This window comes from Camelus dromedarius, chromosome 4 (genome assembly GCF_036321535.1).
Source record: "Camelus dromedarius isolate mCamDro1 chromosome 4, mCamDro1.pat, whole genome shotgun sequence".
In the NCBI taxonomy this organism is placed as follows: Eukaryota; Metazoa; Chordata; class Mammalia; order Artiodactyla; family Camelidae; genus Camelus; species Camelus dromedarius.
The window spans coordinates 95,514,363-95,750,825 of record NC_087439.1 but is presented as its reverse complement, the minus strand read 5'-3'; the positions used below and the strand labels follow the sequence as shown (position 1 = coordinate 95,750,825).

Genomic DNA, 236,463 nt, shown 5'->3' with positions numbered 1-236,463 from the left:
TCATCCGGATCTTCTCCCATGTGAACTTTGATGTCCTTATGCATATTCACCTCTCTATTCAGGAGCTGCTAACATTTTTTTTTTTTATTATTCCACAAACACCTGCTGAGGTCTTGCTGTGTATCAGGCAGGCCATGGTGTACGAAGCTTAAGACAGTTCCTCCGAAGGAAGGTACAGTCTAAATGATACCAGGGAGAAGCCATGGGGGGCTAAAACGTGTGGGGCCGACTGAGATGCAGAAGAGTGGGGCACATTTGTAGGGCAGCCTTAATGGCCTGGAAGCTATACCCTGGGAATTCTCAGGAAATGCAGTGGGAAAACATGGCAGAGAAAAGCAGTAGGCGCCTTTGTAAGCCAGGCTGGCTGTCCCCCTGCAGGGACCTGTCTGTCTTTTCACCTTTGTAATATCTGTAACACCTGGCAGAGGCTACTCACTACCCCACATTGTCTTTTATCAAAATTATCAAAGACGTGAGATGGATGTTCTAAATGGATAACATAAATCAAATGCAGTTCAGAATTGCAATATTCCCTGGAATTAAGAAAAACCTGTACTATCATGGACTTAAGGAAACATTCTGAAAGGTAAGTCAGGAAATTTTTAATTCTATGAAATAAAAAATTGTGTCCTATCTTCCTCTGGATGAGGAAGTGTATGATGGATTGGTTGTGTCTGTAAGGACTGATACAAGAGGTAGAGACTAAAGGTCTGACTTCCCCAGAGACAGTGATTTGGGAAACACCATCTTCTCAGGGCTGGTGAGACAAGCACACAGAGCTCCTTTACCAGCTGAGAGACTTCCGGCCAGTTAACTTACCTGGGCTCCAGTTTCCTCATTGTGATGTGGATTTGATAACCTCCCTCTTTAAGGTTTTCATGAAAATCAACTGAGTGAAAACATGTAAAGGCATCTCGCTGCCTGCCAGGCACGTCTAAATGACAAATGTTTGCTATTATTAGTGTCATCCGTGAGCTCTGTGGACACTTGACTGGTTAAATATGCTTGCGTTAAGATGTGGAAGGAACGTTAAGGCTAAGACGATGAAGTCAACATCTCTCTCTTGCTGGCTGGAGGGACAGTGCGGGATGTAGGGCTCCTCCTTCCGGTTCCTTCCGCTGTGCTTCCTTCCTCCTCGTCCACAGGGCACCTGTGGTGGGCAATTCAGGTCACCCAGGTCACCCTCTACCAAGATTTCCAGTCCTGGCCCAAGTTTTCCTACCTGCTGGCATCAGCCCTCTGCCACCCAACTTGTCTGCCCCCTAGTGGGTAGTGGCCCCGATCTGCCAGTGAGGTCTCAGTCCCAGTTTGTCCCATTCTTGGGTTTCTTTAGATCCTCTTTCATCCTTAAGTACTTACTCCTCTCTTACAGTTTAATGTATATATTACATTTTTCCCGTTCAAATTCCTGGGTGGTTTCGTTTTTGGACTTGGACCCTGTCTGATATATTGCATTCTTTTTTTTTTTAAATTGAAGTGTAGTTGATTTACAATGCTGTGTTCATTTCTGCTGTACAGCAGAGCGATCCAGTTAGAATATAAAAAAGAATATATATATTGCCTCTTGAAAGAACTTGAAATGGTTAACACTCACTAAGTAGAATTTCAAACTTAGAAGTCTTTTGAAATCAACCATCCTAAAATTTGTTCTAACAAATCTTCGGTAAATATAAACACCACTTTGCTGTGGGGAGTTGGTGCTTTCATGGGATCAGTGCAGAGTAGGTTTCTATGTAAAAATATTGGTTTTGAATATGCAGCAGCTATAGGTCTGTGGGCACTGATGTGTTTGGATGAGTGACTGGACAGTTTTCTCTATGGAATAATCAAGACTAAGAAGAAGATCTGAACTGTAAAATATCCTCGGCACAAGGAGACCGAGTTGCTCTTACCAATAAAACGTAGCCTCGTGTATCCCAGATCCAGACAATGCTGGGGGACGGACCTTCGTGACTTCTAGCACTAGGCTGGGAATGTCTCCTTAATTACATACACCCAGCTCAAGTCCCTACACCAGCATTCTCCACCTGTCCACATGAGGCGCAGTTATGGGTGATATTATCTTGTTTTGTTCTTGCTGATATCCTGAAAAGCCTGCTGAACCAGCTTTATTTAAAACACAACCTATACAAAGAGTAATTAAAAATCAGTAAGTAGCCAAACTTCGTCTACTTTTGTCCTTGAAGAGATCTGAGTTGTCTCCACTTCTACACTTTACTTTTCACTTTGAGTGCTGATTCTTGTAAGTGTTTTGTTCTTACTCATTGTGAATATAAGTTCTTTTTTAAACAGGGAAAGAACATTGAATTGATTTGATATGCTAACAAAATAAAAAGATGACCCAAAGTATACAGAACAATTCATATGAAATAGTTAAAGATCTTTCTCAGTGGGGGAAAAAAACACATTGCTAAAGTGTTCCAACATTTCATTTTTTAATTTTTCTAATAGTACATTCTTTAAAAGAAGTTAACAACTTCAATCCCAAATATAAGGATTCAATAATGCGAATGAAAAGCTGTCATTTTCAGAGAAGCTGTTGCCTAATTACCCTGGAAAAAAAGTATTCTTTTGATTGAACTGATGCAAAAATCCTTTAGAAAAGCTTCATTGTTGCCTGTAAAGAGTCTTCTTAAGGTCACTTTTACTTCTAGACCATCCCCTTGTTTCTAGTGATAGAGTTTTGCTTGGTAATGGCTTGTGGTTCCACAGTGTTTTTTGTGTATGAAAAGCGTAGACTAAGAGATACTACTGAAGGCGCTCAAATTGTAGATTCTGCCATGAAAGGAAGTCCCAACACCTTAACATTTCCCCTTAATTTTCAGCAAGACACAGGAAAAGAAAACTCAAGTCCCACTTGAATCTTTGATCACCACGTTTACGGCATTAAGAGGCTGCCTCCCTGCTGGGAACAGAGCTCCCACCGCCCAGTGTGCTTATCGAATGGCCTGCGGGTGGGAGCAGCCGCCCCAGCCCGCGTCGGAGTCTGCAGATGGAGGCATCCGGTGGCTGCTGGGGCTTCTGACGTGATCCTGCCTGCTTTTGGGGGCACGGAAGAGCCGGGTGCTCCCCGGGGGTGTTTTCTCAGAAGCAGGGCAAGCAGCAGCGCTCTCAGACAGCAACAGAAAAGCCTACAGAACAATGCTCTCCATTCACCCATCTGTTTCCAGTTCACAACTGGCATTTACTGCTGGGACAAGAGGACACTCCTATTGGCTTTCATTTTTTCCAGACGCTTCACTAAGTGGCCGTTGCTCACCTCGAGCTCTTCTGTCTTGTCCAATGCTGAGCGAAGCTGGAAATAAAGACGAAAGGCAGTGAGCTCCGATTCCAATTCTACCGAAAATGACAATGACGACCTGCACCTACTGATATCCTAAAAACGCACATACCTACGTGTGTATATACATATAGTTCTTAAAAAGCAACACAAGGCCCAAGATTCTGGCCTCATGAGTGACTAGGGAAACCTCCTCCTCTGAAACAACTAGACCCCAGACATGGCACAGTCTTGGGGGTCCCGATGGCCTCACAGAGGTAAGTGAGGCAAACATCAAACAGACGAGAGCTGAGCCAGGCCAGCTGGAGGAGGTGGTCCCCACAGCCCTGGGCAGCCGGAAACCAATGCAGGAATGCCTGAGGCAAGATGGTCACACCCTGGAGCCTGGACCACAGAGCCTGGGAGTCACAGCAGAAGCCACGTCAGCAGGGAGCTGCCTGGACCAGCAGGTGGCAAAGCAGAGAGGAGGTGCCCTAAGGTGGATGTTTAACAGCCATGTGGTTGTGGAGTTGGGCACCATCAGAACAGAGTCTGCGGCCCTGTTTCTCACCCAAAACCCTCATGGAGGGCGGGTGGGGTCCTGAGGCGAGTGAAAGCCCCCTGCCCTGCCTTTCACCAGCAGAGGCAGAGTCAGAAGCAGAAGCAAGCCCTCTTTGTGGAAATCCCCCAAGTCAGGTCTGGAGTATTCCTACAAAGGAAAATCAAGCATAACCTCATGAAACACCAGACACACGACAGGACAAACCGTTTGAGTCAACAGAAGCAATAGGCAACAGAACTAGACCCTATGGACTGAAGGTGATTTAGTTGTCAGTGTGGAAAACAGAACACCTGTGTATGAAATCTTCAAAGAAATAAGGAAAGGGAATTACGTAAATTGAAACAAAAACAAAGTAATGTACACCACCATACAACAAGAAGCCATCAGGAGTGAGCACACTTTAAAAAAACAAAAGAGGGTGGACTGGAAGATCTATGCAAAAACATTACACAACAGAGAGGTAAGCAGACGGGAAGTTGAAAAGACAGATGGTAGAGAAATGCAGAGGGTCAATGAGGAGGTCTGATGCCCTCTCATCAGAGTCCCGGGGAGAAGGTGACTAGGGAAGAGGAGTTACTTAAGGAGATCAGGGTTGGAAATTTTCCAAATCTGATTTAGAAAAAAGGCTTCATGATCAAAGAAACACAACACGTCCCAGGCAGAACAGCAGTAAATGCACATATAACACATTAGAGTGAAACCATAGAAAAATCAAAGGCAAAAAGAACTGCAGAGGGAAGAAAATCACCTAAAAAAGGCCCACAGTCAGGGCGACAGGCTTCTCAGCAGAAGTGGGAGACAGTGGCATAATAGTTACAATCACCGTAGAAAAAGCCCGACAGTGATTCTGGCCCTGAGCTCCTAACTGGCCAAACTACGACCTCCTTCATGATGTGAGCGTGGCCCTCAGAGTGGTCTGGGATGGTGATGTGTCAACAAATAGTAATCCAGCAGATTTCCTGGCGCTCAGTCCTCCTTCTGCTCTCCCAACTAGAATATCCTTACCCATTCTTTTCCTAGAAATAGCCTAGAAAATGTACCTCTCTTTGAAGTTTCCGTTTTTCAGCCTTAAGTTCATCTTCTATTTTTTCAGCATTTTCAGCAGCCAATTTATAACGTGATACTTGACTTTCTAACCTTATTACCTAAAAGGAAAGGAAAAACCATCTGTATAAATTGATAGGCCTGTTTTCTTGCCCCAGTTGCTTTATTATATTTGAGATCAAAGGATCTAATTTAATAAAATGGGAGAAAACACTGTGACAATAATTATGATCTACCATTTTGGGCTATTACAGAGGTTCTAGCCAAGCAAGCTTTTGTTCATATTTCCAAGCAAACCCAGGACTGACACTTATTAGGGACTCATTTCCTCTCTGACTCTAGTCCCAAAGTGTGGTTCCCATTGTGCTGACCCAGTGACACTATCTCTCCCCTCTGTGGGACGATCCTGCAGAATGATGCTGTCGAGGTGATGATTTCATCAGGACCTCAGCTCCAGTTTGATCTCTCCCAGGGGCGGTGGGGTGGGGAAGCAGGAGAGGGAGGAGAGAGGCAAGGGGCTCAGAGAGAGGGGTGACAGAAGGTGGCTCTGAGGTGGCCCAGGCTCTGAGGTGAAGGAGGAGCAGCCAAGCTCGCTGGAGATGGGCATGCTTCAGAAAATGCATCACTTTCTAGGGGCTCTCCTCATTTTGTTTCATTGAAGTGTAGTCAGTTTACAAAGTCGTGTTAATTTCTGGTGAAAAGCATAGTGATTCAGTTCTACATATATATACATATATTCCTTTTCACATTCTTTTTCATTATAGGCCATTACAAGGTATTGAATATTGTTCCCTGTGCTATACAGTAGGACCTTGTTGTTTATCTAATTTTTTAATCTATTTTATATATAGTAGTATCTGCAAATCCCAAACTCCCAATTTATCCCTCCACCTCTGGTTTCCTCTTTGGTAACCATAAGTTTGTTTTCTATGTCTGTGAGTCACTTTCTGTTTTGTAAATAAGTTCATTTGTCTCATTTTTTTAGATTCCAGCATATGAGTGATATCATATGGTATTTGTCTTTCTCTTTCTGGCTTACTTCACTTAGTATGACCATCTCCAAGTCCATCCATATTGCTGAAAATGGCATTATTTTATTCTTTTTTATGACTGAGTAGTATTCCATTGTATAAATATACCACAACTTCTTTATCCAGTCATCTGTTGATGGACATTTGGGTTGTTTCCATGTCTTGGCTATTGTAAATAGTGCTGCTGTGAACATTTTCTTCTTTTTGCTTCTACAAAAATTCCAAACAGTTCCAGCCACAGATACCCACAATGGAGGGGGTTTCCTCTCTCCCTTTGGTTAGGACACAATTTGGCCTGGAGACCTAGAGGCATGAGCTCCCCAAATCTAGGGACCAGAGTGGGCAGCCTGGCTGGGAGGGAAAGAGAGAAAATCCAGGCGAGAAGGATGTCCCTGTGGGAAGTGTTTTTTAATTAACCAAATTGTTTTTAAATAGCAAACTTTCAAAAAACACCCTAACCGCATTAGGTACTTTCTATGACTAACCTTGTTTATGGAGGATTAGTACTGGTTATAATAACCCAGATCCTACTAACGACCTTTCCCTCCCTCTGCTCTTTCCTTGCAGGAAACACACGGAGAGACTTGCTGCCTTGTTTATCCCCACTCAGGACCTTTTTTGGTTCTAAAATTCTCTGCTTCTTTTTGTCCTCAGCCTTTCAGGGTGAGTTCTTTCTCAGTTAACTTCAGTTAACCATCAGTTTGGCCACCTGTTATTGCTTAAAAGCGTGCACGTACATTTTGTTCTAATGCAGTTATCTCTTGCTCAGATTTTGCAAGTTTAAATTTGAGGTCGCTGATCTGTCTGTTGGCATCCCCTAAAGGTTGAAAGAGAAGGAAAATCTGTTAAGCTCTTGGGCTTTGAAATTGTTAAAACAATAGTTACTGGGACCCAAGTCCTTACTTATAATCGTCCTGCAAATCTGTAAGTCCTGGTCTGTGGCCCCCACCGCTCTCAGAGCTGAGACAGGAGGGGGTGACCTCTCTCCGAGTCCCCTGCTGGGAGCGGGGACATGTGGAGCGAAGAAGATAAAGAAATGGTGGGGGAAGGAGAGGTGGGGGGAGAGAGACTGGGCGCGCTTTTACCCCCTTAAGCCTCTTTCTAGTTTACTGGCACAGAAAAATACCTTCCAGTCTTCCCATACAATCAGCAGACCCACACACAGCTGTATCCCGCGTAGTAAGTGTGGTTTCTAGCAGCCGTTACATGGCGGCATCTGGGTGCACATTTTGGGGCACTTGTTCTGTTCCTTAGGCTCAGACAGAAACACCCTTGCCCACCGGCCCATCCTTGTTCTTGCCCACAAAGAAACAGCTTTGTGCTTTTGTACTCAAGGGTTTTTGAGGGGACGTGGGGGAACACCGGGCATTCTTTGCCCTGATAGATTTTTTCCTCCCCCACAAGGACAGTAAAAATGGCACGTGCCACAGGGTTCACGTCTACACCGGGGTTGACATTTACTTTGTAGGTCCATCACGTGCATGTCCGTCCCGTTTTCTAAGACAGCATCTTCAGGGCGTAGATTGTCTAGTCTGATGCTCTTCTGTCTCTCTTCCAGCTGCCCTTTGAGTTTCTTAATCTGAAAACACCCACCAATAAAGGATGTTAATTTCTCCATTCCAAGTGAGACCAGAGCCTCTCCAAAAGGAAGCAGCATGTAAGGTGAGAACCCACACCCCAAAGTACAATCCAGTGTTGCCTTGCAGTTACTGTGTGTGTCTCTAGGGGCCAGAGAGACAGGGGTCACATAATCAGGCAGGCGAGAAATGGAGTAAAACGTTAAGCCCAGCAGGAAGATGGAGGTCCCTCCGCTTTCGTAGGGGAACAAACCCAGACAGATACACGGAACTCTTCCTGCCAGTTAGTACTCTTCTTAGAAAGCAACAGGGCAGTGGGTGAAAATGGAATAATATTTACAAAATCAGGCATGAATTATTTTGTAACTTCGGGCAAAAAGTTATTTCTAAGGGTGAAATTTCTCTTATATTCAGGAGGAGATGTTCCATACAATAGTTTGAATGATTACCTTTATTAAAACCTTTTTTTCAATTTTGGGAGGAGGTAGTTAGGTTTTATTTATTTATTTTATTTAAATGGAGGCACTGGGGGTTGAACCCAGGCCCTCCGGCATCCTAAGCATGCACTCTACCCCTGAGCTACACCCTCCCCCCTTTAAAAAGGTCACAAGTCAGTGTGCTAGTCAGCTTTGTTCTATTCACTAAGAAGCCAGGAAGGGCAGCCTGGAGTCTTGGAGGCACAGAAATACTGTCCCCAGCAGAGCCCTGGGCCTCCGTACAGAACCCAGTCAGGTCGTAGATTTGCCCCCTCCAGGGAGTCGGCCTCTACAGAGCTTTCTTCTCTCTGAGAGACACAAACGTATAGTAGTTTAACAGCCGTGATGGTTGAATTTTCTGGTATGTCACGGGGCATCTCCCGGCCCTAGTCCTGTCAACCTCCGCGCACCTGTGGGAAGTCCGGGCCCACACCCACCGCCAGGGGCGGAGCAGACCCCCCCAAAGACACAGACTGTCCGTGCGGGCTGCTTTGAGAAAACAATTACAGAATGACCATGGACACCTATTTTAAAAGATCACAGGCACTTCAAGAGAACCCTCTCACCATGGTTAGTGCTCTCCCCCAAGTTTGAGCAATATCTTCAACTCTTAGAAAAAGTGAGGCAAATACCTTTGCTTGGGTGCTTATGAGGAAAAATGAGAGAAACTGAGCTTCTTTAAAAAGTAACTGTGAAATAACTGAATAACTACCCTGCATACGGGAAAGACCAAATAGGACAAGCGCTTAGCATTCCTTGAGGTAGGAGAGGCCAGCGAAGGGGAACGGCAGTGAGAACAACTTTGATCAGTTACAACAAGGAAACAGCTGCTGGAAAGCAGCGCTGATCCCTGAGAGATCACAGAGCTGACTCTCCTGGGCCAGCCGAAGAGGGGTGGTGTTGGACGGACTCGGGAACCCCCTCCTCAGAGATTAATCTAGGCCTTCTACACAAGCTTTTATGTTGAGCCACAACTCATGCAGAGTGTACCAAATTCAGACCACAGCCTTGAATCTCTGAGACATCCTCTCCAAATCTCATCTGACTGCTGATACTTTACTTGGGTAAAAATATGAAGAGCTCTGGTTGGCTTGATTATTATTTTCAGGCACAATGCATTAGGGGTTTCCTGATGAAGCAGGAAGGAAAAAAATGGGAAGGTTCCCGGTTTCAGGTGCCCTGTTCCAGAACGCGTAAAGTAATAAAAAGATGGTTACCTGTTCCAATAAGCATTCCCGTTCATCGATAAGCTTTTTCAACCTAATATCTAAAGAAATCAGAAAGATACAGGTTTAGGCGACCTCGTGGACTGCCCCTTTCAGCAGACAGCTAAACTGAAGAATGAGCACTGGGGTTAGTGAACTGATGATGAAGGTAGTAAGCACGTACCACAGCGAACGAGGCCACAGACAGGACTGGGGAGGAATTCAGCCAGGGGAGGTGGAGCAGGGCCAACCGCCCACAACATGCTTGTCTCATCAGGGCAGCATCCGGCTGCATGCAAACGGGCTAATCTTCTACTCTGGGTTAGCATGCAAGAGCTCTAGGGCCAAACCACACTGCAACACAAAATCTCACAGGCTTTATGGTTTCACGTCATTAGCAAGGTACAGACACAGGGAGAATCGCGATGAAATGGCACCAGTGTCTTCGTTAGTCTTGGCTTTCCAAGTTCCCAGCCCAGAAGTGTTTACCTTTTCTCATTTCTCTCAAAGACTCACCAAGGGCAGAGTTCTGACTCTAGGCTTATGAATCCTAAGTGTGCTGACAATACACCTGCAGACCCACCTGTCAAGAGCTGTCACTCTTCTGAGGAAGACGGCAGCAGTAGCCAAGGTCCTGTGATTCCTCCCACCCCGATACAGTAGTTTACATATACATAAGCACCTAGAAGTCCCCCAGACATCTCTCTAATGGGGTGCTGAGTGAGACAAACTCGAGAGTACAGAGAGGGATACGGAGACCTGGGGAGGATTTTAGGGGAAAAATCCTGCATCAGTTTTCAGGCAAAGTCAGGATGATGTGATGGTGATTGATGCTAACGCATGCTGTGCCCTGGCTGTGGGCCGGGCTCTGTCCAGCAGCTCACACCACCCCTGGTGACACCCACAGGTGGGCACTGCTACCACGCCCCTCTTCCACAGGTGAGGACCCGGCCCCGAAGCCTTCCCAAGGCCCCCAGGGCTGCACCCTTCACCACTGCACTCACTCTTTTCTGGATCTAAACAGAGACCTCTGAGTCAGACTGGACTGGCCTGAGGCCCTTCCTCCTGAGGGGACAGTGCTCTCACACTGCCCAGCTCTGGATCAGCTACGTGAAACGGAAATAACTAATACACAGTGCACCTTTGTTGTCATAAAAAAAAATCATCTATTCACGTCCTAATCCAAGTTACATGCTTTTCTCCATAATTGTTTTTCCGAACACCCTAAGCTGCTATTTTGAAAGGCACAATTACAAAATCAATGAAACCAGAAAATGTCATGCATAAGATAAATGAGTTCCATTTTAATTTACATACAAATTGCTTCTGACAGCTGTTTTATCGTCCCTTCCATAAACCTACCCAACACTAAAACAATTTTTGTCATTATAAACCTGCCTCTTATTCAGTATCACTTTTTATTTTATCTTATATATTTTACATTCCCACATACAAAAACCACAAGCATCATAAGAAGTACTGAATATACTGGAAGGAATATATGAGAAAGATCTCGAAGCACATATATATATATTTACAATTTTTTTCTATTAGAAGACCTCAAATATCTTAGATAGCAAGTAAAAAACAAATATTAAAATGTAATAATAGCGCTAGCAAAAAACCCAAAATAAAACACGGGTAATCTGGTCTTTAGTCTTAAGGTGAAAATACAAAAAACGGAGAGAGAGAAATGAAACTTTTAAGGAGGAGACATTTTTAAAGCAGAATTGGAGAAGATTAAATAGTTTCAAGAAACTGGAAAAAAAAGTAAAATTATTTAATACAAAGAAAACGAGAACTGAAATAAGTCAGACAAACACTGTTATCACTTACACGGGCAATCTTAAAAATAAGACAAATGAATATTTATATAATATATATATAGATAATGAAACAGAAACAGACTCACAGATGGTAACCAGTGATTACCAGGAGGGAGAAGGCAGGCAGGAAGGGCAGAATGTGGGTGGAGGGTTAGATTAAGAGGTACAAGCTACCAAGTATAAGATGAGTGAGCTGCAAGGATATACTGAACAGCACAGGGAATATAGTTGACATTTTATAATAACTTTAGATATAATATAATCTATAAAAATACCAAAATGCTGTTATGAACCTGAAACAAATATAATTTTATAAATCAACTATACATCAACAAAAAAATTTTTAAAAACGAGTATTGCTTTTTTGCAGTTTTAAAAATCAACAGGTCTCACCTGTGAAGTGAGCAGTGGTGCATCACGGGTAATGACTGTGACACTAACAAGTGTCGTAAACCTCTCCTCACTGGGCAGCCTTGTTCATCACTGCTTTCCAACGCCCAGATTATAAGCATTAAAGACAATGCAGTCACAATGCCTCCAACTCAGAGTTTTCTTTCATGTTGGGAAGTTAACATGAATTGGCAATTAAAAAGTTATTTTAGTATACTGTTAAAGGGTGAAACAAGAAACCAAGTGGGGAGATGGTGAGACAGTCACGGGGGCAGCAAGCAGGCACCAGGACCCCCGCCCCGCTCCTGTCTGCCCTTCCTTGGCTTGCAGGCTGTGACCACAGCTGTCCAGGCTGCAGCAAGGTCAACCACTGGCGACAACCAGTCACCCAGCACTAACTCTCTTTAGTGCTGTACCTGGGTCTGATCCTCACCACCACTCTAACCCCAACCTCTGAGAGTAAAATGAGGCACAGTGAGGCTAAGTAGCTTGCTCTTAGTAATATACTATCAAGAATCTAATTTCCCTTCTGTGGGTTGATCTCAACCATCCCGGGCCTCAGTCTTCCTCTCCCCCCTGCAGAGGAAGGTCACCTTCCCTCCACGCTGGCAAAGATAATGAACGCAAGACCGAGGTCTCAAGAAATCCCCTGAGGAGGTATGGCCCTCTCTCCGCCCCCACCTTGCACTGGCTCAGCGTGATTATAGTTCACGCGGTCAGTTTGCACTTTCCCCAAGTGGCTCCCACGTCAGGGTCGCGCCTCCTTCCTGTAAGAAAAAGAACGGGGCGGGCTGCTGAGGGCGGTTCTTTTCCTGCTGTTTATGGCACCCAAGAGGCCTGTACAGAGGGGAGCCGTCAGCACCAGCCGCTGCTGGCCTCAGTCCAGCGGGACAGCTGAAGCCTTTCACACCTCGAAAAATACGTATGTCTTCAACGTAAGGGGGCAGAAAGGCTGAAAGGGTTTTCCTGCTGAAAGATAGTTTTCTCTGTATCAGATCACCACGCCGGATAAGCATATATTCTGAACACAACACACTCACAAACACCTCTGGAACGTGGACATTTGGAACGACCCTTACTGCTGTGTTCCCTTCAGTGGCTGTGGCGGCACACTGTACAAGGCGGTCTCCTACGGAAGGAGTCTATCAACAGAAACAGGAACCCTAAACTAAGCTCCCAGAAGCAGTGTTCCAGGGTCCCAGTGACGGTGGGAATTTAAATGTTCAGGTCAGATTTTCCACTAACTGGAAATACTCAACATTCCAGAAAGTAGTCAATGTAATACAGCTCATTCTTGAGCACTCTTTTAAAAATCTTTATTGCTTCCCAACCTTTGTATGTTATAAAATAGCCTATAATTCAAAATTCTCAGTTACCTTTCCCTGTTTTCTGTATGAACCCATAATTATACTTACACTTTTGAAGGAAGATTAACATTTTACATACAGCCACCACGGTCTGGTTTGGACCTGAAAAATATCCCCCCATTTAAGAGTATCAGTGGCCAGCGCTTTCCTCTGTTCGGCATCGGAGTGACACCACAGTGGTCCAGGTCCCTCTGGGGATGTGGCTGAAGACAACCTTTTGACTCTTTTCTGAGTCTGAAACTTTTGACTTATATCCTTCCATGCCTTCCTACACCGAATGTACCAAAGACAACCATTTCCTGATCATTCAAGGGCCTTCATGTGCACGTTAACTACTGGGCGGGGCTAGAACATCATTTCGCCCTTGGAGCCGAGTAACTAGTGTTCATAATGAAGGCTCTTAGATGATCTAGAAATGTTGTGGCTCTTCAGAACCTTTATCTCCTTTCTTTGTTCACTTCCCAATTCTCAGCAGTTGCTCCCACAAGAGGCTGGGTCCCCTGTGCTTGTTCACGGGCACAGCACCTTCCTTACATGAAGCGACCAACATATTTACTAGTTAAACGAAGGACTGAACAGTTGAGACGGCTGGCTGGCTGGCTTGAGGGATGTGAAGTATATGAGCATGCCCTAAATCTGCTGGTGAGTAACACGGGAAAGAGAGGAAAGAACTTAAAATGGTTTGATGATCTAACCACTTGGTAGGTGAATCACTTCCCCAGAGGCCTTTGAAAGGAGGAATGGGACCTATTTCCTGTTGCATAGCCCAGTATGAATGCAGCTTCTCTAAAGTCAGAGGCATCAACTAAAGCCACGCAAAGCCCTCTGCAGCCCTCGGACGTGCCTCTCAGGCAGGACCATGGTCCTCTTTTGACATGGCGCAAACAGAGAGAGCTGATCAGCCTCATTATCTCTGTGTCAGGACATTTATGCAGAAATAGTCAATATTTATTTGATATTTTCAGTATACTCTTCAAAACACTCAAAGTATTGGCACACGTGAGCAGAGCAACAGAATGGAGACCTTTCTCAGCTGGGCTCCTCATCAGAACCACAGACCACAGTAGATTCTAGGAGGAAAGATCTTAATTTTCTCAAGGATGGGCCAACACTAGCCCCGGTCTAGATGCCAAGAGAGAAGTTATTCATTTCTGACAAATGGGACCTTCACAGAACCCCAACTGGGAATTAGCCACCAGAAGTAGACACCACTGTAAAGGTCTTACGTTAGCCACAGTCAGAATTCAAGCAGCACAAAGAGCAAAATCACAGGCTTGTAAAATTACAAAATGCTTTTATTTCAGTTACATAATAACATGTTTGCATCAAATGTTGTTGAGGTTTTGGTCTTTTTGCATTTAATTATATATCATGTGACAATACTATGAATTCAAGTGATCTCGTGAAGTATCAACAGCATTCACACTGTACAGTCCCTTGTAATTTTAATATTTTACAATTTTTTAAAATCTGACTTTACAACTATTTTTTAAAAAAAAGTTTCTTTATATAGAAAATATATATTTTGTTCAGGAAGATAAAAACAAGAAATTTCCAGTAAGAATAGATGGAAAAAACAGCAAATGAAAATATTTGTACCAAAATACCAAAAGTGATTCTACAATTAAACTATCCTGCTCTAGTCTAATCAGCAGTTTGTCCAAGAAGAGTATTCTTTTATATTGCTCTATTGAATAGTGATTAGACAAACAGAAAGAGAAGTAATTTTAAAGTTAAAAAAATTTTTAGAAATGATTCTCCCACCCAAACATTGCAGTAGGAAATGCAATTTCAACATATATCTCTTCCAGAAAAAAATCTTCTTTTAAATTTTTGTAGAAAATGACTTTGGTACATAATCAGCACGAAGGCAAAATCTCCTACAAAAAGATTCAAGAATCCTCAACAATGAGATCCAAAAGTATTGGTTTGCAATAAAATCCTTCTATGAGGTAAAGGCAAGTAAGAAGTTCCTAGATGCTTATTTGCTCTCCCTAACATGATTAATTGTTGTCCTAAGGTGCAAATCTTATCACTCAGTGACCTCTATGCTGTTTGGCTGTTTATATCCTTTTTTAAATAAAATACCCTACAGGTTATATTATACATGTCAAAATCAAATATGAAAGCACATATATTTCAATGAGACACACCAATTTACCTTATGCTCATAATGTGGAAATCTCAGGGTACTATTTGGTCATTTCAGTGAGATGCTGATACACTTGGTCAAGAATATCCACTTTCAGATCAGTTTCAGGCAGATGCTAAATATTTTTATTTTGATTTTAGGCAGAAAGATAGGCAGCATACATTATTGTGTGACGCTCCCGGGATGCTCTCCGTTAGAACTTACACTGGTGACAGAAGTGTCCTCCTCATCTGGGTGATGACCTTCATGATGCAGGATAAACCTACACGGTCTGTAACTTGAAGCAGTAGTTAGCCTGGCGGCTGATGGTCATCGGGGCGTCTGTATCAGTCAAGAGCATCTTCAGAGTCTCAGCAGTGGAGTCTCGCACACTGGACTCGCCGTGCAGTCCATGGTCCCTCCCTGAAACCCCGCCCCGACCTACGACACAGAGCACTCCTCTTTGCTCCTACCCTTCCCGTTTCGGCCTCTCATCTCTTCCCTGCTTTCTGAACTGAAGTCCCCCAACTCGCCTGCGGGGGCGGAGTCATCGTTTTCTAGACTAATGTGATCTAGGTCCTTCCTGCCCGTCTGACTTAGACTTTCTGATGTCATGTGCCCTTCTGTGTCTTCTGTTTGAGAGGCATCGTTAGCATCCTTTGAGGGACTTTGGTCCTCGAGCAGGGCGTGGCCAGGCACTTCATTCTCTGGACCCGGAGGCCTGCTGGGGGCGGCGCTGTCTTCCTCAGCATCATCTCCTACCACACCGTGGCCCAATCCCTTGTCACTGGCACTGGTGCCTGATGATGGAACTGCATCATCTTCGGAATCCACTGTGTCTCCATCAGGTACTGCTCTCCCTGCCTCAGCGTTTACATCAGAATCATCTTGGCTAAATTTTCTCTCTGACTCAATTTTAGGATCTCCTGGACAATCCACATCTTCGTTGCTTCCTGTCTCAATGCTCTGTTCTGGGTTTTCAGTCACTTCATTTTGCACTTCGACAGCTGGTTTCTGGTCAGTGGGTTTTCCCTGCTCTACCTCTTTTCCTTCACTTAAATCTGGGGTCTGCAATGCAAACTCTTTCTTAGTGTCTTTCGTTTCTGCAGGTACTGGTGATTTTTTCTTCTTGTTTTTCTTTTTCTTGTTCTTTGCCTTCTTCTGGGATGAGTCCAGTGCCTCTCCCTGCTGCTCATCCTTCTCTCCGTCGGGGTCTCTCCCAGCTGGGGCTTCACTGTCGGCAGCTGCCGTTTCCAGACCTGGTGCCACCTGAGGACTGCTGCTGGCTGCTGGGGAACGAGGAATGGTTTGCACTTCCATCTCCATTGGTTCCTCATCCCTTGATTCCCTTCCGTCCTCTTCACTGTTTTCCCCACCTACCTCTGTGCTCGGAACTGGGACCTCTTGGGGCTCAGCCGCTTCCTGGCGGGCAGGTTCTTTCTCTACATCATGCCCTATGCTTGGGTCCAACTCTTTGGTGGCATCGACCACACATTTTTCACAGTAACTCACTGTGTCATCGCTGCACCCTGGAGGACCTGACGCTACTGTGCCCACCTGCTCCCCAAGTCCAGTGAGCCCTGCCTCTAGCACAGCCTCTGTGGGGCTCCCACTTGGCTCATGGGTGTCTGCACTGCTCTGCCCTTCAACTTCAGACACTTGCAAAGGAGCAGACTCCTGGCGTGGTTCTGTGCTAATCTCCTCCACGTTGGTTTGACAATCTTCCTGGTTTTCTTTTTCCTGTTTTTCTGCAGATTCTTTACTTTGGTTGTTGATCTCCAGGGCATCACCACCACCCTGCCCAATCCCAGGACCCGGGATTCCATCATCCAGTGCACAAAGACATCCGGACTGCTCAAGGGAAGCACCAGCCCTGTCACCTGGCGTGTCTATGACCTCACTGGACTCCACCTGCTCTGGGTTTTCAAGGAGGGATGTGTTCTCTATTTGGCTCTCACCCTGTTCCTCATTCTTGACATTTACTAATGTTCCTGGGGAGGGGGCACTGTCTTCAGAGGCTGTCTGGTCCTCGGCACCTTCACCAGGATGCAACACCTCTGTGTCCACACAGTCCTTTACTGGGTCCTCTTTGCGCTGCTCTTGCCCAGTGCTCTGCAAGACTGCTCCTCTGCCCTCATTCTCCACCATGCCACTTTCCACCTCCACTTCATTGGCTCTTCCTAAAAGACCATTGAGAAAATTGAAGGGACCCCATGATGTGGTGACCACTTAACAGACAACGTAAACACAGGTTCTCATTCCCCCCAACCCCGCTCCGAGAGACAGAGACACACCGAGGAAGCACAGGGCACAGGAGCCTTTGCCAGGTCTGTGCGGCAGAGCGCCCATCGCAGCAGCACGTCCGCCCAGCAGAGCCATCTCAGAGGTGAGAGCAGCTGCTGGTGCCACTGGGGTGAACTGACGTTCAAAGGTGAAGTTAAGTTGTAACAAATAAGAGCGAGCTCTGCGCCAGGCAGCCGAACCATCCACAGTCGGGGGTTTCGGGACGCCCGGGGGTTCGTGTCCTCTCTTCCCATTTCTAGATGCACACGGGGACCACTCGGACTTTTCCAGCTATCAGACTGCATCTCACACAGCTCTAAAAGCAGCTTTCAAATCTTTTGTTTGTTTGTTTTGAATGGAGGGACTGGGGATGGAACCCAGCACCTCGTGCACGCTAAGCATGTGCTGCACCGCTGAGTTCTACCACACACCCCCTCAAATTTTTAAAAGAAACATTCAGTTCACCTTGAAAAACTCAGCCTCAAGGTCAACCTCAAGGAAGCCACTGTTGAAACAGCTCATGAAGGTCAAAAGAAATCCACCCCCCAGCCCCTCCAATCGCTGTCTTCCTGGGAAAGCGGCCTGTGCCCTCAACACCTGTGCTGCTTCCCCTGCGGGGAGGGGAGCAGTTCCAGCAGGAGGCAGACGCCTCAGGTCCAGAGGCCACTTAATTCAAAACAAATCATCCATCGATTAAAGAGTTACGAGTTAAAGAACCTGCTCCTGATTTGCAATGAACAGTTACATTTCAGATTTTCCAAACAAACACCCCAGCATGTGAGCGACCATGCTACTGAAAGTCAGAGCCTGGTGAGGTAGGACCAGCAGTCCCCACAGCTGGGCACTTCCCCCGGGAAAATGGGCAGACTGGCGGGACATCACGGAGAGTTAGCTTGGCTTGGCCCCTTACAAATTTCTAGTATTGCCTATGTTTTATAATGTACATTTCATGTTCATTAAATATTACACATATATAAATAAAAAATAAACACCTACACTGGGAAGTTCCCACAATTCTTTACTGATAGGGATGCGTGATCCAAAGATATGCTGAAGACCACGTACAAAACTGATGTTTCTAGTTCTTTAAGTGTCCGTGACACAGCACGGTCAAGGATTTACAAACGTCTACCTGAACAAGAGCAGCACGATCAATTCTAGCTGCTCGGTGGCCAGCAGAAAGGCAGGACGGAAATCCATCACTTTATCTCCTTCCAGCAACTTTCACATAACGAAAAGAGCTGTGTTTCTTCAACAGCCATCAAGACAATGAGGCAATGAGTCACCTTCCAAACGGAAATTAAAGCCACGGCCCCCGGTCTTATTCCAGCTCCTCTGTAAGGCGCTGGTACCCAACCCATGACAAGCGAGGCCTTATTTGCCAGCTACAGCTTCAGGCTGCCTGCCGGACTCTGAAGGTTTATCCAAAAGCCAAGTATTATGACAAATATTAATCGGTGAATCTTTTCAGATATTTGCCAACTGTATAAAATATCCCTATAATCTATTGGGTTCCCCAATTTTTATTCTTTCAGAAGCAAAAATATGACGTACAAAAGAACAGCACCTCTGACCAAGGGGCAGACATACTCAGACTCCTGTTGGTGAGGGAAACCCTCCACACTGAGCACACTGACCACCTGGGGCTACCTGTCCCTCTCCCCTCCATCCAAGGCTTCCTGTCCGTCTGCTGCCCGCAGTACCTCACACTCCCAAAATACTCAACGGTGCACAGGATGTGCAGTGTTGGCTTGTGAATACGGTCAACTAACTTACTTTACAGCTTCTGCTATTCTGAGCTTTTGACAATTCTGCAACAGAGTAAGTTAAAAAGCCGTATTTGGCACATATCTGAGGAAAACCAGAGTACTGTCAAAATGGTCACTTAATTTTGAGACTACCTTCCTCACATTCACAGTCTCGCTGGGAGCTTTGAGAAGCAAAAGAAATGTATTCTTAAGCCATTGGTGGTGAGCACTGAACACAGGTGCACGCCAGACAACACAGGTGGGTGATCACATCGTTTGGCAAGAAGTTCCCATGAAGTGACAGAACCAACGGCATGCTGGGTGATTGTTAATTGATCACTGGTGATTACTTCAATTCTAAGAATGCATGGAGGGTGAATCAATGCTGACTGGAAGGCGAAGGATCAAAGAAATCAAGTACTTACCTAGCGTCCCATCCCCTGTCGCCTTGAGAGCACTTAACTCTTCCTTTGTCATCTTCGGAGAACCTTGGTAGCCAACATTATTTAGAGCATCCGAAGTCTCTCCATTGGTAGCTATTTCTGAATTTAGTATTATTCCATGTTTCTGGGAACAAAAACAGGCTCACCGTAATACTCACCGAGGGACAGAAGGTTAAACTTCATTCTATAAATAATAATTTTAAAAGAAAACCCTTTTTTCCCTGAGCAGGGGAAAAACTACAGAGAGAGAAGTGCTAGGTACCAGCCCTGTAAAATAGTCTATCAACACACAGGCCGGGGACGTCTTCCTCCAGGGAAACTTCCTTCCTGCACGTGCCCATCTGTGTCTTACTGTGCTGGTGACAAGGCACTCGAAGGGCATCCTTCTAAACTGGAGGGAGTGGCCGGTAGGCTGCCACAAAGCAGACCGTGAAGCAAGTCACTGTAAAGTGATCTCGACTTCTACAGCCCTGGGCGTGTTCTTTAAAAGCAGAGAGAGAGACAAAGAAAGACGTCCGTGTTCTGAAAGGAGTGAATGAAACTTGGCCGCTGGCATGTTTGTTAAATTCAAAAGAAACAGAATTCATGCTCACTACGAGCAAACACTTTAAAAACAGCTACTCTTCGAACTCCGGGCCGTCTGCCTTCCCATCGGTCCCTTCCTCCCAGCGCCCGCAGCTCTTTCTGCCGGCCTGGCCCAGGCGGGGACTCACGCCCGGGGAAGAGCAGCGCTGGGGACCGGAGTGCTAAGCCCGTTCCCTGCTGGCTCGAGGCTCTGGCCTTGACCCTCAGTGTGAGCAGCTGACACTGCTGTTTCCGCGGTCTTTGCAGCCATCAGGCACCTCTTCCAGACCCCACGCCGCCCCCTACAGTCTGGCTGAGAGTCCACCCTGAGTTCTGACCCCCAGTGCTGCCCGTTGGCTTTTTCAACTCAGTGTCCAGCCAGCAGCTGAAGACCCCCTGCCAAGGCCAGGGAGGATGTGGAACTTGCCTACACCCACTGGACCTCAAAGTCCAGTCACCCAGACCACCGTCCAGCTACAGAGGGCCTTAAATTCGAGCCTTTTATTTAAGAAACAAATACATTGTCTAACTTTGAGTAGCATCCCGGGGAACTTACTGAGTTGGAGAAAAAATTTAGACAGCCTATCAAAAATGTTATTGGAAATCAGAGTTGCTTCCAAGATCAGAGGTGCTTGCAAACACCCCAGCAGAGCCTTCACTGACGTCACATGTCTCTTTGGGGTCAGTGTGATTTTAGTAACAGAACTAAGGGGAGAGGGTATCGCTCAAGTGGCAGAGCACATGCTTAGCACGCATGAAGTCCTGGTCATGAGGTCAGTCCCCAGGACCTCCTCCAAAAAGAGACAAATGAATAAACCTAATTACCTTCCCCCATCAAAAAAATTAAAAAACAGAACTAAAATCAATGGCATGAAATTAATTAACACTGCTATACACACACATTCATTCTTGAGAATCCTGGAATTTGCTGTTGTCACCTGGATTTTTTTTAAACTATATTTTGGTTTCATACCTTTAATTCCTCTTTCAGCATGACTACTTCTTCTCTAAGATCATCTCGTTCACTCCTTATGGAATCAAAGAACTCTTTCTGCCTCTCTAATGCCTGAGTGCGCGGCAGAGCAAAGAGAGAGAAGATTCGCACAGGTAAGCAGGTGGCTCCAGAGGTGGGGGGGGCTTCTACTGTGTGAAACACTAACATCGTCAGGGCATTCTATAGAACGTGCTTAAAGATACAAACAAACGCAAGTGTTAAGCTTTTCACTTAGTTCACGCCAGCCAAGAGACGTTCATGCTCATGCTGCCGGGAAAGACATGGAACGTTTCGAAGGCACTGGAAATTTCTTTTTCACACTGTCTCCTGGCTTTGTCTGCGGTTTCACAGCGTTGTTAAGAGAATGAACAGAAGCAACGTACCCACTTAAAGGAGGCAAAAATAAAGAAGAAGAAATGCTTAAGGACCCCCATTGACAACTACTGCAGCAGTTGAGACTGTTTCTGCACATTGAGTCTCGGTGTTTGTGGTCCCAGATAAACATAAAGCAGTCCTAAGCAAACACACATGCACACGCCAGACACCCACACAAACCCCCACATCAGTGAACTAAGGGGCGATGCGCCCATGGGGGCGAGGACGAGGCGCCGGCCACGGTGCGCACGGGCTGATGCCGTGCTCGGGCACCCGGAGCTGTCAGAGGCACAGACGGGCTCCCCCGTCCCTGGCCATCACTCCTAAATGCAGGCGGGCTGGGAGGGAGAGGGCCTGACGCCTCCCTGGGGAGGCTTCGAGGTGGGAACACATGGGGGCACAGCACCTGTCACCTTGCAGCTTCCTCAAATGGGGAGAAGCCCAGGCGACGCCGGCCCCCAGGGAATTCCAGGAGGTCTGAGCCTCCCGGCACTAACCTGCCCGAGGAGTGCCTTCCGCCCCGCTCTGAGCTCTGTCGCTGGTCACAGGTAGGCAGGGAGCCCCTTCACGCTGACAAAATGAGCATCTCCATGTTGGGTGTCAATTGGGAGTTAATAACTCGGGGGTCAGTTAGTGTAGTCTCTCTTTGATTAGTTTTATGTCACGTGGGGGTCACATGCAAACTCAGACAAGCCTTTTTGCAAACCAAAGGCCCTGAAAGCACTCCATTCGCTAAGCAGACCACCCACTTGAACAGACGTCAGAGTCCTACCCCTATCTTTTTGTCTTTCCACTCTATTGTTTCCTGAAGATCAGAAATCTCCCTGCTATAACTCTCCTGTTTCTGCTGTAGCTGTCGGATTTCCTGAAGAATAGGAGACAGAGAGAAAGCAGATTCAGGGTTAAACAGGAAGAGAGTCCCCAGTGCAGACAGTCCCTGAGCCAGCAAGCGCCCCTGGGGGTCCCAGCACTGCGTTTCCTCCCTGAGGCCGAGTTCCTTCTCAGCATGCTGGACTTCATCCTCGTCCTCATCACAGCTCCAGGAAGTGCAGGAAGAAAACCAGCTTGAGGGAAACTCTCACTTATAGGCACTAAAGTTCTAGTCAAGTTTTTAAAAAGTTACAAATCAGCTCTGTGTTAGTGTCCGGGAGCTCCAAAGCCCCAAACGCGTCGCAGGGCATCCCCAAGGCTTGGGCGGGCCTCGGTTCTCTTCTGGAGGCTGGAGAGGTGCAGTGCGGTGCGGGTGGGAAGGGAGACTCTACTTCCCCTCCTTTCTAGCTCCTAGGACTATCCATAGTCCTTGGCCTGTGGCCCCTTCCTCACGGGGCTGACCTCTGCTTCCACGGTCACAGCTCCTCTGCTGCCCTTGACTCTCCTGCCTCCCTCTTGTAAGGACACTTTTGATCACGCTGGGCCCACCCGGATAACACAGGGTCATCCTCCACCACAAGGTCCTTGATTTAATCACGCCCACAAAATCCCCTTTGCTGTGTAAGGTGACATAGTCCCAGTTCCAGGGATGAGGATGGGGACACCTTAAGGGGCACAACTCCCCAAAGAAACATGAAGCCACCAAAAAATGAGAACCCTCTCTCACAAAGGGACCGTCTCCTTGAGCGAGGCAGAGAGAATCAGCCTAAATGCCACTTTCAAGAAAACCTGAGTAACGAACCAACAGAATGCTCCTAAGTCACAAAAAGAAAAGAAAAACAGGAGAAGCTCCTCACCTCAAGCATCTCTTCCCTTTGCTTCAGGGCCTCCTTCACTTCAGCAAACTGAAACTGGAGGACACTGTGGGCATGCTTTTCCCTTTCAAACTCCTGTAAGGGAGGAAAAGAGCGCTCGAGTTGCGATGGAATCACACTTCTCTGTCCCACGATTTATACAAACCTGGTTACCTGTTACCACGTCATCACCGTTTTCAAGGCCTTTTTAATAACATGAAACTCTCTCTCTGGACTTCCTAGAAGACGCCCCTATGACCTCCTGTACAGTCAGCCCGAGGAGGTGACGCAGCCGATACTGTGACCCAATGTGCTCACAGGTAAGCAACGACCTGGGAAAGGGGGCCCCTTCAGGGCGTCTGTGCTCAGGGCCATGGGGCTGTGTGTGCTGGGGGCCTGGAGGAGGCACTTTGCAAAGGACTTATAATAAAATGATTCTCGATTTTGAAATATACCAATGAATACTCTTTGTTATATTGGGATAAAAGGGCGATGAATAGGGTCTACTTTGGCAAGTTTATCTCATTAACAGCAGGTGGCCAGCTCTGTACCCCAGGGACAGAACAGGATCAGGTGAAGAAGCAAAGCACTTGCCAGCACAAAGCCCGCTCCTCCAGGCCGACCCTCCCCTGCATGAGGCTCAGCCCACACGGCTCTTCGGGTCTCTGTTCAGCTCAGCCACAGCCGTGCAGTCCCTAATGATGGTCTGGTACCCAACTAACTGCCAACAGTTTAGGGGACAGCAGGGGACACTCCCTAGATTTGCTAGCTGGTTATTTTAAAAGGAATTTGGTCTTAGCTCAACCCATCACCATGTGTTCACCGACCTCCTGAAGTCTGAGGGGACAGGACCCTCCAAGCTGTGACCAGGACCTGTCTGTTAGGTTTTGCTTCGCCCATGGTCCTCATCTTGGGACAACATTCCAGGATCACCCAACTTCTCTGGAACTAGATTTGGGGTTTTCTGGTCTACAGACTGATGCCTAAATGAGGGCATTTGAGGAGGATTTAGAATGCATTACAGTGTCTTTCCACTAAGTGGGGTCCAGAACATGCTCTCTGCGCCTATATTCCAACGTGACATTGGGTCTCGTGAAGTTTCTCTGTTTCGGAGGTCAGCTGTCAGGAACTTCATGGATAAAATTCTTCTTTAGTTTCTAACTCAACTATAGGAGTGAAAGAAAGAAACCTAGTACCCGGGTTTTAACCCTTGGGATTCAGAGGATATAGCCAGTTAGAAGAAGAGATAATGACACTCACAGCTTAAATTATCTATTTATCTCAGTGACTCAAAATTGGACAATACTCTAGGATCTGATAAATCAGCTAATTCCTTGTAATGTGAAAACCAGGTATTCCTTGCTCTGTATCTCACAAAGAACAGCTAAGCCTTGCCTTCGCCAAACCAGCTGCTGTCATCAATTTCAACATACGCTCATGCTTTCTGTGGATGTCGTAAATTAACACAGTAATCCCAGTGGCTCTTAATGACACCCCAAAGAAGACTCTGCCCTTCTCTGAGCTTCATGAAGGTACTGAAGTCTTTTTTTTTTTTCCAAGAGAAGTACAGTCAATTTATAATGTCGTGTTAATTTCTGGTGAACAGCATAGTGATTCAGATGTACATATATATATATATATATATTCCTTTTTGTACTGTTTTTCATTATAGGCTATGACACAGCATTGAATATAGTTCTCTGTGCTGTACAGTAGAGCCTTGTTGTTTATCTACTTTATATATAGTAGTGAGTATTGCAGATCCACACTCCCAATTTATCCCTCCCCAACTGGTATTTAATTCTTAAATGGAGTAACTGGGACTTTTCCCAATCAAGAGAAAATAAATAAATATAATTTTCTTAAAATCCCTGATACTGGCAACTGACTATTTCTCTATGGTGTTGAGATAACAAAATAAAAACCATGAAATGTATATGAACAGGAAAACCATGCAGCGTCCAGTCATGCCTTATCTAAGCACGCTGGTTCTTTCATAGGCAGGTGTTTTTCATGGTTATGATTTCACCTTCCATGCAAAACACACAAATGTCCTCCTGGTAAAATGGTTTCTAGTTTACCTATTGGAATCGTGCCTTTCAACATTTAAAGTCCCTCAGCAAATAGCATGGTATTCTTATTCCTAACTGTTTGGGCATCCAGGACAAGTGGAGAACTATTACTTAAAAAAAAAACTCATACAAAAAAATAAATGAAAATAAAAAAATAAAAAACAAAAAACCCTGCACACACATATATAATATACAAGTACCACCTATCAAATATATATACGTGTATACATGCACACACACATTCTCCCATTCTCGCGTGTGCCACATACATACTCTCCCACTGTTACGTACGCCATTTGTATGTGCTCCACCGTTATTACACACGCCACATACCCACATTCTCCCATCGTCACGTACACCGCTTGTGTACACAGTCTCCCACTGTCACATACACCACATGGCGATACTTCCCATCTCACAGGCACCGCATGTAAACATCCCCCCAGCGCCGCACGCACCGCTCGCAGACACACTCTCCACCGCTCCCTCTCGCGCTGGAACGTACTTTGTTCTTCTCCTCGAACTGCCGCCTGGACTCAGCCAGCTGCTCCTCCAGCTCCAGGAGTGTGTCCTTCAGCGTGTCGACCTGGTACATGAAGTTTGTCTTCTCGTTGTCCAGCTGAGCGTTGGAAACCACAGCCTTCCTGTATTTCTCTTCAACTTCTGCTAGTGAGTCCTGCGGAAACCGGGGCATATTTTTGAAATTGTAGTAAGAAAACAAAAAACAAAGATTAGTTCAGTATTCTTTAACCAAAACCCAAAAAACTCAGCCCTAAATTTAGACTTCCTTTTTTTTTTTTTTTTAAAACCTTTTACTGTTTTTTTTGAAGAGGGAAGAATTAGGTTTATTTCTTTACTCTTACAGGAGGTACTTTTTGTGGGGGGAGGTAATTAGGTTTATTTCTTTATTTATTTTAATGGAGGTACCGGGGATTGAACCTAGGACCTCGTGCATGCTAGGCATGCGCTCTACCACTGACCTATACCCTCCCCAACCAGACTGTATCTCTTTAGAGCAAATGAATCATAAAAAGAAACACATGCCATTGGAAATGCCCAGAAAGTCCCCCTTTTCAACTCGATCAAATTCTCACTACTCAGAAAATCAGTTATTAACTATGTGTAGGGAGGAAAATAATTTAGAGTCACTAGGACGAGGGGGACACCCGGATGGCAAGGCCCCTGGTCACAGAGGCAGCAGAGCCCTGGCTGCGTGATTCAGGAGCCCGTCACAGCGGCTTGGGCTGTTGGACAGGTTTCTGAAGTAATCACTCAGGACACATTGACCAGAACCTGGGCCAGAGCCAGGGCGCAAACAAAACAGAACAAAAACCAGAACACCTGCCACCAGCTGCCCGTTAACCCTGTCGGGGCTTATGAACTAGGAGAGGTTTAAGCGGAATTTCACATTTCCAACACACAGGAAAACCGATCGAGGCACACAGGTCTCACTGGGGAGGCCCTGGAAAGACAAAGTTCATTCCTTTGAAAAGACAAGCCCGGGAAAGAGGCCTGCAAAATACCCCTGCCCCCCGGCCCCGGCCCCTCCCTGGGCTCGCAGCCCTGCAGGCAGGTCGGGGGGCGGGGGGCAGCCCCGGGAGGGCAGGGAGAGCGGGATCCCGGAACAGACGGGGGCGCGCCCAGGGCTAGAGAAGGGGTCAAGTGGGTCGGTGCTACCGGGAAGGCGGCTTCGCGGAGACCAGCGCTGCTCTCGCCTGCGTGTGCAGACCAGGGCAAGGACTTCAGGTGGGACCAGTGATCCCTGGGCTGTTTCAGTGGCTCCCTTTTCTTTCTTTCTTTCTTTTTTTTTCCTGTCATGATCATTTTTATTGTAATGCGTAGTAATTAGATATAAATGACTAGTTGTTTAAGCAATAATCCTAATTACTATTAGACAACACATAACAACGCTGTTATGGGGGACATGCAGGAAAGTCCCCAAAGGTGTAGTGGCTCCCTTTTCAACTCCAGCAGGAGCTGAAAGCCAGAATCCCAACTTCCCCCGCTTTTTAAAGAGAGGGGACAAATAGGAAAGTGATTCATTAGTCATGTGATTCGCCACCTCTGGCGCCCCTGTGATACTGAACTCAGACTTGGGAGTTGAAAAGGAAGGAATAGTTTACCATCTAATGCTGGACCCGTGATCTGCTGTAGCTGCCTCACCAAGAACACTGTCCCTGACCACCCCCCGCCCCCCACCCCCCGCCTTCAGCAACTAAATTCACTGGCTGGCACAAAGCAGCAAGTCCACTTTCTAAAAATACCGTGTATTTACTCAAATAAATCCAGGATGATACACATTCAGACACTGCTTCAGTTGGTAAAACTGTCAGCAGGCAAATAATTGGGTGTTCCAGAAGCACAGCAACACAACTTTCTTATTGGTAGACAGCAGATGTTGAGAAGCAAATTAAATCGAAGCATCATTTGTACGTAATGACTGCAGAAAATGAAGGAAAAAAACCCCTCTTCAAGTGTATGGTTCGCTTCTGTGGGAAGTGAGAAACGGGTCCTAAGCCGGGTTGGGGTTGGGGGGCGAGTACAAGACATGCATCAGGAGACTGGTTAGTAACTTCGCCTGCGGAGGGGTTACCATTTTTCAAGTCTTGGCCCCGCCTTTGGAAACATGAGGTGCACACACAGCCAGGCTAGCACTCCTGCTGCTTTTAGTTCTACGGTCTAGAGCCTTCTGAGAGCAAGCATGCAGTCTGCGTGTCTTTTGGGGGATGTTCGAAAGTTAAATTGGGTTAATATCATGACTCCACACTTCTGTAAACCGGTACCTTCATCTCTTTCAATCCCTGCATGTATTTGCCTTCTACATCCTGAATCTGGTCCTTTAACTCATTGAGTTCCTGGGGGAAATGGCAAAAAAAAGGCAAATGATGTCAAGGGCAAAGATGGACGGAGACCACAGAGAAAGAGGCGAGTCTCTGACTCTTCTCTGCTTTGGGTGGTTTCCCTTATTTTGTGTAGTCAGAGCAGCGATCTTCTCTTAATTTTTTTAAGTGTTAAAATAAATTTCAGTATTACAACAATTCAAATTTCAGTGTATCTCATACGGTCTTTCCACACGATTGTACAAAATGCAGGTGTCTCTCATCTGTTTTTACACAATTTTATAAAGCAGGCAAAAGAGCTCCTGCAAAGGGAGGAAGGTCACCAACTCCTGCTGCACAGACCGCTCAGGGGCCCTGAGTTCTCCGTGCTCCGTCCAGTAAGACGCTGAGGACAGCAGTCAGCAGAGCGTGGCCCCTGCCCTGCGGAGGCTCGTTTATGCCCACACGCCCGGGTCCAGGGTCCGCGTGAGCGGGACGCGCAGTCCACCCTCGCTGAACAAGAGAACGGTGCTCACAGCCCAAGAGCAGAGACAACCATGACTGCGGCAAAGTCTACCTGGAGCCGGTGAGGTCTGAACCACGGGGGCGGGGGGACCGCACAGGGGAGGGACGTCTTAGGAAGAGCCGTCAATACATTGCTCCTATAAAGCACAGTTGGAAGGCATCTTCAGGGGAATCTAGCCCCATCCCCACTGTGCTCAAACAAATCCCTCCTCTGGCCTCCATGGCAATCGGTTATCCAGCTGTTCAGGTATCACCAGTGGCAGCTGCTCCCTTTCAACTAGTTCTAATGACTAGAAGGCTCTTCCATAAATGAAGACAACTCTGATGCGCTGGCCTCCCCGGCCTCCGCTCGCTCTCCAGGACACAAATTCTGGTAACGCCACCTTTCCTTTGTATTGTCCCCTTTTCAGATGCAACATTTCTCATTTCTTTAACAAAGAGGGCAGTGTGTTAAGGATATAACAGAGAATAATGCCCACATTCCAATGGGAGAGGGAAGAATGTCTGAAACACCAGATGACATCTACCGAAGACATACTGTGCATATTACAAAGGGCAGGGCACATTTCAGGCAGAGGGCGAGGTGCCCAAAGGCAAGGTGGGATTGTTGGGAGAAGTGAGTAATCTGTGTTCAGCAGATCCCGACACCCTGGGCGGAAGGTCGACACCATGGCCGAGCTCCCTGGGGCAGTGGGACGGCTGAGGGTTCCAGCACACATCCGCCCTCCTGGGTGGGGAGGTTGGGGCGGCTCCCTGCAGGAGACCACAACTGGGCCGTGCTTATGGGAGGTGGGGGAGACCAGACCTAGACGAAAGACCCTGAATTTTACAAGTTAACTCTTTCCTTACTTGAAGACTGATTTTCATAAAAGGCTTCCCAAGGTCATGAGTAAGCAGAGTAAGCAGACAGACTTACCTTGAGTTCCCTAATGGACGCTTCAGTGTCAAGGGAGATGGAGGTGTCCCCGCTGCCCCTCCGAGAGGAAGTCCCACCCAGGGAGGCCAGTGTGGCTGCAGACAGGCCGGGCAGGCTACGAGACCCCTGCAACATTGCAAAGATGAAATGGGATTTCAGCCAAAACCAAAATTACTTCCACGTCCACTGTTATGGTACCCTTGCTCGAATTCAGTTTCCAAACTGGACCATCTTCCGTGGGTTTATGGTAAGCAACAAAGAGGTTCGCCTCGAGGGGCCTCATGGATGCCTGGGATTTATCTGGTTAACCTTTAGCTCCATGCCTGGGCCCTAGTGAATCCCTTCTCTGTTCTGCAGGGCTTCTCACACACACCGGAAGTGACTCTCGGGGACCCCGGAGGTCGTGCACCCCTGGTGAGCCGGGCACTAGACCTGTTCACTCACCAGTGAGCATCTTTATTAAACATCAAGAATACACTTTCTTGTTAGTTTCATGCATAAATTTCAGGATCCTAATGGTTTACACTCTACAGAAATTCCTTACCTTCTCAGTGAAATCCTTCTCTGGTCTCTCTTCAACCTGGAGAGGAAAGTGGACAAGTAGTAAATACTTAACAGCATTAAACAGACCATCTGGATTTAGGGGGTAAGGTAACAGTAAGATAAAGCACTGGCTTCCGCTGCGATTTAGACACTACGTACCCACGAGGCTCTTGGATGCGCTCGTGGTGCACAGCAGTGGCCGTGGGCAGCCCGTGGGCCTGGCTGAATTCCACTGCGTGGTTTTTCACCTTTCACATTTTCCACCGGAAGATGAGTCGTTAATGAATTGAATCCGAGCAGGCCGACTTGGCAAGTTTCTACAGCTGTGTGTAGGACTCGGCGTGGAAGAGGACAAGCACCCGCCTGGCTTACCCACTGCGATGACTAAGACTGGAACTTGAGTCTACAACCAGGGACCAGGGGCCGGAAGACGCAACCACACAGAGTGTTCATTTCGACTATGACTAACCTTGGTCTCCAAAGCGAGAAAGCGATGGAGCCAACTGCAACTTTCCCACTGCTCGTAGCTGAGTCAACGTGAAAATTCTAGTTTAAACATCTTGGGATGGACGCCCAGGTGTGGGGCGCTGGCTGGGGGTGGGTGCAGTACACGAGAATTTGCCAAGGGGAAAGGGGGGCCCCGAGAATTTGGTTCTTCACGTCCTTCCTGTTTGGACATGTCTCAGAGGCCCCCCTCCTCCCTTCCGCAGGCAGGAGCCTCTGTGGGACCTACAGCAGCCTAAGAAGCCCCAAGATGGTGAATCAGCACGGACCCCAAGGACAGGTGCCTGCCCTGTGAGGGCGCCTCGGGGTCACAGACCGCGGCAGCACTGGTGCTACTTCTCTCTGCTCAGCATCCTTCAAGAGGCCAACCTGCTCTTCTGCTTCCTCCCCCCCTTTTTGGCACATTGAGGACTCCTTTCCAAAAGCCCACAGGAAAGAGCACAGAAGGTGAGGAGAACTCTGCACTTGAGGGTCTCCAAACTGTCTGGCTTTTCCCATCATGCCTCTAATCCCACCTCCGGGCGCTCAGAAGTTCTTAAATTTGATTGACAGAGAGTCAACTGAAGATGCTCAGGATGAGTGCAGACCACATCTTTGATTTGGTAGACCTAGACCTGGGGCCCTCCAGGCACCCACGGGCCACCCAGAATGCGGGCTGAGAAAGCCTGATGGGTGTGGGTCCAAGACCACCGCAGAGCGGCTAATGGACACGCCACCTGCCCACAGTGCAGTCGTGCACAGGAGAGCGTAGGGTGGAGGTGCTAAGCACTGGTCAGGACGCCGTAAAGGCAGGGACTTCCTGTAAGGACAGCCACTTCCTGTCCTCTGCCCACTGCTCGAGTTCCCACCAAGAAGGCTCACTGAGCGCCACCTGCTCTCCTCCACACTCGAACCTTCCACTTCTTTCCAGGGCAGGATACCTGAAGTAACCACTGAAATAACATAGCAAAGTGTGAGAGCTCAGCAACCAACCAAGGGGACCCAATGGAATCAGACAAAATACTTGATTAATTCAAAAGAAGGCAGTTTCTGAAACCAGCTCTTTGCTCAGGACAGTCAAGCTCAAGGGTTTCCTGCTCAACGGATCCAAGTTTAGCCCCGGGGCCTGGCTCCCAAAGCCACTGCACCTGGTCTCACCCATCCAGCGCACACCTGGGTCTTCAGCAAGAACTTTCTGTCTCAGTTAACTAGTCTCCTCTGTGTCCTGAGAGTTGGAGAGGACATGAAGGGGCTACATCCCTCAGGCAAGGGGGTGGACTCATGCTGGCCTCGTGCCCAGTTTGCTAAATAAGTCCCGAGGTGTGCGCGTGTTCCCTGGCGTCCAGAGCACTCTCCTCTCCACTTGGCCGTGGCCAGCTGTCCTCCGAGGACCAGCAAGCCTGTGTGTCTCACAGGAGATGTCCAGATACTCAGTCCAGATGCATCCTTTTCCATTCTCCACGTGGCAGTCACAGCCCGTGAAAGACAGCTCCCTCTCAACCGTGTACCACACCACCTGACATCTGCTGGCAGTGCATTTAGTGACTGTAAACGCATATGCCTAGACTTGTTCTTTCAGATGCGCATGTCACATTGGCCTAACGAGGTATTCCGGGGCACCCGGAGATGGCCTCAGATTGAGATGGTTCTACCTTACTGTTCTTGGCACAGCCCCAGGGAGCCTGGACCGATGTTCTGAGCTGTGAGAATGATTCTGGCATTTCGAGTGTGGGTCTTCTGTCCACTTGGGAATAAAAATATTCCTGAAAATGTCAAATAACTAAGGAAAAGCTAATTGTCTAGCACTTGGCCTGCTGGAGAATCCATTCAATAGACCTCCTGGGCACAAGGCCTTCATTCCCTAGAATAAGTTAGTTTGCAGAACAAATATTAATGAGACGAAAATAAGGAGACCGATTTCACTATGGGTAGAACAGGAAGACTCGGTTGAATAGACTGAGGCCACCGGGGAGAAGCCTGCTGCTGTTCTGCTCTGCAGTTTAGAGTACCTTTTCTGACTGCGTCAGCAATAGATAAATACTGTACAGATAAATGAAGCTCTAGAAATCCTATGTTCACCTACAAAAATATCTGCCCATAAAAGAAGGACCCCCACTTTATTTTAGCATTTCTTCTGAGAAAGATGAGAAGAAATAAGCACTAGACAGGAAACATTGCTTTTGTGGGGGCCTTTGCTCTGCACTATTTCACCATAATCATAAATATCACTTTGTAATTGGCAAAACACCAAATAAGGAAGAAAAACCTAAAACCATAGCTTTCTCTTCAATTTAAACACATTTTATAAGAGTTTTTAAAAAGCCTTTCCTCTGAAATACATAATACACTCAGAATGTGAAAATTCAGGACATGTTTTTAAGTAGAGACCATGGAGGGAAAAATTAAGCTCTCAATGAGAGTTTAGCCAGTTTGTGCTTAACGACTGTTTCCAATCTCTATTTTACACATCAGGGTAAGTGTCTGTTTTCTGAGTGACAAGGGACACGTGTATCTGCCTGCCTGCTGCCATGTAAGAAGTACGCGGAGCCCCGGGAAAGCGGGGCAGCCGCACGGAGCCGCTGCAGTCCCGCCGGCTCCCGCTAGGTGGCAGCCGGTGTCGGGCGGAGAGGGCGGCCCAGGGAGCGGCGGGCAGGCAGAACGGCCCGCTCCGCCCCCAGCAAAGGAACAGGTAAGTACCCCAGACGTGAGTTTAATTTGACACAAAATACAGTATTTTATCTCTGAAAATAACATACAAAGACACAGAATAGACGAAAGGGTTCTTAGACACTGTTGTGGTCGCTGCACAGGGGATGCCATGGACCACAGGTGCCAAGACCCTCCAGCCCACAGCAGCAGGGACCCGGACAGGCCCCGGGACCTCGAGGCCGTGGCTCCTCACCTGAGAACCGGCAGCTGCTAGCTTTCCTTCTCACTTACTGAGCCTTCTTCCTCATTTTCTGAGCCATACTGAACGATGTGAAAACGTCACAGGAGCAGGCTTATGACATATGTAAACCGGTAGTTTATAGTCAAAACTGAGCATATACAAAGGCATTCTTTAAAATTTACAGGAAATAGTCACTTTCAAAAAATCTGTGTGAAACTTCACATTATGGTGACTCTTCCTTTCAAAAACAAATGCTCAAAGTAGCACATTTTAATTTAATTCCAACCTTCTAATACCATGTCTAGGGGCAGGGTACAGCTCAGTGGTGGAGCCCGTGTCCAGCAGGCACGAGGTCCCGGGGTCAATCCCTAGCACCTCCATTAAAGATAAAACCTAATTACCCCCCACTTCCCCCCAGAATAAAATCCTCTATGAAGTTACTGTTTTGGCTCACTTAAACATCACGCCTGGTGAGGTTCCAGATTTCAGCTTCCGCATGTCACCATCTGGCTGGCCCGCCTTCCCCGAGACAGAGCACAGCCTGAGGGCCCTGGGGAGACCCCAGCAAGGGGGCCAGAGACCAAAGAACCTCTCCTCGTGGTGCCCCAAGCCCCAGAGGGGAAATGGGACCACAGAAGCCATGTCACCGCGGGGCCCCTCTGGAGAAACCAACCGACACCAGTGACACTGCTCAGAAAACACCTGTTTTAAGGGTAATTTTCCTCCCAATATAAACAGTAGCAGAGTCTACCATCAGAGTGGAAATTTCTGGCTTTAAATCCAGTAATACTGACCTCATCCTGCATGCCTTGTCCTTGAGCTCCTGTATTCATGATCCCAAACCTGTTTTGCCACCAGTCCCCGCCCCCGCCTCCTCCCGCCACATCAGACCAGAGTCCCTCCTGCCTTTTGTTTTTCCAGCTCAGATGGGGCTGAGGCTGCAGGTCCCCACCCAGGCTTCTCTGAAAACACACTGGCACGTGAACCTGGGCCCCACGCAGGACGTCCCGACCTCACTGGACGCAGGTGGGTTCTGAGGCCTGGTGACACAGCTGTGTCGGCCTCTGCCGGCGATGCTCACTCCTCGGACGTGCTCCAGGCCTGGATCAAACCTCGGATCCCTGCTCTCTGGACGCGTCCGCCCCTCCCTCGCAGCCGGTGCTGCTGAGTTTTATACGGTGCGTGTGCCCACTTGCTGAGGTCTGCCTCCCTCCCCAGCCTGTGTCTGCAAATCCCTGCAGCCTAGAACATTCGAGGCATTCGATAAACACTGGCTGAATGAACAAACCACAACTCCCTCAAGAGGAAGATTCTGGACTTGTTGGAGAAGAAAACATGGCTCACCTATGGAATGTGAAAAATAAGCACGAGGTCACGCAGGGCATGTCCTCTGAGATGGGGCAGGCACCCTCTGCTTCCCACAAGGCTGCAGGACCACGGGCTGCGGCCCACGTGGCATCTTTGGAAGCTGAGGCACCTGCACTTTCTAAAAGCGGGACAAGCTGTCACTTCCCTGCATATCAGGCTGCCTGCTTTTGCTCTTGGCACGAGCTCCCCTCCCCCGCCCCGGGGCACTGGCCTTCCTTCCTCACCCAGAGCCTCCCAGGGCTGCCCCGCCAGGCCCCGGGGTCCTATTTCCTTCGCTGCCCTCGCTCACACTGCCCCCTGGAACCACATTCCTGATGGGTCATCAGGCCAGGATGGTTCCCCGCAGGCCACAGTGGCCCGTGACAACCCTCCTAGCCCTGGACAGCTCGCTCAAGAGAAGCAGGTCACCAATGCCCGGTCTTTTGATGGTTTTATTTCGCAAGTATATCATTACTCATCTTTCCAGGTGAAGCTCAGGAAGTGTAGGTCCTGTAACTCCCTAGTCCCTTCCTGCCCTGCATCCTTTGCAGAGGGTGGGCAGGGAGTGGGGCTGAGAGTGGGCCCCTCCCTGGGCGCAGCCTGTCCCTGCCGCTCCTCCCTCCTAGGCAGGGGGACCAGGGGAGCCTGAGCACAAGCATCCTGGCCGCCTTCCCATCAACAAGGCCAAATACACCCACTAACACTGTTGGTCTCGCAAACCTGAAACAAACACCTGCCCCACTTCCAGTGGTGTAACTGCCTGGGATTCTGAACATAGAAACTGGGCAGACTCTGTGGAAGAGGACGGCGAGTGCGGGGATCCCGAGCACAGGGCTAGCTCAGCTCTGTCCTGCAGACTCTCTGCAGATGCCAGGGATGCTGCCTGTGTTCCAGCCTCCAGACGACCGAGAGCCACCATGACCGCACCCCCGGGGACTGCCCTGGGTGGCACCGAGGTGCCTCTGGATTCTAAGGGCCACACACAGAGGTGTCCTCAACTTCGAGGTCCCCAACCCACATGAACCCTCTGGACGGGGTGGAGCACAGCCTGCCCCTCAGGCTGCGGGGCACAGACCTTCAATTACTAAATGTGCCAACAGCTCAACTTGGTCAGTCGACCTTTGTAAACAAGCAATTGACTTAGCGGAGAGGAGACTGAACAGATTACCTGTTTGTAACGAACTGAAAAACCAGCTCAACCGAGTCCCTGGTAGTCTTGCATACTCAGGGCTCTGAAGGGACCGAGATGGGTGGGGGGCGGGCGGACCTGGCCAGGCCCCCTCAGGTACCGAGAGACCACCAGCTTCTCGTCTTCCAGGCCCGGGGACACAGGGCCGTTTGACGCTCGCCGCTCTGTTGGTGGTGGTCTGCTAAACCCATTTTACGTTAAGTTTTCCACAGGTTTGGAAGGCGGATGACAGAGGCATTCGTATCTGGCCGCAGTCTCTCCAGTGAGGGACCAGGCTGAGCTGCTATTCTGTGACTTCATCACGATGCTTGAATAAATCCAAAGACGGCAGGCAGTCGGGGGCCCACAATCCCCTGCCTTGCTGGAGCCAGACCAGGCGGAGAACCCGGGAGGAGTCACACCTCCTCCTGTCAACTTGTCAGCACTTTCGTCGTTCCCAAAGTGAGCGCGAGAGAGGACTGGGCCCGCGGAAGCGCGGCTCTGCGTCCCAGTCGCCCCGGAGAGTTTTATCCCTGTGGGTCTGAGGTTCCACGCAGGTGATCTGTGTATCCGCATGGAATATGCAATCACGAGCCGGAAGCAAAGGCAGGCAAGGCCGTCCCTCGGGCCGCGGGGCCCGCTGGTCTCCAGGGCAGGAATTCCTCGGCTCCCAAACCCTGCTCTTCACTCATTTATGTAACATCCATAAGAGGTGACGCGTCAGATTTTAAACACTGAACATACATGACACGGAACAGCTAAGTATCCTGATGGGCCCTGGGGGAGCAGTAAACACCGGGGCTTTGCAGGGTGGCAGACACCCCTGTTCTCACCCTCTCCACCTGTCTTCCGTTTTCTCAGCCTCGACATGTAAATGGTGGAGAGGAGCACGTCTCCACTGTCAGCAGAACACCAGGGCCAGCCCAGGGATGAACGGCTCTGGCCTTGGCCTTGAAGTCAGGGAAAGCAGGGCAGGCGTGGGGGGCACTGAGGCCCCGGGCTCAGCACTGCAGGGTCAACCCGCAGGGATCCCTCTGCTCACTTCCCCAGGAGAAGCAGACAGACATCTCCTTGTGGTATGAAACCTCCCGGCTGGAAAAAGCTGGATCTAATTTAAAAACACGAACGAGTCACCAGCACCCAATGTGGGCCCCTGTGCAAGGCGGAGATCTAGCCCCATGGCCTCTGCTTTGATTGCCGGGAACACCTCCTAAGTTTCAGACATGAGTGCATCCAACTGCGGTGTCATGTAAGGGAGTTAAGCACAGTCAGGCTCCCGTATGCCGGAGGAGTGAGGAAAGACATCACCTTCCCTCATCTTCCTGCTCTGCTGCCCAGGGTCCACCAGGAGGGGTGCTGGCCCTCAGCGTGCCCCGTCGTGCAGGGCTGGCACACAGCCCTGGCCCCTGCTCACTGAACGCCCCCTCCCCGGTCACTGCGTCAGCCCCCCTCCCAAATGTCCCGGGGGCAAAGCTGCCGGCCAATCCCTTATTGTTAAAAAAACAATACAGCTGCCTTATACAAAGCATCAGATGAGGCGAAACTGTAAAGTTTCAAAGACGGGGTGGGGGGGACCACAATACTGAGGCTTAAATGATGGGGACTAGCCAGCAAGAACCCTTCCTTTCTGAAGCAGAACCTGGGTCACATCGTGCTGAGTGACAGGAGCGCAGTGCTGCAGCTTCTTGGGCACTGACTAGAGGCCGGATGGACAGGGGAGGGTGGGGCAGAGCGAGAGCCGTCCTGGCACGTCCAGGCCTACGCCTGAGCCTAGAAACTGTCTGGGTCCAGGGACAGAAAACGTTTCAAGCAAAGTGTTAAAAACAAATCGTTCAAACTTTTAAATCATTAAAGAAAACCCACCCACATCGACGCACGTGGCTACAGTTCTTCCCCACTGCACACAGTTCCCTCCTGCCAGGAAGACCCCCGTCTCTAAGGGCCATCAGCAACCTCTTAAAGGCTCCCTTAGAAATTTAGCAGTGCGACAGTAAATTTTCTAAATTTGGAAGCGTTTTCCCCCCATCCTGTTTCTACTTTGACCTGAAATAAATCATGAAAAGTCTTCATCCTTCCTCCTGGGTTCAGGCATTCAGGGGTGGAGGGTTTACAGGAAGAGCAGTAAAGAGTGGAAGGGAAGGGCAGAAAGGGAGCAGGGAGGCGGCAGGAGCAGGCGATGCACTCACCACTGGGCTGGCTCGCGCCGAGCTGGCTCTGGAGGAGGAGCGGGAGCTGGACTTGAGGTGGCCGCTGGGCTCGGAGGGCTGGCCGGGCGCACAGCCGGCCGCGGGGCACGCAGACAGAAACAAAGGAACAGGTCAGCAGAGGTGCAGGGAGAACGGAGGCCACACGACCGATGCCCCGGTTAGTGGTGAAGTCAGCCACGCGCACCCCGGAAAGGAAGGAGAGGTTAGCAGGACAGCGGACGGCCCCGGGAAGGAGGCTGCGTCTCTCACCGCTTCCAACACATGCTCACACAGAATAAACAACTTAATCAGAGTGTCAAAGGAACACAGAATTCTCGGTTAGTAGGAAGAAAGAGACACAAAGCATCTGTTCAGCTGGGTGCGGAGGACACCTTGTTGACGGGCAGAAAGCTGGTCGAGGTGGCAGTCACTGGTTTGGAGGACGCACGCTGCCTCCCAGCACAGAAACGGAAGATGGGGGGGACAGCTGCCTGGCTGTGGGGCCACGGAAAAGCCGGCTGCTCTGCCATCTTTCCCAGTGAAAGCAAAATAGGGTTTCGGGGTAATACGAAGGCAGGCCCGGCTCTCTGCAGTGCCGCAGGACCTTCCATCTGGCCGCCTGTGTGTGCTCCGTCTGTGTACCCGTCTACCTAAACTTGCTGTCCTCCGGTAAAGGAAGACACCAGCAGCTCATTTACCCGGAATTGACGCCCTCTTAACTTTGACTTGTATTCACATCTGTTCTAGCCCTAAAAGCATTTTCAGTTGAACAGAAAAGAACATTACCTTCCTCTTGAATGAGGCAGGGAGGGGGCAGGGGAGGCAGAAACACCACTTCACATCACAGGCACCAGCAGACTGAGGAGCTGGCCTGCGAGGCCCGCACTGGCTGTCCTCTCCCTGCCCCCAGGGCCCCTGGAGACCCACAGGCATTACCCCTCCTGCAAATTATAAGGAGTCACAAAAGTTCAGGGGCCTTTGCGACTCTTATCACAAATACCATCTCTCAGTTTGCCTGTTTTTCCACCAGAGTGGAATTCCCGAGGGCAGAGTCTGCGTCTGTTCTGTTCGCTGCGGAATCCCCAGGGACCAGACGAGCCTGGCACACAGCGGACACTTGAGAAATACTTGCAGAACAAACCATTTTAACTTTCAGACTGTAAAGAGCCCTGGTCAAGATGAGCAAGTTCCCCAGACGCATCGGCCTGGACTCATTCCTCTATCGGATCAGTAGTTGCTGTGTATTTACGTGCAACACCCTGTTGCAGGCGCACAGAGGACAGGGCTGTGCACCCACCACATGTCAGAATCACTGCCCCGTGTGGCGTGTACACGAAATCTACCAGCATTACCAGCCTCACTTTTTAGCTTCATTGTTCAAAATAAAGGAAAATGCCTGACGTGGGCCCTTTAAAGCAGAAGTATTTCAGCTCTGGGTTTGCTGATACAAAAGAGAGGAGAATTTCCTCCTGTGGACAAATCCTACTGTATTCTATGTCACTGGCATCTGGGTTTGTGGTGCAAAGGTATGACAGATTGTTATCAATTGGGTTTATTTCCAACCCAAGTCTCTCCAATTCCTGAGTCAGTAACTGCTCTCAAAGCATCCAATCTGACCCTGTCATGCAGAAAAGAGTAAGTTCAGCGTCTGCATCACTGCGGTCCATACGGTGCCTTTGAAGTCGCCCATGCTTTGGAGTCAGTGAGGCTGACGTGGGGCTGACATAATTTAGAAAAATCTGAGTCCAGGGTCCATCTCTTATCGGTCATGACACCTTGGAAAAGTTACACAGCCTGTCACCTGCAGCATGAAGTGAGGACACTGACCACATGGGTGCTGAGGGTGACGCAAGGGACTGCAGCTGGGCTCTCCCGCCCTGCCACTTCCGGCTGGAAACAGCCTGCATGGCCCGGGGATCAGGCGGCATGTGGGGGCGGGGCGGGCAGGGACTGACCGTGTCCCGGAGTGTGGTCAGAGCAATCAAGAAGGCCGCTCCACAGCCACGAGTCCTTCCCACAGCGCGCACACAGCGTAGTTAACGGTCACAAAGGGATAGAAAGGAGGGTTTTCAAGCAAAATCTTTATACTTTAAAGAACTGGTCACAATCATTTACCTGTAATTGTAATCAGTCAAATTGTGAACACAGATGGTGTCTGAGGCTAACTTCTTGGGAGAAGGGGACAAGTCTTGCAAAGTGGGTTCAGGACTGTCCTAGGCAGGCTTGGGTCATCTTGGACTCTGAGGTCAGCGCTAGGGGTCAGGACAGGAGGGACCCCCAGTGTACAACATCCTCACGTGGGGATGTGTGTCCGCCAGCCGCCCCAGCCCCCAGCCTGACGGAGAGCCTGGAGAAGCCGCGGTCCTGGGCGCGGGGAACTCCGTGTCCACTTGGAGGGTGACTGTGAGGCCAGGCAGTGGGGGAGACAGGAGAGGACCAGAGCTCGGTGAGCCGCCCCTCCCACTCAGCCTGACCTGCTTCCGGCGCAGAGCTGCTGACTCAGCGACCCCTTCTGAGGGGTCTCACCCCCGGGAGCAGTCTGTCCCTCTGAATCCTGCAAACTGCTGCCGCGCCCCTTCTGTGGGAGTGCAGCGTTAGGTGCAGCAAAATGGCTTTTTATTCTCTTATTTCTTCCGCGTGGCTTGGTACAAGGGACATGAGCTCTATTTCAGGCATTCTTGCCTGGACAAGACCTTTCACTTAAACTCCCCCGGTTCCTACGGGAGGCTGAAAGCACGGAGTAACTGCTACACGAAGGAGCAATCAGCAGGGCCAGGAGTCGCCTGCAGAGGCGATCTAAAGAGAACCTATGGGGTGCACATCCTTCCAGACATGAGAGGTTCTGCTTCGGTCACCAGAAAGCCACACAGTGCTTGGGAAGTTTCACTCTCTTAACGAATTAGGGCGCTGCCTCTTACTGGTAAAAGGAAATCATTTAGTTGCATTTTATCCACCGTATAGGCCAGAGCCATTTCATCTATTAGGTAGGGTTTATGAACTTTTTAAGGGCCCACAAAAATACTTAATAACTGGGGAAAAGACTTAATATCGTTGGTGCCACTTCGTTAAAATTTGATGCAAAATAAAATTAGTTAAGTGCTTAATCAGATGCCAACAAAAACTCATGCTACATCAATTATTAGACTGAATATTTATAAAAATTACATTCTGAAGAAAACTGTAGGTTACACTGGCTTACTTCATAAGAATTTCAGATTATTTGTGATGATTGGAGAAATAACAAATCATAAAATTGGACTGTTCGGCCAATTAATTAAGTAGCCAATTATTTTCAAAGGCAAAGCTATGAAAGCACTTTCAAGTGTTTCTTCTTTTTCAAAAAAATCTTTCTTTCCTTCTTTCTTTCTTTCTAATGGAGGTACTGGGAATTGAACCCAGGGCCTTGCACCTGCTACACACATGCCCTCCCGCTGACCACACCCTCCCCGCCCCAGGCATTTCCTGGGAAACCACCACATCTCAGGGGGCCTGGATGCCTCTTAGGGTCTGTGGAGGAGCCTCGGGAGGCAGAGCGCCTGCCGCTGGGGATGCTGACAGGCGCTGATGCTGTTTCCGCTGGTCCTCGGGACAGCCAGCTTCCTCGCTTTCATGGGCTGATCCCATTTTCCCGTTTGTTTACCTTTATCCTTCATTCATTCACGCATTTTTTTTTCCTTCGACAAGTATTCCTCGCACACCGCGCCACCTTCACTGTGAAAGCCTATCACTTCAAACCCTCTGAAGAGATGAAATGACAACAAACTAAGAAAGGAAATTTCACATGTGTAATATTCTGAGTCCTTAAATTTGTCCGTCTTCTTTGACTACCCAGAGGTGAAAATAATCTGTGGCCCGCTGAATTCCTTCTGCTCCTCCTATTATTTTAAGATCACCTCGCCAGATTGCAGGGAAAGGGCAGATGAAACTCAGCCAAGGTTAGTCTTCTCCCTTTGAACTCAACGTAAAGGGATGACCGAGGACATCCAACCAACCACCGAAGGCTTCGTGACTCAAGTTATCCACAAGCCTCATCACGACAGAAAACGGAGATGAAAAACAAGGTTTCCCCCCTGTGACTCTGGTTAGTTCTCTCCCCGGGCTGGAGCTGCGCTGAGCAAGCCACCCCAGCCCAGCATCATGCAGCAGATGGGATAAAATTCGGGAAACAGAGAAAGTGCCTTACAGTGTGGGAACCGCAGGCATTGCCCCGCCGAGCCCCTCCGAGACTGCTCTCAGGGAACACAGACGCCTGTGACGAAAACAGACGGTCAGGACTGGCACCCCTCCTCCGTCCATCAGCACCCAGGACACACTGTAACCAAGGAAGAGCGACACCTGCCAGGAGCAAGTCCTGAAAAGCATCACGATGGGAGACACGCAGGGGAAGCTCCTCCGCGTGCGTGTGGAGCTGTGCAGCAGAAGGCGGGTGTGCACAGATCTAAGGGAGAGACGTTTCAGCTGCGGTCAACCGGCATGCAATGGAATCTCCAACAAATCCTTTAAGTCTATGACTCTGAAAAATATCTCTCGCTAAGGAAAAACTTGTTAATCTAGATTTAAAACAAGCAGATAGTTCAAATATTCTGAATTTTGTCATGGCATCCTCATACGTGATGCTCAGAAAATGACTCCAGTAGGAAGTGACTTTGGAATAAAACAGCATGTGGATTATAGGTCAATATTTTATAACTCTTTGAGAATCGCTAAATAAAAAACAGACTATTTCATTGACTTGAGAATCCTTTGCAAATTAATCACTGCAGGTAAACAGAAGTTTACAATACCGTGAATGGTGATGTTAAACTCTGCCCAGCTTTAAGGGGCTTTAGTTTTCCCTGTTTGCCCTGGAGCTGGTTTGCTGGGCCAGTTACGTATCTAATTCAAACCTGTACAATGTGATGGAAATTCATAAGGTAATTAACAATAGAATAGAGCGACTTCGAATCCTTAAATTTCTTGCAAGGTTTAAGTACCTTGTATATAAAACTAAAAGTTCCCAAAATAATATAATATAGTGGATTAATGTCTGTTAAGGCCATCAAAGCAATAAAAAGCTATCTTTCTTTTTGCCAATAGATTAGGTAAACGTTGCCAATACAAACACGTGTCTTCCTCAGCTATTACCAGCTGTGGGGAGAAATAAAACCCAGATCTAGCCAAAGGGGGCTGCGCGTATAAGCTCCATGTAAAGGGGTGACACCCGCAGAGGGGCTGCAAGCCGGTCATGTACACCGCACTCCGAGCAGGTGCGCGGCAGTGGCAGGGGCGCGCATGCGCGGTGGGGTTGGTGATGGTAGGGGGGTGGGGGGTGGGGGGAGGGGGAGGGGTGTGGGAGGCACACGCACCCGGTAACTCCCAGCCGGCCTGGCAGCGCTGTACGGATACAAGGGCTGGAGGATGAAAGCAAACGGCAGATTTTTAAACCCTTGAAAAAACAGCAACAAATACAGTGACAAGGTAACCACCATGCTTTCAGTTACTTTCAGTTACCGTGACAGCCAAATTATTGCACAACTGTTAGAAGGAGTCCATGTAGGCACCGTGTTTTCAATAAATCTGATTGACGGAAATTCAGATTTACAAGAAAAATAAGTATGAGATGACTTCTAACTTCAAAATAGTAAACCACCCCCCAAATCTTTGAAATGTGACTGTTTTCTGGTCATTTCTTTCCAGGCCTTCCTGGAAGCAAGGGCTGGGGTGGGAAAGAACAGTGACGAGGTCAACACCACCACCAAGAGCACAAAACCCGCAACTCAAAATCCCAGGGTAAGAAAGCGCCTGGACGTGTTAATACACACACCTCCCCACGGGAACAGCGTGGCAGGACGGGCGTGTTCACTTCTGCCCAAGGGTCCCAGGAGCAGTCTTCAAGACACAAAAGGAGCTGTAAGGCTGCTCCGGCCAGCCAGGCCTGGCACTTCCTGTCATGGGGCATCCGCACTCAGAACACCGCGGGCTGGGGCAGTGCCTGTGCGGGGCGCGCTGGGACACAGAGCCAGCTGGCTGGTGTGGCCTGACACTGAGCTCCAAAGAGCATCATGACTCGTTCACAGGCAGAGGCTGGAGAAAGCCCACAGCTCAGGGCCACGAGCCGGTCAGGGCGGTGGGACCAGGGATTAATCACACAGCAATGCAAAGGACAGGACGACAGAAGGAGATGGCAGTTCAACCTCCAGAGCGTGATCTGCTCTTGAAGCTCTGACTCTGACTTGTATACCTGTCCCAAAACAGGCTGAGGGCCTCAGGGCCGGCCTTGTAAAAACAGGAAACACGGGGGACAGCGAGCCAGGGTAACAGCGTTGTCCCCCCCCCCACTTGCAAAGACGGAGGAGTCAGATTAGGCACAAAAGCCTTCCAAATTGCTTCCTGGACACATTTACAAGAGAAAAGTGTTTTTGAAAACACAAAAGAAACCCCAAATGGGGAACAATTGCTGGAAAAGGAGGAGAGACCCTAGAGACCAATTTTTTGGACCTGAGCTTGTGAAAATATACACATAATGATCCTCCTTTTTCTTAAACTCCTTTTGTTAAAAAAAATATATATGGTCTTAAATTATTTTTGATAATGTTTTAAAAGGCTGAGAAAAGTCTAAGCAGGTTAGTCAAGCCGACTGAAGCACTGACTGAGCTTTGCTCTTCGGGCTTCACGCAGAAGGGGTTGAAGCACCCACATCCATGAAACCAGCACTGAAAACGACAGACGGAAGGAAGGAGAAGGAGGGAACAGGGACATGAAAGGAGGACACACCCGGTTTCCATTCTGGGCAGACAGGGGTTTGGGAGCAAAGCAACGACGGGGGAGCCCGAGGTCGGAGCAGGAGAGTCCCTGTAATCAGAGAAAACGGGCCGGAGGGGAGAAAGGCTCACAGCGTCATTTCATCTCAGAGGCACCGTCGGTTCACATAAACTGACTTCTACAACAAAATCGGTCAAGGACGTGCACTTGTGGGGAAAGAGCAAAAGTGATCGGAAGGAATCAAGACAGTCCAGCTCACTGCTGAAACCGTTACATGGGACAAATCGGGACTTCGGAGTCTACACACAGGCAGACATTGACTTTATTAATTCTCACTGACAGCAAGACCACAGGGGTTTTGAAGGTCTTTGTAATTCGAGTTCTCATTTTTAAAGTTTGGTGGGAAAAACTCAAACTCAGGAATTTGCAGAAATATTAGCCTCTATTTTATGTAAGAAAATATTTCATTTGTGATGATCTCCAGCTTGGCCTCCTTGGTTAGGGATTCACACGGTGCATGTGTGCGCAGGATTTACAGAAGACAGGATAAATTCAGGGGTGTAGTTCTGAGGCCAACAGTCTACACAACATTTCTGGGGGATACTACTATGTAAATTAACTCTTTCCCTGAACAAAATATTCTATCCAAACTAAAGGTCCTTGAGGAGGGAGCTAGCTGTTTCAGATCCCCATGCCAGCAGCATCCTAACAACCACACAGACACGGGACAGCCCTCAAAGGCGAGGAAGTAATTCTGTTCAGGTCACGTGATGGCGTCTTAAGACATCCCATCACGGCTCCAAGATCCTGTGACTCGTTCTTGTTGTTCATAAGCCTTGAATGAGCTACAGCAAAATCACCCAAGGGGCAGGTCCGTGAAGTTCTGGGGTGCACAGGGAGGAATGTTCTAATATTTAACACCAGCACTACTGTGGCTCTACCTGGTTAGTTTCTATCTATTCTTTTTTCCCCCATGTATTCTTTAAGGTTCAGCACACATCTGTTGTTATGACACTTCCTGGCAAAGTTAATTTCTCCTTAGCATCCTGTTTACCGCTGCTCTGGTGTATCCCATAGGTGGGTCTGTCTTCTGTTCTACAAGTAAATGCTTCCAGAGGACCTAACTCACCTGCTTATTTTTGTGATTTTCCTACCAAAACTAGTTCCTTAATGTTTGCTGAGTGAATACAAACCTTACCTAGAACCAACAAGTCTTACCTAGTAGGGCTCTTAAATAACTTAGAAATATTTACCTCTCAAGATTGATGTGTGTTTGTTAAGGACGAGGAGGAAGGCTACTGCACAGACATCTGGATTTGGATTTGCTTTAACTTTCATTCTAAGTCTAGTCCATCCCTGAGAAACTGCCACAAAATATGCAAAGTAATTCCGTCTCCAGGAACTCTCAAGGAACGAACTTCAGGGCTGTCTTATTTTCTTCCTTTTCATTAATTCTAACTGCTAACTATCCACATACTTTCCTTCACTGTGCTTAGCTGAGCACAGACAGTGTGTGTTCAAACATCTGAATGTGAATTCAAACGCAAGACAGTGCGGTAAATCTGATTTAAATATATCATGTTAATTATTGCCCCCAAGCTGACTTTAACATCTATCCAAATGAAAAGTCGTAACATAGACATTAAAAGAGAAAAAGTGAGCGGAATTTACACACACAAGATCGCATGCTACAAAACCTGTGGTTTCTGAAGAGAGGTTGTGAAAGATTTAAATGGAAACCAACCAACGTCTCCTCTCTGGATGATGACAAAGTAGAGAATCTGCCGTCACCGCTGTAGCTGGAATTCTGAGCAGCAGAGAAAACAGAGTAAGTGGTGGACATGTCCTTAACACCCTCAGAGCACCACCTGTCCCCGTCAAAAGGCAAATCAGAAATCACACAACCCAACCAGTGTCAGTGCCCCGGGAATGCTGACGCAGCTGAAGAACCAGCAGACTCGACTGCAGCAGAAACTCTCAGCAACCAGAGGTTCTAAGCTGTGTTGATGTCTCAGTGATGCCGTGCGCTTTAACTATTATTATTAATTATTGACATTTAACTATTATTATTACTTGTAATTACTAAATCTCACAATGGACTGTCTATAACCTCTTAGTCTAGACCTTCCATATTACGTATCTTCTTAGGTAACTAAAATTCTATTTATTGCACAATTTTCATTCTTTCCCCACCCAGACCCCTGAGGGGTACTGTTGGGCCGGAAGGAGCTGCACCCACTCCCAGCTGAGAACCATCCACAGAATGCTGGGTCCTACAGCCATGGGGCGGCGTCAGCATGGCTTTATGAAGGTCAGATCCAACCAAGAGTCTGGATGGGAAGGCGATACATGTGACCTTTACAGAGGAAGGCATAGAACAGCACTTCTCCTCCCTGGAGGCTCTGGGTTCCCTTGTGGTGGAAACAGACATTTCTGTTCCCTTACCCTCAGTCCGGTCCCCTTATTCCTTCCCACAGACTGGTATTTCCCACATCGATGAGATTTCTCCTTCCCATCCAGTTTTTCCCCAAGCCCACGCTCACACTATCCCTGGAGTTTTCTGCGCCTGGGTTTTCCCATATAAGGTGCTGCATTAAATGTAGGTTATTTGGTTCTTTAATCATTATATTTCCTGATTATTTATTAAATCCATTTTATATCCAGTTTTGCTCTGTGAACAGTTTTATTATCAAGTTCTTTTTGTATTTGATTTCTAGAGGCATTACTTAGCTAAATCAAAGGCACACTTTCACCATTTCAACATGAAAACCAAAGATTGAAATATATGGATATTATGTACCACATAGAGCTCAATGTCACGCTGCACTGTCACAAACATGCTGCAAGGACATGGTCGGGATGTCCTAAAGGGGACTGTCGTGTTGGGTAGAAGCTGGACTAAAGAACTTCTCAAGTAACTTCCAGCTCTCAACTATGATTCTTTGTGATCAATATGGTGAGACTGTGCAATTAGGGTGAAAAGTTACTAATGAGTCAATATAACTTCAGGATTGCAGCTCTTGTCCTGTAATGCCAGCACTGAATACCTCGCAGGGATGCTGAGCACAGAAAGCAAAGCTGTCAGCATCCCACAAGCCCAGAACGGCATGTTGCCTGCTTCTGGCTGGGGGTGCTGCACCACCTTGAAGAGAAACATAACAGAACCAGAGAACGTCCAAAGGCTGTCAGTGCAAAAGGCAACATGAATAGGAACACGCAGCCTTCAAACTGGGAGGGTTTTTAGTCTGGGAATGAGAAAAACTTAGGTGAAACAGAAGTGAATGCAATCCTTAATAGGGACGGGAGGGTAAAACTTCATCAGATGGTTTCAGAAAGCTCAGGTGGGGTTATGTTACCCCTCTGAAACCTGAAAATATAATTTAAATGCATATATGATATTTCTTAATAAAATATAATTAAGACAAATGAAAAGAAATACTATTTTACACAACTAGGAATATTACTACAAGAAAAAAAAGGAAGCACATGGAAGAACAGGAAAATTTTAGGTAATTTAATGTATAAGTGATCAGCAGCGGGTCATGAAACTGAATCCAAATGCATCGAGTTTCGCCATGTGAAATCCCCAGCCACCTCCTTGAGAAATCCTAAAGCCTTCCTTCACTTTTCTCTAACTCCCCTGCTGCTGGTTCCTTCCTTCTCTCCCTGCAGAGCACCCCTCTGCACCTTTTCTACCTCCCGCCCCAGAGCTGTGGGCCCTCCCGGCATTAGTATTCAGGGAAACACGGGCTGGAATATGAGTGTCTGTAAAATTACACAGAGAAGCGGGGCACTGTGGAAACGTCGAATTTAAGAATATTTGAAAGCTGGATATACTTAATATACACAGTCTACACACGCACATACACTTGGGGCAATGAAACAGTGAAAGGGCTAATATTTAATTCCAGCCCTTTTAATACATCAGCGATTCCTTTCAGTATTGACCTCCCACACTTAGGATGTCTGAAGACTAACAGTCTAAGAATGCCAACCAGTTGAGAAACATTAGCTTTCATTCTATCATGGGCTCGGAAAAAAAGGAGGGAGAGAGAGAGAGAGAGAAACAAGAGAACAACTATAGCACAGAAAAAAAAACCAAAGAAGCTAAATTAAGCAATATTTTAAATAAGCTTTGCGGCAAACTGTTTGAATTCTGTGTCATGCAAATTTACTATACTGACCCCGCCAGATCTTCTATTCAGGGACTGGGATCCATATAATTCTCCATCATAACCATTTGTCTGTTTCAGTGAAGAAAAGGAGAAAAACTGGTATCAGTGCAGAAAGGAAGACACAGGGACAGACTGGCAGGGAAGACTTAGCCGGGTGTGAACTGAGCTTGGGGGTGGAGCGGAGCGACAAGCCCAGGGGAGCACCCGGCCTGGCCAGCCCCCCAGCGCCTCCGCGCTTCCCACCTGCTTGCTGCATCTCAGGAGAAACCAGCGGAACTGGGGGCTCTCACTCGGAACTAAGTGTTTACCGTGGCGGTATAGCCTCTGTCTTAGCTTCTCATTCATCCAGTCTTTCTACTTTATTTTTTAAAATGAAATCTGAGGACCTATTTCCTAATCTCATAATTTGTTCTCCTGAGAATGATGAACTTAGCCGTCCACCTGCGTCCTTTCTCTTCTGAATTCCGAGCCAGAGCCGGGCTTTCTAGAACAGCTCTCCTTCACCTCTAAGAGAACTTCTGCTGATTCAAGGTAAGAGCTGACAAGTGTCAGGGACATAACCAGCTCTCGAGACGGAAAGAGGAGGAGAGGTCCAGGCAACTGCTAAACATGGAAGGAGATGCCGGGGGCCCTGGACGTGGGTCCAGATTCCAAGTAGAAGCTTTGTCACGTGACCTGACGCAAGCTGTTTAATCCCCGGGAACCTCTCCTTCCTTGGCTGCGAAAATGTGCACAGTAACGCGTACTTTACTAGGCCACTGTGAGGATTAAACCTGATCAAAACGGGTGTCCCCAGTGCCCAGAACGGTGTCCTTGTGCAGGACGTGCCAACTGGCTGGATCCGTGAACACGTGTGCACGGCCCCGAGCACTTTGGAAGAACGGATTCATTTCCTCGTTCAAAGAGCCAGGCACGTAACGTGCAGCCGGGGCGTGAATGAAGAGCCCCCGACGGGGGTTCCAGACAGATTACACGTCCAGACCCATGGAGCCTTGACTGTGGGACTACTTCCTTGTGTTACAGCTCAACAGCGGGTCCATTTCAGGTTTCTAAATGAAAAAGAGTACGTAGAAGTCCTTCAAAATCAAATCTGAAAGCTCAGTGAGTCCATTAAAACATTTCTGAAATAAGCCTGATGGTAAAAAAAACCTTTGGAGACGGGCAGGAGTTTTATTCAGCCTCATTTTCTTTTTCTCTCTCCACTGAAGAGAGTTATTTGAAATAATCTTGCCCGCCCAGGGCTTGTACATTTCAGACCTCCGCCTTACTCCTTTGACATCTGTTCAGAAACTAGTTTCCAGAAAAAAATTAATATAATATTGAGGGTTAACATCAATTTTAGATGACTTTTACTTTGCTAATAAATAAGGAAGAAAAATGTATGACATGATATACACCCTCTGGCTTTCCACTGCTGCTTAAAAAACACAGACCGCTTTCGAGGAATTTTCCCTTTTGGTCTTCTCATTCTTGAGTTTGGCCCGCAGCACAGAGCAGAGGGTGGGTGGAGGCTGGCACATAATCCCTCATCTGTCTGTCTCTCTTGGCTTTCCATGAATATGCAGGAAAAACCTTTATTCTGAAGGCTTTGTTGGGGGGAGGGTGTAGCTCAGTGGTAGAGCACATGCTTAGCATGCACGAGGTCCTGGGTTCAATCCCCAGTACCTCCTCCAAAAATAAATAAACAAGCCAAATATCTCCCCCTAAATTTTTTTTTTAAATAAATTGAAAAAAGAAAAGATCGAGTGAAAGCTTTGTGGAACAGCCACACTTCTCTGTTGTACTGAAATTCTTTCATGGAGAATACACTCCTACGACATCCCCCCAAACCTACATTCCTCACTGACAACAGCTCTGCAGTGAAAAGGCCTTGGACCTTCTTAAAGAACGCCACCCACTTTCCCCTCTCAGACAGTTTTCCTGGGCTGTATTTAGATGGAGGGAGCTGTTTTGAGGTGGCATAGCAGGGTAAAGAGTTGAAAATTAACTGCAACAGCATGAGAAGCAAAGCCCACTGAAGGCACACCGACTTCATCTTAAGTCAGGTCTCTGATGCTCAGTTAGCTTTGCTCTACGGAATGTGCTTTTCCCAACATGCCTCCCTGCACAGAGCACCTGCACTGCGGTCACCTGGGCCCCGTCCTAGGGGATCAGAACACCTGGAGGCCCAGAAATATGCATTGTAACAACCCCCCACCCCGCCGGGGAACTTTATACACAGTAACACTGAGAAACACTGCTCTAAGACAGCACAAAGTAAAGAAGACATTCACAGCAATCAGCGTTTTCTAAAAGAAGATAAGTAAGCCAGAAGAAGAAACACTCTCTCAAAACCAGTTATTCTCATAGTAATTTGGGATTAGTCAGCTAACAACCACCACGCAGTGCTATCAAAGCATCCACCAGCTTCACATGTGACCGTGCAGCAGTCAACCATGCAAATTAATAGTTCTAGATATTTTTCTACTGAGTCAAAAGACAGATCACCTTCAAAAGCATTAGAGGTGGGGAACTAAATAAGAAAGGCAAAAATCAAAGCTTTCAAGTTGGCCTCACAGTGGAGAAGAGCAGCCCCCAGGACACTCAGGGACAAGGGTGCTCTGCAGGCGTGTGGCCCTGTTGGTTACCATCTTGAAGGCTAACGTACATTTCAAGAACAGGAATTCGCGAAACAATTTTTCAATGCAGTGGAATGAACGAAGCACAAAGGCCTTCTGGAAAAAGGCCTCCAAGTGGCAAAGCACGTAATCTGCTACAATAGCTTCAGTGCTGAGCCTCTTCAATGCCGAGCGTGGTTAAGGCTGAGATTAAATTCCTCCTCCTTTTAGAGGCATTTAGGCTCACAGGTTTTCAGAAAGCATACGGTGCGGAAACTCCTCTAGACGGAGCAAGGGCAATTCTGAATTTAAATCCAAAGGCTTTGTTTTTGTTACTGGAAGAGAGTCTTTCTCAAAGAGCACCTTCTGGCCAAACAGCCAAATTGGACATTCTATTTGAACGGATGCAGATTAGGAAAATGATACATTTTTCATTAGATGAAATGACTTTAAAGCTAATCTTTTAAGGAAAAGTAGAGGCATTCTTGGGAATTCTCGATCTGATTTGAGGCCCCTGGAAGAAGACACCATCTTTTCCATCTTAGTATCTGCGGCTGCCGGCCAGTGCCTGGCAACCAGTGGTGCTCCCGGACCGCCTGGTGAGTGAGGCGTTCAGGCACCCACACCTGGGCTCCTGGGCCTGCCCGCAAGGACCAGAGCTGCACCCAGGGGGCTCTGGGAAGAGGAGTGCTCACTCTGGTGGGTGCACCTCCCTCTTGCTCTCAGTCCCCAGGTAAGGACTGGTGGACGGCACACGTGTCTGTTCAAACAAAGACGTCCTTGGCTTTCTAGACAAATACCCATGAGATTAGTGGAACACCATAGGTTATTTTATCTGCCACACAACACTGTTAGGATCACGCCACAAAGTCTCTCCAACTATCTCACCCAGGCGTAGGGTCCCCCATACTCCAAGTCAGGCTGAGACTGGCAGTAAAGATGGAAAAGAAAAACAACAGGAAATAGTTGCCAAAAATCAATTAAAAAGCTCAGTAAAACAGAAAAACATAAAACACAAACCAGGCAATCTGGAAAATCTTAACAAAATTACATTTTTTTCAAGACTTCTTGGATCTCATGTGCATTGACAAATGCAATTACGTTAGAATGACGGCTACCATAAAATCCATTAACATTAAATGAATTTCCCTCCATGGCAAATGTTGCTATAACCCATGAAATCTGAGGCAGTTTGAGCGATCCCATTTCCTCCTCTGCTAATAATTTTATTTATATTAGGCAAGAGGTGAACAGATGCAGCATACTCAATCTTTTAAATAAAGAAAATTAAGAACGTAGGTTATCTCAATCTAGATCTTCTGAGAATGTGCATACGAACACCAGGAAAGTAAAATTTCTTCCATTTTTAAGGGTTTATCATCACTGTCAGTTGAATGAAGAAGGCCTGTGTTTTGAGAAAGTCAGGAGACAAAATATATGGTTTTTGAACTTTGCAAACTAAAGATTTCAGAATATTGAAATGCATGAAGCACAGGGACAGACCGAGGAGAGACTCCTGCAGCGGGGCAGTGGGAGCCTTGAGCTTCCGGGCCCCAGAGGGGCTTGGGGGATGGATGCTGGCCCCGGCCCTGAGCAGGCCTCCTGTGAAAATGAGGAGGTTTGACTCTCATCTCCAGGACCCAAGTTCTCAAGGTCTGTGGTTTCTGAAGAGAGTTATTTCTTTAGATGGAGGGCATCACGGGCAAAATTAGTGTAGCCAACCACCGGCTAGCAACAAAAACCGCATTTGCTCCCGACTTTCCGCTTTCTCCCTCTCTCTTACTTACATCCTCACTGGGGACCTCCCCTAGAAAACTGTGTATCCTGAAACAAATAGGCTGGACATCTTGGCGAGGTGTGGTGTCCAGCACAGAAATTTAACTCATTTCTGGTTAAAATCGTTGAAAATGAAATAAATGCTAAAAACACCCTAACAATCACTAGTAGCACAATAATTTAAAACTCTCCGGGGTCAGGAAACCTTCTGAGAGGCTTAAAGTGACAGGTTATTCTCCTAGAAAAATGCAAGTACATACAGAATCTCAAAAACAATTTCAAGGAGGATCACAGATTGAAAATGATAATTTGATAGAGATTTGGGTTCTTCCTCCAAACTCTCTCCTATTCTCTCTTGAGCCTGAATTAATCAGGTTTGCTTTCACTGCATCAAAGCTCCCCTGTCCAGCTCACCAACGTCCACGATGCTGAGAACAACGGTCACGCGAGTCCTATGCTCACGTGATCCTCCCCTCCTTGAAAGCGTATCTTCTTCACTTGGTTTCAAGGACCCAACCTTCTCCTAGGCCTGCTCAGCAGCTGTAATTTCAGTCTGTTGTCTACAGATTCTGCAAGATGAGTTTTGCGTTGATAATGTTTCAGTTGCATAAATCTTGCTTCCTTTTGCGGGAATCAGGTCGGGAGGGTCTATGAGGAAGTTACAACCATATGGCGAGGGAGAAAGTTTCAAACAGCAAGGAAGCTCTTTAACTGACTTCACCGCTGAACTGTAACTTTCTGGCAAAATCACTATGGCTCTGCTTTTGGCACTGCGAGGACAATGACAGTTAACAGCATAACTGCAGTGTACAGCTGTCCTTCAGCATCCACGGGGGACTGGTTCCAGGACCCCCACAGACACCAAAATCTGCGATGCTCAAGTCCCTTATAAAACGGCATGGTATTTGCACATAACCTACGCACACCCTCCCTGAAAGATGACTTTCAGTCATCTCTAGATGGCTTATAATACCTAATACAAGGTAAACACTATGTGAATAATTGTAAATACAATGGAAGTGATACGGAAACAGTTGCCAGTGTGACAAATTCGAATTTTGCTTTTTGGAATTTCTCCCCTGCTGCATAGCCTTGGGCGTGTCATCTAACTTTTTAGTCTCAGTCTTTCAATAATACGAATTTAGTATCTACATTGCAAGGTTGTGAAAATTAAGCAGAACATAGTAGAAGCACCTAGAACATAAAAAAAAAAAAATTCAGCCTGTGGTTGGCTGAATCATGCGGAAACTGGCACAAGGGGATACGGAAGGCGGACTGTGTCACCTTCACGGTTTACTGTTATAAACAGCCAAAGTAAATGCCCATTTCGTGCGTATATAAAGGAGGTCCAGGAGTGATAATGCTTTAACCGTCACGGTGATTAAAAACGAGACTTCGGCTGTATCTAGTCCTTCAGTAAAATAGAGCTGGCTACGCTGAGACCAAACTATTACCAGCAGTGAGATGCATCTCTAACCCAATGCTGAACTAAACGGACATGCGCAGATTAATTTACTGACTCAAAGAACTAAGCAAAAGAACAATTTCACTTCCCAATGTTTTTAAGTATAATTATGAAGGTTTCGGGAATGTTTGAGGGAAAAGTGTGCATTTGTGTTCATCAACCATCAGCCTCTCAGGGATGAAGCGCTTCCATTCCAGCTGATGAAAGGAAAGGCTCCTGAAGCTGACTGGCCCCGGGCCGGACGGAGCCAACCTGCTCCGATTCTCCTCCAGGCAGCCTCCCACAGCTTTCAAGGGGCTGCACAAAACATCGCTGAATAGTAGTTAATTTAACTCTTGTGCTGCTTTAACCGGGATTCCAGTTTGCTGGGCAGCATGTACACACACAGGCACACGGACTTCTGTCAGGGCAGACCGCGCCCCGTGCCTCCACGCCCCCTTCATCCCACCACGAGATGGCGTAGTCAAAGCAGGCAGTTCTGTGATGTGGACAACGGGGGAAAATGGTGACTTCCACTCTTGGGGGAAAGACACAATAAAAGTGCCTGTGTGTGTGTGTGTGTGTGTGTTGCTTTCTTTTTTTTTTTTTGGCGATGGGGAGGTAATTAGGTTGGTCAGTTGGTTGGTTGGTTGGTTGATTTAATGGAGGGACTGGGGATTGAGTCCAGGACCTCGTGCATCTACCTTCCCCCAACAAGTGCTTATGCTTATTAATAATCTCTCTACACAACAAAAAACATCCCAACATTGAATAGATTTTAAAGAAGCATCCCGTCAGTGAGACACTGACTGTGAGGCCACAGGATAACAAACAAGAACTGGAAGGCAAGGACGGAAGGGCGTGAACCTGGACACAGACTGGACCATGCAAACTCAGCCATCCTGTTACTGACCCTCAGGCTTCCACGGCTACCCACTGACATGCGTTCATCTTCATCAGAAGCCTAGTGAGAGAAAGGATGAAAACAACCATGAGGAGACAATGTGACAAACACATAGAAACCACGTCCAGCTCTCAGAGGGCAGCGGCTGAGCCCACGCTCAGCCGTGGGCAGATCAGCCCCTCTGAAAATCTCAGTGGACGTGAACCTAGGTCTTCACCAGATGGGCTTTGCTTGTGCACCTCTGTCTAACAGAGGGCTGCCTCTGGATTATGTGGCTTCAAATTAATTTCATTGAAGTTGTGGAGTTTACTTGGCTGGTAACCTACACATACAGACCTTAATGTTTATTACTCTGCAAATCATTCGTGGGTATTCAGTAGCAAAAAGAAGTTCAAAAACTGTCATGAACACATTAACACTCAGAAATTTTTCAAACTTAGGTCAAAATGCTAAAAGCTGAGTTCACAGTCTTTGTTTAGGTAATGGTATCAGTGTTAGTTAATTTCTTTCATAAGATATATATATATATGGACAGAGAGAGAGAGAGAGAGAGAGAGAATTTATGCATTTCAGCCATGCAAACCCGTGGGTAATGAAGGGGCCCAGTACTAACCGATGTGTTCCTTCTGGATCTACGTGAGTAGCGCTCACTGTCTTCCTACCAAAGCAACAGAGGAAACAGCACAGAAAGGTCAGAGGCAGACACAGGAGAAGCCTTCCACAGTCCCATTGCGTTGTAACACAGTATCTCTGATGTGAATGTCAAACAAATATTTTCTTTGCTTTTGCATAAAGGCTTCAATTGTAACACTGGGGGAAATATTTTCTGCTAAGGGTGGGGACGGAGGACTTCAGCACACAAATTACTAACATATTTCATTTTGGCTTTAAAAACAAGTGGGTGTTGAGTGAGAAATTGAGTGAGAAATTTTTTTTCCCTAATCTATAATCTGATCCATTTAAATCGACCTATTTTTTTCCCCTTACATTCAGAACCTTATTCTCTTCAGGAAGCAGAAGAGAAATCATTTCCTTAAGAGAGCTAATAAGGATGTCAGCCTCTCTACCGTTTTTTGTGCATTCTAAGATGCACACAGTTCTTTGCATTTGGACATCTCTGAAGCTGGGGCACATCTTAACTTTGATTAAAGTTGCTCACAATTTTAATTAGCAACATTTTTTTCCTTTCTCAGTGGTATAAAAAAACAATGACACATCTTTTAACTGTGTCTTAAGATTTGATAAAAATACATCTGCCTGTGCCATATAAGCCTAAAATAATGGTTTACGCTTACCAGAGGTTGAAGTTAATAATTTTTTAAATAGAGGGACTGTGTGCTTTTTCTATTTTCAGCAACTATTCGTCTATGTTTACACAGGTCTCTAAGCTGTTAGGAGGTAATTTATACACCTTTAGATTATTTCATGCATAAGGGACATTTAAGAGGACATTTCCACACTGGCCAGGTTCTCAAATGCTACATGATGTCAACAAGGTGACCAGGACGGGAAGAGGTGGATGAATTCCTAAGAGAAGGAGTGAAGCCGTGTCTCTCGGGACCAGTGGGCAGCTGGCGGAATGCCCCCTCTTCTAGAATCTCCCATTGTGGGGTAACACCTCCTCCGGGAGGCTCATAAGGATGGGCATCATTAGGGTGAGGGATGGACCAGCTTTTAACTGACTCTGGAAGACAGGTAAGCGGTGCCAGGGAATGGTGTGAGAAGGTCACGGCACTTTCTCACCAAACAAGAGTGGTTTCTCAGGCACAGCGGACGAGGAGGGGGGGTACCCAACAGCGAAGGCGGATACGGTCGTGATGAGGGTGACTGGGCAGCTGACCACAACCACGAGTGAAGGAAACAGAGCTGGGTCCCCACTAGAGCTGGCTAGGTGGGACGGTCACCGGAAAGTTCACGCTGGGGGACGCCCACCTAAGGGTCCCGAGTGCAGAGTCCTCTGCAGGGGAGGTCGGGAGGCGGTGGGGGTGGGGACCCCCACAAACGCTGGCCTGGAGACTCCAGGAGCAGCTGCTACTGAACAGACCTGACAAAGCGCCTGGCCGGGGCCGTTTCTAACCAGGCTCCCCGTGGGAGGTAAACCACCAGGCCAGACGCAGCAGTCCCTGGAAGGAAGCCTCCCAGTATTGGATTAGGGGCAGCAGGAACCTAGCATGGAATTAACCCGGGCGAGAATCGCATCACAGACCCTTTAAGCTTCTGAAAGTCATTTTCAAGGCCTACCATCCATTGCTCGATGTCACCCCACTTCGTATCCAGCCCGTAGTATTTCTACAGACAGAAAGGAAAGAAAATTAGGCAAGAAGTGAAACGGGAAGTGTGTTAGACACTGTTCTGACACGCATTTCCAAGTGCTGCCCAAGCCACCCGCGGAGGGGAGCAAGCCAAGGCGAAGCCGGGAATAACGCGGCCGGGCTCTGCGGAGGCAGCCGCCCCCCGGGAGGCCTGGGGCCCCATCCCGCTCCCTCCGGGCAGGACAAGAGGGCCCAGGACAGTGCATTCCTGGGGCGAGGGGCGGCCTCCGTAGAGACCAAGAATTTCAACTGAGCCCAACAGCATCTCAAGCCCCTCTGCAAAGCGATTCATGCCTTCAGAGCCATTCTCCTGCAAGAATAAAACACTGTTTAGGAGAAGCAGAAGCTGACAGCCATGCCCATGTTGCTACAACAGGAACGCGAAAACCAGAGGAAAAGCGGGAGAAGCTGTGTGATGCCCCTAGGCTTCTGGTACGCTTGCTCCAGCTACCTGATAGTGGGGCTAAATTTAGGCCCCGGGAATGCCCGCACTGAGGCTGTCTTCACAGCACGCCACTCAGCAACTCGGCCAAGCAGTCTGCTGCAGAAGAGGTCCTGGCCCAGGGGAGAGACACTGCATTTGGCCTTTTCTTTTGCTAACACCCCCAGGTTTTATCCTCGCTTGTCTAAACCACGATGGCCCAAGTTAAAATTAGAAAAGCAGATTCAGTGGCTACTATTATTCCTAAATACAGCAATCCCGCATTTAGGTGGGAAGCCAGGTGTGGTCTCAAACAACGGGGCTTTGCTCTTGTCCTCACCTCTCCCTCAATTTCCAATCAGAAAATCAAAAACAACCAGCCAAACCTCCATATCGTAAAACACGGATGAGAGTTCCCTCCTGCAAGTTAAAAGCTCATCACTGGAAGGAAAAGTCTGGATGTGAGAAGGACAAGCCAATTTCTGAAGCTGTTTTACAATTACCAAAGCACGCTGCGGCTGTGTCTGGTTGTTTCCGTTTACTCTGAAGGCTGGCCAGGTTTAACCTACATGGCTTTCCGATGGTCTTGCCCCTTCCTCTTAGAGATGGTGGTAAGAAGAAAATTGGAAGAAGAAAATTAGGAGGGAGAACCTGGCAACTCTTTAACAATTCCACCAGTAAGAGCTCAAACGTCAAGAGGACATAGTCTTTTTCTGTAAGTCCCTTTCCTGAGGCTATAAATCGAGAAAGGGAATAAAAGCAAGCACTGCCCCAGGTCATGTTTTAATATCGGTTTAAGTGAAATGCCACAGCTGACAGCTATCTGGGACCCAATTCACGTTCCCCCAACTCGCGCTGTCAAATTCCAGCAGGGGACGTGTGATGCCGTCAACCCTCCCTGGACCCTACGGCTTAGTCACAAAGACGGAAAGAAAACGTTTTGTTTTTAAAAGGAGGGAGCCTACATAAAATCGCAGAAAGTAAATTCCAAAAGGTGTGTCATTAGTTTTTCTATTTCCAAATTTTCCTTTTTTTTTTTTTTTTTTTGCCGATTCTATACCTCTATCAAATCCTGCATCGCTCTTTTTTTATGATAAAAGTAAGACACAGCGTGGAACGGCTTTCGTCGAGTTCACAGATGGCCGTGTAAACAGCTGCTGGAACTGCAGCTGCAGGTCCTCTCCTTCCGTGGAGGGAGGACGCCCGCAGGAACAGTTAGTGGGGTCAACCAGCAGTCCTGGGGTGAGCGAGGCGGCAACACGGCAAACTGCAGAAAGTGCGCAAGATTTCAAACGGAAGCCGCGATGATTAGCCGGTGAGTCATGCAGAGGGAAGCGAGAGCCGCGCGGGTGCAGAAGGCGCCTGACTTTCAGAAACAGCTTTGATTCAGCAGAAGAGAGACGTGATGCCCAAGAGCCAACGGGCCGGCAGAGAACCTTACTGCCTCCTTTCCCTTTTCCCGGGTCTCAGAGACAAGGAGAGCCTTCCCTTCCGGGCTGCACATCTTTACTATAAACGTGTGTACCCGCCTTTACATGGAGGGCGTCCTGAGCTCCCTCCAGTTTTACCTGGTATACAGATGGCTGTTCTGACAACGTGCTAATGGCCTATCCCCGGGGAGTTAGAAAGAAGAAAACAGTCTTGACTCAGCCCAGACGGGAATGACTCAAAGTGGAAGGGACAGATGAGAGTCCCCGGTCTAGGCTTCAGGCAGTGATGTCCTGCTCCGCCGGTTACCGTGACGGCCCCCGGCTTCACCTTTTACCTGGTAAACTCCCACCTAGACCCTTGCTTTGATACACATTTCCAAGGGGACCCTGCAAAAACTAGCCACGTACAAAGAGATCCTGGCACCTGCCTAACTGGTTTCTTGACACTTTGGGGGACAGTAGTTATGCAGAGTGAGGGGGGCAGGAAGGAGAGGCAATTTGGAACTGGAGCTGGTAAAGCAATCTAAAGACAGAGTTTTAAATTTACTGACATAGTGTGTTTTAAGGGCCTGCACGTTCTAATCTATGAAATTAAGTCTCCTTGTTTTGATTTTCTTAGTTTCTCTAAAAGACAAATATAGTTCTTCTTTATCTGTAAATTTGTAAAATAAATTTTAAAAAAAACTATTATAGACGTCCTAAGTAACAACAATTCATTCATGGGAAAGACTCACTGTCTACACTTTCTATAAATTCTCCGGGAACCGCTCACACTTTCCTTCATTATTGCTGCATCAGGAGTCAGTGACGGTGTTTTCTCTTTATTTTCTGTGTCTGGCCTGCCCACTGCCCTTGCTTCTAAACCTCAGCTGCTTCTACAAAACACTGGAACAGAAACAGAGATGCATGTTAGCACTCTGAACACTGGGGACAGAAAAGACAGGTCTGTTCTAAGCTATTGGATTTTATTGTTATATCATCTCTTTTTTTGCTCAGATTTTAAAATCAGTATGTAATAGTCTCTTATGGATGGCAATACGCACTGATATTTTAAATGTCTTCTAAGAAAATTATATGAAAGGATAATCTTCCTGTTTAAATATCTGATTTCAAAAGGTTTTTCCAAATTCTGAAGTGGGATTTTATTTTGTCTTAGAGGATTTTTTAATTTCTTGAGAAACATGGGGATGGGACAAGCAGTTCGTACAGAAGTGTGTGCGGACGGCTGCTTTTCATGGTGACCTGAGCATTCCTGTTCCAAGCAACTGACAGGCAAAGCAAAGAAGCAGTAAGAACTTGCATGTGTTTTCAATCAAAGGCGTTATTTCTGAAAGGTGAGCAGGCCCTTGGCAAGGGAAAAAGTGCATGCACATCAGGAAGCAAGAAGGAAGAGCCTACCTTTTGAACCTGATAGATCTATACAGGACAAAAGAAACGGAGAAAGAAATATAAAATCCAATTACAAAAGTAGAAACATCAGAGAGAAGAGTTCTGTAAATACTCAGATATGTGAATAAAAACTAGTAAAATATTAATTTAAAAAACTCTTGACGTCTCACTGAAGTGCTTCATAATTTCGTAACATTTTACATTCTATACGTTAGGTGTATTGGTGAAACACAGGCATTTCCACGTGCGTCTACAAGAACTGTGCTACCATTCTGATGCAGAAGTTTGTATAATCTGTTATTATTAATGGGAAAAAGACATTCACCTTCAATTTAAAATTTCTTTTCACAGTGATAAAAGTTTAACAAAACAAAAGTACAGAAATTTAATTGGAAAGTCAACTGGTCAAATTCACAAACAGTGAAGAAAACTGCTTTTATGTTCTGATTCATGCAGACAGAAATAAAACCAGGAAAGTTCCAGCCAAGTGGAATGACTACTAGACTATAACTGAAAAAATTTTAAAACGCTTATTCTCATACATGTTAGTTTGCTCTAGAGATTTCTCCTAATTTTGTAGTAAATCCCTGGGGAAGATGTACCTCCTTCATCCATTCATCCCCTCAATTCATCCATTCACTCCACAAAATTTTTACTGAATCAAGCATTGTTCAAGGCGTTGCCACAACGGTAAGACCTGAGACTTGGTGCTTCCAGTCTTATTTGGGTATGCATGGATGGATATATCCAACACTGGGACTATATTAAATGTTGTACCTCCAACAACGTTTATCAGGTCAGTAGCAACAAAAGAGATGCATCCTGATTAATCATCGTATCACCTGGTCATCGTACTGCCATTTTTTCCCCATCAGTGTAGGTTCTCACACAAAGTGAAAGGTTCACTTGCATTTCCCGAGTATCTACATATGCTCCTTAATGAGTCTATTAGAAAGGACTCATCCTTATAAACCCCTCAAAGCACAGCTAACGCTGTTGGTTCTCGCCACCTGCAGGCGAGAAAAGCCATCCTGGAGAGTGTGGGGGCTGCTAGGGAGGCGGGGGCTGCCTGGGCGGTCTGAGGTCTGCAGCCAGCCCGCGGCCCCCTTGTCCTCGGGGTGGGCACGTGGCTCACCTCCCCGCTGTGTGCGCTCTCCATGCTGGCGTTGGAGGGTCCCAGGCACTGGTGTGGCTTCAACCACAACCCATCTCTGAAACCTGCCGATGGAGTCACTAGCTTCCTGCTCTCCTGAGCCCCCAGGGACAGTCACTGCTCTCCAGGCATTCACAGGCTCTGTCCGCCTGCAGGGCTGATCTCCTTGTCAAGGAAACCCTTGATCCTGCTTGGAAGCACCTGTGCAGAGGTGGGGTGGCTCGCCACCAGATGGAAACAGGGATGGTGTTTCTCAATTTTTACACCAAAATATAAACCCTACTACTTAAACACTGGTCTTCCAAAGCATATTCATTTCCACTTATTCAACAACTTAAAATGCCAGTGCCCCAGGCTATCAGATTGTATAACCTCAAATTGTGGTGCTAGGTCTAAGAATAGCCAGGCCCAGCGATGTGATATGCAATGATATGCAAAGGGGAGGCTGAGGAGTGCTGCCTGCACACCGTCCTCGGTCCTCAAAGCACAGCCCAAACCTGCAGGCTGGCCTCCCTCCTCCCTCCAGAGGCGCACACACACGGGTGCACACGTGCTCCCTCCCCCAGCCCTGGGCACGGGTCACGTCAAGAAACAGCCAGATGGGGGAGGGTCTAGCTCAGGGGTAGAGCGCATGTTAGTGGGCACGAGGTCCTGGGTTCAATCCCCAGTACAAGGAAGGAAGGAAGGAAGGAAGGAAGGAAGGAAGAAACAAAAAGAAAAGAAAAGAAACAAAAAGAAAAGAGAAAGAAAGAAAGATAAAGAAAGGAAGGAAGGAAAGAAAGAAAAAGAAAGCTCTTTCCCTCTGTTACAGAGTCCCCCACAACGTAAAATCTCATGAGTGCATATGTAAGAAAGAAACAGATGAACAGCTGCTGACTCCCTGTTCTCTGTCACCCTCTGGCTGACACAATGGCTCGTTCTGTGTTTATATATAACGTGCCTGGAATCAGCAGCAGGGGAAAAACTGGTTTTTCCAGGTCTGCCTGCACTTGCAGAGTGCCGGGGCTCCATGCACGCTCCGGTCCAGCCGAGCGCCCACGCTCTCAGCCGCCTCTAATCCCGGGGTAACACGCGGAATCGGCCCCTTGGGTTGACTGTTGACTACATACATGATTTGGGGGCAGAAGGTGTACCAGGAAGACCACAAGCTTTGCAGTTTTTCAGTTCTAGATTTGAATCCTGGCTTGGCCCCTTTCTCAGCTTCTGGGAAAACTGTCTAATCTGTCTGAAGTCTGTTTTTCTTACCGGTCGATAAACTCGGACAGATCCCCCTCACGGACTGTGCCGGTACCCAGGCTCACGCTGCCACGTGCCAGGGGCTCCAGTGTGTCCCAGCCGACCCCCACGGCCCCACCCCAGTCCTCTTGGACTATTAATAAAATAAACACCTATTTTATTATAAACCTTTCAAATCCCTTTTCTGAGGAAGCAGACATAAACTTTAGATGGCCATGCTCTCCTGTCCCAAAGATGCTAAATTTACGATAGCGAGTCTGTCCTCAGTGTGAATCGTTGCTGCGGGGCGAACAAATCAGTACAGCCCGCAGGCCAGGGCCCGGGCCTCCCTCTCCATCCTCCAGCCCTTCCGAGATCTGGCTCTCATCCCCCAGGACGCCTTCCTGCCTGGCCCGGCTCTCCAACTGGCAGCTTCTTCCTTCAGCGTCCACGCTCGCTGTGCCGAGCGGAGTTCGCGTCTCTGTTTCCTCCCTGACACGTGCAGGGCTCCCACCCGCGGTGTCATCCCCCACCCATGGTTCACAGCACGGGGCTGGGCCATCACGACTGTGGTCTGCTCCTGAGGGAGGGCTGAGTTCCGCCCAGAAGGCGCCTTCCCTGTCTCCCTGCCTGTCGTGGGCTCACAGCAGGGAGGACGAGGCGTTCTAAGGAACTTGAATTGTGATGAAACATTTTCATCCCCATGAACCACCTCAGTGTCATACTGGTAGAATAAAGAACTCCAGGATTCTCACGCCACCTACCAACCAAACGACACTTGGTTTGTTTGACCAAGGGAGGCAAACTGTGGCGTTTTTTTTATCTGGGTTCCCAGGGTTTAATCAGATTTTCTCTGCAAAGGCCAAGGTCCCTAACAGGCACCAGACACCCGAGGGCAGGCCGCGCAGCACAGGGGCTGGGCTTGAATCTCAGCTCCTGCGGGGCTGCGTCATTTCAGTCCTCGGGGCTCCGCTGCCCTGTGAGTGTGGCGGGGCTCCCAGGGTCTGGCCGTGCGGCGGGGGCTGGTGGGGGAGGACCTTCCACACAGTCACGTCCCTGCTGACATCTGATGCCCATTTAACAATCCCAAAATTAACTGGCCAGGACTTAGTTTCCCATCCTTGGGTAGCAAATGTGTTTTTGCTGCTCAAAATATTGCAACAAAAATGCACGAGTTCAGCAACAGGTTACTGTCATGCTGCAGAATTAAAATGGAACAGAAGGGGACTTCCTTCGACTCAAAGGGAGAAAGGCCCATCAAATAGATGGTTTCTTACTTAGCTTAGCTCCTCTCAACTTTTATTTTCTAAATTAAGAAATTCTGCCAAAGAACACTGTGAGTAGTACTCTGGTTATGTTATCAACTATATATTTAATTCAATTCTGCCCATAATTAAAGACAGAATATATTATAATTTGGAAGACAGATATATACACACATACCATATAATTCATTTGCACCGTGGTTTTGTAGAAATTTTACCTTTGTATTTTTGGTGAGAGTAAGGTTCTCTTATTCGTGAGACGAATGATAAATGATTACTAACACCACCCTGAAAACCAAAGGCAGGGCCCCTGACAGGTTCACTGCCATCTCCTCCCAAGACCAGCTCCAACAGCAGAGCGGAGGAGACAGCCACAGGCCAGCAGAAACACTCCCCAGCAGGGGAGGAGGGCGCAGAGTGGGAACTCAGTCAACTGTGGCAAAAATCTCGATGAGTAACAAAATGCTCTGGAAAACTCTTCCTATAGCGCTTTTCAGGCCTTGATATAAAAAAGGCTGGGGGCTGCAGAAGCAGGCGAGCGCGGATGAGCTGCTGTGAGGGCGGGGCTGCCGGCGCCGGGGGCTGGAGGACGCAGCACCCCCCCACCCCAAGCACTGTGACCAAGCAGCTGCCATAACCCCAGGCTTCCATGGCCGCTTGGCTTCCAGAGTGGGGAGGGGCTGGCTGCGTCCTGCTCACACAGGGGCGGGGAGCTACTGAACGTACAGGAATCAGGGTGATTCCAAAACCCCAGGTGACAGCGGCTCAGACAGTGGGTGGCCAAAGGTCTACAAAACAACCGGATCCATCCCCTTCCTCCACCTCGCAGTCCAAGCACCTCTCCCCAGAGACTTTCCTGAAAACGTCTCTTAGCATGTCCTGTACTAATCACCCCTGGTCAGGTTCAAGTTCAGACCCCAGAGTTTGTTTATGGACGGGTATGAACCCTTAGCTGAGGTGACAGGGGAGGGGAGGTGCTGCAGGTGCCTTAGGAGCTTTCAGCCCAAATGTAAAGCCCAAACAGTTAACATGGAAATTCAGGAATCTCTACCTCCAGTTTTAAAATGATGAATCTGATTCCAGGGGGGTAGTGGGGAGGGAATAAGAAAATGCCGAATCCATGCTTGAGTAAATTAAGAGGAAAAAAAGGCACAAAAAAATTAAAATACCATACTAGTTCTAGAGGCAAAATATCATTAAAAACTAGAAGTTACAACCATGTGTGTATTTCCAGCAATGAGGGAGGACGTGCTGGTTGATCTACTTTCAAATGTTTGTTCAGCCTTCGTTCACGTGTAAACGCAGGACCAGTGATACTACATTCGGTGGAGGTGTGGCTACCGCCCCCCTGCTCGGGCCACTGCCCAACATCACTGCTGCCGTCCAGTGTGGCCTTTCTCCCAGGGACTGCGTCCCCTCCGTCCCCATCACTCCCTCCCGTCACTGGGACCGACGTATGACTCTCCTGACTGATGTCCTGGGCTTGAGTTTCTAGTAATCCTCAACCCATTCTCTGAGGCACATGGAAGCGTGTTCATCCTCAGGCTCAAACCTGCCCATGCCCCTCCCCTGCGCACATATTTCCACGCAGGGTGACAAACTGGGCAGGTCGGGGATGACCGCGAACCCCTCACCCCTTTGGAGCATGTGACCTTGGGAATACAGCAGAATCTGCAATGGCTTTAAGAGAACAGAGAAACACAGATTTTTATCTGAACCCTCACACATTTGAGAATGCTGGCTCAACTTTGAAAATCTGGCTCTGTGAACCAAGCCAGACTCTGTAGGAAAAGTAGCCCCAGGGAAGGCAGGTGGCTCTCTCTCTCCAACACAGACCGTTCACATCTTCTGACCAAGAAGAGCCCTCCAGAGGGCCTGGCGTGCTGCTCCCAGACCCTGCGAGGGCCAGGCCACAGGAGGAGGTGGGGCCCACAGGCAGAGACTTACTTGCCACCGGGGCTTCAAGCTCACAGGAAAGCCCGTCTCTCTCCCTGCGAGTGAAAGAGCCCTCGCGCTGCCCACGTGGCTTCGGGCTAGAGCTCAGGACGGTGAAAAGGAGCAGCAAACAGCATGAACAGTGCTGAGCGAGCACAGCGCTCTCCGCCCTCCCGGGGACAGCTTCTTCCCTGGCTGTTCCATCCAGTGTTTGCTCTGCTCTCTGTGCCACAAACGAGCTTCAGGCCTCATGAAACCCATTAAAAAGTATAAAGAACAGAGGGGAAGTACTTCTTAAATAAGACTGGTTAGTTTAAAAAGATAATAATCTTCGGGAGTTCGAGTCTGCAGAGACATACTATAAATAAGATAAACAACAAGTTTCTACTGTAGAGCACAGGGAACTATATTCAATATCTTGTAGCAACTTATGACGAAAAAAATATGAAAACGAATGTATGTGTGTGCATGGATGACTGAAACTTTATGCTGCACACCAGAAATTGACACAACATTGTAAACTGACTACTTCAATTTAAAAAATGCAAAAAAAAAAAAAAAAAGGGATAATCTGTTCTTCCTTCACATTTTAATTCAGAGGATGGGGATTCTGGGTCAACAGTCAGAACCAGCCCCTCTTGGCTCCTTCGGCCAGAAGACTGGGCTGGGAAGACGTGAGCAGCAAGTGGCTCTGTGCGGAGGCTCGTCCCAGGACCTGACGGGTCGAGTGTCCAGGACGGCACGTCTGGCATCTGAGCGATGGCGCACCCTGGCTCAATGCTGAACCAAAGTTGCAGGTACAAGTGCCTCTGGAGCAACGTCTGACAGACAGGTGCCCCTGTGCTTGGATGCTCTGCCTACAGGAAACACCCCTGAGAGAAGAACCCCCGGGGAGCCCAGCGTTACCTCCTTCTGCTGCCGCTCCAGCTCCTTCATCCTGATCTCTCGAGCCTCAGCCCTCGCCGCGCGCTTTGCCGCCAGTCTGGCCTCCGCCTGCAACAGACCCGGAGAGGGTTTATCAGAAGACAGACCAGCGGATCCTTTCCAGGACACGGTTAGCAATGATGCTCTCGTTCGGAGGGTAATACGTATACAGTCACGCACCACATGCATCAGAGTTAAAAGGGCTGTCAGAGTGACGTCGTGGTTACAGTAACAATGATCACGACCTTTTATGGAGCCCTTACTAAATGCCAAGTGGGCACTATTCTGAGTGCGTCAGACATACTCTGCCACAGACACCTCATAACAGCCCTATTGGGGAGACACTGTTCCCATACCCAGTCTGTAGATGAGGGAACTAGGGCACAGAGAGGGTAACTCACCCAAGGTCACACAGCCCAGAAGTGGCAGGGCTGGGCAGTCTGCCTTCCTCTGGAGCCAAGACAGATGCCCAGAGTACAGCATTACAGCTGGACAAGACCACGGGTCACCGGGTCCGCCCCTCCCTTCACAGAGTGGGCAGCAGAGGCCTGGAGGGGCTACCAGACCCACCCAAGGTCACAGGGCTGGGGCTTGGACCCTGCCATCCAGAACTCCTGTCCAGCCTCCCCTCACTGCAGCCCGCTGCCCTCGGCTTCCCCGGCGGCTCCTGCAGTGCTGGGAAGCCCCGCTTTCCTCAAGATGTCTAAGACGGGGGTGGAGCGGTGCCAGGGGGGTGCTAGGTGTTAGAAATGTCACACTGGAACAAAACCTGCCCCCCCCCCCCGAACTACCTGTCAGCTTGCAGCTGATGTGCCACATTCTACTTGAGAGCATTTAAAGTGCTCGACCCGGACCCACGCACGCTGTGGGGCCCGGCACTTGAGCCCCGATTCCCGTTCTGCCAACCTCGTGCTCCTTCGCTATCGCAGGTGACACAGCAGCCCCAGGACGTAAATGGTGCAAGTGGACCAGGCTGCAGGTCTCCGGTGCCAGACAAATCCCTCCTCCTTCCCACTTCATTGTATTTTTTTTGGAGTCAGAGGTAATTAGGTTTTCACTTATTTATATTTATTTAACGGAGGCACTGGGGATTGAACCCAGGACCTCGTGCATGCTAAGCACATGCTCTACCACTGAGCTACACCCTCCTCTCCACTTAATTGTTTATGGGAATATACTTGTAATTCTTCCAACCGTCCTGACAGCTTTCAGACATCTCACTGTTCTCTAGATAATCTCAAAACGGAGCCACCGGAGATGGCCAGCGTGCGTCTGCCGTGGTAGGTGGGGCCCGCGAGCAGTGAGGTGGCCCGAGCGTCTCACTGTGCAGTTTCTCCCCACGGGCTGGGCACCCTGCACCGCAGGCTCACATGGGGACAGCGGGTCCTGATGTCAAGGACGTCCCTCTCCACAACCCCATAATCACATTGTATAGAATTACAGATTCATCTTCTTTCTAAATTCTAGTCTAAGTGGAAAAATGACCATCACTGATCTGACGGAGATGGGCTGGCTCATGTCCTTATAAGGAGTTCATTCTGTAAACTGCTTTGTTCACGTGGTTCCTCTATCAACCCAAGCCCGGGTCCTTCCAATTAAGGGTGTCAAAAACCACAACTGTATCAGGACTTTGATACTTCATTGCCATTCTTGATTTTCTAAACCATGTTACATTGTGATGGGCCACTGGCTTAGGACCTAAAAAAGGTCCAGCCAGACCCGAGGGAGAGGAGGGGAAGGCTGGACAGACTGACATCTGGCCACATGGACTTCCTCCAGCCCCGTCCATGGGCCAGCAAGAGGCCTCTGTTCACAGTGAGTGTAGCTGCCTCCCCGCCCTTCCTGGGGCTGGTGTGGGCTCCGAGCCTCTTGGCTCAGGGTCTAAGCCAGTGTAGACCAGGCAGCCACAGCCCAACAGCTTGGGGGGGCGGTGGCTGGGGAGAGAGAAGGGAGGGCGTGGAGGAAGAGTAAGGGGGCAGAGGAGTGAGAATGTAAGTAGGGAAGGGGCTGCCGGAGGAGGACGGGAGAGAGGAGTGTGGCAGGCAGACTTCCAGGGTGGTTCCCGAGACTCCCGTCACTGACGCACATGCTCCACATGCTCCTCTTCCCAAGTGTGGGCAGAACTGTGAGTGTGACAGACGTCACTCCTAAGACTGGGTTACATTCTATTACCAAGAGAAAGGCACTCCAAATGAAGGTCTCTCATCAGCTGACTTTGAGTTAATAAAAAGACAGCTGATTCTGGGTGAGCCTGACCTAATCAGGTGAGTCCCATAAAAGTAGGCCTGGAAGTCAGAGAGACTTTCCTGCTGGCTTTGCAAAAGCAAGCTGCCACGTGTGAGAAGGCCTGGGAGGGCCCATGTGACAAGGAATGTGGGGGCCTCTAAGAGCTGATGGCCCCCAGCTGACAGCAGGAAAAGGGACCTCAGTCCTACAACCATAAGGATGAGAATACCACCAAGGACCACGTGAGCAGGCAACAGGCCCCTGAGCCCCAGAAAGGATGCAGCCTGGCTGGCACCTTGACTGCAGCCCTGGAAGGCCCTGAGTAGAGGACCCAGGAGGCCGTGCCCAGACTTCAGACCCACAGAAACTGTGGAAGGATAAATGTGTGTTGTTTTATGTCGCTCCGTCGGTGGGTATGTGTTTTGCAGCAACAGAGAACTGACAGGAGGAGGTGAGGTCTGAGATGACTCCCGCTCACGCAGCATGAGTGTCTCTGTGACCTGAGGGAGCCCGGCACCTGCAAGCTGACTTCCTCCCCAGTCTGTCTGTTTAGCCCCAACCCTCCTCTGGTCCAGCTCTGTTTAGAACCGGGGCAAAGATCCCTGAAGAGACCACTTATCTGAGCATGTAGTCCCTGCCTCCTGGTGTGGCCTCTCCACCAGACTGGCAGGCCTCCAAAACCACATTGAGTCAGAGCCCAGCTACCCTGGTGGGCCTCCCTCCCTCCAGGAAAAGGCTCCCGTCACTGCCCACTCCTCCTGGTCCTCACGTCCACCCAGTATGTCTGTCATGTCCACAAGGACAAGCCTTGATCTGAGGGACCTGGGCTTGGGTTGACAAAGGAACCACACGAATGAACCAAGTCATAGGACAAACTCCTTATGAGGACTCGAGCCTGCCAACCTTGAAGACAGGTCAACCGCGGTCAGTCTTCACCCCAGATTAGCATTTGAAGGAGATAAATAATTCAATGCAGTTCAAATGCCTGTAACCGTCACCACAGGCAGCACCTACATCTCACAGGGTTCCTGTATGACTCATACGTGGAGAACAGGCTCTCATGACACAGGAAGTGGTAACAACCAGGCTTGCTTCTGGGACTCTGGCGAAAAGTCAACGGATACATGGAGCAACATTTAAAGCGGCACAAAGCCCATGCGGAGCCAACCTCATTAGCACAACTCTAGCATCAGCAGAGCGGCCCTGACAGGCGGGGATGCCTGAAAGAAAAACCACATGCAGTTCTGACAGCACCATACACCCTACAACACTGATGTTGCCAAGAGCACGGAACAGCGAGACACACAGCATCACGGATAATGATCATTAAGAGAGCAACAGAGGAAACGTTTGATAAGATCAAGTCATTAAATGAACAAAAAAATCCAGGGTAGCTGTGGCCCACCATGGTGGCCTGCAGGCGCCAAGTTCATCCCCCCCCCACCATCTCGTGGGAGGCCCAGCCCTGCCCTCCGGTTGCCAACTGCTGGGGAGCAGTTCCGGGGCTCGGTGTGCCCCCGGCCAGGGCTCCGGTGTGCAGGACAAACCCATCTCGGACTGGCACTTTTGTAAAATATAAACTCACGTGGTTGAGGTCACCACCGTGTCAGATTGTTTGAGTTTCCAAACGCATGCTTTCACCTTCCGCTCCTCACCTGCAGGGGACTGCAGCTTCCTGGCCGTCACCAGGCAGGCCGCCCCTCCAGGCCATGTGGCCTCAGTGCTGCAGAGACAGGCGGGGAGGGACTTTCAAAGTGCAGTTTAGGGCCCCAGCCTCAGCAGGTGCAGACAAAGCAATCAGGGACCGTGTTCGAGTGACAAGGGCTACAGTAGGGGGAGAACACGTGCGGGGGCTGTGTCGGAGGAGAACATAACCCATCCCGGGTGTCCTGAAGGCTTCCCGGAGGACAGAAGCCCTAAGCCAACCCCTGAAGAGCCAAGAGGAGGAAGCCAGAATGAGGGGCAGATGACGAGGGGGAGCAGTCCCGAGGGCCTGGGATCCGGAACCTCATACTGAAGGAACGTGGAACCGCTGAAGGGCGTTAAGGAGGAACACAGCGGGGTCTGTTTTAGAAACACGGCTCTGGCTGAAACGTGGGGAGCCAGGGCGGGGCGAGGGGAGACCCAGGAAGTGAGAGCTGCTTCTGAGTGAGGGAGCCTGGTAAGACAAGCGGGTGCAGAGGCAGGACACATGCAAAGGGGGAGGCGCGAGGACGCTGCAGGGAGCATCAGGTGTCCGGAGAAGGAGGCTCCTGTGGTCCCAGGAGCCAGAGAACCTGGAGGAGAGCCCCGCGCAGCCACCCCCAGGTGCCTGTGCCCCAGGATGCGCACCCAAACCTAAGCCCACCCACGTGGATTTGCTGACACCTCCGGCCTCAAAGGCCCCAGGTTTGGAGTTGGGGCATTTCTCCACCACGACCCCCTCCCCACCAAGCTCTCAACCCCGAGGGAGATGACAATGGCAAAGGGAAAGGAGGGACAAAAGTAGGCAGACTTATGGAATTTAAGATGCAGAAGAGCAACTGGCTAGGTTTGGGATCCAGGACCGCACATGCCCCCCATGGCCATCAGCCGTCCCCCTCCAGCTCCCACTGGAGGTCAAAGTTGGGGGGTCCTCCACTGGGCACTGAGCCCCAGGCCTGCTCCTGTGACCTCAGGGCAGCACTCCCTCCCCCCTGACCCCCCACAACTTGGTGTGGGGCCATGGTCTCCAGCTCTCTCCCCTCCCTACAGGAACCAAATGGAAAGGTGGCTGCAGGCCTGCAGCTCCACCCTTAGTCCACTGTCCTCTGCGGGAAGGGGGACCCTGGAAAAGGTGGGGCTCTGGACCCCAATCCTCGCTTCTCTGCCCAATACCACTCTGTTGAGTCACAAACTAAACCCTCCCATGGGGACGCGAAGTGCGCTGGCTGGGGCGGGAAGGTGGCTGTGCGGACAGCTGGGGGTGCTGGTGGGGGGGGGGTTGAGGGGGCTTGCTCCTCTGGCAGCAGCACCTGGGGCCTGTTACAGATGCAGGAGCTCAGGCCCCACCCCAGGCCCACCAAGTCAGAGCCCCTCGGGCGCCCCCGGGGGGTGCTGGTGCTCCCTCCGGCCGAAGACCTCTGCTTTCTGTTATCCCATCTCCGCTTCGGTATGTTTGACATGTTCCATAATAAATAGCAAACATTTCTGAAGGAAGGAAGGAAGGAAGGGCAGGGGGAGGGGAAGGAGACAGAGGTTGAGAGGAAGAGAGGGAAGGAAGGAAGGAAGGAGACGAAGGCACCCTGAAACCAAAACCACACTCACTGCTGCGAGAAGGTCCCCCTGGTTTTGTTGCTAAAAACCCTCGTCGCCCCCACCCCCACCACCCAGGCCCTCCTCAGCATTCTGGCCGCCATTCTGGCCGCCGCCTCCAGGACTAGGGAGGTGGGGAGGGAGGGGAGGGGGGGCTGACCCAGCCAGGCCTCCTCTGATGAGGTCCAGGCTCCCTGACACACAGTCCCATCCCCCACACGGGGGACACAACCTCACCCTTCCTCCCGGATCCGATCTCGGAATCCCATAAACAGAGCTTTACAGACACTGGGCTTTAAAGTGAGGCGTCCTCTGACGGTGGGGATGGCTGGGAAGAGAAGATTGCTTTTGTCACCAAAGTTGCCTGGTAAAAGCCCTAAAAAGCTGAGCCCTTGACGCCGAAATTCCACTTTTACGTTTCATTTTACCAGAGACACATAAGACAGCACTCTGATGCCGAGGTGACACGTGCGGTCTGAGAGATGCTAAAAACACACGAGGAAGCCCCAGTCTGAGACCCGGGCCTCCTAAACAAGTGGTTAAACACGGCCGAGTGACCCAGCCGGGGTCTGGGACCCCCGCCCTACAGCGCCCCGCAGGGTCCAGGCACAGAGGCCGTCGGCCAGGGGGCCCAGCCACCGGGGCACACAGGCTGGCTGGGGAGACAGACAACCAGAACGACACTTCTCTCTCTGAAATGCCTCTCCGGGCAGCACAGACTTGGGCCCGGCTGGAGAAGGGCCGGAGGGCCGCGTGAAGAAGAAAAAGGCGGCAGTTATTCTTCAGTGATGGGCCTCAGCGCTAAGCCAGAAACTCGGCCAGCTCTAGGTCCAGACCAGACACAGAGCAGACGTGGATTCTACCTGACAGGGACACAAAAGTCAGCGGGAGAAACAGTCAGCTGCACGTCTGTTCTTCCAGTGACCCGGACAGGTCTCCCGCTCGGAGGACCAGAAATTCCAAGTGGTAACGAAACAGTCACCCAAAGACAAAGGATGCTCCTTTCCTCGGGGTCAGGGAACTCAGGGACAGCCCACCTGGCCCGGGGACAGTGCAGAACGGGAAAGAAGTTATTTACCAGGACGGGGGTTGGGGGAGAGCCCTGGGCAGAGGCCTGCCCTGTCCCCACACAGCTTCCTTCCTCCCTGGACCTGCCTGCAGTGGAGGTTTCCTAAACAGTGGGAGATGCCACCCAAGCGGGGTGCAGCCGCACGCCCCCCCCAGGACCCTGAACCCCAATCCCAGCGAGGCTGGGGTCTTGGGCGTCTAATGGCATTTGTATCCTTTAGTCGCTTCTACCTGTTTGACCTCCCATTGCCATCTTCAAAAACAGAAACATGCTAAACATCAGTGCACCAGAAGTCCTGACGGCTTGGAGGGGACAGAGATGCTGCAGGAGGTAGCCTCAGGAGTTTTCTAGCTTCCCACCTCCAGCAAAAACAAAAGAAAAAAAAAAGGGTTTTCTAAAAAAGCCCCACACGACTTCTGGAGTCCCGACTGGGTACCTCTCCTGAGCTTCAAAGCCTTCCTGGGATTCAAGCGTTGTGTGGAATTCCACATCCCAAGACCTCTCATCCGGCAGTCACAGAGCAAGTTCTGACTCTGCTCTGAAACCCTGGGGGGCTCCGGAACTCTACACGGAAGCTGAGAGGGGGTCAGGCGCTCCATGTCCAGGGCGACTCTGGAGAAACGGCCTGGGATGCTCTCATCACTCTCTCCGCCTCAGCTGAGAAAGCCCTGGGGTCTGGAAAGGCACCGATAGGAGAGCAGGGGGCTGTACTCTCTGCGTTGTTCCACTTTCAGCAGACGTGCAGCCGAAGCGAGCGCAGCGATTTTTTATGTTACGAAAAATACTCTGAAAATGACTCCTTTAATTACGCCGCAGATTTTTTTTCTCTTATGACAATTATGATATTTAACATTTTCTTACAGTAATTCAATCCTTCCCTTTTCCTTATATTTTCCTAAAGTAGCCTAAAATTATTTTCAGGTATAAGATTGCTTTGAAAATAAAGTTCACTTGTGTGCATGTAATAGGAGCTCCATGCAGCTGAAGTCCACAGTGTGACCAGGAACCAGTTTTGTTTAGAAGCAAGAGGGGCCTCTGTCCACGTGTGACTGTTCCCGGAACGAGGAAGGAACACAGCTCCTGAAGGGCAAGCTGAAGGCTCGGGTTCACTGGAGAACACACACAGAGCCGTGCTAAAGTGACTTACAACCTGCCGCGCGCTTCCAGGCTGGTGCAGACGGTACAGAGTAACGGCGGGGCTGTGGCATGGAATCCTTCTCCTGAGTGGCCATCATTTCCTTTTTTTATTGAAGTAGAGTTGATTTACAATACTGTGTCAGTTTCAGGTGAACAGCAAAGTAATTTGGTTATTTTTTTCAGATTATATTCTATTATAGTTTATCATAAGCTATTGAATGTAATTCCCTGTGCTATACCGCAGGTCCTTGTTGTTTATCCATTTTATGTACAATAGTTTGTGTCTATTAATCCCAAACTTCTCATTTGTCCTTCCCTCCCCTCTTTCCCCTTTGGTAACCATAGTCTGTCTGGGTCTGTTCCTGTTTTGTATGTAGATTCATTTGTATTACTTTCAGATGCCACATATAAGTGGTATTACACAGTATTTGTCTTTCTCTGTCTGACTTACTTCACTAAGGATGACGTTCTCTAGGTCCATCCAGTTGCTACAAGTACCAGTATTTCATTCTCTTTTTTGGCTGAGTAATATATACATACACACCACAACTCCTTTGTCCGGTCATCTCCTGACATTTAGGCTGCTTCCATGCCTCGGCTATTGTACACAGTGCTGCTGTGAACATCGGGGTGCATGTATCTTTCTGAATTAGAGTTTTTGTCTTTTCTGGATATATATCCAGGACTGGGATTGCTGGATCGCATGGTAACTCTATTTTTAGTTTTTAAAGGAACCTCCATATTGTTTTCCATAGTGGCTGCACCAACTTACATTCCCACCAACAGTGTCTGAGGGTTCCCTTCTCTCCACACCCTCTCCAGCACTTAATATTTGCAGACTTTTAAACGATGGCCCTTCTGACCGGTGTGAGGTGACACCTCGCTGTGTTTTTGATTTGCATTTCTCTAATTAGCAACGCTGAACATCTTTTCGTATGCCTGTTGGCCATCAGCATGTCTTCTTTGGAAAAAATGTCTATTTAGGTCTTCTGCCCATTTTTTGATTGGGTTGTTTGGGTTTTTGTTGTTGTTATTAAGTTGTATGAACTGTTTGTATACTTTGGAAATTAAGCCTTTGTCAGTCGCACCATTTTGCAAATATTTTCTCCCATTCCGTAGGTTGTCTTTTCGTTTTGTTTATGGTTTCCTTTACTGTGCAAAAGTTTTTACTTTTAATTAGGTTCTATTTGTTTATTTTTGCTTTGGTTTCTCTTGCCTTGGGAGATTGATCTAAGAAAATACTGCTATGATTTACGTCAGGGACTGTTTTACCTGTGTTCTCTTCTAGGAGTTTTAAGGTGTCATGTCTTACATTTAGGTCTTAAAACGACTTTGAGTTTATTTTTGTGTGTGGTGTGAGGGGGTTCTAACTTCACTGATTTACATGTGGCCGTCCAGTTTTCCCAACACCACTTGCTGAAGAGCCTGTCTTTTCTCCATTGTGTATTCTTGTCTGCTTTGTTGTAGATTAATTAACCATAGGTGCATGGGTTTATTTCTGGACTCTCTATTCTGTTCCATTGATCTATGCATCTGTTTTTGTGCCAAACCATTGCTGTTTTCATTATTGTAGCTCTGTAGTATTATCTGAAGTCTAAGAGGGTAATGTCTCCAGCTTTGTTCTTTTTCCTTAGGAGTACTTTGGCAGCTCTGGGCCTTCCGTGGCTCCACATACATTTTAGAATTATTTGTTCTATTTCTGTGAGTGTTTTGTCATGGGTATTTTGATAGGGGTTGCATTACATCTGTAGCTTGCTTTGGGTCGTATGGCCATTTAAACAATATTAATTCTTCTAATCCAAGAGCATGGGATAGTCTTCCATTTCTGTGAATCATCTGCAGTTTTTTTAATCAGTATTTTATAGTTTTCGGCATAGAGGTCTTTCACTTCCTTGGTTAAGTTTATTCCTAGGTGTTTTATTCTTTTTGACACAATTTTAAACAGGATTTTTTTTTTCACTTTCTCTTCCTGGTAGTTCATAATTAGTGTAAAGAAATGCAAAAGATTTCTGTACAATAATCTTACATCCTGCTACCCTGCTGAATTCATTTATTAGTTCTGATAGTTTTTGTGTGCAGACTTCAGGGCTGGCTCTCTATATAGAATATTCTCTCATCTACAAATAGTGACAGTTTTACCTCTTCCCTTCCCATGTGAACACCTGGGATTTCTTTTTCTTGTCTGATTGTCATGAGCAGGACGTCCAAAACTAAGCTGAACAGAAGTAGTGAGAGTGGGCATCCTCGTCTTGTTCCTGAACCTCGTGGGAAGCTTTCAGTTTTCCACTACTGAGTGTGACGCTGGCTGCGGGTTTGTCATAAATGGCTTTTATTATGTTCCCTCTATAACCACTTCGGTGAGAGTTTTTATCATGAATGGATGTTGGATTCTGTCAGATGCTTTTCCTGCGTCTATTGAGATGATCATGTGTTTCTGTCCTTTATCTGTGGGTGTGGCAGATCACATGGATTGATCTGCTTATGCTGAACCATCCTTACGACCCTGGGGTGAGTCCAACTTGATCACGTGTGTGTTCCTTTTTATGTATTGCTGGATTTGGTTTGCTAATATTCTGCTGAAGATTTCTGCATCTATATTCATCAGAGATATTGGCCTGTAATTTTCTTTTTTTGTAGTGTCTTTGGTTTTGGTATCAGGGTGGTGGTGGCTTCACAGAATGAATTTGGAAGTATTCCCTCCTCTTCAGTTTTCTGGAATAGTTTGAGAAGGAGATGTCTAAGTTCTTCCCTGTATGTCTGTTAGAATTCCCGAGCGAAGCTGTCTGGTCCCGGGCTTCTGTTTCCAGGCAGTTGTTACTCAGTACAAATTCCATTTCACTTCTACCGATCAGTCTGTTCAAATTGTCTGTTTCTTCTTGACTCAGTTTTGGCAGGCTGTATGTTTCTAGAAACGTGTCCATTTCTTCCAGGTTGTCCACTTTGTTGGCATACAACTGTTCACAGTATTTTCTTTTTTTTGTATTCCTAGGGTATCAATTACTATTTCTCCTCTTTCATTTCTTATTTTGTTCATTTGGATCCTCCCTCTTATCTTCTTGGTGAACTGGGCTAGAGGTTTGTTGATTTTGTTTACCTTGGTTTTATTGATCTTTTCTATTTTGTAATCTCTGATTTATTTCCTCTATAATCTTTATCATTTTGCTGAGTTGACTTTGCTACAGGAAGTGGAAACAGCCACCAACTTTTATTTTCTATGTAAACCCCCAACCCCTCACATGCAGGAGATTCTAAAAATAGCTTGCTATTCAAAGCAACCAAGTAGACCGGGCAAGGCGGGACCGGAGAGAAGCCTACCAGCCGGCAGCTCAGAAACGGTGGCCATCCTGTCCTCGGTACCAAGTGTGTCCACCCTCCCCCCCCCCGGTCCACGCGCTGCCGTGTGGCTTTACTCCCATCTTGAAATCTCATCTTTCCAAACCCTCACTCAGGCAATCACAGTAAGTTCCCCCATGAGAGGACTGCTCTTACAGCCGTGACTGCAGTCGTGATGGCTATGGAGGGGAAGGCACTCTGGGGTGACAGCTGCCAATGGAGGGGAGAGTGCCAACTCCCGAGAGGGCATTTTGGAAATGCTGGGGGAGGGGTTGGGAAGTCACAGTGATTGGAGCAGGGGACTAATGGCATTTAGGGGGCAGGGCACGGCATGACAACCATCCTGCACTCGGACGATGAGGAACTTTCCCACTGGCTGCTCAGGCAGATAGAAAAACCACACTATAACTTTCAGATCTACAAACTGATTCCAACTCACATATAAATCCAAATACGTTCTGAGTAGTTTTAACACACACCGAATATGCCAGGAACGGCATCAGCGTGGAAATCAAGGGAAGGGTACACATGGCTTTGCTCAGAACCTTCCCAGGACTTAGTCACAACACTCATATTCTGTTACTGCAACTTACTTTCATTTTACTTCTTTTTACTGTTGCAGTTAAAACATTATATTGACTTGAAATTATGTGGGAAGGTAGATTTTACCACCTAGGAATGGCATTTCAGGTTAGTAATAAGGATGTTAAAAACTTGCTATAAAAAAGGGGCCGGCTCTGACGGGGCTGTGAGCCACAGCTTTAAAACTTGGGGGTGGGATGGCCACACAGCCATGGTTTTTTTTTGGAGGGGGAATTAGTTTGGTTATTCATTTATTTACTTTCTAGTGGTGGTACCGAGGACTGAACCCACGACCTCGTGCCTGCTAAGCACACGCTCTACCATTGAGCTATGCCCTCCCCACCCCCACGGCCATGTATATTGAAACAGCCCAGCCACAGGTTCAGGACACAGGTCAGCGCTTAAGCCACAAAATAAACCAGACACAGTTTATCAATTTTACCTGACGATTTGAAGGCCGTAAGGTTAAGGACTAAAGTTTAACTGGTCATTTAAAACACTATGTTTCCATTAAAATCAACTGAGATGAGTTACAGAGCAGACCACAGAGTTACCACGGAATTTTATGACACGGCAGCAGCCTCCGCAGGGCGCTGAGCCTCCCAGACGGACACTGTCCAGAAAGGGGTCTCAGGGCCAAGCCAGCAGCGCGCACTATGTGAACTCGGGCAAATTACACCACTTCTGAACATCAGCCCTCGTTACAGGGGGTGAGGGAACCCGTGATGCAATCTCTGGGCGCTTCCCGTGTCTCTGAAATGCTCAGTCTCTACAGGGCGGTGAATTATTTATTCCACCAAGACTGTCCACGGAGTTCTCCTTCCTCATTCTGCTACTGGAACTGTCCTGACTTTGCTGCTCAGAGTAACACACCAAAATAACAAACATTAATCAGGAACAAAATTATTCACATTACTTTATCGAGAACAGACAAAAAGCATTCACCAATTCAAACTTCACAACGCAATCTTCGGCTTAGCAAACACCCACACTCAAGCTGGTGAAAAAAAGTGTACAGTGTCTTCCATGCAAATAACAACCGCATCTTGTTAATACATTTAGAATTGTTTTCTGAGATGAGTGTTCGCACTTCCTTTGATAGCCTCACTATGCTGCATGACAAGCAAGGGCATGAGAGTCACAAATGACCCTGTGTGTGACTGCCAGGTGACAGGAGAGAGCAGCATGGCCTCACCTGTGCAGTGCTCCAGATGACACGTTCCCTCCAGCCAACGCATCGGGCTTCACGCCCTTCACTTCACCTGCTCTGCGTCCCTGCAAACCCCACACCTTTAAGGTGACACAAAACACTGACACTGCTCCGTCTCAGAATCAGGCTGGACGTTGCAGCAGCATCAGGCTTTGCCATGTGAGCAGCACACAAGTACTGACAGCCTTTCCCTCTGTTCAGGTGATAGTCCTGCAACCGGCGAGGAAAGAGCCAGAAGCCGTCACTTCCATCCTCAACGAGCTTGTCTGCTTGGCCGGGGAGGGCTGAGGCTGGTACCCAGCAGCTCCCGGTGTGGGATGACACGGGTCACAGCTAAAAGTTGGCACAGTGGGAAAACCAGAAAAATAATTTCTGCAGCTCTGTCATTTCTACCTTTCTTTATTTAGCCAAATACATTCCATTGAGTGTTCTTTTGTCTAAAAAACTACCAGAAATAGAAATGAAACATGAGATAAAGCAGAGACTTCTCAGTATGCACTCAGGAGCAAAAACCTGTGTCCTAAGAGGCTGCCTTTGTAAAAAGAAATCCATCAGATCAGATACTGGGGTTGGGACACCCGGGGCTGCAGAGAGGCTGACAACAGCGAGGATGCGTGCTCATGGCCGGCCCGAGCCTGCTGAGCACTGTATACAGTGGAGACAGTTATTAGCGCCAGTTCTGAACCAGCAGGCCTGGGTCTGAACAGCCCTGCTGCCTGCTGGCTGCGTGGACTTGGGAAAGTCCCCAGAACTTTCGGAGCCCCTTTCCTCTCCATCTGTAAGTGGAAATGATCAAACCACCTCATGAGGTCTTGCGAGGGCAGACTTCTACAGAAACACACAACAGGGCTGACACAGCCGGGGTCTGGGAAACGCTGCCTACGTTTGCTACCTACACAATGTCTTCAATCACAGCCACGGACCCAGTGGAGAGAGTTCAGCTCAGAGGAAGTTTAAAAGCAGCACAAGAAGACAAGCATGCCGAGGCCCCAGCAGGGCCAGGCGCCCTGGGGAGATGTCAGGGCAGGCAGGTGGAGACTCCCAACCTACCCCCAAAGCCCACCCTGTTTCTCTTCCCCCAGGAAGATTACACACCCACTGGCCACAGATAATAACAGACATAAGGCTCAGAAGTGAGGTCGCTCTGATAAGCTCTAAACACAAACATACAAACAAAACATCTTAGTTTAAATTTAAGGCAAATCTTCCTCAGAGTAATTTAAAGTGCTTCAGATTCCACACAAGACTACTACAAGGCTTTCAAGCTGTCTAGTTGCAGTGCTAAGTAGAAAAGCACGTGAAGCTCTGGCCCCTCCCCCAATGAATAAATGAGTCTCAGAAGGGGGATCTGAGCAGTGGTCTGCAACCAAACACGGCAGCTCTGAGTCACTACAGCTAAGATGTGGCCAAACAGTGCTTTGTTTAACCTACAAGGAAGAAATCAAGTTACTTCAACTAGATAGTCTGAATAATCAGAGTTCTGATAAATCCATTCCATGAAAGCCAGCTGCTTTAAAACACACACACACACACACACACACACACACACACACACACACACACAAGTGAAATTTGGGTGGCCCAGAGTAAAAGCAGTTAAGGTAATAAAAATTCCTCTTTTCCCCGCCCTGTGCCTAACACGTAAGTGAGAGGTAACAGGCTTACTGTGATAACAGGTTAGTAACTCGAATCTTCTGGCCCATGGGGCTCCAAGATTAAAACTTTTAAACATGATCAGATATTTTGGAAACGCGCTGGCATATGAGTAACTAGTCACAAACAATTCCTGTGCTGAGTCACACGGCCTGATCCTTCAGGGATAAGAATTTCCTCTTGAACATTGCCTTTTGAGGAGCAAACACATCATACCAACATGTAGCCTCATAATTCTGGAGAAACTAGATAAAGACCCCACTCTAATCAGGTAATACTCCAATCAGCTTCGCCTGAAAACACTTTAGCGGTTATAAATAACTTGGCTTCCTGTGCTCAGGGTAAGAGGCAGTTTAGACTGCAGGGTTGAAAAAAAGTTGCCAAGGAGGCTTCCGCTCTGCTGATACTAGCTCAGGCTGAACAGAAACTAACTCTTCAAGAAAAAGGAAAACTTAGCCTCCATCTTTGCCCTAGTGGGACACGCTTACTACTGTAAGAATAGACCTACCTTACTGTGTTTATGTTTTACCTGCTTGGAGAAATGATCCACCTAAAACAAACCATGACTCAATGCTCAGAATCTCAGACTGGGCCCCAGCAGGGCCGGCCACCTCGGCATGCGTTTACCTCCCCCGTTCGTCCCTGCTCCCGCTCAGCTGGACATGGGGACCTTGGCACAGGCACCTACAGTAAAATGAGACTTGGGGGGGTCCTCGGTCTATGCTGACAGCCTCTCTCAGAACGGGCTGGCAGTTTGTAAGGGCTCAGTGCTCCTCAGTATGTGGAAAGCGACCCGAAGAGAGGTGACACAACCCACCCCAAACGTGGGGAAGTTACAAACGTTACAGTAACGAACAGTTTCTACACTGTCTTCGGGTGAGGAGCCTGGACTTCCTGCTCAGATCCTGCTTTTTTCTTTGCTTGGTGAGGTGGACCTTGCAAATCCATCTCCTGCCAACCCCAGCTCTCGTCTCACACCCCTGTGGCCCCAGCCCTCCTCCTCCACCGGAGACCCCGGTTCCCAGGACACAGGGTCACATAACATAGCACAAAGCGGCACAAACCAGCCTGAAATGCCCAGTACTCTCCAGCTGGAGCACTGCATGGCCCTGGGTGGCTGTGGGTGTCCCCCTCTAACACACCCCACTCAACCCCCCACCCCCACTCCACGGGTCATTTCCTTTTCAACCATGAATCTCGTAAAATAGGGACTGTATTTTACTTCTGTTCCCCATGTCCTGCTCTAAAAAGGTTTTTGCAGCTATTTACTGAAAACCAACGGAACAAAAAGCTTCTACAAGTTCACAACTTACTACCAAAAACCTCTGGGAACAAATGTGTTTCAGAATTCAAAATTTTTGGATTCTAGAAGGGTAACAGGATGCATATACCATATATTCTGTAACCCAGAGTAATAATAGCCCTTAATCTTACGTGCAATTAACAGGGCTGCAGAGAAATGTACAAATTTTCACACTAAGAGGAATAAAGACTGAAAACAGCCTCCCATCAGCCAGGGTGGAATTCACTGTCAAATGAATTCTGCCATAAACTTACAAAAAAGACAAACAACTTTTGGTTTTCAGAGCCCACTGGATCCTAGAACTGGGGCAGGAGACGGAAGGCACCTTCTCCATCGGAAGCTGTTCCAGACTTCCCCGTCATCTACGCTGGGCGGCATCTCCCTAAAGCACGCATCTCAACCAGATCTGACCCCGGGTTAAGTTAAGGGTTATCGGGACCCTGCAGCCAGAGCCTCAGCGTCTCAGTGTAACAGGTGTCAGTTCTACTCACCCTGATGGCCTGTCCCTCCCTTCCTCACATCCTTGTTCTCCGTGTTCAGTCTTCTCTTCTTCAAGGATTCCTTGCCCAGCAGCTCATTCCTCTGAGCTTGAAGCTTACCCGGGATTAACATCACCCTGTTCTTGCCATCTATGGTTTGCCTAGGCAGCTCCTCGGGAACGCAAACACCAGCATCTCTCAGCAGCGCTCCCATCCTTCCTTCTTCCAAGGGCCCTTCCCTGACAGTGATCCAAGGCTCTCTCTGTAGGTCCCCAGGCCCCAGGAAACCAATGAGGCTAAGGGGTAAGAACCAGCCCCAAAGGTCTGGTCCAGGGCTGGAACTTTAAGTGCGGTCAGAGGGGAAGCATGAACATGGACATTAAAAAATTCACCTGGCAGTCCTCAGCAAGGAATGTAATTTTCAAGTGTGTATTCATCAGAATCTGTTTCTATACCTCTCCCCGGCATTTAGCAGGAAGCTCCCCAGGGTCAAGGCAGTTTCAGTCATCTCGAACCTTCCAGAAACACTCAGCAGACGATTAGTTCCTACCTGGGAAAGGAGCGATTATTTGGGGTTCTCACTTTTTATCAAAGTTCCACAGAGGCCCGATAAAGTGGAAATCTGGGGTCCCTCTCTGTACTACTAACTGAATAACATGTTTCTTTTCCAAAGTGCGCCCTTTCACCTTTAAACACACCCATTCATAATCAACCAGAAACCTTCCCCACCTCACCCCCTGCCTGATTTTAATGCCAAACTACCCCCGACCCATGGTCTCAATACTGCTAGACCTCACAGACGGAGGATCCCGTCCAGAAGGGAGATCCCATGAGATCAGCCAAAGTGGATTTCGGGACTGAGGTCGTTGAGGGAGCTGGAGAAATCCGGTCCAGCCTATTGGTTCTAAGGTCCAGAGCAGATAAATGCTCCAAACCACCCAGCCACTGGCGCCAGCCTCAGGGTGAGGGCACCGCCCCTGGGCGCCCATCTCTAGATGCTGTATTTTGTAAAACATCAAACCAGCAGCTCTGAGTGAAACCCTAGCCCACGCGCAGATCCGCGGCCGAGTCACCCAGCTGGGGAGAGCCTGTCAAAAGGCCGCCACGGGCAGGCAGAGGAGACCAGGCTAAGCTCCGTTCCGTCCTGGTGAGGGGCGTTGTCCAGTAAAATGTGCTTTCCGGGGCACAAGGGGGGACAGAGCAAATGGAGCCGCGAACTGAACACAGGGCAGGAGCCCCCACAGCACATTCCCGCTTGCGGACGTTCGTTTAAGGGGGTCCCCGGTCAGGCGGAGCCCACCCCACACCTCACCAGGCAGCGACGACTGCAGCGGAAGGTGCCGACTGCCCTTGGCCCTAGAACATCAGCACGGACCAAACGTTCGCAATCAGAACCAAAAGTTTCGAAAATATGTTTTCCTCTTACCAGTCTCTGAGCCTCTGGGCTCAGACAGTCTATTTCCTTGTTCTGCGTGGCCGCCGGGTTGGTCATCCTGCCCGGCTACAAGTCCACCTTCTCACAGAGCCGGGAAGACACTCAGGGAACGCCGGGCTCCTGGGGTTCGCCGGCGGGCAGGCTCTCAGCGCAGCCGCATGCCGAGAACGGCGGGATCACCGTCCCGGAGATAAATCCGCGCGTCGGGACGGGAACCTCGCCCTTCCCGAGACGGAGGCGCGCCACCGCGGTTCCCGGGCTTGGGCGCGGCCGTAGGGGCGGGCGCAGGTGGCCGGAGCCGGCCCTGCGGGGGGTGGGGACGCCCGGGAGAAAGGGGATTGGGGCCGCCCTCTCAGCGCGCCCCGCCCCCAGGGTCCCGTCCCGTCCCCGACTAGCTCCACCCACGCAGGCCCCACCCCGCCCCGCCTGCGCTCCACCCCGCGGGGCCCGCCTCCGCCCCCTGCCGGTTTTCCACGCACTTGGATCCGGCACGGTTCCCAGCCCGCGCTCCACCGCCCACCCCGCCCGCTCTGTCCCTAGGGAGCGACCCTCCCCGCGCCCCAGCTACGCGGTTATCAATCACCACCCAGCCCCCTCCTGCCCCACCCGAAAGGCGATTGGGGGGGAAAAAAAAAAAAAGACACCAGCTGGCCCCGCCCCGGCCGCCCACCCACCGGCAGAGGGAGGGAAGAGTTGAGAGGCCTCGGAAGAGCGGGGGGTGGGGTGGGGTGGAGAGGTGGGAGAGGGCCCGCGCGTGGCAGGGGTCCTCTTGCAGAGGGGCCTGGGAGGGGGAGGGTTCTGCGCAGGGGGTGTTCTCTGGTGGGGGAGCCAACGCCGGCGGGTCGGACTGCTAGCTAGACCCCGCGCCCTCGTGCCGTCGGTGCTGGGCTCCCGCCCCGCGGTGTCCTCCGAACTCAGGCCAGACTGAACTTCTAGGGACGGGACAACCTCTGCCTGAGCACCGCAGCATCTGCTGGTCGGGGTAACCCGTTTACGCGTGACACCGAGAAAGGGCGGGCTTCCTGGACGACGAAGGTGCGCGGCCCTCGGGAGTGGGAACAAGCATCCCAGGGTCGGGTGCGCGCCCCGCCCGCCTCGCCCGCCTCCCGTCAGCAAGCCGGTCGCAGAAGAACGCGGATGCCAGTCGGAGCAGATCCGGTATCTCTTAGTCCGTAGGGCTGCACCGTCCCGGGTCCGGTGAAAGGACTTGCGAGGCAGGGGCCCGGCGCCGCGCGGAGAGGGCGCGGAGAAGGGTGTCCCTGCGCCGGGACAGAGCCTCGCTGCCCAGCACGCACCTCCTCCAGCCGCAGAACACGCCTCGCTCTTTCTTTAAAAGCCCTACGTGCAAAGCAACCAAACATTTCCTGACCTCGCCAGGCTGAGGCAGAAGTGATAGAAGGAAGCGAGGCAGATTTTCATCAGAATGCCATCCTGTGGCGCCTGGAACCTTCCCGCGCCCCCTCCTGCGACCCGGCGTCCAGGCGGCCCTGGCCAGCTCCTGCCCAAGCCCACGCCTGGGGGGCACGTTTTCAGAGGCCTTTCTCAGAAAGACCACCTCCCCGCCTCAAAACGAGAGCTTGCAACGGAATGGCTTGGCCTGCTTCTCTGCAGAGGCGGCTCCAGAGTCTTGAGACCACAAATTCACATTTAAGTGTTACAATCCCCCAATTTCCCACTCTCTGCCACCCGAACCTAATTCTCGGTAACATGTCAGCGCACGACCTGCGTGCACACACCTTACCGCTCTGGCTTCAGGAAAAGGGGCTCTGGAATGAAAGGTCTGTGTGAGGGGGTGGGCGGGGAGGTTGGGGTGGAAGACTGGGCGGGCAGAGGAGATTCTGAAGGACAGGAGGTCCCGACCTGGGAGGAAAAGAGGCCGAGTCAAGACCCAGAGAGGCTGCTGTGGGAGAAACTTAGCAGATTTCAGCTTTGATGAAGGCGAACACAGCGCCAAGCTGTGACGGAGAGCAGTGTTAGGTTCACAAGAATAACTTTCAGGGAGATTGAAATGCACACTTTTAATACCTTGTTTTCTTGCTGTAACACTTTAAAAATGTTAGTGTGTTACAGTTCTCGAGTCTATAAGTTAAGAGAATTGGAGAAGACATTAACCTGTTCTGTATAAACAATTTAGGGTCTTAGGGAATCTATCCCGGAAAACAATGATAATTTTAGTCATAGCTTCAGAGATGAGAATGGTAGCCAGTTAATACAACAGCCTCCTTGGAGCCTTCGGTTTGAATGTTCCCATCTAGATAAGCAAATTCTAGAGCTTCCTGCCACCTCAAACCCTATGACCACATCTCCCAGAGCAGGGCACAGGGGACAGGCTTCACTTGTCTTGACCGTCACAGGGCAACGTGCCTGCAGACACCTGCGTCCTCCCCAGTGCCCAGGTGGACATCCAGTTGCCAGTTATCAGCTTTACGAAAAGCACGTAGGGAAGGTGTCAAGTGGGCTCTGGAATTAAATCATCTGGTTCAGTTATTGGTGGCACGAAGGACGCTGAGCAACAACAGGTTAAAATGGCTGAGAAGTGGGAGAGATGGCGGGTAGCCCCAGAGAAGGCAACAACCCACAGCCCCCACGACAGCTGTGAGAGGGGTTGGCTGCAGATGCCAGGATGGCAGGACACTGTCACCCCCTAAATTTAGTCCCGGGAACAAAGGAACAATACCAGCGATCAAATAATCATAGTAAGTGCACCAGAGGTTTCTGATTCCACTAAGTAGTAGCAAACTAGAGAAAACCGCCACTGTGACACCCTTCAAGCTGGGAGGCTGCTATGTCCTGACATGTGCCCTCCTGTGAGATGGTCGTCTCAGACCCTTCCCAGCTGTAGGGCAAGGATCAGTCTGTGTTGTAAATGGTGCTGAATTCACACTTCTTGGTATTATTTAGATCCCGGGGCCCCAGAACAGATTGTAGAGGGTCTAGCTGCCTTCTGTACATTTTGATATAAGTAGCTCTCTTGTGAAAAGGGCCCCCCATGAAGCCCCTTCCCAGGCAGCCCCTCCTTTTTGTAAACTCAGCAAGGCCATGTGTGAGGGTAATTACTGAGTGACTGGAACCTACAAAGGTGATGCTGGGAAAGTCCACGCAGAAGCCAAAGAAAGGGGTGTGGCTGTGAAAGTAACACGTTGTAGAATGAGGACCATGGATGTGCAAAAAAATTTCACCCCAGTACTCACAGCTCTACACGCAGCCTGGCAGAGTAATCTAAACCCTCTACCTTGAGGAAGAGAAAGCCAAAACCACCTGAGTGTGTGAGGGGAGAAGAAACAAGACTAGCCCAGGTTTCCATCCTCAGGGAGGCTGGCAGAGGAGATCCAGGGCGTCTTTGAATCGTCTGAGCAGCATATGGGGTGGGGAGCAAGGTGGGGAACAGGGTGGCCATCCATCCGACCTCTGCCCGTGTCAGACCAGCGTCTTTGTATGAAGAGCTGTGAGGTCAGTGGCACAGGTTCAGTGATCCCTTCCTTTGGCCAGCATGCCACTTCTAGCAGGCTGACTCTGTAATAGGGAAGAACAAATCTGACTCCATTTCAGATCTGTTCCTTTAGCTCTAACCCTGTGCTCTGTTTCCTGGGCTGAGTCCTGCTGGTTCTCCACCTTTTGCAAAAGATTGTTGCCTAGAGCCTGAAATACACAGAATAGCCCGTTCTCAATGCTCTGACCTTTAGGGTAGAACACTTTTCCATTCATAGAGAGAAAAAAGTTGCAGAGCAGAGAATAACATTGGTCATGTTGGAGGTTTACAGGAACATCATGACAGCTGCAAATACAAAGGATTCCAACACCAACAAGTTTGCAACAACCAACCACACCCCCTCCCCGTTTTTATATTAAAGGAGCCTGAATTCTAATTTGGGGAAGATGGTTCTCCAGGACACCAGTCCCCCATCTTCTCGGTCTGCTGACTTTCCAAATAAAGTCGTTATTCCTTGCCCCAGCATCTCATCTCCCAATTTATTGGCCTGTCATGTGGCGAGTAGAACTAGTTTGGACTCAGAAACAACTCTGCATTTTTAGCCCCGTCCAAGGTGCCACACAGGCACTGACCTGCAAGCACACGGTCACTGTTTAAACCCAGGGACTCTGTCCTAAGAAAGACTTTAGGTTATGTGAAAGCTCCGACTGTTCCTGACATTCCTAAAAGCCATCATGCTTGGGATCCTCTTGACAAAAGTGTAATGTCCGAAAACTCAAAAGCAGTTCTCCGATGTACAATAAGAGTACGAGCAGGAACTTAATTTCTGAAGGGACTCCTAGAAAAGCACAAAAGTAGAATGATCTAATTTTGTTCTAGGAACATCAGACTCACAGCTAACCAGCAAACGCCAGAACATTTAACCACTTTGGGGCCACACCCAAACTCGGTTTACTGGTCTCCATGGTGTTGGTCTGTTGCTAGGTTCGTCAGCTCCGCCTCCTAATGTGGTTGGGTTCTAAGTAAGACAAACCCTTCCAGGGATGGAGCACAGAGCAGAGGGCAGATGGGGAGGGCAGGGTGCGTCTTGGCCACCCCACGGGACTGGTCAGATAGCTCACACAAAACCATTTTCCCAAATTGCAGGCATCACAGCTGTTCTGCATGAACGTGAATCATGGGCCAGGTTGATTACAGCGGAAAGAACGTCTCTGCATTACTTCTACAAACAGTGAGCTGACATTTGTGTTACTACTTTGTATGAATCCTTTTGACTAATATAAAAAAACACTTCGTATATTAAAGCTGGCTCATGAAGTGACTACCCAGATTTGCACAGCACCTTTCAGTTTACAAAGCATTTTGTTACAGACACACCTCAGAGATGCTGCTGGTTTGGTTCCAGACCACCTCAATAAAGTGAATATCACAATTAAGACAGTCACACACATTTTTTGGTTTTCGGGTGCATATAAAAGTTATGTTTACTCTATTCTGTAGTCTATTAAGTATGTAAGAGCATTATGTCTAAAAAATCATGTACATAGCTTAACCTAAAAATGCTTTATTGCTAAAAAAAATGCTGATCATCATCGGAGCCTTCAGCAAGTCACAATCTTTTTGCTGGACGAGGGTCCTACCTCTGTCTTGGTAGCTACTGACAGATCGGGGTGCTGGTTGCTGAAGGCTGGAGTGGCTGTGGCAATTTCTTAAAACAAGATGACAGTGAAGTTTTCCACATTAATTGAGTCTTCCTTTCACAAACCATTTCCCTGCAGCACGCCACGCTGCTGGATAGCATTCTACCCACAGTACAACTGCTTTCAAAATTGGAGTCAGTCCTCTCAGACCCTGCCGCTGCTTTATCAGCTAAGTTTATGGAATATTCCCAGTCCTGTGCTGTCATTTCATCAGTCTTCATAGCATCTTCACCAGGAGTAGATTCCATCTCGAGAAACCACTTTCTTTGCACCTCTGTAAGAAGCAGCTCCTCATCCGTTCAAGCTGCACCCTAAGACTGCAATTCTAGTTCTAATTCTCTTGCTGTTTCCACCACATCTGCAGTTACCTCCTCCACTGAAGTCTTGAACCTTTCAAAGTCATCCAAGAGGACTGGAGTCAACTTCTTCCAAACTTTTGTTAACGCTGATATTTGGACCTCTTCCAGTGAATCACAAATGGCATGTAGAATGGTGAATCCTTTCTAGAAGATTTTTAATTTGCTTTGCCCAGATCCATCAGAGGGACCACTGTCTATGGCAGCTGGAGCCTTATGAAATGCATTTCTTAAATACAAGGTAGCCACAAACCTTCAATTTGTAAAACCAGACCAAACAAAACAACCCAGCATCTTCGAAGCACAACACAGCGAGATACAATAAAATGAGGTCTGCCTGTACACAAAGGTTGTATAACTTGTCCACAGAGGCACATTGGACGAGTGAAGCCGGGTTTTAACCCCAGTCCCTACTAAAAGTCCAAGCCCTTAGCATCCGGCGCGCTGCCTGACACAGAGGAGCGCCCTCCCCTGAGCCAGCCAGGGATCCTCACTGGGAACAGTCAGCAGACAGGCTGTCTCCCTGGGCTTAGTCTGGACCACCAACCCCATCCCCACTCCTGGGGTGTTGGCAAAGCAGTGCATGGACCCAGGTCAAGGCCGTAGCTGGCCCTCCCAGTAAGCCCCAAGGCACTGGTGAGCATCAAATGAGACAGTCAGACCCTGCCTGCTGCCCACGGAGAAAACTGTACCCCACAGTCAGCTGGCCCAGCGCAGGCCCAGTGACCTTGGCCCTCCGGCCAGTAGCCTGACTGCTCCCAGTGAACAGAAACACTGGGAGCAAGAGTGGCTGGAAAGCAAGAGAGAGCTGGTTTCCAGCACTTCTAGCATCATCTGCCCCTGCTTACTGAGCACACACCTGTGCAGGGTGTCCTACAACCACGTACTTCCTTCTCACAGCTGCCGATGACTCAGTCCTCACTCCAGACCACGCGTGAGCTCTTCTGGAATGGGAGCATGTGCTCACCTGGGAGCATGGGGGGCACTTCATAACTGATGGAAGGGTGGGTGGATGGATGGATGGATGGATGGATGAGTCTCCCGATAAAACGGACGACTCTGATAGCTTATCACGGACTCTCCTTGATCTTAAATACTTTATATTTTGGTAGCAATTGGGAATAGAACCTGTCCTTTTAAGACGGCGTGTCTTCAGGGTTTTGTTTTTTTTTTTTTTTTGCATAACTACCTATAGCGCCCAGTGATTCACCATCCTTCTTTTTCATCTAACAGATTTTTAAAAAATCCCTTCAAATTTTCTAAGGCAGGTGATGAGTTTGAGTTTTGGTTGGACTGAATATGAAGTGGTGGCAGAAAGCCTGGATGGAGGGGTCCCACGGGCACTTTGGCACCAGAAGCACGAACTGGTTTAAGGTGATGATAAAAAATGGTAGCAGGTGTATAACAGAATAGAGGCTGAAGGAAGGAATCTTGAGACTTCTGCCTCTAATGAATAAGAGGAGTGTTAAGAACAAGCCAAGACAATGGGCAGTGAGAGAAACAGAAAATACAGGCACCTTCGGGAAGCCCCTCTTTAGAAGGCTGGTGTGAGTATCAGGGTTAAACAGGCAGATGGAGAGAAGAGAAACAGGGTTTTCTAGTTGCCCTTAATTTGCAACTGGAAAAACATTGGCTGTTGTAGTCTCTTGCTGAAACTCTACAATTAAGCATTTTCAAAGGTTTCTGCACTTACAGTAAATGGCAGATTACAGCCCGGGAGGAGGACAATCAAGGGGAGGGTTTGGGCGGGGAGAGGTTTGTCCATTTGTCTGTCTGTCTGCAGGGATGGAAGACACTTGAGCCTGTTTGGAGGCTGGAAAGGGGAAGTCAGGGGGAGTGAAGGAGCACGCAGCGGGGGCGGGGAAGATGGCTGACCCTCCTCCAGGAACAGCCCGAGGTGGGGCGGGGCAAGGGCGGGGGCGCTTAAGGGCTTTCAGGCTTTGGCCTGATTCTGAGCTAAGTGGGGATGAAAATACCAAAATGGCCAGGAGGGGAGAGAGAACCAGAAGCACGGGTCTGCTGCATCGACCGCGGACCACAGAACTGAGGGAGGAAGAGCTGGAGGAACAGAAATTGAAGGCGGGGCGGTTTCAGTACCTGAGCACAGATCCCTTCCCCGGGGCTCCAGGAAGCCCAACAGTGTTGTCAGAGGGTAAAATCCATCCACATCCAAGGTAATTTCTAACTTAGTTTACTCTTAAGTCCACAGCAATATTGGGCGTGAAAGGAGTATCCATTTTTCTAATCCATTCCTCAGAACTGCTGACCCTTGAAACCGGACCAGAGTGATCACAGAAGCACCCCCAAATATCACCACCAAGGAGATGGCCACCGACACCTCCAATAAAGCATCTCTTAGGAAAACCAAGTGTTTTTCACGAACAAAACATACTGCGAATATCAACCAATTATTTTACAAAAATGTTGAGAACAAAACAACTCAAATCCATTACGTATTTCTCAGTCATTTAGAAAAGGACTCTGAAAAGTCCCTCTAAGTCAACTCTAATGCAAAGAAGAAGATATCAATGTATGCTCTCAGAATAGTCCATTTAAAATACATTTGATCTGAATAGGTAGTGACATGGGAAAATACGCTTTACGTTCAACCACTGTACTCACTGGCTAACAGAGTACCCCACTGATAAGAAATAAATGAAACGCTTCGATATATATTCAGGGATAGAAAATTATACTTAAAAAAATAAAAGCAGTATTTCTTCCAGATACTCACCCATTTATTTGGTGTTGGCTTCATTAATCTTGCCTATGAATTTAACATTCTAGGAGAGAGAATGTTCTTAACAATCAAAGCCATGAAACAAATCTTTACTCTGTTAGCTGTAAAAATCCAGAAATCAATCAGGCTACAAATGTGATTGACAAACGTCATTCACAGAAAGGAAGTGTAGGGGATATAGGAATTTATAATCTGAATTTAAACAGTACCCATAGCAAACAGGGAAATTTGGGTGCACATAAGATGAATTCAAAGATTTAAAAATCAGGCACTCCTGCTAAACAGCTTGATTTGAAGGCAGCTTGACTGAACAACAGACAAAAACATCAGAAGCAAGCAACCTTCCAACCTAAGGTACAGATATTCCTAAAACAGCATCCCTAAAGTAATCTTTCTAAGAAAAAGACCTTTCCTAGAGAAAAAGCAAGACTGTAACCCATGTTAGCACAGCACAGCACTACAAACACATGTCCACACCCTAAAATAAGGGTCTTCCCCTCTGCATTTCTGCCCCCAAAGTACAGTTCAAAGAAAAGTCATCAACTATCAGCCTCCACAGAAGTCCGAGACTATAAGCAGGTTTTTTTTTTAAATCATCAATTTTTAAGAATCAGATATCTTTACAGAAGACTTTAACATAGAACACAAAAGCCTCACCTCTGAAAAATGAAGATTTTAGGTCAACTTCAAGAGAAGTTTAAGGAAGAGCAAAGAACAGCAGTCTGGAGAGACATGTTTAGCATGAGTGGAAATTCTGGAATAACTGGAGATCAAATAGCCACTCCTGACCACGTCATCTCTGAGCAGCAGCAGAGGTCAATTAAAAGCACCTTTATACCCAGCACCTCGCCGGGCAGCTTCGACCCGCCTTTCATTAATGGGAGGGCGGGGTTCCTAAGTCCACTGCAGGTTTCCCAAATGCCTCTTCTGACAGTGCGTTTGATCTTTGTTACTCAGATTACAATGAAGTCCCCTCCTCTTAACCCCACTTCTGTTGAGGCATCTGTATTAAATGTGGGATTAGATTTTATGGGGAAACTCTAATATAAATACAGAGCAGAGTTTCTTAACCGTAGCACCATTGACGTTTTAGGTCAAATAACCCTTTGATGGGGCGCTGTTCTGTGCATCACAGGGTGACCAGCAGCGTCCCTGGCCGCCACACATGAGGTGCCAGCAGCACTCGCCACCCTACCTGTGATCCCCGGAAGTGTCTCCAGCCATTGCCAGATGTCCCCTGGAAAGCAACGGGAACCCCCTGAGAACCCCTGATCTAGACAGACTTGTGCCTTCCCCCAAGGCACCCACGTTGCAGAAGCACATTGACTTGTCACCTTATGCGGGCAAGTCACGCCCTGACAGAGCCACAGCGGAATGTGCACAGAAATAATGTCAAGATAGCCTATTTCAACAAGCATCTAATACCTGGGGCCCTCTTTTTTTTTTTAAATGGAAGTGCAGTTGATTTACAATTATTGTGTTAGTTTCTAGTGTACAGCATAGTGATTCAGTTATACACATATATTCTTTTTCATTATAGGTTATTACCAGGTATTGGATATAGTTCCCTGTGCTGCACAGCAGGACTTTGTTGTTTATCTACTTTACATGGTTGTTTATATCTGCTGATTCCAAACTCCCAACTATCCCTTCCCGCCTTTCCCCTTCGGTAACCATACGTTTGTTTTCTACGTCTGTGAATCAGTTTCTATTTTGTAATTAAGTTCATTTGTATCATTTTTTTAGATTTCTGGTCTTCTTTTTTTCAAGCAGGAACACAAAAGCAGGGCTAGCTGTTGTCAGAAAAAACAAGAAAGTCAGTGCCAGACACTGAAAGGCAGGAAGTGGGCCGGGGGTGGGAAGTTTGGGGCTGAGATTTCAGAGATGGTGCGGCCACCCCGAGGCCAAGTGCGTGATGGTGAACGCTGGAAGTGAGAAGGTCAAAGAACTGAGGTTTGCTTCCTGGACCCTCGGGGAAGGCCTGATGAAAACGCGGGGTGCAGACAGCCGGCGCAGTGCGCACAGCTAGCGCTGTGGCTCCACGGAAGCTGTCAAGCCCCCAAAGCAGAGGCCTGGGAGAAGAGCTGGTTGCAATCCCTGCTCTGCTGCCAACTAGGCTGTAGTTTGGGGTGACTTCCAGGACCTCCTTATTTCCCCTGTAACACAGGGAAGATGCAGCCACCAGGCAGGTGGCAGGCGAACAGGGGAACCTCAGGCTGGCATGAAGAGGTGTGGTCACTGAGACCCTGCCACACACTCTGTTATTCTCAAGTACCCGGGTGATTTTTCCTGCAAGATGAGGGACTCTGGAATGACAACGTACATACAGGGTTAGGAAGCCACAGGGAAGAGCCCCAAGGTTCGTAATTGGCTTGGATTCGTTTTAAAGCTTTAGTCAGCATTTTTGAGCACTCAGAGCTTTGTCCTCTTTGCCCCTTTCGAGCCTCAAATTTTGGCCTTACTGATCTCTCCAAAGCCAAGCTTTCGGCGTTTTTGGTCCTTAGACAAGTACACTGTGAACATGACTCTGTACCAGTGGACACAGACAGACAAAGACTGGAAGGAAACTCAGTAAACAAAAGAGCTGCTGTAACTCAGTGTTGAAATCGTGGGAATTTCATTGCTTTTCAGAGTACCTTTAGATATTGTTAGAATGCTATTTTTTTTTTAAATAATAGTTTAAGGAACTTGAACTTTATTCAGGAAGGAGCAAAGGACCCACTGCAAAGTATGTGAAGGGGAGGTAGGATTCTGTTTGAACAAAGAACCTGCAGGCTACAAAAAAGTTGGAAACCACCCTCATTATTCTTTTCCAAAAACTGCTCGGCTGAGCTCTGTATTTATTTTTCCAGATCAACGTCAGGGGCTGTTCACTAAGCTGTAAGCCGGCCTTGCCCCCTGACCTGGGGTTTTACTAGACTTACATCATATTTATAAATCACTGGGGGACGGATGAACATCTTTGCAACACTCAGTCTTCTAGTTCAGAAACAAGATGTTTCCATGTTTTAATCTGGCACGGCCTTCAGTATATTGCTACAGTTTTCTTCGCCCAGGTCCTGCATATCTCTGTGTTCCTAAATGCTATTTTAAATGGGGTCTGATCTTTTTGCTATTACTTTAGAAAAAAACTGTGGGGTATGGGAACGCTATGGATTTTAGTTTATAGCATTACAAACTATTTCACTGAACTCTGAGTTTTTGGATTAGACATACACGTGGTCTGCAAGCAGTTACGAAGTTTGTCTCCTCCCCTCAGCAGTTACACGGCCGGTGTCTTGATCCTGCCTAAACAAGTGCTCCCATCACTGCAGCGTTCCTCTAGCCCCGGCTGGCTGTCTCTTCTTAAAGTGGAGGCTCCACAATGAGGGGAGTAAGAGGGACTCAGCAGCCTTGTGAGTTCATGCCTGTACTGTAATAATAACACAGGGCCGGACTCCAGGCTTGTTAGAATTTAAGTAGCACTGAAGTTGCCTGGAAGGTAAACAGAAAATCTGTTGTCAGTTGCCTGATAAAAGTCCTTGAAAGGAAACAAATCGCAAGTCTCAGAACAAGACACTCTTGCCTAAGGGCCAGAATCCAGTTCTGACCAATAAAGATAAACAGGCAAAGCAGCTCGAAGGTTAGGCCTCAAGTCAATGAAAAGCTCGTTGTGATCTTCCCTGTCACTGTCTCTGCCGGGACAGGCAGCGCGGAAGGAGGACACTCAGACCCGGGCCCGCGCTGCCTGGCAGCGGCCTGCAACTTGCTGTCGGCCTTGAGCCAATTCTAAAGCCCCTCCCAACGCCTCAGTCTTCTCATCTGTACAACAGGAGTAGTGCCGGCACCTCGCTTGGACGGCTTAGAAGGATTACTGTTCTGTAATCAATATTTAAATAAATACAACGCTGGCCGCCAGCACAGCGCAGGTGTTTGGTCTGCAGAGTGCATAGACTTACAGAGCCCTCCAAGGCGCATTTCACCTAAATCTAATGTAACCAGTCACCATTTACAATGGGACATGCGCGCTCACTTTTGTCCCAGGCCCGCCGCCCCTCCCCCATGCCTTCCTGCCGCGCCCGCTGCGGCTTCGGTCCCAGCTGCACCTCAGCGTGGGGACACACAGCCCGCACACTCCACCCCGGGGAAGGGGATGTATAAGCCTGTTAGACCCACGGGCCGGCAGACGAACGGGACTCTAAGCCGTGAGGCTCTTGTAGGAGTAGCCACATCACTCTTCTAGCTCAAGTGGCCCGAACTCTGGGCCAGTTAATTTCTTTCAGGCACTCAGCTGCTTCCTAGGTGAGAGTTCTGCTCGAGATGGCTGGACTTGAGCTTCAAAGGCCAGATAAGGAGGCATGACTGTGTCTCTGAAGCAGAGTATTAGGCAACCGAAGGTCAGGAACTTCTCTTTTTGGGTGAAGAGACTCTCGTATGGTGCAGACTTTTGAAAAAGAAGAAACTGTCCCACAGTGAAGCAACAAAGAGTTAAGTTTCTAAGAGTTAAAAACATCGAAGTTTTCAGATGTAATATCTATGATTATATATGGCCCACATTTGGAATAAAGTGTGATAGAATTATAGAACAAAGACTCTACAGAAATCAATCAAAATACAGCCATGGTTGCTTTATGTTGTAATAAGAATATAGATCACTTTTTGTTTCTTTCTCCAATTGTTTTTGACAAGCATGTACTACTTTGAAGGGGGCAATAACACAAAGTTTCATTTTCCTCTGTTCCTTTATCTGAAAATAAAGCAAGAATGGAAAGCAAAGCCTTCATGCTTTGTGTTCCCGGAGGCTTCTGCTTGACGGAGGAAACTGCAGTTAACAGGCTGCCTAGCCCGCCCCAGTCCTTCCCTGTTTCGTGTCCTGGGTGGTGCCGGCAGCAGGCTGGTAAAGGCCGTGGCCATTCTCAGAATGGTTTTCAAAAGCTTAAAACAAAGTACATAGGATTATAAAGAAAAGGGATTATTCTGAAATATATTATCAAAATATATTTTAAAATTGTGGTATATTGTATCAATCACAGTCCAGGCAGGAAAAAAGAAATCATACCAGTTACGTTAATAGAAGTACAGGGGCCCCACCAACCAGGTGTCGGGTGACCGAGAGGGCCCGGGGACGTGGGGAACACAGAGGTAATAGCCCGGGGGGCAGCCAGAGCTGGGGGACAGAGGACGGGGCTGCTGCACCCCAGAGGCTCAGAAGCACGGCGCTCCATTGTGGTGGTTTCTGGGAGCGTGAGAGGCGGAACCAACCGGGGCGCCCTGGCGAAGAGCTGTTGCTGGGGAGATGCTTACAGAAACAGGAAGCAGGAAGGTCCTGCCTCCTTCCTCTGCCTCCCGGCCACCCTCTAGGGCCCAGGGGAGATGAGGTGCGGGGCTCCCGCCCCAGCATCACAGGGATCACAGGGCCGGTGAGGAGGGGCGAGGTGGGGCTGGAGCGGAGAGGCAGCAGCTCAACAACCAGCACCTGCACGAGAGCTGCTGCTTCGTCAGCGCGTGAGTGACAAGAGCGCATGGCCACCGTAACGTGGACACAGCACCATGAATTTCCCCCGCTGTCTGCAGCCACCATTAAGTGACTAACACTAGTGGGTACTTGTATTGGACACGAAGTCACACATACTCTTAATACTACGGAGGTTTCTGGCCTCCATTCATTACGGGAGGCAGCGCTGCCTTTTCTCCTACCCAATTTCAGGCATCCCTTGAAATCTAACGGAAGGCCCTTGGGGGATTATCAGACCCAAAGTTCAGAATTTTTCTGGGTCTTTCAAGATGTCAAATCCAGTTCTTTTTCTTCCCTAATTTTTGCTATAAGAAGTCACATGATTGATCACCAATACAGGGTTTTTTTAAAGTTCTGAAAGACATACTAGTACTAATGCAAAGCCACATCTCTCTCATGCAGCTGAGACTGCCAACCACCCTGCAGACAGCAAACAGCAATTTTCCACTTTATTGATCATATTATACTTATTTCTTTCTTTACTGAAGTACAGTTGTTTACAGTGCTGTGCGAGTTTCAGGAACAACAAAGTGCTTCATGTACATATATATTCTTTTTCAGATTCTTTTACATTACAGGTTTCTGTAGGCTATTGATTATAGTTCCCTGTGCTCTACAGTAGGATCTTGTTGTTTACTTATTTTTTATACAGTCATGTGTATCTGTTTATCCCAGGCTCCAAATTTATCCCTCCCCCCTTTCCCCTTTGGTAACCATAAGTTTATTTACTATGTCCATGGGTCTGTTTCTTTTTGTAAATAAGTTCCTTTGTATCATTTTTTTGGATTCCACATATAAGTGATGTCATGTAATATTTGTCTTTCTCTGCATGACTCACTTCACTTAGTATAATCTCTAGGTCCATTCATGTTGCTGCAAATGGTAATATTTCATTCTCTTTTATGGCTGAGTAATATTCCATCGTGTGAGTGTATATACACACACCACATCTTGTTTATCCAGTCATCTGCTGATGCACATTTAGCTTGCTTCCATGTCTTGGCTATTGTAAATAGTGCTGCTATGAACATTAGGGTGCTTGTCTTTTTGAATAAGAGTTTTCTCCAGATAAATGCCCAGGAGTGGGATTGCTGGATCACATGGTAACTCTATTTTTAGTTGTTTTAAAAGAATCTCCATACTGTTTTCCACAGTGGCTGCACCAGTTTACATCCCCACCAGTAGTGCGGGAGGGCTCCTTTCTCTCCACACCCTCTCCAGCGTCTACTGTTTGTAGACGTCTTGATGATGGCCATTCCGACCAGTATGGGGTGGTACCTCACTATCGTCTGATTTGCACTTCTCTAATAATTAGCAATGTTGAGCATCTTTTCCTGTGCTTGTTGGCCATCTGATGTTATACCTATTTCTGAATGCCACAGAAAATAAAGTGAACACACAGCTATGCCCATGGGGCGAGGGTAGGGCACAGACTTTAGGACTCCTGGGTGGTCTTCAGAACTCTTTCCTGTAAGACCTCCTTTTGGCCGTGCTACTTTGACCATGACCCAGACATCTCCCAACACCATATCTGTATTTCTTTTCTCTTGACTCATCCAAGTTTCAGCCCACCTGCCACACAGGCATATCTACCCGGATGCCCCAAAGTCACCTCAACCTCAATGTCTTCAAAACAGAACTCCTGTTGCTTCCTAGAATCTTTCCTCTTCTGAGGGGTGCTACCAGCCAGTGCCTCCTAAGAAGCATAATTTAACATTGCTGTGCCTCAGCTCTCTCACTTGTGAAGGAGGGGCAATGACATGACAACATCCCAGCTGCTTAAGGACACGTGCACAGTCACACCTGGATGTCAGGAAACACCCTCACTTGCCCAGGCTGGTCCTTGTCCCGACAGCGCAGTCCCCTCCCTTCCCCTGCAGTTAACCACCAAGTTGGTTTCCTCTCTTAACGTCACTGCAGTGTGCTCCCAGGGCCACCGCCTTATATCAGGCCACAGTGTGCATCCTAAGAGTGGTCAGCATGGTCCCAAATGCCAGCCCCCCATCGCTGCCAGCGTCATCACATCTCACCCACTGACTCATTCACTCAAGCATCATGTTGCGGGGGAGGGCTGCCACCCTCAGAGACCCTGCCCGCTGCCCAGGTAACAGTGCGCACGGCGGGGCAGTCATGCCTCCAGGGGGAGGACTGATGCTAAATAACTGCACACGTTAGTAATGAATGACAGCCGTGCGACTGAGTGGAAATATCCCCAAACGGTGCCAGGCCCGGGGGGAGGAGGGGCAAGCAGAAAGCACAGCTCTGCGTTTCCAAGGAAACAAGAAGTGATTCCAAGGGAAGCGGGAAGGGGAGCCTCCCTGTGAAGCCTGGGAGAGTGCAGAGTGCAAACTCCCAGACGTCACTCAGCCTCCGGGAGGCCGCTTGGCGCACCCCCACCGGCCACTCCCACCGTCTCCCCTTCATCTCACAGACCAGCCGCGGAGGAGTCTGTTCTGCCTCCTCGTGGTCACTTCAAAATTCTAACACTGAATCTCCACGCTTTTTTTCACTAAAACAATTTACAAAAACTTAACAGTGTTTGTAATAAAAGAGGACCCAACCCTCAGATGAGGAACGTCGGTAACGAGTCAATCTAGGTCAGAGTTTTGTTTTACATGGAAACAAGGTCACGCTTACGTCTCTCAGAGTGACATACACGCATTGTTAAGTCTGTTCTTGATCTAAAAAGTCTGAACAACTCCACTGGTTATAAAAGAACTTCATCATGCTCTATGAAGAACTGACCCACTGAAACTATAAAGACACTGGGAGTCAGTATTTTGTGGCTTACCTATAGTAATACTTGAAAATACAAGGTGAATCATGTTAAAAGCTTTTGTTTAGAGCTTCAAGCCAAGGGAAATATTTTAAAATATGCATCATCCATTCTTATCTCAACGTATAATAGAGTAGTCATTATCTTAGAATAACCAGAATAATAAACCAAATATAAAAAAACTTAAATTGGGTCATTATTTTTTTTAAGGGCAAGATAAAATTTGTGTTGTGCAGGTGCAGAAAATTTTCTACTTCCAGTTTGAACAAGTAATATGATCATAATGGGTACCTAAGAATTTAAAAACCTTTTATCTGTATTCAATTTTTAATTTGTCAAATATTAAATTCTCATTGAACACAGAAGTCTAACTCTCTTGCCCAAGAATCACACTTTGCGTCTTATTTTAGGAAACTTTAAGTTGCTACTGCATTAAAAAAGTCACTCACAAGACAAGCAATGGACATAATAACCTATCATGGAAAAGAATTTGATAAAGAACATATATACGTATATGTGTAACTGAATCACTTCACTGTACACCTGAAACTAACACAACACTGTAAAGCAACTACACTTCAATGTAAGAAAAACAAGAAGTGGAGGGCACTGACTCTTCCCCTGTAAAGGGTCCATCAGTGACTGTATGTCCTGAGATAAGACGCGGGTTATGTGCTTCCACAGACTCCTGGAAACCGTGAGGACCTAATACTGGACCATTGATATCATTTAGTGAAAGACGCAGAGATCAGGATGAGGAAAAGAAACTCTCAGCCTGGTCCACAGTGGAAAGCACCAAGAAATATGTTGCCAGACCGGTCGTTCACGTCACTTAGCTGTAATTTACATAGAGAGGCGGTCTGTTCCACAAGGGAAACAGGCACCCGGGTGCGGCCGGTACTGACCAGACTGCAGAGCTGGTGGGCAGCCCCGCCCCCGGCCAGCTTCTCCGAGGGGACCACGGACGCGGGGAGAAGGAGCACGGAGCTGGTGCTCAGCTCGCAGCAGCCCTTGAGCCTTGGCCAGAGCCGCCCCCTCCACCCCGGCTCCTGCCCCCGCCGCCAGCTCCCCCTGCCGCACTTCTCTGCAGTCGTCCTGAGAATACAAGACTCAACACAAGTGCTGTCCCTGGAACGGCTCACCTCTGACTGGAAAGTGTCCAACAGCAAGAGAATCTGTTCTGGGCTGTCCTGGGTTTCTGACTGTGACAAACAAATTGGCTTTCATGGGACCACGGGTGGTGCCTGGATTTGTTCTCATAGGTCGAGATCAAGTGTTTCAGAGCCTGACTTGACGTGAGGAGACTCTGGCTCTCAGATCTGCATCTCCACGGCAGTTCACAACCGCCCGTTACTGCTCGTAGGGTGTGTGTGCTGTGCACGCTGTGCGCGGTCCCCGGCCGCCACTGCAGGCTGACACAAGTTCACTGTTCATCACTTGAAAAGGCAGATACTGGTGTTACAGTAAAAACCACCACACGAACCAGAAGGGGTTCCCTTCGTTCAGAATCCCTGGACCCTTTTTAGATGCAACAGGCTGGTTCTCCCACACACGACCTGCAGATTCCCGTGCATCTTTTCATATTCTGTAGAGCACAGGGAACTAAATTCAGTATCTTGCAGGAACTTACAATGAAAAAGAATGTGAAAATGAATGTGTGTATGTGCATGTATGACAGAAGCATGCTGTACACCAGAAACCAACACTATGCTTCAATAAACAAACAAACAAGCAAGAGGGGCGGATGGGAATCTCTGAAGGGGGGGACTTGGCTGCCCTCCACAGCTGTGAGCGCCCTCCGCTGGCGTCTCAAGGAAAACATTTCCCAGGGAGGCTGACGACAAAAACAAGAGCTGACACTATGCACCAGATGTCAAAATGCCTGATACTTGATTTTATCTCTCACAACAGCCCTATGGAGAGAAAGGACCCAACTCTCTGCTTCAGGACGAGGAAACTGAGGCAGAGACAGGGAGCTGCTTGCCAGGGTCCTGCAACGAGTGGGCAGTGGTACCAGACCTGAGCCCAGACACGCAGAACCTGCACGAGCGTGGTTCCAGAACCCTCGCTGGATGGTCACTGAATGCTGTGTCAGCCGCTGCATTGCCACTTGGCGTGTTTCTCCCATTTAAGCCTTGACAGCCTTGAAAGATGGGTGTTGTTACTCCTGGCACCACCGTGGACACCATGGCTTGTGGCTGAGTCACACACGCCCGCTGACCCGGTTTCAAACTGCCCAGCCACACCAGGAGCTCACCTGTGCTGCGCCCTCCCAGACCTGGCTCTCTCCTACCCAACCCCTGCTCCCTTCAGACAAATGTTTTCTTCTCTTTCTCAAAACCACAGTTGGAAGGCGCCTCCAGACATGATCTGGCCTGGTCACTGCTCCCCAGAGATGACATTATTCCAGCCTTGATGAGTGAGGCCCCCTAGACAAGCAGTCAGTCACACCTAGGACAGAGCGACCTCCACTCCAACAAGACGGCTTCCTGCCCCGCCAGCTGTGTTACAACAGCAGCAAACGGCTCTCCCGGGGCGCTGAGGGCTGTGTCCTCTCTGTGAAAAAACCCAACGGACAAATCCTCCTCAGAAGATGCGTTATTTTTTCCCTTTTGGAATTAGGCCCATCTACCCTCACTGGTCAAACATCCAAGAACACAGGAAAAATGACTCGTCCCAGCTGGTTTTCATTAAGGGATCTGGGGTCTGACATTCAGATACGTTCAGACTCTCCGGATCTTCTGCCAGAAGCTGATTCAAGCTGACTCCTGGGGCAGTGGCGAGCAAGGCTTTGTGTCAGGCGAACACATCTCACACGTGGGTGGAATTTCTGAAGACCTGGTAGGCTTCTGCCCGCCAGCAGCTGTTTCCTAGGGAACGCTGTGATGGAACAGCCTGCCGCTGTTTAAGGAGATGGGTTATTTTTAAAGAGAGGAGCTTGTGGACGCATTTACCCGAGGTGGAGCCATCCTTTTAGTCCCACCTAACTCCAGCTTTCTGCTTTCATTCATCTGCTCACTCAGCTGTGACGGCTTCAACATCTTAAAATAAGCCTGGTGGAGAACCTATTACAGGGCTGCCAAGCACTGGGAGAGGCATGTTTCTTTCAGGGAATGAAGAAGATGTTCAACTCTTAAACTCAACCAAGAAAAAACATTTCAATAGCTATGAAACAGGTTAATAAGTAATCTACAAATCACCAAAACCCAAACACCCCCCCAAAACCAACACGAAAAACAACTAATACTCCAAGACATGTTTTGACAACTTGAAAAAGAACTTCGAAAAACAAAGAATTAGAGAGCCGCCAGTGTCCAGCTCTCAGACTCACAGAGGCTGAGCGCAATCCCAGCCCTGAGTCTGGCGGTGCGGAGACACTTACTTTCGCCCAACACAGATGCAAATGTGAATGGATACAACCTTTCAGGAAAGCAGTTCTGGAAACAAGTGCAGGACCCTCACACATGTTTATACTTTAAAACCTATATTTGCACTTCTGATATTCTAATTTAAGGAAACATTTGAAGTATAAAAAGCTATTTACTCTTAAAGGTGCTCACTGCAATGTTATTCACGATCGGGGGAAAAAACCTTGTAAACAGCTTTTTCATGTCCACCAACAGGGAAGAGAAGACCCGGCGGGACATCCTCGGCGCCATGTTGTGTGACCAGTAAAATGTCTTTCAGAGCATTCGGCACTGAGGTTGTGCTTCCTGACTTAAAAAGAGAGAAAAAAACTGCAGTATTTCCAAGCATACACTTGAGACTATGTTCAAAAACATCTGTAGATAAAAGAATGGAGGAGAATAAAGCACAATGTTAACAGGTCTTATGGCTGGTCACAGAAAGAGGCATAATTTTTTTTCTACTATTGTCTAAATTTTCCTTATTTTCTACAATAAACATGTACTATAGTTACTATAATAAATTAAACATTTCCTTTAATCAGCAATTACTACCTTTGTTGGTAATGTCTTCATTAATTCAGCAAGAAGACTGTTGTAAACCAAACTTCAGGATACACACTGTAAAGGATAATATGTGGCGACTGTGAATGCTCCTACCCTGGCCTGGGGAAGTCAGGGAGGGCTTCCTGGAGGAAGGGCAAACTGAGTCTAGAAGAATGGAAAGTCACAGGAGACGTTGTTTGGTTGCTTGGTATGTTTGCAGCACAAGATGCTGTGGGAAAGAGAGAGCAGGTGAGGAAGGGCAAGGGGGCTAAGAGGCCTCACATGTCATCCTGGGAGTTTAAAATTTATCCAGGGAGTCATTAAGGCTCGTAACAAGGAAAACTGCAGCATGAGGTTTGTGTTTGCTGGGGTCACTGGGATACCAAGATGAAGACAGGTTTGAGGTGGGGTCACCCCGTGAGTTTGCAACTCCAAAGAGGGAGGGAAACGGGTGTGTGTGGGGTCTAGCTCAGCCAGCCGTGAGGGGGTGGGGACGGGAGACACAGGAGGGCAGCGGCTGGCTGGGGATGGAGGTGCTCAGTGTTCAGGGTTGCGGGGTGGGGATGTGGGGTCCTCAGGCTGAGTTCAAAGGAGGGGTTGGGGCAGGACGCAGAGAAGTAATGAGGGGGCTAAAGCCGTGGGAGTGGGTGGAGCTGCACAGAGAATGGCCGGGGATGGGACAGATGAAAAAGACTAGGGAGCGAAGCACAGGGTCTAAGGGTCAAACAGCAGGAACAGGAGGCTGACGGGCCGACCCTGTGTCAGGACCACGGCTCCTGGCACCTGATTACACGTCTGTGTCCACCCCAGATGGAAGCCATCGGTACCACACTGTGGACGGTACTGGATGCATGCATGAAACGCGCTCCCGTTTACAGCACCAGGAAGACAGCTTCTCCCGCCCCTCGGCCCCCTCCGCCCTCACCTCCTCGTCCTCCCCCGCCCTAGCTCTAGGAACAGAGAAAATTCCCGGTGCCCGAGAAGAGGGGCTGCCTGATAATTTTACGACAGTGATCACGCTGCGCGACGCGTGCAGTGCCTCCCGGGACTTGTCGATGTCCTTGCACAGACAGCAAACCACGTGCTCGATTTGGGGGACAGGAGCCCGACTCCAGAGCTTGCCACACGCCTGGATCCTCCTATTTAATTCTTACAACAGCCCACAAATCACAGGCATTTTTCGAGCAAGGACACTGAGGCACCAAAAGGCAAAATAACTTGCCCCAAGTCGCATGGCTGGTTGGTGGTGCGTCCAGGACCCGAGGGCTCTGCCACGGGAAAGGGCCCAGGTGCCGGGTGTTCTGAACAAAAGACACATGGGGTCAGGGGCCGTGGGAGCGGCAGGGGAGTTGCCATGGAAACTCTCTGTCAGAGGCAGCCCTGCAAATCCAGCCCGGAAGGAAGGACTGGCCCCCAGACCCTAGAGTTGATTCCTTCTGGTCTGTAAGGAACACCCGTCCGGCTGGGGAGGTGGCATCACCCACGCAGGCTGTGGGGGCTTCACGCGCTACACCAGCCACCGCAGCCATCCTCAAGAATGACGAACAGCCTCCTCCCCAGACGCACAACGTTGCTTTGACAGAGCGTCCAGCTTGAGTACTAACCAAGTTTATAAAGAGCATATATTTCTTTCATTTTTCTAGTAGCTTTTGGCAGTTTCATGGCAAGAAATGAGTTACTCAGAATAAAAACCCACTTTTATATATAGTGCTGATAATCAGCGAGGCATCAAATTAAGATATTTTGAGCTGCAGCTCTCTCGGAACCAGCTCACTCTTACGTGAAGAGCAGGGTCCAACGCTGACTCTCAAATCAGGGAGAGAAGTTGGGACCCTCATGTTTTGTAGATTACAGATTACTTTATTTGTGTGTTTTGTTCAAAATCACAGCTCTTACAATTATTTCAAAATATAAAGATATCAGGAGAACAATCCACTCTGGTAAATAAGAAAATCACCATTTCTTTCTTTTTAAACTAAATTACTATTTTATTTCACCCTAACATTTATTTGAAACCCTTAGATTTAAGTTTCGTTAACTTCAAAAAGCCATCATTAAATAGGTTCTTCCACAATAAGAAATGCTGCATTATTTAACAGTAAGACGCTTATTTAAATGTCTCATGAATAACTAAAATTGCACGTGCTCTTTAAGATATGTGAGAAACTGAAAAATCTTTCAGCGTCAGCACAGCGCAGTGGGCTGTGAAGTCGCTTATTAACTTCTAGAGAAAACCCTACATGCAATGTTATGAATGGGAATTCTTGGCTGTCATGAAATTCTGCGATGTAATGGAAAATTAAATCAAGAGGGTGTGAAAACCAGCATGCTCCAAGTCTTCACAGAGGCACGCATCCCTCAGAGCAGGCGATCTCGCTTCCAGTGACAACCCCGCAAAGGTGACTCCACGTGGGTGTCCGACTCCACGTCACCCACAGCCGAGGGGAACGGGGGCGTAAGTAAATGAAGTGTGGTAAATGTAGATAAAACACTCTGCAGCCACTAGGTAGAAAAAGTACCTTTAGAATGATTATTTTATAAAATGATATTTGCTCAAAATTTTAGAATTCAAACCAAAAAGCTCAAAGAAGGCAGCAAAACATGCTTCCAGAGACTAGACCTTCACACCTTCATTGTGGAAGTTCATTCGGTTTTTGAGCAGCACTATTTTTTGGAACATTCCTTTTTACACAGAGTGAAGCCCTGCCTCCTCGGAGCATTTGCCTTTGCACAGAATAGAGCTTGTTTCTTCCAAGGGCGGCATTTGTGCACTTGAACTCGTTGCCTCATCTCCAGACCCCTGTCCCCTGGACATCTGCTCCCATGATGTCCGCTAGGGGAAGAGGGTGTCCAGCACCGGCTCTGCCACCTCCGGCCAGTGGCCGCTCAGTCTGCTTTCCCCCGACCGCAGTGACTCATGGCGCTGCTGGAATGTGAAGGGAAGGCCTGTTTGTAACAAGCACGCAGTACCACCCAGCGTGATTTTCATCGAGGTTTTCAGCTCGTAGAACAGCCTTTGCCTTGAAGTGATCCTCGCGGTGACAGGAGGCCTAGGTATCCCACAGGAGACACAGGAGATGCTGTGCGGAGCAGCAAGTCTGCAAAGCACGGTGCTTTTCAGAGCTCGGAGAACCACTGTAACCGGCCCAGGGAGTCAGGAGTGGAGCCCAGCATTGAAGAGCTGTCATCAGCAGAGCCTTGGGCAGGGGACGAACAGCAGGCACCCGTGGGGAGGGAACCACACGGCGAGGAAGCCAGGGTCTCCGCCATGGACCCAACCCCCAATCCCTGTGTCCACTCCTGGCCCACTGAGCATCAGTCCACCGTGGTCCTTCCACCTGCACGACCTCACAGAACTGGAACTGGCTCAGGCTGAGGCCACCAGGGACCTCCCTACGGCAAGGTTCCAGCGACACTGACCTGCTTGTACCCTTTCAGGTCTTTCTGCAGCAAGAGACACTGCTCATCTCCCTCCGAGGCTGGGTGACCCTCCTCTGCCCCAGGCTCCTGCTGTGTGCAGATGCAGCTTCTTCTGTACATGCTCTTTGTCCATCCGAGCCCCCCCCCCTTAGTAAAGCTCATGGACCCACGTGGCTTCGACCATCCCTGAATGAGTTGACTCCCCCCTCTCTCCCATGGTCCAGGCTACCATGTTCGCTAGACCTTTCCATCTGGGCAGCCCTCAGCTACCTCAGACATGACACTTTCAGAAAGGAACTTAACTCTCCCCCGCTCCCCACCTGCCCCGCCAACCCACGAGCTCCCCAGTCCTGGTAAACGGTCCCATGACTGCACCACCCTCCTCCGAGCATCGCCATCAGATGCCTGGCAGCCACGCTGTTCCCCTCCTTCCGTCCTTGTCCCACAGAAAGGCCACAATCCTCAGCAACCATTTTTTAAAACCAAAAATTCTAGTCATTTTAGTTAAACCAGTGCCGGTTGTTGACGGAAACCAATGCATGTGAATTCCGAGAAAATAGGTTTCACTATAAATAGCCAGATCAAGAATGGGAGCAAAAACCTGTCCCAGTTACAAGGTTATTAACGGATTTTACCACAGAACAAACAAGTATTTCAGGCCAGTCTGTGACCTCTCGCTGTGTGTCGTCAAGTCCAAGACAAAGTAAAGAATCACATTCAGTAGCTACGTCTGAAAAAAAAATGGCTTCCTTATCTGGTTGAAGGGCTCAGGAGCACGCCACACCCCACCGCACACTTCAGCCTCGAAGCAGGAAACCACACGTGTGACATTTAAGATCACTGTCCTGGCCGAATGCTGTCCTTCAAAAATTCATGTCCGCCCAGAACCTGTGAAGGTGACCTCATTTGGAAATGGGCTCTTTGCAGATGTGATTCAGCTACAATGAGGTCACACTGGATTCGGATGGGCCCTCATCCAATGCTGGGTGTCCTTATAAGAGGAGAGAAGTTTGGACACAGGGACACAGACAGACAGGAAGAATGCCGTGGGAAGACAGAGGCAGAGACCAGAGGAACCTGTGTACAAGCCCACACAGCCTGCAGGTTTCAGGCAACAGGCAGAAGCCAGGAGAGAGGCAAGGAACAGATCCTCCCTCGGAGCCTCAGGGAGGAACTGACCCTATGACTTTGGTCTTCTGGCCTCCAGAACAATGAGAGAATAAACGGATGATGCTTTAAGCTGCCCAGTTTGTGGCAATTTGTCGTGGGAGCCTCAGGAAAGGAACACAAATACACTGTTACACGTTGCCCTGGGCATGCCAGTCCTCAGCCAGATTTTACATTTTGCCCAGAGGAATTTTGGTGGCTCCTATTCTGGGGACCCACGGGTACCGAGGTCGGGAGAGCCTTTGCCACGCAGCCTGGCTGCACACTGCACAAGGTGGGCTCAGAAAACAGCAAGACGTTGCGGTCTCTCTGGAGCTGTCCCCGGGCAGAGCGCGCTGGATGTGCTCACCATGACTTGTGCGAATCTGTAACAGACATTAGCTTCGTTTTAAAATCCCCTCGACAGTGACGAGGCCGTAGGTACCTTCATCATTCTCTGCTTCTGCCCGAGAGGGTCAACGGCAAGGACAAAGACGGCCCTCCAGGTGAGGGCAGAGGCACCCAGACTGCAACGTGCCCTGGGACGCAGCTGGGCCAGGGGCCCAGAGCAAGGCAGAGGGGTAGAGGAGCAACAGCCAAGCCCCAGAGGCGACTGCGGGAGTGAGGGTCCAGCTTGGATCCGGGAGGAGAGGGGGCGCTGAGGAGGGCAGCCTGGCCAGCTGGAGAGCTCTGGGGAGCCAATGATTTTGCTGCTACTCTGAGGAGGAGAGGGGTTCGCGGGGCTGCTCCGGGCAAGCTGTCTGCGTGGTCCAACCTTCTCACTCAGTCGGCCCGTTGTGTCCGCCAGAACTCACAGCAGCCAGGAAACGCTGACTGCCTATCAGACGGGAGAATCGTGGGGCTGAGAACAGCCAGCCACTTCAGGTCCCTAAGGTGGCCCCACATATACTTGGTTTCTGGTTTACAGCCCTGATGAGGTGCCAACTGCAGCAAAGCCTCTCCCTGGAGCCCAGCCCGGGAAGCCTGGGGACAGGGTGAACCGGGTTTGTGGGGCGCAGGGACTGCCCGCCTTTGAAGCCCATCTCCACGAGAGATGAGCGAGGGAGTGAGAGTCCAGCATCCATTTCCCAATGCTCTCGGTCAGTGGAGTGATGCAGGCTCTCCTTCTCTCGTGGGAGATGCGCACATACCGTGCCCAGGGTCCCAAGAGGGCACCTGTGCCAGTGTCCCTGTAGGTGGCCATCCAGTGCCCTGCCACTCATGTGAGGGCCATGGGGCACAAATCAACCAGGCACAAGTGCTCGGGGATGCTTGGAGCCAGCCTTCGGACCTTAGAATGGACCACGGTTTGAAGGTTTCTGGAGCTTGAGTCTAGCCCTCTTCCTCGGCCCACCATCCCCCACCTCCCACCTCCATTATCAGCAGGGGAAGCCCTTTACCCATCCCACAACTTTTTTCGAAGAGTCACGCTTCCCTGGATCGCATGGGTGCCACACCCAGGCTGTGTGAGCTAAAGCTGGTCAGTCCAGCCCAAGGGCCCCTCCAGCTGCAGATCCAGCCCGCCCAGCTGCATGCCCTCCTCTCATGCAAGCAGGCAGTTCCCTCATCCTCAACTCTTGGAACAAACACTGCCCACACAGTCATCTGGGTGATGGGCTGCTTTGTGAGGACCAGTCTGCTACCATCGCTGCCCTGACTCTGAACTTCAACCTTCCTGATCCCAGCCTGGCTCCCCCACTGGAGTTCACACTCCGGAACGGCAGCAGATTCCTGCACTTTCTTGTTTCCTGGCAGATCTAGCACGCTCTTAGTCTTTGTTGATTTGGTCTGGAGGATGTGCTGGACTTGCCTGTAAATGCACCGAGCTTTCCCAGAGCGCAACGAACAAAATCGCAGGAACTGCTCTCGGTGCTCCCAGGACAGCAACGCAAGTGCCCAGATTCCATGACAACATGGCCCGGCATGCTTTCTGGTCCGTTTTCCTGAAGGAGACCAGCCGTCCTTTACTCCAGGGTGCCAGCGCCTCACCTGCGCTGGGGATGCGATAAAAAGGGTCCAGCCCTACGGCAGGAGCTGGGCGTCTGGCTTCCAAGAAGCTGGAGACGGGGGTTCTGTCTTGGGCGTGGCCTCGATTTCTCACATGCATACCCTTCTCTTGCATTGTTGGTCCTTTCTTCACGACATCTGAGTTCTTTTTACATCAGGAGAATCAGCCTGAGTGATACAAGCTGCAAATATTCCTTCTGTTGGTTGACTGTTTTGCGACAGTTTCGTTTGCTTTGCTTTGTTTTGTGGCGATGTATGTTGCTGCTGCCGTCCCAGTGGTGGACCACCGGGGGCTCTGGGGGCTGCAGCTGGCTGACCTGTTTTTAATGTTGGCTTTCGCTGTGCTGGGTCTCTAAGTAGTGCTTTAAAGATGACTTCCCGTAACCTGCACTGGTGTTAACCTTACTAATTGGTACTTTATGTGTTTTGCAGCTATTAAATGGGGCCTTTTCTTCCACTGTATCTTCTAGCTGGTCATTGCGTGAATACGTGGAGGTCCCTGATCTCAGAGCAGTGTGTCATGCCAGCTGGCCTCCCACACTCTTGCACTGTCTGTGACAGTCTTCAGGTGGCGCTCTGGGTCACCGCCCTGCCACACTTGTCTTTGTCTTAGTCCTCCGGCTCAGCAGGTGCAATGCTCACTGCCAGTCCTTCATATCTTAACTTATTGCTTGGCTGCACTGATCCTCAAACTGGGGATTTTAAAAAATACCGGTTAACTCGGTGCCAACACCAGAGCAGGTGACTTTATCAGCATGGGGCGTGGCCTGGGAACAGGGACTTACTAAAGATCGCCCAGTGATTCCACTGAGAAACATTAAACGGAAAACGTTGTCTTCAATAGTTTATTCGAGAAGGGCTTACGGGAGTGATACTCCTAAATGCTTGCATTTTCAAAAATGGAATTGTCTTTCCTTACACACCCTTTCAGAGAAACTCTATGCGTAAATGAACAGATACAGCCTTTTTCTTCCTTTATATTTTTTAAAAGTATTTTTATTTTTATTTAATTAATTAAAATTTTTTTTGGTGGGGAGGCAATTAGGTTTATTTTTATTTATTTATTTATTTATATGGCAGTGCTGGGGATGGAGCCCCACATGCTCTGCCACTGAGCAATCCCTTCCCCCCGTCCTCTTCTATGTCTGAATGACAGTTTGAGGTATACAATTCTTGGCCATACTTCTTTTCCTTGGCTTTGTGGCCATTGCTCCAACTATCTTTTGCTTTGAATGTTACCATGGAGAAGTCTGAGGCCAGCGGGAACATCTTCCCCCCACATATGTGACGATCTTTTTGCCTTGCTTCCCACAGAAATCTTCCTTATGGCTGTCTAGAAACTTCATTAGACTATGTCTTGGTATCGACTGCACTGTGACCATGTTTTCTGGGACACTGTGTAGATTCAAGTCTTCTTTCCTTTTTGAGATGTTTTATTAATTTATATTTTGAAATATGTATTCTGTTGCATTTATTTTGGCTTCTCCTCTGGAGAGCCCAGTTCTGCACACGCTGACTGGCCTTTGCCTGTCTTACTAATTGCAACAGTATCTACAAATGCTCAAAATGCAGAAGTCTGTGCAGAGATGAGCCATGTTTATTTCTACTCTACAGGTCCCACTTCTCCAAAGTGAAGTGTTTACCCTAATTACACTTTTCCTCATCCTTTCTTCGCTTCTGTTTTTATTTGTAGTGCACATCTAACTTATGAGTGGGTAACCACACAAGTGTCAGGTTTCTGTCCAAAATCTGCCGCTGTCCTAAACAAAGCTTGGTGTGTATACAGGAGGACTGAGGACTGAGCACTGTGGCCCTGAGAGGTCTGCTTCCAAAATCTAGCCAAAGTCTTGTATCTATAGTTGCTCAATAGACACTAGTTGATTTACTGCCTTTGGAAGGTATTTCATTAGATGAGATAAACCATCTCTCTCAAGTTGGCCAAAAAAATTACACATGTAATTCGAGTCAATCTAGTCAAAGATTTAAAAATCCAAGCCTCATTCCTGCCCACTATAAAAGCTAGTACCTTTTCTTTAATTATTCTTACTTTAACCCTTAACTGCACAAAAAAAGAAGGCTGCAATCTCAAATAACCAAAAAAGAGGTATATAGGTAGCATTAATTTGTTTAGGCAATTTTTGTTTTAATTTATCTAGTTTTTAATATAGAATATAACAACCACCAAAAACTGGTCTTTTTTAAGGCTATGATGTCATTCCTGCCAGGCAGATTTCCACCCCCACCCCCAACCCCCACTCCTCTAATTTCTACACACAAATTACAGGTCCAGGGAGTCAAGGTCAAAAACCAAATGAAATAAAAGAGAAACAACCTCAATAACAAAATGACAGCTTACTGCATGAATAAATCTCAGACTGGGAACCAAAAGTAAGAAGAGACCAGAAAGAGATGGCTGTTCTGATGGTAGAATGCTGAGTCTTTTTCAATAACAATCAGATGAGAAAAATGTAGTCTTTCTCTTGTTTTGTTTTGTGTTATTTCAGCCAAGGGTTTGGATATTTTTGGAAATAAAAAGAGATAAAAATATCTTTTGGTATTTTTTCTTTTGTTCACATGACTGGGTTTCCATCAACATTGAGCTGGCATGCTGTTTTCTGCAGTGAGCACACAGAGCTGTTTTCAGTTAAATCACACTATGGGGTTAAAACCATGGACTCCAGACCCAATCGCAGCAAAGCCAGCAGGTCAGCTTCCGCTGGTGCAGTAAATTCAGGGGTGCTGCCCCGCGTGTTTTCTCACTCCTGTCATCGCCCGCAGATTTGAGGCTGACTTACGAGTCACCGGGAATTCCACTGACACTCAGCAGTGTGAGATCTGAGAGTCAGCTCTGTTCCTACCATGAATTCAGCTCCTTAGAAAACTTGTAAGCGTCCACCTTCCGTTTAAACATAAAAACCCCTCCAGTAAAATGTCAGTGACACCGCGGTGGCCTTGGACAGTCTCCTCAGATGAAAAACAAACTGAAATCACCGTAACGTTGCTAAGCAATTCTGGTTTCAAAAATTTATTTTTGATTCTTGTGCCCTGGAATAGTAGTTTCCAAGTCGATCTGTGCAGAGAATGCTTTTTTCAGTCGTCAAGATGCCCGAGGCCCACCCTGGGCGGAGTGACCCTTCCAGAGGGGCCGCGTCTCAAAGCCACCATGTGCTGTTCTCCAAGCTAGTGACTCACGCTGTGAAAGAGTAACTAACATCTGAAAACACCTTTTGTGTGCCAGACACTCTGGACATTTAAAAAAGTCACTTGTAAGCCGCAAGCCAACTAAATAAATACCAATATAAACTTAAAACATTAAAATCATGTGGGTAACAGCTCAATCCGCGATTTGGGCCAATCCAGTTTGATCTAAAGGAATTTCATAGTAGACTAAGATTTTACTTCCACGCGAGCCACAGTCATACGTCCATTGCCTAAAATGGTCAGGCTGCTTTTAGTAAGAAGGTGTAAATGGTCTCCACACAACAGAATTGTAAGCACCTTCTCACTGAAGCAATTAAGTACAGTAAGAAGGGAGCGTCAGGCCTGACGCAGGGCAATCAGCCCTGCTGGGCGAGCTGTCAGGAAACGTGGCGGCAAGTCCGAGTCCTGACACGGCGTCCTGTGTGTCCCTGGGCGAGTCCTAGGCCCTTGGAATGTCCTTTTTCAAATAGAGATGGGGTGGAAATAAATCATCTCTAAGACCCCTTCCAGCTCCAAGTTACCACGATCGCTTGATTTAACGTCGCGAATCCAGGAGAGCACTTAGCAACCGGCCCTGTTTGATCTGAGTGGAGCTCGGCGATGCTTTTACAGAGTCGGAACAGCTGCTCTCCATCCAGCTGCCCAGCCCGAGTGCCTCCCCGCTAATGGACACCACCAGGCCGGCCGCCCTCACAGCATCCACAGGCTGGGTGACAGAATGGAAAGGAATGAGGTGACGAGTGGCTCTCCAACAAAACGCTGGGCTCAGGGCTATTTGCAGACACAGTCTCAGGAAAGCCTGAGGCCTCGTGCCCGCTCTCCTGTCTGCTGGCCCAGCAGCTGCTCCCAGGCAGACGCCCGGCGGGTGGACGTGGCAGTGGTGGTCCAGCCTGAGTGACAGGCGGGGCATGGAGAAGCCAGGGGCGCACCCTCGAGTCTCCCCCAGGACTGCCCCTTCCACGGCCGAAGGACGTGCCTGGCCCCCGAGAGCTGTCGCCTGCTGGAGGCGTTTCGACGGTCCCCAACTGCAGGGAGGTCTTAGTGACGGGTACCCAGGAGTAGAGCACAGACTCCATGGGGCTGCCAAGGAGCCGCTTCTGATGAGGTCCCCGCATCGAGACTAGCGTGCTCTCTGGAAGCAGGAGGTCCGGGCGCTGCCCGTGACCACCTTCCTTTCCTGGTGAAATGGGGACAAGGGGTGCCTCTGTAGGAGGGACGCGACTGGATGACAGGGGAGCGCAATCATCTCTCTGTGTCTGTGTTTTAACAGCTTTCCTGGGGGTATAATTTACACAGCATTCATCTTTTTTAAGTGTACAATTCCAGCATTTTCAGTAAATTTACAGAGCAGCACAACCGTCACCACAGTCTAATTTTAGAACATTTCCATCACCCTGGAGATATCTGTTCTGCATAATCTGTTTGGTATGATCTGTTTTATAGACGCGCTTCCTGGAAGCACATTTAGCCCAGCCTGAAAGTTACACCATATCAAGAGGTTACTGGATTTTTTGCTGCCCCCTAGGCCGCCATGGAGAAGTGGCTGAAAGGGATCACTTCCTCACCTTAACTTTGAAACACTGTTTATGCATCGCCCTTGAGCTTCTACACTGCTCAACTCCTTCGCAGAATGACCCTCATTCTCTCTTTTTTTAAATTACGTTCGCATCCCCACCTCCCATCTGGCACTCCCACTCCCACGGCCCGTCTTGCCCCTACAGTCCACCCCCACTTCAACTTCTCCCCTCACCACCCCTTTTCTTTCGTGGTAAAATATATGTAATATCAAACTGACCGTTATTAACCATTTGTAAGTGTGCAGCTCAGTGGCATTAAGCACACTCACACTGTGGTGCAACCATCACTACCGACCTCCTCCAGAGCATTTTTCCCTCTTCTCAGACTGAAACTCTTGAGCACCAACTCCTCATCCCCCTTCCCCCAGCAACCCCTCTCCTAGGCCCTGTCTCTAGAATCCACCTCATGTGAGTGGAAGAACCACACGGTCTTTGTCCTTTTGCGACTGGCTTACATCACTTAGTGTGACACCCTCAAGGCTCATCCATGCTGTAGCACGTGACAGAATTCCCTTCCTTTTTCTCCTTTAAAAAAAAAACCAAAAAACTGAAGACTATCTTCCCCACACTGTACATTTCATCCCAATGACTCATTTATTTTGTAACTGGAAGCTCCTACTTCTTAATCTCCCTCACCTGTTTCACTTGTTCCCCTTCTCTCTCCCCTCTGGTGACCATCTGTTTGTTCTCTGAATTTATGACTCTGTTTCTATTTCTTTATGTTTGCTCACTTGTTTTGTCTTTTATATTCCACATTTATGTGAAATCACAGAGTATTTGTCTTTCTCTGACTTATTTAGCATAATACCCTCTAAGTCCATCCACGGTATCGCAAATGGCAAGATTTCATTCTTTTTCATGGCTGAGCAGTATTCCATTATATATTTATATCATATCTTCTTTATCCAGTCATCTATCCATGGACATTGAAGTTGCTACTGTATCTTGGCTACCGTGAACAATGCTCCAAAGAGCACTGAATTAGTGTTTTGGTTTTCTATGGACAAAATACCCAGGAGTGGAATTGCTGGATTGTATGATAGTTCTATTTTTAATTTTTTTGAGGAACCTATACTGTTTTCCATAGTAGCCACACCGATTTACATTCCCACCAACAGTGCACAAAGGTCCCTTTTTCTCCACATTCTCATCAACACTTATTGTTTGTTGTCTTTTTGATAACAGCCATTTTGACAGGTGTGAGCTGATATCTCACTATGGTTTTGATTTGCATTTCCCTGATGGTTAGTGATGTTGAGCATTTTTTCATATGTCTGGGGCCATCTGTATGTCTTCTTTGGAAAAAATGTCTATTCAGGTCCTCTGTCCACTGTTTAATTGGGTTGTTTGCCTTTTGGATATTGAATTGTATGAGCCCTTTATATATTTTGGATATCAACCCTTTACTGGACATATCATTTGCAAATATTTTCTCCCATTTAGTAGGTGGCTTTTTGTTTTGTTAATAGAGTCCTTAGCTGTGCAAAAGCATTTTAGTTTGATGTGGTCCCATTTGTTTATTTTTGGTTTTGGCTTTTGTTTCCCTTGCCTGAGGAGACAGACCAATAAAACACTGCCAAGACTGATGTCAAAGAGCGTACTGCCAAGCTTTCTTCTAGGAGGTTTATGATTTCAGGTCTTACATTTAAGCCTTTAGTCCATTTTGAGTTTACTTTTGCATATAGTGTGAGAAACTAGTCCAGTTTGATTTTTTTGCATATAGTTGTCCAGTGTTCCTGACACCATTTATTGAAAAAGTTATCTTTTCCCCGTTATATATTCTTGTCTGCTTTGTTGTAGATTAATTGACCATATAAGTGTTGATTAATTTCTGGACTCTCTATTGTTTCATTGATCTATGTGTCTGTTTTTTGTGCCAATATCATACTGTTTTGATTACTGTAGCTTTGTACTATAGTTCGAAATCAGAGCGCATGGTTCAGGGAGTAATGTTAGGTTATTTACTTGAGATTTTTCTTGTTTCCTGAGGTAGACTGGTATTGCTATAAACTTTCTTCTTAGAACTGCTTTTGCTGTGTTGCATGGATTTTGGGTGGTTATGTTTCCATTTTCATTTGCCTCCAGGTATTTTTTTTAAATTTCCCATTTGACTTCTTCTGTGACCCATTGGCTGTTCAGTAGCACATTGTTTAGCCTCCATGTGTTTGTGTTTTTTGCAGGTTTTTTTCCTATAGTTGATTTCTAGTCTCATGGCATTATGGTTGGAAAAGATGCTTGGTATGACTTTAATCTTCTTAAATTTATTGAGACTAGTTTTGTGGTCTAGCCTGTGAGCCACTCTGGAGAATGGTCCACAAGCACTTGAAAGGAATGTGTGTATTCTGCTGCTTTTGGTGGAATATTCTCTCTCTAAGTATCTACTAAATCCATCTGGCCTAATGTGTTATTTAAGGCCAGTGTTTTCCAATGGATTTTCTGTCTGGATGATCTGAGAAGCATTTCCCTCCTTTTAAAGGCTGGATAATATTATATTGTACATATGCTCCATTTGCCCATTGATACTTCGATGAACACTTGGGTTGCTCCCCTCTTTTGGCTGTGGTGACCAATGCGCCTACGAACATAGGTGTACAGCTATCTGTTCCAGATCCTGATTTCAATTCTTTTGGATATGTACCCAGAATTGGAATTGCTGGGTCATATCGTAATTCTATGTTAAGTTTTTTTTTTTTTTTTTTTTGAGAAATCTCCTTCTCTGTTGAACCTACGACAATCAGGTGTCCACCCCACTATTCCACTGAATCATCTCTCATCAAGGGCACTTCCAAATCCAACGGGCAGGGCACTTCTCATCCCTTACCTTCCCCAGCCCACGGGTGTTACCTGACAGGGGTGATCCCTTCTTTCTTTGAACACTTTCCTCACTTGGCATCTGGGACAGCATTCAGCCTGCCTTGCTGGTTCCTGACCTCTCAACACAGCATCCTGACCTCTCAACACTGTCTCCTGATCCCCTGGTGACATCGTCTAGTCTCACACCATCAGTACATTCATGACTCCCCAAATTTACATCCCCAGCTGAGATCCTGCTCTTGAATTCCAGACTCACATCTAACTGCCTCATTTACTTCTCCCCTTGGATGTCAAATAGGATGTTCAGATGTTGCATGTGCAAAACTCAACTTGCGACTCCCTGATTTCCCCATAGTCTCCCCCATTTCAGAAGGTGAGAGCCCCAGTACTTTTTGGATGGACAAGTTAACAGTGGAAAAATCTGTTGTCACCACCTGCACCCTTGGATAAGTAAGAGCGGACCACCACTGAGGACCTCCTGCTATGACACAGCAGGAAGCACACAGCACCACCTAAGAGGGAAAAGTACCCTGAATCTGGAGGAGCCGCTTGAGTTATGCTGCCCAATGCACGTCACCACATGTGGCTACTGAACAGGTGAGCTACCAAACAGGTGTGCTGCCAGTGCAGAATGCACTGGATTTCAAGGTTTAATGCATTAGAAAGAATGTACATCTAGACTGTAGGACAGGCTAGTGGTCGAGTGACCTGTTTTCCAAAACAACATGGTGGGGAGAAGGGAGCATCAATACGGGTTAAGACACACGGGGGAGTCCGTGGTGCGGGACTCTGCAGATCCTGACTCAGAGAAACCAACTGTAAAATGGAAAAATTTTTATTACATTTGGGTATTACGTGATGCAGTGAATTAACGTCAGTTTCGCTGTGTGGAAAAGCACTGTGGTTAGGTAAGACAATGGTCTTACTTTTAAGTTACGCATACTGAAGAAAGGGCGAAGCAACAGAGTGGCATTTGCTTACTATAAGCAAAGACAAGAAGAAAGAGAGCTAGCTGAAGCAAACTGGCAAGATCTTACTGAGCCTAGGTGATGAGTGTACACGTGTTCATCGTGCCGGTCTCCCTAATTTGGGGTATATTTGAAATTTTTTTACATTAAAATCCATTTAAAAGATCTTCCAACTTAAAGAATGTGATACAACTTGTAGAAATTAATGTTAACATGGACTTTAGGAGCTATGAGGTGGACTCTTGAGTCCCCCAGTCAAAAACCCACACCCTCACGTGACCTGTGAGCCCTTCTGAGGAGCACGTGGCGGACAGGGCAGAGCTGCCAAGAGAGGCCGCTCGGTTTTCCCCCTAAGACTGACATGAACTCGACTCCCAGATTGGCTTCTGTCAAACCTCAACATTCACTCTTCTGGTCGCTCAGGGAAACCCCTGGGGGTCATCTGTGGTGTCTGCTGTCCCACACCCAGTCTGGCAGCAAATCCTTGGGTTCTGCTCGCAGAAATCATGGAATCCGACTGCTTCCAGCCACGCCCACGGGCTCCACTCTGGTCCAGCGGGAGTAGCAGTCCATTACATATTTATGCCATATATATACACACACACACACACATACTCCCCCGGGAGCCACTGTATGCGCATCCGGCCTGGTCCCTGCTTCTGCCCTGCCCCCTCCAGTCTGCCCCTCACGCGGGGCCAGCCTTGCTCAGGCAGGCCATGCTAGTGCACGCAGGAGTCAGACTGAAGGGCGTGCTCTGGGGTTTGGCAGTGCACAGAGTGCAAGGCTACCAACTGTGTCCTGCACAGGGTACCATGAAGACTTCTTTTTAAACACAGGTGGGGCAGGGAGGGTGTAGCTCAGTGGTAGAGCGCATGCCTAGCATGCACAAGGTCCTGCATTCAATCCCCAGCACCTCCATCAAAAATATAAAAATAAATAAATACACCTAATTATCCATGCCCCCCAACAACAACAACAAATTAAAAATTAAAAAAACCCCACAGGCTAGAGCAGGCCAGTCTGCCGCTGGAGTGGTCCAGGAACCATCCACCTCCCCAGGAGAAAAAACCCGAGTCTCACCTAGCAGCCTGGAAGGCCCCCTATGACGTAAACCCCAGCTGTCTCTCCCCCCAGGTTCACTGCGCTCAACCCACAGCCCCCCTGCTCAGGCCTGCTCTCAGCCTGCGGACCTTCCCCTGCTGTCCCCCGTGCCTGGAGTAGCACGCTATCAGGGGACCCCCCCGGCACCCCACGACAGCAGCTGCCCCTTTCCCTCTTTGCGCCCCTCTCCCTGCTTTTCTTCAAAGTACTTTCAACACCTGACGTGTCACAGGGCTGCCTGCTCAGTAGTTTATCTTCGGGTCACGGGAAGGTGGGGACTTCGCCTGCGCACTGCTGTGTCCCCGGCGCAGAAGACGTGATCGGTAACGTCTGTCCGGTGGCCAGAGGGACACGTGAAAGTAAGGCCACTGAAGGACTACATCGTGTCTTTCTCTGGGCCCAGCACACTGTACCTGCAGGAGCCGGTCAAAGACAGGAAGAACGAGTACATGAACCAACAGGAAACGGACAAGGAGACAGCCAGCCCAGGCTCGTCCCCGCCCCTGCGGCTGTTCTGAACCACGAAGGAGAGATGAGGTGATGACCAGAGGAATAAACTGAAAAGTAAAAAATGTCAAGCCGCTTTGCGGTCCGCTATCACCACTGGTCTGAAAAACACCATCTACTTTTTGAGAGTAAAATCTAAAAATACACTGAGTATGCCCTCAGGTTGACCTATACTTGCATCTAAAACCACTAGGCTCTTATCTGAGAACAGCTAATTAAATAGCGTTCATACCACGGCTGGGAAGAGAGGGACCTGCTCTGGGGCCAGCTGTCTCCTGCCAGCTCTGAGCTAACAGGGGGTCTGCAGCCGGGGGGGCCACAGATGCTCCCAGACCATGGCCCCAGCTCTTCCTCCAGCTCCTGCAGAAGCCCACGGACCCGACAGCCACGACGCTGACCACGGAAGTGAGGCAACGGATGAAGACCCTTCTCCATTTTCGGTCACAGCTGCTCTGCGAGTCCCTTCAGGGCAGCCAGAACAGCGGGATGGGTGCATCTCACGGCAGTACGGTACCCAGAAGGGAGAAAGAGAAAACAATCCTGAAAAGATGTGAGTCTTTCAGGAATTTGAGACAATGAGGCAAGAGGTAACAAACCGCATGATTTCACGGCTTTTCCCTTCCTTCCCACGGTGCCCAGCCATCGCTTCCCGCTCTGAGGGGACCCTAGCCAGGTAACTTGCACACTCCGACTCCTCCCCAGGGTCCACCTGCCGGGGTGGAGACGGGGGCGCAAGTGGTAGCTGGGAAGAATGGTTTCAGTTGCTCACCACCGGAAGGCAAGGGAGGCCGGGAAAAGTTGAGGTTACGGGACTGACCCAAGTTCACAAAACAAATATCCTGAGAGAAGAGATTAAACTCCGGGTCCTCTGAACTGAACGCGTCTTTTATACCGGCCTGCAGTCAGCACTCTGGACACCCCTGGCGTGCTGCCACACTGTCTCAGAGAAGAGCGATCCCCAGAACAGGGGAAGAGGAGCATCAGGGCATCAGGAAAGAGCCGGCCGGTGCCAGGCAGACGTGCTGGGAAGGCGCAGCTATCCCGAGGCTCCAGAGTTCTTAAATCACAAGCGCTGCACGGGATGCTCGGGAAAAGGCCCGGGCTCAGGGTTTGCCTCCATCCACGTTAAGTCGTTCAAACGTAACGTTAACATGGGAACAAAATGGTGTCATATTAATTTTTCCAATCCAAGAACATGGGGTATCTTTCCATTTCTTTAAATTATTTTTAGTTTCCTTTATCAATGTTTTATGAGTCTTTCACTTCCTTGGTCAGGTTTATTCCTGAGTTGTTTTTTTTTTTTGTAATGCAATGTTAAAAGGGATTGTTATTTTACTCTCCTTTTCTGATATTTCATTGTTAGTGTAAAGAAATGTGATGGTTTCTGTATGTCAATCCTGTATCCTGCTATCTTGCTGAATTCATTCATCAGCTCTGCAGTTTCCGCGTGGAGTCCCTAGGGTTTTCTATACATAGTATCACTTCATCTGCACACAGTGGCACTTTCACCGCTTCCCTTCCAGTTTGGATCCCTTTCATTTCTTTTTCTTGTCTGACTGCTGTGGCCAGGACTTGCAACACGATGTTGAATAGAAGCGGTGAGAGTGCGCAGCCTCGCTTCGTTCCAGATTTCAGCAGGAGGGCTTTTCGGCTTTTCACGTTGAGTAGCACGTTGGCTGCAGGTTTGTCATAAATAACTTTTATTATGTTGAGGTATGTTCCCTCTGTACCCACTTTGGTAAGAGTTTTTATCATGAATGGGTGTTGAATCTTGTCAAATGCTGTTTCTGCATCTATTGAGATGATCACGTGCTTTTTGTCTTTTCTTTTGTTGATGTGGTGTATCACACTGATTGATTTGCAAAATAAGTGTCATATTAGAACCCAAACAAGGAAAGCAAAGCAAAGCAAAAAGACCAGGGTCCTTAGATACTGACTCAGTTTGGGGTTGGGATGCAGCTGTAGTCAGGAGCAGCTCTCAGGACTTCAGAATATCAAAGAGAAAGGTTCTTCTCCCTTCTTCTCCAGATTCTGGAACATTCAATGAGCAGATGGGGCTCCTACCTCAAGAACTGTGTGAAAGGCAGTGCCGGCAGCAGCCCTGACTTCTCCTGACCATGCCCGGGAAGGCTGACAGAGGCAACACCTTACCCCACCTCGGCGGAGACACAGCCTTGGGCCAGGACCTGGGGGGCCCTCCTGCGAACTAAACGCTGGCTGAGGGGACTGAAAGAAAGCCCCGCGGCCTCCCCTCGTGCTGCGCCCAGGCGCTGCCTCAGGAGACAGAACAGGATCAGAACCAGGGCCCCGGGCGGTGCTGGCCCCAGGGCCAAGGGGCCGACCACAGCCCCGGCCACTTCAAAACCCAGCCCGTCCTGACAACACAGGGCTCCAGACATTCACACTAAAGAAAAGAGAATTCAGTGTGAAAACAGTCAGACGTGGAGAAGGGAGCCATATAACAACGATGACCGGGTAGATTCACTGTAAAACTACAACTGTGGGGAACCTTTATGAACAGAACATTTCATTAAGCGTGTAAAGCAAGACGATGAGGCATGAAGGAAACGCCAGGAGACGGGCATGGCAAGGCACTCCTTTCTGTGACTGTGTCGTCACTTTAGACGGGGGAATGAGAGCATCTACCTGTCTTAGTCTGCACGGGCTGCTATCAAACAAGAGTTCTGGGGGCTAGAGTCCAAGGTCAAGGTGCCGGCAAGTGTGGTTTACGGTGAGGGCTCTCCTCCTGGCTTGCGGACGGCCGCCCCTCCCGTGTGCTCACGAGGCCTCTGCTCTGTGTGCACGTGGGGAGAGAGCACTCTGGTGTCTCTTCTTTTTCTATATGTTTCTTTTCTTTTTTTTTTCTTTTTTAAAGACCAATATTTTATCTTTGTTTTTTGGGGGGAGGAGGGAGGTAATTAGACTGATTGATTGATTATTTTTTAATGGAGGTCCTGGGGATTGAATCCAGGACCTTGTGTATGCTAAGCACACGCTCTACCACTGAGCTATACTGTCCCCCATCCCCCGTGTCTCTTCTTACAAGGATACCAGTCCTATTGGATCAGGGTCTCATCTTTATGATCTCATTTAACCTTAACTACTTCCTTAAAGACTCCATCTCCAAATACTGCCACACTGGGGTTAGGGTTTCAGCCTGTGAATCTGGGGGTGGGGTGGGCATCCGTCCACACACCGCCTTACGGCATCACCGCAGAGATTTAACAAGCTGATCAAGGGATATGAACCGCCCAGCAAATGCTGGTGCTGCTACCACCCTCTCTCTTGCTGTTATTCTGATCTTATTGCCAAGGGTGCCCACAATGAATAATCCACCTCAGGAAAAGAAGAAAAAGAACCATATCACAGGATGAAGAGCCAGCCCAGAGCTCAGGGAGAACTGCCGATGCCAAACCCTCCCAGCGTCCGACGAGCACTGCTCTGCGTGGATTTCACACTGACATCTCCTAAGGAAAATTTTGTAATTCTCTGTAACTTAGACATTTCATCTTTCATAGCCTGGTCTGCATTTTCCTGCCCTGATTTTTCTCACATTCTGTGGCTCACTGTTATTTAAAATAATTTCTAAAAGACAGGTACTGGGGCTCCTCTTCTTTCCAGTAGACTTTTCCCCTCAAGCCTCGGCTCACTTTAAGAGTAGAAAGCAGGGAACAAAATTTGCAAAAAATATGTCCACTGAACAGCAGTCATTTAGGTTTAACTGGCAAAACAACTGATTAAAGGTGATTGCCTTCTGCCAATAGATCTCTTAATGAATGTCACATGTTCAAGAGCACGTCCAAGCCAGGCCCGAGCTTGTAAACGCTGAGATCTCACACGACATGCAAAGCAAATTTCTGCATGGACAGAAATGCACATCGAAACTACAGTGAGGTATCACTCCACACCAGTCAGAATGGCCATCATTAAAAAGTCCACAAACGATAAATGCTGGAGAGAGTGTGGAGAAAAGGGAACTCTTCCACTGCTGGTGGGAATGTAATTTGGTGCAGCCATGATGGAAAACAGTATGGAGATTCCTTAAAAACTAAAAATAGAGTTACCATGTGATCCAACAACCCCACTCCTGGGTGTATATCTGGAGAAAACTCTAATCCAAAAAGATACAGGCACCCCAATGTTCACAGCAGCACTATTTACAACAGCCAAGACATGGAAGCAACCTAAATGTCCATCAATAGATGACTGAATAAAGAAGTTGTGGTGTATATACACGATGGAATACTAGTCAGCCATTAAAAAGAATGAAACAATGCCATTTGCAGCAACATGGATGAACCTGGAGATGGTCATACTAAGTGAAGTAAGCCAGAAAGAGGAAGAAAAATACTCTATGATATCACCCATATGAGGAATCTAAAAAAACGACACAGTGAACTAATTTACAAAACAGGAACAGATTTACAGACATACAAAACAAACTTATGGTTACCATGGGGGAAGGGGAGGGTGGAAGGATAAATTGGGAGTTTGGGATTTGCAGATACTAACTACTATATATGAAATAGATGAACAACAAGGTCCTCCTGTACAGCACAGGGAACTATATTCAATACCTTGTAATGGCCTATAATGAAAAAGAATATAAAAAGGAATATATATATATATATATATATATATATGACTGAATCAGTATGCTGTTCACCAGAAATTAACACATTGTAAATCAACTATACTTCAATTAAAAAATTTTTTTTAAACAATAATATTTAAAGTTGAGATCTCATCTCAAATTGAGGCAGTAAATGACTAGACTATGAAAAGAAACAATGAGTTAAGATGAAAAAAGTTATTATTTTTTCTGTTCATCATATAAGACCTTCATTCAATAATGAACCACTATTTAGCCTCCTCCCCAACCCCTCCAAAAAATTAAAGTGAAGAGAGCTATCTTTCCAAGCACATCTCATTCCCCTGGGCAGGGAGCACGGCCTCTCCCGGCCGCAGCACAGGAAAGCTGGAGGACAGAGATGCTGCTTAGAGGGAAGGGCGGCCTGGATGTGGGGCAGGGGGTGTCAGAGCATCCTGTACACAGCAGTGAGCAGAACACTCAAAAGTGCCGGTGGGACCCAGACACCCACCCGGCCAGCGTCCCCACAGTGAGAACAAGCAGAAAAGGCCACAGGGATGGGCTGGGCCAGCGAGAGGCCGGGCCAGGAGCCACAACATACAGGACGGCTCCCCAGTCCCTATTCTCAAGTTCACTGGTCACCCCAAATACCTCACTTCTGGTATTTACCCTTGAAAAAAGAACGGCTTACCCACCAATGAACTTTAGGGTGGCTCAGGATATCTGCACAGCTTCAAAGTATCTCTCCCCAAATCTGCTAATTACAGTGATGGTTTCAACCTGGGACCATGCATTCTCTGATTCTGTTCCATGTCTTCCTTCCAGGACGTGGAACAGAAGTCCCCTTCCCTGAGATGGACTGGATTCAGTGACTCGCTTCCTGAGGACAGAGCAGGGAAAGGGAAAAACAGTAGCTTGACCATGGAGGAACCCAGAGGACCCCACCTTAGCCCAGGAGTCAGGGTCGATGTCATCGGGGGTAAGTCGTGTTGACGTCAGGTGCTCTGATGTGATGTGGGTGGAAGGGCACTGCACCTCTGCATTCTTCCCCAAACCCATAACCTCGGTCTAATCAGGCAAATCCAACCTGAGGAATACTCTCCCGAATACACAGCTGCTACCCTGCAGAAGTGCTGGGTCGTGTAAATCAGGGAAAGCTCAAGGACCCATCACAGACTGAGGGGACGAAGGCAACATGATGACAAAACACATGGATCCCAGAACAGAAGGAAGACTTGAGTCCCCACACTGGAAAATCCATATAAAGTCTGGAGTTCGGTTAACAAAAAAAGTTGCTTTGAACAGGTTAAGCCTTCTTTTAATGATCGGTCTAGCTAAGCTTTCTGGTGCACAAGGCACATCTCCAACTTTAGTCATTTTCGTTTCCATCTGCATGCCTGACCCATCCCCGACAAGACAAGCATCCCTGTCCTCCCAATGTTCTCAGTTCCTCTGGGCGCACAGGGCTCTTTAGGCCACAGCACCACGTGAGGTTAAGGTCAGGCAAAGACAGCTATTTATGGCACCTGGCACGGCCTATGAAGGCACCTAAATTCCTGCAGTCCAAGCCCTGCTCCCCAACAGGAAAACCACACAGGAGAATGTTCTACAAACCTGGTCCAAGTTACTTCAGCCCCTGGTAGAGTGCCACCAACCTCAGCAGAGCTTTCCTGCACACAATGAGAGCCTTTTTAGGGAGTGCGAGCGCACAGCCCTGGCAACGCGCAGTGGAAATGATTGCCCACGTGCTGTCCAGTGAAGTCCAAGTCCCATCACTAGGATCATTCAAAGATTTTTTCCAAGTGCCTACATCACAGAACAAGTCACCGGAGAAACATGAGGGGGGAAAAGGCTAAGAAAGAAAAGCTGGGTCGAGGGGACGACTGTCAGCATGAACGAGAAACGACTGAACGTCTCCTGCTTTGTTTCTCCTTCCAGCTCCTGTCACGTGAAAGGGGGTAGGGTCACTCACCAAGCTGGCCAAGGTGGCGTGGCATCAGAATGCACATCTCAGAAGTCGGCACCTCGCCAAATGAGATCCTATTAGCAACTGGTTTCCAGAAAATCTTTATTTACATCTTACTGAACATCAGAGATCTTTCAAAATCTTGTTCTAGTTTCAAAAGAATCTAAACTTTAAATGTTACTGTGAAACTGTGAAATAAGCTAATTCCATCCATCCATCCATCCACCCATCCATCTGTCCATTCATCCATTCATTCCATCATCCACCCATCCATCCATCCAATCACCCATCCATCTGTCAGTCCATCCATCCATCCATTCACTCATCCATCCATCCATTTGTCCATTCATTCGTTTACTCACTCACTCACTCATCATTATACCCTAGGGACTGAGTGTCTGCTGTGTGCCAGGAGGCCGTCCTTCAGGGCTGGAGGTCACAGCTAAGCTCCTGTGGGGAGGGGAGATGAGAGGGAAGCCTGTGGGAAGTGGTCTCACTCAGCCCGAAGGTCATGATAATATTCTCATCTGTTACTGAAACAATCCATTGACTCCTCAGGCATCTGAGCAGGAAAAGGCCCTGCTGTCCCACTGGGGAATATTACTGCAAGTGTCATTCTTCAGCTCTGTAATCCGGGGCACTGATAGCATCATTTTACCTAAGACAGCCCTTCTCAAACTTTGGTGTGTCTCAGAACCACCTGGAGAGATGGCTGGGCACCACCCCCAGAGGCTCTGATTCGGTGGTGGGGGCAGGGGGAGAAGCAGCATTGCTAACAGGTCCGAGGGCTGTGGGTTCTGCGTCTGGAGGCCACATTTTGAGAACCACTGATCTAATGTCAAATCAGCCGCCCTCAATGCCAACGCAGCGTGCTTGGTCAAAGTTGGTCTGAGTAACTTAATAGCTACTCTTTCAGAGAAGTTCTTGTGAACTTCCCCATCTGAGGGGCTAGAACCCGTCCGGGTGACAGCCTGACCTGATTCCACCCCGTGAGGGGCCAGCGACCTTCCCTGGTGGCTCTGCGAAACGCAGGAGTGGGCAACAAGCCCGACAGCACCACTTGCTGCCAAGTCCAAACAAGGGCTGAAGAGGCCAGGGCCCTCCTCTGCCCTCAGTTCCGTAATGCCCCGTCAGGGGGTGTGCGTGGAACAGGGGGTGCTCTTGTGTGCGAGATGGGGGTCTTCCAACATGCGTTTCCTGTCTTTGCTAAGCAGGCTGCACCCAGGGCCAGACTGAGGAAACCGAGGCACTGGGAGATTTCAGTGGAGACTGGAGAAGGTCGGGGAGGCCCCTCCCTGAGCAGCCTGGGCTGGTGGGGGTCTGCGGCCGTCACTCTGGTCTGTTTCTTCCTCACCACCATATGGACCTTTGAGGACCAGGAGCCTCGAAGGGCAGAGAAGGCCTGTGGGGTCGACTTCCGGGCCACGGCTCCTGCACCTCCCCCACACCTCTACCTCCTGTCTCCTCCTGAGGGACTCACCAGGCTGGCTTCCTCCTCCGATTATAGAAGAAAACAAAATCACCATCAGAAGAGACAGAGGAAGGAGAACGCTGGACGGCCGGGGCCCGTGAGCACGCCGCTCCCAGGGCAGGAGCGGGCCTGAGACGCCCAGGTGTGAGGGAGTCATCGTAAGCTTTCCTGACAGTAACGCCGCCGTCTTCTATGTGTGAGGCCCTTCGGGGCCTGGGTGCGTTATGTCACGTTTGCCCATTTGGGCCCCACGCGAGCTCTGGGAGGCAGGCAGGTGGGCCTTCGCTCTTCTTAGAGTTAAAATGACCAAAGCTGGGCAGGACTTGTCCCCAGGCAGCCCCACCCGCACCTCCCCAGGCGGGCTTCGGAGCCGGAGCCTGGGCTTTGGCTCCCAGGCCAGCTCGTACTTATGGCGGGCGGCAGGCAGGCGCCCACTGCACAGACCTGGTGTGTGGCCAGAATGCCCCCCTACCTGGTTTCAGAGGGGGTGTGTGAGGAGGCCTGCGGGAGCTTTCTGTCCTAAGTGTCACCTTTGGATCCCCTCACCTGGTCCTTACCGTCAGGAATTTTTTTGGGGGGGTGGTTTAGATTTTTATTTTATTTTTAGAGGAGGCCCTGGGGATTGAACCCAGGACCTCGTGCCTGCTAAGCACGCACTCTACCGCTGAGCTACACCCTCCCCCTACCACCAGGAATTACCGCCCCCGCCACAGGTGGGAGCCCCGAGGCTCAGCGGCCACGTGGCTTGTCTAAGTCGGCAAGCCAGCACACGGGGCCTCAGACCCCGGTCTTCCGACTCCGAGTCCGCCCCTGACCCTTGCTGCGCTCTGCCTTAGGTCTCCTGAAGACCTGCCTGCGTCTCTAATCGTGGGAGTTAGGAGGCGATTTCGTCTCACTGGTCTCGGGTTCCCGCCACGCTGCCCCCCATACTGAAAGCATCCTACCCGCCAGGAGAGACCCAAGGGCAGTGACACAGCCGGGCCTCGGTGGCGAGCGCAGCGTGCCGCGGGCTGTGGGTTCCGGGGGTGCGGCCTCGTGCTGGTGAATTCTGACGACACTGTCGGTGTGAGGACGGACAGCCCCGTCTCCTGATCTGTGCTGGTAGCTGATGAGGCTGTCAGGCTTTAGGACGAGCTAACGGTGAAGCCCACTCCCTCTAGTTCGTGCGTAGATTTTGACAAAGGCAGCTGAAACTGCTTGGAAGAAACACACCGCATTCAAAGACGATGGCGTGAAGAGGACGCCAGACGGCACCGAGCTGCCCTGGGATGACTGCTTATGCTTCGACCCGCACTCACCCAGCAGGCGGCTCCTCGGCGCCTCCCGGGCACTGGGCACCGGGCACAGGGGCCCACTGGCCACAGGACCAGCTGCGGCCCCCGGAGAGGACACGGTCTGATGGGGAGGAGAGAACTAACGAGAGCAGACGGCAGCCCAGCAGACAAGTGTGACAGGAGGGGCTGGGGACCCTGGGGAGGACGACAGCTTAGGCCGCGTGTGGGCGGCGGGCAGGCCGGGAGGCCTCCCAGAGGAAGCGGCCTCTGGGAGGAGGGAGAGCTAGCCAGCTGAGGTTGGAGGGGGGCCTGATGAGCACTCTCTCACGAGTCCTCTCGGCCACCACAGCCCTCATTCTACAGCTGAGGAGCTGACGCTTCAAGACAGAGAAGGACCCGCATCCGAGATTCAGAGCTGGGCCTGCTCCTGTGTCTGCTGAAGACACGAATCAGTGAGCGTGGCAAGGCCCGGAGAAAGGATGGGAGACGCCAATCTACACAGTGCTGTGAGGTCCTCTAATGGGCCAGACGTGTCCTCCTCCCACAGGATCCAAGACTTAAAAAGCTGAATACAAACTTATCTACAAAACAGAAACAGACTCGCAGACGCAGTAAACAATTTTATGGTTACCAGGGGAAAGGCGGTGGGAAGGGATAAATTTGTGAGTCTGAGATTTGCAAAGGTTAACCACTACGTATAAAAATAGATTAAAAAACAAATTTCTTTTTTTAAACATTTTTTATTGCGTTATAGTCAGTTTACAATGTTGCATAAGTTTCTAGTGCAGAGCACAATTTTTCAGTTATACATGAACATACATATATTCACTGCCACATTCTTTTTCGCTGTGAGCTACAACAAGATCTTGTGTATATCTCCCTGTGCTATATAAAAAAACAAATTTCTTCTGTACAGCACAGGGAACTATAGTCAGTATCTTGTAATAACCTTTAACGAAAAAGAACATGAAAAAAGTTTGTGTGTATATATGCATGACTGGGACATGATGCTGTACACCAGAAATTAGCACACTGTAACTGACTATACTTAGATTTAAAAAAAAAGAAGAAAGAAAACCTATAAATAAATTGGGATTTTGATTTAAAAAATTGAATACAAATCAGTATAAACAGGATTGATTATAACTCTACTATAAATGGTCTAAGTTAAATGTTGTGCTCTCTCACCTGTTTCATTTTTTTATATCACATGGTACTGAGAAAGCAAGCGATGGGCACGTGCAGAGGCAGCGCTAAGCTGCAAGGCAGCCCCCACGAGACCCTGTACTCAGGATCGTTTATTGCCTGCTCCATCCCATGTAGGGAAAGCTGGAAAAAATGTTTAGGAAAGAAAAAACAATAGATGAAAATTGCGACACTGTTCACAGAAGAAACATTTAATATAAAAGACGTGTTAAACCTAAAGGAACCCTAAAGCTGAATTTTAAATAACAAGAGGGCTGTCGCGCGTATGCATCTCCCTCGCAGACGGTGCATAAAAACGAAGCCAGAGATCTGACCCTCGGACAGGAAGACGACAGGCACAGAACAGGAATGCGGTTAATAGTCACTTCCTGTCTCATCCCTGGGGCCCGGGGGTGACTCACAGGCCTGCGGGGCCAAGGGAATCGGAGCAGGAAGAGCGGCCGGGAAGGCGCGAGGGAGGGGGAGTCGCTGGGACGGCGGACGGTCATGCTCTGTCCCTGGAAACCGGAAGCACCGGGAGAGCAGCTGCGCACAACTTTCTAAAGAAGGAGCTGCAGGAAAGGCACGTGTTCTGCCGAGCTTGTGCAGCAAAGACCGTGGCCCCCGGCGGGGGTCCTCCCAGGGCCCTGGTGAGGGCATCTCTTTTAAGCAGTTCAGCCATGAATGACAAAAGCAATGTGCCTTTGGGGCGATACGGGGACAATTTTAACTCTAAGGAAGCGTGCTGGTCACTGGTCTTCGTGCTGCTCAACATCTAGCCCCTTTCTGATCTGGGGGGCCTCCCTGAGGGGTCTGGAGGATTCATGAGCTGCCAGCACCACCCCCATCAGTGAGGCTGAAGTTGGGGGGGGTCTTCCCTCTTCCTCCTCCCGCAGCACAGCTGGGATTTTGGGTGAGCAGACGATGCAGGCAGGTGTGCTAGGGTCACGGCTGGCCACAGAGATCGTCTGGCTCTTAAAGAATAAAGCAGCAGCTTGGGTTCCTTCCTTGGCCAGCCAGGGTGCTCTGTCCTTGTCCTGTGGGGGTTTTCAAGTTGACCAGAAGCATCACCCCAGGCCTGGCCACTTCCTGGCCTGATGCTTCTCCCAGGTGGTGGATGCCCCTAAGTGCCACTCTCAGGGATACAGGGTGGCAGGGTCACAGATGGATGTGCTTAGCTGTGTCCAGGCAGCGCCTCTCCCTCCTCAGTCTCTTGCTGAATCTCCAGAGTGAAGACGGCAGCACTAGGCAGAGCCTGTAGGCTGTGGGGACTTGACCCCAGCTGGCTCAGAAGGTCAACCCTCCAGTCCCCTAACCCCTTGGCAGAGCCGGCTCCCGGCAGCGCTCGCAGCAGTGACCACATGAATGCCATGGCGGCCCCGCTATCCCGGGAGCACATCTGAGCAGGGGGCCTGGGGCCTCCCCTGGAGACAAAGGCAACACAGCACCAGCGCAGTCTGGTGGCCGGCGCCCCCGCTCTGGGGCTCCAGCGGAACTGGGCCTGACGCTGACCTGGGTGCCCTCAAACACACCCAAGAAAAGTGGGGAAAAGGCATCTCTGGCGGGCAGAAAGGAGCCACTCGGCCCTGTGGGATGTCACACACAAGACCACTTCTCACCAGCCCCCACCTTCATGCCAAGCTGTCTTCCACAGAGGCAGCCAGAGGTCACTGTTGAACCTGCAGTTCAAGGGCCCTTCCATTCCCTTCTCTTTAACCCACGCCCCTCCCACCCCGCCATCACCTCAAGCACCTTCTGGAACACAGCAAAGCGCAATCGAATTTCCCGAGTCTGCACAGCTCCTCCTAAAGCTGCTCCACCAAAGCTTCCCTGAGTTCGCGGCCCCACCCCCCCACTCCCTTCCAGGAGGTTTAAATGGGGAAGCTCCAAGGAGAACGTGGTTTGGCCACTTGCACTTTCTGTCCACTGAGAACAGCCACATCACCACCAGGAGCTGAGAGGAAAGGACCCAGGTTTCTGCAGACCAGGCGCCAGGTTCAGAGCTAAGGTCCAGACCCAGTGGAGCCAGGGAACAGTGCTCCCTGGGGCCGTTTTGCCCCCTGGGGCATCTGTGATTGCCACTCCCGGCTGGCTGCCAGGGCTGCCGTTAACACATCCTACTGTGCACAGGACAGCACCCTGCATCAGAGAATTATCCCGCCCAAAGTCAGTGACCCCGAGGCTGAGTAACCCCATAAAAGGAAGAGGAAAAACCCGAGAAACTGGAGTGAAGGTTTGGAAAACCGTGTGGCAGCTCATGTGGCCACTTCATTCCGGAGCAGGCTCCAGGCACCAGTTAAAAATAGGCAGGTAGTTCAGTAGCTTTTGAGAGGTCAGATAAGCCCAAAGATAAACAGTGCAGGACGCAGCCTGGGCGAAGTGGCCCGTTATCTCCAGGAAGTTAGCCAGAGGCACGACACCAAGGTTTGGCTGCCTGACAACCAAGAAGCTCAAACAATCTGATGGCATCTTTCTACTTGTTCTGAAATTCAGGGTCAAGGAGCAAAAACACAACTGAATACCGAAGGTCCTTTCTGTCTCAGTGCCAAAGAATTGTATGCAAGCTCTAAACTAAAGTCCACGGGGTTCTGACACTAAAATATATTTATAAATTTAGTGCATTTAAAGCAGCAACCATCAGTGCTTTTACTCTGAGCTCAGTGAACCAGTCCCAAGGGCCGTCTGTATCCCCCCATGATGTGCAGGAGATTGTCTTTCCTGTATCTTTCTCACATCTTTCCTATGCACCACTCTCTCTCCCCTCACCCCACCCCTACCCCGCCCCCATTCCAGCCCTCATCTTATAAGGGAGGGTTTCACCTTTGCTGCAGGACCAGTGATTCCGGGGGCACAGCCCTGCCAGTCCAGCAGTACCGCTGCCCCTTTGTAGAGATGGATACAGCCACTGGGGGGAGAAAACCATCACTCTTCAGTTGGCCCCCACCAGGTAGCCAGCAGCACGCTCTGCATTTCCCTGGGCACCACTCAGTACTCCAACCACAGGGGTAATATTATTCCTCTGTCACCGACAAAGGAATGGAGACTCAGCCCACTAAAGTGCCTATGGACACAGCTTTAAAAGGCTGACTGTGCTCCTCCCACTGCCCTGCATGTACCTCCTCTGTTGGACTCACTTCTGTCCTGCAGGATGCCAGTCCTGTCCACCCGCAGCCCCATCGCACTCCCCTTCCATCCTGAGACTCAATGACTTCTGCATTATAGGACACACCTCTATGACCTCATATTTCAACCAAGAATAAGTCATTGCTCTAGAACCATAGGTGGCTATTTAAATCTAGATGAATTAAAATGAAATAAAATGTAAAAGGCATTTCTTCAGCTGCACTAGCCACATTTTAAGTGCTCACTAGCTACACACGGCTAGTGGCTACCGTGACACACGGCACAGAGACAGAGCATCTCCATCACTGAAGGAAGTCCTACTGGCTGGCACCGCTCTGCACGATTTAAAAATATATCTGGGGTGATTTAAAGCAACATCTCAGGGCAGCCAGAATGGAGTCACGTTCGTTGTTCAATCAACATGGAAATTCCATCTCTCTGAGTGTCAACTGAGAAAATTCCACATCTTCCCGTGTGCCTAAGGGACGTCACAAAAGAAGGTGAAAAATAAAAAGAAATTGAGGATAAGAGTGGAAAAATGGATAAACATATATGAGGGAAGTTAAAAGCACAATGAACAACTTTAGATCTCCTGGTTTCTTTATGTTTCGATATTATCATGACCACTATGTGATTTTTCATTTACTCCCCCAGGCCAAGAAGTGGGTGGAAACATTGCAATACTATACACCAGTGGAGGCCTGAACTGTCCTGGCTCTTACATACTTGCTGATCCAAGAGTTTACCCACTGCCAAGACCATATCACATTCTGCCTACCTAAACTCTCCAGGTATTTTGTACTTGTTTTATGGAAAGTATATCTCAAATCTTAGAGAATTTTCCAAACAAATAAGTGAATTATCCTTGATATCTGAAGCTAAGAAAATCTAATTTTTTTTAAATAACTCTCTTTGTTTGCTCACTTAATTTGATATTTACTCCACTCTCAGTAAGAGAACACTGTAATGACTGGTTCCCCTGTCTGGGTGGTATGGACATTATGTCTTCCCTGGCATTAAGTCTCAGATTATTTTTCAACTTTCTTCTCAGTCCTTACCACCCCCTTAATTAAAAACAAAACTCTATCTCTAGCTACCAAATTAGAGAGTTTGGCTTGTTAGCATGAAACAGGATTTCCTCCCATCACTGTCCCTGTGGTCAAGGGCACTGGCCTTGAAGACCAGGGGACCTGGATTCAAATCCAGGCTGTGTACCTGTGCCCTGAGGAACTACTGAATGTCTGGTGCCAGCACTTCAGTCAGCCCACTGCACCTCAGGTGGTGTCCTGGTCACATCTTGTGGCATTTCCCCTCCTGGCCTTTGATCAAATTGTTCTCACAGTTTTTTAGTGCCTCATTCTCGTATCTGTTCAAATAGCCAAGGATCACCACACATCTGGGAAAGACTCCAAGATAAAGACAGAGGATAAAGCACATAAAGGACAACAAACAAACAAACAAACAGACCATAATGCAGGGAACAAAAGAAATTTTCAGAAAACCCAAAAAACCAAAATGAATATCCTCAAAATGGTAAGAAAAGGTACTGCATTAGTGAATTAAAAAAGGATGCTATAAAAAAGGAACAAAGAACCAAAAAAACTTAGAAACTAAATACAGTATCGTTTAGTAGAAGGAGTGGAAGGTAAAGTTGAGTAATCACCCATAAAGTATCACCAAAAGACAAAAAGCTAGAAAATGGGAGTGAAAAGGAAGTTATTCCCAATGGCAGGAGTTCCTTTAAACGAGAGCAGAGAACATGCTGAGGAGGGGACATTTTCAGAACATTTCCCAGAATTTCAGGATACAAATTTCCAGATTCAATGAACCCAGTCAATGCTTAATAAATGGAAAAATAAAATCTAGAACCCTGAGGTTCAAGAGAAGCTCCAAAAAGCTTCTAGGGAGTTGAAACAGATATTACACAAGAAACTGAAAATATACAAGGCATCAAATTTCTCAAAGCCATCCTGGAAGCTAGAATACAAGGGGGAAAAGGGCCTTCAGAACTGGGGTAGAAAACAGTTTGTTAACGATACTTTTTGATATTTATCATTTTATTTTATTAAATAGGTAATACAATCACATGGTTTCAATATCAAAAGAGTAAAAAAGTTACACTTGACAAGTCTGCCTCTACTTACATCTCCACATTTACTATGCTTTCTGCCAGTGTTTCTTTAAGCAAATGCAAGCAAATTACAGCCTTACTCTCATGAGGCACAGCATGCTATTTCCATTTTCTGCACATTGCTTTTTTTAGTTAACAATACATGCTGGAAATCATTTCAAAGAATACACAGAAATCTTTGTCATTCTTTGGAAAACTACTTTTAACCTAGAACTTTATACTCAGCCAAACTGTCAATCAAGTATTAGGGTGGAATAAAGACATTTTCTACCACACGAGAATTTAGAAAATGTGTTCTCTCTCAGAAAGCTACTCAAGGATGTATTCCAGCAAAATGAGATTATAATGCACAAAAGAGGACAACACAGAATCCAGCATATACGGATCCAACAACAACAAAGAAGTGGCAGAAGGAATTCTCAGAATGGTGGCAAAGGGAGAGACAGCTGAAGTGAATCCTGAGGGCACTCAGAGCAGACCTGAAGTCTCCAGGAGGTAGATTCCCAGGAGGGGATAAAACGGAGTTGACAGATTGTCTGATTTGTTTAATCATATAGAAAACAATATTGTGAGGAGATCTATTGAAAAGTTTATGAGAAATTGGGTATAATAGGTATGCAGAGAGATGAGCAATTGGGAAAGAAAAAAAAGAAATAATGAACTCCAGAAAAAGCAGAAAGTTGTTCAAGGAAAAATGTTACAGTGTACTACTTGGCTCTGCAGTAAACCCTGTTATGTTACGTCATCATCATCGCCACTAGCGTTTCCTGAGCGTGCGCCAAGTGTCAGCCGTCATTCTGAGGTCTTTTCATGAAATATCTCATTTACCCTCACAATCACCCTGTGAGAGGTACACTCTTAAAACTTTCCCATCTTACCTACGAGGGAACTCAGGCACAAAGTGGTTAGGTAACTTGCCCTCGGTCATGGAGTAAGCGGCAGAACCAGGAACTGAACCCAGGAAACCTGTTTCTGGCCCCCATACTCCTAACTAGTCTGTTGTTGTCCCAGGGACCCTATATGTAACCTAAAACTACAATGTAACTACGGTGTGATGATGAGGAGAAAGAAAGGGGGAGAGAGGGCCTGAGCTAGAAGCACAGATCCCAAGACCTCATCCTCCCAGTCAGGAAGCCAGGAGATCGTATCTAAATTGAAAAATCAAAAAGTAGTACATACGCATACTACTGATAAACACAGAGATAATTACCAGATCATTTAGAGTCTTATAAGGCCATTAGCGCTTGGCTCTTAGTGATTTGAGAAATCATTGTGACATGATCTCACATATTTGAAAAGGACCCCCCAGCTGCTTTGTGGAGAATGGCCTCAGAATACGGGACAAGGGTAAACACATGTGCTACTTTAATTTAAAAAAATTAATTTTTAAAGATGAAAGGATGAAAAAAGAAGAGGAGAGACCTAGTAAGGCAGGGAAGAATATGGGCCTCTCTCATGAAATGCTATACCTGGTGGCTCAGAGGTCAGTTGGGGACGATCGTCCCTGAGATGGGAAGCAAGTCAGCTTGACTTCAGGGCACTGCCTGGAATAGGGCCTTGGGTGGAGCTAAGACTCTGATCCTGGAAAAAGCCTGCGTGAAGCCCTGGCACCTCTTAGTTACTAGACGACCTTAGACAAGTCATTGAGCATCTCCAGAGCCTGTTTCTCTACGTCATATAGAGACACTCTAAACTCTTCTGATGGGATACAGCATAATTCTGGGAGTGAAGCTTCTGGGAGTACCTGGTGCACCTTAGGCTGAAAAGCGACCTCAGTTCCCATCTCCCTCCTCCCCTCTCCGGCGCCCTGGCAAGGCTCACGGGTGACAGGTTCAACGAGAATCCAGGTCCCTTGATTTTCATTCTACCTGCAAACTCTCCAGGTCATCCACATACACTCACAGCCCCAACTGCTCAACCAATGAGTCATTAAAGATTCATCCAGAAAAAGGAGAGGGAGGCAGCTGGCTCTCTGACAGGAATAGCTGCGGGGTGGGGCCCACCAGCCACTGGAGACCAGTGGGACTGTCCACCCTTGAGTTTCTGACTCCATTTCCAACCAGAACCATCTTGTCGGGGATCATGAAAACAGCCCAAGGTCACAGGCACAGGGCTGGTAATTCCCCTGACAGCTCAGACAGTGATAAAAATCCGCTTGGAACACCTCTTTTAGCACTCCTAATGCTCATTATTGCTACACCCCCACGTGTGTGTCTGTCTCAGGAAGATCAGCTGGGGAAGGGCCCGGAGTTAGTCTGCAGTGGTTAGAATTCGGGTCAGGGAAGCTCTTCTAGCTGAACAGTCTGTGCGGTGCCGGGCGCTGAACACCCCTCACCTCGTCCCACCCTGGGCAGAGGGGCCTGGACACTGCCCCAGGTCACAAACCACTGCCCCCACTGGATGACACCAGCCAATAAGTGTCCGATAGGTTTTAATCCACTGGCCAGCCTCAGCAAAGCAAATTCATGGGGAAAAAAGGCCAGAGGGTGATGGTTCAAACTAAGGGATGCTGGGATGCTGTAGCAACCGGGCGGTGATGTCAATGCTTGCCCCTGGGTCATGCCACCTGAGGGCAGTGGGTGACTTCTGGGTACCAGGCGTGTGTGTCAGGCCAGCTGGGTTCACTCCTGAACTGCATGACCTCTGAGGAGCCAGACCTGCTGACAGCAGAGAAAGGAAAAGTGGGGGTCCATGCTGAACCGGACTTCCAGGTTGTTCCGCCAAAAGGCTGGTGCACCCAACCCCAGACTGGCCCGCTAATGGCCTTGTCCCTTGAGGAGAAAAGAAGTCAGGGTCCCTCAAGACAGGTTGACCTACGAGGACAATTTGGGAAGGATGGGGGAGGGGGAGCGCAGCAAATGAAAGGAGGTTTTAGGATTATGACCTTTCTTTATGGGACCATCCAGAATGAGGAATGGAGGTTGTCCTGAGCCGGGGTCCCCAGAAGCAGAGCCTGAGGCAAGGATCTGGATGTAAGTGATGTATCCAGGGAGCGCTGCCAGCAGAGGGGAGTGCGGGGGGCTGGAGGGGCAGGGGAGGAGGTGGCCTCAGTGGAGTCCGCCCTCTGCCCTCTTCCACGGGGAGCTCTGGAGCATGGACTGCGCCACAGAGCTGGTTCTGACATCAGGCACGCAGGGTGGGGGTGGGGCTTCTTGTGTTCTCACATCCCTGCAGGCTGCCCCCCAGGGTAGGAAGTCTTACCCCCCACACACATGGGCACTCCTCTAGTGAAAGGGTGACCAGAAGCCCAGAACAGCCGGCACTCACAGGCCAGGGGTCCACACCCATCAATAGGGAGGATCTGAGAGGCACCATGAGCACCCCCAGGGGGTCATGTGCCCAGAGGATGGAGTCCCCGTGGGACCACCTAGGAGAGGAGGCCGTGGGAACCAGTCACGGCAGAGGACACGTGCTGTGAGTGAGGAGGGGAGTCCCACCAGCGTTCAGGGCCGCAGCGGGATGCTCGGCTGCTGGCCTGACATCTGCTGCAGCTGCGCACTGACTTCCTTTGCGTTGGAAAGCCCCCCCCCCCCGCCCCCAGGAACACTCTGGATTGCCTCGGGTGTTGTGAGGGCGCTATCACTTCAGCGGCAGAGTGCTGAAGGGTTTGGGGTGCCACCAAATGTTGTGAGCAGAATGTTAAACACAGTAGGAGAGAAAAAGACACCTGCTCTCGAACACCTCTTCCCTGATGCGAGCGGCACTCCTCCTGCCCACAGTGCACGGAGCTCCTCAGAGTGCTTACCGGACCTTGCTCCTGACGACATCTTGCCTGGACTCCCCCTCAGACAAGTCAGGGAGAAGCCAGCTACTTGAGCTAACGCATCTGCAGGGTTTTAAAGTTACAACTGCACGTACTATTAAGCTCCCTGGAGTGAACCGGTAAAGTCACTGCAGAAACATCGGCGCAGCTCTGCCACTGCTGCCCTGCGCTCCGCGCCCTCCACCGCCTCCGCTCACCCCCTAGAGTGCACACTCCCGGCTGCCTGACCCAGCCCACCTACCCCCTGCCACTTTCCTGGGGCTCCCTGGTTTTCATTCAGGTCCACACACCTCCCCAAGTTCATCAGGGGCGGCCTGCTCCCCTCATTTCCAGGATGGGCCTGACTGGTCACAGGGTAAACCCCCCCATACTGCTGAGTCCACTGTCTTGGTCACAGATCTTGGTTCCAGAATGGCCAGGGAGACGTGTAGAGGTTTGTTAGGGAAGACACCTCTGGCTGTCAGGGCAGGGCCACCAGAAGAGACTGGGGTAGTCTCTCGGCCTCAGCATTATGTGTTCACCAGTCTGTCCCTGCTGTAGAAGGTGACAGTCACCAGGCAGGCAGTGGACGGCCCAGCAGAGCCAGCTGCAGAGGCGCCACGGAGAGAAGGGGCAGCCACACAGGTGGGGCTGGCCAGGCAGCCATCCTCCAGCCAACATGTTTCCCCTTGTGGAGACCAGTCCAGGTCAGGGTTTGGGTCACTTTAAGAATAGCTCAAAATGCCCCCTCCTCGAGGGGGCCGCCTCTGATTGCCGCTCTTAGTCCCATCAATAAATTGTAACTCTCATTTCCAAAACTTCAGGGCACAATATCCATACCCATTTCATCTCAGATCTCTGCCTGTCTTCTATTACTGATCTACAAGTCAGACCCCAACTCCTTGCGGGCGGATCCTTTTCAGGCTCACCCCTATATCCCAGGCTCCCCAGGACAGGGCTGTGGAGAGCAGCACACATATCTGCTGAGTCAGTGAGCAAAGACCAAGTCACTGACCTTAAGACAATGCTGTTCATTCTTATGAGAAATCAAGAACTCCATGGTGAATAGATATCTGCCATTTAGTAATGATTCTAATTTTCACATTTGGGAAACAGAATTCAATTTGTAGTAAAACATAAAATGTTGCACCAGCTCCTTCCACCACTATAGATACATGCCATTCAGCACTTGTAACAGCTAAACCTGTGGTGGGATTTACTGGGATTTACTGGGAGGGTGTGTGGGTGAGGCGCCCTCACATTTAGCTGGTTACTCACTTTCCGGACGCTACTCACTTTCCTTAATCCTGACAGCCACGTGGGATTTCTTTGTCCCATGTCAGAGATGAGAAAACGGACGCTGAGAGAAGGTTGAGTAACTCACTTCCCTAGGATCGCACAGCCTGCGAGGAATTTTGTGGGGTTTCAAGCCCAGATCTGAAACTCAAGTCTGAATGTGTCACCACCAACTGTGTCCCCCTGGCTGGGAGGCAGGACTGTGGGTTCCCGGTTATTCAGGACCTCAAGGCTGCCACCCAGGTGGACGCCAAACCCTAGCCTTTCAGTCTATTTTTGTAAAAACCAGCAGATACAAGGTGGACTCTGTGAGCTCTCGCTCCTGCCCTTACCCATAACCACTGCCGGAAAACACAGCCCAAGGATCATGTCACCTCAGGCCTCCCGGAGAACACTTGTTTGTTTTCATGGTTAAATACATATATAAACTGAGTGCTTAACAGGAATGGGGTTTATATTCAAACTAATACATTTAGCTAATGTCTATATTCAGCCAATGTGCTCTAAGGGCCTTGGACTCTTGTTTATTAATTAATTCAACAGAGACTTAGGACCACCTACTACGTGCCTGGCTCCGTGCTGAGCTCCGGGGATACAAAAGTAAGACACTGCCTGCCTGGTGACTGTCACCTTCTACAGCAGGGACAGACTGGTGAACACACAATGCTGAGGCCAAGAGCCCACCGTAGAGTGGAGGCAGGGAGACTTCTGTCCGGGTGCTGTGGGAGGCCTCACAGAGGACACAAATCCATAGCGGGCTTTAAGGGATGAGTAGGAGTTCTCCTGGGCAGCCCTTTTACTTCCCCCACAAAAACAGAAGTCTTTATTCTATTCAACATTTAACGCACACTGATCTACAGCCGTGTGTCCGTAAAAGCAAAATCACCTAAGAACCGGCTACAGAGCAGACCTCCATAAATAGCCGCCTGGCGCAACCAGACACCGCAGCCGACATCGCGGGAAGGTTTTCAAGTGACGGTAACGATATGCAGACTAACCGACCATCACTCGCCAACGTTTGGAAGAGAGAGTATGAGGAGGTTCACACAGCGTCTGCATGTACGTTCTCTGTAGCGAGCACCTTGCGTGCACAATTCAAAAGATACACAAGGGTAAACTGAGAAATCAGCTTTGTCCACTGCGGGCCCAACAAATCGCCCCCTCCCAGGGAAGCTGCTGCTACAAGCCTGCTGGGCAGCCTTCATGACATCACCGGTTTGTTTAACCTGAAGGTTGAATCCTCACAGGAGAAAAAGGCGCTTTGCAGATATGCGCGTGGAACTCCTTTAATTTGCCACACTTTGAGTTCATCACCAACCGTTATAATTAACTCTGCCCAGAAAACTTTGATGAAAAGCCTCTTAGCGTGCCTGGATCCGTTTTCAGACTTGGTCCAGAACGAGACTCACAGGGACCCAGGGTTTGTGCCCAAGCCGCTCCCCGTGTGACAGTCGAGACCACAAATGGTCACCGACACGGGCCGGGTCATTTCGCCAGGGCCATGTGGCCTCCGGGGACTGTCCTCGGGCCTCCGGGGTCGGGCCTACATCCCCCCACAAAGCGGGGCGCTCACCCCCTACCCGGCGGACCCCGGGGCCACCTCGCGCAGGGGCGGCGCCCCAGCCCCACTCGCGGAGGGGGCAGCGGCCAAAAGGAGCCGGGGGCGTGGGGGGAGGGTCAGTGTCGCCGGCCTGTCCCCCGTGCGGAGGACGGGCGCCCGGCCCACCGAGGTCCCTGCGGGGGTCCACGCCCCGGCCCGCGCCCCGCCCGCCGCGCCGGCGGGAGGGCGGGCGGACGGACAGACGGACGGCGGGCGGACCGCCGCCCGACAGCAGCGGCGGCGCCCCCGCGCCCCGCGCCCCGCGCCCGCGCCCGGCGCCGCCGCTCACCTCACGCGCGATCTGGTTCAGCGCGTCGTCCTCCGCCGTCAGCCGCTCCCGGTTGGGGAGCCGTTTGCGCCCCGAGCCCTGGGTGCCCATGTCCATCGGCCGCGCCGCCCGCTGCTGCCGCGGGACCGTCGCTCCCGCCGCTCGCGCCCCCCTCGGCCCGGCCCCGCCCCTCCCTCCGCCGCGGCGTCATGGCGTCAGCGGGCGCGGGCCGGGGACGCGGGGACGCGGGGGACGGGGTCGCAGACGCGGGGGGCAGGGGCTGGGGGCGCCGGAGGGAGGAACATGGGGACGGGTCGCCGGGGGCCGCAGGGGCGCGGGGACACAGCGGAGGGAGGGACCCTGGAGCCGGGTGCCCTGGGGCTCCGGGGGCCAGGGACACGGCGGGGGCGCCTGGGGACCGTGAGCACGGGGATGGCGGGAGGTTTGCGATGGCGGGGGGTCGGGGGCGCGGGGGACGCACGGGGCTAGGGGACTGGGAGCTCGGGTAGGAACAGGGCCTGGGGGCCGAGGTCACGCCGGAGGGGCGGGGACACGGGGACCAGGATGCTGGTGACGCGCGGGGACGCCAAGGGCTAAGGATGCGGGTAGGGTGCAGGGACGCCAGGAACAGTGAGCGTGGAAACTGCAGGAGATTGGGATGGCTGAAGGTCAGGGGCGCGTGGGCGCAGGAGAGGGGGTGACGGGGGCGTGGGGCAAGCGACAGAGGAGGTTTCAGAGGCGGAAGGCCTGGGACCGAGTTGCCTGGAGCGCGGGGGTTCTGGGACACTGGACGGTAGACCCCCGCTGGTAATTGTGGGCTGACCCGCTCCAGGGCTGCGGTACCGGTGGAGCCCTGAGATCCGCGGAGGCGCTGGAAGGTTCGCAGGGGCTGGGGTGTGGAGAGAGGTTTACGCCCAGGGGTACGTGCAGGGGCATGGTTTAGACCTGGTGTCCCAGGTGAGGGGGGTCCGGCAGTCACAGATGGGGTCAGGCCGGGGCGCTCAGACCCGGCTCGCGGCTCCCAGGCTGTGCGGTCTCGCCAGCCCCCGGCCTTACTGCACGTTCATAACCGTCGAGTGTGGATGTAGCCTTTTCCTTTTTCACGTGGGTGTCCTCTGGGACCTGCCACTTCTCTCCTGTGTCCCCAGCTTCTAGGAAAAGATTGGACACATCAGCTGCTCATCAATAAGTAGATGTTGAAAAAGAAATGAAATTTCCCGGAGCTTTATCTTCCACACTCTAAAGGTGGATTTAAAGATAAATTGGAGCATCAGGTAAGGTTTACAAAGCCATTGCCTCTTTGTCCAGGGTAGTGACCATAGTGACTGCTCGCTGTCAGTATTGAATTAGGGAGGAACAAAAGCTCTGGCGAGAGCATGGGGTCCAGAAGTCACTGGTATACTGGGGGGATGGGGAGCTCTTAGTGTGCCTGGGGAAGAACGGGGGGACGGGGCCACACTGAAGTCACCTGTGATTTCCCCCAGAGATAAGTACCGTTAACATTTTGGTATATTTCTAACCAAGTGACGTGACCAGGTTGGTTTGGGTTCCCAGGAAGTAACCTGGAAGCTGATGGAGGAGGGAACAGAGATGGGACCCTGCAGTGGCAGAGAAAGACGTTGGAGGTTTATTGGACAGGGTGGGGGAGATGGTGGGGGAGTGAACAGAGGGAGAAGTGGGGACCAGATCTAGGTGCCATTGCTCAGGACACCTGAACAAACTTAGATAGGCTGGGTCAACAGGGCGGAAATATATAGAGTTTTGCAGTTTTGGACATTAAATCTGTTGCAACTATAAAAAGAAAATTAGGTATTAGGGCTGTGACCTTCATTGCTGCATTTCTGGAGCTTGCATATGCCCAACACATGGGAGGGACTGAGGGAATACCTGTTGATTGAATCCTACACCACATTCCACCACTTGGGACCCCATACCCCTTGAGTGACACATTCGTGATTGGAGAACCATCTCTTGCTCTGCCCTCAGCCTTGCTAGAGGCTCCCTGCTCCCCTTGCCCATGAAACTTGGTGATGACTCTGCCTCTGCTCCGGCTGGTTCCCAGGGCTTCACCCACTCACTCACCCACACCTGCTGTGCTAGAGGCTGGGGCATCATCGTACAGGACACTGACGTGGTCGCTGTTCTCTCGGGACTTACTTGAGGTTCCCGGAACTGCTCATCCAAAGCCACGTCCGAGCGCCAACGTCTCCTTTCTGGGAGAAGTCTTCCCAGCTCCCGGAGACTGCGCCCACTTTCCTCGCTGTTCTCCTTTGCTGGGAGAAAACCGACTCCGCTGCTAGGCAATTAGTATTTGTGGCATTCCTTTTGCACAAGTAAAAAGAGAATTAGTCTTCATGTCCTATTTTACAAAGCACCGTGTGAAAAAGCTCTTTATTCAGTCAACCCGCAAGCATCTTCTAAACACCCATGGGCCCATGACCCTGAACAAGGCTCTCTGGGGGATAAAAAGGCAATCTCGGTTTGGGGTCTTAGGAACGCTATCTTGAGAGAGCATCTGAGAGCTGCTGGAAGGGGTTGTTCTAAGGAGCTGGCTCTGTGAGCAAGAGGACAGCCACCCTCAGCTTTTCTCCCCAGAGACAAGCATGGCAGGTAATTATCCCAAGTGTGGCATCCTCTGGCAAAAGCACCTCATCTGTGCCAATTTCCTGCTGCTCGATAGCACTCAGCGAAGGTGAAGTTATGATGGTAATAACACTCATCGCCAATCATCTCACAGGCACTGAGGGGTGATCAGAATGAGGTAGAGACTGGATACAACCTTTGAGTTCAGGGAAGTAAAAGAGGTGACATCTGCTTCCCCAGAGGAAATCCCCCAGGCTTCGAGGTGCAGTGGGATAAAACTCCAGAGTTACTGGGCTGGGGATGGATGTTAGGGGCGGGGGCTACAAGTACAGCTGGAAATTCAGTGAGGGGATCCCAGAAGAGGGGGATGAATAGAGGGTTGAACCCCAAGGTCTGCATACCAACTTATGCAGAGCCCACGGCTGAGTACTGAGCTGTGCACGTGTTGGGGGATATTCCAAGAAACCCACACGGAAGCTGGAAGCCTGGAAAAGTTGAGAAGAGATTTCAGCAGCTGCCCAGTGCTGAGAAGATGAAGTTAGGAGTTCAAGTCCTGTCAAGTTAGAGGGCTTGGCAAACACCTGGAGCCTCTTACTGAATCCCCAGAAGGGCTAAGCCTTAATAGCAAGGTGACATTAGAGGATTTAGGGCTGTGACAGAAAAAGCAAAATGCACACTCTGTGACAAAGCCTAGGCCTCTGCAAGATCAGGTGCTGTGCAAATCAAGGTGACTTAACTCCCTGCTGGAACCAAATTCAGCACTCTTCAAAAGGAGTGAACAGAATCCTGCAACTCTGAAATGTATTGTCCTCTATGCCCAGTGTACAATAAAGAACTACTAGACACAAGAAGAATCAAGAAAATGAGGCTCGTAGTTAAGAAAAAATAATTGGAAAAGATTCACAAATGACCCAGATGTGGAAATTAACAGAGGAGTGGTATCAAATAACTATGAGAAAGATAGATATAACGGATGAAGAGGTAGAGAATTTAAGGAAAGATCTGGGGACTCTAAAAATGAACCAAGTGGAAATTGTAGAACTGAAAAATACAATGTTTGCCAATTAAAAAAATCGTTGACTAGTATTATCAATAGAATGAATAATGCAGAAGAAAGGATGAATGAATGTGAGGAATGGTCAATAAAATTACCCAAACTGAAGGACAGAGAAGAAAAGATATGAAAGGAAAAAACCCTACCAGATTCCAGGGATTCAGGCTACCACAGTGGTCACTTGATTTTAACAAAGGCGCCAAGATAATTCAATGGAGAAAGGAAAATCTTTTTTTTTTAGTAAGTGGGGCTGGAACAACTGCACACATATAGAGAAATTAAAGTTTGACCCTCAACTAAGACCTCACGCAATAATTCAATCACGAAAGATTTCGGACCTAAACTTAAAAGCTAAAATTACAAAACGTCTAAAAGAAAATGTAGAATGTTTTTGAAACCTTGAGGGTAGGCAATCACTTCTTGGACAGTATATAAAAAGCACTGATCATCAAATATGAAATTGATAAACTGGATATCCTCATGATTAAACATTTCTGCTTATTTAAAAAGTTCATTACAAAAATGTCAACACAAGTCACGGACTGGGAGAAAAGCATCCACAGCACACAGGTGTGCCCAAGCACTTTTATCCAGAATATAGAAAGACTTCCTGCAAATCAACAAGAAACAGATAAGCAAGTCATTTAAAAAAAGAGATTTGAAGACTTGAACAGACGCTTCATGCAAGATACAGAAATGACCAAAAAGTGCAGGAAAGGTGTTCAACGTCCCTATCATTAGGGACACGTGAAGTAAAGCCACAGTGAGATAGCCCTTCACATCCGCTGGAATGTCTGCAGTTGGAAAGACTGACAAGACCATGTGTGGGAGGGCGTGTTGAGCAGCTGGAGCTGTCACACGTTGCTGGTGGGAGCATGAAGCTGTACAGCCACTTTGGAATGCTGTTCGGGAGCTTCTTAGAAACAACCCCCACTGTGATCCGGTCATTCAACTCATCGGTATTCACCCAGGAGAAATGAAAACATGCCCACAAAGAGAGGTGCGCAAGAATGTGCGTAGTAGCCAAAAGCTGGAAACAGCTCGGGGGCCGTCAGCAGGCCACTGGGTAAGCAGGCTGCAGTCACAGGTGTCGGCACTGCTCCGTGAGAAGAGCTCACCAGCCCCTAAGACAGGCAGCAACGGGGAGGGATCCCCAGACATGCTGAGTCAAAGAAGCCAGACACAAAAATGTATGTTGTGAACAGTTCCATTTCTATGAAATTCTAGAACAAACAACATTAAGTTATGGTGATAGAAATCAGAATGGTGGCCTTTGCAGGGTGGGTGGATATAAAGGGGCACAAGGAAACTTTCTGGAGGGTGATGGAAATGTTCTGTATCTTCAGTGAGGTGATTGCTATGTAGGGAGACCAACTGTCCAGGTTTATCCGGAAATAAGGGGCTTCCTGAGATGTGGGACTTTCAGATTTTAAATAGGGATGGTGCCAGGAACACTGAACCAGTTGGTCACCTACATTACCTGCGTGTACACATTTGTCACAACTGGTAAGATTTTTCCATGCACGTCTGTATGCATGTACAAGCGGGTGCACACTTCAAATCTGTGCATCTTGTTATGTGTGAATTTCACGGCCATTTTACAAAAAGTGTCTTAAAAAATGATGATGGGAAAATAACCAAACCAACAAAAACATAAGCAGGCAACAGATGAGAGCATCTGCCCTTTAGATACCATATTAAACTCATGATTTTAATGTAATGACTAAAGAGGCAGCCTAACACATCGCTCACCACGGGATGTGGAAATGCTGGGTAAGTAGTTGCTGTGAGTGGGTATTTGGTGTCCGCATGTTTGGTACCTGTCTCCTGGGAGCATTTAGGAGGTTGGAGCAGTTCCATCAATTTCTCCCCTATTATTTGTGGGGGAGCCTCAGATACCACTGGCTTGCTGCTTTCCTGCAGAAGGACCACAGGCAACATTAGGACATGGAAGGGAAGTGATTTGCCCACAGTCCTCTCCGGCTCATTGTGGCAGTTTTGACAGCAATCGTGAAGCTCTCTTTTCTTCCCCTCCTGCCCCTCACATTTCCCATGGTCCTGTCTCCCGGTAAGATTTCCTTTTTAAAAAAACTATTTTGTTAACAAATATATGTATATATATGCATGACTGGGATATTGTGCTGTACACCAGAGATTGACACATTATAACTGACTGTACTTCAATGTAAAAAATTCTTTCCTTATTTTTTTAATGGAGGTGCTGAGGATTGAACCCAGGACCTCCTGCATGCTAAGCAGGTGCTCTACCACTGAGCCACCACCCACCCCCGCCCACCGTAAGCTTTTCTGCACTCGTGGTCATTGAGCATCAATAACCTGGAGGGCAGAGCCAGGGAATTCTGGACTGTGTTTGATCCGCCCTGTTTTCAGTTCCGTATTATTTTTTAAATTGAAGTATAGTTGGTTTACAATCTGATACGTGTTTCAGGTGTACAGCACAGTGAGTCACTGTTTTTACAGAGCACACTCCATGCAAGGCTGGGATAACACACTGGCTCTGTGCCTGGTGCTGTGCGACACGTCCCCGCAGCTTGTTCACTGGTCAGGCGTTGTGAGCAGAAGTCACCGCTCCTCCACCGCTCACCCGGGCCAGCGAGCAAGGGTGGCTTTTCCCCTTGAGAAATCACTGTGTTTATGAGCAAAACACCACCCTTATCAACCACCTAGCCCCAATCCTCCAAAGCGGAAATTTAGCACAGATGTTTCAGATCTTTTTCATTCTTATAGGAAGACGCTTGCCATATTTTTGGCATTGGCTTTCCAGAGCCCTCTGTGCACTGGATTTGCCAGTTTTTAAATAGCACAAACGTTTCACCAAGTTTTTGTTCTCCTGAAGAGGGCTCTGAAGACCTTCTCGTGAGAAATTCACTGGAAATTGCACTGTGAAGATTGCACGGACTGAGCAACTGAAAACCTTCTAGAGGGGCCTGAGCCTCGTTCTGCTCCCGGGCGTAGCAGTGCTCTGGGGTTCTGGGCCGAGACGAGGCGCTCTGTGCCATCTATTTTAGGAACATAATAAAAAATAGTTTGCCACTTACTCATGTACAGCCTGTGCTCCAGTTGAATTCTTTATAGCCACATCCTCAGACAAAGAACAGTTTATGAAACTCACTACATGCAGTTTATAAAATTCAACTTGCCTTCAAGCAGAACAAAGGTTATATAGTTTAACTTTTTTTTTTTTTAAACTCAGTCAAATCTAATTACAATGTGAGTTGGGATCAGTGGAATGAGTCAATGAGGTAACAAGTCCTGTAAGGTGCCCTCAGAGCCCACCACAGTGGAAATGTGCAATAAAGCACCTACTGTGTGCAGGGCAGCAGGACAGAGATGATGGTACCGACACCCAGTTCCTGCCTCCAGTGGGTCTCAAGGCAGCAAAAAGAGTGATGACATTGCTCCCTCTCCACAACGGAGCATCTCGCTGGGAAAATCAGAAAGGAGCACTTGCTTTGCGGACGGATAGGATTTATTCCCGCAGGAAGAAGCTGTAGCCAAGGAAAGGCCAGGCGGGGAGACCTGCACCGCAGCCCTCCTTCTGCTCAGGCCTCACTGGCCGCGGCTTCACTGCCTGGAGGGCAGAAGTACTAAACCACGAGGGGTGGCGGGATATGCTACCCCCACATATGCCTTTTGGGGCATGAGGCTTTTTTCTGAGCTGATTGTGTTGAGAAACAGCCGATACAGAAAAAGCTCATCCAAAAAGTAGAAGTTGCCCTTTCGTAAGGGAAGTCTGCACGTATAAAAGGTAGCTCCACGTGTAAGAATGTCTCCTTGGCACCAGGAGTAGCGGACGCTCTAACTCGCAAGAAAATGTGATCAGTGGACAAGGGACCACTTAAGAGTGAGTAACAGCCTCGCCTTGTTTGCCCTGCTTTTCCTGCTGCCAATCTCCGTAGCCGAATCCCCCAGCCTGCTGCTTCGTTCGTTGAAGATGGTATTTGAGCTGGTGGTTTAGGCTTCCTGAGGAGCTACCCACTTTTCCGCGGGTATCTCCCACGTATCCGTGGGGTACCCGGATTTTAAAATGTCTGTTCTTCTCTTGTTCCTCTTTTATTTCAGGGATCTCAACCCAGAACTCAGAACGATAGAGGGAAAAGTACTTTTTCTCTCCTGCAACCATCTCCGAGTCCTCTCCAGGGACCCCCGTCTGTCCCGTCACTCTGAGAAGGGGGCTCAGGAACCTTGCTCAGCACCAGACCCGAGCTGCTGGCCAAAGCTGCCGGCTGCCCTGCGGGGACAGGGATGAGACAGCCTCCTCCCAGGAGGGAGGCCTCTTGCCTTGGGGAGGAGATGGAGGTGGAAGGGCAGGGACAGCGCTGAGGGTGGGGTCGGGCCAATCCCAGAAGGAGGGACGGCCTCCAGGACAAGCCCCGAGAAGGAGACAAAGACATGTCCCTGCGCAGCTGAGAGAGAACAGGGGTGGGGGTGGGGATGGCTCGCGTCCACCGGTCCGCTTGTGTGAGTGCGCGGCTGCACGATTGTGTTTGCCTCTGTGCGTGCACGTGTGGGTTCATGGCCCCTGCAACAGTAACTTTCCGTTTCCCAGTTTTGAGCAGGAACTTGCTTTTGTCTTTCTGGGTTGTTGATGAAGGAGATTGTGGGGAAAACCATCCATTCAAATTATTTCAGGATTGAAATAGATTCAATATTTCAAATTATTTCATTTCCTAAAGGAGATGTGTCATTCATTAATTCTTTCACATAGCCATTTAGTTCTGTGCTGGGCCATGTCAGGGGGAAGCCTGACTTTCTTGTTTTTGTTTTTTTCATTCACTTGTTCGCTCATCTGAGGCAGGAAGCCCCATGAAAAAGACCGGCAGGACCCCCAGGCAGGGCCACTACTCTCCTGCCAGCACCGTCAGGTTCCCCGGCCCAGCGGCATTTTCTCACTTTTTGCCTCTGAAACGGCTTGCAAGGGGAACTTACCCCTAAGATTCTATTGGTTCCTTGAGCTAACTCCTGATTGGTCCATTTGTAGCACCTCATTTGCATGGAGCTCACTCCCGATTGGTCTATTTCTACCACTCCTGGTTGGTCCATTTCTGTCACTTCTGATTGGTCCATTTCTACAAAGCTCATTCCTAATTAGTCAACTTGATTATACCTTATTTGCATATGATGTTGCAAAGTGTAGACTGGCAGCCTATAAAAGCCTGTGTAAACCTACAAAGGGGGTCCAGAGCTTGGAGTGTTAACTCCTCTGGGCCCGCTGGTGTAATAAACCTGAATTCTCCAACTCTCCAAGCGCTGCTTGGTCTCTTGTCCAGATCAAGGTTGCTGTCACAGCTGAGCTGTAACACACTTTGCTGCAACATTTCTGGAAACCCTAGTGATATTCCAACCATGCTGGTCCCTTGAGCTGCCAAGGCAGCTGAGCAACCACCTGGAGGTCGGAAACTCTGAAAGCAAACGAGGAGGTGTGCCACCCGACAGTATTCTGGGTCCTCCTTTGCAGAGGCGATTCAGTCCTCTGGGCGGCTGTGCCCCAACCGGACTCAGTGGAGGGACAGACTAGTTCACCAAGCAACATGTCCAGACAATGTAGGAGCCCCGGGAAGCATCCATATTTAGGTTAGGGTGTTCAGGTCCTGTCCAAGTGGGCAGAAGAGGAGACTGATCACCTCCTTTAGCTTTCTTGTCCAACGGTACTCAGGACGGGGACATCAGGTCAGGCTTCTCATCTGACGGTATTCTGGACAGGGAGATCAGGTCAGGCTTCTCATCTGACGGTATTCTGGACAGGGAGATCAGGTTAGATTAGGTTGGATTAGGGACGCCCCAGTGATAGGGCGGGGAATGTGCAAGTAATGTGTGTGTGTGTGTGTGTGTGTGTGTGTGTGTGTGTGTGTGTGTGTGTGTGTGTGTGTATGCGCGCGCGGCCTGAAAAGCATGTGATCAGGTTCAAGTTTGGTGCTCCACAGCATTCTGCTACAGAGTCTGAGTGAGATCCAACTTTTGTTTCTGTGGTGACCTCATACGGCTCATGGTGGTATCAGCCCCTTGGGGTATCGATCAGAGTCAGCGGTTTATACTGACCCGCCAAAGCTAAGAGGCACCTTTGTCTCTGCGAGGGGAACGGCCAGGCGGACACAGTGAAAACCTTCCCTTTGTCTCATTTGTGACATCGGCACAGGGTGGCTACACAGGGAGGGAAAGGGACATAGAACAGCCTATGAGCAAACAACCCCTGTGCCCTTGGGGACTAGGACGAGACTGCTTTGAAAAAGTTTCAGGCGCGACCTCGGCACCAGTCTCCCGGGATATCCTGTCGCTATTAGTGAACCATCCTCAATACTACCTCTCTGTCTAAAATTAAGACCACAGGACCTGAGCCAGAGGGAGCCACCCCAGGACTGGCTGGAACCCTCTTCTGAGGTCCCCCTTTTTGGTCCATTTTTTCTGCCACCGGCCGGCCATCCTGGCCTCATATTTTGTCAATTCAGCTATAGGAAAAAAAAAAAAAAAAAACACAACTTTGTGCAGGGACCCCTAGAGCTCATCCAGGCCCGGGAGAGCCTCAGGGACAGCTGCCTGACGTGGAGCCCTGACTCACCGGCGGCACTTGCAGCCAAGCAGATAAATACTAGGCCCAGGGAGGCAGCAGGCTTTTTGGAAACTCCACTGTCTTGAGAAGTGGAAAAAACAGATACTGGGGTCACAGTCTGTGGTGCCAGAAGCAGACCCACACCTATAGGCCATAAAATCTGTCAACTAATAATAATGGGAGCCTCAAAATCAAAGCCGACAGTTCTGGACTGCATGATTAAAAATTTCAAAAAGGGTTTCTCAGGAAACCATGGGATTAAATTGTCACCAGGAAAAATTATGCACATTGTGCGAGTCCGAGTGGCCCACCTTTGGAGTGGGATGGCCCCCAGAAGGCACACTTGATCTGTCAGTTGTCCGGGCCATACACTGGACAATCACCATGACCCCAGGGCACCCCGACAAATTCCCATATATTGACTCTTGGCTAACGATCGCCCAAACCTTGCTTCCATGGGTCTGGGTCTACGCAAATGGTCAAGGACGACATAAAATCCTCGTGGTCCTGACATTGAAGGTGAAAAAGGATACAACAGAGCCAGTCCTTCGGGGGAACCCTGAAGAACTGCCAATGGTGCCCCTGCCACGTGTTCCTCCTGCTTCTCTGGCTCCACCACAGCTGCCTCTACCGGATGGTCCACCGCCACCTGTACCACCACAGCGACCCCGGGCTCTGGGCCTGGAGCCCATGGGGAGGAATCTCCATTCGGCCCTGCAGGCCACCCAACCAGCAGCCACCCTCTGGGTGCCTCTCCAGGAGGCCTAAAGGCCCCAACAAGTTAACGATGATGGCTCTGTACAGCCCAGCTGCTCCATCCTGCACTACCAGCCTTTCAGTACGATGGATCTCCTGAACTGGCGGCACCACACTCCGCTGTATTCAGAAAAACGCCAGGCCATGATTGACTTCCTAGAGTCCACCTTCCAGACCCACCAGTCAGGACTTGGGATGACCTTCAGCAGCTGCTCCTGACTCTTCAATACTGAGGAGAGAAAGCGGATCATGACAGAAACGAGAAAATGTCTGCAAGGGCAGGCCCCAGAGGGAAATGTGGATATGGAGGGGCGGGCCTGGAATGCAGCCCCAGACACAAGACCAGAATGGAACTCTAACTCCCAAGCCGAACAGGAGGCTCTGCGGACATACCGGAGAGCCCTCCTACTTGGGTTGTGAGCTGGGGCAAAGAAACCAACCAACATGTCTAAGACCACCGTGATCCAAAAGCCGTTCGAGTCCCCCATGGACTTCTGTGAGAGGCAATTTGGGAGCCCACAGACATGTCGATCATCCACTGTAAGAGACACCAAATAAGAAAATGACCCCATAAACAGAAGAAACCAATTAGCAGATCAAGCTACAAGCAAAGTGGCGAGTGAATCGGGCCATCCCAAAGGTCAACTAGCATCCGAACTGCTGCCAACATCTCTAGCATACAGCCATGAGGAAAACTCATGGGCCAAAGCTAAAGGAGGAACCAGTGGAAAGGAAGGATGGTGGGTGATGCCTGACAAACGGATATATATATACCTGAACGATTAGCCTACCAGGTGGTCCTTCAGCAACATGAGCTCACCTACCTGGGAAGGCTGCCTTAGAGGCCGTGCTGGGACGGTACTGTCTGATCCCTCAACTTCCATCCCTCTGTGCCTCAGTTTCAGAGCGCTGCCGCTTATGTGCCCAGAACAATGCACAACAGGGGTCAACTGGACCAAGAGAAATCCAGTGCTGTGGCCAGGCTCCTTTTGAAGATATGGAAATGGGTTTCGCAGAAATGGGGCCCAGCAGAGGATACAACTGCTTGCTGGGTTTTGTCTGCACCTTCTCAGGATGGGTAGAAGCACACCCGACACGGACTGAGGAAACAAGAGGAGTAACAAAGGCCTTACTCAGAGCGATTATTCCCAGATTCGGGATGTCGTTAACCATAGGGTCAGACAATGGACCCGCATTCGTGGCGGAAATAGTACAAGAAGTGGCAAAAACACTAAACATCTGCTGGAATCTACATGAGGCCTACAGGCCCCGGCATTCAGGGAGGCTAGAGCGCATGGGCTGGACCCTAAAAAAGGAGATGAAAAAGCTCGGTAGAGAAACTCAACTACCTTGGACTGACACTCTGCCCCTGGCTCTCCAGTGGGTACGCTGTGCCCCTCGGTCCAAGACGGGATTCTCCCATTTGAAATCCTGTATGGGAGACCCCTCCCCTCATTATACTAGGAGAAGAAATTAGGGAAGTGGGAAGCCTGGAACTTCACAAGCAAATGCAGGAACTCGAATAAACTATGCGGAAGGTCCATAGGTGGGTAACTGACAGGATCCCAGTCTCACTGGGAACAGTGTTACACCCATACGAGCCTGGAGATCAAGTCTGGGTAAAGGACTGGGAAAAGGAGCCCCTCGAACCCATGTGCAGGGGCCCCTACCCAGTTACAGTAACCATCCCAACAGCTCTTAAAGTTGCAGTTATCACCATGGATTTATCACACCAGAGTGAAGAGAGAAGTGCCACTGCGAGGCGATGACATCTGGAGAGTAGACCCGGACCTCGAGGAGCCACTTGAAGCCGGGGCCAGAGACGCCCGCCTCACCTGCCAGAGGGCACCCAGCCTTGCTCTAGCCACACCCGCAAGCTGGCTAGTCAACGCTCGGAGGAAGCCCGAGGAACCACCGATCAGGACGTAAATGAACTCTCTGCCACCCCACTTAATTTTGTTAATCAGTGTTGCTGCTGTGTTGCTAGCTGTAGGCTGACGGCCACTGCACCCTGGGATTGGGACATAGGCCAGAGACCAATACTGGCTGTGCTCTGTCTCTCTATCGTGGGAAGCCTAATGGTCGCTCAGTGTCTGCTGGAGGAACCATACCTCCCTGTTAGAAAAATGAAACCCCAAACCCTTCTGCTGCTTGTAAAAGTAGTTGCTGACGTATCTCTTTCAATGATGGGTTGCAGTGGGACCCGCTCACCAATTTGCGTTTGGCAGGAACCTACTCCCCAGGAAAAGCCCCGGCCCACATGCTCAGGGCCCTTCTACAGACCTAGTGAGGACTGGGAAAGGAAAAATAGACCTAGGCCCATGCCTTATAACCTGGACCCCCAATTAAGTCCCTTGTTAAGCAGGATCCATCGCCTTCTTCAAGCTGCTAGCCCACAGCTAGCAAGTGCTTGCTGGCTCTGCCTGCGTCCCGGCCCCTCCAGCATGTAGCCAGCCAGACAGGTCTCTCAGATCTAACCAAGTTTAATGGCCGCTCTGAGTGGTCCCCAGACTCTGGGAAATCTGGCCAATTCCCAGTGTGCCCAAACCTGTAACTGCACAACTGTTTCTGGTTGGATGCCTGTCAAACTCTGGTGCACACTGAGCCCAGGAACCTTTTTCGTATGCGGGGCACATGCCTACTCATTGGGCTGGGAATAGCAGCCAGAGTGGGCACAGGTATAGCAGGAATAGCCTTGTCATCCCACTATTACCAGCACTTATCTGCTGAGGTCGCTGAAGACTTCAAACAAGTGGCTGAGTCCTTAATGGCTCTACAAAACCAGTTGGACTCCCTAGCGGCAGTAGTCCTACAGAACAGGAGGGGTTTAGACCTGCTCACCGCCGAAAAGGGGGGACTCTGTCTTCCTAAATGAGGAATGCTGTTTCTATATAAATCAATCAGGGATTGTCAGAAATATGGTCCAACAACTACGAGATCGAGCTGAACACAGGAGACAAGAATTAGCAAGTTCCTGGGCACAATGGAATAACCTTTGGAGTTGGGCCTCCTGGCTCCTCCCCCTAGCAGACCCCCTCCTTATGATCCTTCTAGCACTGCTGTTTGGTCCCTGTGTCCTTAATCTCATTACCCGTTTTATCATCTCATGAGTAGAGTCACTAAGGCTACAGCTACAGGTTACTCAGTACAGGCCCCTGGACCAGGAAGAGCCTGATGGTGAGTAAGGGGCACCACTCTAAGGTTGATGCTCACTTCAGATGTTAAAGAGCATCAAAAGGGGGGAATAAGGTGGGAAGCCCCATGAAAAAGACAGCAGGATCCCCAGGCAGGGCCACTACTTTCCTGCCAGCACCATCCGGTTCCCTGGCCCAGCGGCATTATCTTGCTTTTTGCCTCTGAAATGGCTTGCTTCTAGGGAAGTGGAACTTATCCCTAAAATTCTATTGGTTCCCTGAGCTAACTCCTGACTGGTCCATTTGTAGCACCTCATTTGCATGGAGCTCACTCCTGATTGGTCCATTTCTACAAAGCTCATTCCTAATTAGTCAACTTGGTTACACCTTATTTGCATATGATGTTGCAAAGTGTAGACTGGCAGCCTATAAGAGCCTGTGTAAACCTACAGACGGGGTCCAGAGCTTGGAGTGTTAACTCCTCTGGGCCCACTGGTATAATAAACCTGAGTTCTCCAACTCTTTGAGTGCTGCTTGGTCTCTTGCCCAGATCCAGGTTGCTGTCACAACTGAGCTGTAACACTGAGTTGTAACACACTTTGCTGCAACACATCCATTCGATAAGTATTTACCGCATGTGCTCTGGGAACAGGGCAAGTGGGAATCCTCCTTTGGTGGAGTCCAAGGTCCAGCAAAGCCTTTCCTGGTGTACCTGAGAGACACCCCTCCTACTCTCCATCACAGCATCTCTTGTCATCACTGGGGCTCCCGAAGTTAGTGTTCCCCACGTTAAGAGTCTTCTGCCGTGGAATCTCACCCCAGCCTCTGCTCCCCGTTCTGTCTTCTGGGAAGGTATCTCCTCAGACTACTGAGTTTAGGGAGAAGACCCCTTCACAGCAATCCTGGAGCGGAAGAAAGAGAAGCGGAGTCAGATCAGACGTCTGTCTGCGCTTCCCTGGCTCCCATGTCGGCGTGTGTTCCAGTGCCTCTGCTGCACATTTCTGGGTGGGGGGAGGTGTTCGCTGCGAGCTTTTGATGATTCTAATTCTCTTTTATACTCTCGGGGGCTCACCCATGTACTCTTTTTTTTTTTTTAAATAGAGGTGCTGGGGATTGAACCCAGGACCTCGCACATGCCAAGCATGCGCTTTAGCACTGAGCCATGCCCTCCCCCACCCAGAAACCTGCTTTGGCCAATTCAGGGTCTGTGCTGGGTCTTGTTCACACGGGGCATTATCATTAGTGCTCACATCTTCCTGTGGCTGAGGCCCAGCTTGATTCATTCTTTATGGGTGGAGAAACTGAGGTTCAGAGAGGTCGGATGAACTGCCCAGGTCACACAGCTGTCAGAGGGCAGAGCAGCCGCCAAACCCCAGTCCGTTAGACACCGAGGCCGCACCAGGACCGCTCTGTGCTTGCCGAGCTGGGCTTCCCTCTCTGCAGTCGGGGCGGGGCAAGGCGGAGGCCAGTGGCCCCTGCAGGAAGCAGAGGATAGGGCTTCCAGCTCCAGGGGTGAGAGGTGACAGCCTCATTGCTCCGAGGGCCCCCCAGATGGCATCCTGTCAGCAGGGCGGTGGAGGGGGCTGGGCGGCCAGGAGGAGCTCCCCCAGCTGGTGGCTGGGGATGTGATCTCCAGATGAGGGCTCCTGCCTGGTGCCTCTGTCACTCACGGGGCTTTGCAGCACTAGCTCAGCCCCGCCTTCCCTGGCCGCAGCAGCCCCAGTCCCTGTCCAGTGTTGACTGGAAAAAATGCACAAACTGCATGTTGAGAATACTGTTTTATCTGGCAGATTTTCGGAAGACTACAAGCCCAAGAGACAGCCTCTCAGATCGCTGAGGGACAGCTTTGAAGAGGTAGGGGAGGGGCCAGGATACACAGGAGTTTTGCAACAAAGACTAGATAGTCAGGACATCAAAAGATTACTGTTAATTAAAAAAAGACGGACATCTCAAGTTAAGGAATTTAGCGCTTTTGTATGTATGGGAAGATACCGGAGTCTGGGCTCATTGAAATCATTCCTTTGATCTGCGCTTAGCTGTCCAGGGCCAGTGTCCTGTGGTTTCCCATCCTGAGTCCCCACGGGGGGCACTGTTAGGGGTGGCTGCAGTGGCTGACGGCTTGGTGGCTACAACATCCTTTGTTTACTGAAAGGGCAGGCAACATTTTTCATTCACACCAGCCAGCGGAGTAAGGTCAGTGCATTGCCAGGTTTTTAGCCGTAAAGAGTGACAAGGATTTCAGTCTCAGGGAATCCTGGCCACACAGCAGATCTCATGGGAACCAGACTGAAGTGATTCAGGACCCACTGCAGTTCTAGGGACCAAATTCCGATCTGCCACCTCCTTAGAGTGCCACTGCGGTCACAGTGCCACTGTCCTGCTCCTTCTCTCTGCCTGCCTTCTTGGTTTCTGCTGTTGTGGCCAAATGCTTGGCTAGAGAACATGACCGTCCCAGTCACTTGGAGCTAACAAGTGACACACCGAGCATGCGTTTGTGTTCTGACCCTTCTCTCCGCTGGTACACTTTGTGCGCAGTACTGGTCAGCGGGGGCCCAGTGGGGGCCTGGCGTGGGGCCAGCATCACAGCACGTGCCTGTACAGACGTGAGGGGCTGTGCTCAGAGGGACCCCAGGTATAGTCTGATGCTCTGCGCTGGGTACCGACCTCCCAAAGGACATGGGTTGGGTTAAGTTCTGTACAAGTCTCCTGGGAGTGATGTAACAAATCACCACTGACTGGATGGCTTGAAACAACAGAAATTTGTTGTTTCACAGTCCTGGTGGCCTGGAAGTCAAGGTGCAGGTCGGGTGGGCTCCTTCTGGAAGCTCTGAGGGCAGTCTGTTCCAGGCCTCTCTCCTGGCTTCAGGTGGTTATGGGCAATCCTTGGCGTCCCTTGGATGTGAATTCGGGTGCACACTCTTTAACCCAGTACAGTTGCCTGGAGTCCAAAGGCCTCCTCTTGGTTCTGGAATCTCCAAAGGACCAGCCCTGGGGCAACGCCCAAGATGCTTTTCATGGAGACAGACCTACACAAATGCACGTTGGTTGAACTTTTCATGAGAATGACATCCAAGGTGTTTTGGGTTGAATTCTTTACCCCCAGAATTCATGTACTGAAGTCCTACACCCCAGTGCCTCAGGCTGTGGCCTTATTTGGAGATGGGTCTCTACAGAGGTAATCAAGCTGAAATGAGGTCAGTAGGGTGGCCCTAGTCCAATAGGACAGGTGTCCTTATGAAAGGGGAAGTTCGGACCAGATACAGGCTCCCAGGGAGAGGGCCCCATGAAGAGAGAGGCAGAGATGGAGGTGATGTGTCTACGAGCTGAAGACTGGCAAAGGCTGCAGGAAACCTCCAGGAGCAGGGGGAGCCCCGGACCAGCCTCCTCGGGGCCTCCAAGGTGGACCTGCGGACACAGTGGTTGGGCGGAGGACGTGCTGTTTCTCTGCTTCTCACGGGAGATGGGTTCCCTGTGTCTGATCTCCCTTTAGTCCTGCCTGGCTCCCCTGAATGTCCCTGAGGGCATCTTGGCTGAGTGCCCCGACACCGCCTGCATGCTTGCCCTGCTGAGTATGTGGGCACAGCGGTCTGCGGCCTCTGATGCTGGTCACGCCACTCAAGGCTCCTTGGGAGCGGAACATGACTCCTCCAATGAGCCTCTAGGCTTGGGAGGGTCAGGGGTGGGTGGGTGCTGGAGTAGGTCTATTCCAGGGTCTCTGTCTTAGGGAAGTCAGCGAGGGAGTCTCAGTGACAGCTGAGGAACCACCGGAAAAGGAAAAGGAAAGGAATTCCAATAGCCCGGGGCTCAGAACCCTGAGATTTAAGTGTCCCCTCCCCCCCGCCTCCCTCTGCTCTCAGGTTTGCATTGTCACCAGGGTCCCCTGTGGGCCCCACAGCTGGCCGAGCACGAGGGTGCATAGTGTTTCTGTCGGCATGAAGTGTCGCTAAAAGGAACTGATGAACTAAAGGACTGAGTCATCTCCTCCGTCCCGCCCGCCGGGCTCTGGGAGCTCTCTTGAGTGTGGGACCACACCTGAGTCAAAGGCCACCTTGCTGTGGAGCCCAGTGATACACCTTCCCTGTTTTTCCTCTGGAAAAACGTACATTCTCAGTAGCAGCTTCTGGAAGCATCTCTGCTCTCTTGCCCAACCGCGGGTGTAATGATTCTCTGCCAGCCTGGTCTCCCCGTCGCTGGAATCAGCCTGTGGGTGCGCTGGGCAGGTAGCTTAGTGTATCTGCGACTTGCTTTTAGTGAATCGCCCAATTGTGTCCTTTGTCCATTTTTCTACAGATGGGTCATCATTTTTATAAATTAAGGATTTTATTTTATTTTTTCCCCATTTAAAAAGTTAAAGTCTAGTTGATTTACAACATTGTATTAGTTTCTGGTGTACAGCAAAGTGATTCAGTTTTTTATATGTGTGTGTGTGTGTGTGTGTGTGTGTATGTATACACACGTATTCTTTTTCATAATCTTTTTCATTACAGGTTACTACAGACCATTGAGTACAGTTCCCTGTGCTGTAGGCAGGACCTTGTTGGTAATCTCTGTATAGTGGTTTGTATCTGCTAGTCCCAAACTCCCAATTTATACCTCCCCCTTTTCTCCCCTGGTAACCGTAAGTTTGTTTTCTACGTCTGTGAGTCTCTTTCTGTTTTGTAAATAAGTTCATTTGCGTCATGTTTTTAAATTCCACACGTAAGCGATATCATGTGATATTTGTCTTTCTCTGTCTGACTTGCTTCACTTAGTATAATAATCTCCAGGTCCATCCACGTTGCTGCAGATGGCATGGTTTCATTCTTGGTCTGATCCGTTTGCCTTGGATGTAATTATCGACGTGGTTCTGCCTAAGTCTCCTATCGTGCTGCTTCTTTTTTATTGTGCTTTCTGTTCTTTGTTCCTCTTTCCTTCTGCCTTTGATTTAATCAATTATTTTTTAGTATTCTATGTTCTTTACTGTTTTTTTTAATTCCATTAGGTTGTATTTTTCAGTTGTATGACTTCTATTTGGTTCTTTTTTAGGACTTCTAAATCTCTCTGGATACTCACCAGTTCTTTGCCCATTGTGTGCATCTTTCTGTACAGATTCTCTACCATGTGTATTATCTAAATATTTTAAACTCTTTATCTACTAGTTCCAACATCTGGCGAGTTTGTGAGTCTGTGTCTCTTGACTGGTTGTTTTGTGTCTCTCTTGATCATGGGTCATGGTTTCCGGATTCTTCATGTGTCTGGAATCGTTATTTTGTAACAGATACTGTGAATGGGGTGGGACAAAAGATTCTGGATTCTTTTCCTTTGAAGAGTGAGTGTTGAGTCGATTCCAGAAGCCAGTTCAGTTACTGGTGGATCATTTTGAACTTGTGGAAATTTTGCTTCCTATCTTGTTGCGGTGGGACCTGTTTTGGTTTGCTTGCTTTCTTTCTTTTTTTTTTTTTTTTTTAACATTTTTTATTGATTTATAATCATTTTACAATGTTGTGTCAAATTCAAGTGTAGAGCACAATTTTCTAGTCATACATGAACATATATATATTCATTGTCACATTTTTTTCTCTGTGAGCCACCATAAGATCTTGTATATATTTCCCTGTGCTGTACGGTACAATCTTGTTTATCTGTTCTGCATTTTGAAATCCCAGTCTGTCCCTTCCCACCCCCAGCCCCCTTGGCAACCACAAGTTTGTATTCTGTCTATGAGTCTGTTTCTGTTTTGTATTTATGTTTTGTTTATTTGTTTGTTTGTTTTTTATTTTAGATTCCACATATGAGCGATCTCATATGGTATTTTTCTTTCAATCCTACGTGAATCTTATTCCTGGAGCATAGTCTTCGCTGCTAAGCTGAAGCCCTTCTGGGGTTTCAGTGGAAAGTCTGAGGGGTCCACCAAGCCCCTCTACTTGGCAGAATGTAAACTCCAAGCTCAGTCTCTCCTGCAGGGAATGGGCAGCGGCTGAAATCTCTGCCCAGCTCTTTAAACCTCGCAGACGTAGCTCGCCTCTGGCTTCTAACAGTCTCACCCGTGTGTGAGCTCGGGTGGCCTCAGCCAAGGGTCTGAGGAGCGTTACTATGCACTGTCTGGGGGCTCTCCTCTGCGGCTCCCTTCTTTTTAAGGTTTCACTTCTTCCTCCAACAACAGCAGAACACACATTTTTCTAAAACTCGCATAGAACATTCATTGAGATAGACCACATTCTGAGCCACAAAACACCCCTTAACAAATTTAAAATAATAGAAACCATATGATATCTACTCTGAGGCCACAGTGGAATTGAACTAGAAACCAAGAACAGAAAGATAGCTGGGGAATGTCCAAATTCATAGAGATTAAACAATACACTTCTAAATAACACATGAGTCAGAGAAGAATGCTCAAGAGGAATTTTAAAATGTTTTTAACTAAATGAAAATGAAAACACAACTTATCAGAATTGCGGGGTGCCGAGAAAGCAGTGCTTAGAGGGAAGCGTGTCGGATTGCACGTGTTCGTCCGGAAAGAAGATCTAAACCGATCATCCAGCTTTCCACCTTAGGAAACTAGGAAAAGAGGAGCAAATTGAATCCAAAGTTAGCAGAAGAAATAATAAAAATTAGAGCAGAAATCAGTGAAATTGAAAGTAAGAAATCAATGGAAGAAAAATCAAAGAAACCCAAAGCGTAAAGATACAGGTGAAAATCAAAGCACAGAAAAGACACATTGGTTCACCGTGCCCTGCGGAGGTCTCTGCCCCCTTTCCTTCCTCTCCAGTCCCGTCCTCGCCATCTGCTCTCCCAAGTCAGCCTCATAAGGCCCGGAGTCAGGCTGGCCTGGAAAGAGAGCTCCCTGGAAGGCAGGGAGAAGGGAGGGAGCAGAGAAGGCAAAGACAGACTTCCCTCGGGAGGCACGTGGTGGGGAAGGATAGGCTGGGAAATGAGTTCACAATCATACATTTTTCCCGCATTAGAGGTGAGCGCAAGACATTTATTTGTAAGCGGTGGACTTGAAAGTTAAAACATATTGTCCCCCTGAGACAAGCAATGAGGCCTAGGATGTTGAGCCAGGCTGCACCAGCCTGCGTTGTACACATAGATTGTTACGCATTTTATCTAGAATATTAATGAAATGGTAAGCCTTGAACTAGATTAAATTGGGTTAAAGGCAGTGTCAGCTTCACGATGTTAACCTCTGACCTGGGAGCACACTGAGATTTTTCATTTATCAAGACTTCCTGTATCTCCAGCCGCACTGCCCCCCGACAGATGCCCCTTGGCCTGGGTGCACACGCTGGCTGGTGGCCTGGTTTGCTTTGGGGGCGGGGGGAGACCCGGCACAGAGACCTGCGTGGAAGTGGGCTTGGGGCTCCTTAAGCAGGGAATTCTGCCATCTCAGGGTCTGGAAGTGGAAAGCACGGGTTTCAGGTGTCCCTCGACACCATGAACTCCTCACCCATGAAGGGGGCACGGCCAGGAGGAGGCCAGCAGAGGGCCCCCTGAGGAGTGGTCCACAGGCGGGGGTGCTGTGAGGATGAGAATGAAAGCAGAGACGGTGCCTGGCATGTTGAGGATGCTCAGTAAGCGTAGCTCTGTTGGTTTCTTATATTTCTAGTCTGTCGAGTTGGACGAGGCCTCTCACCCTCACCACCCACCCCGGACTCCGCACTTGCTGGCAGTGTCTCCTAGCGCCCCTAGTGTGCAGTTCAAGGCCCTCACATTGTGCTCAGACTACTTCTGGGGTCCGAAAGCCCTTCCTTCTCTCGCCCACGGCTGAGTTTCTCATCCGTCTGTCCATCTATGTGTCAGTTTTTCCTCCTGGGAGGAGTCTCTCTTGACCCTTCCTGCTTCCCTCCAGCCAGCGCCCTCTGCCCCTTTTGGACCTTGTGCGAACCAGGGTGGCACCTCTCTCCCTGCAGGCCTTGTCCCCTCCCTGCGGCCCTGGGTGCCTCGGGGCAGGACTTTGCTTCATTTGCTCTGCTCCCCTCTGTGCTGCCCAGTCTGGCTGGCAGCCATGTACCGAACTGATTGTGGAGCTGAGGAATTTAACTCTGTGTTCAGAAATCCCTGCAGGAATTTTCCATTGAGATAAGCGAGGGTGAAGGTTTCAAGGCAGGACTGGTGGTCATTCCTGCTTATCTCCAAGGCTTTTAGGAGATAAGAACATTCTGGAAGATCTGCATCTCCGATATTACACTATGAGTTGGATCCTTAACTTCATCTCTGCAAGGAAGCCCCAAGGAGGAAGGGGGGCACTTCTCCCCCACAAGCCCCCAGTGCGGGGTCCCTGGGCTCATCCACCTGAGAGCTGTGTTAACAATCCGAGCGCACAGGGGTCTCTGCACAGGGAGCAAGGGCGTGGGCGGGCAGTTGGCAGTGTTTGCTACAAGCCCTGATAAAGGCTTCAAAAAATCTCAGAAATGTTTATGCAGCAGTAGGTCAGGTGTTCACCAGTTGACCCCAGGAGGACAAATGGGCAAGAAGTTACCGAAGACTGATATTTGAGCTGCCTCAGGATTTCGCATCCTAGAATCTGGAATCCACCGCAGATATCTGAGCAGAGGCTGGAAGTTAGTTGGTGACCCTTCTGTTGCCGAGCTCTCCAGCCACTGGCCCTTTCAGCTCCCAAATTCTGTGCCTTTGCATTCTTTTTGCCTGTGAGCGGGTGTGCCTGCACCTGGGGCCTAATTAACCGGCATGCGGGAAATTCTCCTTGTTAATGCCAATATAGGAACGTTGATAAAATGCCTAGGGAGAAAGTTAAAAGTTGGTACCGCCATATAGAAATGATATTAATTATGGCCACATAAGTAATTGTGTACATCTTTGACTAATTTCCGCTACAGGCAGTGATGACTCTGGTGTGCACGTCTCAGTGGGGTCAGAGGTCAGCAGGTCCATGTTCTCGGTCCCCGTCCTCCCCACCAGAGGGTTGGTTTGTGCCCAGGCCTGACCCCGCACAGCCACACAGGAAGGCACCTTCTGATATAAGCGTGAGTGCCCCAGGCTTCCATCTCCTGTGGACAGCTCTCTGTGTGGTGAGATCGAATCACAGAGGCCAGAGGTGAAATGAGGCCTGGGGCCATCTGGCCCAACCTGGGTACCTTAGAGGTGAGGAAACAAGTGTTGGGGGGGGGTGACTTGCCGAGGTATCTGGGAGGAGCCCACAGGTTTCAGGAAAGGACCCACTCAAATTACAGGCTGTGCAGGGTGCCCCTAGGACGACAGAAGTGATCAGCCCCCAGGCCCAACTGAGGGTCTGAGTTGTAGCCTTTCCTGGTGTCCCCGGGCCTTTTGAGGTGAGGGAGGGTTGGGGCTGGCCTGAGTCCTGCCCTGGGGGTGGTTCCCAGGCTTCCTCCAGTGATGAGCTAATGTGGCAGCTCTCACGCCTTGTCGCCTGGTTGGGGGGAGGGAGCATGTGTGCTTTGGCTCAGCTCAGGTACTGAGGCAGGCAGGATTCTAGACGGCTCCCAGGGTTCTCACCCCAGGTGCCCACACCCTGTATAATCCCCTCCCCTAGAGTGTGCCCAGGGCCATGGAAAGTATGGATGTCACTCTTGAGGTTAGGTTACATTATAAGGCAAAAGTCAAGGGATTTTAACTAAGGTCCCTCATCAGCCAACTCTGAGTTAACAAAAGGGAGATAGTGCCTGGTGGGCCTGACCTAATCAGGCGAGCATCGTGAATGTGGGTCTAGAAGTCAGAGAGACTCTCCCGATGGCTTTGAGGAAGCAAGCTGCCCTGGGTGAGAGGGTCTGGGGGCCCTCTAAGAGCTGAGAGTGGCCCCCAACTGGCAGCCAGCAGCAAAACGGGACCTCTGTCCTACAACAGCGAAGCACTGGATTCAAACAAGAATGACATGAGTTTAGAGTGGACCTCAGACTCCAGAAAGGATGCAGCCAGCTGACACTTTGACTGCAGCCTTGGGAGTCCCTGAGCAGAGGACCCAGGAGGCTGTGCCCAGACACCTGACCCACAGAAGCCGGGAGAGAATATACGTGTGTTGTAAGCCTCTGTGTTGGTGGTTGTTACGCACTGACAGATGGCCCCTCTGACACAGGACTGCAGGGCGTGGGGGAACCACCAAGATGATGGAGCGTGTCTCCCAGCAGCCTGGCGGGGTGGGAGCCCACGCTGAAGTTAAGGTGAGCTGTGAGGACAGCTAGCTTCCCACACACTGTCTGCAGACAGATTCGTGGCTAACAAATCTCCGCCTTTCTCAGCATCCAGCCTGCCCCAACCCAGTGCTTGGAGACTCAAAATCTTAGAGGCTATTCCATCATTGCTGAGGCAGGAAATTCCATGAGTGGAGTCGTGTGAAGAACTTGGGAGGCCGAGGAGGATGTCCCCTGCCCCCGGTCTTGCTCCCAGACCCTCCCACCCCCGCGCAGGTGTGGTCAGTTGCAGGGAGACAAAGCTGGGAGCAGGAAATGCGGCCTTCCGGGGCATCCAGCCAGGGCCCCGTCCTCTGGCCCCAGGACTGGCCCCCTGGCTGGCCTCTGGTTCCCGGCACAGGGCCCCACCAGAGCTGGCTCCCAGCTGCTTGTGGCAGGAACAAATTCATTTGACCAACATACTTCCTTCTCTTCTGGGCAGCTAGTTTCAAATGCCACAAAGATCCCCACAGCCAGAGGAGGGAGCGGAGGGAGACCTTCAGCACTGAAATGAGACCTGTAACAAAACAGAAATTCAGCTGGAGTCGGGTGACCCGACAGGAACGTGACTTCCGCCAGGTGCCCAGGTGCCGCTGTGGCTCCTGCTCTCAGGTCCAGCCTCCCGCCCTGCCCCAGCAACCACATGACTGTGGTGGACCTTGCCCAGGGAGCCTCCTGGGGCGGGAGGGGGCCTGACCTTGGAGGAGGGGGCAGGGCACTGCCTTGGCCAGAGGCTGCTGCTTCTTACCTGTTTTCTGTTGGAACAGAGCCCCTGCCTGTCCCCAAGGCCACGCCCCAGCCCGCCTGTTGAGGGAGCAGCCCTGTTCCCTGGCCAGAAATGGGGAGAAGGGGGTGCAGGTAGGGGCCCTGCAGGACCCGGTGATGACAGGCTGTCAGGCTCGCTGGAAGTGACCAGGCCTGGGGAGCACGTGAGTTATTGTTTAGACTTCGGGACACTTTGCTGAGTGTCTGTGTCTGTGTGTGAATGTCTATGTGTGTCTGTATCTGTGGGTCAATCTGTGTCCATTTGTCTTTGTGTGCGTGTGTGTGTGAGTGTATCTGCGTGTCATGTGTGTGCCAATGTTTGTGTCTCTGTGTGTCTGTGCGTGAGCCCCCGTGCACATAATCGAAAGGGCAAAGGGAGGGGTGAGGAGTGTGTTCTCCTGAACGCTAGAGGTGTCCTGTTTGTCCCGGACGGCTTGCTGGGTCAGTTCGGAAGGTGATTCCTACTTAAATAGTGACCTCTGGGAAAATTCCAGTTAAAGGGCTTGAATGTAGTGGCTGGTAATGAACAGGAGCCCTTACAGGAATCCATTTCAAATGACTCACGCTGCTCAAGGAATCAGACTGCCCTCAGAGTGAACAGCCGCAGGGAAATCCCGCTGTTTTCACCTGCCTGGGTCGGGAGGGCACACTGAGGACCTGCGGCCACAGATCCGGCTCACCAGACCTGTGCCTGGAGTGGCCCCTCTCCCAAGAAGGCTGGTTTGGATTTGCAGTCCTTCCCTTTTCCTCTGGTGGAGGTGGTGGGCCAGGAAGACATGGAAAGCGCCAACCCAAAATGCTGGAGTGGGTGTCCCTACTGGTCCTCAGCACAAACGTGGCGTTCCTGAGAACATTTCTGTGTCGAGAGAGACTTTAATAATCCCAGCTGGATGAAATGCTAGAGGCTAGGTCAAAAGTCACACTTTCAATTTTCTCTCTGAACAGAGGGCTCCAACCTCTGATGATCAAAAGCTTACAACATGTAATCACACACAAAATTATATACGGAAATGCTTCCTGCAGGCTTACTTATTACAGGAAAGAAAATTAAAGCCAAGTGAATATCCAGTGATAGAGAAACAGCCCAGCAAACTGGAATAGTTGTAGGAATGTCGTGTGGTCATCACACCTGCAGATGGTGAAAACATCTATAACGTATAGAACAAGGTGGAGAAATGCCCTCGAGATATGTGAAGTTTTATTTTAATGTAGGATGCATAATTTTATGTTAAAACTATGGTTGGTTTGTTTTTAAGATTCTTAGGAAAAAACTAGAAGTAAGGAGGCAAAAAACCATCCCTCATTTTATTAAGGATGTAGGATTATGGGTAACTTCATTTTTTTTCATATGGGCAATGATGTGTTTGTATTTACCACAAAATAATATTTTAGACCAAGAGATGTGTCATTGTCAAAGGGATAAGTCACCTGTGTGTGGTATCATAGTAATGGTACGTTCATTCATACTCTGCCTATTTTGGTTAATTCAGACACATTTTGGGCTCAAGATTTTCTTGACTTAAGTGTTTTATTAATTGTGCACATGAATAGCAGAGCACAGTTGAAGGCGTATCTTTAAACTCCTGAGAACGCGCTGCTTTACGTGTGGTAGAACTGTCTCTTTATGTAAAATTATAGCAAAAATCAGTGGACTATCTGCTTCTAAGCAGGCACCTTAAGTATTTCCAGCCAGAAACAAGGTATCGACCTGGGGTGGCAGAGAAGGTTCGGGAATTCCATTCTTAAAAGTTCCTTTCCTCCAGCTTTCTTGCGATATAATTGACCTATAACATTGTGCAAGCTTAAGGCATAGTACATGTTGATTTGATGCAATTACATATTGCACAGTGATAACCCCCAGGGCTAAGCTAACACCCCACGACGTCACATAATTACCATTTCTTTTTGTGGTGAGAACATTGAAGATCTGCCCTCTCAGCCTTCTTCCAGCGTGTGACACGCACTGTTGGCTCTACTCGCCGCGCTGCGCGCCAGGCCCCCAGGACTTGCTGCTCCTACAGCTGAGGTTCGCGCGCTTCCGCAGGTGCCGCCCCTCCGCGTCCCCCGCAGCCCCGCAGCCCCGCCCGCGCCCAGCCCCGCTCGCCCCCGCTCTGCCCCGTTTCTCGGTGTCCGGCCACAAACGAGCGCGCCGTGTAAGCGGGCGTTTGCCGCTGCGCTGACCGTCCTCCGGCCCCGGGGCAGGCCCGCTGCACCCGCGTTCTCCATGTCGCGCGGGCGTCCTGCGGCCTCTGCACGCGGCTGAAGTGACGCTCTGCCCGGGGCATCTGGTGTGGCCAGGACGGCGGCCTGCTCTCAGGAAAGCCGCTCGGCTTCAGCAGAAGGCGGTGTGCAGGGCGCGAGCCCACCCTGCTCCTCCCTGGAGGGGCTGCCCGCTGGCCTCTGTCCCCCCTCCCCTGACGTGTCTGTCGCCGGTGAGGGATCACCGCCTGACAGGCATAGAGGCCAACACTCGGGCACAGGCTTTTGAGAAAAGCAAAACCCTCACCACGCGGTTTCCCGGCAGTAAGGCCAGAGGCAGGGCTCTGGAAGCGACACCCCCCCCCCCCGCCCCCGCCCGGGGCTCGGCAGAGTCAGGGGCTTCAGGGACCTGCGGTCGTGGAAGCAGACTGGTTGGTCTCCAGGCAGCCCACGCGAGTGCTGCTGCAAGCAGCTGTCCTTGCTGAGGGCCCTCTCGCTTCGTAAAGGGCTCTGGTGGTGGCATCGCTATTCTCTGAGTGCCGTAGATCGAAGAGTCTTGGTTCGGGGTCAGCGCGGAGACGTGGGTTCCCGTCCTGCACCCGTGCCGCGCCGGCTCTGAAAAGCAGCTCCGGGCCTGGTTAGTCGGCCGGCCTGTTCAAGGAGGCAGAGCCGTTTTCCGCCGGTCAGGGTCCTGCGTGCCGTCCCAGCGGCCGCCGCGGTGCGCCCGTGCGGCGCGCCGTGCAGCGAGCAGCCTGCCTTTCTCGGCCCCTCGGCTGAGCTGCCTGGACGACGCTGTTCTCAGCGCCTGCTACAGGCCCTTCCTCTCTCTCTTTTTAAAAGTTTTTATTTTTTTTTATGAAGTAGAGTTGATTTCGTCTGCTCTTCCTGCAGAGACCGCAGCCCACTGTCAGACAAGCTGCCTGGGGTTTTCCTGGCTGTGCAAACAAATGATGTGGTGGAAATAGCATGTCTGTCTACTTGTGGCTTCTGGCTAAGTCATCCCTATGTTCACGCATGAGCTATTTATTGAGCACCTACTGTATGCTCAATGAATACTATCCGTGCATTTGTGATAGTTCACAGCCGAGAGAGAGAGAGAGAGAGAGAGAGAGAGAGAGAGAGACAGAGAGAGAGAGAGAGAGAGAGAGAGAGAAAGGAATACAATAGTTATATAAATTAAACCTCATTACATCCCAGTGAGAGAGAGAAACCATTAAAAAAAAAATTCTACGAGGTCAGGTCGAGGGAGAAACTGAGATCATTTCAGTCAAGAAGAGGAGCAGGGAGCTGTAGGCCCCAGGCTGGCAGGGACTTTGTTTTATTAGCTGCTATTTTTGGGGACTGGACACACGACTGGGGGTAAGGGTGGCAGCTGCGAGACCAGACAGGCTGTGACAGGGAGGGATTGGCATCGGCTTGAACAGCGAGGGGAGAACAGATGGGGCAACTTTACTGTAAGGCAGATTCCCCGGGTAATTTGCGGGGGGAGTTGACAGATAAGCAGCTGCAGCCAAGTCTGAACCTTGAGCCGATGTCCCTTTGTTATCTTTCCCAGGGCTTCAACCAGACCCTGGACTCTGATTTGCCGCTTGGCCTGCAATGCTGGATCACAGGCTGCGGTTTTATTCCTGGGGGGCCAGCAACTTCAGGTGCTCCCACATCTGTTCCTGGAGTTCATTTTACTTTGCCTTTGAGTTTAATTTCTACCAGTGGGTCAGAAATCTGTGGAAGGACTGCTTCGAGTTCTTGCAGGGGTGGTGGGTTCTGGGGAGCGGACTGGCCCCTGCAGAGCCCGCTCCCCCGGCCCGGGGCGGCCGCGGGGCTGTGGGGTGCAGACGTTGCAGGGTACCCAGGCAGGACAGCAGACATGACACCACAAAGCATCATCGCTGATGGTGGTTGAAACTCTGGAGTACCTCCTTGAAGATGGGAGTTCAGACATGCTTCTCAGTAACCCCGTGGCTCTGCTGTGTCCTTTCCCCTGGGAGCGGGTGGGCCTGTGAGCCCTTCTCCACCAGACCCTGTGACCGTAGTCCCTTTCCAGTCCTTGGTGGGGAGGATGTAACTCAGTGGTGGAGTGTGTGCTTAGCATGCACGAGGTCCTGGGTTCACTCCATAGTATCTCCATAAACAAACAAACAAACTTAATTCCACCTTCCCTCAAAAATTAAAAAAAGAAGAAGAAGAAGAAAGAAGTCTTGTCGGCATCGCAGACTCAGTCCTGTTTTTTTGAGAATTTGATCCCAAACTCGGTCCTCTTCCTTGTGTCGCTGCAGGGCAGCCCCGACCAGTGTGTGGCCTGGCTGCTCGCTGCGGGGCGGAGAGGGGACGGGGTCTGCTCCCTCCTGCTCTCTCTCCTCTTCAGAATCCCTCCCCTTCCTCCAGTCCACCTGCCACCATGAGGAGGGAGAGGCGGCCACTGGACCGGCTGCCTCTGAACTGGGTTTGGATATTTTTCAGGGGAAGTTCTTCTTTCTAGAAGCAATCCAGATAATAGATGAAGTGATAACAGTAGAATGCCACCATCTTGCAGCCCCCAAATGAAAGAGTGGACGTGGTCGCCCATGACTGCTGACGCCACAAAGAGGCCGCTGGACGTTATTTGCCTCCCGAGGAAATTCGCGCCACACTCACGAAACATTCTTGCCGGAAGATAGCCTGTATGTGACCAGATTTCTGTTCTGAGCCACCAAGCTACAGAAAACACGGAGTTTGCAGGAACACATTCAATAACAACATAGGAACACAATCAGCAAAATCCAGAGACTACAGGACCACCTGATTTCTTCAACAAATACATTGTGAATAAAAGAACACACGTATAACTTACTCATAGCAAAAAAAAAAAAAGTAGCCTGTAAAACTTGGTGGCTCACCTCTGAATAGTTTGAAGATTCTATTATAAAAGCCACTTCTATGTTTATTTTTGGTCATGCAAGAAAGCTTTATGCCTTGAAGTCTAGAGCTGTCCGAGAAGTGATTTTTAAAAATCATCATAACCACTTGTAAGTGTACAATATAGTAGTTTTAAGTGTATTCGCACTGTGTGCAGCCATTCTTCAGAACTTTCTCCTCCTGCAAAGCTGTAACTACACCCATCAGACCACAGCTCCCAATTCTGCCCTCCCTTCTAGCTGCTGGCCACCACTATTCTTCTTTCTGTTTCTATGAATTTGACTATTTTACACATCTCATGTAATAAAAGCCATTTTTTTTAAAGCAAACTCCCCCCCATGTCTATATACTGAGATTAGCAGGAGAAATAATAGGATGTCTGGGATTTCCTTCAAACTAACCTTGCGTGTGAGGGAGGTTCGGGGCTGTGAATGAAGCAGGATTGGCCACAGCTGGTGCTTGTGGAGGCGGCTGATGGAGACACGAGTTCCACCAGAATGACCGCCATCCTTGTCGTGGTTTGTGCCTGAAATTTCCTATAGTGAAAAAACCTGCGGGGTTTGCCCACATTAATTTTGATCACAGAGCTGCTTTGCTCCAGGGCTTATCGCTGTGGGTTCTGCGGCTTTAGATGCAGAGGGAAGGACTAACATGTTTTGAGATCCTTGAAACACCAACCTCTTTTGTAGATAGATAGTTTTGAAACACCAGCTTTAATCCATGAACCACTGTGGAGAGGGCACTGTACCTTTCAGGTGTTTCAGACACGTTTCAGAGTAAGTCACACATCCTTCAAAAGAGGGAAGGGATGGAAGCGTTACTGAACTACACTCGGGTCCGCTTGCCCGCGCGCAGTAAAGCCAACCTGTGACACCAGGCTGTGGGGAAGGAAAGTGCGAAGTTTACTGCAGGCACCCAGCAAGCAGTCCAGGCCGCTGGTGCTTAAAGGGCCCAAACTCCCTGACGGCTTTCCGGGAAAGGCTTTTAAAGACAGGGTTGGGGGGAGGGGCTGTGGGGTGTGATCAGCTCACGGACATTCTTCTGATCATCTCATGGACGTGAGGTCATGGGGAGTCAGCGCCATCAACCTTCCGGTTCCCGCAGGTCTGGGGTCTCCGGCTTGTGGGCAGCACACAGTTAACTTCTCCCACCTGGTGGGGGTTTCAGCAAAACGGCTCCGCTCGAAGGACATGGCTCGGGATATTATCTAGTGAACTTGAGGAGGAAATAAGGTCCTTGACTTTCTTTAACAGCTAAACGATTATTACTCTGTTTTGCATGACGTTCTCCTTTCTTTCTGTGTTTTCTCACTTTTCTGATTACATGCACTCTTTGGAACTCAGGGGACCTAGGAGACTAAAGCTTTTCTCCAGACAAGAGGTAGGCGCAGGATGGGGGGTAGGTGGGGGGTCTGTCCCAGGATGGCCCCATGGGGTCCTGCTCGGTTACAGGAGGTCAGTAAGCCAGCATGATGACGAGCGCACAGTCATTCCTCTTCAGGGTTTGAAGCGGTGCCTGACCCACTGGCCCCCGCCGGGCACTGCGGACATGCCGTCCGCGCCTAGCACCTCACAGCAGGCCTACGTCACGGCTATTGTTCATGTGGGGAGATTCCACTTGGGGAGATGGGGTGCAGAGTGGACCCGGGATGTCAAGCCAGGTGCCTCTGACTTGGAGCTGCATTCTGTTCCAGGCCGTCTGCATCCAGCCAGGGCAGCAGCGTCCCGGGGGTGAACTTGCTAAGGTTATTTGGCTTCAGACACTCAACCTTCCCCTGCTGTCTCTGCAGGGCATGGCGCAGGTGGACGGGGCCTCCTGCCCTGGGGCTGCCCCTGGCCAGCCCTGCGTCTTCAAGCTGGTTCTCCTGGGCACTGACTCTGTGGGCAAGTCCAGCTTGGCTCTCCGGTATGTGAAGAATGACTTCAAGAGTATCCTGCCCACCGTGGGATGTAAGTGACGGGACAGGGCATCCTTCATTCGTCTCCGGGGAAGAAGCCGGGGCCGCTGACCCAGGCATGGGGTGCATGGGGACAAGCCCACCGGGGAGTTTCCCACGTGCTCCCGGGACCGCGTGCAGGGCCTGGCACATTCAGGGATGAAACGAGGTCCACCTCGGTCAGTCACACACGGAACCCAGAGCACAGCCAGGTGTCGGCTCGGCTGGAGTCCGCGGAGGGGTGGAGGGGCAGGGACAGAGTCTCTGGCCCCAGAGGGTGGGGTGAGGGATTGTGCTGGCAGAGTGGGGAGCCCAGGAGAAGCACCCCAGGCTCTGCCACTCAGCCCCCGGACAAGCTGGCCTCTCCCTCCCAGCTGTGTGTCCTCCGTGGCTTTCAGTCTGGAAGGGCAGCGCCGTGCAGTTGCAACAGGAACAGCACGACTCTTGAAGCCTAAAATATTTGCTACGGGTCCCTGCCCCCCAAAGTTTGGGACTCCTGCTCTTACAGAGTCTGCGAGAGACCCTGAGGCAGCGGGTGGCCAGGGGATGGGCTCCAGGGGGCGTGGGGAGGCCGAGGAGAGGGGCATGGGGCTCACTGTGGGCCACGGCCTCAGCTCAGGGGCCCAGGGAGGCCCGGCTCGGGCCTGCCAGGAGGGGCTGGGTGGTGGGTGGAAGGGGCCCCTCGCGCACAGAGCCACGCGGAGCCAGGGGAGGGTGCCGGCCTTCTGTGCTTGCAGGGGGCTGGGGAAGAGGGAAGGGACGCTCAGACATGCTGGATAACTTTCCCAGGCAGGAGGCCTGTAGGCCCAGCGCGCGGCAGCTTGTGGATGGCGGGGGGCCCTGTCCCCCACCCACTGGCACCTCCACTGGTTCCTCCAGTTCCAGCAAGTCGGGGACCAAGCTGTCACCCTCCCCAGACTGCCCACGTCACCCCACTCTCTTCAGGGGTGCTGTGAGGCCAGGAGGGTGCAGAGCCGGGGCTCAGGTTAGGTGGGGGCTCCTTTGGTTGGAGGGCAGAGCTGGGTGTGCCGCCCGCCCCCTGCCTCCTGCTGCCAGCACCCCGCCGCCAGCCCAGGCTTATCCCCCAGGACTCCACCTCTGCCTGGGGCAGGTGCCTTAAATCTCCGCTCCCACTTTGGCCTTCCAGGCTCGTGGTGGGAGGATGCAGAGATGGGGGAAGACTAGATCAGTGCTGTGGCCCACAAGCCCGCGGCTGAGCTTAGTGCTTCTTTATTCGGTCAGCCACCAAGCTCCTTATTGAGCACCTACTGTGTGCACCGCTGAGCCCGGTGCAGGGGCGGCGAGGTGAGTGAGCCCCTGCTTTCAGGAGCTCAGCCTCGTGCGGGAATGACGGTCTCCCCCAAGCACATCGCGGGTCCCCTGAGCTCCCCGGGTACAACTTGAGATGTTACTAGAGCCTTTGGAGGTGGATAGTATAATTATCACATTCTGAAAACAAATAAATAAAATAATATTACTCACTTATTATATTCATATATTATATGCTACGTGAGTCTATTAATTATTATGCTATCATAATGATCATGTTATTATAAAAGCAGACATCCCCCGTTTTCAAATGAGGAACTGGGACAAGTGTCCCTTTAATCTAAGGGGGGTGGTCCGTGCTGTACAGAAGCCCTTTGAAGGCAGATGCGTCCTCACGACGACGGCCTTGGCTTTCCGGAGGGTGAGCAGAGCCACAGGGGGAGGCTGAGGGCGCTCACCACCCCCACCCCGGGGCCGCGGGGAGGACGCCGCGGGGGTGCGTGTCCGGTGTGGCCGGCAGGGAGTTCTCAGCAAACAGGAGCTGAACGAACAAATGGGGGGACGGCCTAGGTTCTCACCTGAATGTTCCTGTCTGTGAAACGAGGATGCACAGGCCCTGCTCTGGGGTGAGGGGGGCCCTCTGTGAAAGGCTGATGGAAGGATGTCAAGTCACGATCAGCGTGCTGTGACTTAAGGTTGTCACCCGTCCTTAGACACCCACCCCCACACCCCTGAGGGCAGGGGCGGGGCCAGGGCCTGGCTCGTCCTAGGTGCTGCTGCCTTCAGGGCAGGCCAGTTGCAAGATCCTCCAGCCTTTGGGAGGCACGGGGGTCCCTGGGCACCCTCCAGAGGGTCTGGGTCTGTTGGTGAGTGCGGTGGGGGGGGCCGCAGCGGAGGATTACACAAGCACTGGGCGTGGCTCTGCAGAAGAGTGCTCAGGCCAGGATGGTCCAGCGGTCCTGCAGCCAGACCCCGCCCATCCAGAGGAAGTTGGAGCCATAGCTGTGAGCCGCAGTGACCAACAGACTCGAGTACCCCAAATAGCCAGAGTGGAAGTGAGTGCAGACTCCTGGGGGCTCAGTCTGCTTGGGGGAGACCAGAGTCCCCTTGAACTCCTGGCCACACCAGCACCCCAAAGGCTTCCAGCCCAGCTGCAGGAGAGGGCCTGGCAGGGGTCATGGAGGTGGGCAGCTCCAAGGAGTGGTCGCTGGGGCCATCCAGAGCTCCCGAAGACCCCACCGAGCTTCCCCCGGCCCCTCATCCTGGAATCCCGACTGGCCACGGCAGGGGGAGCGCTGGCCGGTTCCCTGCCCTGCACGGTCTCAGGGACTTCTTTGGAGGGATGGTGACATCTGGTGTTGGTGTGCGTATTTGCTGGCGGAAGCCAAAATGAGTTTGGACCAGCTGGGCCTAGTGTGGGCCAGAGAGGCACCAAAGGTATTCAGTGTCACCCCCACCTCCCTCCCCTGCTGAGCGAAGCTTTGCTGAAGCCCCTGAGAAGTCACTCACGTCGTGTTCCCCTAAACCAGTGAGGAGCTTGTGACTTTTACAAAAAAGATGAATGTGGCAGAGAGGGCTCCAGTGAGTGCCATCAGCCATTTATTTAAATTAAAAGGTAAAAAAGCCAACCTTTCCTTAGTTCACATTGAGTAGAGACACCCTTTAATTTGGGGCAAAAAAATGCAAATTGAAGAATAGCCCCCAGTTAATTCTCTTGTCATTTGTTGCCCACGGGGGTTCCTTCAGCTCACCAAGTCGAGGGCATGTCTGCTTCCAGAGGCTGGGAGCGGGGGCTGGAAGTGTCCCCAAGTGTCCCCACCACTGGGGCACCTGCGTGGATGTCTGCAGTGGGGCCAGAGGAGCGGGAGCCCTGCTGTGTGCCATGATGGGACAGTGAGCCCAGTGGCCTCATTGCAGATTATAGTCTGATGAAAAGGTGCCAGTGCATTTTGTCTACCAGCCTGTTCTAGAACAAGTCCTGGTTTGTGGCCTGATCCCACCCCCAGCCCCCAACTTGTTGCCAGTATCATTTCAGGCAAAATCTCCAAGTCTGTTTGAATTTCTTGGAAGTTTATTTTGTAATCACTTTGTGGCTTCAGCTGTGAACACGTAAAAAATGCGGACAGTGGGTTTCTGAACAAGGGAGATAATTCATGCGGGCTCTTTTCTGGGTTGGAGCCAAGGAGTCCACCTTGATTTTGGACCTCGACTGCCAGGACTGAAAGAATCCATTTCTGCTATCTGAAGCCACCCTGTCTGGGGTCATTTGCTCCGGCAGTCCCAGGACACTCACACGCTGGCCTTGGAGTGCAAGTTTTAATTTTAAGCATGCAGCTGCGTTTGCCAGAATCTCCCCACAAGCTCCACCCCAGCTGGGGTGTGGGCAGGGCCGCAGCTTTTCCTGAAGCCCCACCTCTGTCCCCCTCCCAGTCCCTGGTCCAGTTCTGTGTATGACATACCTGCACACTGTGGCCAGAACATCTTGGTGTCACTAAATAACTATCTCAAAGTCACATCACTTTGGAAAATTATGCTAAGGGAGAAAAAATCTTCAGCTGAAAGGTGGATTGCCCAATATGTCGAATGAAAGGTTTTGGGGTAGGTCTTCTGTTGTGTGTCATTTTGAAGCTGAGACATGAATGAATAGAAGTCCCTGCCTTCCAGGTGCTCATTGTCCCCAGGGGTGACAGGTGAGAACACAGAAATCTACCTGTGCCCCTGGGTGTGTGAGCAGCACAGGGAGGCTCGGGGGGAAGAGACGGGGGCCTGGGCTGGCACTCAGAGACCTCAGGGGACGTGAAGGGATGGGGAGGAGGAAGGTTCCAAGCAGAGAGGTCAGTGCCGATGGAGGGTCAGCAGGGTGAGGTATGGATGAGGCTGGGAGGTAGCAGGAGGCCGGGAGGGTTTGGAGGATGAGCTGGTGAGACCATCAGTGTGCCAGCTGCATCTCTGGACCCCCACGGGGACGTATTGGACCCTTGGTTATCAGAGACCCCTTCCATGCCACCCATTGTCCAGAGGATTTTGAGTTAGGACACTGAGAGTTTATTTTCCCACCCAAAAGCTCTGTAGAATCTACAAAGGTCTGTAGCAAATTACTCGTAACACTGTGCTTTTCCCAGAAACGTCCACCTTCCAGATGAGGTGTGTGCTCAGCCCTCCCCGCTGTGGTGACAGGACACAGGGCTGGCTGCCTCTGGCTGGCTTGCTGAGCCCAGGGCTTGCGCTGGCCCAGGCTGAGGTGGGTGAAGACCTCGCCCTCCAGGGAGGCCTCCTCTGGGCTTCTGTTTCAGGTGCGTTCTTCACCAAGGTGGTGGATTTGGGCGCTGCATCTCTAAACTTTGAGATCTGGGACACAGCTGGCCAGGAGAAGTACCACAGCGTCTGCCACCTCTACTTCAGGGGCGCCAGCGCTGCGCTTTTGGTGTATGATGTCACTAGGAAGGTGAGGCTCGCCAGCGCGTGTCCCCACCCTCCTCCACAAGGCGTCCACTTTCTGTGCTCCTGGGGGGCGACTGGCCTTGATGTGAAAATCATGACAACCAGTAGAGAACCCTTCCCTGAAAGTTAGTCACCTCCAGGAAGTCCTCCGTGACAACCCCTCCTTCTGCTGCATGCTGGGTATGTTCTCCTCGGTTGTCCTCCCAGAATACCCCGAACAGAGCATCACCCTCCATCAGTCATGATTCCTTGGGTGCCCACTGAGGTGCTGAGGGGGATGTTATGAAAACAGGATACAGCCCTCGGCTGCATCTCTGATACACACAGTATCTTCGGGGCTGATGCCAAACAGGCGTGGGCAGATACTTGGAGCACTAGCGGGGAAGGGCGGGGGCCTGTGGGGGTCGATGGGGGGCACCCTACTTCCTGCAGGAAGGTTTAGCTGAGATGGTGGTGGGAGATGCAGGGCTGGCCTTTGGGGTGGGCAGGGGAGGAGGGGTGGGTAGGTGGGCAGGGGAGGAGGGGTGGGTAGGTAAGCAGGAGGGAAGGGAGTTCTGGTAATCAGGCCACGCTGGTGGAATCAGGGAGGTGTGCACCACAAGTGGGGCCCTGCAGTGCTGAGAGCAGGCCGACTGGGTCAGCTTGACTATGGAGCAGACGGGCTGCTTGGGGCCCAGGGCAGAAGCCCCGTTCATAGATCTGGGGGCACTGCAGTGAGGATCGGGGTTTGGGATGCCAGTCAGCCCCCTACAAAGTGGTCCTTGAGGGCATCCAGGAACAGAGGCCTCCTGGGCTCCAGGTCTGACCTGGAACCGCCTGCAGCTCCCAGCCTCCCCCCGCCCGGTGAGGACGGAGCTGCCCAGACCACCCCAGGCCAGAGACAGGCCGCCCAGCTCCAGGGGTGCAGCAGCCCTTGGGTCCCTTGGTGGGCCAGTTGGATCGGGTGCCATATTGCACAGGATGGCCACCCACACCTGCCATGACTCTCCCGGGGCGCTGAGGAAGACCACCGGGATGTGCCCCACTGATGTTCCTGGTTTCTTGGTTTAGGATTCGTTCTGCAAAGCGCAGCAGTGGCTGAAGGACCTGGAGGAGGAGTTCCACCCGGGAGAAGTCGTGATCATGCTGGTCGGCAACAAGACGGACCTCGGCAAAGAGCGGGAGGTGACGCTGGAGGTGGGACTGAAGACCGTCATTCTGTCCCCGCCGGGGAGGTGGGAGGGACCCCACACACACGTGCGCACTTGCACACACACCCACACGCGCACACACACCTAGTGTCCCTTCTGGGTGAAACTTTCTGGTCTCCTGGGAAGGTCAGGCTGATAGGTGGTTGCGCCCAGGCGTGGGGAGAGCTGGGAGCAACGCCGGCAGCACCCCCAGGACTGGCGGGGCGGTGGGGGTGCAGCCTGGCGGGGTGGCTCCCCTGAGAAAGCCACGACCCTGCCCAGCATCTCCCTCCTTGAGTCATGGCAGTTTCAGATCTTTTTCTCTGTGTTCAATAAACTATTGCAGAAGGGGCAAGTGGGAATGAATCCAAATTTCTTTGCTAGGACATGAGCAAGGGGCAGGAAATCTAAAAAGCTGCAGGTCTCCTGTAAGTGGACCAGCAATATGGGAGAGGCATGTAGAGTGCTGGGAGCCCGGGGCAGGAGCAAGGGCTCCTAGTGCGCGTGCGGAGCGGTGTCTGTGTGTATCAGCGTGTGTGGGTGTAGTGGTGTCTGTGTGCATTAGTGTGAGTGTGTGTGTGTGTGTGTGTGTGGAGTGGTGTCTGTGTGCATTAGTGTGTGCATGTTTAGGAGCTGTGCTAGAGTGGTGTCTGTGTGTGTATGGGAGGGTGTTGGGGGTGGGTTTAGGGAAGGCTCCGGGAGGAGGGGCAGATGAAGGGACGGGGAGAGGTGACACTGAGGGCGGGAGGTGCCGGGCCGGGTGGGGCTCCCTGAGGAGGTGGAGGGAGGCAGCGGCTGGCCCAGGAGGCCGTGCCGAGCAGGCGCTGGTGCTCAGAGGCAGAGATCCCAGCGGTGGTGTTGGGCTTGGGGGCTTTATTCCGGGGGCAGCGCTGAGTCGCTGGGTTGGGAACCCGACGGGGGACTGGGGAGGGACTGGGGAAGAACAGGTGGAAGCAGGGTCAGGCTGAGCGGGGAGACCAGCCGGACAGGGAGCCCCCGGGGAGGCCGGTGGCCCAGCTCAGGGGCGGGAGGGGCCTCCTCTCCACTCAGCTCTGCTCTGGGCCAGGATGGCCTGCCAGTGGGAGCGGGACCCTGTGGCCTAGACTGCACAGAAATGGGCCACCCTGGGGCCTGGACTGTAGACCCAGGGCCCGGGGACCCCACCCTGGCCTCTGTATTCTGAGCTCCCACTGAGCTGGGCGGGGTCTGGGGGCGGGGGCGGAGGGCAGGGCGCCACAGACACCAGGAACCGGCAGGGCGCTCGGCTGGAGCAGCGGCAAGGCTGGTTCATGTTCTGGCTTTTCATCTTAAGATAATTTCAGAATTACAAAAACCGTCACGAACATTGTACAAAGACCTGCTCCTCTCCCAGCTTTCCCAAATGTTGCCGCCTTAGCCAGGTTCAGAATGACCGTCAAACAGGACATGGACCTTCATGCAACACCATTAACTACACATCTTGTTCAGATTTGTTCAGTTTTCCCACTAGCATCCTTTTCCTGGTTCAGGGAAGTCTGCTCCTAGGTTTGGCCTTTGAGAGACCCCCCTCCCGGGTCCTGGGCCCCCCGCTCCCGGGTCCTGGGCCCCCACCCCGGTCCTGGGCCCCCCGATCCCGGGTCCTGGCCCCCTGCTCCAGGAGCCCCAGTAACAGAACTGAGGAGTGAGGTTCTCTATTGGTTGCAGTTGTTTCTCAGTCTGTCTTGGGTCTTCCTCTTAGAAGGCATCTGAGTGTTCTTAGGAAAATTTTATAATTAATGAGTGCCTTTCGGGGCTATTTCCCTCAGGAAGGGAAGGAGTTTGCAGAGAACAAGGGGTTGCTGTTCATGGAAACCTCGGCCAAACTGAACCACCAGGTGACCGAGGTCTTCAATGCTGTCGGTGAGTGACCAGCCCCCTCCCTGTCCCAGAGCCAGGCATCGGGGGGGACTATCTCTGGATCTCTGGCATCCTGGGACCCAGCAGGGTGTCCCCAGGGACTGCAAAGTGACCAAGCATCAAGGGCCTGTGTTTCATGGTCTGGGAAAATGTCAGGGAGGGTGGGGTCCCCAGGGGATGCCAGGGGTGCAGGGCACTTGCTGGGCAGGGGCACTTTTCTCCCAACCCAGCCCCCTCCTCCTGTCATTCACAGCCCGAGAGCTTTTGCAGAGAGAAGAGACGAAGCAAGGCCAGACGCTGCAGGGAGATGCTCGGCTGGCTCTGAACGAGAGGCCCTCGAGGCAGGCGGGGTGCTGTGCCCGCTGACGCAGCCGCTCCGGGGTTGGGGGCATGGGGAGGAAGCCCCCAGCCTGGGCCCCCCGGGCCTCAGGCCAAGCACTGCCAGCTCCATATTAATGGGGGTAGTTATTCCGACTCACTGTCGACGCTGGCTTGCTCCTGAGGCCTGGAGGCTCCGGAAGCTGGCGTCCCTTAGAGTAACCCCTTCCCACAGCTGGTGGGACTCATTCAGGAGAGGGTCCAGGGTCACAAGGCTTCAGGGGTGTGGCCCCACCTCCCCAGACACCAATCACTGACCGAATCCCAGGTGCACAGGCAGGTGCGTCTGATCCTGCTGGATGTGGCCCCTCAGCTGCCGGGCCACCAGACACTGAGGAATGATACGGTCAGAGTGGAACCAGGGTCAGAAAAACACTTTGTTCACTGGGGCGGGTGGACGATCACCCCAGGGGCTGGGGCCCACCTGCTCCTGGGAGGTGGGGGAGGAGGTGGGAGAGGAGGGAGCAGGCCCAGGGGGAGGTGGCAGTGCCAGGAAGAAGCAGAGTAATGATCACATTGTCACGGGTCTCTGTGACGTCCCCTGGGGAAGAGTGGTGCCAGACGGAGGGCAGCTGGGGGTGGGGTGGGGGCGCCAGGCCCCTCCCGTCTCTGCTCCCCCTGGAGAATATAAAGTGATGCTAACGCCCCGTGGGTGGGAGGACTCGGACTTTCAGCCCCAGGTGTCAGCTGTACTTCTTAGGGGTTTTTCTCGAAAAAGTAAACTGCTTTCTACTCTGTGGTCCTTGGTGAGTTTGGAAGGTGGGGGTCTGTTCTCACACATCCTCCGGGAGGGCTCGTGGGGAGTAAATAATGCGGAGGGGTTCAGGCAGCAGATTGTGATGAAGGTGGGCACAGGACATCTTTCTAGGGGTGACACAACACGTGTTCACCTCCTCACTGCTGGCCTTTACAGAGAGGCCCTAATGGCCCTTCTGGGAGGTGAGCTGGTGGCCAGGTGAAGGTCGTTCAAAGGTGGCTGCTCTGGCCCTGCTGTGTCAGGCTGTGTCCCTGTGCTCTCTGAGCCCTCACTCCCAGTAGCAGGGCTGGGGACCGCCCCCCCCCCCCCGCCCACGACCCCGCCCCTCCCAAAGGGCGGGACCCACTTTGAAGGCGGCAGGAGGCTGAGGTGGCCTCCGGCCACCAGAAGGCGCTCCAGCACCTCTGAGGGCAAACCCCACGGCTCCTGGTCTTTGCGTCCTGAGAGCTGCTCTGCTGAACGATACTAGGCTTTCAGAGGAACTTCTGAAGCAGTGGTGATGAAGTAGGAAATGCGGAAATAATTTTATTTGTAGGATGCCCAAGCATCTGATTGTTTTTCTCCCATCACTGGGCTAGAATGTATTGCTAAAACACGGTCTTGCACTCACTGCTGTCTGGCACGTGGCACATGGGGCGAGGCGGCTGTGACCTGGAGCGTGGGCTCCCACCTCCGGATGAGGCTGCGCGGCTCCCTCTCCTCCTCCTCACCAGGCAGCGGGGGCTCAGCCGTGTGCTGGAATCACCTGGGAGCCTCCGCAGGCAGCAGGCAGAGGCCTGGTGAAATCTGCTGAGCCCTCCTGGTGAGCCTAATGTTCCGATAAGGGGGAGCTCCGTGTGAGGACAGGGGTTCTGTCTGTCCTTCCTCCTGCGGGGTCCCTGTGCCTGGTACAATGTCTGGTCTGTGCCCGGCACTCAGCAAATATGTGTCCTGTGAGAAGACAGAAGCCGTTTTCCCCAGAGATTTAAAGAAAAGGCGGGTTTTCCCAGAAACAGCCTCCGCCACACCAACAGACGTTTACAGACGTCTCCGTGTCAGACACCTTCACCCACCTGATCACAGCCTGTCCTGGACCCTGAGGTAGTGATGGGGGGTGTGGGGCGTGGCGGGAGATGAGCCCGTGGGGTTGGCAGGCCTTCCTGGCAGGGAGTCTTCAGGATAAGTGGTCCTGGGGAGGCCGGTCTGCAAGCTCAGTGTCCTCCCCACAGCCGGGGATGCTGCTCCATCCGTCATCACGACCTGGGTGTGCGCGCATGTGTGTGCATGCGCGTGTGTGCTCGTGGTGGAGGCTAGAGGCACAGAGGAGGGGATACGCGGCACCTGGGAGCAGCCCTGCTGCCCTGCCTGTGACCGTACGCTTCCCATCTCCCCCCGTTTCTGCTGCACGTGCCTTGACCAGCTCCCCTGGCAGAGCGCCGACTCAGGGACACCTTCTTTTCTTTTTCAAATTTATTCTTTTTTGGGGTCTCAGTCGCCAAATTTAGGACAATTTGAGCATCCAAAAATGATTTGTAAGGTGTTGAACAAAAAGAAAAAAAAGGAAAAGAAAAAGAAATGTCTCCTTTAGAAAAATCCTGCTTATAAATGTGGAAGGAATTCGAGAATCACCATTGTGCGACCCACGATGTAGCCATTGGTCCTAGCAAGCATATTCAGCAGTGCTTAAATCACTGGCTGTGAGCTCCTTGAGAAACAGGCTCCCGCCCTGGGGCCCCAGGACCCTGCAGACCGCAGTGAGCAGATGGGGAAACCCAGAGGTTTTTACAGTCGAGAGATGCTCTCCACCACAGGGTCAGACTCAGCACCCGGCAGGATGGGGCCTGAGGCCACGGTCAGATACGATGCGAAGGGACAGACACGGAGCACGTGTGCCCTCAGTGGTAACCAAACCCAGTCCTGCCCTCGCTCTCCCGCTCTGAGCACAGGAAACGCGGGCACAGGAGGACCTGGGAACAGTGCCCTGGGGGACAGACAAGTCAGGAGGGGATCGCTCTGCAAGGTAACACCTCGGGCTCTTGTAAAAGTCAGCGTCATGACGAAGTGAGACGACCAGGGTCTAAAGAGAAACAACTGGCTGCAGCCCTGAATTCCGACGGGAGCCTGGTTTCCAGAAAACAAGACAAAATGGAAAAGACAACACAGATTTTCTGGCCATATTTGGGGATTTTTGAATGCGGACTAAACATGAGCTGATAGGAAATTACCACAAAGCGGTTTTGGCATGATAGTAACTGTGTGGCTGTGTAGGAGAGCGCCTTTGCTTTGAGGAGAAACGTGCTGAAACACCTACACCTTACTCCCCAGTGGCGGGGGCGGGAGGGAAGGTGGATGCGGGGGTAGGTGTGGCACCCGAGGCTGCGTGAGAATGTCGTTATAATACTTTATGGGGTTTCTTGCGTGTTTGAAAACTTCCATCGTAAGAAGCAGGAAGCCTAGAATCTGCCACCTCTCCGTCTCTCGGGGCTCAGATATACCTGTTTCCTGGGGCTTTCCTGGCAGGGCACCGACCACACGCCGGGTGGTGGGCCACACCGATGTTTCCATGTCTGCACCCAACGCGGGGCTGTGAACTCTCTTGTTTAAAGTGGACGATTGGAGGGCACTCAGCACAGCCACCTCCTCAGTCCAGTTCACAGACCCTTTCATCCCCCAGAGGAAGCTCTGTACCCACGAAGCAGTCCCTCTCCCGTCTCCCAGCCCCTGGCAACCACCAGCCTACTTTCGGTGTCTGCAGACCTGCCCATTCTGGACCTTTCATATGAATGGAACCTCACACTAGGGGACCCTCGGTGTCCGGCTTCTTTCACTTTGCATCATGTTTTTAAGGTTCGTCCACGTGGTAACATTTGAAAGAACTTCATTCCTTTTCATGGCTGAACAACAACCCGTTGAACGGATGGACCACGTTTTATGTATCCACTTGTCTGCCGATGGATATTTGGGTCGTGTCTACCTTCTTGGCTGTTGTGAACTGCGCTGCTGTGAGCATTCTTGTACAAGTATTTGTTTGCACACCTGTTCGCAGTTCTCTGGGGTGTGTGCTTAGGAGTGGCTGGGGCCACGTGGTAACTTGATGTTTAATTTTCTGTTAAAAAATGGAGGTACTGGAGACTGAGCCCAGGACCTCATGCATGCTAGGCATACGCCCTACCACTGAGCTGCACCCTCCCCTCCGCCCCATGTGTAACGTTTTTTTTTTAATGTTTAACTTTTTGAAGGGCCTCCAAACTGCTTTCCTGGGCTCGCCACTCTTCCAGGCCTGGCCCAGCGCCTGCCCGCCCCGGAGAGCCGGCCTGGCCCCTCTCCTGTCCCCACGTGCGCACTGCCCCCCGAGGAGGTGCCGATGCAGCAGGAGTTCTCCCCAGGGAGGAGACTGGCCTCCACCCTCCCTCTGGCCTCCCTGTGGCTGGGGGATGGGCAGCCTGGGAGCATCTCCGTCTGCGTGGTCTGGACCAGCTCTGCCTCCTCCAGCTGGCCAGCCAGCATGGATCCACCTGCCTCGATGTGGAGCAGGGACAGCTGGGGCCTGGGGTGCTGCGGGCTTGCTCTGTGTCCTGAGCCCTCCTGAGCTTGGATGGGCAGAAGGAGTCCCGTGGTCAGGGCGGGCTCCTGAGACCCTGCAGGCAGGGTGCCGGCAGAGAACTGGAGGGCCCTGAGCTCCAGTTAAACCTGCTCACCCCCCGCTCCTGCTCCTACTGCCCCAGCACGGAACTGCGGGTGGGCCTTGGGGAGAGCAATTTACGGTCATGGAGCATCTGTCCCGGTTGGCCCGCGTGCAGGTGCTGCATCACCCTGAGCTCGGGAATGAGGTGGGTGTTACCACCCCTGGGTTCACATGTGGGACCTGGGGCTCGAAGAAGTTAGGGGCTGGCTCAGTCGCCCAGTTGGAGACAGTGTGTTCCCTGACACCACGGCGAGTTCCATCTGAGACAGGACACGGAGGCAGACAGATGGCAAAGGGATGCGGTGTGGGATGAAGTCCTCTAGGTGCCAGTCTCCCCCCTGTTGAGTGGAAACCAGCAGCCCCCGCTTCTTTTTCTCCCTGGAGTCCCAACAGGGAGGTGAAAAGGACTAGGCAGAGGGAGGCAGGTTGGGCTAAGAGGCTGTGCTGCCCTCCCCTGGGGCCTCCTGCACGGTGACCTTGTGCAGTGTGCAGCCTGGGTGGCCATTCAGGTCGGCTGGAGGGTACCAGATGCAGGTGACCAAGGACATCCCAGGCCCCTTACTCCGTGCTGGGTACCCTTGGGCAAGTCACGGAGCTTCCAGCTTCTGGGCCCTGAATGTCCTCTAGGCTAACTTCCCCCCTGATCAGCACGCAGACGCATGTGAACAAGGCCAGCAGCTTTTATTAGGGTTGAAGGGACAGTAGCCCTTGGAGGAGGGGCAGGGGGGCTGCGGGACAGACCCCGGAGTTACTCCCGGATGAGCTGGGCGGTCAGCCACCCTGGGCGGGCTCAGCACCTCCCTCCAGGGAGAAGCAGGCTGGCAGGCACAGGAGGCCAGGCTTCAGGACATCCCTCAGGGCTGCTCTTCTGCGGCCGAAGCGGCCCACGGGCCGGATTCTGCGGCCCGTGTACCAGGCCGGGTTGATGTCAGGGGCTGCAAAGAGGGAGGGCAGTACGTGATCGCACGGGCCCCAGTGTGTGCTCCTGTGGGTGACGGGGCCCGGTGCTCGTGCCCAGTGTCCCCGCTCCCTGCGCAGGCTCTCAGCTCACTGCTGCCCTGTCGCTCAGGTCATTCTGGGGCCCAACTGCCCAGGAGGGGTGCTCAGAGGGCCTGGCCAGGCCATTTCTGGATGCTGGGGTGACATTGGGAAATGAGAATTCATACTCTCCCTTCCTTTCCAGCCCCCCACCCCCATTCTCATGGGTAAAGTGGGCTCAGCCCCAGGCTGCCCAGGTGGTGAGAAGTGAACCCCTCCACCTCCACGGTGTGCTGGCCAGTGCACTTGGGAGCAGGTGTTGGGGCCACTTTGGGGAGAGCTCTGGCCATCAGAGGGCCAAGCCCCCAGCTCTGGGGGACTTAGCGAGGATGGTGCCCCAGCTCAGGAGGTGGCCAGAACCTGCTCATGACCCAGGGGTAGAGTGGTGGGGGCAGGCGAGGGAGGCTGAGGGTCTGAGCACTCACTGTGGATCTCCATGGAGTGCTGGTGGGCGCGGCTGGCCGCCCCCCGCAGGGCCAGGCCCAGCAGCAGCAGGCACAGGAGCCAGGCCCGCAACGCCTTCATCCCCTACCTTCTCACCGAGGCCCGCTGGAGGTGGGATCCCGCGAGGGCAGGCGCATCCTGGGGCAGGAGCAGCGGTAAGCTCACACGAGGACGCGTGTGCACAAAGCTGAGCGCCTCAGCTGATGTGAGCGAGTGTGTGCGGCAGAGTGGATGTGAGTGTGCGTGAGTGTGTGCACCTGTGTCCACGCAAGTGCGTGCATGTGTGTGCACACGGCCGTGCTCCGCTGTGGGTTTCTCCACTCTGGGTTGGGTGGGAGTGAGCATACAAGTGGCAGGCAAACCTGGCCCTCGGCGAACCCCCCTCTCCCCGGGACCCCGTCCCCACCTCGGTACAGCGAGCCTTAAACAAGGTGACCACGTGTGCGTCAGTCTCTGCCGGGCTCAGTCACGTTTGCACAGACACTCTGTCATCAGAAGGAGCCCAGAGGTGTGTGAGCTGTGGGTGGAGAGGTCTGGCCTGTCTTGGAGCTGCCTCGGAGCTGCCTCCATCTGTCTGTCTGTGTTAGGGAACCAGGAGTGTGGGGGGCCTCTGCACTGCTGTGTGTGTTGCACACCCAGCCCTCAGTGGGGGAGGGGGAGGTGGAGGCGAGCAGGTGTGGGGAGCTGCCTGGGGGAGCCCAGGGGTGTGCAGAGGTGGAGGGGTGCAGCCTCACCTCGGACACGGCAGGGGCTGGGGGTGCTGCGCCTGGACCACACTCAGGGGCTGGGACCCTGGGGCCCAGTTCCGTCCTGCTCCATGCCCGCTGGAGAAGGGCCATCACCCCCGGCCTTACCAGGAGCACTCACCCTCCCTGTGACCCCAGGACAGCCAGCAGGACAGCCCTAGGGCAGGTGGTGGGAGAGAGCGCTGTGGGCTGCAGAGGCACCCAGCAAATTCACTTCTCACCCTGCTGGCCAGAGGCCCTGACCTGCCTACAGATCCACGCGGCAGGTGCCCCTACCCCGTGGGGCTGGCGCCTCCTGTAGGGGCCCCACCCCGGGCACTTTAGGAAGCCTGTCTGTTTCAGGGAGGTTGTCTCTGCCGACCCTGGCTTTCCAGCCTGTCCCCGAGCCCCATGGAAAGTGCTCTCCATCTGAGAGATTGAAAATGGCCACCTCTCTCTCCTTTTTTAGAGATGTGCTGGGGTGTCGCACACACAGTGGCAGGGCAACCCCAAGGAGGAGGAAACAGAGGCGTCACTATGAAAGCAGAAGGATAAAGAGGTGGGTCCAAATGGGCTGGGCTGTCTCCTCCTCCCTCTGGGCCGGACCCATGCCGGGTGGAGAGCCCTAAACTGACCGCACCCGGCCTCTGATCCCCCGAGGCCCTGCCTCCCGGGAGCTAGAGGTTTGCTGTCACTGCTGGGATTCCTGGTCTGTGTCCCCAGCAGAGTCGCCTGAGACAGTTTCACCTTCTGTCTCCACGACGGACAGCCTTGCGCACGGGGCCCGGGCATACAGGGGTGGCCCTCAGATGCACAAATGGTGGGGTGGCTGCCCCTCTGTCTCCCTCCCAGGGCTGGTCCTGGATACTAGGACCGACCCATTCCCAGACAGTGAGGGAAGGTTTACGGAGGAGGAGGGAGGAGTGTCTGGGACCCCCGCCCGCTCCAGCATCTGGGAGCTACTCACCGAGGTTCCCGCCAAGGCTGGCCAGCGCTGTGGTGCCGGAGCCGTGACCCAGGTGGGAGCGGCTCACCCTTTATAGTCCCGGGAGGAAGCAGCCTACCCGACGCCCACCCACCCCTCCCCGCCCGCCTCCCTCGCCAGGCTTCATCAGGAGAGATTTTTTTCTTTTTTCCTTTCTTCTATTTTTTTTTTTTTTAAATTCTCATCAGCGAAGTGATTTGTCCCTTCCTGGGTTATGTAATTTCATTTGGGCTGAGTGGTTTTAAAACACATTAGCCTCCCTTCTTCACGCTTCGGGCAGGCTGCAGAGCCAGGCGCCCCGGTCCAGGCAGCGCGGGAGCCTCGTGACACATGGAGGTGACCCTGCGGCCACCTCTCCCCCTCCTTTAAGTCATCGTTTCTAATGGAAAGGTAAAGGGACAAGTCACCTGAGGCTGTCACCACCGTGTGTATCCTCGTAAGCCCTCCCAGACCTGGCCAAGCACCTATGTGTGCGTGGTCTTTCATAGCTGCAGGCATTACATGCAAACCACTTTCGACCGAGCACTTAAAAATACTTTTTTAGGCTTTTGCAGAGGCTTCGTAGTGATGGTTTAAAATAAACAAGTTCATTATTATGATTATAAACCAAATACATGTGTTTCTATTGTAAAATAAATAATAAACAGACTTATTTGTATTTGAAAAGCAATTCATATAATTTGAAAAGAATTGAGCACATGCAGAAAAACAGAAAAACAGAAGCACGAGGTATGTGAGAGCGGCCAGGCAGCTCTCCCAGCGTGTGTCCTTCTCGCGGGCTTTGCTCATGTTTCCTGGGCAGGTTCCCGGGCGCGTGCGTTTTGAATCTCATTCTTTTCTTTTAACAGTCACGGCCTCAAGTTGTAGCTTCTGCCGTTTTAAATAACGGTGCACTATTCTACCATTTAACTTGGCCCTAAGAACTTAACTCATTCCTGTTCTGCGTAAGATTATATCGAGGGTCATTCAAGTGCCACTGAGCGTCACCTTCAGGAGCCCGTCCTGGGGAAGAGACCTCACAGGTGGCTCCCCTCGCACGTGCCCAGGGGACCACATGGCCCTTCACCTGCCTCCATCAGACTTCTGGGGAAAGTTCCAGCACAGCCCGTTGCCCTCCGAGGGTCAGTCACATGTGGGTCTCCTCCCTCCCATGGCTGCCCATTCCCAGTGATGAAGGTTTTGCCGTCGGTGGGCTCCCTGGGAGATCTGGCGTTGGGGGGGGGCGCTGGTGGAGGAGGTTGTGGAAGGAGCATGGGGTTGGGGGGCAGAAGGGCCCCCGGCTCCCACCCGGGGCTGCAGCCTAAGGGCACTGGGACGGAGTCCGTCAGAATTCCCGGGGGGGCTCAGGGTTAGTGAGGGTGGTGATGGTGGAGGACCACTGCCGGGGCGGGGGTTCTGTCTTGGGAGGAGGTGTCCTTTCCTTGCAGATGTCTGTGCAGGCCATTGTGAGACCGCAGGAGCTGGAGGCAGCTTCCTGGGCACTGGCTGGGAGTGTGTGTGTGTGTGTGTGTATGAGTGTGTGTGGTGTGTGTGTGGTGTGTCAGTGAATGTGTGCGTGTGAGTGTGTGTGTAGTGACCCCTCCCCTTTCAGCAGAGCACCTTGGTCACGTGTGGCGTTGGTGCTGATAAATGAAACGGTCACACATTGAGGTCTGGGGGTCATTCTGGCTTCTAGAGTTCACCTGAATTTGATGCTGACTAGAACCTGTTTGTGGCCCCTTAACATACAGTGTCTGTCCGCTTTAATTATTAAGGAAAAGGGCGCACTGACCAGAAGTAAGGAATGTCCCTGTTAAAATCAAAGATGAAATGCCTCCCTTCCTGGGACGCCAAATGCTGGTCCTCCTCTCATGACAAGACTCCCTCCCCAGGTGCCGAGGCCACACCGGCTCGCTGTGTTCGTGCTGATCTGTCTGTGCTTCTGAAACCCTGAAGGGATGTATCCCTGTCTTGTGCACTGCTCTTTGTTTGGACGAGACGTAAAACTGTGCTGAAAACCCTGCTTCTCCAGGGCAGTTCCTCAGAGCTACCTGAGAGGCTGTTTTCTGGGCTATAGTCCTCAGTCTGGCTCAGATAAAACACTGTTTTGTTTCTATTCTAGACTGTTTACTGATTATTTTCATCAGTGGTGGCTGTGCACTGGGGGGCCCACCAGCGGGGGTGACATAGGCATGTGGCGTCCCTGTAGCCTCTCCGCCCACTCAGCATGGAGCAGAGAGCTCGCCCCGCTGAGAGAAGGGGAACGGTGTCCCCCTGCCCCCCGTGGTCTCTGGTGGCGCCCCTCAGAGGACCCAGAGTTACTGAGGGCACTCTGAAGCTGGAGGCCGCGTGACGGCAGCAGGGGGGCAAATGCAAGTGAGGTGGGGGGTCTTACTGCTCGTGACCCCCCGAGCCCCAGGATGGCAGGCCTGGCTGGGGCGTCTTGGGTGACCCTCTGCTTTGGTAGATGGAGCCCCCCCGGGGTGGGTCTGACCGGCGCCGGGAGCCCAGGGAGCCCCTCCCACTCCCTCCTGAACTGGGTCTTGGGCTCAGGGCGGGGGGGGGGCCACGGGCAGGGGCTCAGGGCGGGGGGGGGGGTTGGCCACGGGCTTTTGCTCCCGCTTTGGCCGATCAGTGTTTCATCGGGGCATCACTGGCCTCTTGAGTTTGGGTGCGTGTGAACTTGAACCCATGCTTGAACTTGAACCATGGGTGGAGCTGTGTCCTCTGCCAGGTCGGAAGAAAGTGGTATGGAGGGTTCTTAGGCATCATTTATTCCCTTTCTTTTAGTTACTATTTCATCTGAACACAAACAACACCCCACTTGAGAGAGAAAAGCTAAAGCAGACGCAAAGTCACTTGGGGAAGCAGCAGAGGATCACAACGTGGCTTCCAGCTCCAGGGGAGGCCACCTCACACTCTGTTCTCTCCTCTGCAAAATGGGCTGTTCCGAGGACTAAATGCACTGGGCCCTGTGGAACAGACAGCCACGCTCAGGGAGAGGGAGACGTGCTGACTACGCTCAACGCAGCTGTGAGGGTCCCGGCGGGCTCCCCTTAAAGCTGGACAAGCCACACGACACTCAGACGTAACCCAAGTCCCAGGCTGTCCGAGGTGGAGGGGGTCCCGGAGCTCGTCCACAGACAGATGACAGGTGGCTGGCGGGCATCACTCATGGGCCCCGGTCCTTGTTCTACTGGACTCCACTGCAGGAGGGCTGGACCCTGGGCCTCGGCCTGCCCGTCCGGAGCTCGTCAGCTGCCTCCCAGCAGGTCCTCTGCCCCTGCGTCTGGGCTTCGGTCAAATGCTCACCCGCTGCCACTGGCCCACTCTGCCCTCGGCTACAGCTTAGTTCTCCTGGCCTGTGCGCCGCAGGTGAGCCGGCAGACGGGGTGCGTGGTGGGGTGGGGGTCTAGCCCTCCCTCTTACTCAGCTGGTCACGAGCCCAGTCACTTGTCCTGACACCCCGCAGCACTCCCACAGAAGCACACACACCTGCACATGCTCCAAGGAAGACGGGGACCTGCAGGTGGCTGGTGCGGGTCCGCCCTTCCCGTTCTAGTCACAAGCACAACAGAAGCAAGCCAGCAGTGAAAGGGGCGGAGGTCACACTGAAAAAGAGCTCTGTGTCCTTCAAAAAGTTTCAACTGTTTTGCCCTAAAGGGAAGACATATCAGCTGAGCTGTTTCTCACAGATTAGAGCAGGCCGGCAGGAGGGGCTTGGAGGTCGTCTGTGGATGTGGGTGAAGAGCTGATGGTTTGAGAACCACTGTCAGCTCCCAGCATCGTGGGCAGGGTGTCTTCTTGTCCCCCCACTGGGCCGTGCACAGGGTGATCGGAGGGCATGAGGGCCGAGGTGGAGGGAAGGAAGGACGGGGGCCGCTCTGTCGCTCTGTCCTGTTCAGACGGACCTCTCCTTTCAGGGCTGGTGGGTCATCACAGGTTTCTGTGAAGCACAAACACACGTGGCCACATCAGTGTGCAAAGGCACACACTGGTGCACACAGACACACGGACACACACAGGTGCACACAGACACAGACATACACGGGTACACACGTGCAGAGGAACATATAAACACATGGGTGTGCACACAGGTAGACACAAACTTAGGTACCTGAGTGTGTACATAAAAACACATGGGCATGCACCCAGACAGGCACAGATACATGAGCACTTGCACGGACACACACGTGGGAGTATGCACATGCGTGCACACACACACACGGACGTGCTGGCGAAGGCATCAGTCAGTCCTCTGTGGGTTATTTTACTCAGCCGCGCTCTGCCTCTGTTTCCCCAGCTGTGAATCTGGGTCAGTGACACTAGCCCTCATCACATGGGGTGCACAGACGGAAAGCATCTGACAGTTTAGAGCTCTGAAATACAGGAAGCTGTATTCCAGTTGGAAAGCATATCGATTTTCAAGTCCCAGCTGGCAATTCCTTATCAATTGCCAGCAGTCCTCCCCGGGGATGGCCACGCTCTGGCTTCGGTCCAGGTGGCCTTCTCTGGGCCCAGGTGGGGCCTGACAGGGGGTCTTGGACTTTGTCATTTCCACTCACACACGTTTCCCCTCGTCTGGGGTGGCCCGACCTCATTGGATATGTGTGCCCCACCTCCCTGTCCACCAGCACAAGGCTCGCACACAATCTGAACAATCCCTCTACTGTGAGAGACTTTGAAATCCCGTTTAAAAGCGGAGTTAGTGGGAAGAACAGAGCAGTCACACAGCCCTCCTGGACAGCCAAGCCAAGGGCTCAGCCTCTCGTAACTGGTCTGAAGTCAGAGTTACTGCTGGGGAGCTGCAGCCAGCGGGTGGGATGTGGCTGTGCACCGCTGTGGGGATCCAGGGTGACTGGGCCACCGAGTCCTCACGCCCATTGCTGGCATGTGGGCATCACTTGGTGGCCCCTAGGGGTCAGCTGTTTGAGCTGGTGAAGTGCTGCGGGGGCTCCAGGCAGGGGCACTCGCTTTGGAAGAGTTGGTGCTTTCAAACCCAGACTCCTGTGTGGCGGAAAACACCAGGGACCGTGGTGTCTGAAAAGGGTCTGCAAGAAGCCCTCTGTAGGAATCAAGGCCATGACTCCTTCCGGCCTGGCCTGATATGCCCTGGGCTTCAGGAGAAACCTTAAGGTCCTTCGCAGAGAGCCCTTTCCCGTGGAAGTCAGGGAACAGCTTTGACCCGGCACCTGCACACGTGGTTCAGCTGAATGACCTTGACAACTGGGCGGGCCGGTGGGGCTATGCAGAATCCTCACTGCCTCATGGGCTGTCCCCTCCCCGAGTGTCCTCCCTCATGGGCTGTCCCCTCCCTGAGTGTCCTCACTGCCTCATGGGCTGTCCCCTCCCCAAGGGTCCTCCTCCCTCATGGGCTGTCCCCTCCCCACGCTGAGACCTACCCAGGGTGAGCAGACCCCGTTACTGGAACACTCTGGTACCTTTAAGAAATATTTTCGATGTCCCTTTAAATCTCTTGCTGATTTCCCTTATCTTGTGAGTTTATCCCACTGCTCTACTCTGAAGACTAAATACCGGTATGTCACCCGGACAGGTCACAGGATTTTAAAGCTGCCTCAGTAAACAGAGGAAACCTTACGGCAAAGCTCTGGTTGGAGACTCCCTTCCTGCTGTTGGGGTTCCTCTGTGTCAGGGACCCGTGGTACACGGATTTCCGATCGAAGTCATCACGTTTGTCTTTGGGGAAAACAGAAGGGGGGTTTCTTATTAATCACAAACTTACCCCAAAGAAGTGTCTTCGCTGCCTAAGTAATTTTAAAAGGGGCATGAAAGCAAATAGATCCCCTTTCAAGAAACCACGTCCGCTGGAGGAGTGTGTGCTATCGCTGCGAGGGAGGGAAAGGGTCTCCGCGGCAGGCAGATGGCAGGCAGGGTGGCTTCCAGGGGACCACGGAAGGGAAAGGTGCAACTGGGTGAAGCAACCCCACTTCAGTCTGCAGGCAGCTGGGAGCCCAGGATTGTTTGGAAGCAGACGAGGGACATGGAAAGAACCCCCTGTTAGGACCAGGGATGTGGTGGCCAGGGAACAGCTCAGACCTGGGGTGACAGGAGGCACCACAACAGTGTGAGGGCTGGACTTGCTCAGCAGAGGGGGCACTGGGCCCGGGGCCGGGGAAGGGGCTGCCTCCCCACGACCTGCGGTCGGCCTGCGGGGTGAGTGGTGGGCCAGAACACAAGGTCCCCACAGCCCGGCCCTGCACTGTGGGCCGTTCATCCAGGATGGAGCTGGTGTCCTTGTCACCACCAAGACATCAGGGAAGGCTCATTATGCCCTGCGCCCTGCACAGCAAGACTGGGGGCTGTGCGTCGTATCAGGATGGTTCACATCGCAGGGCACGGAGGCCACCACCACCACCTTTATGAGCTTAGAGCTGCACCTTTCATGTCTCCAGACACCAAGTCGCTGCAGCTGTCCTTGAGGGTGGCTGGCGTGGCGCTGGCGTGACCTTCGAGCATCGGGGGCATGAGATGCTGGGTCCCACGGGTTGCGGAGAAATACGGGGGCCCTGTTGGTCACGTTCATGCCCCTGAGCTCATCTCTCAGGCCCGAGGGACGAGGGAAGCAGGCGACTCTTACCTTGACTTTTGGGGTAATTACTGAGCTTCCTTCTCACCAGACAGGGCACACCCATCACCTGGAAGAAAGGTCTCTGCGCGTCACCGAATTGTTGTCATTGTTGGGAGCACCAGGGGCTAAGTTTGGATTTCTCCTGATCCTCCCAGATTCTGATTCATCAGGTCAGCCGTCTTCTGTTCTCTAGCCATATTTGAATTTTTAACAATATTAAAATGCACATTATCAATAAATTAAGCACCAAATGCCAGAATATAAAGAGGTGCTCAGCTTTTGGAGAACTGCCACCTTTGGGTGGGTGCAGTAGAAAAAGACAAATCCCAGTCCACAGACCTGGGCTCGGATCCTGTCACTACCCCGTAACCGCTGTGATGGGGCGGTTTACATGTTCTCTCTGAACTCAGTCTCCTCATCTGGAAAATGGGCCAGCGTCCCCTTTACAGGGATATTGGAAGATTAATTGTACCTAATGCACTCCCAGCGCCCCACGGCTGCTGGGCTCCACACCTTCCCTTCCCTCTCCCTCACTTGTTAATTACCTGCCTGTCTAAAATGGCCCAGCTTTTCCTCTGTTTTGCCTCCTCAGGGAGGAAGAGAGAGCAAAATGGCCTGATTCCTCTAGAAGTCTTGCCCTCACCCGCCCAGTGATTCTGCCTGGCTTGTTTTGTGGGCTGTCCCTGGAGGTTGGCTGCAGAAGCCTTGAGGGCTGGGCTCCTTGGGACAAGTCAGGGTGCACCATGGCCCTGAGAAGAGGGTGGGGGTCAGGGTAAGGGTCCCTCTTCACTTGTGGTCTGCGTGGTCTCCATCAAGTGGGTCTACCTCCCTGAGCTTCAGTTTCCTCCTCAGTACAGAAGGGGTCCTAGCAGCGCCAGCTCACCTGGGGCGTAAACATTAAATGGAAGGATGGGAAAAAATACAGTTTCTAACTGTATTTAAAACTGTATTTAGCTCCCTGGTGTTGTTATGAGAAGCAGAAGTGAGATGTCCTTGGAGCTTACAGGAGCATCTGGCAGCAGGCAGGAGCTGGAGTGGCCGCCACGCTTTCCCAGGCACCCCTCCCCCAGCCATACGCCCAAGGCCAGGAGACCCCGCCCTCTCCTGGGCAGCTCTTCCCCCCCTTGCTCTGCTTCTGTTAACCCTTCCACCGCAGGATCCTTGGTCTGGGGCTGTGGGGGTGCCGTCCACACCCGACACCCCTGTGCTGTTTTGTGCACACTGGCCCAGTGCTGCACCCCCACAGCCAGGACCCGCATCTCCCAGAGGAGGCCAGTTCCCCGGCCCGGAGCCCGCTGTGCCCCTGCCGGGGGGTGGGCACAGAGCACGGGAACGGTCATCACCCATGCTTGGTGGCCACTGCACAGGACGACTCTGGTGTGATATGCACGGTCTCCTCTCCAGGGCTCTGCGTTACCCTGAGCCAGTTACCCTGTGTGAGGTCTGCCTGCCTCCTCCCCGCCGTCCCCCATCTGAGCTTTCTTGGATTTTCCCCAATGAACATCCTACACCAATTCTCACCTCCCTGTGCACCTCTGTGGACGCCGACCCGTGAGACTTGCCGGCTGCTTAAAGTCCATACGTCTCAGCTCCACCACCCGTGGACTCGCCAGGCTTCTGGAAACGCCAGGCCAGTCTTTCACCCTTTCCCAGCCTTTTGGGCTTGGATGGAGTAACACGTACCTCGGCCTCATCTGAAGGGTCTGCGTTTGGCTCCTTAGGACTCTGGCCAGTTTGCCCAACAAGCCGGGGAAGAAGTATCTGGAGGACGAGGGAGAAGCCTGAGTGTTACTACTGCTCATCGGAGCTCCAGCCACGCGGCGGGCCAGCGGGAGGGAGCCACGGCCGTTCTCTCTGATGCTCAGTGCGGGCCGCTGGGCCGGCGCCAGCCCACCCAGCACCCCTCTCCTGCACTCCGCCGTGAGGGCTGCTGGGTTCAGCCACTTAAAATACAAGTGAAAAGGGAGGCCCAGTTGGCTCTAAGTTTCAGGCCAGCAGCGAGGGCACTCTTCAGTGTGAGTGTGTCCCTGGCGTTGCAAGGGGTACACGTCTACTAGAAAGTGAAAGGACTGGCTGTTGACCTGAAATTCAGGCTGGACTGGGTGTCTTGTGTTTCCCCCGGCAGCCATGTCTGCGGCTCCTCTAGGACTATCCGTCTTCTGCTAGATTTCCTCGCACTGTGATTTATTTGTCTGGCAATTCCCGACTTGAACGGGGAGAAGGCTGTTGGTCTCAGGTTTCCCCCGTGGCAGGCCCCCTGACACTCCGTCCCGATACACTGTCCGCGACGCCTCCCCATCCTTCCACCCTTGTCACACCCGCCTTGAAATGGCGCTTTATTAAGCCCACCAACACAAGGTGTCGTTCAGCTTGCTTCTCCTGGACTTGGCGCACCCACGTGTGTGAATGTGGGTGTGCTTCCAGTTCTCATGCAGGAGCTGAGAGCCCCCCAAAAGTACTGTTTTCAGGTAGAAATGACAGGAACGAATGAAGAACTGGCAATCGACAGCAGGAAACCGAGGCCGGCAGCTGAGGGGGGAGGGGGCGGCCAGCCCGGGGCTGTCGGCGCCGGGGCTCCAGGCACAACCCGCAGGCCCCGCGGCCCCTCCACTCACCGGGAGGTTGGACTTCCTCCGCGGCTTCCCTGAGGGCCTCAGCGTGAGCCCCGCAGCCCGCAAGGCTGCAATCCTGGACTCAATATCCGAAACCTGGGGGAACAACAGACAGACAGACGTCATTTGGATGTCCCAGCTCAACGTCACAGAACAGGTAGAGCAGCTCCCCGGATTCATCAATGTTTCCTCCTAAGGTGGGTGTCCCGACCAGGTGCATGTGCTGGGGACCCTGTTTTTGTTCATCTTCCATGGTCACTGGGGAGGGGCTGGGTGTTCCTTGCAGGTCTCCCCACAAGACAAGAGGAGAGGGGGCTCCATAAATTTCCTGGAGTCTCATCCACGAGGGATGGAAGGAGGGGTAAGGACTGGGGAAGAGTTGGAGGAGGAAGCTTCTGGAAACGAACCAGGCCCCATTCAGATCCATTCGGATCCCTCCATGGGATCTGAAATCCTCTGCAGTCCTCAGGTCTCTCTGGAGTCTGCCTTTTCTTGGACCTGCCACCCACACTCTCCCTCCCACCCCCTTTGCTCCAGTATTAGGGTTTCACTGATGATTCCTGAACTTGCCAAGTCTGACACCACCTCAGGGCCTTTGCACGAGCTGCCTTCGCTCTTAATATCCCTCCCTGACCACTGAGCATCGGAGTGCTCCATGGCGCTACCCTCCCTTGTTGTCTTCAGAGCTCTCTTCATGAACCGGATGATTTTCTTGGTCGCTGACTTGTTCTCTGTCTCCCCCCACTAAGTGTGGGGCTCGGTCTAGGACGTTCACAGCTGCACCTTTCGTGCCCTGCACAATGTGTGCCATATTCGGGGCACTGAGAACTGTTAGCCCAGCGAGAAGGAATGAATGAGCACCAAGCTCTCAGGCTGGCTTGCTTCCATTAACACGCAAGGCCCGGCAATGAGCCCCTCCCTCCTCAGGGACAGACGGGTCCTCGCTGAAGAGAACAGAGGTGGGAACAGGTGTGGCGGGTGCCGGTCCTCCCGCAGCGTGCCCTGAGGGGCAGACCTCCTCTTCTCTGGGGTCCTCAGGGAGGGCGGAGAAGAGCCCAGTCACTTCGGCTGTCCCTGGGAGGTGCCAGCTCTGCCCTTTGACCTCTACACCACTGACACACCCCTCAGCCTAACCCAAGCTCCGGACCCAAGCTCAGGCTCACAGGATGGCTGTCGGTCAGAGTCTGGTCCTGAGCCCTGGGGCCGTCCTCACATCTCAGCCTGCTTCTGGAGGACCCTCCTCCCGGGACAGGGAGGGCCTGTGTCAGCACCTTCCTTCCATGGCTGAAAACGCTGCCTGCCCCTCACCAGCTTAAATTGGAACAGGACTGGGAGTGCGGGGAGGGGCTAGGAGTGTGACTCCCACAGACACCCCCAGGCTCCCGTTCTGGAGCTGACGGGGCGGGCTCCCTGGTGTGAGCCCTCTGGGGGACCGTCCACTGTTGCCAGGCCTTCAGGTCCCCCCACTATCTACCTGGGGGAGCCACCTGCCCTTGGGGACACTGGGGCTACCTCGCTTTCAGTCCGCTGCACCTCGGAGGCCGTGACTGCCACTCTGTCCTCCAGCTCCGACAGCTCCTCGTCTGTGGTCCTGTTGGGCTGCATGGGGTCCTGAGGGCCCCGGGGGTCCTTTTCACATCCGGGCGCTTGGCCTGCAGCCGTGCTGACCTAGGAAAGAGAAGCCTGAGTGTGACCCGCAGCAGAGAGACGGCAGGGCTCTCCCCAGCACACTACCATCCTGAGAATGCTCTTTTCTCTTAACTCCAGGAGCTGGTCAGTCAGGGGCCGGGCACTTGTCCAGAGCCCTTGGTGCCCACCAGCGGCTGCAGCCCGGCCAGTGGCTTAGTTACAAACTGTTGATCCCTGGCCCTACCATGTCCTGCCAACACCGCTCAGGTAGCCTCACCTCCGGGGTGGCCCCAGGGAGGCCCTCGATGGGGGCCCTGTCCAGCCCCACCGCGTCACCCTTGCTCCCCTCCTCCTCCTCTGTGGACGAGGCCCCCTGGTCACTGACGTGGCTGGTCATCTCCTCCAGCTTCCTCTTCAGGGCCGCCTCTTCCATGTCGGAGTCTGTGGGCTCGTTGCCAAATGGACTCTGGAATGGACAAGCCGGGGACCCTCAGTCGGTCATCTGGAAGACCTCGCCTCCAGGAAGCATCCTGGCCCTGAGCACACCTCGGGGTCCGGCTGGAGCCGCGGGGTCATCCGTCCCCCGTGCCAGGTGCCCATGCGGCCTGCCCCAGTCTCCTGACCCAGGCTCCGTCGGGTGAGGCACTCCCTGTGATCCTGACGGCACCCAGGCTGAGATGTACCATTTTTGAACAAAACATTGGACACTCTCACCACTGGGGGAAAATTCCCCCCTCTGCCCCCAAATTGGGTTCTCAAGCCATCTCTTAGGGTTCAGCAGCCTGACTGTAGCAAACTAAGACCTCACTCTGTTTTCATCCTGCCAGCTGGGGCTGCAGAGTGCTGACACGTCTGTTCTCTGGGTTCCCCCTGCTCCCCTGTGTCAAGACTGAAGTACCCCAAGGCTGCGTGGCCCCAGCACCACCCGAGGGCTCTGGGGTACGTCCTGAACTTGCATAAGGACGAGGGCAGTCATGTCCACGTGTGCCAGGCTCTGTGCCCAGTCTCTCCCACGAGCCTCATGTAGGCTGTGCCTTGGGAATCACCCCCCCAGATGCCGGCCCGGAGCTGACTGACAAGTGCCCACCGTGTATCTGTGATGCTTGGGAAACTGCAGACAACACTGTGGGGACGTCATAGTGATGTTTTCCGTGACACAGTGAGTGACGTCCTTTCTGACACACCCCTCCTTGAGTCTCGAGTCAGGGAAGTTGTCACCCCAGGTGAACTTGGACAAGACTTATACATCTCAGAATGTCTATTTATTTGCCTTGGCTGGAAAGACACTCAGAGCTAAACAGTGTTCGCCTCTGGCAGACCTCTTATCCAGACTCTAGCTCGGTCTCTGCTGCTTGAAACTGGTTTTCGGGGTTGTATTTTTTGGTCATAATTTTGCACGTCTTTATTGTAACTCTGGAGTTGGCGCATGAACAGGGGCCAGAGAAAAAGGACCCAACAGGTTAAAAGTAACCTGCTCTGGGCTGGGGGTCCTTCGTTTATTCCAGCTCTGACCCTTACTCGACACGTTGGGAAGGATGCTCAGCGCCCTGGTTCCTAGCCGGCCGTCACTCAGTAAGCAGGGCCTGGGCTGTGGGCAGCCCCGGCTGCCACCCCTTCCTGCACTCCAGCCAGCGGCTCACTGAGCACTGTGTGTTTCGTCTGCCTGTGGACGTGGGCTCTAAGTGGAAGTGCTGGTTTCAAAAAGTGACCAGCATTAGGCGATAAAAACAGAAAAATGGCAACATTATCCCAATTGCCATTTACAGCCAAAATAACATGACAGTAGATAACGAGACTGAAAAGTTAAAGCCAGTTCCATCCTTCAGAGTTCGCTCAGGCCGGAAGTCTTGGCGTCGTCGGACACCTCTTTCTCGCGTCCTGAACGCCCGCTGGCTCTGCCTTCCACAGCGATGCGAGGTCCACCCCATCACCCCGCTGCCCTGTTGGTTCCGCTTCCGCCTCCTGTCTGGACAACCTCCCAGCCTCCTAGCTGGCCTCCTTCTTTCCGCAGCCTGTTCTCAGCGTAACAGGCAGAGGGAGCTCTGAGGGGTGGCGGCAGGAGCGAGGGGGCTGGTCACTCACTGGCTGCCTCTCCTCTGGTCCACAAAGCGGACTTCAGAGTGTGAGGTGAGGGCCCCTCCCGGACCAGCACCACGAGAATTTCAGAGCCTCCTCTTTGTCCCTTCCTCTGGGGAGTGAGGCACCTGCTGGGCTGCCGATGGAAGGCGGGCTGCTTCTCCACCACGATGTTACACCCACGGTGCCCGTCGGGCCGGCTTCCATCCCCCCTCGGCCCCGGCACGCCCCAGGCAAGCAGAAAGCAGTGTTCTCATCATTTAATTTTCTCTGTAAATGGAACCTGTTAAGACAGACCCACCGGCCTCACGGAGCGAATGCTGAGGTCTGGCTGGAGCAGCCGGCGGGGGCGGGGCCGGCATGTTTACTGGGACGCTTTTCCACCAGATCCCAATTTTCTGACGAAGCTCAAAAATCAAATCTCCGTAGAGGCCAGAACGGGTGAAGAGAACCTCTATGACGTTCGGAGGGTAGATTCCATCGGTTCTGATGGGAATAAAACCTTCTCCCAGAGTAAATGAGATTGAGAAACTGCAGAATTCCGTGGGAGGCGGGGCTGAAGCCACCCAGGAGGGGCGCAGGGCTGCTGGTCGGGGTGTGGGGTGGAGGCTGCACACCACGGTTAGAAGCAGGTGCTCTTTCTGCCTCACAAGTAAGGAATCCACATGCATAGACACGCACACAGATGTGTGCCCGACACACACGCATGCGTACAAGCACGTATGAACGTGTGGGCAGGTGGCAGCACAACGGGATTCAGTGGGGTGCCCCTTGGTCCCTGGCAAACTGGGGTGTTGGTTGCCCTGGATGCTATGGAGGGGAGGGAGGCTCACTGGCAGGATCTGGGTGAGCATCCAGCAGGGGGTGGGGGCAGCCTGAGGGCTGGGAGGCTGGGGAGGAGTCCTGGGGTCCTGCGGGGCCACAGGTCCTGCGTGGGGGACACCTGACACAGACTCAGGTGAGCAGGCCTGTCCCGAGAGCGTCCTGAGGCGCGGAGTGCCTCTCCCCAGACCTGTCCGTGCGTCCAGTGTGTGTGCCCTGCGAACGATGGGCTCTGGAGTCCCTCTCAGGAGAGCCTGGGCCTCAGTTTCCTCGTCTAAAACCCGGGGGCTGGAACTGTGGTGCAGGGTTAGCCCAGCCCTGCAGCTCCACAGAGGGTGTTAGGGAAGGGCGCCTCCTGCGGGTCAAGGTGGCCGGGGGGGGGGGCGCCTGCGGCTCCCACCACTCACCCCAGTGCTAACTACACCCAGAGCTGATCTCCAGAGCCCTGGTCCCAAGAGAGGTGGGCAGCTGCTTACTTTGGGTGCTGTGGGGAGGGGACCAGGTGCTGGACGGGGACTGTGGCTCCGGCAGACCTGGGGCTGGGCCCAGGGCTGAGCAACGCCACCCCCACCCTCACAGCACCCTACTGTCTGTCTGTCCATCTCTCAGATGCACACGTGCACATGCATTAGGGGCCAAGGGATCTGTTCTCTTTACTCCCTGAAAGATGGCCCCGGTGTGGTGAGTACGCCTTCGCACACAGGGTGGGGAGGGAGACCCCACCCGCTCTGATGGCCTGGCCCTGGAGGCTGCAGGACCCAGACAGGTGTCCCCCTTCTTCACTGCTGTGAGTTCCCCGCCCCTTTCTCCTTACAGCTGCTCCTGCATCCACTCTGAGTTCTCTTGTACCTTTTGCTGGGCCCACAGATGCCCAGGCTCCAGGCACTGTGGATGGCAGGGGCCTGGATGGGGCGGACAAGCCCCTTCAGCTGGACGGTGGAAATCTGCCCAGCTCTCTGAGCCCCACACAAGCCCCCTATTGGTGCCTCGACCTCCCTTAACAAAGGGGCTTCAGGCCTTTCTCCTCGCTCACTGGGGGCCTGCTTGGCCGCCGGCAGTCACTTGGCTGAGGGAGGCAGGACTGTGTCCTCCGGACGGGTCAGCAGGTGTTCCACGACCGGCATGTGCATATTCAGCTCAAAGATCTCCGGCAGAGGGAGGGGGAATCAGTGGCCGGAGGACAGAGCCCTTCCCACCACTTTGGATGCACCAGACTCCCAGGCGGCGGAAGGAAAGCTAAGGCCGCCATCCACGCTGTGGCCTGTGAAGCCCATTTCCTGACAGCAGGGGTTCTGGAACACCAAGCAAGAGCTGGGAGTGGTACCAGAAGCGGGGTGGGGGGTCCGGGGTGATGAATAAAGCAGGACAGGTGACACTTTTGGTGAGACAAGGAAGCAGAATCCGGAAGGCCTGTGATGTGTCACTGCCCATCCTGATGAGCACAGGGAGGCGTGAATTGCTCAGACCAGGTCGATGGATTGAAAAGTCCAGGGCCCTGCGTCACTGTGGGCCTGGAGGCCGTGAGGTAACGACCTAAAGCGACAAAAAGCACGACTTCTTCATCCCTTGAGTCACTGGGCTCTTGTGTCACCGGGGGCTATTAACTCCCAGGCCGGGACACGAGAAAATCAATTCTGCAGTTTTCTTCCAAGCCCGGTGGATGCATCTTCCCCACCATTATTTCGTGTGAGGCTCACCTTGTTTTAAAAGAGGGAGAGGCACCGGTGGGGGGAAGACGCTTCCGCATTGATCGGTAGGTAATTAGTTTGATCTTTACGGCACCGAGGGCTTGGAGTGGGCAGATCTACCCGAAGGACATAAGCTGAGAAACTCTGTCATGAGGGTTTCGGGTGGGAGCGGCCCCCAGCCCTCCTCTCGAGCGGCCGCTGTTAATTGAGACCAGCTCTAATCTCACTCGGCCTCTGAGAGGCAGCGATCCATACCCGGCGGGGGCTGCAGGTGGGTAAGTGCTCAGCCTTTGCGTCCCCAGGGAGCGCAGTGTGCACGAACACGTGGCCGCCACTCCAGACCCGGAGAGTAAGAGCCGACCCAACCAGGGCCGACACTGTCACAGTGACATGTCGCCTCCAGAGCGGAAGAGAAAGAAAAGCACCCAGGATGAGAACTCGGGAAGTTCTCGTCCTGATGGAGGAGGGGCTGGGGCAGCACGGAGCCCTGGAGACGGCCCTGCTCCAGGGCCGCGGTGCTCCCTGAGCAAGGCCCCGGCCGCTGGCCTGCAGGATGGCACGGATGTGATATAGACAACACAATCCTGCTTTTGCATCTGCTAGCCAGGGCCAGGGCCCCCTTTCAGACACCCCTAGGGAAGACCTGCTTCTCAGGCACCCAGAAGCATCTCCACAAAGCGGGGTTCTGCCCTCTCGTGTTGGCCTCCGGTGAGCTCCGTGTGGAGGTCAATCACCACGCAAGCCGGACACGCCTGACGGAAACTCAGAATGAACCCCTGGTGGTTTCAACTCGTTTGCAGCAAAATAAAAATTTACGATTTATAAACACAGTTACAGACCCAGACCGTGAAGGAAAATGAACCACCACAATTTGGCACCGGTGAGGCTTCTGTGGGGAAACTGAGTCAGTGTCTAGCAGCCTGGGGTCGGCTCTCGGGAACCCAGGGCTCACCACTCACCACTTGGCGGGGCGGGGCGCGTGCCAGGGCCCCGTTTCGTGCGCCTCCTTGATCTTAGCCCCGTGGGGGCCTCCGTCCTTCGTCCGCATGCTGTGCCGTCTTTGGCCTGCTCCTAGCGTGAGCGGTTATTTACAGAAAGTCTGCTGAAAATGCCTCACCCAGAAAGTTCTAACCACCGACACAAACACAGAGACAGGCAACAGGTCACAGGAGGACTGTTTAACCCCAATAAAACATTAATGTCGAGAACTCTCGGCCCCCACAGGCATGCCCGTGAGTCCTGGGTTGGGAAGTGCGGCTCCGAGGGCGTGGGCAGCTTCTGGGGGCTGCCTCCCAGGACCGCCTTGGCCCATCAGGGGCCCCGAGAACAGTCAGCCCTGAGCCTTCGCTGAGGCCCACAGGCGCTGCTGCGTTTGGAGGCAGTCTTTCACAAGCGTGAAACAGGCAATAACTCAAGGAGGCCTAAGGGATGATTGCTCATCAGCAGGGCTGGACACCAGGACATGTTTTCCTGAAATCACTCAAGTTGCTAAATTAAAAACTTGCTGAAAATAGACAATTTGAATCTAGTCTTCAACCCAGTGTTTTCTGGCTAGGGGTCTGGTACCCCCTCTCCAGTTTTGATTCCGCTACACATGGAGGTCTCTGTCCTGGGGGGCGGTCTCTGTCCTGGGGGGGGGTCTCTGTCCTGGGGGGGTCTCTATCCTGGGGAGGTCTCTGTCCTGGGGGGTGGTCTCTGTCCTGACAACACTGGCCCCCCACCATCATCCCCTAGCCTTCCCAGGGACCAGTCACTCCTTGGTCTGAATCAAAGGCCATTCTGGCATCAGCGTTTCCCCTTAAAAGGGGTCTGAGCTCCAGGAAGGGTGGGCCGCCCTGGGTCACATGGGGGAGAGAGGGCTCTTCCCCACAGGCCCACTCAGGGCTTTTCACGCCCTGCTGTGTTCAGGGCAGAGGGTCAGCGGCTTCTTTCAGAGATGGAGGTGGGAGCCGGAGGACCTTCCAGCCCCAGGGTTGTGGGATGCTTCCAGGGGACGTTATAGCAAAGAGAGGCCGCGGGCCTGCGGGCACTGACTCTAGGGAGGGAGAGACGCAGTTTAAAAGCTCTGTGTTTCTGCCCTGCTGACTTGTAGGCCAATCAGTTTTAGAGCCCCAAACCCTGACACTGATTCACCGAAACCCCACAGAAAGAAGGAGCCCTTCCACAGGGGCAGCAGGTGCGCCTGTGGGCAGATGGCTGCCCGGGGCTCAGCCGTGAGGGGACAGTTGGAAAGCCTCTAACCTGTTCCATGTCAGCGCAGACTGAGGAGATGCTGCTGCCCTGCCGCCCAAGCCCGGGAAGAGTCAGCCCCCTGGAGACCTGCTGCTGCTGGGGGAAGAGAGGGGAAGGGGTGCTGACGGTGGCGGAGGGTCAGCGGAGGCCCTCCCGCCCGCTGGGCAGCCCAACTCGTTACCCGACACCCCAGGCAGCACCACGATTTAGCCGGAGGCCCCGAGAGCAGCTTGCAGCCTGTGGACAAGGCCCCTGCTCCTGGGTGCTCTGAGGGCACGGAGGGGTAAGGGAGGCCCAGCTCCCTGCAGACAGCCCTCAGCAGTCCCGAGTCTGCGCCTTGAACTGCAGCAACCACCCTGCCCCCGCCCCCTCCTCCTCTCCCCAGTCTGTTTCTAGACCTTTGTTTTCCGAAGATGCTCAATGTTCGGTCAGTCTCTGCACCTGGCAGCTCAGAGCTCGGCCTGCGGGTCCCTGCAGGGAAGCTCCACGCACCCCTCTCCCCACTAACCCGTCAGCGTGCAGAGGAAGCCGGGCTGGCACTAACCCAGCTCCTGAACATGTGTGTGGGACCCACCCTGGAGAAGCTACGACTCAGGACCCTCCATCCAGAGCAGGCCCACGTACCTGCTCTCTGTTTCATGCCCCTGGATTCATCTGTTACAAGGTGGCCCCACCCCCATGATTTCATCCCCAGGCATCAGGCCTTGTCGGGGACTCTGCTGAGTCTGTCCTGACCCAGGGGTCATGGTGTTCTCATAGAAAATGTCACTGCCTCCTCCCCTCTGTAAAGTGTACCTGCTCAAATCTAAATCTAAATCAACCATCTGTGGACAGGATCATGGTTTAAATTCAGTGACAGGAACCCGGGGTACTCAAAGGAATCTCGTGGCAAGTTACTTCCTAAATCAGTGGCCACAGTGTGAGTGGTTCTAATTTAACAGGTATTAAGTACTCTAAGTTCTCTTAAAATCTATATAAAGCCTGTTAAATAACAGATTATTTCCTCTCCTTGTAAAAGACACGATAATTGATAGAATATAAAAATACGTATTTTCATCAAAAGGGAGGAAGCACTGATACCTGCGACCAGGTGCATGAACCTCAAAAACATTGCGCTGAAGTGAGAGAAGCCAGACACAAGAGGTCCCGTGCTGGATGAGCCCGTTTCTATGAAACGTGCAGCACAGGCAAAGCCACAGAGACGGGGAGCAGCTGGGGGCGGGCGGAGCGGGTGGGAGTAACTGCTATTGGGCACAAGCTTTCCCTTGGAATTTGAAGATGTTTGGGAACTGATGCAGGTGGTGGTTGTACCACACCGTGAACGCACTAAATGCAACTGAATTGTTTGCTTTAAAATGGTTAATTTTCTCTTCTGCGAATTTCACATCAATAAAAAGGTGTATTTTGATGACACGGCATATCTCTGTTAAGTAGGCTTGTGCAATCTTACAGCTGCACAATACTGAAAGCTTTAATTTCTCAGATATGAACTGATGTGAAGGTAAAAAGATTCCACTCAAAGGAGCCCCTGGGGTGCTCCGCGCCCAGCGCCTTACCTGGCTCTCAGCTGAAGTCCGGGCTCTCCGCCTGGGATGGTGGGAGGCCACCCTCTGAGCCCAGGTGCTGTCTTCATCCGAGGTGTCCACGTCGGCCAGATACTGGGAGGGGGGCTGCTCTTTCCCGAGGATGCTTGTCCCTTTGGAGGAAGGGTTGGTTTGGATTATTTGGAGTGAAAAGCTGAGAGCCAACAGACATGGTTTTTCCAATGAAGAAACATGAGAGAGCAAATTAAACAAACTAAACATCCTTTGATGTTATGGGGCTGAGGTCCTTAAATCAAAGAAAGAAATGAGCGGGTTTCTCATCCCCACAAGAGGAACTTTTCAGAAAGTAGAAGCCCCTGCCCTGGCACTCACTGTGGGGCTCAGAGAGTGGAAAGCCCGGCTGGGGAAGCACGCGGAGCTCCACGTGCTTGGGGAGTGGCAGACGTGGGTCCTGGGATGTTTCCAGGGGTGGACGGGACTTTAGGGAGGCTTTCCACGTTGGCTGCTGGGGGCTGGTTTTCCTGTCCGATTAGCGATTTGAAGACTTTCATGGGCACAGGTCACCTAAGGTGTGGACTGAAATGCTCATTCCTGAGCTCCAGTGCAGAAGGGATCTCTAGGTCTTCACCAGAAAGTACCCCCACAGCTCCAGATGCCTGGAGGGCACCCCCGTAGCCACGTGGGGGCGGGGGAAGCAGGAGTGATCGGGGTTGACCCTCACATGGGGGGACGGCCCCGGAGTCAGCGCCCCAGGAACCGGCGTGCAGGAGCTGTTCCTGGGCGGGACGCACAGCCACTCACATGCTGGAGGGACTCTGCCGACACCCTGAATGAGCGGCGACAGGGCCCTGAGCTCCAGGTGAGACTCCAGCCCTGCCGACACTTTGGCTTCAGCCTGGGAGCCCTGAGCTGAGGACACAGTAAAGCTGTGCTGGACTCCTGGTCCCTGGGAACTCACAAATGTGTGTTGTTTTAAGCCAGTAAATTTGTGGTAAGTTGTTACGCAGCAACAGCTAACAGATAGAACTGTCCCATTTAGAGCCTACAACAGTGTTGGGCTCCAACCCCGTCTGACAATGAGGAAGCCGAGGCACAGCAGTGAAGTGGTTTGGTCAAGAACACATTGACATGCCTTTAAATCGCAGCCTGGGCACTAGGAGATGACACTGCCAATCAAACTCCAGCCCTCTCTTTCCTGCCACATTCACCATGGGACGCTCTCAATTTAAGACACGAGGTGACAACAGGTGTCTCAGAATCAAGGAAACAAGGTAGGTAGGTAGTTGGTCAAAAGAGCTGGGCTTGAGACTCAGAACTGCCGGTCTCCCAGGCGCCTGCCTTCCTCAACGTGAGTGTCTCGGTGTCTCCCTCCCCTCACTGACGACGGGGCCGGTAAGGGGGGCGATTAGGGATCACAGGAGGAAATGCATGTGTCCAGGGCTTGATCCTGTGACTCGGTCAATGCAGATTCATTTATCCATTGTTTACAGGGCAGTAAAACTCCTCCTCCCTCCCCCAGGGCCTCCAGGGTCCTAGTCAGCGTGGGGATCATGAGATTACAGTCTCTATAACGCAATGAAAAGAAAAAATGGGAAGTCAACCCATTTCCTGGCAGACGGCGACGTAACCACATTTCCTTGCAGCTGGCCCCCCGCAGCCATCAGTGGGGAGCCCATTAGTGGGGAGCCTGGGCTGCTTCTGTCATCTAATTAGCTCTTACATCAGTTGGGCACCCGAACTCCCAAACCCGTGTGCACACTCTCACAGGGCACAGGAACAGACAGCAATTCGGGATTTCATTATGAAGCCAACTGTCTGATGATAAAATTAAACTGAGTGAATCAGGGGCTGGGCACTTACAGACCTCCCGACTCACAGCTGGGAGTGAGGCAGTGCCCAGACGGAGCCTGTGCCATCAGTCCCAGGTGCACTGTTGGTCCCGGGTTTGGAGCCGCCCTGTCCTGGGTCAGGATGGTCAGTCCGGGTGACCAATGGGAAACCTGCATGTCCCTACCCAACTCTAGCTCAGTCTCCCCCAGGAAAGTTGGCAGTGCCCCGTGAGTCAGTGCAGGCATCAGTGCTGGTCCTTCTGAGTGTTACCAGGGGAGTGCCCAGCCCAGGGAGAGCAGGTGTTGCCGGTGTCTGCAGGGACTTCACATGCCATCCAGTCCCCGCAAAAGAAGGGGCTCCTGTACCTCGGCCAGTGTGCTGGCACAGATCGGGGTGGCAGGGCAGGTTTTCCAGCGACCCTGTCCCCAACGCAGAGCCCACGTAGAAGACCGTGGCTGCGGGCACCTACCAGGTGTGGCAGCAACACCTTGGGCCTTTGTGTAGGACCCTCCAGGCAGGCAGAGCTCAGCGAGGTCATCCAGTCCGGCAGGCGAGAGGCTGACCGTCTGCTCTTCCGGACAGGGGTGGCGCCCAGAGGCCATGGCATCAGCTTCCCCCAGGACCACGCCCTCCTGGGAGGTGGTCTCCTCTGTGAGGGCCTGAGCACGCAGGGCCTGTCAGCAGGTTTTAGGAGGAAGGGGCAGCTCCTCAGAATGTGGGTCTTTCCAGTCCCAGTCTTGAGGGTTTCCAGGCATCATGACTGACTGGCACTGGACACACATCCGCCCTCTCCAGCCCCTGGTAACTCAATTCCCTTCAATTTCAAGGGGCTCTGGACTTGCAGCTGGAGCAGGGCCTGCGGCCCAAAGGCCTTTCAGGTGCCAGCTCCCCGCTCCCTTCCTGTCGTCCCTCTCCCTGCAGGGGTCTGCAGACCCGCCTGGCCAGTGTCCCCTGCCCCAGCTCCGGGCCCAGGGCACCGAGACTTCAGGGCTCCAGCTGAGGGGCCACCGCTCTGCCTGTGCTGTGAGTGACAGTCCCTTGTGTGCCCGGCTCAGCTAGTCCCAAAGGTGATCCTGTGAGGCAGATATAATCGCCCCTTTTCCAGGTGGGGTGAGGGGACGGGGCTGCACAGGGGCCGCACAGAGGCCACACAGCTAAGGAGCAGAGGGACCACAGGTCCCGGTTCTGCTGGACAGCCTGTGCCGTGCTCCGGGTCCTGGTGTAATTACTAACAGCAGCCTCTTCCAGCAGCAAGACGGCCCTAGTTCGGGCAACAGTGTATGAGGCCCCTGCTAATAGGGTGCAGGAGGCGCCGGCACGCTGGGTCCTGCCTGACTCCAGCCATGCTGTTCCTCTGCCCTGTGCTTTTTTTTTTTTTTGTAAATGGAAGGTACTGGGGATTGAACCCATGACCTGGTGCATGCTAAGCACATGCTCTGCCACTGAGCTAGACCCTCCTCCTTGCCCTTTGCTTTTGAGCCATGGGGGTTCTGCCATAATTCTGGGACAAGCACCCTCCCTGAACACCCCAGGCCCCTGGCTCGTTTGCTCTGCATCCTTCTTCTCCAAGCAGCCCCCCAGCCCCTCCAGGGGCTGGAGGGGGAGAAGTTTCTGGATCCTGTGCCCCTGCCCCAGCTGTCTCCCTGCCTGTCGTGCCCGCACGGCATCATCTGCTTCCTAGCGTGCTGTCCCCCCTCGCCCCTGCTGGAGCCTGAAGACCTGTCGCTCAGGGGATCCTGGGGCTGGGGGCAGAAACGAGAGCCCACTGACCTGCAGGCTGTCCGAGGTCGCTGAGACTGGGGACGGGCTCCAGGGGCGACCACAAGGTGGAGCATAGTCATCAGAGTCCCCCTCAAAGTCCAAGCCGTGAACGTGGAGGAGGCGCTTTTTCTGAGTAGGACAGACACGAGCAAGAGGAGGAGACTCAGGTCAGCCTGACTGTGGGGACAAGATGCCCCCATCCTCCGGGCAGCAGGGTGGGTGCTTCCACAGGCACATCCACCTTTTGTGCTGGAAACCAGCCCGGACAAGCCTGGAGGAGGCACCAGGGGCCCCCAGAGCCCACCCCTCATGGGGTCTGCATCCCAGCATCCCTTAGAAGAGCAGAAGGAAACACCTGCTTAGCTTTGAATGGCCGCTCGGAAGTGCTGAGGACCCAGGCCCCGGGGGACTGCAGCCTTGAGAGGCAGGCAGCCTTCCCCAGGGCCGGCAGGCTTCTCACCCCTCACCCCTCGGCACATGAGTGGTTCCCAGCGCGGGGAGGCAGAGATGGAGGGAGCTCCCGAGAGGCCCACAATCTCAAGACGCAAGAGCAGAGTTTAGTTCCAAACGCCTCCCTCACACTGGCTTTGATCCTGCAAGTGTATTGTGCAGGGAATTTCCCAGACACTGGATGGTATTCTGTACACTTACTAAATGGCGTGAATACAGTTTTCTTGTAAAAAGATGCATCTGTTCCCCAGGGAGCAGTGTGCGGACCTGGCTGGTGCTGAATCTCAGAATCCGTCACTCTCCGACGGTCTCCATCCAACGTCACTGCCTGCCCCTCCTCTCCCTTCCCCTCCAACCTGCTTCCCTCTCGACATCCCACCCAGAAACCCCGGGGGTTACTTTGCTTGTCTTTATCAGCAGAAATAGTGGAAACAGAAACCCCAATAAAAACAGGTCGGGTATAAACAGGAAAAAAGTTCACAGAGGAAAGGCGGAGAGGGGTTGCTTCCCTGAAAGATGCAAAGGCCGTCTCTGGACGACAGACGTGCCCTCATGACCCGTGTGTCCCCAGGAGCCTGGCTGGATGGGCCGGGCAGGGCTGGTGGTCCAGGCAGGCCTCTCCGCAGGCCCTGCCATGCACAGCGTGCTTTGGGGTTTCCTATGGCAAGACCAGGTTCTGGGGGCACACTTGTTTGGTGCTCAGTGAGCTCAGAGACTGTGGGGCGTAGTGGAGGGAGGCGTGTCTCTGTGGACCTGCACTGTTAGCTAGTGGAGTCATGGGGAGCCTGAGATTCTCGGGAAATCAGAACCCGAGGCCCCAGTGGCAGGGAGGGCAGGGGCTGTTGGGGGAAGATTTACTTTGCTGCCAAGGGGCTGGGCCTGGGCCGCTGTGTCCAGTTCTCCGTCCTCATCTGTCTGCTCACTGTCTCCACCTCTGTCTCCAGGGCTCTGCCCAGGCTCATCTGCAACAGACACCTGCATGACTCTACCCGGGACAGAAGGACTGGGGCAAACCGTTCACCCACTCATCCACCCATCTGTCCAACCATCCACCCATCCCGCCATCCGCCCATCCCTCCACCCCTCCACCGCTCCATCCACTCATCCACCCATCTTCTGTGAGACAGCCAGGCAAGGCCCTCTGCTGGCCTCACAAAGACCAGTCCGAGCAGCAGTTATTGCTGGTCTGAATCACAGAAAACAAGTACCCTGCACCGGTTTCACCATGGTCGCCTCCACCACTCCCTAGATGATCTGAAGACACTGCAGTTGTGGCGGGCGAAAGCAGCCTGGAGCTAAGTCATATTTCCCCAAACAAACCTCCTCGCCCTCAGTCTCATCTCACCTGCTTCTCAGCAGGCCTGGCTCATTAGGAGGCAGGTGAGCCTCAGCCCAGGCTTCTCGCCCTCCTTTCTCTGCCCCCAGGGAGCCTCACCTGAGCCCCCAGGCCTGCCCTCCTGCGTGGCCACACTGCTCTGTCTTTTCCCCCATTCATTCACTCTGGCCTGGCCTGGGTTCTGTTCCCTGAGGTCACTCCGAAGAGTGACCCTGTGAGTGCCGGGGTTTTAAAGCTGGAAGCCCAGTGGGCCGTCCACCTCCCTCAGGGGCCAAAGGCCCCTGTGAGCACGAAGGACTTACGGTTGACGGCGGGTGAGCGCTGCACTTGGTCAGGTGAACCTATAGCTGAAGAAAAGGCGCTGAGTTCCCTTCAGCTCCTGCCCGCCCTGTTACGGGGGCCTTGAGAAAACCCACTCACCACTGTGAAGGTCTCACTTAGAGGAGACCCTGGTGGCTCCCACCTGCTACCCCCCCGTCTGCGCTAGGCCCTGCCCGGGCCAGGTTTCAGAACCTTAATTTTCATCGTTTCTTATTCTTTTTTTTTTCAGTTTGAATACTTTTTTTAAAGGCACAGCTTCCCCGGACTTTGCGCTCTTTGCCTGCACCCTTTCTCCGTGTGCTGCACTCACAGGCATGAGCTGGGAGAACGCGGCCCCTGGGCCACCCCCAGCCTGCGATCCGCCTCACTGGGCGCGCGGGGCAGCAGCTGGAGTCGGATTTTTGTTGCGTCACAGCGCCACCTCCTGGCCCTTGGTGGTGACAGTTCTGAAACTGGCAGGTACTGGCTCCTGCAGCTCTGGACCCGGGCTGGGCACCAGAATCCCCGCCTCCTTTTACACAATGCAGATTCCTGAGCCCACCCCAGGCCCTAGAAATCAGCACCTCCTGGGACAGGCCCAGGCACGCAGGGGTCTGACGGGGCCTTCGGGGCTGCGATTCTGAGATGCTTTGCCCTGTGGCTTTTCCCCATGCTCCCTGTGGCTTTTCCCCATGCTCCCTGTGGCTCCCACCCCAGAGCCCTGCGGAGGACCACACTCCTGCTGCAGGAAGACCCCTGGGCTGGCTCTGGGCTGGCTGAGCGGGCGGGAGTGGTGGGATGTACTGATAGGCTCCAGCTGAGGCGGAGATACCAGCCCTGAAGAAGCAGCCTGGGAGGAGGAGGGAGACCCCCCCAAGAAGAGGTGACAGTGCCTCCCTGTGTCCCCAGGGCACTCCGTGTCGTCTCAGCGTGGTTAACAGGAGAGCCACTTTTCCTCTTAACAATGTCCTGGTTTTGATTTGTACTATGCCCTGGCACCCCTGTCCCTAAGGAGTCTTGGCACCTCATGGCCTGCTGCTCCAGGTGCTAAAAGCCATTACAGGTGAGGCTGCCTCTTGGCGGCCCGCCCTAAATCCGACAATGTGCTAAGATCCTCTGAAACACCTGTGCCGGGCAGAGTGAGTGTGTCCATGCTCTGGGGGCGGCCACGCCCAGCTTCTGCTCCTGCCTGTCAGCCTGGGGCTTTACAGGACCCAAGGCACAAGAAAGGCGCCTCCCCGGGAGGCCTGGGGGAGACACTTGGGCTGGGACACCGTGAGTTCACCCAATCCCAGAATCAGCATTTGCTCTGAATGTGCGGGGGCACTCGCCTCGGTGTCCCAGATGGAGACATTCAAGATGTCAAGATCACAGACACCGGTCTGATAGGAGGCACCGGCCTGAAGGCTTGGTCAGGCTTAATGGCAGAGCCTGGGGCTCACATGACAGGGACGAACGCTGCTCGGTTACCTCTGTGCAGGGTCAGGGGGACTTCCAAACTCAGACATTTGCACATCCTTCCCCTGAAATATCTCTCTACCAAAATGCCTTAATAATGGACGGTATAGGTGAACACGTGTTCCGTGTACCGCACAGTCTGGATTTCAAGGTATTCAGGGAATAAACACTGGGATTCAAAACCTTAAAACAAACAATGGAGTCACAGTTTCTCTGAATCCTGATAATGATCAGACTCACGGGGAATGTTTGCGGACGAGAGTGCGTCTAGGCCCCGAGTCAGGTGCTTAGGGAGGAAGGCTCACTGCTCACCTCCTCCCCGCAGCCGCTCGCAGAGGGACTGGACCACCTGGGCACTCCCGAAGTGCTTGAAGCGGGCCCTCACGTGTGCGTGGTACCACTCCAGGGAGCTGATCTTCACGACCCTGCAGAGACATGGGGCTCAGGTCGGCACCACCGCCCCAGACGGCACACATACGTGCTCCGCCACCCCAGGACGGGCCCCCAGTCAGCAGAACCACGTGCCCTCCAGGCCCTGGCTCACCTGGCCAGGTGGCAGGGGTCGCAGAGCCAGCCCTGCTCCTCTGGGTGGGCGTGGCTGCAGTCTTTGCAGGTGAAGAGGCTGCAGTCCAGGCATTGCCTTTTGGGGGCAGTGAGGAGCCGGTAGGGCTGCAGGCAGCAGGCACAGTGGGTGTCGTCCAGGTGGGCAGTGTCTGAGAGCAGCTCCCTCCTGGAGCTTTCCTTCTTAATCTTGCCCTTCAAACCCCTTGGGGAAATGTTGGAAACAAGAAAACACTGGACACCTTATTTTTGCAACAGGCTTTAAATGTAAACACTTGCACACGCACACACACAGACATAGACACACACACACACACACACACCACTCTCATATGCAGAAAACAGTGACCCCAGTCAGGTCAAGGTACCACGGGCAGCCCTTACCGTCCGCAGGGCGAACCCCACCCCACTCTCTCCTGGGGAAGGACCGGCAACCCTGTGCCATCTGGCAGGTTGGTATTTAAACACATTATTGTCATAGAAGTGAAATTGCATTTACACATTCTTGAAACTGTTTACAACTGTTAATCTTCCTAGGCGGTACACCCATGACTTTCTCTCACTGCCGAAGGCTTGTGGACCGAAAAGGCTCAGAAGCACAGGCGGGGGCGGTCCCGCCGCTGCCCCGGCAGCCTCCCAGAGAAGGAGACAACACCGAGGCTCGAGGGTGAGGGAAGTCAGATGGCGTTTCCTCCTCAAGCAGTTTTGGGTCCCTCCCAGCATAGGAGCAGATAGAGTTGACTCCCCAGGTTTGTCCCCACAGAGCAAGGCTGAAATGGCTTGGCTTGGAGCGTGTCCAGAGCAGGAATGACCCAGCATCCAAGTCCCAGGAAAGCCAGTTCTCCCCACCAGTGGGTTCTCAGTAACAGCTTCCTGGTGAACTGGCCAGACTGGACTGTCTGGAAACTGTGCCCCCAGATCAGGAACACATCGCTTCTGTTCTGGATGTCAGAGGATGTCTGCCAAACATAATATTTTTAGTTTTAGGTGAGATCAAATTAATCCATCCTTAGTGACAGAAATTAGCCAGACACTAGATGCCACTGTCTCCGAGAACTTGGCGGAGGCTGTGGTTTCTGGGGACGCCCCAGAGCATGGTGGGGACTGAAGACAATGCAGTCATTCTAGGAACTTTTGGGAGCCTCCTTCTGGTTGAAGCGGCACTGACTGCACTTCATCGATTTCCCAACTCTTCATTAAAATACTCACAAAGACAGACACAAAAATGAGTCTTGTCTCAGCTTCGAAAACCAAGAAAAACTGGCCGAGTGGAGACAGGCACCTAGGAGGAATATTGCCATCCCCTGACTACTGTCTAGGAAGAGCTGCACCGACAAGGTAAAGAAAGTGTCTGCCGCAAACAGCAGAGCACCTGGGCCAGGTGGGAAGGGCCCCGTCTCCTCCATGTCTCCTCCTGCTGTATCTGCTTCCGCCAGAAAGCCTAGGGGCTCCCCCTTCGCTGTCTCCCAGTAAGCATCCCTCATTCTCTATCCTGGCAGAGCTGAACCCCCAGGGTCCAGCACAGCAGGAAGAAAGAGGAGGACATGTGGAGTACACTGCATCCCAGGATGTGAAGTCCTCCTAAACAAGAGCTCATGCCGTTCCTGAGAAAACAGCTTGAGGACGTGCTCCAGAGGACTGAAAAGCGAATCCCAAGTATGACCCTTGAGAATAAGGTGCTGCAGTGGGAAAGTACCCATGAGCCACAGAATTAAGAGGCAAAATTATTAAAAGTATGTCAACCAAACGAAACATAGTGAATTTGTGGAAGAGGACGAACACAATGTCATAAGAACTGAAAAGCAATCACACGGATCTAACGTCTTGATTATATGAATAAATATCAGGAATTACAGTGAAGGTAACAGAAACCTGCTAAGTTCTTTGAGGTCCTTTGAAGAGAATGACCAACATGATGACAAGAAGGACAAAGAGGAAAGACGCAGTGGTGTGTGAACCGCAGGCCCCTGAGAGGGAGCCCCACAGGAACCTCGTAAGTGATCTTAGACCAGAGTCAACCTCCAGGCTGTGCTGGCAGCTCACTTCCTGGGTCAGCGCCTGTGTCTGCAGCCCTGGAGCTGCCTGTGTGTGGTGCCAGGTGGCCCAGCAAATTCCTTATTAGTATTATCATCCTTTCTAAGAGCAAGTGTGCACTGTGCCTCACACTAGGAGGAGTTTGGTGGCAGTCTCAGGCATTCCGGTCTGTTTACAGAGATTACAAAGCCACATCACCACCTGTTTGCCTTTCTGGGGAAGGTTCGCAGGCCTAATATTTGACTTGCGGGCTGTGCCCTCAGAAACAGGGTGTTCTGCTCGGGCGACTTCAGCCCTCACCCAGGGGCTTGAGTCACGCGTGCAATCGCATTTATCTGCTCCTTATTTAAACATTGGAACTTTTGCGTTTTTCTAATTTGGGAAACTTCTTTATCTTTCTGATTTTAAGACACTCTTTGTATCTCAAAGTTATGAATCATTGCTGTTTCTGTTAAAATTGTTTCTTCTAACTTTTTAAAATTAAAAATTATCTTTTTAAATTCAGGTGTATCTGTTCAGTCAATACTTAGCAGTATTTGGTGTTGTGATTTCTACTGTGTTCCACCCCAAGATTATGTACATATTTACCTAGATTCTCTTCTAGGAATTTTCGTAGTTTCATGTTTTACATTTTTAATATACCATTTACAAACCTGACCTGCACTCATGGTCAAGTCCTAACACTTAGCTTTAACCAACCCTTCCCTTTCTCACTGGTATGAAATGTTGCTCTAATTGTACTGGAAATTGTTACGTGTACTTGACTGCATTTGGGGACTTTCATGTTGTTTCACTGATTATCTCTATCTGTGAAAGGACGATATTATTTTAATTAATGTAGCATTAAATATTTTTTATCATCTCATGGAACAAGGCTCTTCTTTCTACTCTTATTTAAACTGCTCTATCTTACATCTTTGTTTCATATATAAATATTTTTATTGAAGTACAGTCAGTTTTCAATGTTGTGTCAATTTCTGGTGTACGGCACAGTGCTCCAGTCAAATGTGAACCTACATCTGTTCATTTTCATTTTCTTTTTTTATGTATTTATGTATTTCATTGAAGTATAGTCAGGTTACATCTTTGCTTTTTATAGCATTTTCTCACATTCCCCAAAATGCCTTGGGAATTCGGCACTGATTCCTCGGGAGCTAACGTCTGTGCAGCACGACGCTCTTCCCGTGGAGAGGATGTGGTGTCACTTGTGATTGTTGATAGTTTTGGGACGTCGTTTAGTCATGTTTTGTCCTGTCCTTCACGTGGCTCCTGCACACCTCTTACGCGTGTATGTCTGGGTACCTCATATTTGTATTATGGACGGGATCTTTTTCTGTGTTTGTTCTCTTTGGTTATTTTTGATGTCTACAAGGGGGACACTAATATTCTTTCATATAAAGAATACAAATATGTAGATATCTTTATATCTATGTAAAGATAAAAGATACCTTCTACAGTCAGACTACTACATGCCCTTTTCCTTGGGTTCATAGGAAACTCTCTTGGTTTTCATCATCTGCAGATAACAGGTTTGGCTCCCCTGCCCGTTGGTATAGTCTTTGTTTTGCTAGCTTCTCTAATTGCATCGGCTTCTAGAGCAATGCCAAGCTGGAGGTGGTAAGTGGTGCCGACAGAGACCCTTTTCTTGTCTTTGTTTCTAACATTTAATTTGTCACGATGGCTATTGTTCGAGGGATTTTATTCACCAGGTTAAAAGAAGTATCCTTTTATTTCAGTTTTACTAATATAAAAAATCATCAGAAATAGCATGCCGTCACGCACTTTCACAGCCCTGAGATAATCACAAGTTCGTCTAGTCAGCCGGGGCAATGCAGCCGACACAGCTTACTGTGACGCTGGACGTGCCCTGCACCTGTCTGTCCAGCACGGCAGCCACTACCCACGCATGTGCTACTGAGAACTTGACATGTGGCTAATGAGACAGAAGAACTGATTTTTAAATTGTATTGAACTAATTTAAATAGCCACACGTGGCCAGTGGCTTCTGAAATGGATGGTGCAGTTTTAGGCATATAAATATGGTGATTTAACTGGGCTGTGTTTTTCCTCTTTTATCTTTGTTAACATGGGGTATCAAGGTGAGCCTGTTGAATGTTTATTTATGTTATGAAGCAGTTAAAATAGCACAGGAATTCTTTTTCCTTTGGGAATTTGAAAGATGAAAGTTCTGTCCATGAAAGCATCTCGACCCACCTCCTTTGAGAAGATACGTTCTTGGCAATTTATTCCTTTAATGGGCCAGGAGGAAAAAGAAGAGACTTCAGAGCAACTTCAGGGAAAAGCCAGGAGGATGTGGGAGAAGGAACACTGAGCATGGACATGGGATCGGTGAGGAGGGCAGAGCCCAAGGTCAGGGAAGACCAGGGCCAAGAAGGGGCTACTGATTGGGCCCCAAGGGGTTGCTGCCAGAACAGTTCAGTGGAACATGAGGTGGACGTAAGGATGTGCAGCCCCTGAATGGTTTTGTCAAATAAAAGGAGTAAGATGTGCCAGCACTTAGAAGATGGGTGTTAGGGACGAGGGAAAGGCTTTCTGTGTTTTTTGGTTTGTTTGTTTTTGCTTTTGTTTTTGTTTTTGTTTCAATATGGTAATTGATCACACTGACATTCCAAGCAGAAGCCAGGAGGGAGAGAGGGAATAGCTGAGCTCAGTGGTCCTGAGCACCAGCACAGATCCCTGACCGCTCCCCCGGCATGCAGACTGCCTGATGTTCTCCAAGGGAACTGAATCCCAAAGAGAAGGGAAGGAGCTGACAAGAGCATAAGCAGCACTAATCGTCTTCCCGAGGTGGCTTTCTGGTCTAAGTAGCTGGTTTCTTGCACCAGGGACTGGAGCAAGAGACACTTACCTGCCCCCCTCCCACCTGGTCCCCTCCAGTGCTAACCCCTTGGGAGCCCCTAAGGGTCTTTCCTGCTTGAGAAGGCCAGGACAGCGAAGGCCAATAATGCTGGAGATTCAGTCAAAGACAAGGCGCCCTTTGAGCAAAGCCTGTTTCCCACCCACCCCCAGCCCTGCTCACCCCCAGGGGGTGGCCTCATCCATGGGAGGCTCACAGTTCAGGCCCAGCATGGGCAGCAGACTTGGTACAAGGAGGGCCGCCCTCCCACACAAGGGTCTGCTGAATTCTAAGGTCCCAAGTTCCTCCACAACCACACATCTTCACTGCAGCACCCCCCCAACCCCCTCCCTCAGACTTGACAGTATGAAACAAGTATTAAGTCAAATCTATCCTAAAGTGCTTTTCTGATGCCAACATCATTAACATCTCAGTTTTGTGCATCTTTGACTTTTGCACCCCGGAGTGCAGCAGTGTGTTCTGATGGAGAGCCTGGAATAACATTACATGCTGTACATAAACAGCCACTGCCGAGTCCCTGGTCATACACGCCAGCTTCAGGGGGAGATTTATATCTGCCTGGGGCTAAAGCAAAGGCCAGGTGGCCTCCCCCTTCCTTCCTCTTGAGCTCCTGAAATAGCCTGCGAGGAAAGCCATTCAGATGTTCTCTCCAAGTGGCACCTGCCACTCAGGGGCCAGAACCCCAGGGACGTTCCTCCAGGTCAGTTCAGAGCAGAGCAGAGCAGTCTGCGTGGTCCGCCAGCTGCCCCGGTTCCCGGAACAAACGTGTTCTGTTCGAAATGTCCCCTTAGGAGGCTCACGGGGAAGACGCATGAAGACTGTCTAGTCTTTGGCCTTCATACCGGGACGGCCTCCGCCTTCCCCGCAGGGCTGAGCGCGTCCCCTGCACGTGGGTGGGGCCAGGCCTGGCCGAGGGGTCAGGGGCTTTCGCTACGTGGGGACAGTCTACCGGTCATGTGGGTATTAGTGGCGGGGACCTGGGCCAGCTCACTGGTCATGTGCTTTGACAGGAGAAGCCAGAGAGGTGCTGGCCCTGCCTTGTGGCAGAAGATGCCAGAACCTTCCCCCAGGCCCTGCCTGAGCGTCCTTCACAGGGCCGATGCTCCCATCTGGGGAGAAAATCCAACACTCACTTCCGTTAACTTTGTGCTAAAAGAAATGTAGCTTTTGTTCGATTGTTTTCTAACTGGTGAACTGGCTGGGTAGCCAGCTGTCTCTCGGGAAATTTGCTGCTGGCGAACTGGCCTTGAGCCTGTCCCTCTGTGCACCTGACGCATACGCAGGGCGGGAAGAGCCTTTCCAAGTGATGAATGTGCTTGTTTCTTGGTTTCACATTTCCTCCCCTGCTGACCTTGTTCTGACAACGACCTTGGTAGGTGTTGGCCAGGGTAGCCGGGCCATCCGTCTGCATCCCTTCTGGAGTGGGTCACAGACATCGGAAGCTCATGTGAACAAGCCCTGAGCCGCTCAGTTTGCTAAGGCCATCCACTTAGTGGTCACCCGAGGGCCAGTTTCTCCATTCAGTCTACTGTTGCTTCACGGATTAGAGACTCAGGAGCCAGGAGCAAACGCGAGGACCCCAAGGAGTTGTGGGGACACCGGGGTAGGAAAATGGGATGCTGCGGTGGCAGAAGGGTGATGTTGAAACTGGTTCAAAGCACAGATGAATGGTGAGCAGAGACTGGGAAGAAGGCAGTTTATGGTCTTTAAAACTGTCTGCAGTTTCAGAAGAGATCGTGGGTGTTTTCCGCAGAACCACCTGTGTCCAGACCCCACCCAGTCTTGAATCTAAGCTCATTTTGGCCGTGTCCTTCCTGAGTCTCTGCACCCACCCTGAGCAGAAGTTGAACCTGAGGGTTCTGGCCTCCCAGTGTCTCAGGACCACATGCCTGGGCCCTGCTCCTGGGGCTCATGGGGACACCGGAGAAAAGGCGTGTCACAGCGCAGTGAGCGAGAGACAAACACATTGAAAGATAAAACCCACAAAAACTGACAAAACCTTTCACTAAGTCCCTGCTGCTTACACAACTCTTCCCAAACGCAGCAGCAGCCGGACGTGCGTGTGGGCAGGGGGACCCGTGCCGGGGATGCGGCTGGCGCTCCAGCACTCCTGCCTTGGCTCTGACGCGGATTCCCCGCACGCGTGTATTTCCAGGGACGACGTAACGCGCTACAGGATTTAACAGGCCCACCCCCTGATCGTCACATGGCTGGCCAAAGAGACCCAGCAGGGGTGGCCAATCCTGAGCAGAAGGCCTCAGGTGCTTCTGAACAAGGAGATTGCCCTGACGTGACCGACTGGCTGGGACATGGCCCGACCCACAGGCACCCTAGGAGAAGGGGTGTCACAATCTATCTTTTTTTTTTTTTTAAATAGAGGTACTGGGGATTGAACCCAGGACCTCGCACATGCCAAGCATGTGCTCTACCACTGAGCTGCACCCACCCAACCCCAACCTGTGTCTTTATGAGACCTCTTATCCCAATGGTACTTGGCGGTTTCCTGGGTGCGTCTCCCCTTTGCAACGTGAAACAACTACAGGAAAACGGAAAGTAAGGAGGCTGGGTGTTGGAAGGACGTCGCCACAGGCAGGAAACGCACAGGGACTTCCACAAAACTCACCTCGGCTCTGTCTGGATGGGAGGAGGGGCTGGCCACCTCAAGGGTCTCCCTGGAGAGCTGGGGTCCCCCTCCCTCCCCTTATTCTGTGTTTCTCTGTACGTATAGAACGGGAGGGTCTGTGGTGCTGTTTACAATAAAAGTGACAGCAGTTGGGCTGCCTGGAGGGGGTGTGGCGTGATCCTGGGAAGAGGGTCCACAGAGGGGAAAGGCTGGGCTTTGTCACCGAGAGCGTGTGGTCCTCAGCCTGGGAGCTCCTCTGGGGGAAAAATTGAGTTTTGGGAGTTTTCACAGCCAGAGGAGGAGTGAGAGGGAGGGGCCTCAGGCAGTGGAGAAGCGGGGTGGTCAGAGGGAGAGGCAGGGACCAGGGACAGGGCGATGGCAGCCCTGGATGGATGTCAGCCAAGGCCTGTGGCCACAGCCTGGGGTCCTGTGCAGCTGAGTCAGGGCCCAGCAGTGCCCAGAGCCCAGTGGGCTGAAAGCAGCCTCGTGATGAAAACCTGGGGGTGACCGGGAGCCCAGGGCAGGGCCGGGGGCTGCACAGAGCAGCAGCAGGAAGCCTCGCGGTGCGGATGCAGCCCCTGCCCCACTCTCACGAGAGGTGCTGGGCTCAGCGGAGCGTGCCCAAACGATTTGTCAGTTTGTCTCAGACTCCACTCCCTGTCAGGACCCAGGGACCCCTCGCCGCGGCTCCGTCTCTGTCTCCTCGGGGGCCCCGTCTTTCAGTCTATCTGCCCTCCCGCGGTGGTCTCCTTCCGCCCTGTGGCTTTAAAGACTGGGGTCAGCTGGATAACGCTCCCTTCACCCCCGATGTCCTAGAACCTCCGACTGCGCCGCCGTACGTGGCAAAAGGGGCTTTGCAGGTGTGATTAAGTCGAGGACCTCGAGCCCAGGGGGTGATCTGGGTCACCTGGGTGGGCCCAGGGCGGCCACAAGGTCCTTACAAGGGAAACAGAGGGCAGGGGGTTCAGAGGGAGAGAGGTGGGAGGCAGAGGGCGGAGAGAGAGAGAGACTGGAAGATGCTGGTGGCCTTGAAGATGGAGGAGGGGGCAGGAGGCAAGGAGTGTGGGCGGTTTCGGGAAGCTGGAAAGGGCAAGGGGCGTACTACCTCCTGGAGCCCCTAGAAGGAAGGCGGCCCCGCCAACACCTTGATTGTAGGACTTCTGAGCTTCAGAACTATGAGAGCGATTTGCGAGTTTTAAGCCACCGGGCTCGCAGTGAGCGTGGCAGCCGTGTCATCCGCGTGGCGAAAACTGCCACAGCCCACCCCGTCTGCGCCCGGCCCAGGACGCTGCCGGGCCCTGGGCGGCTAGCAGGCAGCCCGAGGTCAGCGTGCCCGTGCACCCCCTGGTCTCCACCCTCGCCTTCCCAGGTGAGGGGACAACACCTCCACCCCTGGTAACTCAGGCCACGACTCTGGACTCACCCTTGACCTTGACCAGAGCCCCCCATGTCCAGTCCGTGGGCGAACTTGCTGCCTCTCCCTTCAAAGCTCATCTGACCACTTCTCTGTAGCCCTTGGCCTGCAGAGCAGAAGCCGGGTCCTGCTACCCCGCTGCCCGAAGGCCTGCAGCTCAGAGAACGGCCCAGTCCCGCAGGGGTCTGCGGCCCCCACGCGGCCTGCACCCATCTCGGCCTGACCTCCCCCCTGCTCCCCCGCAGCAGCCTGAAAGGCGCTCGCTTGGCTACGTGCCTCCCCCACCTGGAGACTTTACTCAGTGTCTCCTTCTCGGTAGGCCTACTGACCCACAGGGCACACCAAGACAAGACAACATGACGGAGGTCTGGGGCAGGGATGTGGGAAGGAGAGGCGGAGTCAGTAACACCAGGGGGGTTTTAGCTCAGCCGGGGGGTGGGGGGGAGATGTTCAAAATGGCGCCGGGGCCTCCGTGGTGAGGACAGGGTGCCACCCACACGGTTGGAAAGAAAGGCCCTCGACCCCAGCTTCCGGGTGGTACAGACCCGCATCAAGACTTTCCCTGTTCACCACCTTTAGCTCTTCCGTTCTTGCAGTGTGGTGGCCCCGGCATCGCCCGGCTGGGCAGACAACGTCACCCTGGGGCTGCCTCAAGTTGAAACTATTCAGGGAACATCTGACCATCAGGAGGAAAGTCAGATCCCTGTGTTTTAATGACGAGGACACTGAGGCCAGAAAGCGGAACGTTTCCCAGCGCCTGGCTTCCCTCCAGAGTCCTGCACCCGAGCGCATGCTGCCCACCCACCCACTGAGCCCCCAGGTGACGGCCCCTGCAGAGGACATTGGGGGGCCAGGTCCTGGGGCTCCGCCACATGCACTTACTCTAGTCTCTCCTCTTCTTTCCTTCTGAGGTCAAGGTCCCGCTGAACCACTTCCCACACATGCTTGGCCTCTTCATCCGTGAGCTTGGAAAGATCCAGTTTTTTCCCCATCTCTGCTTCTCGTCCGAGTCACGCCTGGAGCAACACAGGACCACGGGGGTCAGCCCAGGAAGCCCGAGGAGGCTGACCAGTTCTCAGAGGAAGAGGCGAAAACACAGAAAATGCCGATTTCCCAGCAGTCAGAACCTGGGTTAAACGGTTTTTCTTAAACAGGCAAACGCTGACTGGAAATCTGGACAGCTGAAATAAACGAGCCCACGTGTGGACTTCACACACCCAGGAGTCAGACTGCAGGTGACGCTGTGCCATTTCCGAAGGCAGTAAAGATCCCAGTGAGTGTCAAAAGGATTCAAAGGGAGGAAAAATCCAAACGTCAGAGGCCAAGGTACGCAGAACTTCACCACCTTGCTTGCTGCTCGCGGCGGGCTCCGGGGACCAGGAGTCAGAAGTGCAGACTTCCAGGCCCCGCCCCGCCCTCCACGTTCAGGATCCGCCCTTTAGCCGCATGCTCTGGCCCCTCTACCTGTCTCTGCCTGCCCCGTCATGCCCGGCCCTCGAGCATTTCTTCACCCCTCTTAACGGCTGGTGGTCACACATGAAGACGGTGGCTTCTACCTGGCACACGGCGGGTGCTCCTCTGTGCTCCCACCTCTCTGGTCTGCACAGGCCATCCAGGGGCCCCCTGGCCACAGGCTCTGGCTGCTACACCCAGACCAGCTCTGCTCTGGGCGCCAAGGCTGGGGGAAGGCTCTGTCTGGGTGAAGGGTGCCGTGCGGGTGACTGAAAGTTTGAGAGCCTGTGTGATTTCAGTGGGTCCTCATTAAGGACCGAAATCTGCTTCTCAGGCACTGGAGAAGAGTCCCGCCTGTCTGCTGTCACTGGGGAGCCTTAACACCAACCGAAAGATGCGATTTTGCTTCTAAATTCTGGGGAGCAGCTTCCTTTCACTGCTGCTGACCACCCAAAAGTGCTCACTGAGGAAATGGGAACAAAATGTGCTCTGTGCGAGCGAAGAACTCTGACTGTGCTGTACAGGATGTTGACTATGAAAAGTGACATTTCCGGAGCACCACTCAGATCCCAGTTGAAATGAAAATTTCCACAGGCACCCCATGGCTGTCAACTAAAGCGTTTCCTGGCTTGTGCCTTAAAATTGGTGAAAAATAATTTCTTAAATTTTTTGCACGGACCCCTCAGTATTTCCCTCCCCAGGCACCATGCTGCCTGGGAGCCGTGCATGGAGGGGCGGCCCTGGTGTGCCAGGATCATCCAAACCATTTTCCTGACAGTTGAGTTTAGATTTTGGACATGAAAACATCAAAACAAAACTGACTCTTGATGCTCTCCCAGAGCACATCGTTGCTACTTAAAAAAAAAATTGGAACAAAAAGTCATTTGATGGATGACTGGAGTTTATTCACTTCTGTTTTTTGCCATGTTTGAAAAAAAATTATATCAGAAGCACATTCACTGAAATTCTGATGAAAACCGTGCCCACCAGCTGAGCAGGTGCACTTCTCTCTCTTCTTCTAAAGGAAGAGTCACAACCCCAGGCCTCATTTCAAGAAACTTGAACCATGAGGTGTGAGGGAGGAAAGCAAAACAGAAGGAAACTAGTGTATTGTTCTTGTTCTGCAAGCTTGACCACAGTACAGCGTGTCAGTGACTGAGAAGTGGGCGCGGGCGAGGGGGGTGCCGGCCGGGGGTGGGCTGGGGGCGAGGCCCGGGCTGGCTGCCCGCTGCTGAGATGCGCACAGGGGAGGCCAGCGCGCAGGGGCAGGCAGACGGCCCCACACGCCTCCAGGGAGCCCTGGCCTCGTGGCTCAGTACCGCCTTGGAGGTTCCAGGGGTGACTCTGGGTTGTTAAAAAAAAAAGTGATTTATGTTCACTATGCTCTGTTTAATAAAGCCGGTAATGATGCGATACAGACTTTGAAAAGCAAGCATCCCACATAGCTAGGCCAAGAACAGACTCGTGGTGCCTCACGGATGAGACGTTACCTGAAAGATTTCACCTCTTGCTCTTGCTTCAGCTCCAGCCCAGCTTCTGGGTGAACAGGAGGTGCAGGGACAGTGATTCCAAATTTCAGACACGGGCTGTGCCCCCTACAGGGCGTGACGTCTCGGGGGAGCCCTTTCCCAGGACAGCCAAGGGCCAGGAGCCTGTGGTCCACAACCTGGGACTTTATCTACTGCGACCAAGTCTTCCCATTTAGTGAATTAATAGAATGCAGAAAAGCTGAAAGCTTTTTAAAAACTGTCTTTAAATGAAATAATGCCATTTGGAGCAACATGGGTGAACCCAGAGATTATCATCGCACTAAGTGAAGTAAGTCAGACAGAGAAAGACAAATATCACATGATGTTGCTTATATGTGGAATCTTAAAAAAATACAAATTTTATTTACAAGCCAGAAATAGACTCATGGACATAGAAAACAACCTGTGGTTACCAGAGGGGAAAGGAGGGGAGGGATAAATTAGGAGTTTGGGATTAACAGATATACATGACTATATATAAAACAGATAAACAGCAAGGACCTGCTGTGTAGCACAGGGAACTGTGTTCAATTTCTTGTAATGAGCCATCATGGAAAAGAAACTGAAAAAATATACATGTATGTATGTATATGTATAACTGAATCACTTTGCTGTGCACATGAAACTACCATTGTAAATTGACTACACTTCAATAAAAAATAAGAAGAAAAAATTACCTTTAGAAAATAATCTTAAATTGAATGGAGAATATGTTTGCTTTTAGCATTTAAAATGCATAATAAACCAAAAGTCACTGGCATTTGGGGAGTGTGTTGCTAGCATCCCCTCTGGACTGTCAGGCTGGTTCAGTGATGGAGGCACTTGGGGGTGGTGGAAGGCACTGCCAAGCCGAGGGACCCACGTGGATTCATAGAGGGGAGAACCTTCCTTCCAGCCACAGGCATTTCTCCCGCCACTCCCCGTTTTGCTTGCTCACTAAGACCCTGATCTCCACCCGCAACAGCCAAGAGGGAACATGGGAGCAGAGGACAGGCTGGACGCATGGAGGGTGCAGGGCTCTGGACCTGCCGTGGCCTGGGGGAGCCTCCCAGGGCGTGTGTGGTGGGGCCCCCACCAGGCTCTATCTGTCTGCTCCTGGTTCCATTCTGGGGTAGATAACTCCTAGTCATGAGGTTCCTGAACAAAACACTTTCGATTTGCGCCAGCTCCACGGCTCAGATTTAATCACATTTTCATCTTTGAGACTGTTAGGCCCTCCGTGATCATTGAACAGTTATGATGGAGAAAAGAGAGGGTGACACGGAGGTTAACGAGTTGGAAAGAGACAGAGGAACTGGTTTTATAGAATGTGTATCCAGACCCCTGAATTCCAATGATCTGTCATCTTTTATCTGTCAACGATTTGAGTTCATATTTTGGCTACATTAATTAAAGGGACATCTGGGCAGGGATTCCTCCCACACAAAACTTGGCCTGACCACCTCTTGGGTCTGCTGCCCCTGAGCCTGGGGACAATGGCATTGAGTAGTCACCGTCTGAACAGATAAACCGCAAAGCAAGTCAAAGTTCCCGGTTAAGTACCCAACTAAGGATGACAGGAAAGCTCTCTGACTCAGAATCAGGTGGGCAGCTCCTGCTGATAAAGGTGCCGGCGCGTTCCTGAGGGAAGGCGGAGGTGCCAGCTGGACGAGGGGGGGGGGGCTCTGCGTTTACCCTTTGTGGCTGTTGCCCAGATGCTGCCCTGTGAGTTTATTTCTGCGGGCAGGGCCTGCCGCCCATCAGCAGGAAGCAAACCCTCAACCCGCGTCAGCTGCAAAACGAGCCCATTTGCATCCAAAAGGCCCGCCGCCCCCTGCAGGAGCACCAGACCCACCTGCGGTGTGGCCCTGAGGCTCTGAAATCGCTGGCAGCGGCTGCGCTGAGCGGGCGCCCTCCCTTCCCGCCCCCTCTCTGCTCCCCCAGGCCCGGGGAAGCTTGTTCACACACATGTCCTGCACTTGCAGCTGAAGCCTCAGCTCCAGCCTCCCCAGCAAGGGCAGGTCCCAGGGTGAGGCTGTGGGATGACGATGGGGTTGAGGGTCAGGACCTGGCTTCCTATCCCAGTTCAGGTACCAGTTGGCCCTGTGACCTGGGACAAGTTCCCTTCCTCTCTGGGTCTCGGTTTTCTCATCTGTACCAAGGAGCCCAGTCGGGCTCTGTGACCTCCCTGGTCCTCTCCAGCCCTGTGTGATGCCAGGGAGTCAGGGTTAAAGGGAGAGGTTACAGGATGGGGAGGGGGAGAGGGCGCTTCCTCCAGAGGTTGTTTCTGAAAAGAACAGGACAGTCAGCCCTCGAAGGCTGGCCCAGCCGCACGAGCTGGGCGCATGTGGGCAGTCACCACACTGCCATCAGAGGCACCGAGGCCACCCTCCCGAGCACAGGGCCCACAAGGCTCTGGACTGGCTTCACCAGCCCCAGGTCTCCCACCTGGAGGACGCACTCCGCTGGCTTAACTTGTCAGTCACTAATGCCTTAATCCGTAAGCCCCACTGACTTCTGCGTGCCTGGAATCATCTTCAGTCAGTCCTGTGGGGCACCTGCCACTGTGCCCAGATTTAGGATTTTGGGGAGCACAGGAGCCTATGATTGGTGCTCGGATTCTAAGGCGTGAGACCCTGGAGATTCAGGGTTGGAAATTCAGGAAAGCTGGGGCTGGCTGCGGTTAACTGAGTGAGCTGACAATCCGGTGGAGAGGTGTCCGCTGGAGGACCGAGGTGAATGCACTGAGCCCAGGTGCCCACGTCACAGCTCTGCTGCCGTGGGCTGCAAGCCCTGGCCCTCTCCCTGGGCTCCGCGGCCATGGGCAGTCCCACCCTGCACCTAGTGGGGGGCCTCCCCTCCCCTCCCCCATTGTCATTCCCACTTCTAAGAAAGAAATACATAACTAAGATTCAAAAAGTCACACATGAAAATGGAAAGGCCCCAACTCAGCTGCAAATGAAGCAAGATTTTCAACATTTGGTTGAGGTAAGTAGGAAGCAGGTGTCTCAGCCTGGGAACCCGTAGGGGATCGGTAAGGGGGTCTGGCTCAGGCAGGGGCCTGGGGCGCCTCACATGTCTGCAGACCCTTCCCACATCTCCACAGCAAGGGGGGTGGGCCAGGTCCGCATGCTCAGCGGCAAACAGAAGGTAGCTCCAATAAGACTGGGGATTTCAGAGGCCCAGGGTCCAGCACGCCTCCTCCCGTGCCCGGACGCCAGCTGGGCTCTCTCTTCCCTGCTGTGCAGGAGGGGTCGCTCTCCAAACAACCCTGGGCCCCTGGGCGACCAGCCCGAGTGAGTCTCCTCTGCTGCAGCCTCAGCCCTGGCAGCATGTAGATCTGGGATAGGGCTTCTGAAAAAAACCACTGTTTTGCCCAAAATGGGCTCCCCGAGGATCCAGATCAGTCTGATCAGACTATCCGGGGCAGGCCTGGGTGCGCTGGGCGGGGGGCGCCCTCCTCATCAGCCTGGACCAGGCCCGGGGGCCGCTGGGGGTGTGCACACCGGCAGAGCCGCACGTGCCACCGCGGACTCCCCCCGAGCCCGGGTGTGCCGTCCTGGGCGCCACGGGGCCCCGCCGCTCCCCCTTCTCCCCAGACTCACCGATTCCTTCCTGGGGGCGTGTAGCCCTGGTCCAGACCCCGGGGTCGCTGTCTCGGATCCTGCTCGGGAGGGAGAGGCGACAGACGAAGCGGGCTGATCCGGGCCAGGCAGGGCTCAGGGCGCCAGGGGCCGGGGCTCCGGACCTGCCTGGGGACCCGCGGGCGGCTGGCGAGGCCCCGGAGCCGGCCGCCCGTGTCACGAGGGAGCGCCCCGCCCAGCTCCGGGAGCGCCGGGCGCCTCCGGGTGCGGGAGGAGGCGGGGCGGGCACCCCGGGCGCGGGAGGAGGCGGGGCGGGCACCCCGGACGCCCGAGCGGGAGGCGCCAGTGCAGAGCCCATCGCTCCGCGCTCCAAGCCACGTCGCGGAGAAAAGCGGCGGCGGGGAGGGGGGAGCTGAGCCCACACTGGGCCAGTCGCGCGAGTTTGCCCTGCCCTCGGCGCCAAGGGGCCGACCCGTTTGCCTTTTGCGCCCTAGGAGCGCGCGGTACCTCGTTTAATTCCCATCCCAACTCTGCAGGCAGAACGCTATTTACTCCGGCTTTACAGGTGGGTAAACTGAGGCTCCTAAAAGAGCCTTACCCAAAGCCACAGACTAATACGTGGAAACGCCAGCTGGTAAGTGGGGCTTTGGACCCACGATTTCCTGCGGCGGATCCGCGCGCCTCCACGCCTCCCCTCCCGCCTGGACGCGCGGCTGGACCGGAGAGCCAAAGGGGGAGGAAGGCCGCGTCGCCGGGAGGGCACCGAGACCTCGCCCACCAAGGAAAGTCCCGCAGGTCACAGCCGCGGTTCTCGTCGGAGCCAGCATCCTCGCGCAGACAGAACGCGGTGCGGACGCCAGTATGCGGTGCTGGGGAACCCGCTCCGAGCTCGCGCGCCTCCGCCGCACTCCCCTCGCCCAGACTCAGGGGCGCTGCAAACTCGGAGCGTCCCAAGCACCGCCACCAGCTCCAGCCCACCGAGCCTCTTGTCCTGCTCAAATCCCATAGACATTAAGGGAATCACCATCTTCGCTCTCCCTTCCGGAGTTGGGCAAGTCAGAGCCCTCTCCCCTCCTCCCTCTCACTTACTAAGAAAAAAAAAAAATCAAACAAAAGGTACATTCTTTCCCCTAGGAACTACTTTTGAAACTTTCCGTATCTGCAGAATAGGCCCACGA

At 51.4% G+C, this 236,463-nt stretch overlaps 4 protein-coding genes across 29 annotated transcripts; 1 reads left to right on the top strand and 3 right to left on the bottom strand.

The window, feature by feature from the left end:
- Nucleotides 1–2,411: 2,411 nt before the first annotated feature.
- LRRFIP1 (LRR binding FLII interacting protein 1) lies at nucleotides 2,412–145,345 on the bottom strand. 26 transcript variants are annotated; one of them, XM_064485317.1, is made up of 25 exons: nucleotides 145,185–145,308; nucleotides 67,612–67,698; nucleotides 61,147–61,164; nucleotides 57,827–57,874; nucleotides 56,199–56,243; nucleotides 55,595–55,645; nucleotides 52,350–52,388; nucleotides 48,874–48,933; nucleotides 46,434–46,496; nucleotides 43,294–43,338; nucleotides 42,132–42,197; nucleotides 37,949–38,026; nucleotides 29,876–29,911; nucleotides 29,332–29,457; nucleotides 27,855–27,926; nucleotides 25,577–25,747; nucleotides 23,003–23,095; nucleotides 22,048–22,140; nucleotides 20,880–20,972; nucleotides 19,325–19,466; nucleotides 9,167–9,216; nucleotides 7,358–7,475; nucleotides 6,634–6,713; nucleotides 4,862–4,966; nucleotides 2,412–3,295 (listed from the first exon to the last, which is right to left on the bottom strand). In XM_064485317.1, the coding sequence occupies exons 1-25, from the start codon at nucleotides 145,278–145,280 to the stop codon at nucleotides 3,185–3,187; spliced, it is 1,986 nt and encodes a 661-aa protein (XP_064341387.1). In that variant the 5' UTR covers nucleotides 145,281–145,308; the 3' UTR covers nucleotides 2,412–3,184. The 26 variants fall into 26 exon arrangements, 25 of the variants coding, with proteins under 25 accessions (XP_064341387.1, XP_064341389.1, XP_010994637.1 ...); XM_064485319.1 differs by lacking the exon at nucleotides 4,862–4,966 and having other exon boundaries at nucleotides 145,185–145,310; XR_010380746.1 differs by lacking the exons at nucleotides 2,412–3,295; nucleotides 4,862–4,966; nucleotides 6,634–6,713 and adding an exon at nucleotides 9,339–12,839 and having other exon boundaries at nucleotides 7,385–7,475; nucleotides 145,185–145,316.
- A 24,743-nt stretch (nucleotides 145,346–170,088) lies between these two features.
- Nucleotides 170,089–186,051, top strand: RAB17 (RAB17, member RAS oncogene family). The gene is made up of 6 exons (XM_010996336.3): nucleotides 170,089–170,314; nucleotides 177,034–177,193; nucleotides 181,743–181,894; nucleotides 182,941–183,066; nucleotides 184,844–184,937; nucleotides 185,188–186,051. Exons 2-6 carry the CDS (start codon nucleotides 177,037–177,039, stop codon nucleotides 185,298–185,300), a joined length of 642 nt encoding a protein of 213 aa, XP_010994638.1. The 5' UTR covers nucleotides 170,089–170,314; nucleotides 177,034–177,036; the 3' UTR covers nucleotides 185,301–186,051.
- A 4,453-nt stretch (nucleotides 186,052–190,504) lies between these two features.
- On the bottom strand, nucleotides 190,505–191,296 carry PRLH (prolactin releasing hormone). The gene is made up of 2 exons (XM_064485440.1): nucleotides 191,197–191,296; nucleotides 190,505–190,668 (listed from the first exon to the last, which is right to left on the bottom strand). Exons 1-2 carry the CDS (start codon nucleotides 191,294–191,296, stop codon nucleotides 190,505–190,507), a joined length of 264 nt encoding a protein of 87 aa, XP_064341510.1.
- A 4,374-nt stretch (nucleotides 191,297–195,670) lies between these two features.
- MLPH (melanophilin) lies at nucleotides 195,671–235,462 on the bottom strand. The gene is made up of 15 exons (XM_031452477.2): nucleotides 235,307–235,462; nucleotides 229,624–229,757; nucleotides 219,776–219,997; nucleotides 219,544–219,656; nucleotides 216,996–217,099; nucleotides 215,697–215,816; nucleotides 214,396–214,600; nucleotides 212,109–212,248; nucleotides 204,012–204,200; nucleotides 203,618–203,773; nucleotides 202,109–202,201; nucleotides 201,177–201,254; nucleotides 199,503–199,560; nucleotides 198,504–198,601; nucleotides 195,671–196,850 (listed from the first exon to the last, which is right to left on the bottom strand). The coding sequence occupies exons 2-15, from the start codon at nucleotides 229,731–229,733 to the stop codon at nucleotides 196,824–196,826; spliced, it is 1,713 nt and encodes a 570-aa protein (XP_031308337.2). The 5' UTR covers nucleotides 229,734–229,757; nucleotides 235,307–235,462; the 3' UTR covers nucleotides 195,671–196,823.
- Nucleotides 235,463–236,463: the final 1,001 nt, after the last annotated feature.

Excerpts from the sequence above, each read along its gene's own strand:
- LRRFIP1 (XM_064485297.1), bottom strand. The coding sequence starts at position 145,280 with ATGGACATGGGCACCCAGGGCTCGGGGCGCAAACGGCTCCCCAACCGG. Across the intron at positions 43,339-46,433 it reads CATCCAGAGAGGAGACGTTG|CCCTTGTATCCGTACAGCGC; the intron begins GTTGGTTTCCAT and ends TTCATCCTCCAG. Across the intron at positions 27,927-29,331 it reads CGTCCATTAGGGAACTCAAG|GAACTCAATGAGTTAAAGGA; the intron begins GTAAGTCTGTCT and ends CATTTCCCCCAG.
- RAB17 (XM_010996336.3), top strand. The coding sequence starts at position 177,037 with ATGGCGCAGGTGGACGGGGCCTCCTGCCCTGGGGCTGCCCCTGGCCAG. Across the intron at positions 177,194-181,742 it reads TATCCTGCCCACCGTGGGAT|GTGCGTTCTTCACCAAGGTG; the intron begins GTAAGTGACGGG and ends CTTCTGTTTCAG. Across the intron at positions 183,067-184,843 it reads AGCGGGAGGTGACGCTGGAG|GAAGGGAAGGAGTTTGCAGA; the intron begins GTGGGACTGAAG and ends TATTTCCCTCAG.
- PRLH (XM_064485440.1), bottom strand. The coding sequence starts at position 191,296 with ATGAAGGCGTTGCGGGCCTGGCTCCTGTGCCTGCTGCTGCTGGGCCTG. Across the intron at positions 190,669-191,196 it reads GCACTCCATGGAGATCCACA|CCCCTGACATCAACCCGGCC; the intron begins GTGAGTGCTCAG and ends CCCTCTTTGCAG.
- MLPH (XM_031452477.2), bottom strand. The coding sequence starts at position 229,733 with ATGGGGAAAAAACTGGATCTTTCCAAGCTCACGGATGAAGAGGCCAAG. Across the intron at positions 199,561-201,176 it reads ACCCTTCAGATGAGGCCGAG|GTGATGGGTGTGCCCTGTCT; the intron begins GTACGTGTTACT and ends CCTTTCTTCCAG. Across the intron at positions 198,602-199,502 it reads TAATTACCCCAAAAGTCAAG|ACAAACGTGATGACTTCGAT; the intron begins GTAAGAGTCGCC and ends TTTTCCCCAAAG.